General features: G+C 47.4%; 9 protein-coding genes, 2 long non-coding RNA genes and 1 pseudogene across 28 annotated transcripts; 5 read left to right on the forward strand and 7 right to left on the reverse strand.

The window, feature by feature from the left end:
- Positions 1-6704: 6704 nt before the first annotated feature.
- DCAF8 (DDB1 and CUL4 associated factor 8) lies at positions 6705-49874 on the forward strand. Of its 9 annotated transcripts, none has more exons than XM_005203485.5 (15): positions 6705-6919; positions 7176-7332; positions 7827-7899; positions 20276-20350; positions 22763-23418; positions 24382-24522; positions 25567-25661; positions 30843-30953; positions 37990-38062; positions 38553-38610; positions 39122-39229; positions 40596-40726; positions 44232-44351; positions 44758-44874; positions 45507-47487. In XM_005203485.5, exons 4-15 carry the CDS (start codon positions 20302-20304, stop codon positions 45621-45623), a joined length of 1776 nt encoding a protein of 591 aa, XP_005203542.1. In that variant the 5' UTR covers positions 6705-6919; positions 7176-7332; positions 7827-7899; positions 20276-20301; the 3' UTR covers positions 45624-47487. The 9 variants fall into 9 exon arrangements, with proteins under 9 accessions (XP_005203542.1, XP_059739269.1, XP_059739272.1 ...); XM_059883286.1 differs by having other exon boundaries at positions 6705-6743; XM_059883289.1 differs by having other exon boundaries at positions 6705-7341.
- On the reverse strand, positions 47836-58804 carry PEA15 (proliferation and apoptosis adaptor protein 15). Its single transcript, NM_001075456.1, is given in 4 exon segments — positions 47836-49890; positions 50036-50191; positions 51536-51709; positions 58651-58804. Coding segments are annotated over 3 exon segments (393 nt in total). The 5' UTR covers positions 51708-51709; positions 58651-58804; the 3' UTR covers positions 47836-49825.
- A 3245-nt stretch (positions 58805-62049) lies between these two features.
- Positions 62050-71701, reverse strand: CASQ1 (calsequestrin 1). The gene is made up of 11 exons (NM_001077877.2): positions 71182-71701; positions 68863-68947; positions 68014-68114; positions 67696-67807; positions 67282-67355; positions 66802-66932; positions 65432-65477; positions 65008-65062; positions 64687-64787; positions 63811-63885; positions 62050-62624 (listed from the first exon to the last, which is right to left on the reverse strand). The coding sequence occupies exons 1-11, from the start codon at positions 71458-71460 to the stop codon at positions 62496-62498; spliced, it is 1188 nt and encodes a 395-aa protein (NP_001071345.1). The 5' UTR covers positions 71461-71701; the 3' UTR covers positions 62050-62495.
- On the forward strand, positions 71672-98261 carry LOC101902959 (uncharacterized). 3 transcript variants are annotated; one of them, XR_009493829.1, is made up of 5 exons: positions 71672-72642; positions 92432-92597; positions 96780-96852; positions 96996-97118; positions 98121-98261. It is a non-coding gene; the product is annotated as an uncharacterized lncRNA (long non-coding RNA). The 3 variants fall into 3 exon arrangements; XR_009493830.1 differs by having other exon boundaries at positions 92477-92597; XR_009493831.1 differs by lacking the exon at positions 92432-92597 and having other exon boundaries at positions 71673-72642.
- ATP1A4 (ATPase Na+/K+ transporting subunit alpha 4) lies at positions 75106-107958 on the reverse strand. Of its 6 annotated transcripts, XM_005203533.5 has the most exons (23): positions 107840-107958; positions 107410-107591; positions 107167-107226; positions 105098-105301; positions 104247-104360; positions 101679-101813; positions 101300-101417; positions 99545-99813; positions 97600-97798; positions 97240-97349; positions 96925-97059; positions 92501-92690; positions 92188-92360; positions 86613-86749; positions 86083-86233; positions 85631-85799; positions 83871-84025; positions 83593-83716; positions 82221-82366; positions 78565-78695; positions 78370-78471; positions 75708-75799; positions 75106-75424 (listed from the first exon to the last, which is right to left on the reverse strand). In XM_005203533.5, the coding sequence occupies exons 2-23, from the start codon at positions 107557-107559 to the stop codon at positions 75396-75398; spliced, it is 3093 nt and encodes a 1030-aa protein (XP_005203590.1). In that variant the 5' UTR covers positions 107560-107591; positions 107840-107958; the 3' UTR covers positions 75106-75395. The 6 variants fall into 6 exon arrangements, with proteins under 6 accessions (XP_005203590.1, XP_059740738.1, XP_059740739.1 ...); XM_059884755.1 differs by lacking the exon at positions 96925-97059; NM_001144103.2 differs by lacking the exon at positions 107840-107958 and having other exon boundaries at positions 75396-75424; positions 107410-107559.
- Positions 107959-115370: 7412 nt separating this feature from the next.
- ATP1A2 (ATPase Na+/K+ transporting subunit alpha 2) lies at positions 115371-139979 on the reverse strand. The gene is given in 23 exon segments (NM_001081524.1): positions 115371-117344; positions 118294-118385; positions 118481-118582; positions 120269-120399; positions 120600-120745; positions 120949-121072; positions 121346-121500; positions 121731-121899; positions 121984-122134; positions 122569-122705; positions 125860-126035; positions 126152-126341; positions 127378-127512; positions 127641-127750; positions 127875-128073; positions 128947-129215; positions 131163-131280; positions 131982-132116; positions 132366-132479; positions 133179-133382; positions 134792-134851; positions 135079-135183; positions 139881-139979. Coding segments are annotated over 23 exon segments (3063 nt in total). The 5' UTR covers positions 139893-139979; the 3' UTR covers positions 115371-117315.
- Positions 139980-164610: 24631 nt separating this feature from the next.
- IGSF8 (immunoglobulin superfamily member 8) lies at positions 164611-171629 on the forward strand. Its single transcript, NM_001082439.1, is given in 7 exon segments — positions 164611-164755; positions 167773-168150; positions 168950-169411; positions 169729-170136; positions 170354-170767; positions 171100-171230; positions 171377-171629. Coding segments are annotated over 6 exon segments (1833 nt in total). The 5' UTR covers positions 164611-164700; the 3' UTR covers positions 171216-171230; positions 171377-171629.
- Positions 171630-172246: 617 nt separating this feature from the next.
- Positions 172247-182773, reverse strand: KCNJ9 (potassium inwardly rectifying channel subfamily J member 9). 3 transcript variants are annotated; one of them, XM_005203546.5, is made up of 3 exons: positions 181398-182773; positions 178192-179099; positions 172247-175310 (listed from the first exon to the last, which is right to left on the reverse strand). In XM_005203546.5, the coding sequence occupies exons 2-3, from the start codon at positions 179039-179041 to the stop codon at positions 174943-174945; spliced, it is 1218 nt and encodes a 405-aa protein (XP_005203603.1). In that variant the 5' UTR covers positions 179042-179099; positions 181398-182773; the 3' UTR covers positions 172247-174942. The 3 variants fall into 3 exon arrangements, with proteins under 3 accessions (XP_005203603.1, XP_024845473.1, NP_001180173.1); XM_024989705.2 differs by having other exon boundaries at positions 178192-179910; positions 180178-182773; NM_001193244.1 differs by lacking the exon at positions 181398-182773 and having other exon boundaries at positions 174943-175310; positions 178192-179041.
- Positions 182774-190149: 7376 nt separating this feature from the next.
- Positions 190150-225293, forward strand: KCNJ10 (potassium inwardly rectifying channel subfamily J member 10). The gene is made up of 2 exons (NM_001081601.1): positions 190150-190280; positions 220203-225293. Exon 2 carries the CDS (start codon positions 220203-220205, stop codon positions 221340-221342), a length of 1140 nt encoding a protein of 379 aa, NP_001075070.1. The 5' UTR covers positions 190150-190280; the 3' UTR covers positions 221343-225293.
- LOC132344820 (mth938 domain-containing protein-like) lies at positions 201934-202978 on the reverse strand (annotated as a pseudogene).
- LOC132344821 (uncharacterized) lies at positions 207213-231326 on the reverse strand. Its single transcript, XR_009493832.1, has 2 exons — positions 231073-231326; positions 207213-207503 (listed from the first exon to the last, which is right to left on the reverse strand). It is a non-coding gene; the product is annotated as an uncharacterized lncRNA (long non-coding RNA).
- A 153-nt stretch (positions 231327-231479) lies between these two features.
- On the forward strand, positions 231480-234911 carry PIGM (phosphatidylinositol glycan anchor biosynthesis class M). The gene is given in 1 exon segment (NM_001015563.1): positions 231480-234911. A coding segment is annotated over 1 exon segment (1272 nt). The 5' UTR covers positions 231480-231554; the 3' UTR covers positions 232827-234911.
- The last annotated feature ends 49169 nt before the right edge of the window (positions 234912-284080 follow it).

The following is a 284080-nucleotide window of genomic DNA, read 5'->3' on the forward strand; positions in this document are numbered from 1 at the left end:
ATGCTGTCTAGGTTGGTCATAAATTCCTTCCAAGGAGTAAGCGTCTTTTAAATTTCATGGGTGCAGTCACCATCTGCAGTGATTTTGGAGCCCAGAAAATAAAGTCAGCCACTGTTTCCACTGTTTCCCCATCTATTTGCCATGAAGTAATGGGACCAGATGCCATGATCTTAGTTTTCTGAATGTTGAGCTTTAAGCCAGCTTTTTCACTCTCCTCTTTCACTTATCATCAAGAGGCTCTTTAGTTCTTCACTTTCTGCCATAAGGGTGATGTCATCTGCATATTTGAGGTTATTGATATTTCTCCCGGCAATCTTGATTCCAGCTTGTGCTTCTTCCAGTCCAGCGTTTCTCATGATGTACTCTGCATATAAGTTAAATAAGCAGGGTGACAATATACAGCCTTGACGTATTCCTTTTTCTATTTGGAACCAGTCTGTTGTTCCATGTCTAGTTCTAACTGTTGCTTCTTGACCTGCATATAGGTTTCTCAAGAGGCAGGTCAGGTGGTCTGGTATTCCCATCTCTTTCAGCATTTTCCACAGTTTATTGTGATCCACACAGTCAAAGGCTTTGGCTTTAGTCAGAGGTTTTAGTCAGGGCAATTAAGCAAGAAAAAGAAAAGACATTGAGATTGGAAAGGAAAAATAAAACTGTATTTGCAGATATAGGAAGTCTTAAGGAATCCACTAAAAAACTATTAGAACTAATGAGTTCAGCAAGGTTGCAGGACTTAAGTTCAATATACAGAAATCAATTGTATTTTTATGATTTGCAGTGAACAGTCCAGGAAAGTGAGACTAAGAAAACAATTCCATTCACAAAAGCATCAAAAAGAATACTTGGGATTAAGGGAGAAGAATACTTAAGAATAAATTTAACAAAAGAAGTACTGTTAAAACTACAAAATATTGTTAAGAAAGATCTAAATAATGTTCATGGAGCACATTGTTAAAATGTCACTACAGATCTTATTCGATTTACCATGGGGTTATGTCCTGATAAACCCATTGTAAGCTGAAAATATCCTAAGCCAATACATTTAATACACTAACCTACCAAACTCATAGGTTAGCCTAGTCTACTTTAAACATGCTCAGAACACTTAATATTAGCCTGCAGTTGGGCAAAACCTACAAAGCCTGTTTTATAATAAAGTGTTGAATATCTCATGTAATTTATTGATACCGTACTGAAAGTGAAAAAGAATGATTTTAAGTGTATTGGTTGTTTACCCTCATGATTGTGTGGCTGACTGGGAGCTGTGGCTCACTGTTGCTGCCCAACGTCCTGAAAGAATATCCTACCACATATCCCTAGCCCAGGAAAAGATCAAAAGTCAAAGTACAGTTTTTACAGAATGTTTATCTCTTACACACCACCATAAAGTAAAAAAATAGTAAGCTGAACCATTGTCAGTTGGGAACTGTTCTACTCCCTAATCTCCATATTCAATGAAATCTCTATCAGAATCCCAGCTTGCTTTGTGGAAATTGACTAACTAATCCTAAAACTCATATGGCATCACAGTGGACTCAAAAGAAGAAAATAATCTTTAAAAACTTACCACAAAGCAATGATAATCAAAACAGTGTGATGAGGGCTTCCATGGTGTTCAGTGGTTAAGAATCCACCCGCCAGGGCAGGGGACACAGGTTCAGTCCCTGGTCCAGGAAGATCCTACATGCCATGGGGCACCTAGGCCTGTGTGCCACAACTACTGAGCCTGAGCACCTAGAACCTGTGCTCTCTACAATTAGAGAAAGCCTGCAGGCAGCGACAAAAACCCAGTGCAACAAAAAAACAAATCTTAAAAATGTGGTGATGGCACATAGAAAAGACATAGATACAAGTGGAGTAGAATTAAGACTCCAAAGTAAATCTATATATCTGTGGTTAACTGATTTGTTTTACAAAGGGGCCAAAACCATCCAATGAGAAAGAACAGTCTTTTCAACAGTTGCCCCGGGACAACTAGATAGCCACATGCAAAATAATACGTTCAATCCTTACCTCACCCCATATAAAAAACTTAACTCAAAATAAACAGCTAAAAGTAATAACTGTGTCCATGGGATTCTCCAGGCAAAAGTACTGGAGTGGTAGCCATTCCCTTCTCCAGGGGATATTCCCAACCCAGGGATCCAACCCAGGTCTCATACATAGTAGGCAGATTCTTTACTGTCTGAGCTACCAGGGAAACCCAAGAATTATATAGGACCCCAAAAGCATGAGCAATGAAAGAAAAAGATAAATTGGACCTCATCAAAATTAAAGTTTGTGCTTCAAAGGACACCATCAAAAAAGGGCAAAGACAGCTCACTGAATGGGAGAAAATATTTAAATCACATAACTGATGAAGGATTTCTATCTAGAAAAACTATGTACTATTACAACTCCATAATAAAAAGACAAGTAACCCAATTTAAAAATGAGCAAAGGAGGGCTTCCCTGGTGGCACAGTGGTTAAAAATCCACCTGCCAGTACTGGAGACACGGGTTCAATTGCTGATCGAGGAAGATCCCACATGCTACAGAGCAATTAAGCCTGTGCACCACAACTATTGAGCCTGTGCTCCGGAGCCTGGAAGCTGCAACTACTGAGCCCATGTGCCGCAACTACTGAATCCCAAGAGCCATAGAGCCTGTGCAGTGCAACAAGAGAAGCCATTGCACCACTGCAATGAGAAGCCTGCACATCACAACTAGTGACTAGGCCCTACTCGCCACAACTAGAGAAAAGCCCGCACGGCAACAAAGACTCAGCACAGCCATAAATAAAAACTTTTAAAAGAAAAGTGAAAGTCCCTTGGTTGTGTCCGACTCTTTGCGCCCCATGGACTACAGTTCTCCAGGCTAGAATACTGGAGTGGGTAGCCTTTCCCTTCTCCAAGGGATCTTCCCAACCCAGGGATCAAACCCAGGTCTCCCACATTGCAGGTGGATTCTTTACCAGCTGAGCTAGCAGGGAAGCCCAAGAATACTGGAGTGGGTTTTTAAAAGAAAAACAACCTATTATTTTAAAAAGTGAGCAGAGGACTTAAATAGACATTTCTCCAAAAGAAACAAAAATGAGCAATAAACACATGAAAAGATGCTTGACGTTGTTCGTCATCAGGGAAGTGCAAATCAAAAATCAAACCCATTAGGATGTCTGGAATCAAAAAGTTATTAAACATTGGTAAAGATGGGAAAAAACTGGAACCTTTATACATTGCTGGTGTGAAAGTAAAATGGTACAACAGCTTCAAAAAGCACTCTGTCAGTTCCTCAAATGATTAAACATAGAGTTAACCATATGACCCAGCAATTTAATTCCTAAGTATATGCTCCAAAGAAATGAAACATATGTCCAAACAAAAACTTGTATATACATTTTTATAGCAGCATTTTTTGCAATAGCTGACAGGTAGAAACAACACTAACATCCATCAACAGATGAATGGTTGAACGTATACAATGGAATATTTGTTTTAAAAGAAGTACTGTTACCTTCTATCAGTCAGTTCAGTTCAGTTCAGTCGCTCAGTCGTGTCCGACTCTGCGACCCCATGAATCGCAGCACGCCAGGCCTCCCTGTCCATCACCAACTCCCGGTGTTCACTGAGACTCACGTCCATCGAGTCAGTGATGCCATCCAGCCATCTCATCCTCTGTTGTCCCCTTCTCCTCCTGCCCCCAGTTCCTCCCAGCAACAGAGTCTTTTCCAATGAGTCAACTCTTCGCATGAGGTGGCCAAAGTACCGGAGTTTCAGCTTTAGCATCATTCCTTCCAAAGAAATCCCAGGGCTGATCTCCTTCAGAATGGACTGGTTGGATCTCCTTGCAGTCCAAGGGACTCTCAAGAGTCTTGCCCAACACCACAGTTCATTCTATACAATGGGTGAATTTTGGAAGCATGCTAAATGAAATAAGCCAGTCACAAAAGGCCACATACTATATGATTCCATTCATATGAAAGTCCAGAATAGAGAAATCTATAGGGATAAAATAGATTAGTGGTTTCTTGGAGAGGGGTGGGAGATGGGGGTGGGAGGTGATACCTAAAGGAACCTGGGTTTTTGTGGGGTTTTTTTAGGGGATGAAGATTATTGAAAATTGACTGTGGTTATGGTTGCACATATCTGTGAATGTACCCAAAGCCATTCAACTGAACGCTTTAAATGAGTGAATTGTATGGTATGTGAATTTCATCTCAATAAAGCTGTTTTTTAAAAAGTGCATTGGCTCTCAGGTGTGTCAGTCTAAAGCTTGAAGGAGAAGCCTGGTTTGGAAATAAATACATGGGAGTCATCATTATGTGGATAGTAGTTTGAAGTGAAGTGAAGTAAAAGTTGCTCAGTCATGTCCAGTTGTTTGCAACCCCATGGACTATACAGTTCATGGAATTCTCCAGGCCAGAATCCTGTAGTGGGTAGCCTTTCCCTTCTCCAGGGGATCTTCCCAACCCAGAGATCGAAACCAGGTCTCCTGCATTGTAGGCAGATTCTTTACCAGCTCAGCCACAAGGGAAACCCAAGAACACTGCAGTGGGTAGCCTATCCCTTCAGCAAATCTTCCTGATTCAGGAATCGATCTGGGGTCTCCTGCATTGCAAGCGGATTCTATACCAACTGAGCTATAAGGGAAGCCCTCAGCAGAGGTGCCTTCCGTAACCACATATGTAAAAGAACTCATCTACGTAGGTAACCCACTTTTATCCCGCTTTATTTTTCTTTACATTTAATATTGTCTGCATGGCCCTCTTCTCCCCCTACACTCCCAACCCCTGCATTAATAAGTTGCATGAATGTTGGAATCTTGGTTTGTTTTATTCACTACTGCAGCCCCAGTACCTAGAAGAGGCCTTACATGTAGCAGGAATTCAATAGTCGTTGATGGAATGAATGAAAGAATGAATAGAATGTTAAGGCATTAGATAGTTAACTGTGTTCTAAAGTCCTCTTAGGTGATGGGGTTATAAAGATGAAAAAGACATAGCCATTGCCCTTATAGACTTTATATTCTAGTAGTATAGATTACAAATATATAATTAGAGGTTAAATATTATATGTAAAAAAATGGTATAAAATGCACAGTGAAAGGACAAAGAATGATGATAGTGTTCAGTTCAGTTCAGTCGCTCAGTCATGTCCGACTCTTTGCAACCCCATGAATCAGCACGCCAGGCCTCCCTGTCCATCACCAACTCCTGGAGTTCACTCAGACTCACGTCCATCGAGTCAGTGATGCCATCCAGCCATCTCATCCTCTGTCGTCCCCTTCTCCTCGCCCCCAATCCCTCCCAGCATCAGAGTCTTTTCCAGTGAGTCAACTCTTCGCATGAGGTGGCCAAAGTACCGGAGTTTCAGCTTTAGCATCATTCCTTCCAAAGAAATCCCAGGGCTGATCTCCTTCAGAATGGACTGGTTGGATCTCCTTGCAGTCCAAGGGACTCTGAAGAGTCTTCTCCAACACCACAGTTCAAAAGCATCAATTCTTCGGCGCTCAGCCTTCTTCACAGTCCAACTCACATCCACACATGACCACAGGAAAAACCATAGCCTTGACTAGACGGACCTTTGTTGCAGGATACTATTATAGCTGGCATGGTTAAGAGTTGTCTCTCTGAGGAAGGAGTATTTGAGTAGAGATCTGATTAAGTGGACAGAACAAGTCTAGTAAAGATCTGGTAGGTGAACATTCCAAGAAGACGGAACAAGTGCAAAAGCCCTCGGGCTCTTCATACTTTGGTCAAGAGTGACAACAAGAAGGCCAAAGGGCTAGAGCAGGGTTAAAGCTAAGTAGTATCAGAGAAATAGGAGCAGTATCATGTAGGGCTTTCCTTGGAGGCCCTTTTGAGCATTTTGATTTTTATTGTGTGATGGGAAGCTTTTGAGCGAGTCATCTGGCTTACATTTTAAAAGGTCAATCTGACTGCCCTTATTTAACTAGTTGGGCAATAATGGAAGTAGACAAACCAGCTTGGCATCTGTTGCAATAGTCCAGGTATTATAATAATGACTTATAATAGGAATGTAGCGGTAGAAGAGATGACAAGGAGCCTTGCACCCTGGCCTTCCGGTCACCCCCGCCCCAACCCTCCATCCCCGGCCTGGCAGCTAGGTGTAACCTTTTCACGGGTCTTCTGCACGCTTCCTTCAGGTGTCAGAAGTAGGCAGAGTGAATACCTCCAGTCCCATCCGTGGGAGTCTTCAACGCACTACCCTGCTTCAGAGAGCCTCTTGAATAGCTTAGCTGCATCTCAGGCTTCTTAAAAAATGGAGGCTCCCAGGGGTAAATAGCTCTCAGAGGTATAGAAACCACTTAACAAGGTCCTCAAAGGAAATGGGCTTTCAGAAGAAATCTAGAGACAGCTGCTTGTTCCAAGTATTCAAAAACGGGGGAAAATGGAAGTCGTTCAGAAGGTTGCCTGCCAGCCTGTTAGAAATGAAGTTGATTTCCACCACAATTCTGGGAGGCCGTCTACCTTTTGAGTATCACGAGCAAAGTGAACCCCCAGCAAAACTACCAAAAGCCAACTTTCCCTCCTCAGTAATGCGCACGCGCCCCTCGCTCCGTTTTCCGTTGACTTTAAGCCCCGCCCCCTATGCGTCCTTTGAGGAGGGTTGGGAGCCCAGAGCTTGCGCGACCACTTTCCCCCAACCTTCTCCAGCACAGCGTCGCAAAGGGGCCGGAAAGCGTGGCGGCGCAGGCGCAAGCGCAGAGAGCGGAGGCGGTGGTGGTGGCGGCCGCTGGCCAGTGTAAGATGGCGGCGGCGTTGGTGGCGGCAGTGGACGGGGCGGCTGGGCCCGGAACAGTTGGAGCAGCCGCTGGCAGAAGGATGACCCAAGACGGGAAGCGGGCTGCTGAGCCTCGCCGGCTCCCGTGCTTGTAACTGCCCCAGCAGGACATCCCCCCCTCCCCCTTGACCTACCCGGTCCGTGTCTCGTTCCGGCTTGGCCTGACCCCTTCTCCCCTGGCCCAAACCCCTTCAGGATGGGTTTGACTCCTTTCCCAAGCTCCCAGGGCTCAGGTCTTTTCCCCATGACCCGAGTCACCGCTGGGAGGACTGGCTGCCCTTCCCTCAGGTCAGCCCCAGGGTTGCCCCTAGGAGCCTGCCCCACAGTCTGCAGGACCTCTCGCTTCGTCGGGTGACTCATTTGTGTGCGCTCCCCACCCCACCCCACCTTTAGATTGAGGGACGCGGCTCCCCTCGTGTTTCCCCGTAACCTCGGGGCCACCGCGCAGTGTGTCCCCCTCCCCCATCTCGAGTTCTCGGGCCCAGCACCTTGTACGGAAGGCCGAGGTTCAAGAACCCGGGAGTCAGTTGTTGCCGTCTTTTCCTGTCCGGTTTGTAATGTAATTCTCGTAGTCTGCCTCCCTTCACCCCTAAATCTTTGAGGACACCCTAGAACGGTGCCGTTTGGTCCCTGTTAGTTGGAAAGCATCTGGTGGTTTGAATTTCTGACTCATGCGTTTGCTGCTGGAGTCTGTAAACAAACCGGCACCAGCGCGATCACGCTCTCTGCGGGATTTCCCCCCTGCTCTTTGGCTGCTTGTTGAGAGGTTTGCTTATGGGTTAGCTTTGAAAAGATTCAGGTTTTACTTTCCAATGAGTTTTACATTTTAGCAGAACTAGGAGATTACTTGCCTGGTTCGTTTCATTTCTGTAACAATGTTTGAAAGTTACTTCTTTAGTAGTCAGATAAATTTCTGTGGTTCTAAATAGTTCGACGAGGTCTGAAAAATACTAACATGTATTAATACTTTTTTATTATATTACAATTTTTTATTATGTTTAGTAGAAGAGACACCTTTGCCATTTAAACTTTAACTTTTCTCAGTCCTTCAGTGAATCTGCAGACCTATTTTCTCAGGAGCTCAGCCTGACCCTACTTCAGTGATAAAGGAGGAAAGGTGAGTAGGAGTTGAAGGCATTTAAATTCCTGAGTTCAAGACATACCCTACTCTGGTGCTCCAGTGCTGACCACTAAAGTCATAAAATTCCTTCCACTGTTTCCAAAGAGTTGGGGTATTGTTCTTGGCTTTGTTCCACGTCTGGTAAAATTACTTTTGCAAGTTTAATTGACTCTAGGCTTCTTGACTTTCTGTCCTAAATGGTTGCTGCTTATCTTCACATGACTCCTGTTAAGCCTAGAAGTGAATGTATCTTCCTCTTTATTCATTTGCCTTGCGTTTTGCCTTTGTGTTTCTTACGCTGTTAAAAGCTGGGAATTAGTTTGCCAGAGTTCTCTTGAGCCCTTTGTCAAATCAATTCTCTTTGCCTCTTAGGGCTTTGGATTGTCATTTCTTGCTATTTAGGGGAACATTTAGCTGCTTTTAACTAAAAGCTAGTGAATCCTGAGTGATACTGCCTTTAGTTGGTGTCTAAGTTCATCCACCTCAGAATTCTGGTTTCAGGACTTAGAGATAAGTTTTGAGTGGAAAAAAGACCCTACAAAACAGTGGTGCTCTTTTATATCTGGTCTGAAGAATTCTTATTTAGCAGAGGAATCATCCTATGCATTCAGCAGCATGGGCCAGTGCCACAGAGGGAGTTAGGACATACTAGTGGTAAATGTAATTTTTGTAAAGATTTTGGATTCCTGGTAGCAGAGAATAGTACTATGGTTGAGTTTCATGGAATGTGATGGAAGAGTTGAGTGGCTCTGGAAGGTAGACCTGGCTGATTCTTAATATGTTTATGATTTGTAGTAGGAAGAGGTTGAGTGTGACACTGGTGAGTTTTATTCCACATGGTGTTCTGTGTAGAAATTGCTTATTAGGAGCTGAAATAAGGTCATTGGCAGTATGTGTGTGTATCAATAAAATAAAAGAAAAATACAGTCTTTAGAACTTGATAGGTCTGGGTTTAAATACTGTACTAAGATTTATTAGCCATGTGACCTTGGGCAAGTCACTTAAACTTTTCTGAGTCCTTTCTTAATTTTCGCCTCTCTATAAGTGGAATAATACAGCTTATGTCCTAGAGTCCTTGTCAGTATTGTGTGAGGAAAGTCATATAAAGGTCTTACATTATGCCTAGCACAAGATAGACACTAAAAAATTTTTCTTTACACATCATTGATACAGCTTTAAATAAGTTGTATGTTAGTGTCCTCTTCTTTGCATTTTACTCTTGAACGTGTTTTCCTGGTAATTTTTTCAGATTCCTTTTTAATTGGCCAGCTTAGGTGTGTTCTTTGTAGGTGCCCACCTAGGTTGCCTTTTGATTGTGGTTCAGGGCATTCTGGTGGGAGTTCAAGACCAGAGAACAGCAGGAATATTAGATGTTGATGTATGTGTCTTTCTAAATTCATTCTCAAACTAAGCATCAGTAACTTTCCTTTATTCTTTGCTCCTACCTCTTGGTCTCCCTTTTAGCACACCTAATTAGAGTTTATATAATTCCTTCCCTTCCTGATTCAATGTTGCTCACCACCTCAGCTCCAGCTACCGCTTATGCCTTTTTGTTTTTGCCACAGAAAGAACACATTTTTTTCCAAGCCGTTGGGCTTTGCAGTGATCCTCATCAATAGCTTATCAAAGGACTAGACCATGAGGGACTTCCTGGTGGTCCAGTGGTTAAGACTGCGCTTCCTTTTCAGGGAGTATGGGTTTGATCCCTGGTCAGGGAACTAGGATCCCCATGGCCAAAAAAACAACTGTGGACCGTGAAAAAGTCTCCTTTCTTTTTGAAGTGAATCTGGGCTAGGAAGTCAGGAATGCAGTGTTTATTTCATCTCCCCAACTTGGCCATCTTAATACAACAGCAGAGATGAAAAGTTTTTAACCTTCTCTTGTTGGCTTTCATTTCACTTTTTTTTTTTTTTTTTGAAATTTTGTCAGAATTTTTATTTTATTTATTTATTTATTTTAATTGGAGGCTAATTACTTTACAATATTGTATTGGTTTTGCCATACATTGACATGACATATATCTTTGAGGGATGTAAGGGCACATGAAAATTAAGAAAATGTTGATAACATTGCGATGAAAGCAACTGTATTCATTCAAGCCAATGATCAACTTAAAGTTAACCAACTTTCATTACTACCATCTAGGGTCTAAATACTCTCTCTTGAAAGGTAAAAACTCTTGGGGTGAAGGATAGTAACGTGCACTTTATTATTTGTGTTTTGGGTTTTTTTGAGATCTAGAGTTCCGTGTTGAGTAGGGCAGGAGCAGGTGTGGGAGGAGAAAAGGAACTATGTTGAAAGAGCCCAACTTTGTTCCTTATTACTCTATGTGCTGGGTAAGGGCCTCCGCCCACCATCACCACCACCAGGAAGGGCTTCACATTTTATGCTCCAGGTGACACCTGTGTGTACAGTGAAGCAGTATTTGTAGTCTCTGGACCACAATTCTAAAATTCGTGTATTTCTGAGGATATTTTATATTTCAGGATGTTGCATAAGAATTGTTGCATCTTGCTAGGAAGTATTTCCTTCTGTGGCTGCAGTAAGAGGCTAGTTATGCTTATGATCTTAGTTCCCACCACCAACCTGACAGGGCATTTTATACAGCAACTTATTAAATGTGTAAGAATCAGTCTCCGTGACCTTTAGTTTTGATTAGGATCAACCTAAGACAGAATCGTGTCTTCAGAGAAAAAAGAAATGTCTTTTTATTACCTTTTAAAAACCGTACTGGCATTTCAAAAGCAGACATGCTCTAGTAGAAGACATTCTATAGAAGTGTGCCCTGTTGTGGGAGACTGAGGTCTTCAAAGTTTCATGCTCTAGGTCCTGTGTTCTATCAGATGAGTTAAAGGCTTTTAAATAATGAAGTGACTGGTTGACCTTTGTTTTCAGTAGATAGGTTTATTTCTGGATTATTTCTACTGTGGAAAAGTTACTCTAAACATGTCTAGTAAATGTTCAGAGTTTCTATAAAAGAGTTATCCAAACAGCTTTTTATTGCATCCCAGTGGTGTTAGAGTTAGTTTTTAAGATTGAATTAATTTTTTTTTTTAAAGCAGATTATTGGTGAGCCAAGATAATCTGTTATTTACCCTCACCCATTTGGAACCCAGGCAACTGAAGGAATTGAATCAGTGGCAGTCATGGAAGTAATGACTGTGCATATTTTAGTTTCAGAGCCCAAAGGCAGTGATTTTAGATTAGCTTTATAGTAATGCTGAAAACTTTTCATCTCTCATTTTCATGAGTAAACTTCATCACTCTTAAAATTGGTCAGAAAAAGGGGTTACCTGTTCTTGTTTACTGATTCAGTTATTCTTAGAGTGAGAAGAAAGTCTTGAAAGGTCTTTAAAGATTAGAGTGTGATGCATTTTATGAATTTGTCACTTCTTTATATAACATTTAAAAAAAATTTCTGCCTCTACAGAACATAGTTTCTGGGCCAGAAGTTCAGTTTCTCAAGTATTACCTTTATCCAAGGAAGGTATATGCCCAAGATAAGCCAGTGAACTAAAGCTGTCCTGAATTTGCAAATAGGGCATGATAAGTGATTAATTTGACAAAGATGACATCTTATTAATGGAATGTAGTATGTCTAATGGATTGGGTTATTGTAAAAAGTTTCATCGTATCTAAGAGGTTAAATATTTGCTCTTATCCTCTGAGGATACTATTTAAGGAGGTCTGGGCAAGTTCTAATGTGAAGCATCCATGTTGCCTCACGTGTCTTTTTTTTTTTTTTAAGTTAGCCATCTGGAAAGCTATTATAGGATTTACCTCTAGTGGTAGCCAAGAGGCTATATTCCTCTGGTGTTTGAGCATTGCCACATTTTCAGGTATATTTGTAACCTTACTCAGGACCCACATTATACTCTCGCCTCTAGTTTCATTCAGATTGGAGGGGATGTCTTGATGTTTTTAGCCTCTCCTTATTGTTTTAAGTTGTACCCTTTTATCTCTCTGGTATACTTTTGAACAATTTTAAGAAAAAATTTGAAATGTGAAAGGCAAAAACAGGTAATGGGGACTGGATTCTGATGTAAATACAAATCATTTCATAGTAACACTATGTTTAATAGTGTTAGTAACAAATGTTTAAGTATAAAACATTTCATAGAAACACAATGAAATTTCCTAAGTGATTTTCCTTAAAATTATTTAAATTGAGGTGAATGTTGTTATAAAAAGTTCCTTAGCTCTGCTGCTGCTGGAGATAGCACTTAGCACATTCCTAACATACCCTGAAATACTGTTAGTAGAATTAAAGTCAATAAACTATAAACACAGGGCACTTGGTGTTACCAACAGGGAGAGAAGGCATTCATTCCAGTGGAGGAACAGAGTTCCTTGTTTTTAGTATAGTTGATGTAGGACTTATGTTCCCCCTCATCATTTGTGATGATTGCTTTGAAGTTTTCACCTTGGCTATCTTCTGACACTTCACAAGGCAGGAGAACTTAAAGAGACTTAATGTGGTGGGCTCTTGGGTGTATTGCTTTACCCTAGTTCGTAGAACATGAATGTGCTCAAAGGAAGGTATTAACAGAGCTCTCTGAATTCTTTTTTTTTTTTTTTAATTTGGGTGTGCCAGTCTTAGTCATGGCGTGCAAATTCTTAGTTGTGGTATGTAGGATCTAGTTCCCTTACCAGAGATCGAACTTGTGCCCCCTGCATTGGGAGCCCAGAGTCTTAACCACTGAACCACCAGGGTTCTCTGAATACTTGAAAAGACCAGTGATATAGCAGGTAAGCAGATTTCTTAGACTTGGAACTATGTCTTAATTTGTGTAGTGTTTGGAGGATCATTGTTGAGTGGTGAAGATGCCTAGGCTTCTCTAGAAAACGCAGTCTGGAACCAGAGATGAGAAGCTAGAAAATTAATATAAATGCCTGACACGTATAGACAGCCAATTGCAAATACCATGTTTAATCCTCTAAACCATTTCTTCAGGATAATGGTATTGTCCCATTTTATAAAAAGAGAAACAAACTCACAGGTAGGTGGTAGAAGTAAAATTCAAACCCAAGTCTGAGTAACACCAAAGCCCTTTTCTTTTCATTATACCATATGCTGTCTTTAAGAACCAGGGCTCTTCAATGCCAAGTGATGAAGCAACTTGAGCTGAAAGGTAGAATTCAGTGCTGCTTACAAAAGTGTATTTAAAGTATAAAAGGTCGGTCCAAATGATAATATGAATGAAAACATTTTTTAATTGTTGACACATAGATCTCAGATTATCATTAATTGGTAATCTAATAAGTTTTTTATGGGAATAATGTTAATGGACTTAACTGAAGAGATAGCTGAATCTTTTATGATACTTGAATAGGGAGAAAAGCAGCATTTTCCCTCAGTTCCTGAGGTGATCCCACAGAGAAGCGGCTGCTCATTGAGCCAGACTGTCAGTCCCGCCCTGTACAGTGCTGCTCACGTTGGTCCCCTTCTCCATGTCTTCTGCCATCCTCCAATACAGGGTCTCATTGCTTCTAACTTTGGCAACTTTGTGATAGCTTTTTTAAAAAATATTTCATGTGTGTCTTTTTAAGAATTATTTGTTACAATGTTTAATTACACTGGGTCTTGGTTGCCGCATGTTGCCGCATGTGAGCATTTCTGTAGGGGTTACTCTTTGCTGCCCTGTGAGGGCTTCCTTTGGCAGAGCACAGGTTCTAGGCGCACAGGCTGAGATGGTGGCACACAGACTTAATTGTGCATCAGCATGTGGAGTCTTCCTTGATTGGGGATCAAACCCATGTCGCCTGCATTGGCAGGCTGATTCTTATCCACTGTGCTACCAGGGAAGTCCTTTGATAGCTTTTAAACTGGTTTCTCCCTTTCTGTCTATCTTGTCATTCTTAACCAAATCTTCCTGATGCCTAACACACACACACACTCACTCACTCATTCTTCCACTGTGCTACCAGGGAAGTCTTTTAAACTTGTTTCTCCTTTTTCTGTCCATCTTATTATTCTGACCAAATCTTCCTGATGCCTAACACACACACACACACACACACACACACACACGCTTCTTAACTGATGAACTGTTTCCCCCTGAAACAATATAATCCTTATTCTGTTGAACTATAACAATATTCTATTTATCTTTTCTTTTTCTTTCTTTTTTTTCATTTTTTTCTTTTTTTCCCATTTTTTGGCTGCACCACGTGGCTTGTGGGATTTTAGTTACCCAACCAGAAATTGAACCTGGGCTATGGTAGTGAAAGAGCAAAGTCCTAACCACTGGACCACCATGGAATTTCCTATCTTTTTTTTTTTTTAATGGTACTAACACTTGTGTCTCTTATATCATAGTTGTATACCTGTTTTTCCTAATTGATTATTGGCTACAAAGGTATTATGACTGCCTTGTTTGTATTTGTAGCTCCTCTCTTGCCTTGTACATTGTTGCATTACTAGCATGTCTCAGTACAAATGGGCCACTGGGTGGTGCCAAAGGCTTATAATTTAGATAAAAAAGGGAGGCTCGAGCTGCTGTATGGTTAGCCGGTGCTGTTGCTTATTCTGCAGGATAGGAATAGAGATTAATTTCCCTGATCCCAGAAACATTTATAGTTTCTGCTCCTCATTCCAGCTTACCAGAGGAGACAGTATAGTGTATTTATTAATAACACCTCCAACTACTTTAATAGAGAGTAGCCCAGAACTAAAGGCTTGCCTCGCTATAAACATATTTTATATAGTATGAGTTTCAGCTTCCTTGGAGTCATTCTTTGAATTTCTGACCCTAAGGTTCTCTGTCTGATTAATAAACACTGTACTATTAGAGTCGGGCTGGCAGCTGGGGTTGGGCAGGTTGGCTTGGAGAAGTGTTTACTGTAAAGTAGAAGAGTAGTAAGGTAAGGAGAATGAATTTAAATGAGTCATTTCAGTTTGAAAGCAAAAACTGGGTATGGAGAATGAGTAGTACTGGTTGATTCCAGATGGACTGTGGGGACCCAAGACTGAAAAGCAAATTTGTACTTTGGATGGAGATCAACCCTGAACAGCTGTTCAGTCATGAGTGGTATGGGACATCTGTCCTCCCAAGAGGAACTAGGGATTGTGTGGCTCTCAGATATCTGTCTTACTAATAATTGAAGTAGTTTCTACCATCACCTTTCACTTTCAGAGGAAGTTCTGAGACCTTGTCTCATTTAAACATGGGTGTCTATGTAAGAAACTTGGGAACTTAAGTTGCAGAATGAGACATGCCACATGAGACAGCTGGATGGACCCAAGAGAATGCTGGGATTATGTAACTCAAGAGAACTCACTGAACCTAAGTTCAAGTCTTAGTAAAGGTATCAGGAACAGTAATATTATTTAGAAATGGAAACTGAGGTAGAGTAGAGTTATCAGACCGTTTTCCATAGACCCTAGACTCCAAATGGATTAAAGTGAACTTGAAAGAGAAATTTTTGAAATTTCTCTCAAGGTAGAAGGCATATGTATACAAATTAATAGTACAACTACTATAACTACTTTGGACTACTTTAAGCTTCTGATATTCTTAGCTGTCACCTAGACTAGGGTTGAAGACTTTTATGAGTTCAGGATTTATCTTACATTTAATGGGTTCTGATAAGGCAGCTTTGTTTGCAACAAAAATTCTTCCATGTTTTAATTTTCAGGCAAGAAGACCTGACATTTTGCTCTCATTTATTATGACCTACTGACCACTATTAGGTAGCTTCTATTAATAATCACAAGCTCTAGAGTCTAGTATTTTTAATTGTTGGGTTGTATCTTGTCATTTAACACTTTGCATGAATCTCCTCCCCCTCACCCCCTTTCTCTTTTCTGGCCAGATTGATTGATAATTTACATACAGTAAAATTTGTCCTTTGTTTCATTGACCTATTCTGTGAATTGTAACAAATGCATAGTCACATGACACCACTGCGATGAAGGCACAGAACATTTTCATCTTTCCAAGAGGTTTTCTCACGCCTGTTTGTTGTTAGTTCCTTTTCCCCAAATCCCAGCAATGACTCTCTGTCCCTGTGGTTTATCTTTTCCAGACTGTCCTATAAATGAAGTAATACTATGTTAACTGAGTCTTGCTTCTTTCACGTAGCATAACACATTTGGGATCCATTCATGTTGTGTATCAGTAGTTCATTCTTTTTATTGCTCAGATGTAGCCTATTGTGTGATAGACCATAGTTTGTTTATCCATGACCTAGCTCAAAAACACTTTTTAGTTTTTGATGGATCTAAGTAAAGTCACTTAAAACATTTACATTTAGATTTTTAGATGGATCTTTTCATTCTTAGTTTCATTTTTCTTTAGTACGTACCTGGGTAGGATTCCTGGGTTGTATGGTAAGTGTATGTTTAACTTTATTTTTAAAAACTGCCAAACCAACCATTTTCCAAAGCAACTAACTACCGTTTTACATTTCTCTGTGTGGTGTGTGAGAGTTGAGTTTCTCTACCCTTTGTTAGCACTTGATAAAGAAGACTTTCATTATTATTATTTTTAAAATTTCAGCTATTTTAATAGGTGTGTAGAGGATTCTCATTGTGGTTTTAATTTGAATTTTCCTAATGACTCATAATGTTGATCATCTTTTTCAAGTGATTGTTATTTAGGTGTGAGACTGTAAATATGTTCCTGTTGCTGTCAAACATGTCTTTTGCAGATATTTTCTTCCAGTCCATAGCTCATCTTTTCATTTTTTAACAGTGTCTCTTGAAGAGTAGCTTTTTAATTTTGATATATGCAGTTAATTTTTTTTTTCATGGCTTGTGCTTTTTTGCCCTGTCTTAAGAAATATTTGCCTACCCCAGTGTCACAAAGGTTATCTACTTTGTTTTCTTCTGGAAGTTGTATTGTTTTAGCTTTTACATTTAGGTCTGTGATTCATTTTGAGTTAGTTTTTGTATATCGTTCAGTGTACAAATTGAGTTTCTTTTTTTACATTTGGATGTCCTGTTGTTCTAGTATACCTGGTCTCTTGTATAGCTCTTGCTTCAGTGTTAGAATAAGAAAGCAGCCCCAGTGGTTTTAAACAAGAGCTGTTTGGTGCTTCTTGCACAGATTCCTCTTACATCCTGGATTAACTCCCCCTCTTCTTGATTTTTAGCTAATATTTTATCATGTATTTGGTCAAAAATTTAAGGCCTTTTTAAGACAGGAAAAATCTCAGTCGTTAGAATTTCTTGGGTAGAAATTAAAATGACACCTGGGTCTTTTTCACCATCCCCCATAGTTTCCTCTTTAACCTTCCCTTCGGCAGGGGTTATGGTTATTTTTAGAGCACAGGCAGTAGAGCTAGTCTGATTAACTCTCCCAGCTACCTGGGCCAGTGAGCTCTTCCAAACTCAGATTGGTTTGCTCTGGACTGGATTTTACATGGAAAATGATCAAGGTAAAAACAGTGGATTTGTTGGGAATGGAGTGCATTAAAGAATAAAAGTAATTTACGTTTGGGTCAGATATGGTTCCCAAACTCAGATCATAAAATAAGATTGCATTTTTTGGTGATGGTAGAAATTCTAGCGTGACTCGTATACCTAAGACCTAAGGAACAGTCATAGCACTTTAGCCTGCTTTAATTTGGGCACTTACTCTAATTTCTGCCATAGTGTTGAGATGGTTTTAAGTTTCATTTTGACAGACAGTTATATAATAACAACTCATCCCAAAAGTAATTGTAGTTTTATCACTGTCATCATTTCTTGGCTTTTTAGAGAAGCAGTCCCCCAGAATGGGAATGTATGTACCCCATGGGGTATGGAGGGCTTCCCTTGTGGCTCAGCTGGTAAAGAATCCGCCTGCAATGTGGGAGACCTGGGTTCCATCCCTGGGTTGGGAAGATCCCCTGGAGAAGGGAAAGGCTACTCACTCCAGGATTCTGGCCTGGAGAATTCGATGGACTGTATAATTCATGGGGCCACAAAGAGTCGGATACGACTAACTTTCACTTCACTTCACATGGGGTATGGAAGATGATCCAGTGGTGTATAGGGAAAGAACATTGAAATTTTTGTTTTTTTTCCTAGAAAAATCAAGCTCAATAATTAATGTGAATTGATTAAATGTGGGTTCATGTGCAGAGTTTTCACTGATAGACGTTCATAATCAGTTTTGAGATCACTGCTGTAAGAACATCCTCTGCAGAAGTTTTGACATATAATTCCGCTTAATTGTACCATCTCTGTAATTACTGTTTTACAAAAGAAGAAAAGGAAGCCCAGAGAAGATTAACCAGCACATCCAAAGTCATGTCACAAAGTTTGTTAATAAACTTAGCTAGTACTAGAACCCTGCACTTCTGATTTTCTGCCTATGACTAGTTTCACTAGACTCTGTGGCCCCTAAAATGTGACCTTTAGAAGCTATCAGCTCAGTGATTAAACAGAGTTGACATAGACTATGTTCTGCTCTGAATTTAGGAGTAAATTCTGTCAGCTTTTTTCTTCAAAGAAAAGATCCCTCCTTGCAAGAACCTTAAACCAATTTCCCAAAAGGCAGATGTTCTCTGCAACTTCTGGGTATAGGTTGAACCCCATGGCTCTCCTTTTCTGAGAAGTGGTTCTCAGAGCTAGGTAAGCATCAGGCATTGGGCTCCTCCGGCCCAGCAAATGTTTTCTAGAGCCATTATGAGACTGAAGTTCAAGCAGTCTGGGCTTCTGTAGAAGTTGATGAGATTGAGTTTTGAGATAAGGGTCTCTAGAGCTGCTTTACTACTTTCCTAGGAGTGGATATTAGTGAGGTGGGAAGTAAGGTGTGGTTGACAGTTTTGATTCTTGAAATGAAAAAACAGTTCTGTTAGCAGTTGACCATAAGGTACGTCCATGACCTTAGGTTTTAATCTTAAAGTAGTACAACTATTTTTCCATGCTCCATAGACTTTTGCAATTAATGTAATTAATTTAAGCCCTAGGTGGGGAAGAAGATACTGCTGAGTTACCAAAGAATATACACAGGGACAACAGAGAGGAAAAAACAAGTGTTGTGTGAGGAGAACACTGTACAAAAATACATCATTGAAGTAGGAGGAATAAAACAGCCTGTTCTGCAAATAGCTCTTCTGTTTTTCTTTATGTGGCTTCACAGATCTGTTTTTTGTTGACATTGTCTTTCATCATCACCATTCCAGGTGTCCCTCCTTCAAATTCAGCCTCAGTCCTGCTCTTGGATTATTTCTACTGCCTCGTCCTGGCCTAATGTGAGCAAGTTTTGGGCAGCTGTCTCCTGGCAGAGGATACTTTTTTTTTCCTTTGAAGCAACTTAGATTTCTGTAGAGAGAGTAGGGGGTAAGGATAAGGATGGGGCTGCTTCTGGGATAATTGTTATGGGAATGAAAGGGCTGTTGAAAGATTAGAGGCCAGTGTGCCTGGGTACAAGGACTGGAATCATAATCATACTTTGTCTTTTACCAGTGCCTTTTGTCCAGGGCACTGAAAGGGCTTTACAGAATTCTGGTCTGAATAATATTCTTTGCTCTTTGGAATTTGCTTGAGGTGGGAGTGAGGCCCTGAAAAAATAATGACTGTATTAAAGGAATATAAAAGGAATAAAGTTAGGTACCCCAGTTCCTAGTTAGGGCCTTGCTAAACAGACAAATTTGGTGAAAGTTGGTGGAACTAGGTGAAATAGTGTTTGCCATTTTATGAAATGGACTGAGATGGTTTTAATGGAAGTGTTGCTCTTTTCTTCTCCAGCTTTGCATTTGATGACTGACTAGTCGTAAGGGAAAGAAAAAACTTTTAGGTACTTTTTTAGGGGTAGGGTGCTTCTGGGTTCTAATTTGACTCTGTTTTTTATAATCCTTAGTTTGTATCTGTGCCTGTAAGTTTGAAACTAGGCATCTGAATAGCCATAAAGCTCAAGGTGTTATACCAAAAGCTCAGTCTCTTCTATCTCGGCTGTTTTGTATGTAAAAGGATACTCATTCTGACCCTCCTCTTCATGTTATGAAGACAAATGTTTTATAAACTTTGTGGATACATACGGTGAATATTTACAACAAGATTTTTGCCTAAGAGGGTAGTGCTGAAGCTAACTTTCTTTGTATTAAGACTGCTTGCTTGCAATACCTGTCACTCGATATAGACCTGCTGTTCCAAGATTTATTTCAGTTCCTCTTCCCTATCTGAAAAATCACTGCCAGTTACTTGTTAAGGTAAAAAGATGGCAGTTGGCCTGCCAAAGATACGTCCCTTTATGGAATTTAGACATGGGGGGATACTATCTGACATAATTTTCAGCAACTGAGAAGCCCTGTTGAGCACACACCAAAAAATCATTTTTATAGAAATGACAAAGGCTGTACATCACTAAATCTCCTGGTGCCTTTTATCATCTTTCCCAGATTGTTTCCTAATTTTTTCATTTTCTTCCTCTCCTCAATCCAGGCTGGCTACAGTAAATATCATTCAAGATGTCCAGCAAAGGGAGCAGCACAGATGGCAGAACAGACTTAGCTAATGGTAAGGGACCAGAACGAAGGTGAAGCTATTTTTGCTGTCGACTGAAAAGAGAATGGAGACCTGGATTTTAAGGGAGGGAGTGAACTCTTCCTGTGCTGTTTTGAGTGTTGAAAGTACATAGGAAACACCTTTTTGTTTCTGGTACTTTTGTTCCTTCAACTTTTATCTTGATTGTTTTCAGAAGATCAGTAATGGAGTTGTGCCTCTAAGAGGTCAAGTGGTTTGGAATTCTGAAAGTTTGTAAGGGTGGACAAAACCTAGGAGATGCTGTTAATAAAGGAGGAAAAGAAGATCTAATTGGTGGTGGAACCAAGGTAGTTGTTGGGAAGGCAAGACCTCCCCGGTTATAAGGAGAGGTCTCTTTCCATGGTAGATCATAGTTCAATAGATTAGATAAGAGATGGTTATAAATAACTGGGATTAGGGCTTTTTTTCTTTCTTCCTTTTTCTTCATTTCTTTTTCTTTTCTTAGGAAAAACTATTAAATCACTGGGTCTAGGACATATTTGAAGGCAGAATATCAATATTCTAATAGAATATAGCTACCACTGGGTCATTTGACCAGTGCATCAACTCGGAGCCAACTTTGAAGCTAGAGAAAGTCCTTCAGAAGAGTTACAGTTGGGCAGTACAGAGTCCAGTATTCCTTAGTACCTTGTGGGTTAGGATTATAGGCTAAATTCTAGTTGATGTAATTGGTAGAGCAGTGAAGTGTTGAGTAAGGGAAGGGGAGATTTTCAACATGCTGTTTTTCTACCCCTTTTGTTCTGTTCTTAACACTGCTGCTCACTTATTTTCTGTAAAGGAGAGTGATTAAGATTTTTCACTGGGCTTAGTTGAAAGACACAGGATTCTAGAGGGGTTTGAGATACAGAATTGGAGATTGGCCATTAGCTAGATCAGGGATTGCAAATTATGGCCTGCAGACTTCTATTTTTGTAGTTTATTGGAATTCAGTCATGCCCCATTTATTTACATAGTATTTATGGTTGCTTTTGTGCTACAATATGGAGTTGAGTACTTGTGCCTGTGAAGCCTAAAATTTTTATTATTGGGCCTTTTATAGAAAAAAATTGCCAACTCTTAGCTGTATCTGGTCATTGACTATTAGCCTCTAACTGAGCTTGTGATATGCTCTGGCCCTTATCTTAAAGTGGTGAGGCCCCCAAAGTCATCTTTGTTTGTTAATCATAATTTTAACAATATGTGCTAGGAAGTTTGATGTATTATTTTTTTTCTTCTCCCCAGAAGTGATGGGTGTGAAATTTTATGCCTTGTCACTACTCCCAATCTCAAACGCAGTTTCATTTCAAAAACCACATGTATTTATCTTTCTCACTGCACACAGGAGCCTCAGCAAATGTAGTTCCTAGAAGCGAATTGCTGCACTTTTCCTCCTTCCAGTTCCTAGCCGTTTTCATACTGTACTCTAGTTGAAGTGCTTTTTGAAAACAGATGTTTATGAGTCTTCCAACCTTTCGTCACTACTTGAACCAAAACCATATGTGTTTATCTGTTTTCCGTAATAGACTTTGTCTAAGAGTTCATTGAGAAGATATGTCATTGCTTCAAAGAGCTTCAGAAATCACTGCTCTTACCCAGATGACTAAGCAAGAAGACACTCCCGTTTTGAACCCTTAGACCATCAGTGTGGTACTGGGGTTGAATAGCTATCCCAGGGTCACACATAGCTGGTCAGCCTTTCCTCATAGCCTGTGCTTCTGGCAGGATAAAATTTGTAGTCATCTGAGGAAAGGAGGCCATAAGCAGTGTTTAAAATTCTCATTTGCCCCCTCCTTTCTTTACACCTTGACCTTAGTTTGAAAGTTGTAGCCCTGTGGGCTCCAGAACATTGCCTGAGTGTTCACTGGTATATAATTTGGCTGTTAGATAGGAGAATTCAGTATCTGACTGTTGGGAATTATATTGCTCAAAGTGACCCAGTTACTGTATAACTACCAGTATGGCAGACCTAGAATGTGATAAACTTTTCTTTTCAAGCCAATTCATGCTGGGGATGGCTGTTCTTTTTCCTTATATTCAGTTTAATTGCTATAACTAATGGATGCCCATCTAGCAAAACAGAGCCTAAGGTAGTTAGGCTCAGGCATACTTTAATAAAATCTGCCAGTGCTTTGCTTCTTGAGAATTTATATAATCTTTGGTTGTCCTGCGGTTCTCATTTGTGTGTCTTGCAGTTCTTTGTGGGTATCTCTGGCTTTAATCTTTTCGGGATTCCCTCTTAGAAGGTACTCTTTATAAGCATTTGTAATGAAAACATTTTTGACCAGTGTTGGTTTATGGGTCTCATGATGTGATGATTTTTTTAGACTATGGAGAGGAAATCCTCCTGGTCACTATCTTATTTCCTTATTTTGCCCCCTCACCTACCCATTCCTTACTAACATGCAGGAAGCCTGTCTAGCAGTCCAGAGGAGATGTCTGGTGCTGAGGAGGGGAGGGAGACATCCTCAGGCATTGAAGTGGAGGCTTCAGACCTGAGCTTGAGCTTGACCGGGGACGATGGTGGCCCCAACCGCACCAGCACAGAGAGTCGAGGCACAGATACAGAGAGCTCAGGTGAAGACAAGGACTCTGACAGCATGGAGGACACCGGCCATTACTCGGTCAATGACGAGAGCCAAGTCCATGACCGCTCGGAGGAGGAGGAGGAGGAGGAGCATCCTCGTCGTCGTGTGCAGCGCAAGCGGGCCAATCGTGACCAGGACTCATCAGACGATGAGCGGGCCCTGGAAGACTGGGTGTCCTCAGAGACATCAGCCCTGCCCCGACCTCGCTGGCAAGCCCTTCCTGCCCTTCGGGAGCGGGAGCTGGGCTCAAGTGCCCGCTTTGTGTATGAGGCTTGTGGGGCAAGAGTCTTTGTGCAGCGTTTCCGCCTGCAGCATGGGCTTGAAGGCCATACTGGCTGTGTCAATACTCTGCACTTTAACCAACGCGGCACCTGGCTGGCCAGTGGCAGCGATGACCTGAAAGTGGTGGTTTGGGACTGGGTGCGGCGGCAGCCAGTATTGGACTTTGAGAGCGGCCACAAGAGCAATGTCTTCCAGGTGAGGCAAGGGAACAGACTGGCAATTGAGAAAATCAGGCATGAGTTAGACCTGAGCTGCTGCTGAAGTAAGAGTGATAGTGAGTGGTGGTAGGAATTAGATATCAGGAGTTGGTCATACCTTGGCTCCCATAATGACTTAGAAGAGTTAAATACCCTGAAAGACTCATGGTGATCTGTTGTTTCCTTGAGCACAGAAACTGTTAGAAGCCTCGTTATATAGGAAGGGTGTTTGGAAATCATCAGGAAGGCACTAATGCCGTGCTCGGAGGCATATAATATAAGAACAGAAAGAGGCTCTTGAACCAGACTACTGAGTTTAAATCTTGGCCCAAACCCTTAACTAGCTGTGTGATTATGGGCAAGTTTATTTAACTTCTGTCTTTCAGTTTATTTGCCTTTAATTTAGGACTGATAACGTACAGGGTTATGAAGATTAAATAACAATAGAAGCTAAGCAGTTAGAACCGTGCCTAGTACTTAATAAATCATTGATAGATAAAGTTAGCATTTTTATTCTCTGGAAGTTTTACTTAGCAGCACATCCATCATATAGTACTAGACCTTTATCCCTAAGCATGTTCTCTTTCCTTTCCCAGTATCCCCTCTGGTTTCCTTTATCTTTGTAGCAAATTTTTGTTGACTTCTTGAATCAAGGAAGATTCTTCTCTGTTTTTCCCTTACCTTTCTTTCTTACTGGGTTAGTCCTAGTTCACCTGAGTACTTAACCTAAACCAGTTCAACCTTCCAGAATCAACAGAAATGCTCTCATATTAGAAATTCTTTCTCTTCTCCTTTAACCCTCGGAAGAAATTGAACTTGAGCCAGCTGTATGAGAGCAGGAGGTCTAAGTTTCCAGCTGTTGTATAGCAAAAGGGGATGATTTGGGATTGTCATCATGTTTTTACCTCTCGGATTCACTCCTTCAATTTCTCTTGTCCTGTTTTTTTTAATTAACATCCAGGCCAAGTTCCTTCCTAACAGTGGTGATTCCACCCTGGCCATGTGTGCCCGTGATGGACAGGTTCGGGTAGCAGAGCTGTCTGCTACACAGTGCTGCAAGAACACAAAGCGTGTGGCCCAGCACAAGGGAGCATCCCACAAGGTAAGTAAGCCCTTGTCCCAAAGGTTGTACATTTTAGCTCTTCCGTGGATCTCAGCCAAGGGCCTCCAGTATTTCTGTCCACTGTGTCCCCTTTGTTATGGATACCTGCGTCACTTCTTTCAGTCCTAAGACTTGTAAATAAGATTGGAGAAAAAGCAGTCTCCCAGAACTTCTCAGAATCTTGCACATGCAGCATTCACCTGATTATCCTTAACTCCTAAGCTGAGCCATGGTTGGTTTGGAGATCCTCGAGGCCCCCCTTTGCCTCCCAAGCATTTAAAATTTGCCCTTACTGTATTTGGAACATTTTAACAGTTCAAAGGTGCTAGCTGTTGGCTTCTCATATGTGAGAGCTCCAACTTTCCTGTCCACAACACTCAGTGCATAAACAGCACTATTTCTGGAAGCCCTATTTAGAGCTGGGAATATAGGCCAAATAGTCATGGTGGCAGGCAGTGAGGAGCCAAGAACTGCCCAGTCTCAGAGTAGGCACTGTTTTCTTCCATGCCATGAAAAGATCATCCTCTCTTTTTATAAACCCTGCACAAATATATAGGTGGACCTGAATATATATAAAATATATAGCTTTTCTTGCCCAGATGACTCAAGAAATGTGAAAATTACCTATTTCTTTGATTCTTAAGACTACTAGTTAGACAACTAACTTTTAGGACTAAGCTCTAGAGAATGAAACTTGGGTGCCATTTCTCTCCCCACCTGAGGGTGTGGAATTGATTTGAGAATGAGCCCTAATGGCAGTGTTTTCCTTTGGTGTCACTGTTCAAATCCCCTGGAGACTTAAAGTAGCAAATCACCTGTGCTTTTGACTTGTATAGAATAAACAAGCTGTAAGTAATTCACACACAAGAGACAGTGGGCTTATTAAATTACCTTCTTTCCTGAGATTTTACAACAAAAAAAGCTAGGTATTTGTCTTGCTGAGACATGATAAATGCAGCCCTTCATAAATATAAAGGAATGAACTAGACAACCTTTAGTTTTAATCTTTTAGAAACCTTATCCTTTCTCTTTTTTCTCCTTTAGCTAGCCCTGGAACCAGATTCTCCCTGTACGTTCCTGTCTGCCGGTGAAGATGCAGTTGTCTTCACCATTGACCTCAGACAAGACCGACCAGCTTCGTAAGTATAGCAATAGTATTTTTACAGAATTTGAATTTCTTGACCTTGAAAGTATTGCAGATGTCCTAGGTTTTAAAGATATTACACATGTCCTGGATAATTCTCAACTAAACACAAAGAATAGTTCCTTTGTGTTTATAATAAGAAATGGATTAGTTTAGGGAAATTCCTTACTTTGTTGTTTATCTGTTTCTCAGCAATAAAGTACTATTCAGCTTAGCTTCATTTCTAAAGCGGAGTTCAGTTATCTTATTATATTGTGGGCTGTAATAACTGGATGATCTTCTAGTTCATTTGGGTGCCGCTGAGTTTCCCCACAAGAAGCACATTACTGGCAGCTTAGAGGTATGCTCATGTGTAATTTTCACTTCAGTTATGTATAGAAACATAAAAATTAAATGATGATTCTTAAAAATATTGGTAGTTGTAGTAGAACTCATCATATCATAGCTCATTTTTACATGAATCTGAGACTAATGGGTAAATTATATCTGCTTTTAGCTGTGTGATACCATAGAAAGAGCATAGCGTCTTGTTTGTATCCAGGCAGACCTAGGTCAGATATTAATTTGGGCATTACTAGTAGTGACCCATGTAACCTTTCTGAACTTCAGGTTCTTCAGCCTCGCTGTGGATATAGTCAGTCAGTCTCATTCTCTCTCTCTCTGGTTTCTGTGAGGATTACTGATAAATGTGTTTGATACCTCAGCGTAGTGTGTGGCAGTGTGGTGGCTTTTTTTCTTTTTTGACTGCACTGTGTCGTCGTTGCTGCGCTGGTTTTTCTCTAGGTGCAGTGAGCGGGGGCTACCGTCTGGTTGCGCGTGCAGGCTTCTGTTTGTGGTAGCTTTTCTTGCTGTGGACCGCGGGCTCTGCGGCACGTGGCTTCGGTAGTTGTGTCCGAGGGCCCGGTAGTTAGGCTCCTGGGCCCTAGAGCACAGGCTCAATAGTTGTGGCGCGCGGGCTTAGTTGCTCCGTGGCATGTGGGCTCTTCCTGGCTCAGGGGTCAAACCTGTGTCTCCGCACTGTCCGGTGAATTCTTTACCACTGAGCCACCAGGGAAGCCTGGCACCGTGGTTATACCTGGTTAAATTGTAGCTGCTAATTAGTTTACTTTTTTCATTTTTATTGCGCTTATAAGAAAACGTGTGGATGCAGTAATGAAGCACATGGACAAAATGTAAATGCTGCCTCATGTATACTCCCCTGCCTCCCACTTTTCTAGCTGTTGATAACTATTGTTAAAAATTTTGAGTGCCTTTTCAGTCCTTTTTATGTACATTTACGTATCTTTACTATATACATATATGCTTTTCCCTCCAGTGTGGGGTAATTGTATGTGTATATAAACTTGCGTGTATGTTATGTTCTTGCAATTTGCCTTTTTCACATTATAATGCGTTTTGGAGTTTTGGAGATATTTCTACGTCAGACCAAAAAGGCCTACCTCATTTTTAACCATGACATATATATCATAACATTGGTGTACCACAGTTTGTTTAATGATGACCTAGTTGATATATTATCTAGATTATTTACTGTATTGTTTGTTTTAAAAATTATATATATAATTTTTAAAACAAACAATATATATAATTTTTAAAAAACAATATATAATTTTTAAAACAAACAATATATATAATTTTTAAAAAAACAAACTATATAATTTTTAAAAAACAAAACTATATATAATTTTTAAAAAACAATATATAATTTTTAAAACAAACAATATATATAATTTTTAAAAAACAATATATAATTTTTAAAACAAACAATATATATAATTTTTAAAAAAACAAACTATATAATTTTTAAAAAACAAAACAATATATATAATTTTTTTAAAACAAATAATACAGTAAATAATCTAGATAATCTATCAACTAGGTCATCATTAAACAAACTGTGGTACACCAATGTTATGATATATATGTCATGGTTAAAAATGAGGTAGGCCTTTTTGGTCTGACGTAGAAATATCTCCAAAACGCATTATAATGTGAAAAAGGCAAATTGCAAGAACATAACATACACGCAGGTTTCCCTGGTGCCTCAGACGGTAAAGCGTCTGCCTGCAAGGCGGGAGACCCGGGTTCGATTCCTGGGTTAGGAAGATCCCCTGGAGAAGGAAATGGCAATCTACTCCAGCACTCTTGCCTGGAAAATCCCATGGACGGAGGAGCCTGATAGGCTACAGTCCATGCGGTCACAGAGTCGGATACGACTGAGCAACTTCACTTTCACTTTCATATATTTAATATGGAATACTGGAAGTCTACTATGGGACCACAGAGTATTCAACTGTACAGATCTTTTCCCCCCTTAAAAATTATCTTAACTCTTATAAGTGAATACCAATATTGAGTAAGGGATATTACTGATTTTTACAAAGCATACAAGTAAAATATATGTTAATTAGGTGATATAAACAGCTGATTATTATCAGACTTTTAGAGAGATTAGTATAGAAAAAGTTGTCTACAAAGTGGAAGAATTTAAAATAACTGGTTAAAGGATGGAAGTGTTTTCAGCTTGTGGAAAGGATATGTTGGTTATTGATGTAAAACTTCAAGAGGGTGAAGGTTGAGAGAGAACGAATGGACTTCTGGAAAGGGAACAGGCCTGGGTGATAAAGGTGCTACCTTCAGTCCTAGCATGTAGTTATCTGCCTTTGAGAAATCACTTAACCTCTTAAACTGAATGATGTTTGTTATTTTCAATTCTAAAGTTCTGTGGTTCTGTGATAATAATGAAACATTAGCAAGTTTTCCAGAGAGGAGTGGGAGGGGCAAAGATGGAAAACATGATAGGAGTTTGTTTGGTCTGCTCTGGTAGAGAGTTGTGAAGCAGAATGAGATCCTCTGAATCAGATTCAGAGGAAAACTACTACTAACCCACAAGAAATTGGGAATCTGGTTCAAGTAATGGGCAGAGCACATGACTTTGGCAGATAATGGAATGTGTGATGAAATGTTGTAGGCAGAAAATCTGACTGAGAGTTGACCAGTAAATCTAGATGCGAGCAGTAATAGATGGGATAGAAATTAAACGGGGGAACGTAAGAGGAACTTATAGTAGGAGGGGGTCCAGATTCTGAGCTGGGAAAATAAGATACAGTGGGTCTTCAAGAAGTTTTTGCTTTAGGGGTTGAATTAGTGAAAGGCTGGAATGAGGTTGGAGGACTGAATGTGAAGGTCATGGCTAGAATATCTTAAGCTGGTGCCTTAACATCCGCTTATATGCTAGGCATTTTTGTATGAGATTGACATAGGGGAATATTTCCTTTTTGTATGCATAATAGCTGACTCTCTGGAAGCTGGTGAAATTGGCTAATGTCATAGGAAAAGAGATTTAGAGCTGTAGGGGGGATATTCCTTTAGCCAGTGAAAGCTGGTTTGAGATATTCTTCAAAAGAATCCTGTGGTTTGATCCATAATTTCCCTTTTTCTTAGAGCATACCTGCTCATTAAAACTGCAAGTTTTAAGGCAAAATTTGGTAAATTTGTTTCATATGATTTTGTCTGCTGCCTTGCTCTAGTGTCAAACCTTTTTTTCCCCTGCTACCATTATTAATCATATTTATACCTCTGCATTTTCCATGGAGAGCTCAAGGTACTCCATGTTTTTACATATTGGGACAGAGAATTGTTTGTTTTAGGTGAATATATGGAGGCATGGAAAGATTGAGTTCTTTGTCAGGATTAGATGACAGTGGAGCTGTCATAATAACTTCATAATCTTTCACCTCGATTTCCTCATTTGGCTTCTGCATGGTAAACTTTATGTTTGTCTGAAACCCTCTCCCTCTGAAAAAATCCAGATTGCTTAGGAAATGAGACAGTACTCTGGAAAAGAGCAGTATCTACTCCTCTTCCTCTTCCTTATCTAAAACTCAGAGCTGCCTCTTCTCCATTGCTAATTTTGTTCCTGAAACTCTTTTTTGATTTGTTTTCTGCCTTGTGTTTTTGAGGGTTGGGTACATGTGTATTTATATTTTCCCTAATAACATTTATTTTTAATGACCTCTATACACTATTCTTCTAATGGAAAACTACAGAGATTTTAAAATTAAATATTAATAAAATTTCTCCTCTTTGCCTAGAACAGTTTAGGTTGGAGTGACTTTGACCATGTAGAGAGGATGCTAACATTTACAAAGAAACTTGTCATAATTATAGTTCTTTCTCTAAGCACCAGAAATGAACAAAAGCTTAGAATTAAAAATGAAAATTCTTCTTCATAATTGCCAAAGCTTGGAAGCAGCCAAGATGTACTTCAGTAGGTGAATGGATAAACCATGGTAGACCCAGATAATAGATATTATTTGGCACTAAAAAAAAAACCAAGTCCAACCCTTCCTTTCCTGTCTTCTATAAATTTACTAATCCTTATGATGTCATATTTCATAGGTTGGACACTTCAATCTAGAAAGAGTAGTCATAGGGCCACCCTTAAGGTGGGACAAATTATGGAAATTTTATAAGGTTTCCTTGGGGTCCCATGCCCTCTTCAGAATCACCTGTTTTTGTAGTACAACCAGAAGAATAATTCAGAAATTATTTTCAGCCTTATAAATAGCTGTCTTCATAAGAATCTCCTCTCCTAGTTTTCTTCAAATAAGGGAACACTAATATTGTTTCCCTTTGGATTAACTGTTGATTGCCGTTTTTCTTTGTGCATTTTAAAACTGTGTTTTAAGTGATGCTTTTCTGAAATCTGGGAGGTAGATTTTGACCTTAAAGTCTTTTTTGTCCACTGTTCCTATGATTCATCCTCCTCTCACTCCCTGCTCCCAGATGATTGGAAAGATATATTTGTAAGTAAAAGGTGGGAAAATGTGGGTATTGTCTCTTTAATGGTTGGTTATCATCATATTGGACTCAGGCTGAGACTCTGGGAAGTGATACTTTCATATACCTTTAATTTTATACTTCTTGAGGAACACCATAAAAGTACTACATGTTTTATTCCATTTCCAAAGTAGCACTTAGTAAATATATATGGCAGTGGGTTATAGTTTTCTTTTCTTGTTGCAATGTACAAACAAAACCACTTTTTTCTTTCTTTCCAAATGAAAATCTGTTTGGTTTCTTATTAGCTGTGTCTGCATTACTCTGTTTTCCCTTGCCATGACTGTCTGAATCTTTGGGAGAATATAACGTTTGTACTTTTCTACTCTTGAAGGAAACTGGTGGTGACAAAAGAAAAGGAGAAGAAGGTGGGGCTGTATACAATCTATGTGAATCCTGCCAACACCCACCAGTTTGCAGTGGGTGGACGAGACCAGTTTGTAAGGTGAGTCTGTGGCTGTTTTGCTTCTTTGAGAGTTTGAGATTGTGATGCATTGTGTCCTACCAGCTGTCCCTTTTGGAAAGGTATGAATTGCCTAGAAATCCATAAGCCACCATCTTTCATTTTTTGCCATCTTCCAAAGAGTTTAAACTTCTGTGATGTATTCTGTTCCGTAATTAACATTCCCTGAGGGATGGCTTGACATGTTGCGGATATTATCAGGTTTAAGGAAGTTTGATGAATTGACTGAGGTCTCCACCTAGTAGTTAGCGTAAACCCAGGTTTACTAGCAAGTGCTCTAGTTAGTAAATACTTTCCACCATTTTTCATATGTAAGTTAACATGCACTAGAAATCTTGAATACTGGTTTCAGATTCAGAAATGATTTATTTGACTTGGAAATTCTCATTGTGAACTTAGAGTTTTTGGCTCCTAGTATCCTGAACCACTTTTCTTTATCCTTAGTGATATTTTTGTTTTGAACATTTCTTGTAACATTGTCTATTGAGACATATCCTAGGGGAAACAGAGCTTATGGATTCAGTCCATGACCACATGTGACTGCAGTTAGTTTCCTTGACCCTTTGTCACAGTTATATCCCATCCCTACCCAGTTGGTCTGTCTCAAGTATATTTTTTTAGTTGCCGAGGGATCGTCAGTTTGAAAGGGAGGAAAGAGATTTATAGAAAAATGAATGACTTTATGTTTTTCTGATAGTAGTGAAATACATGATCTTCCTTTTTAAATGAGAGGGTATTTTTTATAACTGCTGCTGCTGCTAAGTCACTTCAGTCATGTCCGACTCTGTGCGACCCCATAGACGGCAGCCCACCAAGCTCCGCCGTCCCTGGGATTCTCCAGGCAAGAACACTGGAGTGGGTTGCCATTTCCTTCTCCAATGCATGAAAGTGAAAACTGAAAGTGAAGTTGCTCAGTTGTGTCCTACTCTTTGCGACCCCATGGACTGCAGCCTACCAGGCTCCTCCGTCCATGGGATTTTCCAGGCAAGAGTACTGGAGTGGGGTACCATTGCCTTCTCCATTTTTATAAGTGTATTCTATAATTAATTTTATTGAGAATCACAGGGATGGACTAAATTTTTAGAAATCCCTGAGAGCCCTACAAGAGAAGTGGGAAACTTTGTTACTCTCTTCTTCCCCTGTTTTCATTGCCTTCTAAGTTCCTTTCCTCTATTGACGAATAGCAAATGTGTAGCAGTAGTTTTTTTTTTTTAAAGGTAAGAAGCTGTTGATCCAAAAAAGGGTTTAGTTGTTGAAACTTTCAAGTGCTGCTTCCTCCAAAAAAAAGCATTTACTGAAATTTCTAATTTGTATTTCCTGCTTGAGCTCTGGATTCATTGAAAAGTCTGTGAATTGAGATAATTCAACCACAAGGACCTTGATGTTTGGAGGAAAATGGAGGCATTGTCTGTATTGATAACTGCAATTGATAATGCCTTTATCCAAAGCTGATACTTTCTGAGGGTTAGAATGGGGCTGGAAATTTGTTTCAGTGTTTCGATACAAGGAGAAATACTCAGATCTTCTGACTCTTATCAGCCTCAGTGTTCTTTATCCCTTTTTGCGTGCCAAATTCTCAGCATGCCATAGGCTGTTTACGTGACAGAAGCACATGTCGATTTTGAGGCACAGTTGGTGATGGACAGGGAAGCCTGGCGAGCTGCTGTCCATGGGGTTGCAAAGAGTCAGACACGACTGAGTGACTGAACTCAACTGATTGCCTATGAGCAGACGGCCCTTCCAACACCCTAGCTCGTCTCTCATCATCCTCAATTTCTCTGGCACCTCTTCATTCATTGAGTATATTGGAATTCCTCCTTTCTGATTCTTTCTTTGATGAAACTTTAGGCTCACCTTACAGTATGAATCTGAAAATATTTTTGCTGAATATTTTATATCATAGCACTATTAACTTTCACTAGCCTGAAGGAAAACCTCTAAGGGAGTACAGAGGAATCGCTTATTTATCCTCAAGGCTTTTGCATCGTAAATACTGAATTTTAGTTTAGGATTGTGAAGGAGCATTTAAGGGAAACCTTAGAGAGCCATGCTTTTTGGAATATGATCAAAAAGCGGGGATGGGTAGGGAGAAAGAAAAAAGGTAGGCAGGTGAAGCGTGATAGCAATTTGAGTCTCTGCTACTAAATCCTGCTTGGGTTGGTGTAAGAATTTACAGGAGTGAAGGAAGGGAGACTATATCAGATAAATGAATCGTGTGGTGATAGATTTGGCAGTGTGATTGGTTGACATGTAAATTTATTGCTAAAGGATTTGGAATAGGCCCAGATTTATAAAACAGAGTCAGTAAATAGTCCTTTGCTTCCCTGTTGGTTGTTATCAGTGACACTGAGAGAACACTAGGTTAAAGGCGCATGGCAGGAAGAGGAGGTGAGGAGGGAAGAGAGGTGCTTAAAGTCAGTGAGGGCCTGGAGGCCTGTGCAGAGACATGCAGTGAGAGTGTTGAGACAGTGCTGGCGCTATTCTTCATTTGATTTAAAATGTCAGGGGCACAGGAAGACTCAATAATGTGGAGATGTCAGTTCTTCTCAACTTGAGTTGTTGATTCAGTGCAGTTCCAGGCAAAATTCCAGCAAGATACTTTATGTATATCAACAAACTGATCCTAAAGTTTGTGAGGTGAGACTAAAGATCAACACCATATTGAGGGAGAAGGACAAAGTTGGAGGCCTGATACTACCCAACTTCAAGACTTACTATAAAGCTACAGTAATTCAGACAGCATTATGTTGGTGAAAGAGACAAATAGATCAAAGGGACAGAATAGAGAGCCCAGAAGTAGACCCCCGTAAATATAGTTGAGCTATCTTTGACAAAGATGCAAAGGCAAAAAATGGAGAAACGATAGTCTCTGCAGTATATGGTGCTGAAATAACTGGACATCGACATGTAAAAACTGAATCTAGACATAGTCTGAAAGTAAAACCCAAAGCTATGAAACTCCTAGAAGATAACATAGGAGAAAACCTAGAAGACCTTGCATTATAAAGACATCCATGAAAGAAAAAATTGATAGGTTAGATTTCATTAAAATTAAAAACTTCTGCTCTGTGACAGTATCTTTCAAGAGAATTAGAAGATAAGCCACAGACTAAGAAGATACTTGCAAAAGGCACATCTGATGAAGGACTGTTATTCAAAATACACAAATAACTCTTAAATCTCAATAGCAAAAAAAAAAAAAAACCAATCAAAAACGAGCTAAAGACCTTAACAGACACCTCACTTAAGATATTCAGATAACTGAATGGAAAGATGACCATCAGGAAAATGCATACAGTGCAAAATAATAACAGCTGCTTTGGAAGACAGTTTGACAGTGTCTCCAGAACTGGCACCCTGTGATCCAGCAGTTAAGCTCCTTGGTATTTACTTAAACAAGTTGAAAACATATGTCTATACAGAAACCTATACGTGGATGTCTATGGCCTTGTTCATAATTGCCAAACTTTGGAAGCAACCAACATGTTCTTCAGTATGTGAAATGGTGGTATATCTAGACAATGGAACATTATTCACCACTAGAAAGAAATGAGCTATCATGTCATGAAAAGCCATGGAGGAATCTTAATGCATATTACTGAGTGGGAAAAAAATCCAGTATGTAAGGACTTCATACTATATGTTCCAACAGTATGACATTCTGGAAAAGGCAAAAGTGTGGAAATAGGATCAGTGATAGCCAGGGTTGGGGTGGGGCAAGAGAGAGGAATAGGCAGTGGATTCTTTATAGCAGTGGAAATACTCTGTGATGTTAATGATGGATATATGTCATTATACATTTATCCAAACCTGTAGAATGCAGAGTAAACTCTGTAGATTTTGAGTGATTGTGGTATGTCAGTGTAGGTTTTTAAAAAACTACCATTTTGGTGAGTGATTTAGATAATGGGAGAGGCTGTACATGTGTGAGGGCAGGGAGTGTGTGGAAAACATCTATACAGCTCTCTGTTTTGTTATATACCTAAAACTGCTTAATAAAGTATTATAAATCAAAAAAAATTTTTTTGAATGACAAGCTTCTGTCCTATGCTCAGATAATAAGAGAATTTTTTGTATTTTTGTATCACCACTTTCTTGCACAGGAGTTAGCAGTCTACACTGTTTTTGTAAATAAAGTTTTATTAGAACATAGCCATAGTCATTTGTTACTGTGACAGAGACTGGATGGCCCTGCCAGCTTAAAATAATTACTGCCTTGCCGTTTAAGAAAAAAATTTGCCAACCCCTAGTCTCAAGCAAGGAAAGTCCTATGGATGGAGGAGCCTGGTAGGTTGCAGTCCATGGGGTCGCTGAGAGTCCGACATGACTGAGCAACTTCACTTTCACTTTTCACTTTCATGCATTGGAGAAGGAAATGGCAACGCACTCCAGTGTTCTTGCCTGGAGAATTCCAGGGATGGGGGAGCCTGGTGGGCTGCCATCTATGGGGTCACACAGAGTCAGACACAACTGAAGCGACTAAGCAGCAGCAGCAGCAGCAGCAGTCTCAAGCATCATATCTAGAATATAGTAGGTTCTAAATAAATACTTACAGAAGAAAGAGAAAGATAAAAGAAGGGCAAAGAGCTTTAGATATTGAGGAACACAGAATGTTCCATACACCAGAATATTAAATACTTAATTAAAATTTTTTTTTACTAATTTGATGACTTGGGAACATAATGATGACCTAGTGATACTTGAAAGCTGTTGATTTAGACTTAGAGGGAAACAAATCTGATTGTTAGCAGCTATATTTGCTGAAGAGTAGTAATTGATAGTATAGCAGTCTCCTATTTGTTTTCTTTTTTTATTGGTTCATTTAAAAAACATTTCCCGGATAGTCTGTTTATGCAGGATATTTGTTAATGAACTGTGGAGAATACAAACATACATTGATTCATTTGTTTATTCACCTAGCATTTACTGAGCATTTGCTGTGTGCTAGATACACAGTGGACTAGGTATAGTTTCTGCCTTCAAGGAGAATTCTGAAGAAACAGATATATAAGGATTAAAAATATTAAGTAACTTACCCAATATTACTCATCTAGTAAGTAGCATAGTATCTGAACTCAGTTCAGATTCCTTCAATATGGTGGAAACCATTAACTATGCTGTTCTTTCTCACAAAAGAAAATTAAAGACAAATGGGAAATATTTCAGGTAAAGGGAACAATTGTATTAGGATAACAAGATGAGACATGGTATATTTAAGAAAGCATAGCTGTGTGTGTGTAATGTATAGGATCTTTGGGAGTGGTAGACAGCCATATTGAGTAGTCTGAACCTTATTTACTAGAAAGTACAAAATCACTGAAGAGATTTAATTATGGAATTTACATTAAATTTTTCATGTTAGATGTTATTCTGGTGATAGTATGAGCAAGGAAATCAGAAGGTTACTACAAATAATGTAGGCAAAGAATGAATAAGAGTGGAGAAAGCAGATATAGTGAAGAAATATACCCAGGAAGTCAAATTGTTGACAGGAAAGAAATATAGGAGAAGAAAGGACCTGATTTTTGGTTTGGCCACCTGAATTTAGGATGGTGCCATTAACAAAGATTTGGGGGAAAGGGTAGATCTTGAATGATCTTAAGGAGAATGATTTTGTTTTGGGCATTCCATTACAACATTCATTTGGCATGTGGCTATAAATGTAGAGATCACTCAGAACAAGTGTGGGCTGGAGACACAGATCTAAGAGACATGTATCTACATATAGGTGGTAGTTAAAATGTTGGTAATGGAATTTGATCACCAGAAAAAAGTATAGTGCAGAATTCTTCCTCCCTTTTGAGTCTCTGGCCTCTGAGAGTACGAGAACTATGATCCCGTCTCCTTGGAAAAATACATGTAAGCACAGTTTCTGGGCATTCACATATACTTGAACTCTAGATTTTAAAATTTCCTTATATAGAGTCAGAGGAGAACTTAAGACTGGACCTTTGAACAACATCAGCATTTAAGGGATAAACAAAGAAGCACAAGCCCATGTGCTTGTGGTTGGATATCAAGGAAGGAAAGTATTTCAGGGAAGGAATAATGAATAATGTCAAGAAGAGAGAAAGACATAAAAAAGTATCTTGTTGGCATTGGTGCTTAGGTTACTGATGACTTTAGCCAGAGAAGTTTCAGTAGTGAATTGAAAGCCAAAGCTAGATTAGAATGGATTGAGAAATGAATAGGGGGTGAGGGAATGAAAATGTTAAAAGCAGATTGCTCTTTTCCATAATTTAACTGATGGCGTGGTGGGGAGGTGGGGGGACAGAAAAAGCAAGAGTAGGAAAGGTCAGTGGAAGGATTTAAACAGGGTCCTTGGAGGGATGAGACGCTGGAGATTGGGGGACACTGATGTGCAAGGACAGTGACTAGATCTGGCCTGCTCCTCACTGTATTTCTAGCACTTGGTATAATACTTGGCACCTAATCTATGTGTCATAAATGGTTGCACAGATGATTAAAGTTTGGATTGGAAAGATGAGGGAAGGTGAAGGTAGTTTGGTGCTTGATGGGAAAGATGGAAGAATAGAGGGAGTCTTGAGATATAGGTGGTAGCTTGTAATAGTTGTGGGGAGAACTAGGGGGAAAAGTAGCCAAATAAAATTTCAGGGAGGGATTGGGATTGAGGACTCCCTGACTTACAAAAAGCATGGTCTCTGCCCATGAGTAATAAACCGTATTGGGGAAGCAGCATACATAGAAAAGGATCTATAATGTTATTTCAGGGCAGATAAATCGTAAGTGATATAAACGCTGAGAGAAGAGATAAGCCACTTCAAAATAATGTAATTTAGGATTACTACTTGAAATGAGAAGTACCTGGATAAAAGAGTTTTGTTTGAAAGAGGGGTAGGAGAAGATTTTTGAGGAAAAGCCTAAGCCAGAAGCTGAATTGGGGAATGTCTTTTATCTGTTCTGACATCCAGCTGACTGCTGTTCTAGTCATTGCATTGAACTTCGGTTCTTCAAGGGTTGTTTGTAAGTTTTGACATTTTCATTGCTTCTTCTGTAGGATTTATGACCAGAGGAAGATTGATGAGAATGAAAACAATGGAGTACTCAAGAAATTCTGCCCTCATCACCTGGTAAGATTCATGAAGGGCCAGTGGCTCCAGGCTTCCCTGACTCAACCCCAAGCCTGCCACCAGACTTGTTGACATAGTGGGAAGAGCTTGGACTTTGGAGTCAAAAGACACCTGGATTTGAATCCTGGCTCTACCATTTAGCAGTTTTGTGATCTTGGGCAGTCACCCTACCTCCTTTAGCGTCAATATTCCTACCAACAAAAAGAGATACAGATAACTGCCTTGTACCACAGTGGTAAAGCCTAACAAGATAATGTGCATATGAAATGGCTAGCACACAGAAGACAACCAGTAGAAAGCCCTCTCCCCCTAATTTGGTCAAGTTTCATCAGTTGTACTCCTGTCTATCTGTCTCTCTGCCTCTCTCTGTCTCTCTCTCTCTCAGACTCTGGGAGAAGATATAGGGGAGTTTGAAGGAAAACCTATTTCCTGAAGGTGGTGTAATAAATGGGGGGGTGGGGCATCAGTCAGTATCTGCTCCTTATTGCAGGTGAACAGTGAGTCCAAAGCAAACATCACCTGTCTTGTGTACAGCCACGACGGCACAGGTACGTGAGCAGGGCCCAGCTCCTAGGCTGGCATGCCCCCTCTGTCTAGGGAGCTGCTGAGCCAGCGAGGCATGTGCCCTCCCGTGCTCACCACTGTGCTGTAGCTCCAAGTGGAGCCGTGGGGAGTAGTCGCTGACGGTGAGCACACAGTGGGAGGATGCAGCAGATGACCCTTGGAGATGCCAGGCACTCGCAGAATGCCACAGCTGATACTTGGCAGGGCCTGTCCTGAAGGCCAGGCTGCTTGCTTGAGCAGGTTCTTACGCCTTTGACTCATTCCTGAATTAATGGGTATGATCTTCCTGAGCATTCTGCTACCCCTGAGTTGGCAGCGTGTTCCTAGTCTACCCTAGACACCTGAATTGCTTGCTGTTCCAACTGAGTAAGATGGGCGCTATACCTGGGTGTTAGGAGGGGGCACTACTGGCAAGAAGCCCCACCCCAACCCCCAACTCCTAGTCCTAGCTTTTTTCAGCCTTTGCCTTCACTGCTGTGTGCTTGTTCTTGGCAGAGCTCCTGGCCAGTTACAATGATGAAGACATTTACCTCTTCAACTCCTCTCACAGTGATGGGGCCCAGTATATTAAGAGATATAAGGGCCACAGAAATAATGCCACAGGTGAGGCTGTCTTTCTAGGTTTCTGTACCCCAAGCCTGTTGATTTGAAGAACCACAGTATCTCATTTAGGTTGTGCAAATAAGAATTACCTAAAGGAGAAGGCTACCCATCACCAAGGGACAGGCCTAAGTGGGCTGGAGTTTTCATCAGCCCTCCTGTGCTAGAGGAGAGAGGGGTCGGGAGCATTTCTCACCATGACAGTGATGTTAGACTTGGTCTGGGTGTAAGGAAACTAGACTGACTATATAAAATATATATATATGTATATATATATGAAAACTTATGATTTCAGGTAACTTCAGGATTAAAAGACTTACTAGGGAGTTTGGGAGAGCCCTCCTTAGTTAGTGGTACTAAGACTAATTGCCTAAAATAGGGGGGTGAGCTTGTACTTTTAAGGAAGAGGAAGAAATAATTCTTTTGAATGAGATAGAAGAGCAGGAATGGCGATAGCGCCTCACCCAGGTTTGCAGTGATGATTGGCCTTTTTTGTTCTGTCTGTGGTTCCCAAACTTTGCTGTACGATGAAGTCACCTGAAGCCGGCTCGCATATCCATCCATTCTGACTTAATTGGTATAGGGTACAACTTGATTAGGAGTTTTAAAAAGCTACCTGTTTGATTCTTGTATAGACAAGTTGAAATCACTGCTCTTGGTTGTTATTAGTGCTCATAACAGATGTCTGTTACAGTGTTGACTGGGAGAGAGCAGTTAGTTTTCCTTTTTCTCTTGAACTGTGAGAAGAGAGGGGAAATGCTATATTTAACCTCGGTCCATGGGCATACAGAAGGAAGTGTTCCAGTTTTATGATGGATATGGTACTAGACATAGCAGTTGGGACTCCTGGATTCTCTTATTAATTTCAGAGGGTGGAGTCCTATTGTTCAGTCTTGGTAGCAAGCCCACCTCAGGTGCTTTAGGCCGTTTTGTAGCATAAACTTCCACCTGCCTTAGGTCATCTAATGACCCAGGAAGCACAGACAGGGTACCAGTGAATCACAGATACCAAGGATAATTGTAGGGCATAGGACAGTGCTGCTTTAGAGTGGGCAGTCTGGGGCCATTCAGGCTGGGACAGGTGAGGCATCAGTAAGGCTGGTGGCTGCTCCATAGCGGCTGTTGCTGAGGACTGTACACTGCTCAGCTCCATGGACCTCTTTGGGAGACTATAAATCATCTCTGGGACTTGGTATGATGATTCTTATTCTATCTATTTTACATGCATAATCCCTCAATTTGTTTTGTGAAAGTGAAAGAAATTCTTGGCTCTTAGCTGATTTAGATTTGTGAATAAATTTCCTGTGAGGTAAATATTTAGGCTTGATGCCAGCTCTCATGCGGTTTTTTCCCTCATTTATCATTACAGTAAAAGGCGTCAATTTCTATGGCCCCAAGAGTGAGTTTGTGGTGAGCGGTAGTGACTGTGGGCACATCTTCCTCTGGGAGAAATCATCCTGCCAGATCATTCAGTTCATGGAGGGGGACAAGGGAGGCGTGGTGAGTATGGTTTGCTGGGCTGGCTGACTCCCCACTCTCTCCAGTCATTAAGGTAGGTTTTAGCAGGGCCGCTGAATTCTTACTTTGACAACATAATACCATGTCTTAGAGGTCTAGCCAGCTAAATAAAAAGACAGTACAGTCTTTTTATACTATGGGATGGGGATGCTGAGGTTTTAATGAAATGGGGATGCTGAGGTTTTAATGAAATTATTTTCCTTTTCCTGTCTTCTGTAACTCTACAGCATGGTTTATTAAGAAGAGAGAGGGATTTTAGGGAAGAATCTCTGGCCTGACTGAGATATCTTTAGGTGTAGACTTTTCCCAGAACAAAAGCAGTAGAGTTAAGGCACACCATCCTACACAGTGTAGTAAGTAGCTTAGTAGTAATCTTGATGACATCCTGGATTAGCAGATACAAGCTAGGAGGAGAATTTTTTTTCTGACAGTTGAGAAAATCAGGATATAGTCTGTACACTGATACAAACACACATGATATATATAGAAGAGAGAAAATATGCGCCTCCTGCCCAACCACCTTTTTTTGGGGGTGGGGGGACTGCTATACAACCCATTATCATATCATAGCTGCCTGTCCTTTGAGTTCTACAGACAACCTCCATAGAGATAAGACAAAAAAGGAAGGCTGAGGATCTTGAGTTGGGGAGTGAAAGGTGGTCACTTCCTAAGATACATCTAGCTAACCATAATTTTGTTTTCCTCCTTTGAGACTTAGAGTCAGGAAGGATTCAGTAGCTTTCTATTATAAGGTTTTCAAGACTGCAGACAGTAAGAAAGAGGCAGTTGGGGCAGCTGCATTGTCCTGACCACCCAGGATAGTCTGGTTAACAGTATGTCAGGGATGGCTGAGGAGCTGTAAGAGAACCCAGCCATCCCTTGATGAGCTTTATTGAGAGCGGTATTAAAATTTAGAATGGTTCATTGCAGTTGGGTTCCCATTTCTTCTTGTGTGTCTCTGATCGTGGTGCGAGGCTATTTCAGACTTTTCTGGTTTCCACTAAATGTGGGGGACCTGGAACCAGTATAGATCCAGGGCTTTTATGGCTTGAATATAAGCAGGGAAGAGTCTAGAACTTAAAGGGATGTGTCACTGTTGCCTGCCTCATTTCCTGCTCTTCCATAGGCCCTCTTCCATGTGTAGTGAGCAGACCCAGAACACTGTGGTCTTAATGAGAATTCTGTAGTGGGCGTGTAGCCATAAGGAAGTCAAAGGAAGCCAGTGAATCTTTTCTTCATAAACTATTGTCTTGCATACTGTTCTAGAGAAATACAGGGCTAAATGCCCTCCCCACAGGCCAGTACTTGTCTTTTGCCCAGATCACTCCACAGGCCAATCTCTTGTCAGCTCAGCCAGTGTCAGGGTTTGGTGATTAATCCAGGTGCTCAGATGGGGAGGGCATTTGTTTTGGATGGGTGGGCCCCCGCCTGAGTTTTAGTGGTCATAAGAGTGAAGCACTAGAACAGGAGGTATGAAGACTGCACCCTGCAGTGAGATTCCTGCTTTTTTCTTGCCTCTGTGTAAGCTGAATGATCCGTGCGGTCCTCACGTGGCTCCTTGTGACTACTTGTGCTAACTTCCCAGCAGTGAGGTCACAGCACCAGCCTGAATGCAGAATATATCATAAAGTAGATAGGGATCTTTGAAATTCTCATCCACCTTGCCCAAGTCTCTTGATTTTGTATTTGGCTCAAAATCTAGGCCTTTTACTGTTTTCACTCAGGGCCAAGGGTTGTCACAGGACAATCCTTAGTTTCCCAAAAGCACTTTGCTCCTTTATCCCATCCTCTGCATCCCCTAACTCAGTCATCTAAGGCCAGAGCTCTTTTTTCTGCTCAGGCATTATTGACAGGATAAGCCCTGACCTTCAGGTAGGTCAGGTGAAACGACCAGGTCTTCTGGCCCAGAAGCTCTCTGTCGGCTCCCTCTGCAAGCTCCAACTCAGGTACTATATGTAACTTACTGTCTTGTTCTCTTGTCACTGACTTTGTCCATAAGTCTCAAGTTCCAAGGAGTTTCTCTCCTGTGCTTTTTTATTTTACTGACTTGTCTAGCAAAGCTAGGTCAGAGTTTTAGAAGAGTAGCAAGGGCTTATCTGGAGATGGATGAATGAGTTCAGGTTTGTATGTGTTAAGTTATCACATATCTTGATAATATTTCTGGCATTGGAGTTTTTCTATTTAGTGCCTTCTCTGCTCCAGGTGGTGGAGCTTCTTCCACACTTCCTAAAGGAGCTCAGATATAAACTTTGCAATGAGCTGATATGTGGAATAAAAGGAGACAGGGAAATGTGGTTTCTGTTTTACTTTTACACTCAGACTTAGCGTCAGTCTATTCTCAGAATTTACTTATAAAATGGAAGACAAATACTAGAAATCTGTATGTCAGTTTTCCATGCTGACCTTGGCCTCCCGTCAGCCACTCTGCATGTGCAGGCGAGGCAGAGGTTGGTCCATAGAGAACTGAGAGGCTGTTTGCCGAGGGTTGTTTTCTTGGACTGTATGGCAGCTGCAAGACAGGGTGGGATGGGGTGAGGTGAGGAGTGGACGGGGCCACACCGTCTTCCTTCTGGATACTTTTGCTGTCTATTCCTCGTCTGACTAAAAGCCCAAAAATTCTTTAGCAGCTAGACTAGGACCAGGTCTTCTGGTGGGGATGGTAGCTGCCCTGCTCTGCTGAGGAAGGCTGATGTTTCCAAGTCAGACAGCAGGGGGCATGGGTGCCTTTGGATAAGAGGCTGCCTAAGCCAGAAGGCGTTTGTCTCAGCTTCTGAAACTCCTTCCTCCTGCTCAGTGAATAATATCCGGAGGGTGGCTGAGCTTGAGGCGGTCGGTGCCCCAGGAAACTGCCTTGCTGTACTCTACTGTCCTGCAGCTGAGCCTGTTATGCTTTCACGGCAGGCAGCAGGGTGCCGTCTCCTGGGGTGTGCAGGGGTCTCAAGCAGATGTGGGTCTCCTCTACCCAACCAGTGTTCAGGCTCAGCCTCTTCCCAGCCCATGCCTTCTTCCAGTTCTAGTAAACAGTGCCAAGTGAATGTAATTGTTCTCTGAGCCTTCTCTAGGGGCTCAGCAGCTGCTGCTGTTTTCTTCATTTTAAAAAATTTATTTGCCACTTGGTAAAAGCCACTGAGATGTTTTTTTCCAGCCTTGGGCGAGTTGGAGCTTTGGAATCTGGAGAGAATGAGGTCATCTGGACCTCATTGCTTTTTTGTGAAGGCAGCATACGCTTGGCCAGTCACCCGCCCACCCCTAGAGCTATGTCTGGGGATGAGGCCACCCCTACCTAAACATGGGAAATGAGAGATCGGCCTGATCTTATACCCAGTCTGTGTCCAGGACCTTTGGCCTAGGCTCATGATGGGTGGGCATGTCCTCCCAGCAGCTACCTTAACTTTTATCAAGGACAGTTATTGGTGAAAAATGAGAAGTGATTTTTAGACTATTCCCACGTACCCCTATGCCTATGTTTTCCTCTTCTCCTGACCAGGTAAACTGTCTTGAGCCCCACCCTCACCTGCCTGTGCTGGCAACCAGTGGCCTAGACCATGATGTCAAAATCTGGGCGCCCACAGCTGAAACTTCCACTGAACTTACAGGGTTAAAGGATGTAAGTAACTGACTAAGGATTTCTTCTTTCTGCTTATCAAAATACTGTTAGGAGTTTTCATTGTTATAGAAGGGAATAACTTGCTGTACAGTTTTTTAAAGGTGCTGCTCTAACACCATTCCCCACATTCCTGTCATTGCCTCTCTAGGAATAGTCCCAGTCCAGGGGTCCATGGCACAGCTTTGAAGTGCCTCTAGTTAATGGTAAAGTGGGGGTGGGGACATCTTTAGGAAAAATTATCCACCTCAATGGATGGGCCTGGAGCATCCTTTCTTAGTCTTATCTAGCTCACTCTAGCTTAATAAGTTTCTAAGGGAAGATTTTACTGGGCTGGAACAGCAGCCTATTCTGATCAAGTCTAGGGTTTATATTCATCACCCAATCCCCTCACCCTCTTCGGTTCCAGGTGATTAAGAAGAACAAGCGGGAACGGGATGAAGATAGCTTGCACCACACTGACCTGTTTGATAGCCACATGCTCTGGTTCCTCATGCACCACCTGAGACAGAGGCGCCATCACCGGGTAAGCGGGAGTGGGAAGTGGGTCCCAAGGGCAGTGACCCTCTCAACAGGGTGAAACATTCCAGTGAATACTTCCTCATTGCTTCAGGAGGAATCAGGTGAAGTTGGTTGGGTTTCCTATCCATTATTCCCCATCCCCATCAGAGCCTTCATGTAGCCTTGGACAAGCCACTAGTGGAAATAGATGGTGTCTGCTTTGTGTTCTCCATCACCATGCATGCGCCAGGGTGTCTTCAAAAAGGCAAACACATGAGGGTGGGGAAGGGGTTGAGAAGAAATAATAAAGCTCAAGCTGTCTTCTGTTTTTTTTCTCTCATGCCAAAAGAGACCCTAGGGTAGGGTTTAGCAAACTGGCAGTTTTGGCAAATGCCTGCTTTTTGTAAATAAAGTATCGTTAGAATATAGCCACCCCCATTCATTTATGTATTGTCTGGCTGCTTTCATGCTACAACAGGAAAGCAGAGTTGAATAGTTGTGACAGAGATATGGCCCATGAGTCTAAAATATTTACCATCTGGCCCTTTAAGAAAAATTCTGCTGACCCCTGGGCTAGAGCATATAAATTGTAGCTAAGGCCTAACAGGCTTGACCTTGTTCCAAGGAAATTACTAATAAGCCTTTCCCATCCTACAGCGCTGGCGAGAACCTGGGGTTGGGGCCACAGACGCCGACTCTGATGAGTCTCCCAGCTCCTCAGACACATCGGACGAGGAGGAGGGTCCTGACCGGGTGCAGTGCATGCCATCCTGAGGCCTCATACCCAGGAGGGGTGGGCTGGGGCTGCCAACCCAATCCTGCCTGGGCAGCCCTTTCCTGTGCCAGGCCCTAACATTCAGCAGAAACGCACTTTGGACTTTTTTGCTTTAGATTTAAAAAAAAAAAAAAAAGACATCCCAGGAGGACAAGCCAGAGGGGAGTGAACCTACAGAGAGTGTCTAGGAGTGGGAGTTGAGCCCTGGAATGGGGCTCCATGGAGAGGTGCATAGGACTCAGCAGAAATGGCTTCTCCCCAAACCCTTTTTGGGGGGGAAGGGAGAGCCTATTTTATTAACTGGTTTGGGGTAGGGAATGGGGTTTCCTTTTCTTTGGTCTCCCTTGTTTCTTGGGTGGCGGGTGGGGGGATAACTGGCTGTTCAGTACCGAGGGGCCAGACTGGGGGTGGTAGAAATGCCACACTCTCTTTGGTTTAGGTTTTTGACTTTATTTTCTTTTATTTTTTAAAAGTCTATGACAGTTGCGTTGTTTTTCTCCGCCCGCCTGCCCCCCACCCCCGAGCAACCCCATCCCAGGATCCTGTCTTTCTGGGAAGTCTTTTTAATACGAGTCCCTAACCATCCTACACTCTTCACTTTCCTTTCCACCCCATTCATTCTCTGAACTTATCACAGTGTTTTGCACTTGATTATGTATCCTTCACTTTCTTCTTTATCCCATCATCCCCTCAGTAGGTCTGGTGAGGGAGGTTGGGGGGAGGTGGGAGGAGGGGCAGAAGTGGAAGCATAGGAAGGATGTTACCTCTTCTCTTACTTTAAAAAAAAAAGTTGTTTGGTGGCAGCAATCTCCCTGTCCCTATCACTGTTAGAGGCCTAATTTTATATCTATAAATATATTAAAAAGCAACTCAAAATTGGATGTATCCCGTTAACATTATTGTCAAAGTTTAAATACCTATATATTCTCTATGACTGCAATAAAGGGACTTCCAGGAGAGAGTGAGTGAAAGTAATGGTATGGAGGTGTCACCTGGGGTCAGCCTACCCTCTGTGCATGGCCATTGGAGATTGGGGCTTAACTCTTTAGGTTTCCTGGAGGCTCAGGAATGGAAGGATTCTGCCCTTCCATGCTTTCCCACCATGGTTTCAGGGTTGAGGAAAACTCCTTTCAGCTTTTTGCCCCAGATATCCTACCTCTCCTTAAATCTTGTAAGGGTTCTTAGGATGGCTCTTCTAGCCAGAGACTGGCTTATCTTTAAAACTTGACTGAACTATGACTTCAGGAAGGGTCCTGCCACTGCAGACCATTTCTCCTAGTACCGTGTGTGATAGAAGACACACTCACTCTGACCTTTATCTGCTTGATTCTTTAAGCTATCCAGCTTCACACCAGCTCCCTTCCTAATGGAAGAGTATAGGGAAAGACCTCCTGTGTTTGACTTTCTACCTTGTCCACCTTCCCATATCTTGGGATTGAAGGACAAGGCATTAATCTAAGGAGTGATTAAGGTGGCTGGGGCTCAGACATCTGTTGTGTCAGTGGTCAATAAATAGGAAAGTCCCAGTTGAATTCTTGCCCTTAAATGCTTTTGCTGCTATTTGTTTGTTCCCAGCTAGGAATTCTGCATCCTGGGACAGTCAGATTCCACTAGAACAGGCCAGGAAGGAAGGGAAGAGTGAAAGGATGGAATTCCCAGACACTCCTTCCTCCTGTCCCTTTTCCTAGCAGCTCTCAGACCAGATGTTAGCTGCTACACTTCCTTCCAGAGGTAGGGAATGTGTGGTGGCTGTGAGTGGTCTGTGTTCTTATTGCTGGTAGGGTGATGGAGTGGGCTGAAACCATGCACTCTGGAATTTGTTGTGTATTTTCTCTCAGTAAAGCTTTTTTTTGTTTTTCCTGACTGCTGCTCTATGTGTGATATGTGAGCCATTCACTTGTGATGGTCTATTTTTGCTCCTTTCAGTATGGTGCCTGACCTTAGTTTTACAATTTTAGGAAGTCCAGCTTGGTATATCCATGTTTCCAACAGTTGGGCTCCAGCTGGAGACTGTGTAAGTGGAACAGGCCTCACAGTTCAGTGATACTTCGAAGATGAGGGAAGGGAGAGATACTACTTAGGGATATTTTCCTGACCTCTGTTCCAGGCTGCAGTTAAGGATTTGGGGGTAAATTTTGCTCTCCCTCCCTTCCCAGTCATCCAAAGTCTCCAAAATCTTGGTCACTCACAGAAATTCTAAAATCAGTTAGGTACAGTACAATCAATCACCTTTATTCCAGGGTTAGAACAAGGCCGTGCACACTGCAGACAGAGGAGCAGAGAATGGGGCAGTCTCACAGCAGTATGGGGGTAGGAGGGCAGGTTAGTCTTTTTAGATTATTTTGCCTTACAGAGAAATTTACTACACTCCGCTGAAAATGAACCCTGTCTCCTTTCTCTCATCTCATCCTCTCCTCTCTTCAAAGGAAGCCTCGCTTTGAAGAGCCTCTTTATTCCCCGCTTCTCTCTCTCTCTGACTCCATCTCACGTAACGTATCCTGGCTTGGAAGGACAATTCATGCTCATTTTCCACCTCCCAATTCTACAAGTATCTCTCTCTCCTTGAGGGAGAAAGCCAGACAGGGCTGGGGAAACTTGGGAAGGTCCTTTAAGGCAAAACTGTGGAGTACTCGAGGTGTATGTTTTAAGGCAGGTGTCCGCAGCAGTGGCCAGAGGGGACGGGCTGGGCTGGGCTGGGCTGGTAGAGGGTGCTCTCCAGCCAGTCTGGCTTCTTCCCTCTCCAACAGCCAGCCCTTCCCTCCCACTGAAGTTTTGTTCCCAACATCCCAAAAGCTCCCCACCTCACTTAAACTCTCTAAATAGTCTCTTGAGATTGCATGTGAAATTAAAGTTTAAAAAAGTTTTCTTTTTCGACTATATAGCAATTTGACTCTGCCACTCCCTTCACTGTGGCATTCTCCTTCCACCCCCGCCCGGGCCTTGACAATAAGTTAATGCTAGACACCACAGAAAAAGGGTACACATGGCAGTGCGGGTTTAATATACATATATGTAGAATATATATGTACACACAGTTAGCACGGTCAGGGTGGGGAGGGCTCACTCGGGACAGGCAGGAGGCTGGGGTCACTGTACTCTAGTGATTTGGCTAGGAGGCGTTCACAAGCCCAAGGTGCCAGGATATTGAGGGAGAGGGGTTACTAAGCCCCCTCCTGGACTGAATTGGGGATCAGTGCAACGGAAACACTGGAGTTAGCTTCTTCCCTTCTTTCTACCTTGGGGGAGGGGCTTCTAGACCACGGAGAGAGGGAACGTTGCCTGCAATAACCACGTTGGGACTCTGTAGGTGGAAACAGGACTGGAATTAAAACCTAAGGATTTCTATTCTAGGAACTCCCAAGGCTAGTATGTGCAACAGTCTGAGTAGGAATAAAGGAGTAGAAAAGAGGACTCCTCTCTGCCTTCATCCCCTCAGGCTCAGTGGTGGGGGTCGGTCTGTTCCCAGCATTGTCTCTCCAGAGGTGGGGGATGGGGCTGGAATCTAGTGCTGGGTTCTCATGGGGTTTGAACTTGGGGGCCGGGAAAGGATCCAGTGATCTCTCTCTTCAGGTCCCTGGCTCACACCCACCCTAGGCCTATGAAAGGGGAGCAAAAGGGGACCTGCTGGTGCCCAGGCCCTCTAACCTGAGGAACAGTCGGAAACAGGACTCCTCAGCCAGTCCAGCATTGGGGTACAAACACAAACTCTGGCTTCTCTTTGCCCCTGCCAGGTGGGGGTTGGGTGGCTTCTTCATCTTTCCTCTCACTGCTTTTCATTAGATTCACCCAACTCTCCCATGCCTTACTCTTGCCTTGCCTCCTCAATGTAGGAAAACACAGGTCCTTTCTGCTCCCACACTTGGAGGTGGGGGAAGAGTGGAGGAAAGGGAAGTAAGAGAATGTGTCTATTTCTATTTGCATAGAAATAGCCCCCAACTCCCCCTGGAGTGGGGAAACTGAGCCCCACCACCACCCCCAGCCCCTGACCCCCATCCCCTCACAAGGAGGAGGAACTAGATGAGCTAGACATGTAGACAGACAGCCAGAGCGTGCGCACACGCACACACACGCGCACAGTAAGGGGTTAGGACCAGGTTAGTAAGTGGGTAGATGGGGGAGGGCTGCCCTTGCCCCTCCCCTGCAGGATGGGGAAAGAGTAGTCTGATGAAGGTCCAACCTTCCTCCTCTTCCTCCCCCTTGCTCAGGCTTTCTTCGGTGGAGGAGCCAATTTGATGATCTCTTCCTCAGAGGGCTGCCGGATAATGTCTGAGGGCAAAAAGGCACATGTCCAGGGACAGAAGTCATGGGAGACAGCAGACAGGCTAACAGAGCCTCTGTCCTCCCCAAATTCAAGTATTGCACAGGTAGTCCGTGGGGGGCAGAGGTGCACATTCAAGGCATGGCCTCTTACCTTTGTACTTCTTGGCACTGGGGATACGGGTTAGCTTGGTGTCCAGCTCATCTTCCTCAGAGATCTTCAGAACACGGGTTCTGTAGTCAACCACCATAGTGAGGAGGTCAGGACGGCGGGAGATCTCAAAGATGTGCTCGATATAAGAGAGGTTGTCTAGAGGAAGGCAGGAGACAGGGTCAGAGCTAGACTGTAGCTGTCAGCTTCCCCTACACTACTGGACTGGGCTTCAAGAACGGAGACTGAGCGCTTCCACCAGAAGAGTGAGGCCTCCCTGGAAGATGAGGGGTAACTAAGCCAGGAACAGAAAGCCAGGGCGAAAAACAGTACAGAGGACTGACTATTCCCGGGAAGGACAGATCATTAATCAGTTAAGTTTCAAGATTACAGATTTAGAATGTGAGATTTAGGTGAAATACCAGGTTCCACACGGGAGGGGAGGGGAGCAGAGAAAATGAACTGGCCTTCCAAATACCCATCATCCACCCTGTCCCTCTTCCACTTTTCCTCCAAGTAAGCATCAGAATGGGGGCTTTGCTGGTTGGTGGCTCAGTGGTAAAGAATCCGCCTGCCAATGCAGGAGACTCGGGTTCGATCCCTGGACTTGGAAGATCCCAGAGAAGGAAATGGCAAACTCCTTGCAGTATTCTTGCCTGGGAAATCCCAGAGACAGAGGATATGACTTAGCGACAAAACCACAACATGCCTCAGAATTTCCACGCAGCCCAAGTGGGACTGAAAGGGTGGGATCTGAGACAAACTGGGAGAGATTTCTGGGCCTAGTGAGAGGGGTAATTGTGAACAAGAAGGTACGGGCAGGACCAGAGGGATGGTGTGAATTGGCCAGTTCTGGGAGACTGCCGAGGCCTTCTTGCCTGGCTCCTCGCCTCCACTGCAGTAGTCTCCTGAGTGCAGCATGTCCTCCTTCAGCCTCCCTATACTCCACGCTACAGGTTCATCTCTGAAAGGGCCCTCAGGTCACTGACCTCACCTATCAAATGCTGCATCACTCAAGGCCCTCCACAGCACAGTCTCAACTCACCTTTCCAGCCACTTCTAAACATACTGTGTCCCTCTGCCTAGCAGGGCTTCCTTTGGACCCTACCTTTGAAATCCCTCTTGCCCTTCAGGGCCATCTTAAACACCAGTTCCTCCCCAAAGCCCTTTCCAGGGCAGTGGTCTCTAAAAGTAGACAAGAAAATGATAGAACTTGTGGTTTTAAACTTTTATCGCTTTTAACTTTAATGTTCTATTATATATGTGATAGTAGCACAGCACAGTAGGATCTGAGTAACATCTACTGAATTAATATTTTTACTGACAAGGGAACCATGAAGAATGTAAAGACCACTGCCCTAGAGCCAGTCTCCTCTCCTCGAGCATTCCTGTCATCCTGCCTTGTCAGAGAGGAGGTCTTTGTACAGGAGGTCTGATTTCTACTTGCTGCATGAGCTGAGCCTGAGAGGCTGATGGCCAGATGCCTGTGGCCCCCTCCCCCACCTTTGTCCAGCTTGTTGTGGCTCTCCAGGAAGCTAAACCAGGCACTGCCAGTAGTGATCTCCTCACTCTTCTCACTGGGGATGTCCTCCTTGCAGGCTGACTTGAGCTGCTCCAGATCTTCAAGGGTAATGTTGTTGGTCAGGTCCTGGAGGAGGGTCCCGTACTCGGCCATGACTGGAGTTGGGGGAACAAGGAGACAGGACGCTGAACTTGAGCTTCAGGATCTGGTTCACTCACTGGCACTGCCCACTTCCTCAGCCCTGCCAGGCATGTGCCCAGAACTCAGGCTGGGGAGGCCAGGGCTGGAGGGAGAAAAGGAAGACCCCAAGGAGATAGGAGCAGACAGGAAGTAACTGGAAAGCTAGGGACCAGGCTCAAGTCTAGAGTGAAAAATCACACCTCCTTCTCCCACCATCTTTTTTCTTCCTTTTCCTCCCTGTAACAGTAACCCTGGCAACGGCTCCCTGACTGAGGAGGCGGTTACCATAGCAACCTGCTCCTGACTTTCTCACCCAGATTGCCCCACCCACCTGCAACCCCTCCCCCTGTCAAAAAACAAAACACTCCAAAACTACCACCAGGGAAAGGCTTGCTGTGGCAGTAAGAAGCTAAAAAAAAGGGGCTGGGGTTGTTTGGGGGGGCTCATGTTCTAGCTCCTATTCTTTTCCAGAAGCAAATGGGGTCCCTCAGTTCAACTCCCCACTACCCCACTAGTGACTCATTTTTGGATAGATGCCTAGCTGCCTGGTCTAATGGTCCCCTGGCCCCTCTGTGCTCAGCCCTGTATTCAGTCATCGGGGTGGGGGTGGGGAGGGTAAAGCAATGGGCCACAGCCCCACCTTTGTAGAGCCCATTTTCTCCCTTGATGGCTGCCAGACCTCCACACAACCCTCTCTCCTAGCCTTTGTGCTATGCCTACAGCCCCCGCGCCCAAGAATACCAAGCGGCTGGCTCTGGCCCCCTGCCCAGTTCTCAGGCTGGCTGGGTGGCAGGGGGAAGGGGTTCAGATGCTGCTTTGGGAAAGTCTGGCAGGAAGGGGGCTGCCACTTATGCTTCCATCAACATCCGGCTGGCACTACCTTCAACATGACCTCCCCAAAGCTGGGAAGGCTGGATCTCATTTAGGCCTTCACCCCATGCCCCTTTCATGATTCTTGGGTGAAAAGGGAGAGGACATCAAAGACCCTCCTTCCACTAAGACAGGGACTATGGCTAAGACAGAAAGAAGAAAGGCCAGACCTTAGAATGAACTTTCTGGATTTGATAAAATATACAACTCTAGTGGTAGGTTTTTAAAAAGGGGATTTTTCCCCCCTAGAACTGTATTTCTTTTGTAATTAGAAAAGTAAAGCATTTACAAAAATAAGTTATGCCGTAAACAGTCTGTAGCTAGACCAAGGGGTGGAGCAAGGAGGGAGATGACCTTGTACGAAACTGCCCACAAATCTCCAAGAATGGGCTAGAAATACTGCAGAAAGGGGCTGGCTGACACAGCCCATTTCCTTATTTCTGTTTATGTGAAGGAAAGCTGAGGTGGAGAAGCATGGCCACCATATAGTAAGGGGTGTGGACCCAGCAGGCCCCATTCCCAGCCCCCTGCTTGGACCAGAACAAACAAGCCTCCCTTGGTGGCAGGCACCGTGACACAAACACACAATAAGCCAGGCGGCAGGGCCAGCATGACCCCCAGAGAAGCAGGCACTTGCATGCATGCTCACTTGCACACCCAGGTGCAACCAGACAGAAGGGCCCAGCGGTGGCCCTGCCAGGCTGGGCCAGGAGCAGCGCTCTCCGACTGTCAGCACCAGGACCGTCTCCGCCCTGAAATCTAGGTCACAGCAGCAGGCTCTGGAGCTCAGCCTCAGCCCCCGCCCCCGGCACTGATAATCCAAGGACAGGAGGGGGGGTACAGAGACAAGGGAATGACGGGGACAGGGTTCAGAGACGGGGATAAGAATGAAGGGGGGTATGAAAAGAGCAGAAAGGAAAAGGGCAGCGTGGGCGGGAGGCCCTCAAGAAGACTGCCCCCACTGAGGAGACTCTGAGACCAAGCCCTCAGCTCAAAAATGGGACAGACTTTAGGATCATGGTGCCCTGCTTTCACATGGAAGAAGAGTTTGTAAATGAGAGAGACACTGGGAGGAGGGAGTGTGTGCGTGTGTGTAGCTCCTGGGAGGGAGGTGGGTGGGGGTGTGTGTGTGTGTGTGTGTGTGTGTGTGTATAGCTCCTGGGAGGGAGGGGGGGGAATGTGTGTGGGGGGGGGGGGCGGTTCCTGGGAGGGAGGGGTGTGTGCGTAGCTCCTGGGAGGGAGGAGGGAGTGTGTATAGTTCCTGGGAGGGGGAGGGCGTTTGTGTGTGTGTAGCTCCTGGGAGGGAGGTGTGTGTGTGTGTGTGTGTGTGTGGCTCCTGGGAGGGAGGTGGGTGTGTGGGGGGGGGGGGTGTGTGTGTGTGTGTGTGTAGCTCCTGGGAGGAAGGTGTGTGTGTGTGTGTGTAGCTCCTGGGAGGGAGGTGTGTGTGTGTGTGTAGCTCCTGGGAGGGAGGTGTGTGTGTGTGTAGCTCCTGGGAGGGAGGTGTGGGTGTGGGTGTGTGTGTGTGTGTGTGTGTGTGTGTGTGTGTGTGTGTAGCTCCTGGGTGGGGGGAGAGGGGGGTGTGTGTGTAGCTCCTGGGAGGGAGGTGTAGGTGGGTGTGGGTGTGGGTGTGTAGCTCCTGGGAGGGAGGGTGTGTGTGTGTGTCTGTGTGTGTGTCTGTGTGTGTGTAGCTCCTGGGAGGGAGGTGTAGGTGGGTGTGGGTGTGTGTGTGTAGCTCCTGGGAGGGAGGGTGTGTGTGTGTGTCTGTGTGTGTGTCTGTGTGTGTGTAGCTCCTGGGAGGGAGGTGTAGGTGGGTGTGGGTGTGTGTGTGTGTGTAGCTCCTGGGAGGGAGGTGTGTGTGTGTGGGGGGGGCGGGGTTCCTGGGAGGGAGGGGGGTGTGTGTGTGTGTGTGTTTGTGTATAGCTCCTGGGAGAGAGGTATGTCTGTGTGTGTGTGTGTGTAGTTCCTGGGAGGGAGGAGGGAGTGTGTATAGGGGGGAAGGGAGTTTGTGTGTGTGTGTGTAGCTCCTGGGAGGGAGGGGGGTGTGTGTGTGTGTGTGTGTGTGTGTGGTGTGTGTAGCTCCTGGGAGGGAGGTGTGTGTGTGTGTGTGGTGTGTGTGTGGCTCCTGGAAGGGAGGAGGGAGTGTGTGTGTGTGCAGATTTACAGGGGAGGTAGGTGGGAAGGGATTAATGTGTATTAAGCCTGGGGGCGGCAGGTTAGGACCTTTCTGTGAGAGTGGAATGGATGTGAGGAGGCCCCTAAGAGAAATGGGGTGGGAAGGTATGTGCACCAGAACCCTGTGTGGGTGCTGCTCTGAGTGTGGGCACAGGCGCAGGGAGGAGGTGGTGCTGCTATCTGTGGGTGTGTGTGGATGTTCTGGTAACGGATATGTATGTGCCAACATTGGATGAGTGGTTCTGAGTGTATGTGGTCTAGTGTGTGTGTGTGTGTGTGTCTGACCAGCTGAGAGTATGTGAAAGCAGGCAGATAATCACAAGCTTACATCCAGAGAAAAGAGGAAGGGTAAGAGGGGGCCTACAGTACGGAGGAAGCAAACTGGGGTTGGGAGAGGGAAGAGACTGAGGCTGCAAATGAGGAATCCTGCGGCGGCGGCGAAGGGGACAGGGAGCACAGAGTCCACAATGAGAAGGCTGCAGCCCTGAGCTCAGCGGTTACCATGGCAACCTCAGTTCTGGTCCCCCCGAGTTGTCAGGACAATGACACCACTGGATGGGAGGGATGTGAAGAATGGTGAGTAAGAAGAGACAGAAAGGATAGGGGAAAGGCCCCGTGAGGGAGCTGGGCAAGGCAGCCTGGTTGCCTGCCTCCCTGCAGACAGCCATCTGCCCAGGCCTGGGTGTGGCAGCAGGTGCAACAGTAGGGAAGTGTGGGGGGAGTTTCCTTACTTGGTTCTCAAGTCTCCCTGGTCAACCATTATTCAGTGGTAGTCTGGCCATGATGGGTGCGCCTTGGCAGAAGCTTGGCTCCACTCTCCATGTTGCTTTTCTCACCCAAGATTCAGAATTCCAAAGGGCCTATAGAGAATTCTCCTGTCCCCATAGCTCAGAAAGTCCTCCTGATCTCTGGAACAGGGCAGAGGCTGCCCAGGGAACACCAGGCGGCCTGGGTGGAGGCCATTCTTGGGACAGGATACTCAGGCAGGAACCGGGAACCGGAGCTGAGGCTGCCAGGAAGTCAGTCCCCTTCCCTCCCAGATCATTCTGTGCTCTGCTCACCGCTTCCTCACACCTTCCTTCCTGCCTCCCTCTCCTCCTCAGCTGGCTGCAGGTGGGGCCCTGACAAAAGTCAAACCAACTGAGGATGCTGAGGGAGAGGAGCAAGAGGTAAGGGTTAGATTCTGACCTTCTAGGATGGTAGTGGTTGGGAACATGACAGGTGGGTGCTCCATGGGCACTGGGGAGGGAGAGGCAGGCCCTGGGGGCACTTGGAGAAGTCTGGCAAATTGGGGTAAAACGTCCTTTGGAGGAGGTGGCAGCACCCCAAGAATTTCTATGCATTTGGACGTTAATTCATGATCATCCCCACTCCCTAGCATTTGGTTCCAAATCCTCAGTAAATTTAAGAAGCCTTGGGATTAGGGGCTGCTCCCCCTCCCTCCCTCACATCTGCTGCAGCTGCCTAAGCTGAGGGGAGCTGCAAGGACCTGGAGATCCCTGCAGCAGGCAGAAGGGGGCTTGTAGGCACTCGTGTCTGTCAGTCCTACTGCCTGGGCTTGAGAGGGTGGTAATCACCGCAAAGCAGAGGGCTGGGGTGGGAAAGTGCCAGGTGAAGTCTGATCTGGGCCCCAAATTCAAGCAGTCCTGCAGTCCATCCCTAATTATCCCTTTACAGTCATACACAACTGACTTCTCCCTTTAGCTTCTATTCAACTTTTTGTGGGGCGCAGGGGATGCATTTATATCTATAAAGTAGGAAGAAGAGGATTCTAAGACTCCAGAGCCAGCCTCGGAATGAGGGGGTGAGGTAGGACACCTCAACCTCCCAATGTTCAGTGCAAGAAGCAAAATGGGTTACGCCTGAGTACAGAGACAAGGGGTGAAGCTTCTAGCCCTTAGACTAAGAGAAGAAAGCCTGGACCCAAGATGAGAGCAAGAGGAGATACCAGGCATTGGATCAGGCAGGGCAGGAGAGAGGGAGTGGGGCTGTGCTATTCTCTAATCATCTGGTTCTATCTCTTTCTATTTGTATTTCTCTCCCATCTCTATCTCTTCCTCATCTATTACCTCTGTCCCTGGTCTTTAAATGGGCTTTCATCCTATCCTACCTGGTGGTAGCCAAGAATACCTTAGTATTCCTGGGTTCTGTGACTTGGTGTCCTCATTTTAATACACAGAGCTACTGTACTATTATAGCTATACTAGGAAGGAGTGAGTGTCCCTGCTATAAAGAAAATAAGTTTGCACACAGGTTAGTGATGTCTGCCACTGCACAGTGGGTGACACTGTTAAGAGAGTGAGGGGATGGCACGACAGGGTGTAACTGGTCCTATACGTGCATGACAGTACATGCACACATGATGGGCACAGGTGTCAGGGAAGTGAGGAAGTAGGCAACCAGGGCAGCCAGCAGCCTAGGGCATCTCTGGCAATTTCCCCAATGGAGTGTTTAACCACAAAGGGAAGAGCAATTAAAGCTAATCGCTCTGACAGCCTGGAGGCCAGACACACAGGGAAACAAAACATACAGATTCAGCATGTTTCCCCTAACTCCCAGTGGTCCCACCACCACCCTGCTTTCATCCTCCCTAATTTTTGGGCCTCCGTAATCCATTCCCCAGCACTCTCCCCGCTCTTCTGACCATCTCTGACTCTCACTTCCTTCCTCTCCCAGTTCCCTGACTGTATCTCTGTCCCTGTGTCCCTCTCTCGATGTTGTCTGCCTGTCACACACATTCCCCTCATTCTCTCTCTCTGACTTGGGCTCCATCCTTGGCTGACTCATACTCATTTCTTCTTTTTCTCCCTCTCCCTTTCTTCCACCCCCTCCTCCATCCCTTGGCCACTCAGAAGCCCAGAAGCCAGCCACTCCCAGCACCCTAAGCTCCAAATGGACCCAGCAAGAGAGGCCACCAGCAGCCCCTACCCTCACTACTCACCCAGTTTCAAAGTAGCAGCCTCACTCACCCTCAAGATCCTGTCTCCCTGTCCTGGAATGCGACCAGGATTTTCTACCATTTTTTTTTTTTCACTGTTTTAAAGAGGGGCAATCCGAAACCTAGGGCTGGGAGAAAATACCCAGAAAATCAGGGTGGACTTCAGCTGTCCTGTTAAACTGATATTCTTCCAGGAGACTCGCACATGGGAGGCAGTGGGGATGAGGTGGGGGCTTGGATGCCCAAGTGCAGGGCTGGCTGTTTGTGATTTGCTGTGTGCAGTTGATGTGTGTAAGAGTCACATGCGTGTGTGTCACCGTGTGTGTTGGCGTGTCTCTTGTAGGTGTGTGTGTGTCCCTGACAGTTTTGACACGGATTATATGAAATTAATAGGTTTTACGTTAGCTACTCCACTCCTCTACACCCTCCAGCTCCCGATTCCTTCCCTCTGGACTAGCTTTCGACAACCCCACCTCTTCCCAGGTGCAGAGACTGGATGAAGGCACGTGGTGCCAGCTGCCGGGTTTAAGCCCTCGGAGTAGGGGCGGCTGCTGGCGGAACTGAGGCAGGGCTGGGCAGGGAGACCGCCAGCCGAGGCGAGTCCGAAGCCAGAGAAGGGGAGGGAGGGGCGGGAGCTGGCGGCCCCGTAGAGTCGGCTGGGCGGGAAGCAGGCTGCATCCCAATCCCCAGGCCCCGGTCCGACTCCCACACTGCCGTTCATCGTGGAACGGGCGGCCGGAGCCACGCCGCCTCCAGTACGCACTCAGCGCTCGAGCACACCAACAGAGACGAAGCCCGTGGGGCCTGACATGGAGCGAACCCGTCCGGGGCCCCCACGCTCCGCATCTGCCCCCAGGCGTCCCGGATCGACGCCCCTCCAAGCCCAGACCGCAGATCCTCCCCTCCCCGCGACACATCCCCGCGCGGCCCTCTCACCGCCTCCGGGGCTGAGCGCTCGGGGAGCGGGCACTCTGGCGTCCCCGGTTCCTGAGCAGCGTCTGGAGCCTCCTCCTCGGCTCCCGCCGCCGCCGCCGCCGCTTCTGCCGCCGCCGCCGCCGCCTCTTCCGCCCGCGGAGCCTGAGCCCGAGCCCGGCGCCGCCTCACCCCACCCGGCCGGCCCGTGATGTCAGAGCCGGGGAGGGGCGGGGGGCGGGGAGGGGCGGGAGAGGGGGAGGGGAGGCAGGAGGGGGCTGGGGTTCTGGAAGACTCGGGATGGGGGCAGAAGTAAGGGAGGACTGGACTAGTGACGTTCCTTTTCCCCTAAGCAGCGAACCCCCATTCTCAGATTTAATTATTCCCAAAGGAACACACACCTCCCCTTAGACCTTTCGGTGACCACAGTGGCTGGGACCCTGGACGGCAAAGAGTAAGTTAGAGTTTGGAAGGCCTTTGGCCTCTGGATCCTTTTAGCTGCTTGACTCTGTGTTTGAAAAAACCTTTTTCTTCCCTTTATGGGTCAGGGGAGCCGTAGTAAATGACCACTCAGATTTATCCACCTTGAAGGTGGGAGAGGGGGGAGGAGTGGAGTCCAGAAGCAAAGTGGGGGCTTTCTTCGCCTGTCCTGGAGTTACAGATCTTCTCTCTCCAGGATGATGCCGGCCTCCCCCTTGTGTTCCTCTCACCTTTCCCAAATATACCACCCTCCAGCCTTCCCCCTCCCCCCTGCATCGTGATGTAATTTTATTTTCTGGGGAGAAAAAGAGCAGCAATGAGCTCAGCATGCAAATATAGACAACTTGCAGAGCCGTGCTTCCCTCTGTCTCTTTGCCTTACCCCTCTGCCCAGGCCCAGCATGGCAGCTCTCACTTCCCTCGACCCTAGGGACTTTCCTCCCTCAGATTCTCAGGCAGACTGCAAGAGGGAAGGAAGAAGTTAGAAAAGCCTGTTTTCCTCTCCAGCCTGAAGGGTTTCTCCTCAACTCTGGCAGAGCCTGCTGATGAGGTCTGAGCCCCATCAGTGTCTGTGTCACCTCCGGGAATGCCCCGGCTTCACCTCAGTACCAGCAGTACCAGCCTCGGTTCCTTCACCTGGCTTCCAGCAGGGGACCCCTCAGGAAGCCTCAGGTGAGCCCCTCCTTTCTTGAGACTACACTTCCCCTAGAAGAGGCTCAGGCTGGCTGCTTCGGGCCTCACAGCCCTTCTCTCTGCTATGGCATCCTCTCCCCAGGGTGCCCTGTCACTGCCCCTGTGATAGTAACATATTCTAATTTGCTTTTGCATATGTCTCCTTTGTTCTAAGTTGTAGGGCCAAAACCTGTTTTGTTGACCCACCTCTGAGACTCAGAAAAACTGAATGACTTGTCTACAGTCAGTGAAAGATCCAGGTCTTTCAGAGGCAGCCAGGTAAGGGGACTCGGGCTTCATGCTGGCTCTGCTCCTCTCTTGGGCAGGTTGCCTCAGAGCCTCAGTGTCCTTGTGCGTAAGATGGGAACACTGATGTCTGTCTCACAGGGTTCTTGTGAGATTTAGAAATTGTAAGTCCCTAGTGACTCGCACAGATAGATGCTTAAAACATGGGAGCTATCATTCAGTCTGGGGCTTTCCACTGACCTATGCTAGAGAGTGGGTTCTGCAGTGTTTTTGTATCGGCCTAGTGCCCGCACCATGTATTAAACATTTATTAGCTGGGTACATGGAGAAGGCAATTGCACCCCACTTTGCCTGGAAAATCCCATGGATGGAGGAGCCTGGTAGGCTGCAGTCCATGGGGTCGCTGAGGATCAGACACGACTGAGCGACTTCACTTTCACTTTTCACTTTCACGCATTGGAGAAGGAAATGGCAACCCACTCCAGTGTTCTTGCCTGGAGAATCCCAGGGACGGGGGAGCCTGGTGGGCTGCCATCTATGGGGTCGCACAGAGTTGGACACAACTGAAGTGACTTAGCGGTAGCAGTAGCAGATGGGTACAAGTTGGATGAATAGGTGGTTTCTACTTTATGCTTCTGCCGCCATCTCCAGGAAGACTTCCTGGATTTGTCTGTGGAGGGTGAAAACTTCTCTCACCTTAGGTCTCCTTCATCCATGCTCAGACATCCTCTTGAGTTGTCCAGCAATGCCTTTATACTCAGACTATGAAAACTGTAACATCCGTTAGTTATGGGCTTGTTCAGTTGCTTGTCCTTCACACCAAATCCTGACTCCATGACACTTACCCCAGCCTGGGCCTGTGCTGGAGAGAATGTGGGTCCTTCCTGCCAGGATTGCCAGTGGGCCCCCAGGTCTGGGGTAATCCCCGTTGTACAAAATAAAAGGTCTCCTCTGTATTCCCTTGACCACTGCTCCAGCCCACGTTCTTCCAACTCTACTTGATTACTGTAACAGTCTGGTAAGAGCTGGACTCCCTGCCTCTGGTATCTCCATCAGCTTCCTTCCCCCTATCCATCCTGCTCATCACTGCCAGATTACATGTTGCTCTTCCTCCCTAGCTCACAGGACACCTCTGCGACCTAGCCCTGGATGCACACCAACCTCACAGCCACCATTTGAACTCTTCTTGTCTGTGTGGTCTCCTCTCTACCCCTAGCATGGCACACACATTCTGCCAGTGCTTTTGATGTTTTCACCACTTGAAATGTCTCCTCCCCAACTCCTTTGCCCCAGTAAATTCCACTCTTCATTTAAGACCTAGAAAATACTCATTTCCTTTATGAAGCCATCAAAACCCATTCTCATCTCTCTTTTTTGAGTCTTTTCTATTCATTTGTTCCTTCTTTCAACAAACATTTACTAAGGACTTTTTGTGTACCAAATCCTGTAGACACAGAGAAAAAGCCTGGGGTCCTTCCTTCCTTCAAGGGCTCACAGTCTGGTGGGAAGGACAGACATTAGAATACAGGTGGAAGGAGGTGGATGGAGAGAGTGTGGTGGGAACCCAGAGGAGGGAGCTGCAGGAAGGGCCACCTCTGGGAAGGCCTCACCGAGGAAGTGTTATTTGGGCTCAATCTTGCTGTTCAAATAAGAGCTGCAAGGGAGGATGCTATCAAGTGGCACATAATCACTTAATTATATATTGCTTTGTATTTTTCTTCAATTGTTTAGTGTGCTTGTCTTGACTTCCCAGTGAGACTAATCAGCTGGAGAGCAGGGACAGGCCCAGCACTCTCTGTTCTCCCAGAGCCTGACAGTGGTGCTGGAGGAAAACCACGTGTTCAGAAAAGCGTTGTTGACTTGCAGCAGATAAATAACCCAACCTTCTCTGGGATGACTGTCTGCAGGGAAGAGCCCCACCCCCTTGTGATCACAGTCCCCTAAGAAGGTACCCACACCTAAATCCCCCACCCTCTAGCTGCCTTCCTCCTGCCGTAGGGGTGAGACCTCATCAGCAGACACTTGCTAATGTTGCCCCAGATCCTTTATTGAGGTCTCATTTGACCCAAATACATCAACAAGAGATTGCTAAAGTTCAGCCCCAAACACAGTACTCTCCCTGGCCAGGGACAGGACAATCAGAAGGACAGAGGACTTGAGAGAGTAAGGAAGAGTTGGTCAGGTGGGGGGAACAGAAGAGATGGGGACCCATGGATATGGCAAGGGGGGAGTCACAAGAAAGCATGAAGGGAGTGACGGAAGAAACAATTGATACTGGGATGCAGTGGGACAGGGAACAGGAGCCAGAGAGAAGACAGCTGAGCTGGTGTGTTGGGAAATCTCAGCACCTAGCATACAGACCCCAACAAGCCCCATGGCGGAGGACGCAACCTAGTGTCCCTGGAGGAGCTCAGGGAAGGAGAGGGGAGCAGGAGGGGAGCGGGTGGGGCCAGGAGACGGCTGCCACGGCAACTAGTCGTCTTCTTCGTCGTCGTCCTCTGTGTTGATCTCGCCCTCCAGCACGTCCTCCAGCCAGTCCTCCAGCTCCTCGGCAGAGGGCAGGTCCTCCTCATCATCCATTTCCATCCATACACTGTCCGCCTAGGACATGGCACAGACCAGGGATCAGAACTAAGCCTGACTCAGGTCTCTAGACCTGTCCTCCCACTCTCTGGACTCTGTACATCCTCTGTCCCCTTCTCTGCATCTGTCCCTGGGCAGGAAAAGTGTCCAGATGAAGGTCTAGGTTGGAACAGTGACAGTGGGAATAGAAAGAACAGCTGGGTCAGCAAGTAGACCTTCTCCCTTTGGTCTTTCTTACTAGCTCTTGCTGTGCTGAGCTTCACAAAACAGACCTCTGTATCATGCCCTTGATGCAAAACCACTGGTGACTCTTCATGGCCTGGAGAATAAAGTCAGAAAATCTCTAGCATTCCAGACTTTCCAAAACCTGCTTCTCTGGCATCATCCTCAGAGATCTCCGGACTCTCAAGCCATAAAATCCGACTTGCCTTTTCCCAGGCGTGATACTCATTTTCCTTCTTTTTGACCTTTTGCAGTAACTTTTCCATCAGTTTGGAAATAATGTCTCATAATTTTCACTCACAGAACTTAAGTGTATTTAAATTTTTTAGATTTAAATAATTTATTCTTTATTTTTAAAAAGTGAGGTATGATTGATTTACACTCCACTTTAAACTCTACTCCTTGTAAACCCACTCTGACTCACAGGTAGAGGTCACTGATTTCTGTGCTTTCCTGGCATTTTATTTGTGTCTCTGTTATAGAGTTGATCAGATCTGGCCTGGTGGTTAATGGAATACCTACTTCACCACTTAGACTGAGAATTACATGAAAGCAGACCATGAGCTATTCAACTCAACAAATGTTAAAGCATCTGATGTATGTGAAAGAGAATATTTCTGCCTTCTAAAAGCTCAAAGACTACTGGAAGAGACACACATGATACATAATAGCCATATTAAAGTCATGTTCTCAATGCCAAATGGGCTCTGGGAGGAAGAAAATGATTCCAAATGGCAGATCTGGAAAGACTTCATGGAGAAGAGAGGATTTGAACTGGGCTTTGAAGGACGAGCAGCCAAAGTCCAACAGATAGAAGCAGGAGTGTGTTCAGGGCAGGAATCTTTCCCTCTTTCCAGCCATTAGACTGGGCAGGTCTGATTCCTCTGGGAAGGGCCCTCAATTCCTAGTTAGCAAAGCAGAGAACTAGCTATGCTGGGATGCAGAGGTGGAGGTCAGCCAGGGATGATGGAAGGAAACTCACGTCAGTAACATTGACGACTCCTATTTGCGGGGCTGACAAGTCGATGTTAAATGTCTTCTCCCAGTATGGAACCAGCTGTGGAGAGACCATATATGGTAAAACTTAATGGAGGCTAGGAATACCTGAGTCCAGGAGGGTGCGTGTGAGGGCCAACGAGGAGGAGACAGAGGACACTGTGAGCCCGTGGGGGGTGGGCGATGGGTCCAGCTACAGTCCCTGAAGGGAATGGGCAGAACTAAGCAGTTGAAGAAAGAGTAGATATACCAAAAGGAGAGTATCAGGAGCGTCAGCTGGGGACACTGGCCACTTCCTTCTGAAGAAAACTACTGATAGATAGGAAGCCTGCTCTGATCCTGGCTCTGCTACTGATTGACTTTGTGACTCAGGGCAAGTCACTTCTCCCTGGCCCTCAGTTCCCACATCTCTAAGGTAGTTATAATCAGTGACTGCCATTGGTCCTCACACTTGTGTTTGTTTATCTAGTTCTCTTTTCAACAAAGAAGGTTAGGTGTTGGGGATTCTGCTGGTAACAGAGCCATGCCCTGAGACATGGTATCTCTGTGCTTCGATTCTGTGATTATGTACACCCACACGCAGGGCTAATGTGCCCCTGCTCCCCCAAACTCTGGATTTCTCTAGAAAGAGAAAGGTGCCCCTGGGCACCTGAGCTACCTGCTCAGCCTCTGCTCTGGGAATCCTGTTGTTCCCACACGTCCCAATCTGTGTCCTCTTTCTGAGGATGCCCTTAGTGCCCCTGAGCATGCAGTAGGGTCCTCCACTAGGAGATGGGAATAGGAACTCTGAAACAGACCCCCTCAGGACATGCTCCAGGCTAAGGCCCTGCCAAGGACAGCAGTGCCCAGTGACGATTCTTACCAGGGGGAAGTCATCAGGGTCAATCCAGATGATGCTCAGATCAGGATTGTCCGTGTTGTCTTGGGCCACGGCCTTGAGTGTCTCTAAGAACTCATAGCCATCTTGGAGGGAACACAGGTGATAAGGATGTGACGGGGCACAGAGGAATCTGGAGTCCAGCTCTCTGTGCCCGCGTCCCATAGCTCCACATGTCTAGCTTGTAAACTATGCTCTGAGAAAACACATCTTGCGTGTTAAAAGCCTACTCTCTAATTAATACCCCATCTCCCCGTCTCACCAGTGCCCCCGCATCCCAAATCCAACCCAGTATTCCTTCCTCACCAGGATCAGTTTCCTCTGCAAAGGCCACAATATGGATTCCATCCAGATCGTCCTCCTGTTGAGGGGTGTGGGGAGGAAGACCTTAGCTATACTCCCTGAAGTTAGAGAGCCCAGAACAGACCCTAGATCTTCCCTGGACCTGAGTCTTGCGGCAGTCTAGCTTCTGAAGCAGGTATGTTCTTGTCACCCACACTCCTCTAGCAAACCCTTCAGCCCCAGAGCTTAGGGCTCCTCTTTTGTCATCGTCATCAAGTTAAGTGTGTCCCCCAGCTCCTGACACATTCTTCAGAACAGAAGCCCTCAACGTTGGCTGGTGCACTGTCTTTCCCACAAGCAAGACATGAGGAGCAGCAAGACTAGATGTTCCCAGGACTTGAATTTTCCCATGCTCGCCCCAGGCCTGGCCCCATCCAGGGGCACTCACCCAAGTCTCATACATACTCTCAGGCTTCAGCTTCCTCAGGGTTGATCTAGAAGAGAGAAAAAGGCACTACTCAGCGGGCAAGAAGGACACCCTTGGCTCCAGCAGATCCCTGTAAGCAGAGGCTGCCACAGGGTCACGCCTAGGGCACAGACAGCTTGTAGCCCAGAACCAAGCCATCTGGAAAAGACCAAGCTCCGGGCACCAGGCCCAGATCATTGCATGGTTAAAGCAGGTGGGAGAGCAGAGGGTGGGCAAGGGGACTGGAAAAGAGACTTTTGGGAGAAAGAACTGGACATCTGGATGTTCATTCATTCTTTCACAAATTGAGTGCTGGAGATGTTCTAAACGCTGTGCTAGGTGCTGTGCAGACAGAATTGAGTGAGGCCAGCATATTTCTGCCCTGAGGGAGAGAACCGTAATCTAGAGGGGGAGGGTGACGGTAAGTAGTGTTCTCAGTGATGAATGGGTGTTCGCAGTGGTGGAGGACTGTGAAGGAAGAGAATTCTGTGTGAGTGTAGGGCAGGGTTTCTCAGCCTCAGCATTTGACATTTGGGGCCGGATAATTCTTTGTTGTGGAAGGGCTGCCCTGTGCACTGCAGGATATTAAGCAGCATCCCTGGTCTCCACTCACTAAACACCAGTAGTACTCGCTCCAACCAAAAGTGTCTCTAGACATTGCAAAACATGCCGTGGAGGACGGAATCGTCCCCCTACCTCCCCACGCCCTCCAGCCCTGTTGAGAACCACTGGTGTAGGCCATGTGTGGGAAAGAACACGGGTCAGACCTGGCTTAGGATCCCTGTTCTGACACTCCTTGTGGACTCTCTTTAACTGAGGTTGTTAAAGGATTAAAAAGAATAAGAAAGAGAGCACTTCAGCGTTCCTAGCAGACCACAGGCACTCAACACTGGTCTCACATCACAGTGAACTGTACAGGTTTATGGGGCACCTTCTGTGTGTAATGGCTCAGACGGTAAAGCATCTGCCTACGATGCAGGAGACCCGGGTTCAATCCCTGGGTTGGGAAGATCCCTTGGAGAAGGAAATGGCAATCCACTCCAGTACTATTGCCTGGTAAATCCCGTGGACAGAGGAGCCTGGTAGGCTACAGTCCATGGGGTCGCAAAGAGTCGGACACGACTGAGCGACTTCACGTTCACGTTCGCGTTCTGTGTGTAAGGCTCTGGCTAAGTGTTGGGGTGCAAAATACTGTGCAAAACCATCAGTGCATCAGGGAGCACTAGTCCCCGCAGATGTATTCGTCTCCAGGGGAGACCAGGCTCCTGCCCAGCTGCCTTTCCCCCAGCCCGTCTCGCAGACATGCTCCTGAGGAGGAGCCCGCCCTGCTCGGGGGCTCCCCCCATGCCTACCTCTTGTGTGCCTCCACGAAGCTGACGATCTCCTCTTCGCTGTTGGGCTTGTCTGGGATGGTCACAGGCTCCTCCATGAAGGCCTCGTAGAAATCAATTTCATTCAGCTTTAGGGTCAGCTTCTTTGCCACCTTTTGGGGAAGGGGATGGGGGATTGGAGCAGGGGACACGCAGTCAGGGGGAGAAGCAGTATTAATGGAGAGTGTTGGGGGGGAGCCAGTATCAAACAGGGAGTCAGACAACCTGGGCCCTTGTCACTGCCATTGTGACACTGGACACGTGTTAACTTCTCTGGGCTTCGGTTGAACCTGAGAGGGGTTAGATCCTCTGAAATCTGTGGAGTGGAGGAAGCCGGCGTGGGGTGGGGTGGGGAATACCAGTGTGTAAGGAGGGAGGAGGTCCCCCATCGATTCTGGGAGGGGGTCTGGAGGGCAGCTGACAGGAGTGAGGGAGACTCAGGGTGGCCACAGGGAGGAGAACCTTGCTGTCGAAGGTGGCGAAGAAGGGGATGTAGGGGTGGAACTCCTCCGCGGCGTCCTCATAGGCTTTGTAATCTGAGGAGGGAATGCAGAGTCAGTCTCTGGGGCCACCAGGGGCTGCCAGGGAGCCACCTCTGCCTCCTCTCTGTCTCCCAGTTCTTTGGCAAATGGATTCATTCTGAGACCCACTCCCTCTAGCTTTCTGAGAGTAGATAGAGTGGTGAGGGGGCAGGGAAGGGAAATGCCTTGGTGCCTGTATGAGAAACACAGAGTGCAGGGAGATCAGAGCAGTCGCTGGACCCACCCTGGCAAGAGGGGTGATGGGGCAGGGGTCTGAGCCAGTGGGTGAGGTGGAGAGGGAGGAGGGCAGATGAAGTGGGGTGTGGGGGGGCAGTGGAGTCTGAGGGTTACCCACGCTCTGAGTCTTTGTTCTTGAAGTAGCCAATAAGTTTGTTATCATCTTCAATATTCTCAAATGCCTGCAGCTCTCGTTCACCCTCAATCAATTCCACAGGGTCCTCTAGGACCTGGAAGAGCAAGGACATTGAAGGAATGAGAGTGAATCTCTGAACTCAGTGGCAGAGACAGGGAGAGGGATCAGGGAGAAAGGGGCTCTCTGTTGGGGAGGAAGGGCTCTCTGTAGCCTCTGTGTGTGTGTTTGTGTGTGAGGCTGGAGTTGGTCGGATGGGCATGAGGTCTTTAAGCAAGGCCATTAGGTCCAAGGGGTCCTCACATCAAGCAGAAACTCCACCAGGGTGTCAGCAGAAAACTCGCCATCGTACTCAATGACTTCATCCCCCTTGAAAACATAAACGCTGTCCTCTTCAGTCAGTCCTAGGCAGGGAGCCAGAGGTAGGCCATGATTCCAGCCTTCCCACAGATCCGAGGGTCCAAATCCAGGATCACAGCCCATTCCATAATCCCACTGGACCCTCTCTCCCATCCTTCACCTCCCCTGCCCCCGGCCCTGCTTACCTCCACTGCCTCTTAGCCCCTACATCCCTGAGGTCCAGCCCCCTGGATTTAGCCTAGGTGGCTAGTCTGGCCCCAGGGGCTCTCCAGAGGGTGCTAGGGGAGGACAAAGGGACATAGACTCCAGCAAGATGTCTCCCTTTCTCTATCTGCCATAACCAAGGACAGATACTCCTTTTACCGCCTCTGAGAACTCAGGTTGCTAGTTCCCAGCCCGGGCCCTTTAACCTTCTGCTATTACTGACCGGATGACTTCATTACTGACCACCCCTCCCCCATCCACATCCGGAGTCCGGTCTCGGCCTGTGCTGCCCCCTGGCGTCTGGTGCTGTAACATCCGGCCCGCAGCTCTGCGGGTCGGGGAGGGGTTGGAAGAGGAGCTTGCGGAGGCTTCTCCAGCCGCACTCGTGTTCCCTGATTACCCCCTTCCTCCAGCCCGTAGCCCTGTTTTTTGGGTACGTACAAAGAAGGCCAGTTCCACCTCTCTCTGAGATTTGAGCATGGTTCTCTGTAAGGAATAACGGAGAGCCTGGAACCCCCAGCCATACCCCTGCAAATTTGAGTCTTTCCTCACTTGCCACTTACCGCTTCCTGCTCCTCCTACCCTTACCTAGCTTCTTGGCTACAGCCGCGTCCTTCTCAGAGTCCACCATCCCGAAGCCAACACCCTTGTCTTCTAGCACTTGGGCTGCCAACTGAAGGGAGAGTTAGGGTTAAAATCAGCCCCTGAAAGTCTTAATAACCACTAGTTCCCATCTCGTTCTTTTGAGTTGGGTCATTTGGGATTCTGGGACTATGAGACCTTGACACTGTTCCAGGATCCAAGATATCTCTACTTTCCCTTCTACCCGCCACCCGCCCCCCCGCTGGCCATTTTTTTTTTTTTTTTGTCTTTGGTTCAAATTTAATCCTTGAACACTTACTGCTCATTTATTGTTGTTTAGGCACTAAGTCATGTCTGACTCTAGGACCCCATGAACTGTAGCCCACCAGGCTCCTCTGTCCATGGGATTTCCCAGGCAAGAATACTGGAGTGGATTGCCATTTCTTTCTCCAGAGGATCTTCCCCACCCAGGGATCAAATCTGCGTCTCCTGCTTGGCAGGTGGATTCTTTACCGTTGAGTTACCTGGGAAGCCCATTGCTCATTTGCAATGTGCTTCTTACATTGAAGGCACTGCACATGTGCTTATGGGTTCCTTAGGGATACTGAGGGATCTTCAGAATGCCTGAGGCCCTTCCCTCCTTCAGAGCTGAGCCCTGTCCTCCATACGAAGGCCATACTCAGTGTGGGGGTGATGTTCTGCGTCCCTTGGATTCTTCTGAGTGACTCCCAGTGGGGAGAATTTTGGAGAGAGAGAGGGTGGTAATGGGTCTGTTCATGTTGCTGAGGATCGGGGAGAGGTTACCCGCAGAGGCAAAGAGACCAACAGAGAGAGAGACTAGAGGTGAAGTAGGCCCGGCTTTCCTCAATGGAGTGGGACTTGGCTTTTCACTATCTACTTCAGCCTGTCCTTACGCTATGGAGTGTCAGCCCTAGGCCCCTGTCCCTGTGCCCCGCCCACCCCACCCCGACCTGCCAGGCTCTTGACCCTGATGCGCTCTGCACTGGGCACAGTTTGCAGCTTTACCCCCCACCTTTACCCATCTGAGTGCCTGAGTCTGTGCTCAGATTCTCAGGAGGACAGGGCAGGGAGACGGTTGGCAGGTGGATGGCCAGGGATGCTGAGCACTCAGGATAAAAATACTCAGCTCATTAATCAGATGGCAGGTTCCAGCATGCGGCAGGGGCACACAGAAATGAGAGCCTGCAATCCTGGTGTCTTGCCCTGAAATACTCCAAGCTCTGGGCAAGCTGGGGCCTCTCTGTGCTGCCAAGCTAGAAGAGGGGCTGCAGCAGCTTGGACAAGGAGCCTCCAACACATCCCGGCTCCTGGAGGGCTGTGTGACCAAGTCTCCAATCATTTATGAACACGGGCTTTTTTCCTTGTAACAATAGGCCCTCTCTCCTTTATGCCTGAGGTCAGCTAGCGGGTGAGGAGAGTCTTCCCACAAAGACAATTTGGGGAAGGCATGGTGAAGCCGCCTCCAAACACAAAAATTTTCCAGTCGGCGTGCCCAGCTTGATCCAGTAGGGGCAGATGGGATGGGGGAGGAGAGAGGGGCCTGAGAGGCCAGTGGGAGGCATGGTGGGCTCCATTACACCTTTAGCTATGAAATCAGTGACATGCAGGCTTCCCAGATGGCTCAGTGGTAAAGAATCTGCCTGCCAAGCAGGAGATGTGGGTTCCATCCCTGGGTTGGGAAGGTCCTCTGGAGAAGGAAATGACAACCTACTCCAGTATCTTGCCTGGGAAATCCTATGGACAGAGGAGGCTGCTGGGCTACAGTCCATGGGGTCACAAAAGAGTCAGGCACAACTTAACGACTAAACAAAAACATGCAAATAAAATGTCAGTGACATTTATATTTATACCGTTTGGAACTCTCTGGAGTGCAGCCCCTAAAGTGTATAGAGAACAGGCACGTTCTGGCTAGGACGGTAGATTTGGGGGTGCACTGCAATTCCTCTCCTTCCCATGAAGAAACTCTCTTTTCCTTTTTTGCACCCGCCTTGGGGTGCCCCCAAGGTCACCCCAGTCCTAGCCAAACCTAGTACTGCCAGCCTCCTCTAGCACGGAGGAGAGATTCTCCCTGCAGCTCCCCTCTTTGCTAACATTGCCTGGCTACAGGGGTACTTTGGGGTTCCTGAATTTCTCTCTCTTTTGGCCAAGGTCATATGCCACTTGTGTCCTGTTAGTGGAAGCAGGATCCCGCTGCACTGCCGGTCCCCCCAGTCCCACCCTCAAAGATCCACGTGGCGTTGTAGGAGAGAGGGGTACAGAGAGGGGCTGGGCCTGCTCTGCCAGCCTGCAGACCCCGTCACTCACCTCCAGGATCAGCTCATCCATCTCAAACTGTCTTTGTGAGGCCTTGTCATCCTCGGGTGGTTCGTGGTAGAGCAGCGCCAGCACCTCATACTTCTTGAACACATTTTTGTAGTTCTTTGCGTTGACATTGACCACACGGTCCACACCATCGTACTCAGGGAAGTCGAGCCCTTCCTCCCCCTGCACCCCTGACTTGGGTGTCCCTAGCACCATCAGGAGCAGCAGTGCCAGCCGCAGGCCGGGCACAGCTCTGGCCCCCATCCTGTCCGCAGCGCTCATGGAGGTAGTGGGGTCTGAGTCGGAGCGTCTCGTCTAGAAGAGGTTAGCTGGAGTAGGGAGGGGCCCCTGGGTCCCAAATCCTGAGTTGGGGGCTCACAGTGGGGGTGGGGTGGGGAATGGCCCAGAGCACTGGACAGAGGACCCTGCCGGCCCTGGAGAAACTGCCGACAGAGCCAAGAGAAAAAGGGCCAGAGGAGGGATAGGAGCAGGGGGCGGGGAGGGAACCGGAGCTGCCCCTGAGGTTGGCACCCCTCGGCCCCCACCTGGTCCCGTCTAAATATGTCTCCAGGATTGGCAGGGGAGACGGATAACCTTCTGAGGCCAGGGCACTCCACAAGGGCCGGGATCCTCCTACCTCCACCACCTCTCACCCAGGCTCCCAGAGCCTCCTTCCCCTCCCCCGCACCCCATGTCCAGGGCTCCTCAGCCCCTGTCCCCACACTGGCCTAAGAGCTCATCACCATATTAAGAAAGGAAAAAGCTGGAGCTAAAAATAAGATGAGATGAGTCGGAGGTAAATGAAGCTGGGGCTGGGGGAGGGAAGGCTTGGGGTAATTAGGGAGAGTTGAGGGAGGGCGAGGGTACTCAGAGAGGGAAACTGGGCTGTATTCTGGGTCAGAGGTTGGACTGGTGATACATTCGTAAAGGAGGGACAAGTGCGGTATTGCCTCTAAGTCCTAAAACCTGGGGCTCTCCTCTGGGTCAAGCCTGTTTGTTTGATCCTGTGGAGGAAGGCGGGGAGTACAAATGCAATCCAGGCTGCAGGAAAGAGACCCCCTGCACTTCCCTTTAAAGAACCAAGACCAAGGATGAGATCATTCCCCTAATAAAAGATGGAGCCGTGTCCAGGACTGGCGCCCTGGCTCAGCTCCAGCCAGTTTCCTTTGCTTCACTCAACACTCCTAACTGGAGAATGCAGGGGAAGGACGGGGCGTGGGGCGTGAAGTGCTGGCCCACAGCCACCCTGGGAGATGCGGATCTGGGGCTTCTCTGCCCACAGCCCTGAGATGAGAAGGAGAGAGTCATTCGGCTGCGGCCTCCTGCTGGTACTCTCTACTCTGATCCTATGGGACTAGTTTTCTAGGGCACGGTGGAAAGGAGGCTTCCCCAGGATGAATGATTCCGAGGAAAGCAAGTTGCGACTACTCATTCCTACATCTTTGACAAGACAAAAAGGACCAGGTATAAAGAATAAGGGGAAAAAATTAACACTGGGGAAACATGAGGAGGTGGGGCCCTGAACCAAGGATGTTGATTAATCCTGTGCACTAAGCGTCAAAGCAGAGCTGGGAGGATGGGCCTCTCGCTTCCTGGATCCCAGCTTGGGGGTGAGGGCAGAGTGGATGAGTTCAACTCTGGGTACCTTGAAGGAGAGACCCTTTTCATGGCCCCACCACCACCCAGGACTCATGCACAGCTAAGCTGAGGCACAAGGGAGGCGAAAGAGAGGCTAGCCAGATGGAAGTCAGAAGCCCCCATCCCTGCCCCGAGGTATCTCTGATGTTGGCGAGCAAGCATGTGTTTTGCACCATGAAATTATGTTAGAGGAGGAATTTTTCCCCTCTCCCGTGGGGCAGACCTTACACAGCTAAGCAAGGAAGGCCAGGAAAATATCTCAGGAACGTGGCAGGAGTGCGTCCAAGAGAGGCAGCTGTCGGAGCAGGAGAGGCCAGATGTAGCTAAGCAGGGCATGTTGGAGCTGAAGACACCCCAGAACCCATCTCTTGGAGTCAGGGAGGCCAAACAATGTGCTCTACCATCGGCACAAAGACTGCGGGAGAGAAGGGCTGACCCACCCAGACGTCCACGACCAGATGATGTTCAGCCCGGACTCCTCCTGCCGTGCGCACTCTGGGGGTGGGGGGTGGGGGGTGGGGGACATCGAGACAGAGACACTGGGACATTAGACTCAGTTCATCCTGAATCTGACCTTTCGTACCCCCGGGTGTGAGATGGGAGGAAAAGGTGCCCCAGGCCCGCTCCATTCTCCCCTCCTCTCCTGCAGTTACCAGGCTGCTTCATCCTGTCCTGCTCCCTCTCCTCGCCCCTGGCTCTCCAGAGACACCAGAGCCTTTCCAGCAGCTGCAGCCCTCCTGTCCTCCCTGTCCTCCTTTCTGATGCTTTCCTCTCTACTTTCTACTCGGTCCTTTCCCTCTAGGCCCCTGCCTTCAGGCTCAGCCACTGGTATCAAATGACCCTAAGTTGGGGCCTCTGTATTTTTACCCCACCAGACACCCGAAGCTCCTGCTGCTGAAACCTGAGTAGCTGGTTTCACACTCCCCTCTCCCTAGCTCACACACACACACGCACACGCACACGCACACGCACACAACCTGGCCCCTCTGTCTCCCAGGGTCTGGTTCAGCCCTGTCAGCAGCGGGGAAGGACCCCAGACTGGTACAACCCGTCCCCAGGAGACCTTGTGTTGGAGGAGGAGGGGAGCAGGTGGGAGAGAGACCTCCGAGGAGGGTGTGCCCGGTGTAGGGGGAAAGCGGCTGGTGTCCCTTACAGATGGGCCTTCTCTTTGCTAGCCCACAGCCTCTTATCCGCCAGACTCCTTTTTCATTACGCATTTGTAGATTTTTGGCCCAGCCTTCATTGTAAGACTAGCCTGAAAAGTGGTTAAGGGCACAAGTTCTGGAATCAGAATCATCTAAAAAACCCGGTCGGGTGGTAAGAATGTGTTTGTTGTACGGATTAATGGATGATGTGACTAAGGCCTTTGTCCACTGCCAGACATAATGTGCAGTCACTTAACACATGTGCTTTGTTTTTGGTGACAGTCTACGATTTCCCCCAGCTTTTCTCAGCATTTCTCTCTCTCTCTTTCTATGCTTTTTGGCATAGCCAACTCTCCTCTAAAAAAAGCCTGAGAGTGAACTGATCCACAGGGCAGAGTAGACCAGCTCACAAAGCAAAAGCCAGCTAGTGGGTGAAGAGGAAGGAAGAGCTGCCGCCGAGGGTGGGCAGGAGAGAAAGCTCCTGGGGACTCCACAGTGACCTGAGATGCAGCAAGTGCCAGGCTCAGAGGCCAGGCTTTGGGGAACGGCCATCACCTGTGTTGAGCTGGAGCATGAGGGGGCGGGTGCTATGCCTGAAGCAAAGGCTACAGGCATCCAGACAGCATTGTTTCAGTCTCTGCTGCAAGGCTACGGCCAGGGAAAACGGCCAAGGGATGGGATGGGGTCGAGATGCCCTGATGACTAGGGCTGAGGTCAGGGACACCAGATCATCCTCGGAGGTGGGGTGGCAGCCTCCACCTCTCACCACGTGGCCCCTTCCAAATCTTTTAACCTCTCTGGACCTCCTGTCCTTCATGATGAAATGAGGTGTCTTCTAGCATGAAGATTCTACGAGTCTGTATGTCATCTGAGGACCTGAGTGGGTGCTGTGGCCCCGCTGTAAGGTGTGGCTTCCTGCTCCTCTCTCATCCCCTCCATTTCTCTGATCCCAGCTTGACTGGTCCTGTCCTTGCTATCAGTTGAGTTGGAGAGTAACTTTGAGAGGATACCCTCAGCAGGCAAGGATGCTTGATTCTGATCTCTTCCCAGCCGGGCCCCTGAAAGATGCCCTCTGCCCGGCTACCATGAATGAAGATCTAGGGAGAGAGCATCTCTGAAAACCAGATGCGACACATCCAGGAGCTGAGGGCTGTTGCAAATGTTTACTCTCTTGACTGGTTACTGAGCCCCTCGCTGGGCTCCAGGAAGACACAGGCTGGACTTCCCCTCACCCCCACCTCATCTCCTACCCATGGTGCCATCAACCCAGCCCTAGGATCGCCTGTCTCTCTTATCCAAGGTTCTTCCTCTTGGCACCTCTCTGCCCCAACTAATACGCTCTCTCAGATGTTTTCCCAAGCTCATTGCCTCTAAACCTCCCCCACCTGGCCCTCAGAACAGCCCGATGTCATGTGAGCTCCTCCTCTCTTGAGGTTAGTAGTAGGTCTCCTTCTCCACCCAGCCTGTGGAAGAGAAGAGACCAGAGTGAACCGGGGAAGGCATCAAGGGGAGAAAAACAGAAAGATGAGCCAGGACAGGGTGGGAGGCCTGAGCAGGGAAGGCAGGGCCCCAAGGATTGGAAGGAGCAGCGTGGTGGGGTCAAGGACTAGAGGGCAGGGTCCAGGCACTGCACAGGCCAGGCAGTGACCTGGGGAGAGGGGCCATGGGGCTGCAGGAACCATCTGCAATGGGACAGCCAGTCAGGAGCCTAGCGACCTCTCAGGCCAAGGTGTGGGGGAGCCTCACCACCGGGATAACGACGAATGATGAGTCTTCTTATTTCATCATACACAAAGATGAGGAGGCTGTAGGGGGTGGCACAGAACCACCAGGTTATCCTGAAGAGAGCAAAAGCTGGTCAGCAGAGGAGGAGATAGAGGCGCCTGAGAGAGGCAGGCGCAGAGAGCATGGCTGGGAATTGTTTTGTTTATTGTGTGTGTAGGGTAAGGGAGTTAGAGAAGGCAAGGTTTGGAAAAAGAATGAGACCGGCACTTTACAGGAACAGATCACCTTTAATGAGGCGAGAAGGGGCAGCAGTCAGATTAGTGAGCTACTGCACTAACCCAAGAGAAGAGTAAGTATATATAGGCATATATGTGGAAATCTACTGTCTTAAGGGGGCCTGTTCTTCTCCAAGGTTGTTTGGAGTAGTTATCTCTTAAATGGCTGGGGCAAGGAATTCTGGAGATCGGCCAGAGGCTGGACCGGCTGGGAGCTGGGGTAATCAACCTTAATGTCCATTTTTTTCTTCGGGTGAGAGAGTTCTTTGTTTTGCATAGAATGGTGGGGAGGACCCGAGGGGAGTTTTAACTCCAGGCTATTTTGAGTGGTGTAACTTTGCTTCAGTGTGGAAGGTTGATTCCTACCTTTTGAGGAAGCCAGAGCCTGGAGAGTGAGGGTGGAGGGCCCAGGGCAGGAACATTAAAAAGCCAATGAGGACAGAGTGGGATAAATGCCATGTAAGAGATACATATATTGTTCATGGAGATTATATACTGGCTTTCATGGAGTCACTGCTGGAGAACCCCCCTTTGCTTTCCGGGTCCTCTAGCTCTTGCAACCAAAAGCAGGGTGGTCCGTCTGAGACTAGATGTAGGGGATATCTTGCCAGGGAATATAAATACTCCTCCATATTGCACAGGTGGGGAAATCTTTTTCTTCCTGAACCTCTTCAATAGACCAAGGAGCTGACTCCGGAGAGGGGTTGGATCAGGACCACATTTGTCCCTTGGATGATAGAGAGATGGCCTAGACCAGCACCGTCTGATAGAAATACACTGTAAGCCACATGTGAAATTTATATTTTCTAGTAGCCACATGAAAAAGAAACAAGTGAAGTTATTTTAATATTTTACTTAGTCCCAAATAGCCAAAAGATTATTGTTTCAACACATAATCAATATAAACATAATTAGTTACTTTACCTCCTTTTCTTATCCCCAGTCCTTGAAATCCAGTGAGTATTTTACATTGACAGTGTGTCTCAAGTAAGACACTAAATATTTGGTGGAAAGTGTAGTCCAACCAAAACAATAAAGTAGTATTTAATAGAAAAATATTTGACAGTGCTTTAGTTTTTAACTTTCAGTAAACTAAAATTATAAATTCAGTTTCTCAATCTCACTAGCCATGTTTCAAGAGTTCAATGGTTGCATAAGGATGGTGGCTACCATGTTGGACAGAGCAGGCCTAGGCCATGGTTCAATATGTGTGCACACACATACCCTTCAACCAATATGAACAGTTACATACACACAGTCATGCAGCCATTCAACAACGGTTATCATATGTCTACTCTGTGTGCTAGGTCCTGGGGAAATAAAACTGAAGACATGATGGTCTTTGATCTCAAGAAGCTCAAGTGATTGGAGAAAACAGAGAAACACACAAAATAATCACAGTATTAGGTGATGAGTTTTATGGTCAAGGTTTATACACAGTGTTTGGGAGCATGGTTAATGCCCAACCACACTTACTAGCATTTGTATGTTGACATTAATAGCAACATCAGCTGAGCTACTATTAGCAAAGTGCCCCCCAGGGCCCAAGTGCCATGCTCCATGTGTTATATACATCTCTACATGTAATTCTCAGTCTGCCAGATGTGTGTTATCAAGACTTTGCCATGAAACTGAGGCTCAGAGAGGTTACCAACTTGTCCAAGATCATAGAATAATATATAGTACCGTTGAAATTCAAATCTGGAATTGCCAGCATCTAAGGGCAGTGCCAATGTCTTAGTAAACATTAATTTAGCAGCTACAGAATGTAAAACATTGTGTAAAACACTGCAAGGGACAGAATGGTGAGCAAAATGTATAAACACGTAGAAAATCAGCTGGGAGGATACACACTAAATCATTAATAGAGGCTACCAATACAGAGTTGGGAGAAGGGGGAGTGAAATGGGAGTTTTGGTTTTTTCTCTATAAAACTGTTAAATGAAAAAATTTCATAAGCATATACTAATATAAAAAATGAAAACATAGGACTTGAACCAAACAAGGTACCAGATAGTAAGAATTTCAGTGTGCCCACTCACATACATACATATGAAAACATATTTGCAGAAGTACAGCAAAATTAGCCTTGCATAGAGTAGGCTATTTTATGATTGCATCAGTTCCGAGCAATATGGAGCCTGGGACCGCTATACCATGCGTTATTATAGAAAAGAAACCACTCTGTTAAGCACTGGTGAATCCACGAAATTTGCATGTCTGGTGAGTGCAATCACTCATCCCTAATCCCTCCTCAAATAAGATGTGTTTATGGGAGCACAGGCGGTCCTCTCTACATCACTGAGTGCCGCCCTGCTCGCTCGACTTCCCACGCAACCGCACTTCCTCCCATATGCTTCCCCTGTGCCCAGAGAAGCCTTGCCTTGCCCCCCCCTCCCCTTACTCACTTGAGTGGGTACATTCGCAGAGCTACATCCATGCCTGGCGTGTAGGACAGAAAAGCGGCCAGGATTGTCTCCTCCAGGATCCCAAATATGAGGATCTTGTTTCTGAGAGGAGATATTTATGGGGTGAAGGAGGTGATCAGGGAGAGGCAGGGGGTGCAGTTTGGGGCGGGGCTGGGTTTGGGGGGCAGCGCTCACTTCATGCCCTGCTGGAAGATTGAGTTGCGACGGGTCTTACAGATGATGAGGTCAGCCCACTGCACGATCACGATGCTGACGAAGAAGGCCGTTTGGCACGTGAACTCCAGCACCTTCCGCTGCTCATAGGTCTAGGGAAGGACAGGCAGAGGGGAGCCATCAGCGTCAGGAGGGATTCAGCTATGCCTCAAAGGCTGCTTCTTTCTCCTGCCTTCCCAGACCCCAAGGCTGAATTAGGGGACCTCTTTAGATTGCCACAGCCCTTCTCACATATCTCTGTCATAGCGCTTTTCACTTTGTGTTTTGCGTTTATGTTTTCCTTATCGGACTGAGAGCCCCTCAAGGGCAAGCACCTCGTCGTATTTATCTGTGTCCTCCCTCCCCATGCTTTGTTCAGTGAGTGGCAGGGAGGATGGCTCATAAATATTTACTAAGTTAATAAGAAGAGTGGTGTAAAAGAAGGTGGACTCAAGAGGAAAGCAGGGTCTAAGGAAGCAGGTAAGGAAGACGGGACTGTAGGGAATCTGCATGCAGAGGGGAAGCGATACCCGAAGAGTGGTCCCAGATGGGAGGCATTCACTCATCCGTTCGTTCATTCTTTCATTCACATTTTGCACAGAAGGAAGTTAGAGTCCAGTGGGGAAGATAAATACGCGATGTCGGCACTGTAGGTTGGTTATAAGAGGGACATCACAGAGGGCTGTGCAAGCACAGGAGAGGTGCATTTAAATTAGATTGGAGGAAAAGCCCATTAAAAAACAACAGCATGTTTGGGGGACTTCCTTGACTATCCAGTGGTTAAGACTTCACCTTCAAATGCATGGGGATATGGGTTCAATTTCTGGTTGGGGAGCTAAGATTCCACGTGCCTCACAGCCAAAAAACCAAAACAAAAAACAAGGGAAGCAATATTGTAACAAACTCAATAAAGACTTTAAAAAGTGGTCAACATCAAACAAAATCTTTTTTAAAAAAAGCATGCTTATAAATAACTTGTAGCTCGAATAAAAAATTTGAAAATGTATAGGACCAAACAATAATGAGATACTACAGATAGAACCTCATGGGATGTGGTCAAAGTTGTACTTGGAGGGAAATATAGAACCCTAAGGGCTTCCCTGGTGGTTCAGTGATAAAGAATCTGCCTACAGTGCAAGAGATGCAGGGTCAATCCCTGGGTTGGGAAGATCCCCTGGAGAAGGAAATGGCACCCTGCTCCAATATTCTTGCCTGGAAATCCTATGGACAGAGGAACCTAGAGGGCTATAGTGCACGGGGTTGCAAATGTTGGACTCGACTTAGAAACTAAACTACCACCACCACCATAGAGCCCAAAACAATAGAAAACAAAAGCTAGAAATTGATGAGCCAAGCACTGAACTTAGAATGAGACCAGTCAGCACATTTCTGTGCGTCAGATCATGCCACCCCTGTCCTCTGCAGCCAGCTACCGAAACCAAACCACTCCCATCATCCCTTGAAAATTTTAGTTTCTGACTCACTGTCATTCTAACGGCGCCTGTCCTCATTTTTGGAGATTTAAATATCCATGTTGATGATCCTTCCCATACCGTGGTCTCACAGTATCTTCATCTACTCCAATGGTATACTCCCTTCCCCACCTGATTGCTTGCTCCCATGATTAAACTCCAGATGTCTTTTTCAATAGCCACATTTTTTCTGTCATTTCAGTTTTCAAGCACCTCTTTTCTCTCTGTTCACCATCTTCATCTTTCAATATCCCCTACTTTAGTATCCCAATTCCAACACTTCTTTGAACTCCTCTTGGGCTTACAATCTATGGACCCAGTATGTTATCTATTCAGCTATTATCTTTCTCCCTTCCCACCCTGTGCCCTTAACTAGAATATAACCTCCACAAGGGCAGTCTCTTGGCTATTTTTGTTCACTACCATATCCCAGGGACAAAACAGTCTCCAGTGCATAGAAGATGCTCAACAAGTATTCACTAAATGAATGAACGGTGGCCAATTGAATTACTGCCAGTGGTATTAGCAGTATGTAGGGTACCTCCTAGGGAAGAAGCTCTATACTTGATAATCGGAAGATTACAGCAGTGGAAGAGGTATAGACCTTGCCTTTATGGCATTCATTTGGCAGGGCAGTTGTTCTCAGTCTGTTTTGCAATATCTTAAGATGTTGCTGATATAATTTGATGTTAATTCAAATTAATTTTAACTATCATTAGTTGATTGTAAATAAACATATGACAAGCTTAATCTTGGTAGCAGGGAGATGGTTTCAAGATATAAAACAAACAAGGCTTGATCCGAGGATTGGGATGTTGACAAGGTACACAGCAGTGAGGACTCTGGGATCTTTGGACTTTGCTAGCTGGGAACATTGACATCTGTCGGCCTCGAGAGGCTCAGGTAGTGGAAATCTGTTGGAGAAGACTCTTGAGAGTCCCTTGGACTGTAAGGAGATCAAACCAGTCCATCCTAAAGGAGATCAGGCCTGAATATTCATTGGAAGGACTGATGCTGAAGCTGAAACTCCTGTACTTTGGCCACCTGATGCAAAGAACTGATTCATTGGTGCTGGGAAAGATTGAAGGCAGGAGGAGAAGGGGACGACAGAGGATGAGATGGTTGGATGGCATCACCAACTCTATGGACATGAATTTGAGCAACTCCCGGAGTTGGTGATGGACAGGGAGGCCTGGCATGCTGCAGTCCATGGGGTCGCAAAGAGTCGGACACGACTGAGTGACTAAACTGAACTGAACTGTGTGTGCGTGCCAGCGTTCCAACAATGATCTTGATTTTAACATACTTTTGAGAACCCTGCAGTTAGCTTGGTTTGGAGGCATCATGGTGACATGGCAAAGTGCTGGGCGGGAATCAATCCAGAATTCTAGTCCAGCTCTTGTACGGGTTCACTGTGGGGCTTTGAACAAGTCACTAAACCTTTCCAGCCAGATTCAGATTCCTCATTTGTAGGCTAAAGAATGGGCCATCTTGTCCTCCACAGACTGTATGTGAAGTCTCTGGTCCTATGATTCTAGCAAAAATTGGTGTCACATCTCCCACTGTCTCAGAAATTGGGATGGAAGTGTTCACAAATGCATACTTACTAAAATTCTTAAATACATATTTTTGGATAGAGGGCTTCAGTTTAGACCTCATTTATCTTGGGTGTTAGGAATGACTAATACAGAGAGGCATCCTCTAAGTTTAAACAGTTTAGAATGACAAGGAAGAAAATATACAAAGAAAATAAGTTTTCAGATTTAAAATCCTATTCTTTGAACTCCCACGGAAAAGGAAAATAACAGGAGAAAGAGGATCCAGCACTCATTTCTGGGGCAATGATGAATAGAACCTGGAAATCAGCCTCCCAAAAGTTAACAGACAGAGAAGATTTCCAGGTCCAAGGAAGCCAGAAAGACCCAGAAAGATATGAACAGGCAACAGACAGTAGTAATTAACAGAAATGAAGTCTTTGTAAACAAAGAGAAGAATGTTTGCTGATGTGATCAGAGGTTGAGGTCAAGTGTTAGAAGGCTCCTGTAGGACTGGAGATGAGGATCGTCTCTGTCTGCCTAGTGTCTTCAAAAACTTGCTAAACCCATTTCTCCTGGTTACTTCTTCACTCTTGTATGGCCACCATTTACTATCTTGCCTTTCACTCACCCACTGCTGTCCATAGCTGTCCTCCAGGTCATTGATGTATCGATTTTCCCAGTTGACGCGGATGCCCAGCAGATCAGGAGGCTTAAAACCATTCTCAGCCAAGATCACAAAGTAGGTGAAGAATCCTGCCAGAGCCTGGATCATCCCTGTCAGTGATAGTTAGAGGTCAGGGGAACCTCACTCAGAGGAGGATCTCAAAAGGCAGACCACGGAAGAGGTGGCGCCTGGGACTTGCTTCTAGCAGGGTTGATGTATGTCTGAGCTGTAATGTTGAAGATTCATGCCATCAGTGATCTGACCCTGCCATCTCTGTTGGACTTGCCTCCAAAGTCTGACACTGGTTTCTAAGCTGTAACCCAGGGTCATATAACCATAAAACTGGAAAGGATCTGAGAGGGGGTTTATTCTCTCTCTCTCCACCAAGTGAATGCTGGACTCCTCCTCTCCATTTCCTCTGACACCAGGACACTCATCAAGTCCTCTCTTACCCTCACATTTCTCCCATCTGCTCCATGCCTCTCCCTTGGTCAAAACCTCCATCCCCCATGCCTGGGAACCATAGCGTGGCTGATGCTAATGTGTGCCTACTGACCACAGAGCTGGCACCGTTTGTCGGTACCTGCACACAGTGATTCTCACAGCAATTCTGAATTGTCATTTACGTTTCAGAAGTGGGAAAACTGAAGCACGAAAAATATTCAGTCATTATCCAGGGTTGTACAGGCAGTCAGTTGTGATACTGAGATTCAAACATAGATATGGCTCCTAAATCTGTGCCTTTTCTATGTGTTTCCATCTCTAAATACTGATATTGTCTCCTCTGTCCATATCTCTTGCCTGTACCCGTTGTACCTGGCTACTCAAGAACAAAGAAGTGTCTTTCAAGACTTGGACCCACTATAAATACTACCTGTGTCCACAGCCTCATTCCCCACTACTTCTTTATCAGGAATAAGCACTCCACCAACTTGATGTATTCACTCTTCAACAGCCAGGTATCGTCTGGTCCCCGTCTGACCATCCATTCATTAGCTGAGCCCTATCTTCCAGCCCCAAGTCTAAGCCATGTTTCCTCCCCAAGGCCTCTCTGTCCGCAAGACTGGCGAGTCCTGCCTTGTACTCCTGTAGTGTGTCCTATCTGTCCTCAATACGTGGCACTTGGAAAACAGCCTGCCATCCTTTCATGCGTGTTTGCGCCTTTCCGACTGGATCCTTAAGAGCAGATCAGAGATCAGTGGGTTTTTTTGTGCTAGAGCCTAGCACAGTTCATAATTAAGATAGCTCCCTGAACTTCTAAACCAGGACTGGCCTCATGACCCTTCTGGGGCAGCCTCTCCCCACTCCCTTCCACCCCTCATTCCTGCAGCCGCACCTATCTGTCCGTAGGCCATGCCAATGAGACGGTGATTCACTAGCTTATCAGTCTTTGAGTTCCGTGGAGCCCTCTTCATGATGTCACTCTCAGCTGACTCATAAGCCAGGGAGATAGCAGGGACCTGGAGGATGGAGGGTGGAAACAACAGGGGACACACAGCTCAGAAGGAGACTCAGAGAAGTCCCTCAAGCTCTGCCCCTCTGCCTGACCTAGATCGTCCCAACTCAGTCCATTTCACAGGAGTTCCACGAACCGGGTCCCATCTGGGTCCTCACCATGTCAGTGCCCAGGTCAATGCAGAGGATGGTTATGGTGCCCAGAGGCAGGGGGATGCCGAGGATGATGAACATCAGGAAGGGGGTGATCTCGGGGATGTTGCTGGTCAGGGTGTAGGCGATGGATTTCTTCAGGTTGTCAAAGATCAGGCGGCCTGGGAAGGATGGTCAACCTTCTGTGAGCAGCACAGAGACGTCACACCTCCCACAAACCAGCTCCTGGGCAGAGAGGCCGCTACAAAGCACTGTCACACAGTCCGTGAAAGGGTCTTGGGCCGTGGCAGCCCCAGTTTTGTTTCTAAATTGTGTGACTGTTAGTTAAAGCCATGATTTAAGCATGTCAAATTTGTATACTCTGTGTTCTTGGATTCAACATGACTACTATCATCTGATGTCTGAAAATTAAGCAGGCTGGGGCCTGGTTAATACTTTGAGATGTCTGAGAATGCCAGTATAAAAGCCCTAGGAAGATTAAGGCTGGATTTGCAGCAACATGGATGGAACTAGAGATTATCATACTAAGTGAAGTAAGTCAGACAAAGACAAATATCATATGACATCACCTATATGTAAAATCTAAAATATGACACAAATGAACTTATTTACAGAACAGACAGACTCACAGACATGGAAAACTAATGATTATCAAAGGGGAAAATTACTTATATATAAAAATGAATCACTTCACTATACACCAGAGACTAACACAATGTGGTAAATCAATTATACTTCAATTAAAAAAAAATTAAGGCTGAAATGGAAAGAGCCTGGGCGTGGGTTCCAGTTGCATTTTCTGCCATAACTAACTTGTCATCTTGGGCACCCCTCACCTCTCTGACCTTCATTCCTCCTGCCTTGCAAGATGGCTTGAATCCTTCCCTGACAACCTTTTAAAAACGTGTCACCCCTCCTTCCACTCCCTGCTTTACTTATTTTTTTCCATTGCACTTGTCTTCTTTTATTACACTGTTCAGTTGATTTTCTGTCTATCTTAATTCACTAGAAATTAAGTTACCTGAGAGCAAGGAGGTGTCTTTTTACTCCCTGTTGTTGAATCCCCAGCATCTAGAATGGTGTCTGATACACAGTTGATGCTCAAAAGTTTATTGAATTGAGTGGACATACAATACTGAGGATTATACAAGGTCTCAATACTGAGGATCATTCATGGTTTCAGTATAATGTTAACCATTATTATTACGTGGATTGTAATAGATTTTAATTCATAGCTCCAGACAGAAATCAGGGAGCCCAGGAAGCAGAAATCTGGGCTTCACCAATGGGAATTGTCTCCGTGAAAGAGGGGACCTGATTTGGCTCATTCAGTCAGGCTCCAAATGACCTTGATATGTCAACATCATTCAGACAACAGGTTGCCTGAAAGTCCTCCTGAGATTGTGAAGTACAGAGTAGTCTTATGAGTATGGCTACACCCTGAAACCTACAGTAGAATCCTACAGTAGAAACCTATAGCAGATTCAAGTAGGATCTCCCGAATCTCCATGAGAGAAGCAAACAAACTATGCTGCACTAGAGCTGCCTAGACAATCTGGACTTTCCTCCAATCACATAAGGGTTCCACGTAGTGATGGTCTAAGGACCAGCTGAATCCAATTTGCAAAATTGTGACTTACACTGATTTTTCCCAGTGTGTACAGGAGGTTGGAAGATGGGCAAAGGAAATGAGAATAATGTGCATCAACTCTCACCTGAGTCTGAGGGCCAAGTAAGTCCCTGCCCTGGGCACCCAGCTTCCTTACCCTCCTCCACACCCGTGACAATGGAAGCAAAGTTGTCATCCAGTAGGATCATGTCAGCGGCCTGCTTAGACACGTCGGAGCCGGCGATGCCCATGGCGATGCCGATGTCCGCCTTCTTCAGTGCCGGGGAGTCGTTCACCCCATCCCCTGTCACTGCCACAATGGCTCCCTGGAGGAAACACAGAGGGAGTGAAATAATTACTGTGTCAGGTTCAGGACCCGTCCCAAAGGTCAGCTTGATTTCATCATCCCTTGTTTCTTGATATAGCTTCTTGGCCCTTCCTTCTCCTGCACCTTCTGAGATAGCAAAACTATCAGGGAGCCCCCAAACAGATGCCTGTCTCAGGGGTTCACAATCGGATGCTCTCTGGCTCCTCCTCCAGCCCAGCCCGCATGTTCCTCTGCTTGGTTTGGGGCTGGGTGACTTCCCAAGCCTCCTTGGTCTCCCTTACCAGCCTCTGACATCCCTCTACAATGATGAGCTTCTGCTGGGGTGAGGTCCGAGCGAACACGATCTCAGTGTGGTTTTGGAGGATCTCATCAAGCTGCTCAGAGTTCATATTCTTTAGTTCTGAGCCATGCACCACAATGGCTTGGGCGTCCCTGAGGAAGAGGAATTTCTAAAGGTTAGTTCCAGGTACTGAGAATTCACCAGGCATCCTGGTACCCTCAAACTCATCTTTGCTACAACCTGCTTGTCTCTCCTTTCACCCCATCTCCTCAACTTGTCCCCAGCCATGCACTCTCCCCATGCACACTGTATCCCCACCCCCCACCTCTTCCTCCCCCTTCTCTGCCTTCTTCTTCTGCCCACCTTCTACTGACATAGTCGCTTGGTCATTTTCCTATTATGTTTTACTTTTCAGTAAGTAAACCATGCGTGTCCTACCTACAGAAAGAACCTCCGAAAACTTTAGTTGGTGGAGCAAGCTAAGGATGGAGGGGAAAAAATGGTATATCTGAATTCTTTAGGGGGTCTCACCTAGGATTGACCTTGCTGACAGGGATCTTGAGCCGGGCAGCAATGTCCTCTGCTGTCTCAGAGCCCTCTGAGATGATGCCCACACCCTTGGCAATGGCCTTGGCTGTGATGGGATGATCCCCTGTTACCATAATCACCTGAGTTGGAAGGGGAGGGAAAGAGAGCAGAGTCATCTTCAGAGAGGTCCCCAGTCCTTCACCTCTCTCTCCAAGAGCTAAGAGATCACTGCTGTCATTCCACAGGGGTTTAAGTAGCTCATTTCCAAGAACTTGGGCTGTCAGTCAAAAATCTTGCTATGCTAGCTTCAACCCTTGGGAGGGGGTCAAGGCCATCAGACCATAAAACATAGGACAAATTGGACTCTGGTTGCCCATGCATAAATCAGGGATTTGAGTGTATTTACTACATTCAGATGGAGAAGGAAATGGCAACCCACTCTTGTATTCCTGCCTGAAAAAGCCAATGGACAGAGGAGCCTGGCAGGCTACAGTCCACGGGGTTGCAGAGAGTCTGATGTGACTCAGCACGAACAAGCACAGTATATTCAGAATTTCATGTATCGCTCCAGAAGCTATTCTGCCTCTTTTTTTAAAAAATTATTTAATCTTTTTAATTGGAGGATAATTGCTTTACAATGTTGTCTTGGTTTTTGCCTTACAACAACCCAAATCAGCCATAAGTGTACATATACTCCCTCCCTCTTGAATCTTCATCCCACCTCCCACCCCATCCCCCTCCTCTGGGTTGTCACCGAGCGCCAGGTTGAGCTTCCTGTGTTATACAGCAGCTGCCCACTAGTCTTATGTATGGTGATGTAGCTGCTTCAAAGCTACTCTCTCAATTCGTCCCACCCTTCCCTTCCCCTGTTGTGTCTCTAAGTCTGTTCTCTGTGTCTGCATCTCTATTCTTGTTCTGCAAACAGGTTCCTCAGTATCATGTTTCTAGGTTCCAAATGTATGTGTTAATATGCAATATTTGTTTTTCTCTTTCTGACTTACTTCACTCGGTATCACAGGCTCTAGATTCATCCACCTCACTAGCACTGACTTAAATTTGCTCCTTTTAATAACTGAGTAATATTCCATTGTATGTATGGACCACAACTTCTTTATCCATTCATTTGCTGATGGACATCTCGGTTGCTTCTATGCCCCGCCTGTTGTAAATGGTGCCGCCACGAACATTGGCGTACCTGTGTCTTTTTGAATTATGGCTTTCTCAGGGTATATGCCCAATAGTAGGATTGCTGGGTCATATGGTGGTTTTACTCCTAGTTTTTAAAGGAATCTTCGTACTATTCTCCATAGTGCTATACTGCCTTTTTAAGCTCAAAGACAGAAGCACCTACCATTAGAACAACAGCAGTAAAGGAACGTCTGGATGAATCCATCTGCCTAGCAAAATTTCATCCAGATCCAAGTGCATTCTGATCCTCACTCTACCCCTCTTCTTCCCACCGCCTCCTTGTGCCCCTGGGTTCTGGCCCTTTTCCGGGCACCTGGGCCCAGCCCTAGACCTATCCCTTTCCTCCCCAAAGATCAGGTGCCCGTGTGTGTGGTCTTCTAGCCTTCTGTTCTCCTAACCCTCCTCACGTTGTCTGTGTGTGATGGCTTGTCTGTCTCTCTCCTCTGCTGGACTGAGAACTCTGAGAGCATGGGGCCATGCCTGTGATTCATGTTAAGTTTCCAGCTTAGCATAATTCCTAGCGCAGAGTAATCATCAACAAGCAATTACAGAATGAGGGAAGGATCGCTTCCTGGGAACCGCTGCCCATGGTTCCCAAGTGCCCTCTAAGCATATAAATCTCAGGCTTTGGTGGGAGGGAGAAGGGAACTATCTGACTGTGGCTGAACTAAGAACAGAGGTCCTGGAAAGGTCAGTCTGTTCACTCCCAGAGCGTGGAAATAAGCCTTGAAGGGGTTTTCCCATGAGCCCTCCTCATTCCATACTGGCACTGCTGGCTTGCTGGATGAAGTGCTAACTGAGCCGGGATTACCAGGGACTCAGGCAAGGTGTGCTATGAGCAGTTCCCCCCTCATTGGTCTCCAACGCCCTGGCTCGGTTATGGGGCGCTGGGGCCTCACAAAGCTGGGCCTGTGGATCTAGGAGGGAACTGCACCAAAGATTCCAGGTGTGGTTCAGACTGAGCCCTCAGTGATGCTTTTTAGGCTTACCGTGCCCTGCACATCTCCCAGTAGCTCATTAATAATGACATGTAGGACAGTTGTCGTACCTAGGCCTGCCTGACCAGAACTGCTGTTCTACAGCAGTTTCTGGAAGTACCACCTCCATGCCAGCCGGGAGAAATAAAAACAAAGTCAGTCACCCCAAGAGTGAGTTCCTAGGACACAATTTCACGGAACACTGAGATGCATTCACATAACAGAAGAGAATGGCTCCCTTCAAAATAAAAGGCATTTGGTAGTTTCTGGAATTCGCCAAGTACTAAAGGAATTTCATGTCTCACTTCTTGATGCTGACTGTACCTCTGGTGTTCCCACGTACTCTTGCAAGCTTCCTTCCTTGTTCCCTTGGGCCCTCTTCCCCCAGATCAGACCCATTGAGAGAGAGCTTCCAGCGCTGGTGACCTTAACTTCAGGTGCTTGCTGCTTAGCTGCAGTTCTTAGAGGAGGCTGGATTCATAGCCAGGGCCAAGTAGCCTCATACTGCTAAGGGCCTCAGGTAGTGGCAAATACCATGGGATAATTTTATTTTTAATGATTTGGTATTCTTTATTTAAAAAAAAACTTTCCATTTTATATTGGAATAGAGCCAGTTGGCTTCCCAGGTAGCTCAGTGGTAAAGAACCTGCCTGCCAATGCAGGAGACATAAGAGACGTGGGTTTGATCCCTGTGTCAGGAAAATCTCCTGGAGAAGGGCATGGTAACCCACTCCGGTATTCTTGGCTGGAGAATCCCATGGACAAAGGATCCTGGCAGGCCACAGGCCATGGGCTTGCAAAAGAGTTGGACAGGACTGAGCGACTAAATAACAACATAGCCAGTTAATAATGTTGTGACAGTTTCAGGTGGACAGCAAAGAGACTCAGCCATGTATACACATGTATCCATTCCCCGCCGACTCCCCTTCCATAATGGGATAATCTTATTTCAGTTTTCTTTTTTTTTGGCCATGCCACACACAGCATGTGGGATCTTATTCCTCCAAGGGATAGAACCCACACTCCGTGCATTGGAAGTGTGGAGTCTTAACTATTGGACCATCAAGGAAGTCCCTTATTTTAGTTTTTTAAAATCATTCATTCCTAAGGCCTGGACACATGACTATCTGAGAAACACCAGTTCCACCATCAATTGTAAAAAAAAATTTTGCTGCCACGCAGCTGTTATCCAGCCTCTTTCAACAGCTTCATCATATCCGTCAGCTCTGCATCAACACCACTTTGGAGTTAACCTTGGAAGGTTCTCACCGCTGGGACAACACTCTGTATGTGTTTGCTCAGTCATGTCCTGCCCCCTGGAACCCCATGGACTGTAGCCCGTCGGGATCCTCTGTCCATGGGATTTTCCAGGCAAGAATACTGGATTGGGTTGCACTTTCCTCCTCTAGAGGATCTTCTCGACCCAGGGGTCAAACCTGAGTCTCCTGTGTCTCCTGCCCTGGCAGGCAGTTCCTTTACCACTGAGTCACCTGGGAAACCCAACCCCCTGTTTAGCCACCACACTTCATCCTCCTTGAAGGATGGCCTCCTGTGTACATCTTAACCTCCCCTGTAGGGAAAAAAGGGAGTGATGCAGAATTCCTCACCAAGCCAGCCAAGTTTCTGTCAGCTTCAGGTCCAGAAGAGGTAAGCAATTAAAGTGTAAACCTGTGCCCAGAACAAGAATGGGCCCAGGAAGCACCAGCCTTTGTGCTTCAGGTGCCAGCTCCAGACCCGCCCGAGTCCCCTGCAGACCGTTACTTATCACAGCTCACTCTGCCTCTCAGGCCATGAGCGTGTCCTGCGCCGGCAGGCACCCTGACTCAGGTCACTTCTTTGTCTCCTGGGTGGGCCTCCCCACCTGTGGACACAATTATAGCTCTCCTTCTTGCTAAAGAGATCCATAAACTCCCCGATGAAGTAAACTTTAGACTACCTCCGTAATATCTATACTTCTCATCCCAGCAGCCCACCTGGAAGCTGAGAAAATGCAAATGAACCCCTTCTCCATTTAGCTACCATAGCATGATGTTGTAGATCTGTGGAGGACTATCAAGATGTATGGTTACCCTGTGCAGATGTGTTATAATGAACTGTTGCACCCCAAAACATCCTGTAGTAATCAGGGAATTCACTCAGAATAGTTTCCTCTATCCATTCCTCGGTTCCCACTATAGTGACCAATCATTGTACTTAGCATGACCCAGACTGCTCAGGGACAAACTGCCAATGGTTAAAGGTCAAGATGAAGTCAACTCTGACACAGAGCATCCAGTTCTCCTTAAATACTTCCAGCCCCACCCCAACTGCAACCTGCTCTCCTAAATATTCCAGAATATCAAGTGTGAGCAGAGAGGTGACAATACCTAATCTATGAAGACGTGTAAGAGTCTTAGAATTTGACCTTGGAGGGAGTTCCCTGGTGGCCTAGTGGTTAGGATTTGGTACTTGCACTGCAGAGCCCTGGGTTGGATCCCTGGTCGGGGAACCATCCCACATGCCAGCCAAAATACAAAAACAAACAAGCAAGCAGCAACAAGTGGTAGAATTTGGCCTGGGAAAGTGGAATACAGAACATCTCAGAATTAGAGGAATTTTACTGCTGCTATTCCATCAAGCCCAAAGTCCTCTTCCAACTGGAGGGAAGTTCCCATCTCTGGGTTTGCTCTCGGACCACTTCATTTTAAGCTTCTAGCTTTTGCCCCTGGACCTCACCCTGAGTCAGATCCATCGAGGGCCCCAGCTCTCAGTCTCTCATTCTCACAAGTGCTGCCCCAGGACCCCAGCCCACTTGGCTTCACCCTTTTGACAACCCACTCAGCAGTACATTTTTATGACATCTTCTAGCACTTCGCTATTTCCAGTGTGGCCTGCCACCAGCAGCAATGGCATCACCTGGGAGCTTGTCAGAAATACAGAATCTTGGAGTCTTCTGGACTTACTGAAAATGGATTTGCATTCCAATAAAAGCCCCAGGCTATTCAGTGCACATCAGTTTGAGAAGCACTCCCCTAGGGCTTAGGTTCTCAAACCTGTTTGCACACTGGAATCTCTAGGAGACTTTTGAAAAATACAGATACCTGGCTCCCAATCAGAAACTTGAAGGGGTCTGGAGTGTGGCCAAGGCATCAGAGTTTTAAAGCTCCCCTGGGGATCCCGTTTTATTTCATTTTTTAATTTTATTGAAGTATAGTTGATTTACACTGTTGTGTTCATCCCCTGGTGATTCTAATTCAAGACAGGATTCTAACTACAGAGGGCACAGTATAAAGTTCTCTCTTAAGACTAAAACTTATAAGCTCAAGGAAGCAGAAATCAGCTCAATTAAATGAAGAACCTACTCTGTCCAAGGTTTCCTACGGTTGATCCAGGTTAGGATAGGTGAGGGGTGTCTGGATTGCTCTGGCACTTACCTTAATCCCAGCACTCCGGCACTTGCCCACAGCATCGGGCACGGCAGCTCGGGGAGGGTCAATCATGGAGATGAGCCCCACGAAACAGAGGTTATTTATGGGAAAGTTGATTTCATCGGTGTTAAACTTGAATCCCTTGGGGTAAGTGTTAGGCAGATTCAAGAAGCAGAACCCTGGAGAGGGACAGAAGAGGGGACCAGTAGTCATTCCACTATGTCTCTACCCACTTGCCCCAACCTCCTAGATCCTTCACCCCACAAATAACGACAGTTTTGACGTCACTCTGCAGAGGCTTCTCCCACAGCCGCCTCACCTAGCACACGCTCCCCCAGACCTCCCAGATCCAAGTAGGCGTTTTGGAAGGCGTCCTTCATTTCATCGTCTATTGGGTACTCCTGCCCTTTCAGAAGGTAAGTAGAGCAAAATTCTAAGATCCTCTCGGGCGCCCCCTTCATCATCAGGACGTGGGCCTGGGAGCTGTCTTCCCTCAGGTGGATGGACACCTAGGGAGAGGAGAGGAAGCTTCGATGGAAGGAGGAGAGCACGAGGGTTGGGTCAGAGAAGCAAAGTTAAGCTGTGTCTACCTCCATTTCCTTTGTTCCCTGACCCAACACAGCCCTTCTCCCTGCAGTCATATCTGCTCTTTGGTCGAGCCCCTTCCTCCTTTGTAGGACCCCACAGCCTGTTGCACACGAATCTCTGTTATCTTCTTAGCCATACTTGGAGCTAAGGGCAGCCCAGGCACTTTGTCCCCCTGGCTTCCTCTCTGCCTGAGTAGCTAGTGAGCAGAGACAGCAGAGTGAACAGGAAAGAAAGCTTAGAGTTGAACACCTGTGTTCCAGAACCAACAGGAAGGCTTTCTTAGCTTTACGACCTCGGGTCTGTCCATTTAACCTCGGCAAACCTTAGCTCCTTTGAGAAAATGTCAAAGATCTGCGATGCCCACTTCATTTGGCTTTTATAGAGAGAGAGTATTAATGAAGAATATATTGAAAAGCACTGACAGTTCTTTACCACGATTGGTTGAGCCTGAAGGATGGGATTAGGGTGAGTAATAATAGTAGCATTTATTGAGCAGTTACTATGTGCCAGGCATTGTTCCAAGTGCTTTACGTGAATCGTCATTTTAATCCTCCAGCTACTTCCCTGTGAGGTAGGCACTATAAAGTTCTTTGTTTTATAGATGACAAAACTAAGCTTAAGCTGTGTCCAGACTCACATAGCTAGAAGGTAGAAGCAATCAAGGGAAGAATCCAAGTAGACTGACTTTAGAACATGCTCTCTTAACCAGTCCATGTTCTAAATTCTTTGTTAACTCTGTCATCACATATTTGGTGATAGTCTTTAATATTTATGATTGTGGCTTCATTTTTATTAATACTATCTTTATTTTTTTCCTAAAAGAATAAGGGTATCTATTCACTTTGAGTTACCAAACTCTTCAAGCATTCTGATTTTTTTTGCTAAGTCACTTCAGTCGTGTCCGACTCTGTGTGACCCCATAGATGGCAGCCCACCAGGCTCCCCGGTCCCTGGGATTCTCCAGGCAAGAACACTGGAGTGGGTTGCCATTTCCTTCTCCAATGGATGAAAGTGGAAAGTGAAAGTGAAGTCGCTCAGTCGTGTCCGACCCTCAGCGACCCCATGGACTGCAGCCTACCAGGCTCCTCTGTCCATGGGATTTTCCAGGCAAGAGTACTGGAGTGGGGTGCCATCGCCTTCTCCAAAACAATATGGAGATTTCTTTAAAAACTAGGAATAAACCTACCATGGGACCCAACAACCCCACTACTGGGCATGTATCCTGAGAAAACCATTCTAAAAGGCACATGTGCCACAGTGTTCACTGCAGCACAATCACAACAGTCAGGACGTGGAAGCAACTTAGATGTCCCTCGACAGATGAATGGATAAAGAAGCTGTGTACATACGTACAGTGGCATATTACTCAGCCATAAGAAGGAATGAATCTGAGTCAGATCTCATGAGGGGTGGTGGCTTCCACTATTCTTATGTTCATTTTTGGGAATGATAAATAAACTAATTTCCACATGTTGCTGGTAAAATTTCTATAATCGCGTCTTTGGAAATTTTATTTATATGTTGAATGTACTATTATTTTGTGTTTATGAATTTTTTTTTAACCAATAAACAGAACACATCTCCAAACCAAAAAAAAGAATATATTGAAAACTGTGAAGTACAATGGTTAGCCATTCTAGCCCCCTGGCCAATCTCCTGGAACCATGACGAGTCCCCTGAGAGGGGACTGGGGGTCCCTGTGGCTCAGTCGTGGAGCAGAGGGCATAGTCATGAAGGGAGCCTGAAGGACAGAGAAGATCAGTTTCAGTTTTCATTTTCCTGTGATCTGATCTGAGCAAAGGAGCTATTTCTGATGTTCCTCTAATGATCGACAGGAAATTCCTGCTACGTAACCTGTCGGGTAACAAAATCAGCACATTGGGAGGAACTGAGCCTGCGGTGCTGAGGGAGCCAGACCGCACTGGCCCAGGGAGAAGCCAGATGCAAAACCTGGGTGTAAAATGTAGTTACAACAGCTCCTCAGGAGACTTTCCAAAAACTATTTTATTCAAAATATGCTTAAGCAGTTAAAAGGGAAAACCTTAACTCACGTAAGCAGAAAGCTGTAAAAAACAATTTAAAAGCTTAATTTTCTGAGCATAAAAAAACCCCTTTGCTGACTATCTCCAATAGGAGATTATTGGAGATGACAGCAAGAACTGCTTAAGCTGGTAATTTAGTCACACACACACAAATCACACCTTGATAGAAAATTACAGATGCAAAAGATGGGAGAAACTGGAAATGTCAGAACTGAGAAGCTTCTTCCTTTCATTTCAGTCTCAGAGAGGGGAGAGAGACCAGGCCTTGCGAACGATCAACAGGCTAAGATGTATGTCCCTTGCATATCAGGGCCTCTGACTGCCCCGAGAGCAGAGAGCAAGCTGATAAAGCAGCTTGTTTATGGGTAGGGAAAGAAAGGAGTCAGAGGGGTTTTCTTGGGGCCCCAGGCAAGCCCCACCAGAGCTGGCGGCTTGCAGACTGGCCGAGCACACTTGGCGTAGAGGAGGATTTTGCTGTTTGAACTTGATATTCAATAGCTCAGAAAAGGCGTCTAACAGTCATCTAGGGGAAAGATTGCTATTTTTTTGGACATCCCAACAAATATCATAACTATGTTTTGCTTTTATTTTGAATCTTGTGGAAGGAGAGGTACCTAATTCTTTCCAGTTGAAGGCTTTAATTGGGCCTTGCCAAGCACAAAATTCCTGTCTGGTTAGTGAGGCCACTAAGCATCAGGAAAAAATGGAAATAGGTTTGCAGTCTGGGCCTAGGGGACCTATCTTATTTCACTGACGAAAAGCCAGTTGAGACAAAAAACCTTCAGGTCTGTTTCTTAAGCTTTCACTTGTTCAACATTCAATGTGAAAGTGTAGGTAATTTGTTTTAAAAAGATCTATACAGCTTTTATTATGTTGTTGTTATTTTTAGTTACAAAAATGTTTTTCTTGTGACGAAAACTTTTAAGATCTATTCTTTTAAGCAACTTTCAAGTATAAAAGTATGGACTGCTTCACGAATTTGCCTGTCATCTGGGGGCTATAGTAATCTCTGTATTATTCTAGTTTTAGTACATGTGTTGCGAAGTGAGCCCTGTTATGTGTTTTTAAGACTCAAAACCCAAACTGACTTTTGGGAGTCTCATTTCTTTTCTGTTATCCACACCTGAATGACCTTTATGGTATTGCATGAATTTAGAGAATTTCACTATTCTAAGCAAATCAACCCTTAACTGCTAGAGCTCCCACCCCAACAGTGATGCCGTTGTTCCCTCCTTTCCCCAGAACCCCTCCTAAAAGTGTGCCAGTGTTTCCCACATAGGAGGGAAGTACTGGGTTTCCTGTCCCTCTCATGAATTTTACTGTGAGGGCCACCACTGTCCCTCCCCCAGCATTTCTCCTTCTCTGGTCACATCTCCCTGGATCACACACAAAATGACCCTGGAAAAGCAGCTTCACAAACAGTCAGGAGAGCCCTGACCGCCTACCTGATGGCAGCTGCTAGAACTGCAGGCATGGAATGAAAAGAAATATTTGATGACTTGTGAGATAAGGTACTCGAGGAAGTGACTGACAAATCTAACATATTCTGCAGCAGCAAGTCTCACAGTTGCCACAGAGACACCCAGCCAGCCCTTGCTGCCTGTGGACATTTCAGAGAGTACTTCGTGACTAGCTCTCTGCATAGTGATGCAGCCTCAAGACTGCTTAGGGCTGAACGCCTCTTCCTTTATCATCTATGTCTGCCTTTTTCTGTTTACCACTTTCCCTTGGGCTTCCCTGGTGGCTCAGTGGTAAAGAATCTGCCTGCAATGCAGGAGCCGCAGGAGACTCGGGTTCAATCCCAGGGTTGAGAAGATCTCTTGGAGGAGGGCCTGGCAACACACTCCAGTATTCTTGCCTGGAGAATCCCATGCACAGAGGAGCCTGGTGGGCTACAGTCCACAGGGGCGCAGAGTCGGACAGGACTGAAGCAACTTGCACGCTAACATGCACGCACTTTCCCTTCAGGTGAGCCTGCCTCCTAACTGGGGTGCCGGTTACACGCTGTATCTTGTTCTGCAGCTCGGACGTAAAGGCAAAGGTAAAGCTCCCCCTTCCTCCAGAGGACGAGCCCGTCCCCCACTGCTATCTCCTACCTTGGTCGGTTCTATACCTGGTACTTGTTGGTAGAATTAAAGGGAATCTCTGCCACCTTGGGGCTTTTCTCTCTCATCTCGTTCACAGAGCTGTAGGACTGCTCGATGAACTTGAGGAGCGCTGACTCCGAAGCATCTCCTGTTGTTGCCCGCTGCCAGGATGGGGTTGGTGTAATAAGCCTGGGAGGCATGGCACCTTGGTTTGCCGACGGTAACAAGGAGAGGGGCAGAATGGGGAGGGCTGCTGGGGGGCATCACCCGGGGCCAGGAAAGAGAGATTTAGGCTTATATGCTGGGCACTGAAATCCCCTCTACCCGCTTGGGCCTGACACCTTAGCTATGGGAAGGCTCTCCTCATTCGCCTTAAAATCAGCCCGGTTGCAGAGGCCAGCGATTCGGGCCAGGATAAACCAGGTGTCAGAGCCCTTGGCAAATGGATTCCCTGAGGAGAGAACAGAATTGTGAGCGGTGGGGGGGTGGGGGGGTGGGATAGGAGAGTTTGAAGCAGGGGGTTATTTGCCTCCCATTCAGCATCCAGACACTCCTCAGAGACGCCGCCTCTTCTCCAGGCCTCCTGGCTCTCCTCTTACTCTCCAGCTCTCTCCTCAGTGTCTGGACTTAGCACACCCTCTCAGCTACCCATCACATCTCCCACATCCTTCCACTCTCTGACCACCAATGCCACCAGTCACCAGTCTGTTCTTCAGTGGTGTCCGCCTCGTAGATGGTCTTGTCGAACCACAGGTGGGCGACGGTCATGCGGTTCTGGGTGAGGGTGCCCGTCTTGTCAGAGCAGATGGTGGAGGTGGAGCCCAGAGTCTCCACCGCCTCCAGGTTCTTCACCAGGCAGTTCTTCCGAGCCATGCGCTTGGCTGTCAGGGTCAGGCATACCTAAGGCCAGGAGGAGGGGAGAGGGGCTTAAATGAAGAGGAGACCTCTGCTATTCACAGCTCTCTGTGGTTTCGGAAACCTGATCATTTTTATTGCTCTTTTAATTTTTGGTACTTATTTCCCTTTTGTTGTCACCTAGTCTTTAGAAATCCCATCTGTGGCCACAGTAAAGGAAATTAGGAAAATGATTTTGGTTTGTACTTTATGGCAGAGTTTCAAAAAAAGAGTGCATTCCTTTACCAGGGTATTGTAGAGAATGATCTCCTATTCCTTCTGGAATATTCCTCTCCCCCTTGATCCTTTCATCTTTTTTCTTCCACAGCCTCTTCTCCATTCAAGTTCAGGCCACACCTCTTTCTCAAGCCCAGTCTTTGCAAGGACCACGTTGATGACTAACCTTTGACTGTGGATAAGATGCTGGGGGCAGAGGAGGGTTGCACCAATAGTTTAAAGAAAGAATGAAGAGGAGAGAATGATGAAACTAAGAAGGACTGTTGCAGCGCTGAAAAGGACTTGAGAAATCACTTAAAACAGAAGATGTTTGTTAACCATAATTCAAGTGAAAACCAGGCATGCGGCAAGGTTATTTTAAAAGCAAATAAATTCTTAGGCTGTGGTTATGTACAGAATTTGAACTGTGGAATTTTTATTTACATAACATCATGAGTCCTGATGTTTTTGTGCTAGTCCAGCCACTCCCTAGATATTGTTCTCATTTCCATTTTAAGAAGGATATTGATAAAGAAGCACATGCTCCAAACAGGTGTCTGAAGATCATGTCACAGAAAGAAGGGCTAAGGGAAAAGGGATTCTTTGACCTCCCCCACTTGGAGAGTTTTAGGGGACATAATGGCTACTGCAAAAAAATCTAAAGGGTAGATTTGTAGAAGAGAGAGAATTGACTTATTTTGTGTTCCTTCAGATAAGAAAACTAGGATCAAACAGAGAATCATATGTCTATTCAACATAATGAAATCTAACTAGAGCAACTCACAGAGAAGGCAATGGCACCCTACTCCAGTACTCTTGCCTGGAAAATGCCATGGACGGAGGAGCCTGGTGGGCTGCAGTCCATGGGGTCGCTGGGAGTCAGACACAACTGAGCGACTTCACTTTCACTTTTCACCTTCATGCACTGGAGAAGGAAATGGCAACCCACCCCACTGTTCTTGCCTGGAGAATCCCAGGGCCGGGAGAGCCTGGCGGGCTGCCATCTCTGGGGTCGCAGAGTCGGACATGACTAAAGCAACTTAGCAGCAGCAGCAGAGCAACTCAGCAATGAAATGAAGTCAGACAAAAGTGGGGTGGGCTTCCCATTACTAGAAATCATCATCTCCTGCAGGTTTTATACAGGATATTCGGCATTGGTTGAAAGGTTGAATTTCTGTGAACTCTGAAGTCCTTACCAGTAAGATGCTATAATCCTAATAAATTGAGGCCCTGGGGTGCAGAGAGTTGGCCGGGTTCACCAGCCAGTACACCCAGGACTGGAACTCACTCTGGGTGATTTATAATCTAATGCTTTCTGCATCATAACTGACTTCTTTTCTCATTAAAGAGAGAAGGCACCAGAAAATACGGGTGGAGGAAGTCAGCGTAACCTGGGAACTAAATGATTTGACATCTGTGTATGCATTGGAGTACTCTGCACTTGAGAGGCTCAGCCACAAAAGAACATACGAGTGACTTCACTTCCTTGGGGGCAGTTTGTCTGCCTTGGAGCCACCCAACACCCTGGTTACTCACTGTGACGGTGGCCAGCAGTCCCTCAGGCACGTTGGCCACAATGATGCCGATAAGGAAAATGACAGCCTCCAGCCAGGTGTAGCCCAAGATAAGCGAGAGCCCAAAGAAAGTGACACCCAGGAAGACGGCCACCCCTGTGATCAGATGGATGAAGTGTTCAAGCTCAATAGCAATGGGGGTCTTGCCCACTGCCAGACCGGAGGTCAGTGAGGCTATACGGCCCATCACGGTGGAGTCTCCGGTGGCAATCACAATACCTTGGGCTGAGCCTGTGGATGAAGGGGGAAGTCTGAATCCGGAAGGCTGTTGGATTTGGTTCCTACATAGAGAAAACTGTCACTGGTCAAAAACAAGGGTCTCTGAGTGGTTATTACATTCTGCTCTCTTTACGTTTCGTTTGTACAAGTGAGGGGCTCCTACTCTGAAAAATCTCAGATTCCACAGTTCTCCAGAGATAGCCAATTTTATTGCCTAATCGCCTTCACCGTCAAGGTCTTCGTCTTTGTTGGCACTTAATCTAAATATCTCCTGTTGCCTGCATGTTTCTCATTTTGTCCTCGGCAGCTGAAGAGTTTCCTGAGCCCCAGGAATAGTGGTTACCCTTCTGCTGGAATCCAGCGTTCCCAAACCCCCCATCCTCTAACCCAGGGCTTCTCAATTTGCACCCCCAGGACTCATCTGGCAGCATCTGAGTTGAGACCGAGATGGGAGGGGTTGCTACTGGCACCTAATAGCCAGAGAGCAGGGTGCTGCCAGACATCCTGGCACTCAGAGGACAGCCCTCCTTCCCCTACCAGCAAGAACGCTGCCCAGGTGTCAGTAGCGCTCTGCCTGGAGCCCCCTCCCTGCTTTGCTGGCTGGAGCCAGTCTGACCCCTGCTGGCTGGCACAGGCCATAACAGTGGGGCTTCTGGGCCCTAAGTCAGGAGGCAAACTTCACACACAGGATGTAGAACACTCAGGCATGCGGCTTGAAATGAAGGACCCCACAAAGTTCTTTGCTTACAATAATTCTTCTTACCTTACCACAATGACTGAAATTCCTACCATTAAAGTTACAGTCAGAATCACCCAGAAAAGCAACATATTATAGAGATAGCTCTTATTTTTTAATCAGAAAGACTCGTGCCTGAAAGTTCAACTTTTCAACGTACTAGCTGTTTGCTCTGGGGCAAGTTCAGATTTCTAAAGTCAGCACCCTCTCTTGGGATGCTGAGGAGAAGTTAGGGCTTACTTCAGGAGAAGAATGAATTAGCAAGGCTGAATAATTTTCTTCTCTTCTATGCTATTTTCAGCTCATAGAGCACAGTCCATTCACTACATAGAATAAAAATAGCTACAATTACAGGGCACTTAAAATGTATTAGGCCTTGTGCTAAGCATTTTATATGTATTATCTTCTTTAACCCACATAAAAATTTATGGACCAGCGACTTTCAGTATCGTCATTGTTCAAATGTGGAAATGATGGCTTTGACCTTTAATTTAAGATCGTACAGCTCACGAGTGAAAAAGAAGGTAGCCTATTTACTAGCTATTACATTCCCTACTACCTTTAGATGATAAAGAGTTCTAGAAATCTTTGTTTCAACCTTTGCTTCTTTTTTTTTTGGCACGCAAGATCTTAACTCCCCAACTAGAGATCGAAACTGTGCCCCCTGCAGCAGACCGTCGGAGTTCTAACCACCGGACCACCCTAGGTGACCACCATCAACCTTTACTTTTGAATCTAGGCTACTTATGATTCGACATTCACCTTCCACACAGTTGGTGGAGAAGAAGCAGATATTTTGGGTCTCCAGAGGGTTCTCATTGGTGAACTCAGTGGAGCGGGACTGGGGCTCTGACTCTCCTGTCAAGGATGAGTTGTCCACCTGGGATGGGAGAGAGGAGGGTCATAAAGCGAGAATGGAAAAAAAGATTTACACAGATGACACATCTTTTTCTGCCACCAGCATCATCATTATCGACACGCAGACAGAAACATAAACTTGCACACCACTGTAACCTCAAATTAGCTCTTGTGACTTCTCACGGTTCCAAATAAGATGGTAATTTCATTAACTGAGCCCAGGTCACCGCGGTGCTCAAAGACCACACTCGGCCTCCTTCCGCAGCGTTTCACACCCCCTCACCTTACATCCTTGTGAAGAGATAAGCCGGATGTCAGCGGGAATCCGATCCCCACCCTTCACTTCTACCAGGTCGCCTACCACCACTTCGTATACAGGGATCTGAAACTTCTCTCCACCTCGAATGACCAGAGCTTGCTGTGGGAAGACAGTGTAGGGTCATTTCCAAGGCTCTTTTCTCTTTCACATCCAGTTCCTGGTCTCCTGTGCTCTGATTCCCACGGTCACTCACCACATCCTTTGTGCAGATCACTTTGGTAGATTGCAAATTCTTACCATCACTGTCTGCAGGGCCCTTTGATGCTCCTCTCACTTACACCTCATGTAGGAATGGGGTTTATCTTCATTTCTACATTTAGGTTGGACCGTATGGCTTGCTTTGGCCCATAGGACATTAGCAAATGTAATGCAAGCAGATGCTTAAAAAATGCTTGCACACTGGGGCTTGCCCTCTGTCACCATACTGAACAGGCTCAAGCTAGCCTCCTGGAGGAAGAGAGTTTATAAGGAGAAAGGCCCAGATGTCCATGACATCTCATCTGAGGCCCCAGACACGTGAATGAGGTCATCTAAGACCATCCAGCACCAGCTAAGCCCAGCCCAGATACGAAGAACAGCCTAGCCACAGTGAGAAGTATGATATTTGTCGTTTTGAGCCACGGTGTTTTTATGGTGGCTTGCTAGGCAGCAGACACCGATAGGCTCCAAACTCCCACTTCATTCTACCGAAACATTTTCCCCTGAACTCTTACCCAAGGAAGAAATTAAGTTCTGTTGACATCAAAGGGAGAAGATCCTGGGCTAAAAGGCTAAAACATGACTATGTCATTGGGATAATCTAGAGCCTGTCCCTCTTCAAGTTTCCAGCCCTGTGCCTAGGAATGTCCTTCTGCCGTCCTGTTTTCCAGGTTCTCTAGAAAGGTTTTATTTGAAAATAATCTAAACTTTCAGAAGAGTTGCAAGAATAAAAATTGTACCAAGAACACCTATATAACCTTTACCCAGACTCATCTGTTAACATTTTACCCTATCTGCTCTGTGATTTGTTCTCTGTCTCTACATGTGTGTATGTGAATTCTTTTTTCCCCCAAACTATTTGAGGGCAAGTTACATACATCATGATCTTTTTAAAAAAAATTATCTTTTTTGATGTGGACCATTTTTAAAGTCTTTATTGAATTTGTTACAATATTGCTTCTGTTTTACATTTTGTTTTTTGACTGTAACGCATGTGGGATCTTAGTTCGCTGACCAGGGATCGAACCACATCCCCTACACTGGAAGCTGAGGTTTTAACCACTGACTGCCAGGGAAGTCCCCACATAAGTCATGATCTTTTATCATACATACTTCAAGGTGCATTTCCCAGGAATTAGGTGAAGGAAATGGAAACCCACTCCAGTATTCTTGCCTGGAAAATTCCATGGATAGAGGAGCCTGGTGGGCTACAGTAGTCCATGGGGTTGCAAAGAGCCAGACATGACTTAGTGACTAAGCATGCAAGCATAAGAATTAGGGTATTAAATAACCATAAAATGGTCACCAAACTCAGTAAATTTCACATAGACACAATACTTTCATCTGCTGTCTGCATTCCAGTTTTATTGACCCAACATATCCTTAAAGGCATTATTTTCTGCTCGAGCACAGGATTTGGTCTAGGGTCAGATACTGCATTTAGCTGTCATGTACATTTAGCCTCCTTTAATCTGCATCACTGGAGAAGGCAATGGCACCCCACTCCAGTACTCTTGCCTGAAAAATCCCATGGATGGAGGAGCCTGGTGGGCTGCAGTCCATGGGGTCGCTGGGAGTCGGACACGACTGAGCGACTTCACTTTCACTTTTCACTTTCATGCATTGGAGAAGGAAATGGCAACCCACTCCACTGTTCTTGCCTGGAGAATCCCAGGGACAAGGGAGCCTGGTGGGCTGCCATCTATGGAGTCACATAGAGTCGGACACGACTGAAGCGACTTAGCAGCAGCAGCAATCTGTATCACTTCCATAGCTGTTCTCTGTCTTTAAAAACATTGACATTTGAAGAATCTGCCTTCCCCAACCCCCTGTGCCTCCACCTTACTTTTTTTGGGGTAGAACCCAATAGATTTGAGGTTTCATATTATGCTCATTGGACTTCCCTGGTGGCTCAGACAGTAAAGAATCCACCTGCAATGCGGGAGACCTGGATTAAATCCCTGTGTGGGGAAGATTTCCTGGAGAAGGGAATGGCAGCCCACTCCAGTATTCTGGCCTGGGGAATTCCATGGACAGAGGAACTGGCCGGCTGCAGCCCGTGGGTTCACAGAGTCAGAAACCACTGAACGACTAACACTCTCATTACGCTCATTAGATTCAGATTATGCATTTCAGACCAGACAACTTCAAAGGTGATGTTTTTCTCAGGGTACTTTTAAGGCCAGACAGGACAAAACTTAAATGAATTCACCCTCATTATCAGCCTCACACAGTCCACTCATGGTAGAGTACAATTCTTCAAGGGACATAAAGTCATATATTCGGTTACATTCTAACACATTCTCTTACTAGATCCTTCCATATGAATCCTACCTGAGGTACCATGTTCTTAAAAGATTCCATGATCTTGGAGCTCTTGGCTTCCTGATAATAGGAGAAGCAGCCAGTGATGATGACCACGACAGTTAGTACAATGCCCAGGTACAGCTGCAGGTAGGGAAACCAAGGGCTCGTCAATAGGTTCTTTCCTCCCTCTTCATCCTCAGAAAGTCAGTTTGCAAGGGTAATAGCCATTTTTCTGGGTGGAGGAAACCATGGGACTCAGCGGGAGAGCGCAGGGGTTGAGCAGAGTCTGAGACAGCCTGGATCTTTCAGCTTCAACCCCGAGCTACAGTTTGGAGCCAGCAAAACTCCAGATCCGAGAAGCGCCATCTTTTCCTCTCCAGAAAGGCTACTCACAGCGGGAGGGGGCTCGTGAGGGAGATGGACAGGAAGGAGAGAGATTAAAAGTCTGCGAAAGAGAATGGACAGCAACATGCTTTGATGATCAGTCGGGAGGATAATCAAAGGAGAACAAGTTTCTAGAGAGAACTCTGTATCTCAGGGAGCTGAGTCAGATGCTTTCTTTTTCCTTTTTCGGCCACACCACATGGCTAGCAGGATCTTAGTTTCTTGACCAGGGATCAAACTTGTGCCCCCTGTGGTGGAAGCACTGCAATGCAGCGGAGTCCTAACCACTGGACTGCCAGGGCATTTCCAAGATCTTTTTTTTTTTTTAAAGAGGCTTTCTAGATAAAAGGGAAACCAGGAAGGACCAAAGCTCTCTTAGCAACCCCTGGGAGTACATTGATTTGGACCTGAAGACTTCAGGAGTGCTAGGCTGCCGAGCAGAAGAGCAGCAGGGGCTGAGCAGAGACTGGGCAGCCGTGGTTGAACAGACTCACGTTGTCTTTGGTGGTGTCCTCATTGAAATACAACTGGATGCCGAAGGCCACGAAGCAAAGAATGGCACCAGTCCACAGCAGGAGGGAGAAGCCGCCGAAAAGCTGCTTGCAGAATTTGACCCATTCTGGAGTGGTAGAGGGAGGGGTCAGTGCATTGGGTCCATCTCGAGTCAGGATTTCCTGCGCCTTTTCAGGGCTATGGCCCTGTGTGGAGAAGAAATAGGGAGGAAGGGAGAACCATGAGAAGAAAGTAGCTGTCACAAAGGAGAACCTGGCTTCAGAGCACAGATCTGCCGTTTATAGCCCCAGGATAAGTCGAGAGACCAGTGAAGTTCTCCGAAGGTCAGCCTGGAAGTTCTTCCTACCTAAGTGGGGTTCTAAACCTTGCATTACAGAAGGATATTGTTTAGCCTCCCTACATAGGAAGGATTTTTAGTTTATGGGTTGATTCACAAATCTTTTGAACACCTGTCTTGGGACGCGTACAACGGTAGAGTACTGAAGTGAGTAAGACTGATGCTGGGCCTAACGGAACTCCACCTCCAGTGAGGAGATGCATATAAACGATTTATCATACAGTGTGCCAGGCTAATGGAATGATGAGATACAAAGCATATGCTTATAATGTACAGACATCCACACTTTGATTCTTTAACTTGGAAATAGAAAAAAACAAACAAGCAGCTAGATACATGAAAGTAGATCCTCACTCTAGCCTGGTGCATAAACTTGGGTGCTTTTCCCTCTGAGTGACAGTGAGAGAAAAACCTGCTAGAGGATTGTAATAAAAAGAAGAAGAAGAAAGTAGCTTCTCTTAAATATCCATCAGCCACTCCCCAACCTGCCCTGGAAAAATACAATTTAAATAAAAACAGGACCCGTCTCCCACGCTCATCTCTGGTTACCAGATGGTCACCCTAAGACCCTCCAATGAAGAGATTCTAGAGCTCAGAGGAACTTACATTTCCAGGGCTTTTGTTTATTTGTGATCATTGTATTAGTGGTTAGAGTAGAAGCAGCAGTAGTGAAGTGACAGCAGCGGTAATATACAGTTTTGCTGTTAAACCAGCAGTTCTCAAAGTGTGGCCTGGGGACCTACAGGGTCCTGAGATGCTTTCTGGGCAGAGGGGATCCACAAAGCCAAACAATTTTTTTTTTCTTTTGGCCACAAGTAGAGTCCTAACCACTGGACCATGAAAGAATTCTCAAACAATTTTCATAATAACACTAAATTGTTGTTTGTCTTTTCACTCTCATTCTCTTGAGTATATAGTAGCATTTTCCCAAGGCTACAGGGCACATGATACTACAACAGAGTTAATGCTGAAACTATGTGAGAATCCAGCAGTCTTCTCCTAAAAAGCTAGATGTTAGATTTGCAAAAATGTAAAATACCACTAATGTTTTTGCTTTGAAAAGCAGTTGACATAAAAACATTTGTACTAATAGGTAATAGCTTTACTCTTACAAATGAATTAAGAAATACTTTTTAATCATCTTAATTTTAATTTCTAATATGATAAATATAGATGATAGATGTGTGCTGTGCTTGGTTGCTCAGTCGTGTCCAACTCTTTGCCACCCCATGGACCGCAGCCTACCAGGCTCCTCTGTTCATGGGATTCTCCTGGAAAGAATACTGGGTTGCTATGCCGTCCCTTCAGGGGATCTTCTTGACCCAGGGATCCAACCCATGTCTCCTGCGGTACCTGCACTGCAGGTGTATTCTTTACGGCTGAGCCACTGGGGAAGCCTGCTAGATGTAACCCACATAAGCCAAAGCTCCTTGGAGTCCTTGATAATCTGTAAGAGTGTGAATGGGTCCCCGGGACAAAGGTTGAGACGTGCTGCCCTAGTCCATCCTATTCTTTGCTCTAATCCTGAGCTCTCTTTGGAGTAGTTACCATTATCGTCTTTTTCGGAATGTGTGTCCTTGGCTAGGTGCAGGTTAAGGGTCAGAACATTGACCTTCAAGTCAGCGGCTAGATTTCCAGCTCTGCCTTTGTCCTGGGAGCCTCAGGGTCGGGGATGGAGAGCCTCTGCCTCCCTCGGGGAACTTCTCCACTCACCCTGGTCAGGTCCACAGAGTACTTGGCGCTCAGCTCATCCAAGGTTAATTTGTGATCATCCTGAGGAGACAGTAGAGCCACTGAGGGTCAGGCGGTGACACATCATTTCCAGGGGAAACGTTTATGGGGAAGAGGGGAGGCTCTGGCCTGCGTGATGAATTCTCAGGGTGAGATATTAGAAGGCTGAGGGTTGAGAGAGACTTTGGAGGGCAGTTTGCCAGCACCCTCTTCAGCTCTTCTCACCATGACTACTTCCTTCTTCAGCTCCTCTATATCTTTCTTCTTTTTTTTCCTCTTCATTTTTTTTTTACTCATCTTAGGACTGTTTGTAGGTCCTGGGTTTGGATTCCGCTCATGAGGTGTCACGGCCCCTTTTTTCCCTCCAAGCCCCATGGTTTTCCCTGGATATGGCTGCCCCAGATCAACTGGTGGGAAGAAAGCAAAGAGAGTGAGGAGTGTGAGGGGTCAGAGGAAGGAGGAGACTGGGGAGAGTGGAAGACCGGCTCATGGAAGGGGGGCCAAGGGAGGCCGGCAGGGAGGGCAGCGGTGAGGAAGCCCTGGATGGGGAAGGGGGAGGCGTGGCGGGGTGAGAGGAGCCTGGGCCTAAGTCACAGGAAGGAGAAGGGGTAAGGCAAGGGAGCCAAGGGAATGAAGCGTGGAGGGTGTTATGTGCCTCAGTGCTGAAGATGCTACAGGACCCTGAGCAGGTAGGAAGTGCAGTGGGCTTCAGGGTATGCTGGAAGCCCCCCAGTCATAGCCCCGGTGGCTCCAAGGCAACGCCCAGGCCTGTGGTCACAAAGGCCTCTGCAAAGTTCTAACCCAGAATACACAAGTCTTAGTCTCTGGGTTTGGCAACAATTGGAGCAGGATCTGCCACAGAGACAATTGTAGCCTGAAGGCAAGACTAGAGCAAGGTCCCAGCCTGGTCCTGCCAGCTTCCAGGACCCAGGGGTACCCCAGATAGCTGACTCAAAAAATAAAGTAGGCAATCCGTATGTGAGTGTGCTTTTGCAGAAGCGCACTTCCCACAGACATTGACTTTGAGCTTTTGGTTCTAGGAGATCAGATAGCAGGTTAGGTCAGACTTTGGACTTTTGAATCAGTTCTGGCTTTGAATCCTGTCTCCTCTGCTTACCAGAGGAGTATGGCTTTGGTTAAGTCACCTAACCCCTTTGTGCCTCTCTTTCCTCATCGTTAGAGGGGGATGCCATCTACATTGTAAGCTGGCAAGAGTAAGGATTAAAGTGGTGTGCTTCATGTAAAGCATATCTGATATACATAGTATGTGCTCAACAAATGAAGTGAAAGTCACCTACTCGTGTCTGACTCTTTGCGACCCCATGGACTGTAGCCTACCAGGCTCCTCTGTCCAAGAGATTCTCCAGGCAAGAATACTGGAGTGGGTTGCCATTTCCTTCTCCAGGGGATTGTCCCAACCCAGGGATCAAACCCTGGTCTTCTGCATTGCAGGCAGATTCTTTACCTGCTGAGCCACCAGGGAAGCCCTGTGATCAACATATAGCTTGAATTAAATGTTATGAGTCTTATCTGTCGCTTAATGTACAGCTCTTCTCAGTGAGACCGAAAATACCCTTTCCATGTGAATACCCTGTATTTCCTCATGACATATTTATCTCTTTTATTCACCTTCATTGACATCTTGGTATGCTGTTTGGTTGTATTAACTTTATATATATTTTACATGGAAAATTATGTTGTGCCTCCTTCCAAAAAACCATCTGAAGTGGCTAATATGTTTATATTATTTATACATTTTTCAGTTATGTATGTCATATACATTTTTCCTTTCTAAGGTGGGATATTTATTTAACTGTGTTTTGTTTTGGCATGCTTTTCAAAAATATGACTGGATCAGAAAACATCCACCTAGGGGCTGATGTAACATTCCTTTAGTTTTCAGAAATAGAAAATTTCCCTTCCCAGCTGGGACAAGTAATAGTTTGTTTCTTTAATAGATTGGCTGAAATTTTCCTTCTCTTCTAAAAGCATACAAAATAGGAACTGAGAGTCCCCCTTCCCTCTCCCTAAACTTAGACTCCCCACCGCTGATGTCACCGCTGTTGGCAGTGTGTGGTGCGTCCTTCCAGTCTTTTTTCTACATTTATACCAATAGTATCTATAAGGAGGTGGATTCTCACTTTTTACAGGCTCATTCAACTCCCCTTTCATTTATGTAAAGATTTTATTTAATGGCCACAAGGCATACCGTATTCTGTATTGATGGTGGTCTATTCACTCACTCCCACTACTAATTGATTTATAGGACATTTCCCTTTTAATTTTTTAACTATTAAAAACATTGCTGCAGCAGCATCCTTATTTATAGTACTTTTAGGCCTTTGAGCTTCAGTTTACATAGAACTGATTCCTGTTCTGAATCATAAGATACTCTCATTTAAAATCTTAAAAAATTTCTTCCAGATTGCTCTTCAAAAGGGCTTGTCTTACCCATATTCCACCAACAAGATACAGAAATGTCCACTTCCCACACTTTGATTACACTGGATGACCCTGACCATTTTCATTTTTTCTATCATAACTGGCAGACCTTGATATCTTACAGTTTTAATTTCCATTTCTTTATTTTCTAGGTAGTGCTTTTTCTTATATTTATTGGCTTTCTGGACTTCATTTTCCTTTTTCTAAATTGTCATTATTTGCCCAATATTCCATTGTTCTTTTCCTTATTGATGTGTTCCAAGGGATTCCAACCTCTTATCATATACATTACAAATATTTTCTCCCAGTCTCTGTGTTTAATGTAGATCATAAAATCCCAAAGAGCAAGGTTAGAATTAAAGTTAAAACTGCTAAGTTAATCTAGGCATCATCCATGTAACAATAGCACTTAGCCCAGCTTTGCACATAGGAGGTCCCTCAAGGCAACTTTATTGACAATAAAATCAAGTGAATTTATTTTTGAAAACCCCATTCTGTCCCACAGATCTTAGCTCAAAAGTCTACCTCTTCTGAGAGGCCTTTTCTAATTGCCAAATCCAAAATAGCAGCTCTCACAAGCAGTCCTCAATCCATCACTTGTGGACTTCACTGCACTTCTTAACCTCTGAAATTATCCTGCCGCTTATCCATTGACTTGTTAAGTTTTCTGTTTCTCCATGACAGTGAGGACTTTCTGGGCTTATTTAGGCTCTGTACCAAGCCCCTAGAATAGCACAGAGTGGTTCATCCCCAGACAGTTCCTAAAAATAAGTTGATGACAATGAATTTTCAGGTTTTATCTGAATATTATAAGGTTCGATACCCATCATTTTTGTCTGTTATGTTTTAAAACCTGTTAGAGTTGATATGGAGCATTACAGTTATCTACTCATTTGCTTCATCAGTTCAGTTCAGTTCAATTGCTCAGTCGTGTCTGATTCTTTGCGACCCCATGAATTGCAGCACGCCACGCCTCCCTGTCCATCACCATCTCCGGGAGTCCACTCAAACTCATGTCCATGGAGTCGGTGATGCCATCCAGCCATCTCATCCTCTGTCATCCCCTTCTCCTCCTTCCCCCAATCCCTCCCAGCATCAGAGTCTTCCAATTAGTCAACTCTTCGCATGAGGTGGCCAGAGTACTGGAGTTTCAGCTTTAGCATCATTCCTTCCAAAGAACACCCAGGGCTGATCTCCTTTAGAATGGACTGGTTGGATCTCCTTGCAGCCCAAGGGACTCTCAAGAGTCTTCTCCAACACCACAGTTCAAACGCATCTTCGGTGCTCAGGTTTCTTCACAGTCCAACTCTCACATCCATACATGACCACAGGAAAAACCATAGCCTTGACTAGTTGGACCTTTGTTGGCAAAATATTGTCTCTGCTTTTCAATATGCTATCTAGGTTGGTCATAACTTTCCTTCCAAGGAGTAAGTGTCTTTTAATTTCATGGCTGCAGTCAACATCTGCAGTGATTTTGGAGCCCCCCAAAATAAAGTCTGACACTGTTTCCACTGTTTCCCCATCTATTTCCCATGAAGTGATGGGACCAGATGCCATGATCTTCATTTTCTGAATGTTGAGCTTTAAGCCAACTTTTTCACTCTCCTCTTTCACTTTCATCAAGAGGCTTTTTAGTTCCTCTTCAGTTTCTGTCATAAGGGTGGTGTCATCTGCGTATCTGAGGTTATTGATATTTCTCCCGGAAATCTTGGTTCCAGCTTGTGCTTCCTCCAGTCCAGCGTTTCTCATGATGTACTCTGCGTATAAGTTAAATAAGCAGGGTGACAATATCCAGCCTTGACGTACTCCTTTTCCTTTGGAACCAGTCTGTTGTTCCATGTCCAGTTCTAACTGTTGCTTCCTGACCTGCATATAGGTTTCTCAAGAGGCAGATCAGGTGGTCTGGTATTCACATCTCTTGAAGAATTTCCCACAGTTTATTGTGATCCACGCAGTCAAAGGCTTTGGCATAGTCAATACAGCAGAAATAGATGTTTTTCTGGAACTCTCTTGCTTTTTCCATGATCCAGCGGATGTTGGCAATTTGATCTCTGGTTCCTCTGCCTTTTCTAAAACCAGCTTGAACATTTGCTTCATAATTACTTATTAAAAATTACTTATTAAAAAAACCCTCTGATATTCTTACCTGATGACTCTTGCAGCTGAATGTCACAACCCACATGTCATGTTTTATAAAAAGACAGTGAGGCTTTTAATTGGTATGATATTGGCTCTTTATAGCAACTTATTTTTACCTTTACTATATTCCGTCTTCCCAAACAACAGTCAAGTTTAGCCTTCCATGCATTTATGGTTTTTTTAAAATTATTCTCATTGTGTTTTTAAATTTTCTTTAATAAGTACCTTATGTCACAAACGCTAAGTCTTGAATGTAATTTGTTTTGGTTCTGTTGTAAATAGAGAGCTCTTTTACTGTATTTTCTAATACACAGAGATAAATTTTATTTTTAAAAAACCAATGTCTTGTACCTATAATTTTGAAGTCATTGCTTATAGGACTTTTTTGTTGTTGCTATAGCTTTCTTTTGGTTGACTTCCTTGGATACTTTTAGGTATTTAACCATATTCATTATCAAAAAACTATGTTTTTATTTCTTCCAGCTTGTCCCTTTATTTAGACCATATAAATACAAACTTCTTATCCAAGATTTCAAATGTTGCTGCTATTGCTTTTGTTATAATTGTTATTATTATAGTTTTCTAGATTCATACATCCTTCCCTGCTTCTCTGAACATAATTATATTTTCCTTAATGCTTTTTCCTCAAACATCTTAATCAGGAATAAACATTAAATTTCACTGATAACCTTCTAACATCTTTTGAAATAATTATTTAATCATTTTTCTAGTGAATGTTAGTGGTTAGTTTCTGTACAATATACTGTCCTTGAATTCTACTATTTGATGATAGTCAAATGGTCTACTATTTGATGATACATTAACAAATATATATATTTGTTTATTTTATTAAATTCTATCAAAACTCTATTTGTTTCATAAAATAGGCTGAGCAATATAAAAGTTTTTCTGTCTTAAGGCAATGGCACCCTACTCCAGTACTCTTGCCTGAAAAATCCCATGGACTGAGGAGCCTGGTGGGCTGCAGTCCATGGGGTCGCAAAGAGTCGGACACGACTGAGCGACTTCACTTTCACTTTTCACTTTCATGCATTGGAGAAGGAAATGGCAACCCACTCCAGTGTTCTTGCCTGGAGAATCCCAGGGACAGGGAAGCCTGGTGGGCTGCCATCTATGGGGTCGCACAGAGTCAGACACAACTGAAGTGACTCAGCAGCAGCAGCAGCAGTACAGTTGAAATAATATAAGAGTGTTCTTTGAGTTCTAATTGTTGGCAATTTTATCTGCTCCTCAGTGCTCTGAGCAGACTGATGGCTGAAAACTTATAGACACAGGCCCCATGGACGGTACAGCATTCAGTTGTTTTTAATGTTACCCGGGGCCAAAGATCCAGGAAAATGTTTTGAGTGCCCCTTATTTCCTACTTCCCCCATTCTTTAATCCCTGAAATAAATGTGGGATCAGGGATCAGAGACACAGCTGACCCATGGCTTCACCTAATGAAGTGCCCCAGAGGTGTGGGGGAGGGGCTGCGTTCAAAATCTAGAAAGGATATTCCAAGAAACCAGCACCAAATGATCTAATCATTTGCCCTATGTCGTGTTGCATTCTTAGCGTTATGAGTATTTAGCTTGTTGTCTGTCTCTGACGAATCTTGATATTTACTCTTCTGTAGGGAAAAAGGAAAAGGCATGGAAAATCTGTCTGCCTGGGTCAGAGGTTGAACTTAATTTTTACACTACATCCCATAGTAAGAGTCTCTCATCTTCTCAGTAACAGCCTCTAAGATGGTTGACTCTTAACCCCCTACCCATCATTAAGGTCATGCCCTCTCCCCTTCTTGGGTTCTAATCACTTGGATCTGCCCAGCCTCTACTGGTCAAATGTTCACTGTCCACGCATTCCTGGCTCCCTTTGCAGCTTCCCCAGTTCATTAAACCATTGTGCTCATCAGGCTGCCTCCATGCCCATGGGTTTTCTGTTCACACTGTTGCCAATGAGTATGGCATGCTGGTTAAGGGACTGGTCTCGGGTTTGAATCCTGATTCAGATGCTTACCATTTTTGAGACAGAGTACATAATTTTGCCTTTCCAAGCCCTAATTTTCTCATCTGAAAATTAAACAATAGTTTCCATTTCACTGGATTAAGAGGATTTTTTTCATCATCCAACCAATATTTATTAATTGCCCAATACATGTCAGGCATCATTTTTTTAGGTGATAAATAAAGGTGGTGAAGAGAGAAATACTTCTGTGTACATGGAAATAATTCTGGAGGAGTCAGGCAAATATTTTTGCTTTTGTATAAGCAAAAAACTATATATGTGTGTGTGAATTATATTTATATATTTTTATACACTACCTATATCCGCCTATCTATGTAAATTTGAAGTAGTGTGCACGAATGAAAACAGAGAGAATGGGGAAAGAGGTGCCAAAAATGTTAATTTATTTGCTGTGGTCTGTGAGGACCTTGTGAAGAGGTAATGTTTAAGGGGCAATCTGTAGAAAGTGAGGCAGACAGTCATGTGAAGAACTAGAGGAATCATTTCCTGGCAGAGGGACCATCAAAAATAAAGGCCCCGAGGCAGGATTAAATGAGATTATACAACTAAAAGTGTGACATACTTACAGCACAGAGAAAGCTGCAGTTAATTCTCCTACAAGTTCTATCACAATACTCACCATCACCACCACTGCTAGCGTTGTAATAAAGGGGCCAAGAGCTGACTCCTGACTGCTATCCCAAGATCCTGACACAGGGCTATAAGTTTGGTGTCTTCCTCTCTCCTGTTGTTAGGGACTCATGGGAAAATGCACACCCTCCCATCCACCCCTCCATCCCCAGCACAGAAGCATCCCTCCTTACTGCCCATCACACCCTGTCCGAGAAGATTTCTGATGTCTGCTGCTGCGGCTCAGTCACTCAGTTGTGTCCGACTATTTGTGACCCCATGGACTGTAACCCACTAGACTCCTCTGTCCATGGGATTCTCCAGGCAGGAATATGGAGTGGGTTGCCATTTCTTCCTCCAGCGGATTTTCCTGACCCTGTGTCTCCTGCACCTGCAGGCAGATTCTTTACCACTGAGCCACCTGGGAAGCCTCCAACGTCCGCTACTTAGATGAATTTCAAGGATTGCATCTGCTTCTCCCTCCATTCTTCCCCCTCCAAAGACAGCAAGTACAACAGTATAGACTGTTGACTGGTGTTGACAATCAGGGTCCTTCAGCCCACCGTCTCCTCCCCGCCATCCCGACCCTGCTGCTCATAATAAGAGTGGCCTGCTTGTGGTCTGGCATGGAAAAAACAGACGTGGCCCTCAGGGTTCGGGCCTATAGATTCATGGACTCTTTCCTGTCCTAGAAAAGCCTTGATGGCTCTTGGGGTGGGTTCAGCCATCAGGAAGGATGGCCCCACTCTATTCTCTTCCGGATCGTTCTGCAACCTAACTTCTTCCTTTCTCTCTTGCTCCACTGACATCATCTGTTCCCAGGCTGCTTCCCTCTGATCCTTACCTCTTGCCCTCCCTACTGCCTCCTCCACAAGCCAAATCTTGTGGAGGAGGCACACACTTCAACACCACAGTCTGGGAGGGAGGCAAGTGCTAAGGATAAAAATCAGACTTGTGGAAGGGACTTCTTTCATAAAGAAATGCAACTTTATTGTTTTCAAGTACATACATACTGCCTCAAACTAATGTCTTACAAAAGGTCACCAAGTAAAGGTCTTGCAGATGCTTCTTTAACAAACACAGCAGATGATAATTAGCCCATGCATTCACTATTTCTAAATGGATATTCCTAAAGTGTCCAAAAAGTACTGTTTTAGGAGACTACATGTGCTACCCCTAGCGATATTGTTTATGCTCTTAATTTGCTAAACAAATGCCATTTTATTCATTGTGCAAGATAAACCTTTGTCCATGGTCAATAAATCTCAAATTCATCAGGCCCAAATTAATATGGTTTCCCGTTTCGTTTTCTAAGCCCCAGGCAATGACTCGTTATTTCAAGGTACTTCGGATAAAGTAAAATTCCAGTGTATTGAAGTAATAGCCCTTGGGAGGTTTTTTGCCGGCCTGATGTTTATCTGTTGTGCTTCCTTCCTGTCTGCCTTAGGTCTTCCATTTTCCTTAGGTGTGTCTCTCACACTCTTGGTTCACCTAGGTGTCTCTCTACAGGATATTCCCAATGCCTTCTAATCTAAGCCAGGCTTAGAGAATGGGCAGTGCTGCCAATAGAGCAGAGTGCAGGTGGGGAGGAGGTTGAGGAGGAAAAGCATCTTCCTGTAGGGACCTGAAACCACCTCCCTGTCTCAAGGGAAAGTGGGCACAATGATCATAGTGTGAAGGGCGTGTGCCTGGGCGGGACAGCCCTGCGGTCTGAGAGACCAAGGCAGGTCTCCTAATGCTTTCTCTCTTGTTGTCCAGAGGTTCTAACCACGTCCACGACCTAAGCTCATTCTGTGTGTCCCTGGAAGACAGGATGTTTCTGGAAACTTCTCCACCTCAATTCCAGCTCATGGCCTGGGACCTTCTTTTCCAGGGCTGGCTTGGCAGTGCCTGGGAGTGGTGCAGGTTCATCGGGGTGGGCATGATGGGGAATGGCAGCTCCCCCTCTCAGCACCATGTGGAACTTCTGAGGACTTGGCATTCTAAAGGCCAGGGTATTACCAAAGATGCTGACAGAGAGAGCTGGAGTTTCTGTGACACCTGGGCCTTGGGGACCACCAGACCACAAAGCAAGTGTCTGTGGGGAGTGCCACAGGCACCTTGAGAGTGCAGCCTCAGTGAAACTCCCCAGACTGCTTTCTGGGTCCTGCCTCTGCCTCTGCGACCCTGGAATTTGGTCTGCTGGCGGGCTACTCTAAAGGGCAGGACTCAGAGCTGGGGCCGGGACGTCTATGTCAGAGGTCCCGTCATCGACCCCTCTCCCTTCCTGCCCACCTCCTCCACCATACCCGACCCTCCCACCTGTCCGAGCAGCTCTCCTCTAGCGTTTCCTGAATGGCCTTGGCTGGCAGACAGGCCAGCTTCTCCAACCTGTTCCCTTTCTGGCCTCAGGTCCTAGCACTCACCAGGTGGATTCCAGGTCTGAAGGGGAAGCAGGGGTCAGAGTTGAGCAGGAAGCAAATAGGGGTAAAGGTGGGAAGTAGGATGAGGCTGGGGAGATAAAGGGACCTTGGTGATCGGTGACAGCTCCCCTCCCCTGGTTTAGACAGACCCCTGCCTTTCGGTGTCAATCTGTTCTCGTGGGAGGTGGGGGTGAAGGGGCAGGGACTGCGGAGGGTTGGGGGTACCCCTCAGTTCCTTGGATAAGAAAGACAGCATGTGGAATGAAGCAGGATCTGGGGAGGGGATCCTGACATGTAGTGTCTAAGCTGCTTGCTCCTAGTTAGGCCTCTGGGGCAATCATCCCAAGCTAAGTTACCCTCTCCCCCAACTTGGCCTGCTGAGTTGCCTCATTCTCTAGCCCTCCCCCCCAAATATACCCCAGTGTTTTCCACCCCTACCCAATGCCATCCTGGTGACACCTCCAGGGCCCCCCATCTTCTCTGTGCCTGCTCCTTCTTTCCGACCGGCTCAGTAGTAGGTCTCCTTCTCCACCCAGCCTGTTAGAGAGATGAGGGGTGGGGTTGCAGCATGAGCTTAAAAAGAGGCAAGAGATAAGTGTCCTAGGGGCTTGGGTGGCCGAGGCCAGGTGGCACAGAAGCCTGGAGGGAGGGGAAAACAGCTGTGGAAGGTGGAGAGGGAGAAGGGGACTCCAGTGAGTGGGGCCGTGGGTTAGGGGGAAGGAGAGGCCTGCTCTTAGCACAGGGGCCGGTGGGCCCAGACTGGGATGGGGGTGAAAATAGAAATGCCAACAGGGACTGTTCAAGTAATAAGTGAGTTCCTTAAGGGCAGCTGTCCATGGCTGCTGTGCAGAAATGGGGCCTGGGGTCAACAGCACCTGTGATTTTTCAGGAGAAGTCAGAAATTCAGGTTTTATGTGAAAGCCCCTAAGTTTTAGACATTAGGCCAATTGAAAAACAAACAAACAAAAAACACCCGCCCCATACAGGGCAGCCAAACCAAACAATATCCACGGACCATATTTGGCTTGTAGGCCATCCATTTTCGACCTCCACTAAGTGACCAAAAATGCTTGTTGGGGGAAAAAAAAAACACTTGGTTGATGCCTGGGACTTGGGAGGCCTGGGCTGTAGGGCCAGTTCTGCGGCTCCTCTGTTTTTGACCCTGAACGAATCAATTCACCTCTGCCCCTCTCTTTGTCTGTAAAATGTGGAGGTGGGACTAGATGGCCTCGGAGGGCCCTTCTAGTTCCGATGTTCTGTGATTCCAGGTGGAAGGTGGAGGGCCTCAGAGACCAGTTAGGTGGGACCGGAATCTGAGAGGATGAGGTTCCGCGGAGTCAGGGCTCCAAGGTCCAGAGAGCCCAGGATGGAAAGGCGCAAAGATCCGTAATGGGGATGGAGTCCGCGTTCAGAGCCCTGGAGGGTAGGTAGCCGACAGTGGGGGGTTGCACTTTGCGGGGTCGGGGTGAGGCACGGGGGTGCTTACCACCCGGATATCGCCGCAGGATCAGCTTTCGGACCTCATCGTAGATGAAGATAAGGAGACTGTAGGGGAAGGCGCAGAACCACCAGGTGACCCTGAAGGAAACAAAAGTGTCAGGAGCATCAGAAGTTGCTTCCGAGGTTCCAGAACTTGGCTCCTAGCAGGGGGGCCCTTCCGAGGGGACACTCACTTGAGCGGGTACATTCGGAGAGCCACGCCCATGCCCGGGCAGTAAGACAGAAAGGCCGCCAGTGCTGTCTCCTCCAGGAGCCCAAAAATCAGAATCTTGTTTCTGGAAAGGCAAAGAAAGGAGGGTAAATAGGGTTTGAGCGGAGGGCGAGAAGAGGGGGCAGAGATCTAGGGTGACCCCTGGTGGTGGAAGGGAGAGAGGCGGGAAGAAATGCCGAGGAAAGGCTACAAACGATGTCCTTCTTCAAACGCCCTCTTCTGCTGCTGCTGCCGCCAAGCCGCTTCAGTCGTGTCCGACTCTGTGCGACCCCATAGACGGCAGCTAACCAGGCTCCCCCGTCCCTGGGATTCTCCAGGCAAGAACAGTGGAGTGGGTTGCCATTTCCTTCTCCAAGGCATGAAAGTGAAAAGTGAAAGGGAAGTCGCTCAGTCGTGCCCGACTCTTAGCGACCCCATGGACTGCAGCCTACCAGGCTCCTCTGTCCATGGGATTTTCCTGGCAAGAGTACTGTGTAACCAAACAAAGATTGTCTTTATTTTTTCTTCTTAATGGTTTCACCACCGATTGTTGTCTATAACACATACGTTCATTCATTGAAGAAATGTTTCCTATGTGTTGGGTGATACACAGCCCTGTGCTGGAGAAGCTTCCTTCTGGAGAATGGGGGCCTGCCCTCAGGCATCTTATAATCTTGTTAGTGCTCCAGGCCCATGGCCTTTGAAAGTGTCGTCTCCCCAGCAAGATGCTTTGGAAACCCCTTCAGTTCAGGACCCATGGGTGTCTTATACCTTCTCAGTGTCTTCTGCAGCCCCTGGTAGCTGCTGGTCGTAGATACTCAATGAAGAATGGTTATGTTCCCTGCTTGCTGCGCCCTGCACAGTAAGGACTCTCTGCTTCTTGTTCTCTCCTCCCTGCCTTGTCCCCATTAGTGATTTTAGCTCAGTAGAATCTCTTTCTCTTGGGCTACCTTTCTTTATCTAACAGACACTTCCCCTTCTTCTCCCTAGGATCTTAATGCTCTTAACTTCACCAGAGTTTTGGCATCTTTTTTTTTCTTCTTCTTCTTCAAGTAAGAAATTGTGACAAAACTCACGGGGATTGTGCCCATTGCTTGCAGTAATAGAAAAGAAAGAAAATGGGGGTGATACCTTCAGTACTGATCACCATCCAGGCTGGAATTGCAGAGGAAATCACTGAGTGCCCCCCGGATTCCAGGCTTTGGGATGGATGAGCCACCCAGTGTAACAGCTGCGAGCTCAGCCATTCCCCGCTGGGTGACCTCAGGCATGTCAGAGGATGTATGTGAATCACTTAGCACAGTGACTGGCACCTGTAACTCACACTAGTAGAAGGCCCGGAACTTGACTCCGAGTAACTCTCTGCCCTGCAAGAATAACACCACCATCACAAGGCAAGTGCTACGAACTGGAGCCACCTGCCAAGTGGAGGGGAACACAGGAGATCCTGTATTTAGGGCTGGCCCAAGGGTGAGGATGGGTGAGGATTAGAGTATAAGATGGAAGGAATGGAGGAAGGGAGAGAAGAGGTATGGGGAGAAGATGAAAAGGAAGATGGAAGACCATCGTGAAGGAGATTTTAGAAGCAAATTGAAACTCATCAGAAATGGTCATAGCCCTCCTTCCTCTTCTCTCATCTATTTCCAACAATGCTACAGATATACAGCTGGGCAACTGCCGTCTGAGACTCCAGCAGATCTGGGCCTGTATGGGTGGGTGAGTGTGTGCTCTGCCCGGTGGGCGGGGCCAACAGGTGGTGGGCGGCGCTCACTTCATTCCCTGCTGGAAAACTGAGTTGCGGCGGGTCTTGCAGATGATGAGGTCAGCCCATTGCACGACCACAATGCTGGCAAAGAAAGCCGTGTGGCATGTGAACTCCACCACCTTCCGCTGTTCATAGGTCTGCGGGGGGCAGGCAGAGAGAGGTGAGAGAGTAAGAGGAAAGGGGAGGACCAGAGTTCATTATGCTCCAGGGTGGATGTTAAACACTGGGCACCTGCACCATCCTTAGCCTCCAATCCCACCAGCCCCCACTGACCACTCCTTTCAGGCATTCAGCCCCACCCTATGCACATGCATCCGCACTTACGCGGCCCACTCACCCACTCCTGTCCGTAGCTGTCCTCCAAGTCATTCATGGACCGGTCATCCCAGTCCAGGCGGATTCCCAGAAGCCGCGAAGGTAGAAAACCATTCTCTGCCAGGATCACAAAGTAGGTGAAGAAGCCACCCAGAGCCTGGATCATCCCTGTAGGTGGGCAAAGGACAAAGGGCAGGGCCTGGGTCAGAGCAGGTAGCAGGGTGGAGCCAGCCCCTCTGGGCCAGAGATGGACATCGCTGACCCTTGGGGAGGCGGCCCTTGTTCTGGAATTTTGCAGGGGGGTCATCCCTTCAAAAGCCAGGAAAGGCATCCTCTTGGGGTTCCCTCCTGAACCCGGGGTCTGGCCGCACCGATCTGTCCATAGGCCATGCTGATGAGCCTCTCGTTCACCAGCTTGTCCGTCTGCGGGTTGCGTGGCTGCCGCTTCATGATGTCACTCTCAGCTGCCTCATAGGCCAAGGAGATGGCAGGGACCTGTGCAAGGGGGCCGTGGGTGGTGGGGAGGGCATTTGAAGGGAGAGGGTGGGAGCAGAGGACAACCAGCAGTGAAGAATCTTCGACACAATTCAAACACTTAGTAAGTTCCCCAAACCCGCTCATCCTCCAGGCCTGTGCTTCTCTTCTCTGCAACCCTCCCAGCCTCCTCGGGTGCCCCTGCTGCACCTCTTCTTCCCTCTGCTGCCTATCCCTACCCACTGCAGCCCACGACTGCCTTGCCCCACCACCTCCTTCAACCCCTGACCTCACCATATCAGTGCCCAGGTCAATGCAGAGGATGGTCACGGTGCCCAGAGGCAGGGGGATGTTGGCGATGATGAACAGCAGGAAAGGGGTGATCTCGGGGATGTTACTGGTCAGGGTGTAGGCGATGGATTTCTTCAGGTTGTCAAAGATCAGGCGGCCTGTGGGGAGGTCCTGAGGGCATCAGGGAGGCTGGAGGGACCCTGCCCACCCCTGGCTCCTGCAAGCATGGCTGCCCATCTTCCCAGTAGGGGGAGATTTTGTATTGGAGCTAAATCAGAAGGTGGATGCCTGAAACCCTGAGTTGAGTCTGTAATTGAGGTAAAAGGCAGGGAAGCAGCTGTGCCAGCTCGGAATCCAGGGTGCCACCCCAGCCCGTGCAGTCCCTCACCCTCCTCCACGCCAGTGACGATGGAGGCAAAGTTGTCATCCAGCAGGATCATGTCGGCGGCCTGCTTAGAAACGTCGGAGCCAGCGATGCCCATGGCGATGCCAATGTCCGCCTTCTTTAGCGCCGGGGAGTCATTCACCCCATCCCCCGTCACCGCCACAATGGCTCCCTGGGGAGAGGGTACAGCCAGAGCTGGGGGTGCAGCCCCTGTACACGCCTGGCCCTGGCCCTGGCCCCTGCCCCCCACACCCACCTGCCTCTGGCAGCCCTCCACGATGATGAGCTTCTGCTGAGGAGACGTCCGGGCAAAGACGATCTCCGTGTGATTCTTGAGGATCTCGTCCAGCTGCTCCGACGTCATATCTTTCAGGTCAGAGCCGTGCACCACACACGCCTTGGCTTCTCTGGAGGCAGGGGCAGAGCCCACTGATTCCCTGGAGCCTGAGAGCACCCCCTGCCCCTCCTCGCTGCTGCAGGGACTCCCCCACAGCTTCAGTCCCCCTCTCCTTCTGCAGCTCAGTGCCCTGCCTTTCCCACTTCTCTCTTAGAGGGGATGGCGCTCAGTCCTCCCCGTGTGGCGTCACCGTGGTCATCTGCACGTGTGCTAGGCCACATGCTGGTTACACGTATCTCGCTCCCATAGCAACCTGGCAGCGCAGAGACACCCTCATCTTGAGAAAATGGAGGCTCAGGAAGGGAAAGTGATGTCTTCACGGTTACACAGCACAGCCTGGTCACCCACTCAGGACCAGGGAACCAGAAGTTAGGGAGAGCCCGGGATGCTCGAGCGTCCTGTGGGAGAGGCTGAGTTGATGTGAGGGGTCCTGCGGAGCCTCACCTGGGGTTGACTTGGCTAACAGGAATGTTGAGCCGGGCGGCAATGTCCTCCACTGTCTCGTTGCCTTCTGAGATGATGCCCACGCCTTTGGCAATGGCCTTGGCTGTGATGGGGTGGTCACCGGTCACCATGATCACCTGGCGGGAAGAAGAAAAGAGAGAAGGAAAGAAGCATTCCGTTCTTTTCTCCTTTTATTCCTTCCCCAAAGTCTTCCAACTAAACAGTGGGGCTGGAAGTGGGACCAATGGATAGTGGGTAGTGGGGCTGGAAGTGGGCCCAGCCAAAATAACTGAACTGTGTGTGTTTGGGAGGGAGGGTGAGAGGGAGAGATGGCAGGTTGTGTTCAGGAGATACACAGAACATTTGCCTAAATGCAGGAAAGCCTCTCTAATAGAGTAACGAGGTTAATGCGGGTCCCCTGTAAGAGGAGCCTCTAGGATTGTTTAGGAGTTTGGATTCCATGGGATACAAGGTTGTCAGAATTGGAAAGACTTAACAGCTCCTTCATCTCACTGATGAGGAACTAAAGGCTTCGGCCGTCTGTTTTAGCCCCTTCGGTTGCAGCCCCTTCATTGCTGTAAGTCCCAGGAGCCAGGACGGACATGGCTTTCTTACTGCTCAATGTGGTGGCTGCTGGCATCCCGACTGGACTGGGCAGGGATGGGAGGGGACACCTCCTCTGGCTCTCCCTCTACCTTCCGTCTCATGGTCCTCTGCCTCTGCCATCCCTTCACCACGGGGTTCCCCGCCTCAACAGCAACGATGTTCATTGCTGCTGTTGCAGAATGGATGCAGTTGGATGAGGTGGGTGGTTAGCATCTGAGAGGCTGGATAAGAGGCTTTTATAAGCGTCAGAGCTGGCTTAGGACAGCATTTGCATGTGGGGGTTTTTGGAGTGAAACCCACAGATCTGAGAAGGAAGCCTCTTTAGGCCCCACTGCCTTCTCTTCCACCCCCAAAGGCCATACGGGCCTCCCAACTGAAAGACAGAAGCATCTTTGCAGTCCTCATCCTTCTTCACCCCCTGAGGAGTTTGGCCCTGTCCACCACCCTCTCCTTGAAGCCCTGTCCTCCCTTGGTAGGCATATTCCTGCTTTCCCAGAAACATCTCCCCTGAGCATCTTACAGACCCTTCCAATGTCAGGGCAAGTAGAACTAGTGATCTATTCCCACCACCCTCACTGAGCCTCCCTCTCTGCTCCCCACCTGAGATTCTGTCCCTCTGTTCATCCAGTCCCTCTGTCTTCTGGATCTTCCTTGCCTCTCGATTTGAGTTTGCCCACCAAGTTCTCAAAACATCTGTCAAGTGTTAACTCCTCCACTCCCTTTGTCGCTGCCCTCATTTGGGTCATTTCCTTGCCTGTGCTACTGTGTCACCTTCTTACACTGTCTCTCTGACTCGAGTTAACTCTTCTCCAAGTGCAGCCCCTCCTCCATGTAGGTCTAGCCTCCTAAGAGCTAGCTCTGTCCTGTGATACCTGTGACTCCCAGTGGCTCGCGGGATAAAGCCCAAGACTGGCATTTAAGCAAAGTCCTTCCAACTGGCCCTGGCCTTGGCTCCAGTCTCCATCCCAGCCACTCTGCAGCCACCTCCCAGTGCCACCCCCACGTGCCCTGAACAGCTCAACCACGACAGGGTACACGCTGTTCTCTGCTCCTGCCTTCCACTCCCTCCCTCCTTTCCAAATGCTCTTCACCCTTCGAAGACCAGATCGAATATCATGCCCTCTGTAAAACTGTCCAGTTCTCCAAGGTGGACTTAATTGCTCACTGCTGCTCTGAGTTTCCCGGACGTGCCTTCCCAGGCCTGGCGACAGTTCTGATTGTGGCAACAGGCTGCCAGGTGACAAGGGGAGCATGGGCTTTCCGGATGAGCTGGCCAGGCTTCCTCTAGCCAATCTCCCTCTTAATAGCAGTTTTATTTTGGGAAAGCTATTTACCGTTCTGAGTCTCAGCTTGTTTTATTTTTAAATGGGAGTAGTGATGCCTACCTTACAGACAAAGAGTGGTGGCAGGGTTCAGAAATCACATATATGTACATATATACACACAAGTGCTTGAGTGTGATGGTTAAAAAATAGCAGATGCCTTGGTTCAAATCCCAGCTCTACCACTTACTAACTCTGAGGCCTTGGGCATGTTACTCTAAGCCTCAGCTTCCCTTCTGTAAAAAAAGGGAAAATAGTAGTGCCTACTTATAGGGTTGTAGTGAAGATCAAATGAGATCATGCGGATTTGGTGCTTAGAATAGTACCTGATACATATTCTGGTGGTGGTTGCTGTTTAGTTGCTCAGTTGTATTCAACTCTTTGCGACCCCACGGACTATAGCCCGCCAGGCTCCTCTGTCCATGGGTTTCTCCAGGCAAGAATACTGGAGCGGGTTGCCATTTCCTACTCCAGGGATCTTCTCGACCCAAGGGTCAAACCCACGTCTCTTGAGTCTCCTGCTTCGGCAGGCAGATTATTTACCACTGGCGCCAATATAAAGCCTCACAAAACAATGGACTCTTTTTATTATTAGAGTATCTGCCCCTTAGCAGGTGCACAAAGACCCTAGCTGTTGAAATTGCTCTGTGATTAATTTTAAGGCATCTTTCCCCCAGAGGGATCATGAACTCTGGAGGCCAGGCACTGTATCTTATTTGTTTTCGTATCCCCAGTGCCCGGTTCAGCCCTCAATAGACAGACTGAGTTGAACTGATTTGGGAGTAGGTGAGATGTTGAAAAAGGAAGAACAAACGATGGCCTCAGAACTGGCAACTGGACAGGCTAAGAGTGGTAAAGAGCTGTATCTTGGAAACAAGAAAGTAACCAAGATGGAAGGGACTTTTGTTTGTTTGTTGAACACCAGCACCTTGAACAGTGCCTGGTACATACTTGGTAAACAATAAAACATTTGTTGAATGAAGCACACACGTAGCACAGAAGAGGGAGTAGTTGTTGAGAAGGTCTAATCTCATCCCAAACAGCTAGAGAGAAGGAGTGGGCAGTGCCTGGGAAGGGGAAAACAACTAGATCTCCAAGACAGGGGTGCCTGATCAGCTTGAAATCAGAGTGGAAGGAGCTGTGCCCTGGAGAGAGAGAGGATGGGCATGGAAGACTGGTTACTCTGAGCAGAAGGACCAGAGTGAGAGTCTAAGGCAGGGCTGAAACTTTCCTTGCAGATGGATAGCTTCTCCTCTTGGTCAGTGGGAAGGAGGCCACCCGTGGTCGTGTCTCCCCAGGGAAGCAGCCCTCACGTCCCCTGGACCTTTGGTGTTTGGGAAGAGGGACGAAGTGAGGCCAGTACCTTGATGCCTGCACTCCGGCACTTGCCCACAGCATCGGGAACGGCAGCCCGTGGAGGGTCAATCATGGACATGAGCCCCACGAAGCAGAGCTTCTCTGTGGGAAAGTTCAGCTCATCCGTGTCAAATTTGAAGCCCCGAGGAAACTTTGCAGAGGGCAGATTCAGTTGACAGAAGCCTGAAGAGGGCAGATGGGAGGAGTGAGAGCAGGCTGGTGGTCACTTTGGTGTCCCCCTGCGCCCCTCATCCCAGGGAGGCCTTCCTGAGCCCTGCTCCCTGCTTCTGTCCCCTCACCCAGGACGCGCTCCCCGAGCCCTCCCAGCTCCAGGTAGGCATTCTGGAAGGCATCTTGCATCTCCTTGTCCAGAGGGATCTCCTTGCCCTGCACCAGGATGGAGGAGCAACGGTCCAGGATGCGCTCAGGGGCCCCCTTCATCACCAGCACGTGGCTCTGGGGGCTGTCTTCTCGCTCGTGGATGGACAGCTGGAGAGAGGACAGGCAGTTACAGAGGGGGCCAGACTTGTCTCAGAAGCTCCAGCGCCCAGCACGGGGCCTGGCAAAGAGCAGAGGATGGTAAGATTCCCTTAATAAAATAATCCCTGAGATATTGACCACTAGCAACATAGCGAGAGTCTCTGTGTGTGGATGGGTGTTTGGACCTCATAGTCATAACCCTGCAACCTGCCGGTCACTTTCCCATATGACATTTATTCATTCAGCAGATATTTCCTCTGATCACTTAGGACAGGCCCTGGGCTACGGGCGACGTGGCTCTGTCATCAGCATGCCCCATCACCATACTGGGTTCAGGGGGCTTTACCCATATGGCTTTTTAGATTTTATTTATTTATTTATTGGCTGCGCTGGGTCTTCGTTGCTGCATGAGCTCTTTCTCCAGTTGCGGTGAGCAAGGTCTATTCTCTAGTTGCAATGTGTGGGCTTCTCATTGCCGTGGCTTCTCCCGTGGAGCATGGGCTCTAAAGCACACGGGCTTCAATAGTTTGCAGCTCTTGGGCTTTAGAGGACGGGCTCAGTAGTTATGGTGCCTGGCCTTAGTTGCCTTGAGGCAAGCGGGATCTTCCGGACCAGGGATTGAACCCGTGTTCCCTGAATGGCAGGCAGATTTTTAACCATTGGACCGCCAAGGAAGCCCCACCCCTATGGTTCTGAGGCTGCTGTCCTGGCATTTAACAGGGACAGGCTGGGGGATACCCTAAGGATATTTCCAAAGTATGATTCAACTGAATGGAATGGAACTGTTAGGGGACTGGAGCCAGAGGATGTGGAGAAGAGTTGAGAGGGTGGCAGCTTATAGAAACAAGAAACAAAGATTTGGGAGCTGGGGACAGGAGTTGGTTGCAACCAGACGTCTGGTCATCCATGCTGCCAGGGGGATGAGGCAGCGGTGAGAGGAGCTGATGCTCAGAGGGCCTCTCTCTGCCTGAGGATTCCCCCTTGACTTTGTGCGCCCCTCACTCCCATCCCTTCCTCTCCTCCTGACCCGGCATCCAAACCCCACCTGGTACTTATTGGTTGAGTTGAAAGGGATCTCTGCCACCTTGGGGTTTCTATCCCTCATCTTCCTCACGGAGCCGCAGGACAGCTCAATGCACTTGAGGAGAGCTGACTCGGAGGCATCACCTGCTGTGTCCCGCTGCCAACAAGCAGAATTCAGTGTCACAGTGGAGGACCAAGCACACCATCCTCTGGGCAGCCACAAGGTGTGAAAGGGGAAGCTGTGTGTCAGGAAAGGGGGTAGACTGCGAGGACCCCCCACCTTACCTTAGACACAGAGATGTTTTCCTGCCCTGCCTTGAACACAGCACGGTTGCAGAGACCAGCAATCCGGGATAGGGCAGTCCATGTCGGGGATCGTTTGTCAAAAGTGGCCCCTGGGAGGAAAGGAGGGAGAAGAAGGAGGTTGGCTCCACTTTAGAGCCCTTATCTCATCCCACCCGCCCTGCCAACCCCGGTGCTCTGAACATTCCCCCCTGCTCGGGTAGAGCGCCCAGTCACCAGACTGATCTTCCGTGGTGTCGGCCTCATGGATCTGATTGTCGAACCACATGTGGGCGACGGTCATGCGGTTCTGGGTGAGGGTTCCGGTCTTGTCGGAGCAGATGGTGGAGGTGGAGCCCAGAGTCTCCACCGCCTCCAGGTTCTTCACCAGGCAGTTCTTCCGAGCCATGCGCTTGGCTGTCAGGGTCAGACACACCTGGTAGAGAGAGTGGGCAGTAAAAAGGGCTCCACCTGGAGCTGGAGATGACCTTGTTCTTACCCCAGACCATGGCTCTGTCCCTTCTCTCTTGATCCTACTCCATGAACATGGAGAGGGACCTAGGTGTAAGTCGTGAATGTGTGCCACTTTAGACATGTTGAGCTGAGATCATGAGTGTATATTTAGGTGAAATGTCCAGTAAGGAGTTGCAGGTGTTTGGCCAGAGCAGGGTGTAGGTATGTGCGTGTCATCAAAATGGAACAGGCACCAGGGACTGGGAGGAGAAGAGCTCACTCGGGTGCATTAGGAGATGAACAGAGCACTGAGGCCTGATGACCAGTGAAGGGTGGGGAGAAGGAGACGCTGCAGGGAACAGGGGAGAGGAGAACCGGGGCAGCAACCTGTCGCAGCCCTCCGCAAAGGAGAGAATGCTAGGGACGTGGACAGCAGTATCCATTTCAGCAGCACAGTGAAGGGTGGGAGCTGAGGAAAGGTCACTGGATTTGCTAGTCACTCACTGGTGACCTTTGAGAGAGGCTTGACAGGAGGGTTGGGCAGGATGAGCTCCAGATGGCAGTGGAGAGATGACTAATGAGGGTTGTGAGGAATGGTGACTAGCAAGAGCCCTGGGAGCAAAACTGAGTGCTAAGACACAGCCCAACCTGAGACTTTTCTTACTCAAACTCTGAGCCAGGCACTAAAGCGGACTTTTTCAGACCCACATTCTAAGCCATGTAGTAATGAGAAATCGAATGTGTGATTTTAGAGGCTAAATTGTGAAAAAATTGCAGAAAAGCTATAAGCCTCTCTTGCTTTTGAGGCAGGGGAGCAGAGCCCTCCCTGGGTAACCCCTCAACCTGACCCACTCACGGTGACAGTGGCCAGCAGACCCTCAGGCACGTTGGCCACAATGATGCCGATAAGGAAGATGACCGCCTCCAGCCAGCTGTAGCCCAGGATGAGGGACAGCACGAAGAAGGAGACCCCCAGGAAGACGGCCACCCCTGTGATCAGCTGAATGAAGTGCTCAATCTCCATGGCTATGGGCGTCCGCCCGACCTCCAGGCCTGAGGCCAGAGTGGCTATACGGCCCATCACCGTCCGGTCACCTGTGGCAATCACGATGCCCCTGGCAGTGCCTGCAACACAGGAAGGGATACCAGGTCGGGTACCTTGGGGATCCTAGGAACTGAAGTCCCTTCCTGCTTCCTGGGAAAGGAAAGCCAGCACAGCGTGCATAAGCCAAGGACTCCCATCCTGGAGGGTGCCTCCAGAAGACTACCTCCCTTGGCTTCCTCTCCCAGGACAGATGGCCAGTCCCAGAACTCAGTGCAACAGCACGTTATTCTCTCTTATACTTGTACCTGGGGCGGGGGTAGGGGGCAAATCCTTGCAAATAAACTCAAAGTTCACATTGAGGAGATTCAGTGAATGTAATAAAAGTATTGCCTGTGGTTATTTCAGTAAAATCAATCTCATCTCTTAGATTTTGTGTGTGCTTAGTCATGTCTGACTCTTTGTGACTCCATGGACTGTCACCTGCCAGGCTTCTCTGTCCATAGCATTTCCCAGGAAAGAATACCGGAGTGAGTTGCCATTTCCTTCTCTAGGGGATCTTCCTGACCCAAGGATCAAACCCACATCTCTTGCGTCTGTTGCATTGGCAGGTAGGTTCTTTACCACCGCGCCACCCTGGAAGCCCTAATCTCACACTTGTTATCATTTAAAAATATAACAATATTTTTGAACACAATATATTGTGTTCGTAAGTAAATTTGTAAGTAAAGCACTTATGGATTTTCCATGTAGGCATAAGTTTTTGTTTCTCGACACTAGGTACAAATCTCTCTAGAAGAAGCTAGGCAACCACTAGCTCTTAGGTAGACATTCCAGGGGTACTCAGGGGAGGAAGTGCACTGTTGTGGAAAGAGCATGCATCGGAACCCGCCAAACCTGGGTTTGCATCCTTGTGTGAATTCCTTCCTACTGATTTTAATAATGAAATGAGACAGTGCTGTGATATACCTAAAGCAGCATCTGGCACATAGTAGGCCCTCCAAAAACATTAGTTCCATTCATTTCCTCTCCTCTCTCCAAAGTCAGTTCAGGGTAATCAGTGGCATGTTTTACGAGGCATTTTTACCAATTGTGGGAAATGCAGAGCAACTTTCAGAATCTCAGGACATTAAAACTTTAGGAAACAATGTGTGGTGATATTTTTTGCTGTGAATCCAACTTGCTGAAGGAAGGGAAAAGCCCAGAGAAACAGAACACACTGCAGAGAAATGAGATACAAGAAGGGAGAGGTGTGTGTGGAGGGGGGAAGGGGGAGGCGGCAGATACAAGGCCCGTTTGACCCACTTTCTGAGGCTCATCGTCTAGTCAGACACTTCCTCCCACCAGCTCAACTCAGCCCCCGACACCACTCACAACCACAGAGGGTAGGGTTTCGGGTGGGCCTGGACTCCAGCCACTCGGCGGTGACAGCTCTGGGGCCTCTTCCTGGCCTTTGGTTATCTCTAGAAGCCAGAGCTGAGGGCCCACCGGGCAGCCTGTGTATGACCAACAGTTCCTTTGGTGAAGCCCAGGCCTGGAGGCGGCCTGAGGAAAGGCCCGAGTGTTCACCTGGACCGGATGCTTTCTTACCCCTTCCCCAGTCTGGGTCCTGGTCAAACAAGAGTCAAGAGGTGAAGCAACTAGCCCTAGAACCAGGAGTGAAGGGGGCCATCAGTCAAACCAAAGACTTCTAGGAGTTGAGGCTGGTTTGGGGGATGTGTGTGTGTGTGTGTGTGCGTGCGTATAGTGGTCTTGGCTCATATCTGAAGGCTTAGGAACCCGCTCTGTCCTGGGGTGGACAGAACAGAGCTCTTACTGTGGGGAGGTAGCTATTCCATGGGGTCACACTGCTGGAGATATTATTCCTGTAATACTCAGGGCTCCAGACCCTTTGATTCCCTTCTCCCTAGCCAGGCTCTTGACAAGCAAGCATGGCCACAGCCCCATGGGCCTGCCTGGGGACCCACGATTCAGGCTCCTCCCACAGCTGCTGCTGGAAGCAGGGGCTCCCCACCAGGCTGGTCTCTCACCTTCCACACAGTTGGTAGAGAAGAAACAGATATTGCGGGTCTCCAGGGGATTCTCGTGGGTGAACTCAGGGGAGCGGGTCTGGGGTTCTGACTCGCCTGTCAGGGAGGAGTTGTCCACCTGAGGAGAAAGGCAGTGTGGGGGTCATCAGATAGGCAGACACGCTCGTGCACACACAACTGTGTCCTGACTCCAGCCACACTCAGTCACCATGACACTGGAGACAGAATTACACTTGCTCTCATCACATATTTATAGTGTTACTCAGCTATTGTCCCTGCTCTGGTTTGGAATCTGGGCTCATCGACTTCTTCTGTGACCTTGAGCTGGTTACTTAACCAATAGTGCTTCTGATTTACTCTTCTTTAAATGGAAATGGAAGCAGAATGTCTGCACTGCATACCTACAGGGGCGCCACTAACTATAGTCTGTGAAAACGGCACTGTCTATGGTTGTGTGGGGAATGATTATGTGACCACGCACAACATCCCTGGGTGATTACACCACTCTGGCAGAGTTAAATTAGATAGCCTGTGTGAAAGTCTATAAAGCATCTGACACATACTCAATAAATTGTTGCTATGAAGTGGATATCAAAGAAACTCAAAGAAACACCCAGGGTGCAGAGCATTCATGGCACACAGATACAAGCAAACAACGTGCAAGCTCTAGTACAGGACAAGGTGGGGCTGGGCACTGTGGGAGCAGGTGTTGACACCTGGACCCGAGTCTCCCAAACTTTAAGCCTCTAGCTGACCCCTCGCAGCCTTAGACAGCTTGCTTTTTAGACTCTGCCAGTAGCTCTGACACGGCGCCCTCACCTTGCAGCCGTGAGAAGAGATGATCCGGAGGTCAGCGGGCACGCGGTCCCCACCCTTCACCTCCACCAGGTCGCCCACCACCACCTCCTCCGCGTTGATCTGCATCTTCTCTCCTTCTCGCACCACAAGGGCTTGCTGCGGGGAAGTTGTGCTCATCTCTACCCCGACCTTCCTCTTGCACCCGTCTCCCCCCTCACCTCCAATCCCATCAAGGAGAAGGACAAACCCGGCACCCTTAGAAACAAGATAGGTCCCAGTGTGGAGAACTGGAGGGTCTTTTCTGCCCAAGCCTCCTTCTCTGAGCACAAGGAGTTGAGAAGAGCTAAGCCAGACTCTCCCAGAAACCTAACGCCCCAGCCCACAGCCCAGCCCCCAGCCATCTACCTGAGGCACCATGTTCTTGAAGGAATCCATGATCTTGGAGCTCTTGGCCTCCTGGTAGTAGGAGAAGCAGCCAGTGACGATGACCACAGCTGCCAGCACCACGCCCAGATAAAGCTGGTAAGGACAAAGGCTTTGAGGGACCTGACTTTTCCCAGCCCTAGAGGGACAGCTGCCACTCAGGGTGAGAGTTTAGTGCCCCTTTGTTTGTGTCTGAAAGTGAGAGTAGTGGAAGAAAGTCCTCTCCCACCCCACCCCCCAACCTGCTAATCCCCAGCCACCTAAGACTAGAGGGGATGGGGAAATTGTAGGGAGTTCCCAGGACTAGGGCTTCTTGAGCGGGGAAAGACCTGGGGGTGGAGACAAGTCCACTTAAGTGTGAAGGAACAAGGAGAGGCTGTCTCCACCATGAGTATGTGTGTTGGAGGGGGTGTTTCTAGATGTGTATAGAAGGCTTCCTGGTGGCTGAAACGGTAAAGAGTCCACCTGGAGGTCAGGAGACCTGGGTTTGATCTCTGGGCAGGAAGGTCCCCTGGAGGAGGTCCCAGTAACCCACTCGAGTATTTTTTCCTGGAGAATCCCATGGACAGAGGAGCCTGGCAGGCTACAGTCCATGGGGTCACAGAGTCAGACCTGACTGAGCAATTAACACTTTCACTTTCAGAAGCCTCACCCCTTTTCAGTCCAAAGAGCTGAAGGGCTGTGGGATTGTACAAGAGGTCTTGCTCCCTGCCTCTCCCCGACCCACTGTACTGAAGATTTAGGGCTACAGGACAGAGTCATTGGCTGGTTCAGAGGTCAGGTGTGCTGGCTTACATTGTCGTTGGACGGTTCATCCTCCATGGCAGCCTGGATGCCAAAGGCCAGGAAGCAGAGGATGGCCCCAATCCACAGTAGGATGGAGAAGCCCCCGAAAAGCTGACGACAGAACTTGACCCACTCAGGGGTGGTTGGGGGTGGGGTGAGGGCATTGGGTCCATCCCGAGCCAGAATGTCCTGGGCCCGCTGGTTGGTGAGGCCCTGAGGGAGGTGAAGAGAGGTGAGGGAGCTGATCTCACATCCAGAACCAACCTGGCCCTTCACCATTTCCCGGCAGGAACCTCACAGGGGCATAATGTCCAGGTGGAGGGAAAAATCCCACCTGGTTGGAAGGGGTGGGGGTCATCAGGAGAGGCCACATGGAGGAGGTGGCATTTGCAATGGGTGTTGGAGGTTTTGAAGGCTGAGGATATGGGCTGTGGCTCCCCCAACTCTGGTCAACCTTGGGTTGAGACACATTTTGGTTAGGGCCCCAGTAATCTCCTCTGGAGGCAGCCTGGATAAGGCTCTCTGAAAAGACATCTTACTTGGCCCCGTCCCCCCACCCTGCCTCATCTCTCTCTTCCTTCAGATTCTCCCCTTCACCAAGGATTCAAGAAGGTCCTACATTATTGACCATCAATGTCACACAGCCTTGGTCTCCACTCATCACTTTCCCCAGAAAGCTTCACCTCGCCCTTTATCCTGAGCCCAAGGCTGGCCCAGACATCCCTCTCTGGTCCCCTTGTATCCCAGGCATGATTCTAGGGCTGCACTCACCACAAGGCACTGGACTGCTAGATTTTGAGCTCCTTGAAGGCAGAAGCCATTTCTTAACTATTTTTCTATCTGTCCTCTTGCTTATTCAATAAATGTGTACTGAGCGCCTACACATCAGGCAATCGAGTCAGAGCTAGGCTCCAGGGATGGACAAGAGCCACAAGTCCCTGCCCTGTGAAGCTGATGATCTCATGAGGGGATACACGATAAACAGACATTACTGCCCGATAGTGAAACATGTTATTTTAAAAAATAAGGTAAGGTAAAGGATGGGGGCATAGAATTTTCAAAAAGGCAGTCAGGGAAGGCCTACATTTTTGATGAATGACTTATTACTTTTCAAAATGATGGGCTTGGTAATGTGACGTGCCACCAACTATTGACGTAATCAAGGGAAGTTACTCTCCCCAAGTGTCCTTGCTTTAATGAACAGGGCTCCACACCTGGCTTGTTGTAAGACTCAGGAAAGTAGCTAATCTTACCCCAGTGCTACGTGCATAGTGGGCGCCCAGGGCTTTACTGTGACAGCAGTCCTGGGTTCCCTCACTACTACAGGTATGTCGGTTCCATGAGAGGTGTCACTGAGCTGCTGCCCGGAGGCCCTCTGGGGCCTTGGGGTGTAAGGAGCCCTGGCTTCCAGGCAGCCAGGGAAGGAGCTATAGACTGAGAAGCAGATGATCTGCACCCTAGTTTTGGCTCTGCCACCAACTAGTCCCTCATCTCTGGCCTTGGGTTTCCTTAACCATAAAGAGGGTTGGATTTGAATTTTAAAGCTCCCTTTTCCCTCAGGCTCTCTCAGGGAAAAGCTTCTCTCACCTCTTTGGTGCTTCCCTAGACACCCCTTCACTGACCTTGGACAGATCCACTTGGTACTTGCGGCCCAGCTCATCCAAGGACAGCTTGTGGTCATCCTGGGGAAGGGAAAGCAAGTTGCTTTGGGGAAGAAAGCTGAGCATGTCTAGAATGCATCTGAGGGCACTCAGAGCACAGCAGGGGAGCAAGGAGCATGCGAGGCTGGGCGCAGGCATCCAGGAGTGCACGGGCTGCATGGGAGACTTTCCCACGTGGGAGACTTTCCCACGTGGGAGACCCAGCGTAGGAGATTTTCCCATGGCCTGCAGGGCAGGCTGGGGCTCACCATGGCCACTTCCTTCTTCAGCTCATCCAGCTCCTTCTCTTTCTGTTTCTTCTTGCCGCCCCCATTTTCCGCAGTGGTGGCTGCAGGCGAGTACTCGCGGCCAGCCTGCAGGAGGAAGGGAGGACCTAGGGAGTCAGGGAGGCTGGAGCTTCTATTCCGACTGAAGGACTGGGAGCCCAGGCACTGGGAGTGGAGGCCAGTGGATTCAAAGTCAGTGGTCATCCCAGGGGAGTAGAGGGGATGCAGGGTGTCAGGGACCCCAGGCCCTCTGTTTTCAAACTGTTGGCAGAGTCCTGGGGCTCTGTGTTTGAACTTTAGGAAAGGCCGAGGGGCTCAGGACTCAGGAGCCCACCTTTAGCTGTTTAGTAGCTGGGCTTCTGCTAAGATTTTGTTTGTTGAAAGAACCCTTAAAGTAAAATAAACAAAAAACTAAAAACCACCATCTTACACTATTTGGAGTTCTGGAAGGGACTGGCTGGGAGAGTTCATCCAGTGGGTAGAAGCACCCTGTGGGAATGTCTTTGTCTCAATGTGTGACTGCTTGACTCAGAGGGGAGAAGAGAGAGTTAGGAATTTGGGGGGTAGGAGTCTTTGGGGAGTCAGGGATCAGGGCAGAGAAGTGTCTAGAGGAGGGGGGAGCCCTAGTGTCTGGTGGTGGAGTGTGGAAATGATGGGCAGGGCTCACAGACTGAGAAATCAGTAGCTGGAGGGTCAGTGCCTCCAGGAAACGGGCACTCAGAGTGTCCTGTTGGGCAGGCCTGCCTGTGACGGGGTAAAAGGCGATTTACAGGACACGAAGCCTCAAAGCACAACTGGGTGAGGAGAGGACCGGGCCCTATTTGTCTAAATAGAGAAGAGATCATCTCTGAGGATAAATCTGAAACTGAAGATGCATGGGACTCCTAGGGCCAGACATTCCTGGGTCCTCTGGTGAAGTCAGGTGGACATTCTAACTGGAGTTTCCCAAGGTCACCATTTCCCCCTCCTCTTACGGGTCAGTGGGCTCCTCATCGCCCTCAGGCTTCCGGGGTCTCACAGGGGACTTTGTGGGGAGAGGGTGAGGAAGCTTTCCTTCCAAGGGGTCTTGGGCGATAGGACAGGAGGGGCTGAGGAGGCCTGGCGTGGCGTGGCCAGTGCCTGCTCGCTCCCTCTTCCCCAGGCTCCTTTCCCAACTCCTTCAGGCCGTGGCGTCCTTGTCGCCAAGGCACTGCTCAGTTGCTGTCCTGTGCCTCTACTTCTCCTGAATCCCAAGTGCCGGGCCAAGGCTTCAGGGATTAGTGTTTCTATAGAAACACTCCTATTTTCCCATAAAGAGAGGATACCTGGGTGGGATTTACATCAAAGGCTTTGTCCCCCCACCCCCACCCCCGCTTTTTTTTTTTCAGGATAATGCTTAAAAAAAAAAAAAAAAAAAAGACCTTTTCTTTTAGAGGAGTTTTAGGTTGACAGCAAAGCTGAGCAGAAATTACAGGTTCCCATATATCTCCTGCCCCCACGGGCATGGCCTCCCCTACCATCAACATCTGGCACCGGTGGTACATTGTTACAATGGATGAACCTACATGGATATATCATTATCACTCAAAGTCCATAGTTTACATTAGGGCTCATTCTGTGGGTTTGGATGAATGTGTAGTGACATATGGGCTTCCCTGGTGGCTCAGAAGGCAAAGGATCCACCTGCAATTCTTTACCATGGAACCTGGCATTGATCCTTGGGTTGGGAAGATCCCCTGGAGAAGGGAAAGGCTACCCACTCCAGTATTTTTGCCTGGAGAATTCCATGGACAGAGGAGTCTGGTGGGCTACAGTCTATAGGATCACAAAGAGTCAGACACAACTGAGCAACTAACACTTTCATTATAATGACATATATCCACTATTATAGTATATAGAGTAGTTTTACTGCCCTAGAAATCCATTGTGCTCAAGGATAATACAATTTTTTCCCATCAAAGAGGAGCAATCCAAGGAATGTGACAGCTGCCCTGATCACAAGAGATCATGCATCTAGCACCTAGATTCTAGCACTAGAAGAAATAGAAGTCTGACCAGTGAAATCAGGAACTGGGGTGGGGGCAGTGCAGTGAGAGGTGGACACCGTTATCGCCTAGATAATGCCTAATGATCTATTTAGAAGGATGTGAGCTCTCCTAGGCTGTGTTGCTCAGAAATGCTCTTCTCAGCAAAGATGACCGGTAAATCTTGCATTTGTTTTCATGTGAAGCATCTATGAATCAGGGCTACTTTTGGCGTCCTGAAGGCTCTCTTCCTGGGGAGACTGAAGCAGCTCAACAGAAGGTGTAGGGAAGGGTTGTGAGTGGTAACCTCTCCTTTCCCCAGTGACTTAGGGGGACTCATTGAATTGATTGTTTTGAAAAGTCCTAGATTCACCAATCTAATTCTTTGGATCCTGTCCTTGGTGGGACAGGGCTGAGAATGGTTGAAAAGCATTGAAGAGCCAAGAGGCAAGAGACAAGGCTAAACAAGCTTCTCTGTGACCCTCCACAGCTCCTAGGGTAGGATGAGGCCTGAGCATGCACAGAGGATTAGGCTACGACTGGGGGCCAAGGAGTAGAGCCCAGAGAATTTCTGCATACTTAGATATGAAATAAAGTTTGTGAAAATTGGAATCATAGGTATGGCTTTAAAAATTTGCCAGCCCACATATGCATGTCTGGCATGTACAGATGATGGCTGAGCAGCAACCCCCAAGTGCCCACCCTGCTCTCTTGCAGGCAGTCACAGAGCTGGGGACACACTGCCCTGTCCCCTCTCCCATCCTGGCAGAGATCTCAGGCTCTGCAGCCAGGAGCCTGCGGAGATCTGGGGCCAGCGGGCTGCTCAGGCAAGAAAGAAAGAGAGGAAGCAAGGACCACCCCCCCTTTCTCCCTCCCTCATCCACAAGTCCACAAGTCCCCCTCTCTGGACCTTGAATGCTGAAGGAGAACAGAGAGTTCTTTCTGAGAGAGCCCAGGGCCAGGACACAGTGGGGGCAGCTGGAAATCAGCCATCGCTCCCCCCACCTCTGCCCTTCGGTGGCAGCTGGAGCAGGCTCCCTCCCCACCCGGCTGTCCCTCCCCCCAGCTCCCACGCTGCCCTTCGATGCCACAGGGGGAGGCCACAGGGGGAGGTGGTGACAGTGAGCTCTTGCTCTGCAGGGAGCAGGGGATGTGGATGGGGGTGCCTTCCCTCTTTGGGGGTCTCAAGGCTGGTTGAACTCTAAGCTGCAAGCCCTAAGGGGCCCCAGCCTCAGTCTGAACAGAACCAGACCTACTCCCTGGCTTGCTACTGGGGGTGGATGGGAGGGAATTCGTGGGCACTGGGGGAAAAGCGCAGGCCCCTGAAGAAGTCAAGGTCAAATCGCTTCTCAAGCAGGACTTCTTGAGCTGGGTCTACCCTGTGCTAAGGCAGAGGAGGGGAGAGGTCAGCGGTCCTGTGCCTCAGCTGGGGACTCCCGCTCCCTGCGGGGAACAAAAGACGTCAAGGTGCAGCTGAGAGTCCGCAGACAGTGTATCTTCCCACGGCTGTGAGCTCTTCCTCTGTGAAGCCCACACATCAGAGACAGCTCTTCACAGACCCTCACGTGCCCCCACACGGTGACATCTATGCCCACTCATGCTCGAAGGCCTGCACATTTGCAAAATTGTCTCCTGAGACACAAACACAGGTGCTCACCCAGGAATATCTGTATCAACCGCAGTCTATGGAGAATGCATGAGTCACCAACACACACACACACACACACACACACACACCCCAGTTCTATTTATAGCTCCCACCCCAGCTCAGGAACCCTGGTGTCCAAGCTCAGAGTTTTCCCAGCTGCTAAACTTAGTGCGAAACCACGTCCTTGCCTGACCCTCCCAGCCCCAGAGATGCCCCCACAGTTCCCCCTGGCACCCTCTTTCCTCAGCACCCTCCCATCCCTGTTGTTCCCCAGACCCTTTTCCTCTCTGCTGTCTTCGGCCAACATTCCACAAAAGGAAAACCGCTAGGCGCAGGATGTAAAGGGACTGGATCCCTTTTCTCCATATGGAAATTTCATTTCCAAGAATTCAAAGCCCTGGCCCTGCCCCCCTCTGCCCTGGTGGTTGTTAATCTTCCCCTTGGCATACTCAGTGCTGCAGAATGCCACAGGCTGGGGTGGACTGAGGGGGGTGCCGGCAGCTCTCACCAGCCTCTGGGAAAGTCCTCGAAGTATGTGGCTTGGAGCTGGAGGACAATGCTGCCTGCGACGCGCAGGGGTGCTGGACAGGGGGACTCAGGGCACATTTGCTTTCCTCCACGCACTCCTCCCAGCTGTCCTGGGAGCTCAGGGCCCCTGGAGCTGGTGTGCACAACTGCTTGGTGACTCAGGAGTGGACGGCCCCTGTCCCTCTCTCCCACCTCACCTTGGACCCCTATCCCCCAGGCTGAGACTCCTAGAGGAACAGATAGTTTCAGCGGGGGGCGAAGGTGGGGAGCATTGACAGTGGCACAGATCCCTGCAGCTGGGAGGCCAGAGGGTGATGATGGGGATGTGGTGGGGAGGCGCAGGGACAGAGATGGGGCGGGGAGGCGGCAGCGCTGGAGGAGATGCGGGGCTGGGCTGGGGCTGCTGCCGCGGAGGAGGAGGAGAGCGCAGCGGGTGGTGAACGCTGCGGGTCTGTGCACACAGCCATGCTGGAAGACTCTTCGTTCTTCCACTGCTCCTCCCTCCACATCCCATCCTGACCTCGTCCTTTCCCGCCAGCCTCCCTCACATCCAGAGAGCCCTACGGCTCCCTCCAGAGTGACCCCTGCTCTTTGGAGATACTCACCCCACGGCCCATCTTGGGGCAGAGTGGCTGAGGGACCTAGACGGGAGAGGTCGCCAGGAGGAACCCAAGCCCAGATCACCAGTCTGGGGCAGTGGCCAGAGACCCCGGCAGACAGACCGAGACAGTGAGCAACAGGGTAGCTTTAAATAGGTCCCTCTCCCCCTCTCCCCCGCCTTCCACTTCTCGGGAAAGAAACGTTTGTTGAAACAGGATCTCTGAGGACTCCTCCCCTCCCGCCCCTTAAGCAACTGGCCCGTGGAAGGTCCATTTGTCCCGCTGGGTGCTCCCCCTGGGTTCCCCTCACCCTCCGAGGCCTGGCACCACCGCCGAGAGCAGCGGGGCGGCGGGGGGGGGGGGGGGGGGGGGGGGGGGGGGGAGGGGGGAGGCTGTGCCCCGTGGGGAACGCGCCCCTCAGGACGAGTGCCGGGGACCAGTCCTCTCAGCCTGGTAGAGGCCGGAGCCCATGAAGTGCGACATCTTCCTCTCGATTTCCTGATGGGGAAACTGAGGCCCAGGGAGACTGACAGTTTGAGCTGATGAAACAGAATCAGAACCCAGGTCTCCCGAGTCTGTATCTAACCTCTCAGAGTAAGAAACGCAGACTTTTTCCTGCACTGTTAGGTGGTGGGGTGGCCGAAGCCAGGGGAAGGTAGCGTTGGAGCCCCAGGCCGGCCCTTAGATACAAGAGTCAGAGACAGTGTCAGGAGCAGCATGGAGTCTGCTTGGAGACAGAGGGCAGAGAGTCTCCCCAAGCCCTCCAGATGCACCTTTCCAAAGTTTGAGCATCAGAACTCGCAGGATCTGGGAGGCGGCTGGTGGAAGGGCAGGCCGGGCCTCCTGGACAGACCAGTAGGCCTTCCAGAGAAGATCTCTTTCTGGGTTTCCTTCACCCTGGTTACAGATGGGACACATTATTCGCTTAGTCGCTAACCAAGAGCTCTGGGCTGAAGCTATGCCTGGGGTTATTGGGTACCTGAGGAGAAGCCCATAGAGAGGAAAATGGGGAGATTCAAAGAGGTATGTGGAGGTCAGCATGCTAACAAGTACCAGACTTGTGAACTAGAAAGGAGGGCAGCTGCTTCCTTATTGGGGGGCGGGTGGAGGGGAAAGGAAGGAGAGTCTGCAGCAGGCAGGATGGCAGGTAGCACACAGGGACCTCTCTGCAGGGAAGCCTGGGAGAAACTGAGGCAGTGCCTGGGGAGGGGGGAGGGCTCTGGTTGCTGACACCAGCCAGAAACAGGGGTAGGGGAGGTGACCAAGACAGGACGCCGTGGTGTCGCTGCTCATCTGTCAAAAGAGCCAAAGAACTGGGGGCCAAAGGAGGAAAGGGAAACTGGAAGGGGCACAGAAAGAAAAAAAGTCCTGCCTTCACGTGGAGGCTGCCAGAGGACAGGGTTCTCCTGGTGGAGGGAAGCCAGTGCGCTGGGGTCAGGTCTGAGCCCTGGCGAATTAGCGTCAAAGGAAGTTAGGAGAGAAGGGCGGGAGTGGGGCCCTCCAGCCCGATGCCTGAGGTGTCTGCTGGCGGGACTGGTCCTTGCTGGCCCCAGAGGGAACGCCCCACAGAGGGATTATCGACCTCTCCTCCAGCAAGTCCACTCTCAGAGCACAGGGTTCATGTTTGAATTCCCCAAATAACTGACCCCCTCCGGGCCAGCGGTTGGGATTTTCCATTACAGGGATCCGGTAGGTCATGCCCAGCATCTGCCCTCCTTCTCTTCCTGGGTTACAGCAGGAAGGGTGAGTGGAAGGGGGCAACTCCCTTCTCTGCACCGGCCCCTCCACCGACCTTGACTTTGGACCTGGGGAGATCAGGTAGTGGGAGGAAACAACAAGGAGAAAACAGATCCAAGTTCAAGCCTCGGTGTGTAGAGAGGAGAGTGAGAGAAGTAATTGAAGATGCAGCAAGAAGGCTCATGGTTAGACAACAGGAGGGACTGCCTGAAGAAGTCGATGAAAGAGAGACCCACAGGTTGGGGGCAGCCTTGCCCTGGGTGGACAAGAGATGACTTGGGATTTAGGAAGCAGCCACTCATCGGTTCCTGGGTCAGAGTGCCCCGGTTATCTTCTGCAGGACACAAGGTGAGACAGGCCATGCCGGCTTCCAGCACTAGCTTCTCAGGGTTTTCACACCCCATCCTCATCCCTGCTGGCGCCTCCCAGTACTGCCCAGTCCTTCCAAGGTCCTGGTCTCTGTAGCCAGGCCCAACACCGGAAGGGGCTGTGCCCTTCCTCTCGGCCCACACAAACCTGGTGAAGGGGGGAGGGTCCCTGCCTAGCCCTGCAGTTGGATGAGTCTGTAGCCGCTAGTGGTAAAGAATGCAGCAGACCTAAGAGACGTAGGTTGGATCCTTGGGTGGGGAAGATCCCCTGGAGGAGGGCATGGCCACCCACTCCAGCGTTCTTGCCTGGCGAATCCATGGACAGAGGAGCCTTGCAGGCTACAGTCCACGGGGTCGCGCAGAATCAGACATGACTGAAGCGACTTAGCGCGTGCACACACACACGCAGTCCTAAGGGCGCTGCTACATGCATATCTGGGACTCAGACAAAGCAAAGGAGCACAGGGCCCAGGGCCTGTCCCTCACCTGTGTAGGGTGTCCCTGGCCTCCCTCCCTGCTCAGGACAGTGTGGAGGCTCTGGGAGGTCACCCCTTCCTCCTCCTCCTCTGCAGACCTCCGACTCCAGGACATCAACCAGAATAGACGCCACCTGGTCTTTTGATCTGGGGTGCCTGGTTGGGCTCCTGCTTCCTTTGAACACAGCCAGTGGTGCCAGCATGGACCAATGCCCTTGGGGTAAGAAGAGGGAAGCAGAGACCAAGAAAGACTTGAAGGTAGGAGGTGGGAAGTCCAGGGGAAATGGGCTGGGGGCTGGATCTGAAAGTCTTAAATCAGAAAGCAGACCCACGAAGGAGAGGCTGTGTGGTCCTGAATCAAGTGTTCTGTTAGTATGGGAGGGTCTGGGTGGAGGTGTGTGCGTGAGAGCGAGACAGGAGACAGGCAGAGGAGGGTATATTCTTGCGTGGGTGCAGACGTGTGCTAGTCCGTGACGGAGGGCTGCTGTGTGTGGGGAAGAGCCTGTGGGAAGGAGCCGAGTGAACTCCTGAGGAGAAGGTGTCGTCAGCGTGGCAACACCCCGTCCCCGGTGTTCCTGCTGTGCGTGTGTGGCTGGGGCGGAGCACGTGTGGAGTCGGGTGGGTGTACGTGAGAGTCCATGGGAGAATGTGTGTGTGCACGGGGAGGGGGTGGGGACACCGCTCAGCTGCAGATGGGCTTTCAAGGTCTCCAAGAAACAGTTTTGTTTCCTAAGTGACTGGCCTCCTGGGGCCTCCAGCCCAGACTTGAAGGTTGTTTCAAGATCATGAAAGAGCGCGAGGGAGGGCGAGTGGGAGGCAGGAAGCGCTGGGAGCCGCTGTCACTGCCGCCCCTGGCCCTGTGCCCACCCCTCACCCCACTTCTCTGCCCCAGTCCCTCCCTGGCTCCCCAGTCCTGCTTGCTCTTCCTCCTCTCCCTCTGTCAGCCCGCTCCAGGCAGTCTCTCCTCTCCCTTCCGTCATTCCCTCCCCTCCCCGCTGCTCCCCTTCCCTCCCATTGCTCTTCAGGGTCTTGTCACCACTGCCAGGCTTCTGGGGCCTTCTTGGGGGAGTGAGTGAAAAAGCTCTCCTGGCTCTGGGAGGCTGTCTTGGGTGACAGGATGAACTGGAGCAGGGCAAGCCTGGGCTGTCCCAGAAAGGTGCCTCTTCTCCCTCCTCCTCTCCAGCCCTCTCTCCTCACAGGTTGTAGTGACCTTGTGGTGGGCAGGTTGGGCTGAGAGCTGCAAAGAGCCTGTCCAGGTCCTGCTGCTGCCTCAGTTCCCCCACTGGACCACAAGGACTGTGTTGGATTTTTTTTCTCTCTCTTTCTCTGTGTTTACATCTGTGCCTCTGTGCTCTTTCTTGTCTTTTGAAACCATTCAGAAAGCAGCTTAGAAACCTCTTCCGTTTCCTTGCTTCTGTCATTTAAAATTTTTCCTCTGGATTATTCTTACTATCCTTTTAATTGGTAAAACCACATTATACAGAATTCAGAAAATGGACTAGAAGAAAGAGCGCCTGGAGGAATTTTCCTCAATCTCTCCACCTCTGCTCCTGCCCACCTCTTTCAGCTCTCTTTGCTGCTCTGTGGGTGGGGATGGCTCCATGTTTGTGTCCTGGAAGTGCAGTGGAAGGCAGATGGAGGGGCAGGAAAGGATCAGAGTGTGGCCTGGGAGATGCATGTCAACCTCCCCGCTAAGCACGATGGCCCAGAGCTGCTCTGGGCCTGTCTTTGCACAGTCCTACCTGCAGCCCCGACCATGGTCCAGTGCAAAGGGGACATATCTGCACGTCAGGCCAGCGAGGCTGCTGCCAGTGGAACCGCTCAAGGGACCTTAGGGAAGAGGCATCCTTCATCTGAATAATGAGCAGAGCTAGAAAATCTCTGAGGTTTCTTTACAGCTCTGATGATCCCCAAATTCCAGGCTACTTCCTTCTTAGCACTTGGCTCTGCCCAGGTAAACAGGAAAAATTACCTGTGTTTGTATCTCCAACAATCAGTTGGAGCCCAGGGTTCAGAAGGAAGTCCAAGGGGCAGGCACTCCTATTTTGTTCACTAGTATGACTCTCAGAAATGAGTCTGATCCCTTCAGCTCTTGGCACAGAGGGAAGGAAGGGCTCAGGGTCTGAGCAAAGACTACCCTGATTTCTTACAGAGTACCTTCGTGAGAAGGGAAAGGGTCTGGCTATCTTTGGGGGAGAAGAGCCAGGTTGAGGGTGAGGTTGGAGAAACTGGACATTTCTTGGCTGGCATTTGACCCACGAAACCCAGATGAGTCTGTTTCCAGAGCTTCTCTGGGCTGGGCAAAGTCTGTGAGGGGTAATGGGAAGGATGAGGTTAATGGGCCCTGCTGAGTGTGGGGGGCAGGGGTCACAGCTGGGCCCGCTAGGGTTCCTGTTTGCCTTTGATTCCATCTGGGTAGGGAGGGAGCGGCCCCCAGCCCCCTGGGGCAGGTTTGGTTTGGCTGGAGATCTGACCCAGAGCTCCTCGCCTCTCCGTTCCCCCTATCAAAAGGCAGCCTGGTTCCCCTGTAGCCTCCTCCTTCCCTAACCAGGCCCCCTCCACTTGGCCCAGGACACAGCTCTGTTTGTCTTCCTGCCCCCTTAGGCGTTCCGGACCCCCAGATGGGCCAGGAGGCCCTGAAAACACCTGAGACGCAGGGCAGCAGCCTCACTCTGCACAACGAGCTCTCCTTGGGACCTCAGGGAGCTCGGCCTCTCCTGGGCCTCAGTCTCTCTGCAAGTCCTGGACCCATTCACCCTGTGCTCTCTCTTGATGTTCTCAGCCCTCCCCCTTGGGGAACATGAAGGCCCCCATAGACGGCTCAGCCAGTGGGGCGGGTTCCCATTCAGGCCACCGCCCCCTTCAGACTCTCCCAGTGTTTCTGGAGCACTGATGGTGTGCCAGGCTCCCTGCACACAGGTGCTAGAGAGACTGCTGCAATCAAGGCGAGCAAGGTCACCACCTCATGGTCCTTTTGTTAGAATCTCATGGCCTTTTAGCCTCCAAATCCCTCCACCGCATCCCTTGACCTGAGCTCCCAGGGCAGCTCTGAGCCCTTGGGGACACCTCATTTCCTTTAGCTCCTCATACTTCTTCACCTCCATTTCTGCTGAATGAGATTGGGTGGGCCTAGGCTCTGCTTCCCACCTGGGCAATTCCCCTATCCCAAAGACGCTAGGCCACAGAGCCCTAGGCATCACTGAGGCTAGACCAGAGGGAGGGCAGAGTCTTGCGGAATAGGACTCACTCCACCATGAGCTAGCAGTGTGGACCTGAATAAGTCCTTTACCTCCCATCAATAGAGTGAGGGGGTGGACTGCCGTAAATTAAGGTTCCATGCCTGGGCCTTACCCCAAGGATCATGTTTTAGCTGGTCTGAGATGGTGCCCAGCCATTAGTGTCTTTTAAAAGCTCCCAGATGATTCAATGTGCAGGCAGAGTTGGAACCAACTGTGTCTAAGGACTCTAGCTCATCAGAGTTAACAGTTTAATGAGGCACCACGCTAAGCGCTTGTGTACTTTCTATGAGTTCCTCAGTTTAATAACTTTTAAATTACAAACAAATCTTTTATTGATGGGAAAACTGAAACCCCAAGATCCCAAGATGCTAACCCAAGCAGGGCAGCTGGGATTCAAACCCAGGCAGTTTGTTTCTAGAACCGGAATGTGTAATTTCCATGCTATAGGGGTGCAGAGAAGGATCTGCTCTGGGTTCTTATCCCCAGGAGCACATGTGCAGAAACCTCTAGGTTGCAGTGGTGAGAGTGAAGTGCCCCCAGAAGACACGGGGGAGGAACAGTACAGCTGGCTGCACACTGTTCTGTTTAGAGGGTGAGGGCAGCTTGGTGAAGGAAGAGAGGGTTCTCAGAAGAATTAGGAGGCTTGCAGGGGGCAGGTGGCATTCTAGTTGGGCCTCAAGAGACGGGTAGGGTCTAGCTTACAGACCCAGAGAGAGCATGCTCCAAGTAGAGGAAACACCACGGTCACAGGCCTGGAACTCCCAGTGCGCCAAGAAACATGGGAGCCAAGGGATTTCCATGGTGGCCCAACGGCTAAGACTCCATGATCCCAATGCAGAGGGCCTGGGTTCAGGGTCAGGGAACTGGATTCCACATGCCGCAACTAAGAGTTCATAGGCCGAACTAAAGATCTTGCATGCCGCATCTAAAGCCCAGAGCAGAGCAGCCGAATAAATAACGGCGATAGTGTAAGAAGAAAAAACAAACAAACAAGCAAAATGCGCCTGCCAATGCAGGAGACAAAAGAGACACAGGCTGGATCCCTGGTTGGGAAGATGCCCTGGAGAAGAACATGGCAATCCACTCCAGTATTTTTGCCTGAAGAATCCTATGGACAAAAGGGCCTGGTGGGCTACAGTCCATAGGATCGCAAAGAGTCGGACCTGACTGAAGCGACTTAGCTCACAAATATGTTTTTAAAAAAGGAAAGAAACACAGGAGCCAATACTGGGAATGGAAGTGGGAATCATTTCATGCAGGGCCTTGAAGACCAGCTAGGTGCCATTCTAAACGCCAGCATTTCCCAAAAGGCTCTGATGATAATAATCACTTGGAGTGCTTGTTACAAATACAGGACAGCAGTCACATCGCTTAGAAATCCTGATCCATAAGGGCAGGGGTGGGGAGTGGGATTCAGTATTTTTACCACCAAGCAAGTTTGAAAAATATTATTATAAGCGACATGGAGCCACTTCAAAGGTTTGAGCAGGGAAGAGGGATGTTCTCAGATGGTTCAATGATTGCAGGCAGTGTGTGCGCACGGACTGGGGTGTTGGGCTGGAAGAGGCAGAAAGGAGGTTATGGCAAAAATTTAGCCAAGGGGTGTGAAGGACTGGAGCAAGAGATTCGCGATGACAATGAAGAGAAAAGGACTTTGGGAGGTAGAATTTCAGGATCTGGCAATTGATTGTATGGGAGGAAGGAGCTGAAGATGAAAGTGGATGCTAGCGCAGCATTAACTACCATAAGGTTATGGGGACTTCGCTGGTGGTCCAGTGGTAAAGAATCCACCCTTTCAATGCAGGGGACAAGGTTCCATTCCCGCTCAGGGAACTAAGATCCCACGTGCCATGGGGCAGCTAAGCCCGTGCACTACGGCTACTGAGCCCACACTCTAGAAACTGGTGCTACAACTTGAGAAGCCCACGTGCTGCAACAAAGACCCAGTACAGCCAAAAAAGAAGGCGGAGGATGGCTGAAAGGAGGTTGTGTGGGAGAGAAGGTGCATGTTGGCCCTGGAGCGTGTTCAGTGTGAGATGCTGCTGGCAGGCTTTCCAGGTAAAGGTGCCCAGTGGGTGGTGAAATGGGGATTGGCGCTTGGGAGAGAGGACAGGCCATGGAAGTCACCTGCACAGAGGTGAGCGCTGAACCAGGAGGGCAGAGGAGACTGCCAGCAATCGTGGGCAGACGCGTGGGTCACACCCAGCACAGAGAAGGAGGATCCAAAGACGGAGAAGTAGACAAGCCAGCAAGACGGGGAACTAGACCCAGGAGGAGGCCTGGAAACCGACAGAGGAAAAAGTTTCAAGGGCAAGAAACTAGCAGCTTCAGATGCTACAGAAGGCCAAGGGGAAATGAAAGATGGCCACACTGGGGAAACTTGGAAGTTGCTGGTGTAACCTTTAGAAAACCATTTCCATAGAGGGTGTGTGTATGTGTCAGTCGCTCAGTCATGTCCGACTCTTTGCAATTCCATGGACTGTTGCCTGCCAGGCTCCTCTGTCCATGGAATTCTCCAGGCAAGAATATTGGAGTGGGTTGCTATTTCCTTCTCCAGGGGATCTTCCTGACCCAGGGATCAAACCCAGGTCTCCCGCATTGCAGGCAGATTCTCTACTGTCTGGGCCAAGAGGGTAGAGTTTGCAAATAAAATTGTGAAGGGTGTTCTTGCCTGGAGAATCCCAGGGACGGGGGAGCCTGGTGGGCTGCTGTCTATGGGGTCACACAGAGTCGGACACAACTGAAGCGACTTAGCAGCAGCAGCAGCAGCAAGGAGTGCATGGTGAGGAAACTGAAGCAGGGGTGGAGGTTACCCTCTTCAAGAGGAGTCCAGGAAGTGGAAGGAAAAAGCAGGGAACAGAGAGCAGAGTAGGTGGGAGCCAGGGAAGGACACGGTTCGCCAAGAAGAATCTCCTGCCTCCATCTGCCGCAAGAGCCCTAGCTTTGATCATAGCCAGGCACCGTGGTTCCTACATTCTCATTTATTTTCAGAACAACCTCAAAAAAACAAGAGGTCCAGACCATACTAATTCTCCTATTCCACACTGTGAAATCAAGGCTAGAGAAACTCAGGGATGGGATGGAGGCCACACAGCTGGTAGATCCAGGCGCATCCAGGCCCGTGTTGTCTGATTCTGGAATCTCAGCCCTGACATTTTTGACTGTGTTGAGAACACAGAAGTTCTATTTCATGTGTCTGAACTCCTGAAGGTAACTGGCTTGATCCCCCGCTTTGGGGGTGTGTTCCATCCAGTTGCCTTCCCCCAGGGATATCCGGTTCAGGAGCTGGCATCTTAAGCGCCCGTTACCCACTGGAGCAGGTAGTCCTGCACATCTGGACTCCTACCACCCTGTCCTGCTAGCCGGCTGGACCTGCTCCCTCGTCATTCCCCTGGATGTCAGCTCTTCTCAGTGTGGTGGTTTGTCCCATGCAGAGGCTGAATGGCAACACGGTCAGGAACTGCTGTGCAGTCAGAATGTCTGGATAAGAAACCCTAGATCTGTGATTTCCCTGCTGGTCCAGTGGTTAAGACTTCATGCTCCTACTGCAGAGGCTTCCAAGGTGGTGCTAGTGGTAAGGAACCTACCTGCCTGGCAATGTAGGAGTCGTACGAGACACAGGTTTGATCCCTGGGTTGGGAAGATTTCCTGGAGAAGGCCACGGCAACCCACTTCAGTATTCTTTCCTGGAGAATCCCATGGACAGAGGAGCCTGGTGGCTACAGTTCATGGAGTCGCAAAGAGTCGGACACGACTGAAGCAACTTAGCACCCATGCACGCTCCCACTGCAGGGGGTGCCGATTCAACATCTGATCACAGAAAATAAGATCACACATGCCTCGGGGCACAGTGCTGTGCTGTGCTTAGTCACTTCAGTCGTGTTGGACTCTTCGACCCCGTGAACTGTAGACCCCCAGGCTCCTCTGTCCAGGGTATTCTCCAGGCAAGAATACCAGAGTGGGTTGCCATGCCCTCCGCCAGGAGATCTTCCCAATCCAGGGATTGAACCCAGGTATCCCACATTGCAGGCGGATTCTTACTGTCTGAGCCACCAGGGAAACCCAAGAATACTGGAGTAGGTAGTCTATCCCTTCACCAGGGGAACTTCTGAACCCAGGAATCGAACCGGGGTCTCCTGCATTGCAGGCAGATTCTTTACTAGCTGAGCTACCAGGGAAGCCCCACCAAATCCATACTCAATAAAACCACATAACTAAAAAAGGAAAAGAAACTAGATCTACCACTCACTGGCCAAAAGTTTAACTTTTCTGAGCTTTCATTTCCTCATCAGCTCTAACTCAGAGGGCTGCTTGGTGAATTCAAATCCTCAATGCATGTTCGCTACGATTTCCTGCCCTTGTTTTTCCACGTCCTGGTCTCAGGACTGCAGTTTGTTCCTCAGCTGAATGTGATCTGCAGGACCCATCCCTCCCCAGAGGACAGAGCTGGGCCTATCCCAGGCTGCCCGGGAAGCCAGGCTGGGTTGTTGCTGAGGGATGGCAGGTTTGGGCTCTGAAATAGGAGGAGAAGCTTTCTGTCAGCTGTGGATGGAAGTGTCCGGTGTGAGACAAGCTCCAGAGGGGTCAATTGTGCCCACCATGGAGGCGATCTGGTCACTAGAGAGAAAGAACCCGGCTTCCTTCTCTCTCACTCACCCCCTTGCTCTTTCGCTTCCTCAGTTGCTTGGCACATGTCTGTGGCACTTCTACTCCTTGCCAGGCACTGTACTAGGCCTGGGGGCAGAGCCAAGAAGAGCCAACAGTGGCCTTGAGCAGCTCACAGCCAGGATGCAGAGGCAGATATAAACCAAGGCTGGGATGACAATGCAGAGTGGAGAACACCATCCAAGGTCTGAGAACAGGTGCTGGGAGAGCGGGGGAGGCTGCATGGGCATCAGGGCCCCAGGCCCGCTCCCTCCCATGGCGAGCTCCTGCACCCATCTGTTTCTTTGTTTTTGTAATCTTTATTTCTGGCTTTGTTTTCCCTTTCCTTTCCCAACAGAGAGCCTTTGGAAAAATTCCACCCTTGTTTCAGTTGGACTAGGGAAAAGGGGACTTGTCCACTCTTCGGCCAGGAGAGCTAAGGGGTGCCAGGTTCCTGGAGAGTCCAGGTGTGGATGGCGGGAGGCCAGGGCTTTGGGGGGGGGTGGGCACTGGGGAAAGCTTGAAGCGCAGGGGCAGGGAATAGTGACAAGCAGGGGATGCAATGGCCCAAGTGGCTGTGTGCTCCCTACCCTCCTCCCAGACCTTACCTCACCCCCCCAAACTCTGTCCTGATTGGAGGGGAAGAGGTAAGGCCCCCCGTTCACTCAGGGAACCCTGTGAACCCCGCTTTCAGTCCCCTTTCCCCACCCAGGGCGCTTGGAAACGCCGGGCCTCGGAGGTAGACGCGAGCCTTCCATACCATCAGCAGCTCTAGAGGGCTGTGTAAGTGCACTCACGGAATTCTCACCCCTTCTTCTCTCCCCACCCCACCCCCGCACACATACACACCTGCCTCTTACTGATTCCTCTTTTCCCGAGCCTCAGCACTGCCTCCATTCATCCAACAGATATTTATTGAACACCCACTGTGTGTCAGGAGCTGGAAATACACTGGTGGGAAAACACTATTATTTCAAAAGTTTGCACAGATGCCAGGAGAGAGTGTGTGGTTGCGCACGTGCACGCACATGTGTGTGTATGAATAAGTGTGTGAGGAGGAAGCATTAAGGGAGCAGGAGCAAGAGGAATGTTATGAGCTTAAGCTCGTGAGTTAAACAGCTGGCTTTGGCTTCCAGGTGCTACCATTTGCTAGCCTGGTGACCTTGGGGAAGTGATGTATCCTCCCCAGGCCTCCTGCTCCCATCTGTAAATAGGTAACAATAGGACTCAGCCCTCCGGGTTGTTGCGAGGGCCAAGGGAGTGAGTGTGCGTGTGCAGGGTCTGCAGAGCAGTGCGGGCACACAGCGGGTGTTCACTATCAGCAGTTCCTGGTGCCTCCTCCTCACCTTGCTCAGAGCTGGGTGTGGACACACTTGCGAACGACCTGTTCTCCAAATCTGATCCCCACTCACTGACTCAGAGGCAGCCACTTGGAGTTAACCACCTCCTGCCCCACCCCCGGAGGCTCAGCTACAACTTGCAGCCCACAGATCTGTCTAGCCAGACTGCTGCCATCTTCTGCCCTTACTCAGTCCCCACTCCCCCACGCCAGCTGTTCGGGTGGGGAAGAAGTGATCTCACACAGCAGGGGTTGCCTCAGCCCCGTGCCACCCTCCAGACATATGTCTGCAGCACCAGCTCCCTCGTAGCTGGCTGGGGATGGAGTAGAGGGATGGGGGAGCCTTTGGGGTGGAGCCCGGGCACCCAGCCCTGTGGGACCTGGGAACAAGGGACTGTCAGGGGGCGGGGGGAGGATAAGGGGATTCCGGCAGAGAGGGATCCTTCCACGGCATTCCAGAGTGGGTGGCAGCTGGCCCTAATCCAAGTGAGATGGCAGGATCTCCTCAGGAGTCAGGGCCAGGCTGGCCGTGGTGCTGTGGCTTCTCTGTTCTTGAACAGATGTGCCACCCACTTGGCATAGGATTTAAGAACTTGAGAAGGAGTGTGGGCCCAGCCAGGGCTAGAGGAGGGTACAGGGAGCAGATACACACACAATTCCCCATGAGGATGCAGATGCCTGGCTGGGGAGGAAGGCGGGTCTGGTGTGAGTGTGCGTGGTTGTGGGAGACAGCTTTGTGGTGGAGTGAGTGGGTTTGGGTGTGCATGATGTCTGTGTGCTTATCTTTCAGGGCACCCAGGTCCCTGGATTGGCACAACTGTCTTGGTTCATCTCTGCACGAGTTGGGCGTCTGCGTAAAGATAGGTTTTAGGCAGCATCTCTGTCTTTTCTCTTTGAGTTGAGCCTCTCAGCAAGTGGGCAGAGAGAATGTTCCCTTCTGGGAGGAGGGGAAAACATGGCTCATCGGGGCAGTATGGGTCAAGGCTTTCATAAACACACACAAATCACAGGACATTCTTGTGTGTGATTCTTAGCCCCCACCAAACTGGGATTTATACACACTTAAGAGAAACGGAGCTGAGGGCTAAGTGTGCTGGTGGCTAAGTGTGCTAAGTGTCTGGGGGGAGGAGGGTGTGTGCTCTTTGCTTGGGTGTGGTTGTCACCCTGTCCCCTAGCTGCTGTCTGGGTCCAGAGTAGAATACATGTTTCACATACACGCTGCTCCGTTTGTCTTTTTAATAATTTATCTATTTTTAATTGAAGGATAGTTGCTTTACAAGGTGGTGTTGGTTTCTGCCATACATCAACATGAATCAGCCATAGACATACATACATCCCCTCTCTCTTGAACCTCCCTCCCTCACGTTTGCCTTTAAGAAGCCATGTAACAAGGACTTCCCTGACTTCCCTGGCAGTCCAATCATTGGGACTTTGTGCTTCCACTGCAGGGGGCTCAGGCTCAATCCCCGGTTGGAGAACTAAGATTCCACTTGCCACGTGGTGTGGCCAAATGAATAAATAAAAGAAGCCATGTAACAAGAGTTACGGACTCCTCACACCAGACAATCCAGGGTTCAAACCTGAGTTTGGACAGTAACTAATCCATTAACCCTGGACATGTTCCTAAACTCCTATAGGCCTTGGTCTCCTCATGAGGGGATAATAACAGCACTAAGCTCACAGGGTCCTGGGACGATTAGGTGAGATCACGTTACATACCTGATGGAGGTCAGAATACATCAGCAGCCCCGTCCGTGAATGTGCCTCTCCGAGAACCCTGTCTCCACAGTTGTGACTGTAAAGTGTGACATCTGAGCAAGGTTATACACACACTCTTTCAGGACACAGCATGAGTCTTAATTATTTCAAGGACTTGGGACACTTCGTGCCGCCTCAGTGCCCTGTGCATATTTCATCTTAGGGGAAATGAATAAAATAAGCCTGGGAAACACGAGCCTGGTACCTGAAGTATGCCCACCCCTGGTGGTACAAGGAGAGCTGGCGGGCTGGGGATGGCATAGTGAGGACAGCCCCCCAGGATCACTGATCACCGTGTCCCGGCTCACTCATGTCTCTGCAACCTCAGTAAGTGAAAGTCACTCAGTTGTGTCTGACTCTTTGCGACCCCATGGACTGTAGTCCACCAGGCTCCTTTGTCCACGGAATTCTCCAGGCCAGAACACTGGAGCGGGTTGCCATTCCCTTCTCCAGGGGATCTTCCCAACCCAGGGATTGAATCCAGGTGTCCCGCATTGTAGGCGGATTCTTTACTGTCTGAGCCACCAGGGAAGCCCCTGGCTCCCTCCCTTAAGACTCCTGAGACTTCTAGAGAGGCCGCATTCCCCCTTGCTCTGCTCAACCCACCGCAGGCATTGGCCTCAGTGCTGGGTCCGCCTGGTTGGATTTTTTAAGGACTAGATGGGAAGCTCTCCACTCCCCGAGATATATCCCTCCTCTGCCGCACGTGCGCGTGCTGCGTGTCTGTGCATCGCTCTGTTGGCGACGTGACGTCATTCTGTAAGAAGCCTCTCCGGGTACACGCGTGTGTCTGTATGTGTGATGCGCCTCTGCCTGCGGTTTATTCTCCTCCCCCAGGTTTCCGGGTTACATAAGCAACTGGGGCTACTCAGGCCTGGGCAATGGGCTCCCCCTACTGGTAGCCTCTGGAACTCGCAGCCTGGGGAGGGGCTTCAGAAGAGCTGGTCTCCCAGGGCCGCGTTCCCACAGGGAGGCCCGCCCAGTCCTCACGACTGCCTGCCCTTAGCTTCTTCCCAGCCCCAAGCCCTGGGGTGCTCTCTACTTCTGAGTGTCCCTCTCATGACAGTCATACTAGGGGGTTGGTTATCACTTGCTGTGGTACATCTCTGTGGCATGACTGTATGTTCTGTAAAGGGAACGTGTCCACCTGTTTACCACTGCTCTCCAGTGCCCAGCAAGAAGTGTCGCCCAACTGGTATTTGTGTGTGTGTGTGTGTGTATGCTTCCACAGCATGCCCATTAAAAAAATTCAATTAGAGTATAGTTGATTTACAATGTTGTGTTAGTTTCTGCTATATAGCAAAGTGAATCAATCCAAGTGAATAAGTATACATATATCCACTCTATTTTAGATTCTTTCCCCCATCTAGGTCATTACAGAGTATTAAGTACAGTTCCCTGTGCTATACAGTAGGTCCTTAACAGTTATCTATTTCCAATTGGTATTTGTTCAATGAAAAGTTTATAGGGTGGAGAGGCTTGGGAAGACAGTGGGGTATGGGAAGATTTTTTTTTGTAAGCTTTTAAAAAGTCAATGTTTTAAAATACTTGGGAGACTTTAAAAAGGTCCAAATTCCTAAGGATGTACAGGTTTCAGATAAGATGAAAGTTTGGTGCTGTTGATATATCTGTTGCTGCTGCTAAGTCGCTTCAGTCGTGTCTGACTCTGTGCGACCCCATAGACAGAAGCCCACCAGGCTCCCCCGTCCCTGGGATTCTCCAGGCAAGAACACTGGAGTGGGTTGCCATTTCCTTCTCCAATGCATGAAAATGAAAAATGAAAGTGAAGTTGCTCAGTCGTGTCCAACTCTTAGTGACCCCATGGACTGCAGCCTACCAGGCTCCTCCGTCCATGGGATTTTCCAGGCAAGAGTACTGGAGTGGGGTGCCATTGCCTTCTCCAGATATCTCTGTTGCTTAAGCCTAAATTTTAACCTGTTCAATTCTATACCTTCGTGATTCTTCCACTTAGGGAGCAGTAAATTCCTCTTTCGGTAGACTTCATAAAAAATGACCACTCCTAGATCAGTGGGAAAAACAGCAGCAGTAGCAACCATGGTCACTGCCTGGGGGCTTTTGGACAGATAGGCCCGAACTTGTTACAACTTAGCCACTTAAAAGCTGTGCGGCCTAGGGCAAAATGCTTAACCCCTCTGGACCTCAGGTGTCTCATCTGTTAAATGACACCATCTGCCACAACATTCTGTAAAGGCTGTAAGTAATATCCAAAAGGGCCTTAGTGTGCAGGCATCTGTGAAAATGAGCAAAGGAAACCTGAATCAAAATGGAATCGGGATGCCATGAAGGGAGAGCTCTCATGCATTCATCGCTCACCACAGCTTACAGACCCCAGCACCAAGAAGGAAGTCTTCCTTTTGACTCAGCAACAAGCTGTCCACTGCTTGGAGCCAATAAAAATCCCCTGCCCACAGCCTCTTCCTCCCCTGTGATTTCTTCCTGTGTGTGTGCATGCTCAGTCGCGTCCATGTCCAGCTCTTTGCAAGCCTATGGACCTCAGCTTGCCAGACTCCTCTGTCCATGGGATTCTCCAGGCAAGAATACTGGAGTGGTTGCTATATCCTCCTCCAGGGGATCTTCCCGACCCAGACTCAGGGATCGAACTTAAGTCTCCTGCATCTCCTGCATTGCGGCTGGATTCTTTACCCACTGAGCCACCTGGGAAGCCCTCCATTTCTTCCCAAAACCTAGTAAAACTTAAGTTTCCCTTTGGCTCTTTGGATTTGCCGGTGGTTCATCATAGTTTGCATGACCCGAACTGCAATTCCTGTGCTATTCATGGATAAAGTTAATTTGATTAGCTTAAGACCTTGCTATTTCATGGGGAAGGAAATGGCAACCCACTCCAGTATTCTTGCCTGGAGAATTCCATGGACAGAGGAGCCTGATGGGCTACAGTCCACGGGGTCGCAGAGTCCAATACGACTGAGCAACTCACACACTTTTGATGTTTCATTTTTAAGGTCAAAATTTCACAGCGCCCATTAAGGGACCCAAAGGAGATGAGCCCCCTAGAACAGTGTGCTCTCTGCTCCTGTGAGCTGCCTTCTTCCTTGTGGTTCACGCGTTTCTTCTAAAATTTGAGCTCCCTCTTGTTGGTTGAATTCTCTGACTTCATTCAGGATCTGTTTTTTTTGTCCTTTTGGTGAGTACTTTTTCTTTCTTTTTTTTTTCCCCTGAACTTTTAAAAAGATTATGGGATCCCAGTCCTCTAAACACTCTGAGGATGGCCCTTCCTTTGGGACCCTGGCCCCTTCTGGGCTTAAAAACTATGGTCCCTCCGTGTATGCATTTTTAATCTAAGGGACTGACCTAACCAATGATAATTTAGAACTTCAATGGCCATGGTGGCGAAGCTTCAGTCTCCCCAGTTTGTTTCTCTCAGAACAAAACTTGAGGATTGTGGCTCCAAAATACAGCAAACTGAAAAAAAAAAAGAAAAAAGAAAAAAAAATACAGCAAACTGAATGGCATGCTTATCTCAGTTGACACTTATTTATTTATTTAGGCTGCACTGGGTCTTCGTTGCAGCTCATGGGGGCTAGTTGTGGCGAGCAGGGGCTACTTTCTGGTTGAGGTGCACCAGCTTCTCATTCCGGTGGCTTGCCTCGTTGCAGAGCATAGGCTCTAGGGCACACTGGCTCAGTAGTTGTGGTGCATGGGGTTAGTTGCCCCAGAGTATGTGGGATCTTCCCCAACCAGGGATCAAACTTGTGTCCCCAGCATTGACAGGTGGATTCTTAACCACTGGATCACCAGGAAAGTCCTCAACTGACATCTTGAAGCTTTACAAAATAACCTTTCTACACTGACTGAGGTGAATAAACCATCACAGGAAGATTAAAAGGCATTGGAAGACTCCGTCCGCTTCCTCTTCTGCATGTACCCCACTTCCTTTGTACCCACCACATCCTCATTCCAACCCTGTCACTGAATTTCCCTTTTACTCCAAGCCTCACTCTTTCTTACTTTCTCCTCATCAGAACCTCTTAGAACCTGCTCTTTTAAAATCAGTCCCTCTGAGGGTCCCAATGCTTAGCCCCTAATTTCTCATGTCTTCTAGACTAAGGCCCAACTACAGCCATAGTCAAGGATTTTCTTAGAGCTACTGAAGATCCTTATAGATTTTGCAGAGGTATTTAATACAGTTATCTGGACTTACCAATCAGGTTCCTCAGATTTATGCCAGCTAGTTCACGTGCTTGTTGGCAAAGGCCAAGCCCAACACTAAACGAACACAGCTAATTGGAATAACCCCGAAAAAGCTCTAGAGCTGCGAAAGAGAGACCTACCCCCTGCCTCATAGAATCACACTCACCAGTTGCTAGATGACTTCACTTGGCAACCCCCCAAACTTGTTAACTGGAATAAGACTCAGGCTTACACTCAGAAACCAATGAATCTATGCACATCTTTGTGAAAGTGTTGGTTGCTAAGTCATGTCCGACTCTGCCATCCCATGGACTGTAGCTCCAAGCTACAGTAGACCAAGCTCCTCTGTCCATGGGATTTCCCAGGCAAGAATACTGGTGTGGATTGCCACTTCCTTCTCCAGGGGATCTTCCCTACCCAGAGACAGAAGTCAGGTTTCCTGCATTGCAGGAGGATTCTTTATCATCTGAGCTACCACGGAAGCCCCTCTTTAGAGTCAACACCAAATGTTTTTAAGATTTTTGATCTACCTCTGGATGTTGAATCCATTTGGGTAGCCTTCAACTCCGTGTTCATCAGTAGGCTAAACCAGGACCTTTCTCTCTCGGTGACGTGAACCAGAACAGAACAGGAAACCGTGTCTATTCCAGACGTAAATTGGCAAACCGATTAGCCTGCACCCTAGATGATCATATTAAGAAAAAGACCATTAAAACCCTTAATCTCCAGCTTCAACAGATGGAGGCCTTTAAGTAAAAATCCTCCTGGCCTGTCATTATTGTAAGAAGCCAGGACATTGAAAAAAAACTGCTATAAACACTTCAGGAGTCTTCAGTCACCCAACCAATCTTTCCAGTGTCTTCCTACATTCCAGTGATGGGACTTAAGAAAACACAGGGGCTTTCCCCAACCCTTCTCCAGACTGGAAATGAATTTCTACTGGAGCTACTATTAAACAGCCCCTGCTTCAGAATGCTAAACCATTTCAAGAAGTGGGGTACTCTAACAAACTTTAACAAGTCAAAAAATTGAATCAAAAATGCTTAAACAGCCAACTGATGACAAAGTGAAGGAGCAGGTTGACATGCTGTTTAAAGTGTTACATATTGTGAATTTTAATACCAGTAGGCAGGCTTTAATGTTGCTTTCCCAAGTAATGAATTCTTAGCAGATGATATCAGAGCAATATTATGCAGCATTGCCTAGGAAGATGTTGGATTCAGGGCTGATGTTTATTCCTAAAATACAATCCAGGAAAAACATGTCCTCACTGCTTGTAGGCACTTTAAATTGCCTGATGGACCATTTGAGATTTGGCAAATGGATTTCATACCGCTACCCTAATCTCACAGGTGTAAATATGTCTTGGCAATGGTTTGCGTGTTTTCTTATTGGACTGAAGCTTTCCCATGTAGATAAACTTCTGACTCCTCAGTGGCTAAGATCCTATTGGAAAAGATCATTCCTACCTGAGGGAACCACCCACAAACTTCCTAGTACTAGGAACTCACTTTACTGGTCAAGTGCAACAAGGAGTCTGTGCTGTTTGACCAGTTCTGCAGCATTTTCACTAAACTTATCATCCCCAGTCTTCAGGACTAGTCAAATGCACCAACGGCATCATCAGAACCCAATAGGAGGGGCTTCCCTGGTGGCTCAGTGGTAAAGAAACTGCCTGCCAATGCAGGAGACACAGGTTTGATCCCTGGTCCGGGAAGATCCCACATACCAAGGAGCAACTAAGCCCGTGCGCCACAACTATTGAAGCCCTCTCGCCCCAGAGCTCTGCAGCTAGAGAAACCATCGCAATGAGAAGCCCACGCATCGCAACTAGAGTAGCCCCCGGAACTAGAGAAAAGCCCACACAGCAATGAAGACCCAGCACAGCCAAAAATAAATAAATTTTTAAAAATTAAAAAAAAAAAAAAAAAACCAATAGGTGGCTCCCCTCCTGCCAATGCAGGAGACATGGGTGTGATCCCTGGTCTGGGAGAATCCCACATTCTGCAAAGCAGCTAAGCCTGTGCACCACAACTACTGAGCCTGTGCTCCAGAGCCCGGGAGCACTACCAAGCCCGAACACCCTAGAGCCCTTGCTCTGCAACAAGAAGCCACCGCAATGAGAAGCCCGGGCCCTGCAGCCAGACAGTAGCCCCCATTGGCCACAAGTAGAGAAAGCCCATGCAGCAATGAAGTCCCAGCACAGCCAATAAAAAAAAAAAAAATTTGTAGAGACCCCTGGCCAAAAGCATTGCCATTGGTTCTTCTGAACCTTAGGGACACTCCTTTTGGAACCCACAAACTATATTTAACCATATATTAAAACAATCACGGCATGCTCCTGGGGCATGAAGACCTTAAGCACCACACTTTACAACCTGGAGAACTTGTCTACTGGAAAAGACATCTCCAGAAAGACTCTCTTCAACCCCACTGGAAAGGCCACAATCAAGTACTGTTAACCAACCCTTGGGCCATGAAACTCCCAAGGAATAGGCTCTTGGATCCATGTGTGACATCTAAAGAAAGCACCAAACCCCAACTGGACCTACACCCCAACTGGTGACCTAAAGGTAAAGATTTCCAAGAATTGAAGTGTATAATAGATGAAGGAAACAGCTTTCCCAATATGCCCAGCCTGTACATCTTTCCCCTACTGTTACTTCTTGCCTTATCTTCTCCCTCTCTTTCTTGGAAAGACAATGCTCTTACCCATATGTCCCAATCCATTGCCAAAGAGGAAAAGCTTTCTAATTGTTAGTTAGATTTGTACCAGAAACCTCAATATGTCCATGACAGTGGTGACCTTCTAGTATTATCTTAAGTCTGATTGCTGTAACAAAATAAACCCCCTTTGTTTGCAGCCTTTAGTGATGAAATCTACAGAACAGAATGGTTTCTCCCTAAATATCCCCCAAACACACTGACTCTTGGCTCTAAAAGAACAATTGACAAATTCCAGTTATTGGCATTATTAATAAGTTTATGTGCACCACCTGCCTTTAGCTTTGTCTGTAGTAAATGAAACTCTCAATGAGTCTGTGAATATTTGGACAGCTGGTAAATGGGAGGCCAGAGTTTATTGGGATATTTAATCATCCCTCTTAATATCTATAATGAATCTGAAGCTTCCTACTGATTTTTCCCATTAAACCTTCATAAGCATCTCCAGTGGAAGCTACGTGGGCCATACACGACTCAGGGCCCACCTCCTTAGCAAGAGCCTATCCCTCTTGGGTCAAAACGCCAATGAGTATATGAATATAAATCTCTCCCTAATGTTAGGAGGACCTCCCTGGTGGCTCAGACGGTCAAGCATCTGTCTACAATGTGGGAGACCTGGGTTTGATCCCTGGGTTGGGAAGATCCCCTGGAGAAGGAAATGGCAATCCACTCCAGGACTATTGCCTGGAAAATCCCATGGACAGAGGAGCCTGGTAGACTACAGTCCACGGGGTCGCAAAGAGTCGGACACGACTGAGCGACTTCACTTTCACTTTCACTTTCTAATGTTAGGAGAGCTAGCTGCTTCTGCAGCCTAACAATGATCACTTGAATTCCTGGCTAAAGTAGTTGTAGACAATCAATAGCCTTGACTCCAAACAAGGAGGCATTAGCAGATACCACCTGTTGCCCATGGATAAATGCCTCTGGAGAAGGAGAAACTCAACTATACAAGATAGGGAAGAAGTATACTTGCTCGTCAGTTGACTACTTTATGGTCATGATTTAAAAGCATCATACAGACAAAGCCACTTTTAATTTTGCTTTGTATAATTTAAAAATTTTGCAACTGTTGCCTGTCCAACCTCTGCAGAAACAAAGCACCAAATAGAATGTTGACTCAACACGACACTTTCAAGGAAATATTTTGGTCGAAAGGGGAAAATGTGAAAATGAACAAAGGAAACCTAAGTCCAAATGGAGTCAGGAAGCCACGAAGAGAGGGCTCTTACACACATAACACTCACTATAGCTTACAGATCCCACCCAAACAGGAAAAACGGTTTCCTTCTGACTCAGCAATGACAAGCTGTTCACCACTTGCAGAAAATGAAAAAGAAATCTGCCCTCTCGTTTCCTCCTTAAAATGAAAGCTCTTTCTTACGAAAGCTCAGCTTCTCTTTGTCTTCTCCAGCATGCCTATGGTTCAGCATAGTTTGTGTCTCTTGAATTGTAATTCCTCTGCTATTCCTGGATAAACTCATTTTTGTAGCTTCAGACCTTGTTATCTTTAAGATCAACACGTCCCATAAATTGCATCTATGATGATAATGATGTTTGGCAACATCTCTCATCTCTCAAGCACCAGAAAGGCTTCATGTCCACTCCACTCCCAAATAAAGGGAGTGTGGCTTTTCTCCAAAAGCTTCCCGACACATTTCAGTTTTCACATAACTCAATCTGGCCTGTGGATGCATTTAGATAAAATCAGTCTGGAGATATCAGGCTGTAGATATGATAAAGTGTGAGGGAAAAGGCACCCTGCTGCCCTATTCTTGGGGCAGAACTGGAAGTACTGAGAGCGGAGGGCTGGACCTCTGGTTCCCTCAGTGGTCCCCAGGATTCTGCCTCAGAATTTCTCCAGTCTCTCTAGGGTTCCTGATGTGGCTTCAACTGAGCACCTCCTCTGATCTAGACTCTGTGCCAAACTCTGAGAAGACAAAATCATGGAAGGTTGTCTGGCCTGTGCCACTTCCCCTCTCTGGGCCTCCATTTCCTCCTCTGTAAAAGGGAGTAAGGAGTGAAAGGAAGGGTTGAGGGGAATGAGTGGGAACAGATGAAAGTTTGAGGATGAAGGTGTTAGATGAGCTTTGGGGTCACCGGCCATGGACGGCCACTCTGACAGCCTTAGCTTAGCAGGCCTGGTTGTCCCTTTTCCTGGTCTGGCCCCACCCTTCCTGTTTCTCCCCACTTCCCACATTCTCCACCGCAGAGAAAGACAGAGTACCTGGGAAAGATGACTTTCCCACTCTCCCACCTCTGGGCAGGCTCCACCCCTCCCAGTGCAGTAATTGTTGTTCAGTCGCTCAGTTGAGTCTGACTCTTTGCAACTCCATGCACCTGCAGTGTGCCAGGCTTCCCTGTCCTTCATTATCTTCCAGAGTTTGTTCAAACTTATTCCCATTGAGTTGATGATGCCATCTAACCATCTCATCCTCTGTTGCCCCCTTCTCCTGCCCTCCATCTTTCCCAGCATCGGGGTCTTTTTCAATAAGTCAGCTCTTCGCATCAGGTGGCCAAAGTATTGGAGTGTCAGCTTCAGCATCAGTCCTTCCAATGAATATTCAGGGTTGATTTCCTCTAGGATTGACTGGTTTGATCTCCTTGCTGTCCAAGGGTCTCTCAAGAGTCTTCTCCAGCACCCATTTCTCCTCACTGGAACTAGAGACTCCTTCACCTAAACCCCAGGATCACCCCCTCTTTAGGTCTGAACTAAATCTCTTAGCAAACGTTTTAAATAATTTACCCCTCCCCCATCTCCTATTTCGGAGAAGGCAATGGCACCCCACTCCAGTACTCTCGCCTGGAAAATCCCATGGACCGAGGAGCCTGGTAGGCTGCAGTCCATGGGGTCACGAAGAGTCAGACAGGACTGAGCGACTTCACTTTCACTTTTCACTTTCATACATTGGAGAAGGCAATGGCACCCCACTCCAGTACTCTTGCCTGGAAAATCCCATGGACCGAGGAGCCTGGTAGGCTGCAGTCCATGGGGTCAGGAAGAGTCAGACATGACTGAGTGACTTCACTTTCACTTTTCACTTTCATGCATTGGAGAAGGCAATGGCACCCCACTCCAGTACTCTTGCCTGGAAAATCCCATGGACCGAGGAGCCTGGTAGGCTGCAGTCCATGGGGTCACGAAGAGTCAGACATGACTGAGCGACTTCACTTTCACTTTTCATTTTCATAGGAGAAGGAAATGGCAACCCACTTCAGTGTTCTTCCCTGTAGAATCCCAGGGACGGGGGGAGCCTGGTGGGCTGCCGTCCATGGGGTCGCAGAGTCGGACACGACTGAAGTGCCTTAGCAGCAGCAGCAGCATCTCATATTTAGTGTATTCTGTGCCAGACACCTTCTGTACATTATCTCAGTTGTCACAAAAATCCTTTGGGGTGGATATCATTCATTTCAATTTGCCAATAAGAAAAGTGGAAGGATGTTAAATTAAGCTACTTGACCAGGATTGCCAGCCAGGAAGTGACGGCACCCAGACGGCCCAGCCTCCTAACTCTCTTCCTCTTGTTCTGCCCCCAGGGGGTGGCAAACAGGTCTTCAGTGACCCTGTGGAGCCGGTAGTGCCCTTCAGTTCAGATCCTCCTAGTTCCTCAACGTCTAGATCCCGCCCTTTCCCGTTTCAGCAGGATTTGCGGCGAGGCCTAGAGGTCCAGAGCAAATAGCCAGGTTCTAAATGCGAAGGCACAGTCACTTCGCCCATCCCAGGGCCCTAGCATCTAACTCTCAGAGAAAAGCAAGACGGTGCAGGGCACCGTGCACTCTGCGGAGCTTGTGGGGACTTGGCCAAGCTCCTGTGCCTCCCGCCGGCGGACTGGGGTCGGGGCGGAGCTAGGGCTGAGGGGGGCGGGCCTGGGCCGGGGTCTGGGCGGAGCCCAGTACCCGAGCCGCTGCCGGGCTGGGCCTGGGCTGAGGTCGGGGCGGAGACTGGCGCAGGCGGAGCCGGGGCCAAGGTCCAGGACCCTGTCGGGACAAACCCGGGAACCTGAGCAGGGCCAGGGTTGGAAGGGCCTGGGGCGGAGTTGGGCATCGGGGCGGGGCCAGACTGGGGCCAGCAGCCTAGGGCCGGGGCGGGGCCTGGGCAAGGCTGGGAGGGGTCGGGGCCAGGCGGGGCGGGAACGGACTTCCTAGTAGCCTAGGCGGGAGGGAAAGCAGTAGGAGGTGGCGAGGAGGAGGGAAGAGGGAGGAGGGAAGAGGGCGGGGACTTGGCAGCTCCCGCTTAGCTCAGCTCCGCTCCGCGCACCCACGCCTCGCAGCTCCGCTTCGTGACCCCCACCCGGGCATGCGCCCCCCGAACCCCTGGTCACCCAGAGCCCGCGCCGCCCCCCAGAGCCTTCCTAGAGTCAGCTGTGCAGGATGGGCGCCCTCGGTCCCAAGTTGCCGCCGCCGCCGCTGCTGCTGTTAATGCTGGGTAAGCCCGGCCCCCCGCCCCGGTTCCCAGCCCCGCCCGGCAGGTGCCTGCTATCTGTTGTTCAGCCCTGTCGTCTCCCCAGCATTTCGGAGCTCCTGGTAGCCCCTTCTCCCTCAGCGGCGCCTCCAGCCTTCCCGGGCCTGGCGTCCAGCTGCCCTCTGTGGCCGCCGGCCTAGCCAGGCTTGGGGTTGGGATGAGGCACCCCGGTTCTAGGCCCTAGGCTGGGACACAGTGAAGACCCACCGAAGTGCGGTCCCCAGGGACCGCCAGGCCTCCGGGGGCCGGGTCCCGCTTCCCTGCTGGCACGCTCAGGTCGGGGGGCGCTGCGACTCCTGTCTGCCTCACACTCAGCTTCAGGCCCGGCCTTAGGTACTCGCCCTGCGTGGGCAGTGCCTGGCCATCTTCATAATCGCCCGAGTTGGCTGGAGGCCCAGGGGCCCGTTCTGCCCCACGATCTTTTGAAGTAAGTCTCCCCTAATTGCACCCCCCTCCCCAACTTCATTATCTGACGAGTCAGCCTCATCCTGGGCCGGGTCTCTCAGATAGCACTTATCTCTGTAGCCTCCCACCAGCTGTCACACCCCCTTAGTCCCAGCCTCCCTGCCTCAGGAGAAACCGGGCTCCCTGGAGACTGATGCTGAGGTCCCCAAGCACCCCGTGTCTCTTGTGGTGGGTGTTGACGCTGGGCTGTCTGGACCACTCCTGCATGGCTGCATGAGGGCAGTGACAGTGGAAATGTTCTGGGTGTGAACTGGAGGGCTCCCTGTGGGGCTGGCCTGGGGAGGAGGATCGGATGGTGACTGCCTACACAGACTCAGGAGACTACAACCCTTGAAATCAGAACACAGGGCTGTGAGGGGGTGGCTTTGGTGCCCGGATTCGGAGCTGTCATAGTTAAAGCAGAGGCTGACGTAGCCCCAGCAGCCTGTTTCTAGACCAGCGCTCCATCTCAGAGCCAAGCGGCCTCCCTATACTGCATAGGTCCCCGGGCCCTGTGGGATTAGAATGAGTCCTCTCCTTGGGGCCCTAGGCAGGGCCATACAGAGCAGGGAGCTGTGGGCCCTGGTTACCTAGCACTGGGCCTCTTTTCCCCAGTGGGCAGCGTGGCGCAGAGAGGAGCCCAGGGTAAGTGTGGCGCAGAAAGATTAGAGAGTCTGTGGGATCTGAGTGCCCTGGATGTGGGCACTTACTCTCACATTGAAGGTGAGGAAAATGAAATAACTTGCCCCGGAGAACACATTGAGTGAGTGTTGGGGCTTGGATTTGAACACACACCAGAGACCTGAAGCAGGTCTCTTTGCTCTCCTTTCTTTTTCTGCTAACCCAGAGAAGGGGGCCTGGCTGTGGAGAAAGCTGCCTGGCAGCTGGTTTCCCAAGGCGGTGAGGGTGACTTTCCCATGGGGATCTCCAAGCATCAGCAGTTGTGGAGCCAGGAAGATGGGAGGCGGCCCTCCTAAGCAGAGTCTGCCCTGAGGCCAGCGAAGGTGTCAGCTCCAACACGCTGATTATGAAACGCCCTGGGGCAGGGCCCTTCTGAGTCATAGGCTCTCTCCCTGTTAAAGTGGAAGAAGCTCCTAGTTCTCCTCCAGTGTAGCGTGGACGGGGCTAGTCCTCACAGTACAGCTGGGGATGGGCATGGGGCTGGAACTCGGCTTCCGGACTTCCAGCCTGTGCTCTAACCGAGTGACCACCAGGTCTCCCCATGACTCAGCCGCAGGGAGAAGACAGAGTTATGGGGAGGGCTTCCGGAGGACAGTGACCACAGACTAGGTGTTTTCCTCCCGCCCCTGCAGAAAGGTTGGGGTCTGTCCCTGGAGTGATGCTCTGCTTGGTGAGGCCATTGCCCTCAGGCCTCCCCTTGTATGTCCCCATTTACCTCCCTGCCTTTGTCCCTCTACAGGGGCATGGGGAGGCCAGCCAAGGAGAGTAGGAACTTGGCCAAGACATTCTACTTCTCGTACCTTACCTTTCTCATCTGTAAGATGGAGGTAGAGAGTTGACCCAGCCCTCCTTGTGTCCTGAGATTCTGTGATTTGGGGCTGTGGAAAGACAGAAGAAGAAGCTGAACCCTCCAAGGCCACAAGGCTACCCTTTGAGGGCAGGCTAGGGGTGAGCGTGGGGTGAAGAAGAGTTTTGGCCTCTCTGAGGAGAGAAAGATGGGAGGGGACAACCGTGAGGGCGGGTGGGGGACCGGGTGGTGGTGGTTACAGCCTCCCTACGGAAAGGGAGCAGTATGTAAATGAATGCACACTATATGCAAATTAAGGCTTTTGTTTAGGGAGTGGTGGGGTGGGGTGGGGGGAGGATTGTGTGTCAGCTGGGCCTTGGGGAAGGTTGGCAGGCACTGGTGGGGGAGGGGAGCCTCTGCCCCCAGAGCCCAGGGCAGAGGCTGGTTCTTGCCCCTTGAGCCTCAGCTGCCTCGGCAGCCCCAGGGGGCGGAGAAGCAGTGAGCTCATGACACAGCTGGAGACCGGGGAGGGATGCTGTGGTGAGAACTGACTGGGCCTGTACCCTCTCCTGCCCGGGCCAGTGGCTCCATTGTCTGGAGTCCCCTGGCCCAGGTGACACAGCTGGGCCAACCAGCCCTTCTGATCAAAGTTTTTCCAGCTCCTTTTAAACAAAGGAGGGGGACATGTGGTCTCAGAAGACTTACCTGGTCCGCAGACAGGAGAGTGGGGTAACAAGGGGAGGGTACGGCTGGAATCAAGGAATGGTTAAATCAGAAAGCAGATACACTCCTTTCTGCACTTGGCTACTCTGCTTCTGGCCTGCCAGGAACAGGGATGATTCTGGGTTCTGAGGCTAACCGGGCTCTCTCCCACCACCTCCTTGAGACCCAAAAGGATTGCCTCCCAGCATCCTTTCCTGTACATTCTGAGGTTCTTAGAATGGGCCCAAGCTGTACACCAAGTGTGCTCAGGTTTCCTTTCCTTTCACAAGCAGGCAGCAAGGATGATGCAGGTGCTGGGGGGATGCAGTGAGGACCGGGGCGTGCCTAACTCCGTCCTTCCCCGTAGGAATTGGGTGCTGTGCCCGGGAAGTGCTGGTCCCTCAGGGGCCCCTGTACCGTGTGGCTGGCACCGCCATCTCCATCTCCTGCAATGTCAGTGGCTATGAGGGCTCTGCCCAGCAGGACTTCGAGTGGTTCCTGTACAGGCCCGAGGCCCCAGAGGCCGCCCTGGGCATCGTCAGCACCAGGGACCCCCGGTTCTCCTACGCCATCTTTGGGCCCCGAGTGGCCGCCGGTGAGGTCCAGGTGCAGCGTCTGCAGGGCGATGCCGCGGTGCTCAGGATCTCCCGCCTGCAGGCCCAGGATGCTGGCATTTACGAATGCTACACACCCTCCACTGATGCCCGCTACCTGGGCAGCTACAGCGGCAAAGTGGAACTGAGAGGTACTGGGCCCTGAGAGGGGTGGGGCCACTCTCTCCCAAAAGGCAGGAAGTCAGGGCCGGCCTGAAACTCAAGAGGGACTTGAGGTCCAAGGAGGTCCCCTAATTTGACTTTGTGCAAATTAGTGACTGGTCTGGGACTCTAACCCAGAACTCTTCATTCCAGGCCACAGCTCTTATTGAGGAGAGCATGGCAACCGACTCCAGTCTTCTTGCCTGGAGAATCCTCATGGACAGAGGAGCCTGGCGGGCTACAGTCCATGGGGTCACACAGGGTCAGACACAGCTGAGTGACTAAGCACAGCACAGCTCTTACTTTACCAAGCGGCTTCCTGGGAGAAGGGGAAGTGTCCTAAAGCTTTCCATTCCCTGGAGGGTAGGGGAGCCCCATAGGGTGAACAGACTCCATTCCTGGAGATTTCAGGATCCAGATCTGGGGGAGGAGTGGGGAAAGTAGAGGCAGGGTAGGAGGAGGGAGACCACGTGACATTCTTGCTATCTTAAGTTTCTTTGTCTTCCGGGAAGGAAGACAGAGCCACTTTGCTGAGTATTTCAAACAGGGGTCACTCTCAAACATAAGGGTGAGTAGGCGATGAGCTGGTTCTATGAAACTCAGCAAGTATTTATTGAGTGCCTGCTGTGTGCCCAGCACTGTGCTTGGCACCACTTGGTTACAGAGGAATGATACAACACGAAGTCTCTGCCTCCTAGGATCTCATGGTCTATTTAGGGAAATAAGTTGTACGTGGAAAATAGCTCACACAGGTCAACAGCACCCCCTCACTCCACCTGCTCTCTCCAGTTCTTCCAGACACGCTGCAGGTGTCTGCTAGCCCCCCGGGGCCCCGAGGCCGCCAGGCCCCGACTTCACCCCCTCGCCTCACAGTGCACGAGGGGCAGGAGCTGGCACTGGGCTGCCTGGCGAGGACGAGCACGCAGAAGCACACACACCTGGCCGTGTCCTTTGGGCGAGCCGTGCCCGAGGCGCCTGTGGGGCGAGCGACTCTGCAGGAAGTGGTGGGGCTCCGGCCCGACCTGGCGGTGGACGCTGGAGCTCCCTATGCCGCTCGACTGGCAGCCGGGGAGCTTCGACTGGGCAAGGAGGGGCCCGAGCGGTACCGCATGGTGCTGGGCGGTGCCCAGGCGGATGATGCAGGCACCTACCACTGCACTGCCACCGAGTGGATTCAGGATCCTGATGGTAGCTGGGCCCAGATCGCAGAGAAGAGGGCTGTGCTGGCGCACGTGGATGTTCAGACACTGTGTGAGTGCCCGGGGTCCCCCAGTGCTAGCTGGGAGCCAGAGTATCTCAGGGACACTAGAGGACCATAATTCCAAGACCTGGGAGCCCCCGTTCCCTCAAGTGAGCAGTCTCGGTAGCATTGCTTCCCGTTAGCATCTGTACCCGTGATGGGTTTTCTCTGCTCAGAAATGGGTGTGGAGATGGGAGAGCCACGGCTGAGGGTGAGAGCCAGACCCCGGGGTGGGGGAGATGGGGGGCAGTTGCCTGTTGTCAAGGAAGGACAGGTGCTCTGTGCCCTCTCCTGGCTCCTTGACACCCCTCCCCCGCCTGTGTTTCAGCCAGCCAGCTGGCAGTGACAGTGGGGCCTGGTGAGCGTCGGGTCGGCCCAGGGGAGCCGTTGGAGCTGCTGTGCAATGTGTCAGGGGCCCTGCCCCCACCGGGCCGTCATGCCGCGTACTCCGTGGGCTGGGAGATGGCACCCGCAGGGGCACCTGGGCCCGGCCGCCTGGTGGCCCAGTTGGACACGGAGGGAGTGGGCAGCCTGGGCCCTGGCTACGAGGGCCGGCACATTGCCATGGAAAAGGTGGCCTCCCGAACCTACCGGCTACGGCTGGAGGCTGCCCGGCCTGCGGATGCGGGCACCTACCGCTGCCTAGCCAAAGCCTATGTCCGAGGGTCTGGGGCCCGGCTTCGAGAAGCCGCCAGTGCTCGCTCCCGGCCCCTCCCCGTGCACGTCCGAGAAGAAGGTGAGCGGGGCAGGCTGGACCCTGGACAGGATTCAGGGTCTGTAGAAACTTTCCCTTCCGTTTCTGAGCCTCTCTCCCTCTCTATCAGCTGCCTCCATGTCTCAGCCTCACACTCCTCTTCTAAGATTGTGGGAACACTGAATTTCTGGGGGATCGCTTGGACAGTGGTCCTAACCCCATGTGCCCTGACCTTTCACCTCTGACCTTCGTTGTGCAGGTGTGGTGCTGGAGGCCGTGGCCTGGCTAGCGGGAGGCGCAGTGTACCGCGGGGAGACTGCTTCCCTGCTCTGCAACATCTCCGTGCGGGGCGGCCCCCCTGGGCTGCGGCTGGCTGCCAGCTGGTGGGTGGAGCGGCCGGAGGAGGGGGAGCTGAGCTCTGCCCCTGCCCAACTGGTGGGCGGGGTGGGCCAGGACGGTGTGGCAGAGCTGGGGGTCCGGCCTGGAGGAGGTCCCGTCAGCGTGGAGCTGGTGGGGCCCCGAAGCCATCGGCTGAGACTGCACGGCTTGGGGCCTGAGGACGAAGGCGTGTACCACTGCGCCCCCAGCGCCTGGGTGCAGCATGCTGACTACAGCTGGTACCAGGCGGGCAGTGCCCGCTCAGGGCCTGTCACAGTCTACCCATACACGCATGGTGAGTGACGCCCGCCCTCTCCTCCTTGCTCAGGCATCCCCCCATCCCCCACTCTTGTTCTCTCCTTTGCATCTGATCCTCCCACTAGCTGTCCCTCTGGTCCCTCTTTCTCCTCCAAAAGTCCAGCTTTCGGCTGTTCACCACCCAGCTGCTCCAGCGTCCTGGTGGTGGGTACTGGCTTGAGTGCAGAAAGGGCAGGGAGCTGGCAGAAGACTGTGTGTGTGGGAGAAGGTGGTGTGGACAGCTTGACAGAAGGTGCTGGCAAACGGGTGGGACTGTGGGTGGAGAGCAGGGACACCCCAGGCTGAACAGAGCCATCCTCTCTCGCCCAGCCCTGGACACTCTGTTTGTGCCCTTGCTGGTGGGCACGGGGGTTGCTCTAGTCATCGGAGCCACCATCCTCGGCTCCATCACCTGCTGTTTCATGAAGAGGCTGCGGAAACGGTGATTCCTCGCATCCCAGGTGAGGGGTGAGAACCCCCAGCCCTGCCTTCCCCAGTCCTCCCTGGCCCTACCCAGCCGCTCTCAGCTCTGCAGGACCCTGGCAAGGGCCAGGAGGGAGTCACGCTCTCCCTAGCCCCCTCGCCGCGTGCTCTCCTGTTCTTGCAGGTGTGACTGTCTTCCAGCCCAGCCGCAAGCCTGCCTCTGGTGTCTGAATACCCTCTCCCTCTGCCTGCCCTTCCTTTAATTTATTTGACCGACCCACCCAGAGCTGGGGACGTGGCCCCCCACCCCCCACGCCTTCCTTCCCAAGCTCGTCCCTCTGGCCTTCTCTTCATGATCTCATACCCAACCCAAAGGGAGGCAGTTCCCTGTCCTAGAATTAGTTTTTCTAAAATGTGAATAAACTTGTTTTATAAAATCCGGGCTGGCTGTGTCTTCCCTGCCGTGGGGGCTGGGGCGGGTGGCAGGGAGACTGCTGGGGCCTGACAGCCTCTTCTGGACAACCCAGGCTGCTCTTCCCCCTACAAACACCATCTGGCCTCCGTGGGCCATGCCACCCACCCCAGGAGGGGACACCTGGGTCCCATCTGCTGTCCGAGCTGTCAGTGCAGAGCCGATTCCTGTTGGGATTCTTGCTTGGGGCGGGGAGGGAGGAAGGTGGGTGAGTTCCAGCTGAGCACAACCTTGCCTCAGACTTCTCCCAGGTTGCCGGGTAGGGGCTTCCAGGGCCCAGTGCCCCCCTTTCTGAGTTCCCGAGCTACTCTACAATCTCAGTCTCTTGATCAGGCTAATCTTGGACCTGACTCCTCCCCTCCAGGCCCTGGGGCCTCAGCCTTTCCCTCCTGATCTTCATTGTTTGGTCTGACAGCAGCAGAATGGAAGCCCCAGAACACAGCCGCCTGGGTGGTGGGAGGACAGCACTCAGAGGAGCCCCTACAAACCCCCTGCTCCTCCTGGCTGCCCCCCCATCCCCTCCCGCGCCCTTGGGGCTCCCAGAATTTGTCTGTGCCTAAGGATTCTCTGATCTCTTTCAACTCAGTGATTTAAACATTTATTGAGCATTACCAGTTTGCCAAGTGTTGTTTTTACAGATGGGGCAACCAAAGCCCAGAGAAGTGACGCGACTTGCCGAGAGTCATAGAACTAAGTAGTGACAGAGTCAGGACTTGAACCCCGGTCTCCAGACTCCCCGAGCCGCACACAGCAGGGCCCTGAGAGGTGGCTGAACATGAGGAGAGGGGCGGCAGGGTCTCAGGCCTCCCGTCCAGCCTCAGTTCTCTGCAGTGGGTTCATTTTTAGTGGGTGAACTCCCACGGGAGCAAGTATGGGCACCAACAGTCCCCTCCCGTCTATCCAGACTCCAGCTGTCTCAGCATATTGAACCAAAAGCACACCCCATTCCATCCCCCAACATTTGTTTTTTGTGAACAACTGATGCCAGGGTGCAGGGACCTCATCTTTGACTGATGGTGGCCCAGGTGACCCTGATCTGCGGCAAAGACGTCCTCTCTGAGCTGGCATGGCTCCTTCCTGCTTCCAGGAGGTACAGCGTCTCATAGGACCCCAGCTTCGCAGCCTGGAATGCAGCACCGTGGGGTGCTCCCCACCAAGGAGTTCAGACTTTTATTAAAAGTTCAGGAGTGGGATGTAGCCAGGGCCAAGGGCTGGAGGTCACTGCTGGGGATGGTGCACTTTACGCATGTGCACACGTCTCTCCCAGCCACAGGTCCTCCCGTCTCTGCCCCTTCTTGACTCGCTGTTGCTCTCCCTTCATCATCCTGGGATGGAGGGCCTCACTGGTGACTGAGATGAGGCCAGGAAGGGGATGCACGTGGCATGGGAATATGTCTCCAGGGGCTCCTGTCCCAGCTGGGCAAACGGCAGGCCACAGCCACACCCAGATATTTGGACTCTCGCTTCTCTCACACCTTCTCCCACGTTTAAGCCTACCTCAAGTCCCATGTGGGATTCCATCCTCTGTCACTGATGCCCTTCCTCCTCTAGCTCCCATTGCCTCCCCAGGACACCCCCTGAAGCCCTCCCAGCTGCTTTGCTTTATCTATTATGCCTACTCATCTTCACCAAACCCCATCTCTAGCTTGTCGCTGCCCTATTTTCACTGACGGGTGAGTCCCTGGGTCCAGAGTTAAACTATTCAGCCTGGGTTTCCGGGTCCCCTTTCCCTCCACCACAATTCTCCACCCGTTATATTTCAGTCTCCTTCCCAAGGATCCTCAGCGACTCCTCAGCTTGATGCCCACTTCCTGACAGAACCCCCAGTCTGCTTAGGGGAGGGCTTCTCAAAGCGTGGTCCCTGTTCTGGCATCAGGACCTGACGTGTTAGAAATGCAGTTTTAGTCTCTGCCCCAGCCCTACTGTGTCCGAAACTATGGGAGTGAGGTTCAACCATCTGTGTCCCCGAGCCCTCCAGGTTGACCCTGATGCCCACCCCAGTTCACAACTGCTGGCTAAAGTCACTCTCTAGGTCTGACTCAGTCCTCGGCTTTCTGATCATCGAGCCCTCCCACCCGTACTCAGAGAGATTGCCCAGGTTCTTGGTTTGAAACAGTTGCCAAAGGCATATGTCCCTGTCTTTCCCACGTGCATGCGCTGTATTTCCGGAATAGGAATCGGATCTCTGGCCATCCTCCCCACACATGCCTGGGTCAGTGCTCCGGACCCAGCTGGCACCCAGTAAGCCACGTGAATGACTCCCTCTCACAGTACCCCAAGACTGAGTCTTGTTTCCTGAGGGCCCCGTGTCCCAGCTCTAGTGAATTCACGAGCTCCATGTCTCCCCTCGTTCTTCTCTTCACAACTCTGCTCTCCCCTCCCGCCTCTGCAGTGGCACTTCTGAGGTCTCCCTCTGCTGTTAGAAGATGGTCGTCCCTGGCTTGCCTTGCCCAGGCCCAGCCCCAGGGCCCTAAGGCCCCAGCTCTGGCATCTCCCCTACAGTTGGCTTCCCTGCATCGTGGACGAGGGGATCCCAGCCCCAGCCTTACCTCTCCTGTGTCATTCCACAATCCTAGTCCTAAAACTCTTCCCTGTAGCCCTCCTTCACACCCTACTGAGCTGCCCTCGCAATCTCTCAGCCTGCCCTCAGCCTGTCACGGTGGTGAGGGTGGAGGCAGGAGGACAGCCTCTCCCTCTCTGCCTGCCCCCTTCCAGCTTTCTCTGCCCTGGGCTAGCTCGGGCTGCTGCGTCCAGTGAGACAGAAGCGCCAGACTCAGGGAGGCTGGCTGAGGAGAAGAGTGGGGACTAAAATGCAGCCCACATCTGCTCCCCAAGCTGTGCACCCTGGTTTAGGGTGGTGTAAGTCTAGAGGAAAAGGGTGCCTTTTTAGAATTTGCACAAAGATGCTCTGTGAGTTAGCGGCAGCCCTGAGCGCTCCACCAGCCTGTCAGCCCATTTATCTATCTACTGGCTGTCTCTCTCTGCTTCCATCTTCTCATCTGGCTCACACAGGCCCATCCTTCTGTCCACGCATCCACCCATGAACAGACAGGAAGGTCAAACACAGACAGGCTGGGTAAGTTCACCCATCCCCACCCTCCATTCTCCTGAAATCAGGATCTCTCCCGTCCAAGTTGGATCCCAGACCTGAGATTCTGAGGGGGCTCTCCAGCTTTGGTGCATTCATAGGGACCTTGCCGGACTCCTTCTCCACCTACGATATTCAGCTCCCCAGGTACCTGTGTCTGCTCCTGCCACAGGGGTCTGAAGGAATCTGGTCATACCTTGGATTCACTCTCTGGGGGTGGCAGGCAGCCATTCTGCTCTTTGTCAACCCCAGCCCCTTCGCCCGCCCCCTCTCCCGCCTCCTCTTCCGCCTCCTCTCCAGGCCCCTCTCCAGCCCCCTCCTCCTCCACCTTCTCGTCCAGCCGGCTGGGGATGGACCAGTAGAGATGGGCATCCAGTCGGGCCGCGGCCTCGGCCAGCTCCCGGGCGCTGCATGAAGGTGTGGGCACCTCAAAGGTCTCGTGGAAGCTGGCGTAGTCTACTTCGTAGAAGCCATCCTCCAGGGTCAGCACTGAGGTGAAGCGGTGGCCCCATAGCACCTCATCCACCAGGTAGGAGCTCCGAGCTTGGCATGTCATTCCTGGGGGGAGGGGCATAGGTCAAGGGGATCCCAGCCCCAGCCTTACCTCTCCTGTGTCATTTCACAATCCTATTCCTAAAACTCTTCCCTGTAGCCCTCTTCAAGGGCCCCCAACCCCCTTTGGTCCAGTCTACTTTCTCTTCCGTCCCAATTCTTGTACCCCTCCTCCCCTCCGTTTACCCCAACTCTTCATCTCTGGCCCACATTCTCCCTTCCCCTCCATTGGAGATGCCAATCAGAGAAGCTTAACTTTGAGAATGACCTTGAAGATCATCTAGTCTAACTTGCCTCTCTATACAGGGTACCCCACTGGAGCATTCCCAATAATGTGCATTTAGCTTGCACTTGATTACCTCCTAGGATTAAGACCTCACCACCTCACAAGGAATCCCTTCTTTTGCGTGATAGCTCTAACATTTGAGTTGTTCTTTATACAGAGCCCAAATCTGCTTCCCTTAGTCTCATTCCTTTGCTTTATGACACCCCTTCAAGTAACTGGAAGCAGGAGTCTCAAGTTTCATCATGTCTTCTCTCTTTCAGACTGAATATCTGTCTCCCTTCACCATTCCTGTGACCTGGCTTCCAAAAATTTTACTTTCTTGACTGCAAACCAGAACGGCCAAGGAGGATGCTTTAAGCACTTTGAATGTGATAAATACTCCAACCATGGCCTGATGCACGCATAAGAGAGGGCTCACTGCCTCTCCTTCTGCCCATGAATCTTTAGCTAATAGGGCCCAAGATTACATTATATAAACATTTTGGGAAGCTGCATCACATTGCCTGTGGCCAACTAAAACCCCCAGTTCTTTTTTCACCAGAGCTCTTCCATGCTGTGCTTACATAAGTGATTTTTTTTTAAGCCTAAATCTAGAACTTTATATTTATTCCTTTTAAATGTCATCTTGTTGGGTTTTTGGCTCATTATACTTGCTTTTCAGAAGCATTTTGGATACTGACTCTCTCACCCAAAATATTACCATCCTTTCCAACTTTGTCTCTCTAGAAAAATCCGATAAGCTCCCCTCCCTCTCTCCTTCACCTCACCCTCCCCCGTACTCCTTGCCATGGCCATGTGTCCTGTTTTCCCTGTGGGGTGGCCACAGCCACTGCGGCAAACGCTTCTCTTCTACTTGGGGTCTCTCACATCCCCCTCAGCTCATATCTACCTTTGAACAAAGGAGAACGGAAGAGTGAACACTAGCTGACCAGAGACTGGCTCTTAACACTGAAAGCCCCACCTTGAGCCAGTGTGGGGACATTGGTATTCTCTGTTCCTTTGGCTGGCATAGGAAATGTCCAGGAGAGGAGGGGAAGAGGAAACAAAAGTGACCCTGGAGAGAGGGGGTTCGAGGAAGAGGGTGAGGGGCTGGTGGTACCTGAGAAGAGGGTTGGGCAGGGATCTCCCAGGTACCAGCAAGAGTGCCAGCTGGTGAGATGAGAGGAAAGGAAACTGGGTGAGTGGGGAAGCGAAAGGAACGGGGTGTGGTGTGGGGGAAGGAGTGAGGAAGACTGGGGCAGACAGTGGTACAGGCTCGGAGTGGAGCGTGCTTGCTGGCCCCAACTTCGGATAAGCCAGCAGGGGACACAGGCAGCAGCCACAGGGCCACCTGGTGGGCCTTGGGTTATCCACTTGCAAGCTTCTCCCATTTCTATCCCCATTAAAAAAACATGTTTTGGGCCCCACCAAAGCATACAGGATCTTAGTCCCCAGACCAGGGATCCACCCCAACCTCCTGCACTGGCAGCTCAGAGTCTCAACTGCTGGACTGCCAGGGAAATACCCTCTCCCTTTTAGATCTCAAGTATCAAAGGACTCATTTGCTGGTCCTGCTACACTGGTCTTGTCCTACCTGCTCCCAAACCTTTCACTGTGGAGGCCTGAGTTGGAAATTCTGACATTACAGGTACATTGCCAATTCCTTCTGGAAAGGGGCTCGAAATGTTCAGGTCATCTGTTTCCTTTGTTGGTGAAGACTGAGCCTTTTGATGGACTGGGAAACCCAGGTAGAGCTGCGAGCAGCTGTCAACCTCTCCTTAAGGTCCAGGCTAGGAATAAGAGGTCATAGAAAACCTTAACCATCAAATTCCAGAAGCCTGGACCCCTTAGTATTGAAAAAGATTGCAAACCTTAACCTTCCCTCCTACTCTGCACCCTAAACACTGAAGCCAGACTGCCTGTGTCCACTGCTTATTTAGCCTATGACTGTGGACAACTTAACTTCTCACTGGGGCATTCTGCTCCCTGAAAAATGAGCACAAAAATGAGAAATAACCTCAGCAGGGTCCTTCATGGGGCTTGGATTAAATGAGCTCAGAGTGGTAAAGTGCTTTGGAAACGTGGAGGGCAGGGAGTAAGCACTGGGTTGGCTACTGTCATTGCTGCTGCTAAGTCACTTCAGTCGTGTCCGACTCTCTGCGACCCCATAGACGGCAGCCCACCAGGCTTCCCCGTCCCTGGGATTCTCCAGGCAAGAACACTGGAGTGGGTTGCCATTTCCTTCTCCAATGCATGAAAGTGAAAAGTGAAAGTGAAGTCGCTCAGTCGTGTCCGACTCTTAGCGACCCCATGGACTGCAGCGCACCAGGCTTCTCCGTCCCCTGTTTGCACTTCTCAGCCAGGGCCCTGGCCAGGGCTACTTCAAGAGGATTCCTGCCTTTTCTCGGCTCTCTGGGGGATCACTCTGTTCACACACTTCTCCCAACCCAGGTCCCGAATCTCACCTCAGCCTCTCTCATCCTCTACCAGCCTCTCCATCCATTCTCTACCAGTCCCCCCATCCCTCTTCGCCCCCTGCTTCGTCCACCCTGGCTCCTCTAGGTCCAGTTCCCCGCCCACCCGCTCCCCTCCCCTGCTCCTCCTCCTCAGGGCCGCGCGCACCCGTGGCTTCCACCATGCCCTCGAGGATGACCACGATCTCGAAGTCGTCCCTCTCGAGGGCGCGGCGCGACGCCTCCCAGAAGGGACTGGCGGCGTCGATCTCGTGGCTGATGACGAGAGGCGAGACGAGGAAGAGGCGGTCGTCGCCCGTGTCGAAGCCCACGCTGAGGTCGGTCTGGTGCAGCGGGATGAACTCGCCCTCCAGCGTCTGGCGCGAGCGGATGAGCTTGGCGCGGATGGAGGCCTCGACGATGTGCGAAGATCGCAGGTCGCCCACCCGGAACATGAGGCAGAGGCGACCGTCGCGCAGCGACACCACGGCGTGCGAGGAGAAGACGAGCGTGGCGGCGCGCTTGTTGGGCTGCGAGATCTTGACGAACATGCAGCCCACCATAAAGGCGTTCACCATGGAGCCCAGGATGGCCTGCAGCAGCAGCAGCACGATGCCCTCGGGGCACTGGTCGGTGATGACGCGGTGCCCGTAACCGATGGTGGTCTCCGTCTCGATGGAGAAGAGGAAAGCGGCCACGAAGCCGTTGAGGTTGTTGACGCACGGGGTCCACGCCGTGTCCTCCAGGTGCTCCAGGTCGCCGCGGCCGTAGGCTATCAGCCACCAGATGGCGCCGAAGAAGAGCCAGGTGAGCGCGTAGGCCAGCACGAAGAAGAGTAAGCTCAGGCGCCACTGCAGGTCCACGAGCGTGGTGAACAGGTCGGTCAGGTAGCGGTACGTCTCGCGCACGTTGCCCTGCTGCACGTTGCAGCGCCCGTCCTTTTCCACGTAGCGCTGGCGGCCGCGGCGCCGCGGCGGCTCCTCAGTGCCCGGCGAGAAGGCTGCGTTCTCCTGAGCCATGGCCGTGCCCGCGGGCGGCGAGGTCACGGCCCGGGCGGCGGCGCGGGGCCTGGAGGGGCTGAGAGGTGGGCCGTGTTAGCCGACCCGCCAGAGAGGCCGAGACTTCCGGGCCTGCGCGCAGGGGCCGGGTGGCCCTGTGCGAGTCCCTTGCTGCCTCTCGGCCTCGGCTTGCCGCATCGGTAGAATGGGAACGATACACACAGCCCTAGCTGGCCCCACCCGCAGCTCACAAAATCGTGAGGATCCAGTGGGATAGGGTGTATGAACTGGATCGCACTCTGCATGACTGATTATTTTAGAAGGAAAGGGCAGGGCGTGGTAACAGAGATCTTGGTCCCACTGCCTCTAATGGGGCTGTACAGCACCTCATGGCCACCCTCAGGCAAAAGGCCCTGGGCAAGAAGGGAGTTTCCTGAGATCTGTACGCTGTGAGCTTCTTGAAAGCTGGTGGTTCATCTTCCTCTCCAGGGCAGAGCCCTCCCTGCCCAAAGGCCTCCCACTTCCACACCACCCAGGCTAAAGTCAGGCAGTCTCCTTATTCCTGATCTCCGCCTTCAGCCTGCCGGCTAACCAGGCTCTTTTACCATTCACCAGGAAACTGACGCAGAAAGTCTTTCCCATTTCTCCCTCTTTGGACCTTGCTTACTCTACTCCCAACCCCCCTCCCCACACATCTTCTTCCTCTCAAGAAGCTTACAAAGGAGAAATGAAAGTGGTGGAAAGCGAGTGAAAAATCTCCAGTGGGCAAAGGTTGAACATTCCCACCTTAGGAAATTCCCACTGAGAATTCTCCCTGAGGACTGACGCTGGTCATTGCAGCTGTAGCGTTAGCCCCATTTCCCCTGGGTTATTTCCACAGTGGAGACAGCCTGCAAATGGGCAGGAGGGTCGGAGGATGTGAGATCAACACGGACAGCCAGGGTAAAAGAAGCACAAAGTTCATCAAGATTAGGCTTGTAACCCTCTAGCAACCTACTCCTGATGAGCCTTTAACTCAGATAAGTGATTGAAGCACCCACATTTACCTCTCTCCTCCCTTCAGTTCTCTCCCCACCCCAGCCTCCCACCTCCCTTGACTATCCTCACAACAGCCCCCCTCCATATGTCCCAGATCTCACATTCCAAGAGAAGCCTACCTGATTTTGCTTTAAATTCTTCCCTGTGAGCAGCTCTCTGGACTGCAATCTGCCCTGAGAGAGAGAGACCCAGAGCCCTTCCATAGGCATCTAGGGACCCCTAGGAGGTATGGCCCATACAAGGAAAGGTAAAGAATAAAGATTCAAGGTTTTTCAACCTTCCCTTCTTCCTGGGAATCATCCTCTTCTCCCATTCCAAGGAATCCTGGACTGGTTGTAGTAGAGTGGTGGACGGAAAGATGTGACATAAGGATCACAGATGGTCTGGACATTTGACCAGGTCCTGGGGAGAAACTGCCTGGATATGTAACTCCAAACCCAGCACTCTTGAATTTAAGTTCTGGAGTGAGGTGTTCTGTAGATCTTTGGAGGCTGTGTGGGTGTGGGTGTGGGTGTATGTGTGGTGTGTGTGTGTTGCTGGGGTAGAGGGCAGGAGAAAAAACCAAAACAAGATGGCTTGGAGCTTGGGGGCATCCCCTATACTTATTTTTCAGGAGGAATCAGGGACACATCCACGAGTCCCAGTGCAATGGCAGGTTAGGGTCTTCCCCTCCCCCAGTGGTGAGTGTCCTTTTCTCTCCCCGCAGCTCAGGATATCCTTGAGAAGTGATCTCCAAGCACTGACTGGCTTAGAGATCACAGGTCCTGCAGAAAAGTACCTGAGCCCACTTATTCCAGCTTCCATCCAGGTGGGCTTTCAGATGTTCTCTCAAGGTCTTAGGTCATCTGACCCCCAATCTGCCTGCTTAGGCAGATTTCTCTGCCATGTGTGGGGAAGAAACCCCAGAGTCTGAGAGTCCCCAGAACTCTCTCATCCTCCATTGCCCTAGGGATCTAGGTGAGCCTCACTTTGATTGTGTTCTGTCTCCTATCTTCCTTAAGTGGGGGCTGCATTTTTCTCAATGGGGCAGCAAAGGTGTGAAATGGTTGCCTCCATCCCGGGAGCAAAGACTCAGTTTCTGCAGCTTCCCTCTGGAGAGTCCTGTTCCTCCAGCCTGTTCCTCCTTACTTCACGTGCATGCTGTGTCCCATTTTCAGAAGACCCCACTGCTGCATTCTGCTGAATCTCCCTTTCTCCCACTTGAGAGTGCTGGCCTGCAAGGGGGCTTATTTTTTGGAAGGGGATCTGATGAAAACTCCCTCAGTAACCAGCTCTTCCCAAATCCCCACTTGCCTTGGAAATAGGGGCCCAAACCCAAGTCCCCCGCAACTCAACTCACAGTGTGTGGAGAGGAGAGTAGCCGGCAGCAGAGACCCCTGGGGGGTAGCGTCCATGCCCCTGACACCGCCTCCCCCTCACCCCAAGCACCCCTGGAGGGTGGGAGCCGCAAGCACTGCTGTTTCTCCTAAATGTAGCGGCAGCTCTGACTAGGACTTGCTATCTGTGTCATCCCCACTTCCCAGGCTCCCCTGCTCCTCTCCTGTTTCCACAGCAACCAGTCTGGCGACAGCTCTAGAGCATCCCCCTCCCCTCCCCAGTCCTGGGTACCACTAGAGGCTGATCCACACGCCATAGCTATTTTTAGCCAAAGTCCCTCCTCCTGGACAACTCAATGCTCACCTCCTCACCCCCTCAGAAAAAAAAAAAAAAAGAAGAAGAAGAAAAGCTGGCATGCTGGCTCTTTCCTAAGAAGCTCCTTGCTCTGAGAAAATACAAGCCCTGATGTGTTTGGGAATTAGGCATTTGGTTTCCCAGGGATTCACCTCCAGTCGGGCTTCTGGGTGCTGGAAGGTTTGAAGTTCCTGGAATGGCCTGGCAAGATGGAAAAGGCAGTGCTGAGTAATACTATCTCATGAGGCAGTTTTCTGGGTTCAAGTCAGGCTCTTGGTCAGGCCCGCCATCACAGTCTTCATTTTTAGAGAGGCCACCCTGATCCAGAAGAAAGTAGTCAGAGAGAAAAGAGATCCACCCAAGGAAGGGAGGTAGGGTCAGGGGTTCTGACCTTTGTCACTGATTTTCGAGGTGACCCATTTCAGTCAGCCACAGTTGCTCCATCTTTTCCAGGACATGGATATGTGCAAATAGCCTCTTTCCGCCTACTTCACAGGGTGTGCAGATTGAATGAGGCAATGTAAATAGAAGGGCTTTGGAGTATAATTTGTTAACAGTGAAAGGTCTAGAAAGAGCCCAAATGTCCAACAAAAAAGTCTAGGTTAGGGCTTACTAACTCTTCATTCAACAAACTCTTATGGAGCCCAAGTGCCAGGTAATGTGCTGGGTGGGAGCAGTTACAGAAATAAGTCCCTGCCCACCAGAAGCACGTGGTTGCTCGGGAGAAAGACACATAAGCACAGAATACTGACACTGCTGCTGCTAAGTCGCTTCAGTCGTGTCCGACTCTGTGCGACCCCATAGACGGCAGCCCACCAGGCTCCCCGGTCCCTGGGATTCTCCAGGCAAGAACACTGGAGTGGGCTGCCATTTCCTTCTCCAGTGCATGAAAGTGAAAAGTGAAAGTGAAGTCGCTCAGTCGTGTCCGACTCTTAGCGACCCCATGGACTGCAGCCCACCAGGCTCCTCTGTCCATGGGATTTTCCAGGCAAGAGTACTGGAGTGGGGTGCCATTGCCTTCTCTGAATACTGACACTACTATTAAGGATTCTTTGAGTATCAGCTCTGAGCTAGACACACCTCATTTAAAAACCCTGGGTGATACCCTATGAGATAAGTACTATTTTCTCTATTTATGGATGAGAAAACTAAAAGTGAGAAAGGTTAAATGGTTTCCTGAATGTCACAGAGTTGGATATTGGCAGAGAAGTGGTCACACTCACACATCTTGTCACTCCCTTGGTAATGCAACATCTATGGCAAAGCAATATAAGCAGTTACTATGTTCATACATGTAAACATGCATGTAGGCACACTGTTACATAAAAACCAGAACGTGAAAGTATTCTCTTTTTTTTTGGCCACCAACTCAGCTTGTGGGATCGTAGTCCCCTGTGCTGTGCTTAGTCGCTCAGTCATGTCCGACTCTTTGCGACCCCATGGACTGTAGCCCACCAGGCTTCTTGGTTCATGGGGATTCTCCAGGCAAGAATACTGGAGTTGGTTGCCATGCCCTCCTCCAGGGGATCTTCCTGACCCAGGGAAAAACCTGCGTTCTTTAGTCTCCTGCATTGGCAGGCGGGTTCTTTACCACTGGCGCCACCTGGAAGATGCTAGCTATGGTCTTCCTTCTCATTATCCTCCACCCAGGCGGCTCCTGAAATCCCCGCCCACCCAGCGCCACCTTCGCCTGATCTAGTGCCACCTAGTGAGACCTGCAGGGGGCACTCCTGGTACACTGCCCTCCTCTTCTAGCCTTCTCCCCTGTGTTTCTTGTTCTAAGTGGAAATATCGAGTTTTCAGCCTGAGATTGGCATCAGGAGGGCAGCTAGAGCCCCGTCAGCATCCCTGTCTCCTGGGCCTAGCCCTGTCACCTGAGCCTCGGGACTGCTAGCCCGCCCTTCTCTGTCCTGCCAAACAGCCACTCACGTTGGTGCCACTGTGCCAGGAGCCCAGGGAGAAAAAACGAAACTCCTGGGCAAGAACGTATTTGCATAGGACTGGCCCCATTTCCTGGAGAGGGAGATGGCAGAGCTGACAGGGCCCCCCAGAAGCTGTATCAGCCAGCCCCCTGCCTCAGTCTAGGCTGCCTTGAGCATAGCCTTGCTGACAAAGAAGAAGCCCACAACCCCCTGCCCTGCTTTGCCGATCCTTCTGGTCCTGGATTTTACTTGGTATCTAACCTCAACTCTTTGTTTATCATTGAACTTGAACAGAGTGAGGGAAAAAACATTTTCTTAGGTGCCAGGAGACAGAAACATAGGCAAGATCCCAGCTGTCAGTATTATGGGATAAAGCAAGCAACTTTACAAGGAACCAATTAAATATGTCAGTATAGTGTGATGATGGGAGATTGGGTTTGGAACTGGAAAATATTGAGGGCAGGAGGGTCACAGCTGGGGCCACATTGCTGGTCTATAAAGAAACTTAGTACAAAATAGCAAAAAGGAACCCTCTCTGGGCAGATGTACTCCTTATGGCATGTAGCAAGTGGTACTTTGGGGTTAAAAAAGTGAAAACGGGAGTCCCTCCAGTAAACACTGCTCTGAGCCATGATGCAACAAAAGGCAAACTGAATGCTGGTCCTTAGTTTGCCCCCTCAGCAGGTGCCTTTGTGCAGTCCACAAACTGTGCAACTGTATGTGGCAGCCTTGGGATCAACCAATCTGGGAAGGTTTCCTTGAGCAATATCATGAAACTTCTTGGGTAAAAGGCTGGAAGTGGGAGAAGAAGCATGATGGAGTCAGGAGATGGTTGAGGATATCAGCTTAATGGAGCAAGGAGGCCAATCAGATAGATTATAACAATTTCTATAGATTCAAGGGAGATGAGGCCCTAGAAAGTTCAGAGGAGAGGGAGCATATGTTTGCCGGAGTGCATGTGGCTGGAGATTAGGATGGAGTGGGGAGAAGTGGAGCACAGATCCAGGCACACCGAGCCCCAGTGGGCTTCTGAAGCTGAAGGCTTTGCTGTCTTCTGGCTGAGTTCAGAGGAGCAAGAGGATCAGAGCCTTCTCATACACAGGTCTATCTTGCTTTATAGGACTGGCTGGAAGTAGACCAGGATTTAAAAGTCAAGGCCTTTAGAGGTAGTCCAGAATTAGTCCTCACTTTACAGGTAAGAGACGGGTCCCAAGAGAATACACAGGACTGAGATCCGGGCTGCCTGGCTCCTGGTCCCTGGTTGTTCGTGTATTCCCTGTTACCTCCCTCCTATTGCAGTACATTGGGTGTTAATAGAATTTCTGTCCATTGGACCAATTATAAAGGTCTTAATTTAAAAAAAAAAGGAAAGTACTGGTGACAGATTTTATTTTCTTGGGCTCCAAAATCACTGAGGATGGTGATTGTTGTCATTCAATTGCTCAGTCGTGTCCAACTCTTTGTGACCCCCTGAACTGCAGCACGCCAGGCTTCCCTGTCCTTCACCATCTCCCAGAGCTGGCTCAAACTCATGTCCATCGAGTTAGTGATGCCATCCAACCATCTCATCCTCTGTCGTCCCCTTCTCCTACTGCCTTCAATCTTTCCCAGCATCAGGGTCTTTTCCAATGAGTCGGCTGTTTGCATCAGGTGGCCAAAGTATTGGAGCTTCAGTTTCAGCATCAGTCCTTCTAATGAATATTCAGGATTAATTTCTTTTAGGATTGACTGGTTTGATCTCCTTGCAGTCCAAGGGACTCTCAAGAGTCTTCTCCAACACTGCAGTTCAAAAGCATCAATTCTTCAGCACTCAGCCTTCTTTATGGTCCAACTCTCACTTCCATGCATGACTACTGGAAGAATCTTAGCTTTGATTAGATGGACCTTTGTCGGCAAAGTAATGTCTCTGCTTTTTAATATGCTCTCTAGGTTGGTCATAGCTTTTCTTCCAAGGAGCAAGCGTCTTTTACTTTCATGGCTGCAGTCACCATCTGCAGTGATTTTGGAGCCCAAGAAAATAAAGTCTTCCACTGTTTCCATTGTGAATGGTGATTGCATCCATGAAATTAAAAGACTCTCGCTCCTTAGTAGGAAAGCTACGACAAACCTAGACAGTGTATTAAAAAGTAGAGACATCACTTTGCCAACAAAAGTCTGTATAGTCAAAGCTATGGTTTTTCCAGTAGTCATGTATGGATGTGAGTTGGAGCATAAAGAAGGCTGAATGTTGAAGACTTCATGCTTTCAAACTGTGGTGCTGTAGAGGACTCTCGAGAGTCACTTGGACAGCAAGGAGATCAAACCAGTCATTCCTAAAGGAAATCAATCCTGAATATTCACTGGAAGGACTGATGCTGAAGTCAAAGCTCCAATACTTCGGCCACCTGATGTGAAGATCCAACTTGTTGGAAAAGACCCTAATGTTAGGAAAGATTGAAGGCAAAGGGAGAGGGGGGCTGCAGAGGATGATGGCTAGATAGCATCACTGACTCAATGGACATGAGTTTGAGTACATCCAGGAGACAGTGGAGGACAGAGCAGCCTGGAGTGCTGCAGTCCACGGTGCCGCAGAGTCAAGACACAACTCAGCGACTGAACAACACAACAAGCGAACCACCTAGTTACAGAAATTCTGGGAAGAACACTTTGGTCATGTGATTAAGCATCCCGTAACTTATGTCTTATAAATGTTTGTGTATATCTCATTTACTGAAAGGAAGTGGTATATCTAAATAATGAATCCATTTGTGGCTGGCAGGGGGAAGGCTCAGTCCCTCTCTTGGCTTTCTCCTCCGTGGTCTGAATTATCCAGCTAGTAGGCGCCCTACTACTAATGGAAATTGTTTAGCCTTATGGGGCCTGAACACTAAAATGCCCCTTGGCATCCTCTCCTTGTCAACATCTGCTGTTTCTAGGTGGCACCCCTGACTGTGAAGTGTTGTCTACTCTGAGCCTCCTCATGCCTCCTGACCCAAAGGTTCCCTGTCCTCTGTCCACTGGCCTTTCCCACCAGGAGCCCCTCATACAGCTGCCCGCTTGTGGACTCTCCTCCCCAAACGGGTGTCTCATCTCTGCGGCCCTCTGTGCTCTGAGGAAGCCCCTGCCCTATTACGGATGAGATAAAGGAAGAGATGAGGCCAAAGTTGGAAGGAGTGAATCGGAAAGGAATCATTGAAAATAAGAAAGATAGAACTTGCTAAAGTGAGGAATGGGGTGGCGGGGGAGGTCCTCAAAGGACACCGGTACCCCAAATTGGGAAACACTGGACACTGCAACCCTGGCAAATTTTTCATACAAACGTGTGCTCATAATGCCGAGTTTTTGTTTCAACCATGCAAATTCACTCTAGTATTACCTTGAGACAAACTTTGGAGTCCAACATACGTGGATTCAAATTCCAAATCTAACACTTTCTGCTCTGTTACCATAGATGAGCTGCCGAACCTCGCCGTTTTCCCATCTCAAGTAATACGTGTATCTTGCATAGTGAATGCTCACACATATGAATTTCCTATGTCTGTACTATTGACTCCATATTGGTCTCCTAGTGACTGTTTTGAGACTTCTCTTTTGTAACAAGACAAAAATTAAAAACTGACTATGCAAAAAGCAATATACACAATAGATATCTCTATAATTGTATAAAACATAAAAAGAAAAAAACTTTTATTTAAATCACTATTTTAAAATGGAAAACTCAACAATGCCATTCAAGTTATCTGTACACTTTCTACAGTCTCCACACACCTGCTATTCTAGAACGTCTAAGTGCTTTCTAACTGTCCAGTCCTGCCACACCTTGAGTTTCAGTGAATGACTTTTCTGAGCTACACAGAAGTGAAGACCTTTTGTAAGGAACTTCTCCAGAGACTTCTTCACCACTAGGTATCTCTTTCTGCTTCTGCCCCTTGATTCTTCCTCCCCTCCAACTCCTCAGAGGAGTACTCTAAGCGTCAAGCTAGCGAGTTTGGGCTGTGACCTGTTAGCAAGGGCCACCAGTCTGAGGTTTTGATCCAAGGACACAAGGAGTGGCATGGTGAATACAGGCTGCCTCTTCCTTTGAGACTGGAGGGAAAGGTGAAGGGCGGGTCAAGGTCCTGGGCTGCTAGGGATCTTCCTGACCCTAAAAGTGGCCATGAAATGAAAAAGAATATCCTAGAGAAATAGGCCAAAGGGAGACATGACAGGATTTAGTTGACGTCCCGATGGATGGAGCACAGTTGGTAAGGGTGAGAATGAAGATGACTTCTAACTTTTTAATCTGATTGACCGGGAGAAACACAGAGTAAGTCATGAGAAGTCACAGAAGCCATGAGAAGTGTCACACTGGGGGTGGAAGATGATGAGTTCAATTTGGTGCCTGTCCAGTTGAGAGTGGAAATCCCCAGCAAGGAACTGGAATTGTGGAGGTAACCCTCTAAAGACAGCCTAAGACTGAAGACAGAGATCTGGGTATAACTCAGGAAACATAGTTGGAGCCGTGTAAACCATGAAGGCTCCAGGGGCAGGACAGGGAAAGAGAACATAAGGCTCAACCTTGAGTATTGGAGGAGGAACCTGTAGGTTGGGATGTAGGGGCAGTGGAAGAAGAACAGACTGGAGTGGTCCAGGCCATAAGAGGCCTTCTGTTCCATGGTTAAGAATTTGGACTTGATTTATAGACAATGGGCAGTCATTGAAAGCTTAAATTGGGAAGTGAAACAGTCAGATTTGTGTTTCAGAGGCACTGGTGTTTCTTTTTAAAAGAAGGATTTCATGATTCAAAGGATTGTTAGAGTGGAGAATGACTAAAGGCAGGTGTTGGAAGGCTGCTGCAGTAATCCTGGTGAGAGGTGATGGGGTCCTGGACCACTAGATGATGAGCTAGGGAGGAAGGGAGCGGGATTTAGGGGATTTAGAAAAGGAGATGCAATGCTTAGATAAGGGAGGTAAAGAAAGAGTCTAGGATTGCTGCCAGGTTTCATATTGAGTCACCTTTTTGTTCAGGAAAAGCCTGGAATTGTTGCCAGGTTCCCTCCTGACCCACCTTTTTGCTCAGGAAGAGTCTAGGATTGCTGCCAGATTCCCTCCTGAGTCACCATTCTGCTCACGTCCAGATTAACCTCCCTAAAATTCTGCTATAGCTTTGTCTCCCCCCTGCTCAGTACACCTTCATTGCTCTCAATCGCCTTCAGAGCTGACCGTGAATGGGCACAGCTCTATATTTGGTCCAGGTCTTCCCCCACCACAATCACTATACCCGTGGTGCTTACCTTCAGCCCAGTGCAACCCCCTCTGCCCCCATGGCCTGCCCCATGGGGGTTGTTTGAATGGACATTTATCCATCATAGGGCGTTTAGAAGTTGAACTAAGCTAAAATTTCAAGTTTCTTTCCTTTTCTCCCCCCACCAAGATGTGTATCAACTCAATATGATAATACGGTTTACTGATTAGTAGTTAAATATCTATGATGTATAGAAACGGGGAAGTAAATGTTTTCTTTCTTAATGCATGCCAAGAATGGGAGATTGTGGAGAAAAATCTCTCAAAACATGGATTCAGATAATCAAATAAGTCCCTTGTGATGATAAGGTTGAGAACCACCATTCTATATTCCAGTCCAATGGAACACTTTTCTGCTGTTTCTTTCCCAAGCCTACTTGTGTTTTCCTGTCCTCCCAGAACTGTTGAATGCAGCTGTCTCTGCCTTAAATTCCCTCCCCATCATCTCCTAGTACCTGAATCCTCTGCATTCTTTAGGGACCTTATCGGAAGTCTGTCCTCCCACCTAAGACCTCCTAAGTAGAGTGCTCTTTCCCTTTCTGCAGCCTCTGGCACCTCCCAGGCACTAGGGCTGCATGTTCTGCCCCCCTCTCAAACCAAGCCACTGTAGGTGGTAATGATGTCTGCGCATTTCGCAGGACCTCACTCAGCGCTTAGAAAACGGCAAACAGCGTGGAAATGGTGCCGAGGGATATAACCCCGTAGCCCCCGGAGCCCGCCCCTTAGGCGCTGCCTGTCGGGCCACTGGGCGGGTGCTGAATTCATTTCCACCTCATTAACTCGGCCCCAGGCCCGCCCCCGCCAGCTCCCGCTTCTGTTCCCCATCCCTGACACGACCGCCTCCTTTTTCTTCCTTCTCTTTTCCTCTGTCACCTTGCCAGCTCGGCTTCTATCGCTTCGCCTATCGTCTCTCCATCTCTCTCTCCTGAGTCTGTCTGGGTCTCTGTCTTTGGGTGTTGCTCTCTGCCCCGTTCCTGCAGCTGTCTGGGGCTCCGCTTCGTTGCTCCACACGCCCCGCCCCCTGCCCAGGCCCCTCCAATCCCGGCGGCTCGGGCCTGGCGCTCCACGTTCCCATTGGCCTGTCCGGAGCCCCCCGCCCCCGCCCGCCCGGCCCCTCCAGGTCCCTCCATTCACGCAAAGTTTGGCTCTGCGCTGCGGAGGGAGGGGGCGGCCCGGCCCGGCCCAGCTCTGCCCCCGGCCGGCCCGACCCCAGCCCCGGCCCCTGGACCAGCCCTTATCTGATCCCAGCTCCGAGTTTAAGAGTCCTGGCCCTGCCGGTTGCACAGCTCCGTTCCTCACGCCTGCCCGCCCCGTCCGTCCGTCTGTCCCGCTGCCCATCCGAGGGGCCACTCCACCCTGGACCCAAGGTAAGACCCTGGCCCTAATGAAAGAGTGCTGCCGCCTAGGCCGGGGTCCCGTTTACCTCACTGTCCAGAGATACCGGGGCCCCCAGTCCCTGGGTCCCTCCCTGACTGGCCTCAGTGGTACGGTCCTATTCCTTAGCCTCCCACCTTGGGCGTCTGGGAAGGGCTCTCCAAGAAGGGAAATTTACCTAAGCTGGTCACCTCAGCGCTTTCAGCCCAGGAAGGGGCTTTCCTAATACCCCTTCCTATTGGGCAGACCTGGAGTTGCATCACAGCTTTCCAACTAATTCAGTAACTACCACATATAACCATGCATGCCCCACAGGCACTCCAGACAGCGCCCCCTTTTCCCAGGATCATCAGGTTACTCCCACTCCCATGCCCAGCCCCTTTCCCCCTCCCCATGCTGTGACACATAGTGACACCCACACATAATTCACACAGAGGAAGAAAGCTGTGTGTGTAACTACTGCTCATATTAGACAGCTCAGATTAGGGAGATGTAGTAGCTTGGTATGACTGGGACCCCCTGCCCACTTAATTTATTCCCTCCACTCCAACTTTCCTCCCATTTCAAGACATGCCTCCCCGTTAATAACCCCCTCCCCACTGCAAAGTGAGACAGTTGGGAAAGTGGGGTGGTGAAGAAGCCAATACAAATTTGGACCCCAAAGGAGGCCTAGGCTTAAAGCCTGATGCTGTTGCTTACTGATACACATTCTGGCTAAAGATTTTTAGCCTGTCTGCCTCGGTTGTGGTGCTTGAATTTTTTTTTTTTTTTTCCCCCCCACCAGGACTGCTTTAGGCATTTCTGGGTGGGAGGGAGATGGTGAGAGATTCGGTGTCCTACGAGGAGTGACGCTTGTTTAGGAATGAGGGGGGTTTGGGGTGGCTATCAGGAAACCAGTTTGAGGAGAGACCAGCAGCTACCACTGAGTTCCATTTAGTTTCATCTTAAAACTGTCTCCCTAATCTCCAAGGATTTCTTTTCTATGTTCCTGGCATGATGGTGGGCACCATCCTGTGCTGAGGGGCAGGCTTGTTAATTCCTCATAGTATAAGCTGGGTACTAGGGACCAAGTGTAGAAGGAACCAGGTGTCCTGGTTTATAGTTAGGTCTTCAGGGAGGAGGAAATGAGGGAGGAGGGTGAGGGAAGGCATCATGCCAAGGAGGGGGGCCAGGGCTGGTCTACAGAGGCAATAGGCATGGCCCAGGCAGTGCCAACTCCTTTTCGCCGCCCTCCAGTCCTTTGGTGGTGGTGGCGCGGGAGGGAAAGAGGGGGTGTTGGGGGTGATCTGGGCCAGTCCAGCCTCCCAAAGCCCTTGCCAACCTAGGCCCTGAAAGGAGCTGCTGTTTTCTGAGCCATCCCCCCACCCTCCACCCTCAGCAGAGCAGCCAACTTGTCTCAGTGGATATCAAATGGCAGTGACTCCACACAGGGGGGTGGGGGGGCAGGGTTATGGTCCCATCCCTTCTGTGGTTCAGTGCAGAATCCCACTGCTGTCCCCTACTCTGGGGGAAAGATCTGTCTCCCCAACATCGCCCCATATGCAGTCTGTGGATGCATCTGTTTGTGTGGGAGGGTTAGTTGTCAGGCCCTTGGCATCTCCCACCTCGTCCCTGTGCCCCACTGGATGGTGGGTGCCCCATCTCTGTACCTGCACCTCTGTGCACACTGGCTTGGGCTAGAAGGGAAGGGCATGGCATAAGACCCAGGGCCCTCCTTCCCCAGTCCTCCCTAGGGACCAGAAAGGCTGGCACACTTGGATCTGGGTGAGCTTAAATGAAGTCCTCTGGGGCCATGCTGGGATTGATGGAATACGGGGTTTAGGGCTCTGGGTGGGGGAGTGAGTCAGGCAGAAAGACCCACTTCTACAAAAAGGAGAAACGGCCTCTTGCACCTTTTAGTAAAATGTTTGGTTTCTGCACACAAGATGGAAGGTAGGCTGAACCCCCTGGCATTGGTGGGGAGGGAAAGAGATGTTGGGCCACAGAGCCCCTCAGCTTTCCTGCCAAGGGTTATTTAGGACAGAACGAAGAAACTTCCACTCTCAATCCCCTCCCCAGCCAGCCTAGATTCTTCTCTTGCCTGACTGGTCAGTGCTATGGTCCGGGTTGAGGCCAAGCTGTCCAGGACGGTGGTGAGGCCCTGGAAGGGGCAGAGAGAAGGGAGAGTCCAAGGCACACTGTTAAGATGAAACTGCAGAAAGATTAGAGAGATGGGAGATCTGGAATCCAACTGTTTTAGCATGCAGTGAAGGGTGGTTGGAAGGGGCAGCTCTTGGGAATCAGAGCTTTCTGAGTTTACCACATCACCCCTTCTCTTCCATAGGCTGAGTCAATGCTTTTCTCCCTTCATCCAAGATTATTATAGACGTTGCCACCATTTTCATGGAGACAGTGCATTTGCGTGGTCCCTCTTCATCCCCTCCCCCCATCAGAACCTTGAAAGGGCAGAGAGAAAGGGATTATGGGAAAAACCCTCCCGTGGGTGTCAGCCAGCTGGGAGCTGGATTTGAGGTGGTGGGGAGAAGGGAGGGGTTGGCTATGGAATGCAGGAGAGAAGTGAGAACTGAAATGGTGGCCTGGAGGAGGCTGGAGAAGCATGGGCTTGAGAGGGCTTAATTAGCACTTCAGGTCCCTGAAAAGGTGTAGTATTCAAGGAGTGGATGTGGCCAATGGCAGAAGACCTAGGGAAAGGGTTGGGGCTGCAACTTGAAGGACTTAGGCTAGATTTCAGGAAGCATGTCCATAGAAGGAAAGAGATCTGGAGTTTGGAAAAGAGAGGGAGACCACCCTGTGGACTCTAGCAAAAACAAAAAAGCTCCCAAACAACAAACAAAAGCCCATCATTAAGGCTTGTGAGGGGAGTTGTGAAACTCAGAGAAATGCAGGGATTACTGTATCAGGCCAAGAGGCCTCTTCTGGAAGGAAGGTGCGACCCACAGCACGTCCCAGGGTGCATTTCTGTTGCCTGAAAGGCAGAGGCATAGCAGTTAGGAGCACAGCCTTGGAGTCAGACTTCCTGGGTTTACAATCTGTCTTCTGCCGCTTTGTAGCTGCACATTCCCTCATCCTTACAATGGGGCTAAAAGTTATAGTTGTGGATTAACAGAGTCAGTATTTGTAAAGGGCTTGGAATGGTGCTCAACAAGTGGAAACTAAAACAGTGCAGTTGTTGGCTATCGTGGTGTCCCCACGTCTGTGACTCTTTCTACTCCATCATCTTGCCTGGCTCCTGGGCCTGCCACAGCCCTTCCCTGGGGCTTTTTCTGAGGTCTGTCCTAGGTCTCTATCTCTCCACCCTTCTAGACTTTGGAAGGGTGGGAGAATTATCAAGTTGTTGAAGATGAGCTTCCTGTCTTCATTCCAACAGTCTGGCCACAGCCAGAGCCTGGGTCTCCACGTCCCTGGCCCTTTCTTTCCATAAGTTTTCACCTAGCAGATGTCTTGCATTCAACTCAGATATGACAAGTGTAACTGAGCTGGTGAGCTTCCCTAAAAGAGTGTCTTTCCCCATTCTGGGCAACTTACTTCTTCCGGCCAAAGATGGCAGCTTCTTTCTGTCCCCACATCTCACCCTGGTCCCTCCATGGGCCTGCCTGTCCCCTCCCTGCCCATTTCCCCCCACCCCCCACAACTCCTTTCAGGTGTGTGAGCCAACCTCTTCCCTGTCCCCCGATCAGCCCGTCCATCCCATTAGCCTGGGTGCCCACAGCAGCCTCCTTAGGACTTTCCTGACTCCCGCCTTTCTTTCTCCTTGATTCTCTCCCTTTACCTCACGGAATCATCACTGCAATTGTTATCATGAAGCATCAGTTTTACCTTGCCCCTTTCCTACCCAGACATCTCTATCGGTTTTCAGACTAAAGTTCCCAATCACAGTCTTCAAGCTGCTTTATATCAGCCTTTCTCCTATCCCCTCCAGCACCCCCTCTTTAGGGACCCCAATCTATTCAGACCTTGTACTGGGGGAGCATATCCCACGGCAATCCCTGAGCCACACCCTTCTACCCTGGGCCCTCACATAGGCCTATGGATCTTAACCTCACGCCTCCTGCAAATCTCCATCCTCCTATTTCCCTATCTGCTCTATCATCTTGTACCCCTTCTTGTCAGCATCCTGCCTGTCCCTTGTCCTTTGTGTCTATGACTTTGCCCAGGACATCCTGGGCAGTGGTAATACTGGATGGGACATCCTGTCTCCTTCAATAACGGGGGCTCCTCTAGGGAGGGGCCTACACCCCTGTCAGATTGTGGACTCCCTGAAGCAAGCGCATCTTTTCCCTCCCTGGATCCCTCTACCCCAGGGCACAGAGTGCCTACTGACCAGCTTGATTCTAGGTAAAAAGTCTTTCTGGTTGCTAATTCTGGGGGAGGATCCTGACTTTTAAGGCTTTAGAAGCTTAGGAGTGTCCTAGACTAGGGTGCACATTCGTGCATGCTAAGTCACTTCAGTCATGTCCAACTCTGTCAAGAATACTAGAGTGGGTTGCCATGCCTTCCTCCAGGAGATCTTCCTGACCCAGGGATCGAACCTGCATTTCATACATCTCCTGCATTGGCAGGCAGGTTCTATCCACTAGTGCCACCTGGGAAGCCCAGACTAGGGTATACATAAGATCCTATTATCCAATTCTCCTGGGAACTGCCAGAGACATTTATCTCCTACCAGGCTCCCCATCCTGTGGAGACAGTTTCATCCGAAGATTACAGGCAGCAGATTAAGCATTGCTGGCCCAAACACAAAAATCCACATGGGTATCCACAGAAGTTTTCTCTCTTCACCAGGAAGGTCTGCCCCTGCCTGATGTTGGACTTGTCAGCCGGCATCTGGATTGCAAAAGGGGCAGAGACCAGAATCCAGCCTGAGACAGGCCCGTGGTCTTGAGCATACCTCTGGGTGGGAGCTTGCAGGCTAGGAAACATGTGGAGATAGTTCTCAAGTGGGGTTAGGCCTGACTTTTTAGCATTATATACTCAACTTCAGCCCTCATTCTAGTTTCAACCCCAAGACTTTTTCCCCACATCCAAATCTCCCTGGTTGATCTGCTTAAAAAAAAAAAAGCCACAGGCAACAGCAAGAGGAGAAGGTAAGGATGTCTGAGTCTAGGGCGGTGGCTCTCACACTTGTAGATTTCAGGACTCCCTTCACATCTTAAAATTTACTGAGTTTTGTTCATGCGGATTACATCTGCTGATAGGTTAGAAAGAGCAAACTTAAAATATGTATCACTTCATTCAAAAATAACAATCAACCTGTTTTAGATGTCAACTTTAATGACATTTTTAATGAAAAATAGCTATATTTAAAAACAAAATTTAGTAAGTGGCACTGTCTCACTGTCTCAAATCTGTGTGATATCTGGCTTAACAGAAGACATTTGGTATCTCATATCTGCTTCTGCATTCAATAGGTTACAATATCACATTGATTCTGGAAAATTTTACTGAACACCCATGAGAAAATGAAAGTGAAAAAAAAAAAGCAAATGACATATTAGCATTATTATGAAGATAGGTTTGGAAAAGCCCTCAGTGATCTGAATATCCTGGCTGATTTCTCTCAGCTGCCCATGGTCTTCTGAATATTTTCACTAGGGAGGCAGTACGGGGCAGTGATTCATCATGTGGGCTCTGGAGACAGACTACCTGCTTGAGCTTGAATCTCAGTTTTCCCACTTGCTAGTTGTACAAGCCTGGGCAAATTATTAACATCTCTGGGCTTCAGTTGTCTCGTCTATAAAATGGAACTTTTAAATAGTGTCTAGTTTTTAGAATTGTTGAGAATTAGATGATGTAAGGCTAGAAAAAGGCCTAACATAATGCTGAATAATATGAGCTCTTAGTAAATCCCAGAGCCTTGTCCCTGAATCCATTGCCCATGGGCCCAGAAGGCAGGGTGATGCAGAATTGACCTTTCCCATGTTGCAGATGTGGGCTTCTTGAACCAGACAGAAAAAGTGATTTGCGCGAGGTCCCAGAAAAAGTTAACAGGGTTGTTGGGCCTGAACCCAGGAGTCCTAATTCTTAGTCCTGCACTTTCCCCATCAGACTGTTTCAGTGGAGGGAAAAAACTCAAGATGCTCGAGAGGGGAGCAGACCTTACCTTTCCCCCAGTAATCCCAAGTGTGCCATCCATGGCTAAGGGCAGAGCAGGAAGGCGGGTAGCAGGGAGGACCTCCTGACATCAACAGCAACTGCAAAAGGAGAAAGCAAGCCAGGAGAAGACATTCCTCAGCCCAGGTTTTCCATTGTGCCTTGCGGTGAGCACCTCTGTAAAGTGGCCCCAACCTTCTCTCCTATGGGTTCCTGACCCAGGGCAGAGGAAGTCTGTAATCAGCAACACTGCTTCTCCGGGGTGTCCCTTTTCCTGCTGTCTGCCTGCAGCCCTTTCTCAAGCATCACTCCCTCTCAGTCTCCCAGCCCTGGGGTGCCTTTCCGCGTTGCTCCAACCCTGCCCTTTGTCCTGTGGAGCCACAGGCAGTGCTCGCACCTTGGGAAGGCAGGGCTGGTGCAAAGGTGCTAGTCAGGTGGAGGAGGGATGCGGTGGGGGTGTCCCTGGCCAGGAGGAGAAGCCTCTTCCCACAGCCTGGGGAAGGGGATGAGGCAGATGGGGGAGACAGACAAACATGTGGTGGTGGGGGCAGGGGTGGAGGGGAGCTAGTTCCGGCTCTTCCTCTATCAGCCAAATCCCCCTGGGCTGAGCCGCAGGCACTACCTTGTCTGAAGCCTAAACACCCCGAACTCCAGGCACACACCCTGAGCAGAAGGATTCTGGACGGTCAGGACCCACATGCAGCCTGGCGACTCTGACACATGGCAGGCTGAGGTTTGAGACCTTCCTGCCTGTTGCTTGGTTTTGCCTCTCCCACCCACACAGTTCCCTTGAATAGATGGGAAGACTGAGGCCAAAAAGTGGGTGGGCTCAGACTGCCCACGTGCTTCTTCAAGAGTCCAGCCTGGGAGGAAGGATCCTGGTCTCCCACAGCACTGCCCCTCCTCCTCCCAGTCCCCCTGGCTTTTTCCACTCGGAGAGCCCTGACAAGTGGCAGGTTTGGGGGCCCTGGTCTGTCTCCTTCCCCTGTCTCCTGGGCAGTGCCCCCAGGGGAGCCCTTGGGGGCTAAGATCTCTACAGCCTCAGCCCTGCCCCATCCCCTGCCTCCACCCACGAGGCTGGCAGCAGCGCCCCCCTCCTCCCCTGGGCTGTGGGACAGGGAGAGGGCCGAGGGGCTGGCCCTGCATACTAATGTCCTGCCCATTGTCAAAGCCCCTTTGTGCCCGGGAGCTCCATTGAGGCGGCTCCGGGGCGGGCACAATGGGGGCTCTGTCCCCGAGTTCCCCCAAACAGTCACCTGCTTTCAGAGCCTCCCCCCACCACCACCCCCACCCACCCCAGTGTCCAGAGGGCCCAGTGAGCGCGGGGGAATGAGCCCAAGGCCAGGGGGGATGGGCAGGAGGCAATCCCCCCTCCCCTTTCCCTGGGCAGGCTGGGGAGATGGGCACCCGGCAGGGAGTGGCCCCGGCTCCCAGGGGGGCGGGGCCGGGCAGTCTGTGGACGGACTTGGAATTCAGGTTCCATGAGGCCGGCCCAGGGGAAGGGGCACGCAGCCTGCCCACTCCTTGGCTCCACATGCCCAGCCACCGCGGCTGGTGGCTGCCCGCCTTTCCTCCCTCTCCCACTACGAGACTCATATATGCAGAGACACACAGGCGCACGCTCTTGTATGCGGCCCCACACACGCTCTCGTCCGCATGGCTGAGCGGAGGAGGCGCCTGGCCCCAGCAGGCCGACTCAGGCGCACCGACCCACCCCCCACTTGCATATATGCACCTGCACACCCGCCCTCCACCCGCTTTGCGCCCCTTTCACCAGCCTCGGGCAGCTCAGCGCCGGTCCCCCGCCCCCCACCATGCCCTCGCTGCCCCCTGCTGCTCCAACACAGGTTATAACAAGTTTGCTCTTGTGACTTTAAGAATGTAGCCCTGAGGCGGGAAATGTCCCACTGCTCCAGACCGCTCCTGCTTACCTGTTAACCACAGACACCGCCTCCGCTGAACTCTGAACAGGCTCCCCCCGCGTCTCGCCGCCCACAGAGAGGTTTGGTGGGCCCAGGACCCCCGGCCCCAGGGCTTAGCGAGACACTGAATGGAGCAGTGTGGGGAAGATGAACCCCAAGCCGCCCCAGCCCAGACCCAGGGCGACCACCTCTGCACCCCCCCAGTGCACTCCTGGTCACAGCCTCTTACAACCCTGTGAGGTAGACGGGAACGTTATTATGTCCCCATTTTACGGGAAGGCTCCGACCAGCTGACATGATATATCCAGGTGGCAAGACTGGACTCTATTCTGGAATGCTGCTTGGTGTTTTTCTTTTCTTTTTTTTTTTGTGGAGGGAGCAGTGTTGGTCATTGTCTGCCTAGGGGCTTCCTGGTTGGCTTGGTGGTAAAGAATCCACCTGCAATGCAGGAGACCCAGGAGACTCAGGTTCGATCCCAGGGGCAGGAAGATTCCCTGGAGGAGGGCATGGCAACCCACTCCAGTATTCTTGCTGGGAAAATCCCATGGACAGAGGAGTCTGGCAGGCTACAGTCCATAGGGTCACAAAGAGTCGGACATGACTGAAAGGGCTGAGTACACACACGTGCACTGTCTGCCTCTTGACCTCCTCGGATGACCTAGTCCATGTGGAATTTTATCAGAGCTATCTTTTGCCCATCTTTGTTGGGAAGAGTCAGGGCATATTGGGATGGGTGGTAGAGGGGGTAAAAAACAGGTACGAGAAGCTTAAATGGGATTCTCAGTCTAGAAGGAACTTCGAAAGGTCACCTTGACCTCTGACGGCCTCTGGGCAGGGTGAGTCTACCTCCTTTCATTTCCTGCCTTCCCATGAGCCCCACTTCCCACTGCTGACTGGATCACTGGAGAGAGAAGCCACATGGCCTTCTGGGCTAGGGTTTAGGGATTGAGATCTGTATTGATTTTAAGTCCATGACACTTGACTCTGACCTTCCCTGTTAATATCCTACATCTGTATAAGGATCTATGGGCTTTCCTGGTAGCTCAGCTGGTAGAGAATCTGCCTGCAATGCAGGAGACCCCAGTTTGATTCCTGGGTCAGGAAAATCCCCTGGAGAAGGGATTGTCTACCCACTCCAGTGTTCATGGGCTTCCCTGGTGGCTCTGACCTGGGATCAAACCCAGGTCTCCTGCATTGCTGGCGAAATCTTTACCAGTAGGAGGACCCTTCTATTCCTCACTCCACTGCTCATCTTGGATGCTCCCCGGCTCGCTACCAGATTCAGCTTAAGCTGCGTGATTCATCTATCTTCCTCCATGCATGAACACTCTGCCCCAGTCTTTATTCTCTGGTTCTTCCGTCTCCAAGTGCCCCTTCAAATGCTCCCCGTTGGAGAAGGGGGCCTGGCCAAAATCTTCAGCCCGTCCAGCAGCACTCTGGCTCAGAGGAGGGATACGGGGAAGCCACCTCTGAATCTAGTTCTGCATCTAGTCAGTATCTTCGTGCCACCCTGCCCCCCAACTTCTACTCAAACAAGGAATGTGGATGAGGAATAAGTGGATAGCTGGGGAACGACGGAGCAATTCCCTCCTAGAGTGACAGTAGTCCTTCTCTAGGTTCCTGTCTGAGGGTCAGGATTGTTCTGCATGCCTGAGACCTGAGAAGGAAAGGGAGTGGCGAGGACACGCGTCAGGGAAGGTGGGTCAGTTTCCTGAATACACATCAGAAGCTCAGGGCACCTATGGGGTTCCATCTCCATCGAGGGTGAAAATAAGAGGAAATTGCTTAGGCAGTCAATTTTGACTTAATGGGAAGCACTTCCTGGGTGTAAGGGATTACCAGGCAAAGGGGAAGGATGGAGAGAGGTGGATGACCCACTCCCCTTGAGAAAGAGAGGCCTGGTTAAGTCTCGTATTGAACAGAGGTGGCGGGGGTGGGGAGCATCTAGGAGACAGTTCCAAAGGGGCTTAGAGCCCCTGTGGGCTGCGTGATTTCCAGCTGTCTCAGAGAAACTCTCTTGATCAGCTTCACAAACCCCACAGAGAGTGTCATTGGATCTGCCCTCTCCTAATGGGCCCCCTATCTGCTGTTTCTTCCAGCTCTTCTGGGTCTATCTCTGGGCCAGCTGCTGTTGTGGGAGGGCGGGTTAGGGTTTGGGTTAGATTCCTGAGGCCTGCTGATGGGCGGGGCACACTGCACACCCTGGGCTGGGGCTGTGGTTGGAGGGGAAACCTCAGTGGCTAATGCTCCCAGGTTGGCCCTTCAGCACCCGAGGATCAAGAAAAGATCCTGTAGGAAGAGAGAGGCTGGGATGAAGAAGAAAGTCAGGGTCATTTTCTGATTCTGGTGCTACAAGCCAGCTCTGTGACTGTGGGAAAGTTACTCAGCTTTTCTGGGACTTGGCTTCCTCTTCGATGGGATGAGGGGATTGGACAAGATGACCATGGGGGCCTCCCAACACCAACAGCCCATGGTGGTAGAGTGGTCAAAGGAAAAGCACAGACCTCGGTTTCAGTGGGCCTGGGTTCACCTTGCAGTCACCTCCTCCTCACTAGTGGTCCTCCTGGGCGAGTCTGGTTCCCCCCATTCATATGAGGGCATTGGCATCACCCAGCTCCCAGGGAGGATATAGGATGATGCAGTGTGTGAACACGCAGCACACGGCCTGGCTCATTGTAAGGACCGAGGCAGGGAAGTCCACGGCACACGGGGACACGGACGAGGGGCAGCAACTCACAGCGAGGCTATGGGCATCCAGAAGGGCTTCCCAGAGAAACTGACATCCACACTGAGGCTTGAAGGAGGGGTAGAGACCGACCGAGGAGAGTGGGGAGAGGAAGGGAGCTTCACGGAAGAGGCCCCGCTGCTTGCCGAGAACTGTTGGTGAGAGAAAGCATGGCCCATTCAGGCGCTGGGAGCAGCTTAGTGTGGCTGGAGATCAGAGGCCGTGTGTGAGGGGCACGTGGAGGGCCAAGAACACTGATGCTGGAGAGGGCAGCAGAGGGCAGCTTATTACACACTCTGCTGCCTGTAACCCTAGGGGCTTGTGAGCTGGGGTCCCTCCACTTTTACTGCATCTTCCTTTTCCTACTTTTCTTTTTCCCAAGCTCAGTCCTCTTGTCTTTGGTCATGTGGGTACAGGGAAGCACTGGGCTCCCCAAGAGGACCTGGTTGGTCCCGGGAGAAGCTCTGGGCCCCACTTGTCTGACTTGGGCCCCGTCTGGGGTCCAGGTCTGGGGTTTTCTGCCAGTCTCCTTTCCCGCCATGAAAGAAAGATCTGCTTTCTGCTGAAGACTCTGGATTTCTGGCACTGAGGCTCCCTGTGTACCCACTGTGGACCTTGGCTGCCACACTGCCCTCTCATGATATAGAGACGTGAGAGTGTTGGCGGAGGTGGGCTGAGGGCAGTGCGGAGTGAGCACAGAGGGAAACCAGAGAGAAGACAGGTCTTCAGCCTGGAGTAAAGGCTGATGGGGAGACCGAGTCAGCGCCCTCCGCTGTTCAAAGGCTGACACTGTCATGGGAAATTTGGAGGAAGGGCTTCCCAAGGATGAAGCAGGTCACTCGCCAGAAAGGGGGCCCGAGGGAGGGAAAAGAGATGTACAATATCAATCCTATGGGTTCTTTTAAAGCCAAGAACTACTTAGCCAAAGCTCTGTACTAGGCACTGAGGAGGTTACCAAGATGAACGCTGCACTGGTCAGGAAGCAGTTCAGAAATGATTCTCCTGGGGTTTTCTTGATGGTCTAGTGGCTCAGACTCCATGTTCCCAGTGCAGGGAGGCCCGGGTTCCAGCCTTTGTCTGGGACTAGATCCCGCATGCTGCGGCTAAGACCTAGAGCTTCCAAATAAATAAATAATTTAAAATAAAAGAAATGATCCTTCTGATTGGGAAGGGGAGCATGATCCTTCCTGGAAGAAATGGAACAGATAAAAGGCCCCTCTGGCAGCTTCCCCTGAGGGTGCTTCCACACTGTGTGTAACGCTCATGCCTCCTCCACTGCTTACATTGCCTCTTGGGGCCTCCACCGGCTAGCCACACAATGGCTAAGGTCCCAGACAAGAAAGGAGATAGAGAAGGGGACCCTCAGCCAGGAGGTAGTCAGCTTCCCTGTTTTCTCTCAGGTGGGAGGTCACACTGGTCCCAGGACCCTAAGGAGCCAGTCCCATCAACCTGGCCTCTCTCTGGTCTGCCAGGTTCTGGTGGCAAACCTGGTGACAGCTCAGTGGCTCCCTGGCCTCCACCCCAGAAACCTTATCTCCTCGGGCCTGGCATCCTGGGCTCTGTAAAAAGTTTTAAACAAAATTTGTTTGATCATTGCTTAGTGACTTATTCTTTTAAGGCTCCATCAGCAGGGGGAATGGAGACCACTTCCGCCCCGACACCTTGGGTGAGCAAGGCACTATCGTCCTTTGGACCCGCACATCAGTGCCTTGTTTCCTGAGTACTCCACAGCTAATGGGGGTACCTTCCTGGCCTCAGTCACCCCCTGGCCAATCACAAGGATCTGCACACCCTTCTTGACAACTTCCTGCTCATCTGTAGCCTGGACACCAGGAGAATTCTCAGTTCCTATCAAGACTTCCCCCTGGCCACACTTCATAGTCCTTATAGATTTTGGTAGAGCCTGGTACTTCAGTTGCCCCTCTGAGAGGGTAGAAACTTCAGGTGAAGACATAAGGAACTTAAGTGAAATCCAGTGTGCTCTCTTCAGAGATGCATTTCGAAACAGCTCTGTGCTTTACCCCTCATCTTGGGCTTTGAACAGCCTGCCAGCTGCCTGGAGCCATCAAGGCGGGGGGTGGGGGGAGCAGGAGGGCAAAGGGCTGCAGAGCATGATGGAGGAGCTGGATTCTATTGGGCATCCCTCACTGAACACCTTTCCTACCATTTGGCAGGGTGAATGGGTTTGGAGGGAGCTTCGCCTTAGGAATTATAGGGAAGTAGGATGAAGGAGGTGGGCTGAAAGCCTCCTCCAATTCCAGGGCTATAGGAAGTCCTACTCCATGAAGCACTGTTACCCTGCAGAAAGGACAAATAAGACAGGGAGCTGGAGCACCGTCAAGCCCGAGGGGGTATGGAGAGGCACCATGAGTAAAGATCCACCGGGCTTGGAGAACAGAGGTCCAGCTTTGCCATTATATAAATGTTAGCAAGTTACTTTACCTCTCTGAGCCTTAGTTTCTCTAATTTGGTAGATATTTTTCTTTCATCTGCAAAGTAGGCTAATAATAATACCTTATATTTACATAAGGGCCATAGAGATTTCAGAAACTGTAACTTCTGTAATCCCAACCACACAATGGAAGGTTTTATTGCCTCCTTAGGTGAGGAAATAGAGCCCTAGAGAGATGAAGAGATTGATTGGCGTTCCCATGCCTGGTAAATGGCACAGACCAGGATGGCCAATAGTGGAAAAGAAGAATAGATGGGGACCTCTGGCTGTGACTCAGACCTGCCAAGATAACAAACAGGTTTCCTTTGGAAGGCTAACTGCATTGGAAAATGGCTCTCTGTATCACCATGTTGAGAAAGATTCTGAGGCTCAGTGAGAAAAAACAAATGGACTGTGATGAACTGGTGATATCTTTGAAGGGCGGGAGGTGGAGTAAGTGATGGCCCACCTGCAGCATGGTTGGCATCCCCAGCCAGGAGTCACACCAGGACTTCATGTCTAAGTCCTTTCCCTATACTAATCAATTAGGTTAAGTTCAAAGGCACCTGCTGAAAAGAGAACTAAGATATAGCCTCTGCCTTCAAAGCGCTCACCATCTCTCAAGGACAGAGGAGTGCTGAACTGATGCCGTGGTAAAACGTTCCAGGAACGTAGAGGGCATCTAGCGGGCATTCTAGGTGGAGGGGCCTGCTTGATAAAAGCTTGGGGACCATGCAAGTGGTGGTGCAGGCTGCATTTGAAGAGCCAGTGGCAGTTCTGTATGGCTAGAATATGAGGTCCGAAGGGGAAAAGAACCAGAGGGAGAGGCTGTGAAAATCAGGGTGGCATCAGATGGGGAAGGATTCAGAATGCTGTGTCTAGATGCGTGGGTTTTACCGCAGAAGCTGTGGAACTCTTTGAGGATGGAAAGCCAGAGCGATGGGATGTAACTGTGTTGTTGAAAGGCGCTGCTGTGGCTGAGGAGGTGGAGGTGAGGGAGGCGAGGCTGGGGGGTGTGGAGACAGAAGATCATTGCAGTGTTTCAGGTGAAAGAGAACTTGGGTAGCCTCAAAGGAGATGGAGAGAAGCCCACAAAAGCAGATTGATAAGACCTAGTGAGCCGCTGGATGGGGGGCAAGAGAGAAACGGAGGGTGACTCTAAGGTTGCAGCTTGAGCACTGAATGGGTGGTGATTCTGCCAACAAGAGGGGAAGCACAGAAGAGACTCCCTTTTGAGAATAGCATGTGAGTCTGAACATGGTAAAACTGTTACCTCCAGTTAGAGGGAGCCTGTAAGGGTTGGACCTAGGGGGCAGAGGTGAGGGGAGATCCGTGGGAGTGGCTGAAACAGCCGAGGAAGTGAGAGCAGAGTGGTTAGAGATGAGAGCCAAAGAGGATCCCTGAGAAACATCAGTAATTCAGCATCAGCGAGAGGCCACAGCAAGAGAGATGGGCCAAATGTAAAGAGACAGGGAGATGAGATTTCCCTGGTGGTCCAGTGGTTAAGACTCTGCACTTCCAATGCAGGGTATGCAGGTTCAATCCCTGGTTGTGGAACTAAGATGCCACAAGCTGTACTGTGGGGCCAAAAAATAAAAAAAAAAAAGAAAAGGAAAGAGAGACGGAGGAGAGAGCCTGGAGGAACACCTCAGAGAGTGATGGTGAGACCCTCCACACAGGCTGTACTGGCCCACCCAGTGCTCTTGGTACATCTGTGTGCTTATCTAACTCTCCCAACACCCTGGTGAGGTAGGCATCATTAGACACCCCCCCCCTTTTTTTTTTTTTGCAAATAAAGGAAAAGGAAACTCAAAGAGTTTAAGTGATTTTCCCCAAATCCCAAAGCCTAGACGTGGCAGAGCTGCTAAGAGCTAATCAAGGTCTCCAGATCAGTGGATCCCCATCACATCGCAGTTAAGAGTCCAAGGACAGTCAAAGGAGAGAGTGTCCAGAACACACAGACTGGTCATCAGTCTCACATGATGCAGAGAGACTGCTGGGGTCAAGGGCTGACAAAATGCCCTTGGACTTGATGACTGGAAGTTGAGCTGTGACCTTGGAGAGAGCTTCTTGGAGCTCTAGCTGCCACCCAGCTGGCTGTGAGGATCAAGTGAAATTGCTTCTAACATGCTTTGCAGAACGCAGACCCTGGTAGTTTGAAGGAGACTGGTGCTCTTGTTTTTATTGTTATTAAATATTAATAGATTGGACCACTTGAGATTGCTGACATTTTGAAAAATGGGTAATTTTGTATGCTTTAACCTAATAGTAAAAGGAGGGGGCTGGGGTGGAGGTAGGGCGGCTAGGGCAGGTGTAGCCCAGCTGCCCTGGGCACAGGCAGTCTCCTGGGGCTGGGGTGCCCTGCCCCCTGGTGGTGGGAAGGTGAGCTTCAGCACAGACCCGGGGGCGGGGTGTCGGGGGCAGGTAACCTGGTGAAGCTTGAATTTGCGGAGTGGTCTCATCTCTTCTGCTCCCCTCCAGCCATCTGTAATCTTGCCAGCACCCTCTATGCTAAATGCAGCTGGGCGTGGGGGTGAACTCTCCCAGCGGGGCTCTGTCTGGAAGAATACTTCTAACTTCCAAACTAGGGTGATCCTCTCAACTAATATCATTGGGGATCAGTTGGGTTCTATGGAGAATCTCAAGAACCCCGGCCAGGTGGTGCCTGATTAAAGAGTCAGGGCAGCTGACACATGAACACGAGTCTTGAACCAAGCCCTTGGTCATCGCCAGCCCAGCTCCTCTGAAACCTCCCCCAGTGTCCTTGGGGACCTCTTCGTTGTCTCAGGTCTTACCGATGACAATAGAATAACAACGACAACGGATGTTATTTGTATTAATGCCATTGCTTCTCAGCGCCTCAGCTGTGTCTTAGCGCCTGATTTTTCTGGTTCTTCAGTCAAGGTGAGGAGGGGTGGGTTAATATCTCTGAGACGTTCTTCTGAGGTGAGGACCCAGACGGGGCCAGGCCGGGAGGCTCCCCGGATAGCTGGAGCTGGGGCTGAGGAGGCACTGGTGCATCCTTTGTCCTCAGCTGAACTCTGGATGGTGCCAAGCTCCTCACACAGGACCAGGGTGTGCAGCCCTGCGGCTCCACACAATGGGTAGGGGCAGACGCTGTGGCCGGGTGGTGACTCACAGAGGGAGCGCGCGCCGGGGGCAAGGGGAGGCAGGTGCATCAAAGAGGCAGTCGTGACCGGCTGCACATGCCAGGAAGTCCTCTCCCTCTCCAGCTGGGGGAAGGAGGTCCCTGAAGAACCATCCCCCTCCCCCCGCCCCGGTAGTTCTTTGCAGGAACGCTGTTCCCTTCTCATATGGGACAGGAGTCACTGCCAGGGAATTGGGGCAGAGGAAGGGGCTGTGGTCCTAATCAGCCCACACTGACTGGGGTGGCGTCTGGACAGAGGAGAACATCTGACAGGGCTCCATCTCTGTGTTCCTCCCTCTTCTGACCGGAAAGCACAAGAGGGTCAGAAGGGCCAAATGGAGGTCACAGGCTCCCAGGAAATGCTTTGAAGGCTTTTATCCTTTCTTTTGATCAGACTATGAGAACTTTCCAAACGTTGACACAAGGGAAGAAAAGCCTATTCTTCCTTGGGCCAGGGCCTTGTGTCAGGCCGAGGCTAGAGGATGGGAGGGAAGGGGAAGGAGATAGGAGGGTGGGAGGCAGAGCCTGCAGTGACTCAGCTGGCAAGGCAGGCCCCGGACACACACACGGCCCTTTTTTTCCCCACCTCAAGATTTGTGTGCATCTGGCTCAGTTTCTATTTGTTTATTTTCTTTGGGGCAGGACAGGAGGAAGATTAATGAACAAAGACATCAACTTTCAAAAGAACCCCAAACCCAGCTCCATTCCTCTCCCAACGTTGAGGGCTTACATAACCCCGCAGTGCTTTTCTTCTAGGCCTTCCTTGACACCGTCTCCTTTCTCCTCTCTTCCCCTCGCTCACATTTAGAACACTTGGAAGCGTAGAAATGCTTCTTTTCAGTCCCCACTGTGCAGCTGATCTCCTCCTGGAGGCCTCCAAGGTCGCTATTCAAGTTGGAGCTGGTATCCAAAACAGAGATAATATGGTTGGTGAGAGGAGGCTAAGTAGTAGTCTCCTGTCTCCACCAAGGCCAGTGGGAGGGATGGGACCCATCTGCACAGGGCGAACAGGAGGTTGTGGGGCTTAGAATGCCTCTACTAACATGGGCACCTTGGCTTTGGGATGTGGGTGGGGATACAGTGACACAGATTTTGGAGGTCAGAGGTGTGATTTGATGGACAGCACAGTATTCCTTCGGGCTTCCCTGGTGGCTCAGACAGTAAAGAATCCACTTGCAATGCAGGAGACTTGGGTTTGATCCCTGGGTCGGGAAGATCCCCTGGAGAAGGGAATGACTAACCACTCCAGTATTCTTGCCTGGAGAATCCCATGGACAGAAGAGCCTGGTGGGCTATAGTCCATAGGGTGGCAAAGAGTGGGACATGACTGAGTGACTGTCTCTCACACACACACACACACACACACACACACACACACAGTATTCCTCCATATCACCCTCTTCCAAAATCACATGTCCAGGATGCAAGACAGGAGGCAGAAGAAACTTGGAGGAGAAGAAGGGATGGGCCAGACAGATGTAGGGGGAGTGAAAAGACAAAGAGGAAGGTGAAAAGAAGGATAGACAAGGGGAGACACATTTTGGTAAAACAGCCAGTATGAAATATGAGCAGGGCAGTGCAGATGATAGAAGAGATGAGAAGAGAGTGGGGAGCAGAGTCCAAGGGAAGGAATGGGGAGGATAAAGACCTGTCATGCGGACCTAGAAGGAGCACTAGGACAGAGCAGTCACACAACAGAGAGCATGACCACCAACCCTCAGACGCACCCTGGATGATTGCTGCGCATTCTGCACACCTGGCTCCTGCGAGCCCCCATCCTGCTCTAGGTGTCCATCTTCTCTAGGTGTTGTTGAGTGTGAAATATGCTCAGCAAAGGCAAGGTCACTGTAATATTAACCTGAAGCTATAGTGGAGAGAACTTTGTAATGTAGCCAGAACTAGATACTAATCTCAGCTCTGCTACTTATATATTGGGTCACCTGGGCTCCTTGCACCCAATTTCCATAAGGAACTGAAGAATGGAAATTCTGCCTGGGACATCCTGGGCGGTCCAGTGGTTAAGATTTCGCCTTCCAACACAGGGGGTGCGTGTTTGATCCCTGGTTGGGGAGTTTAGATTCCACATGCCTTGTGGCCAAAAAACCAAGACATAAAACAGAAGCAATATTGTAACAAATTCAATAAAGACTTTAGAAATGGTCCACATCAAAAAAAAAATCTTAAAAAAAAAAAAAGAAACAAAACAAAACTCTGTTCCTGAGTTGCTGCAAAGGTGAAATGTGATGTGCTGGTCTAAACTAGGCATTCAGGAAATGATAGTTGCCCTCATTCTCTCTCCTGTTTCCCTGAACCAGCCGCCAGGAAGAGGAAGTACTCCGTGGTCAGAAGAGAAGACTCCCCCCACCCGGGGCTCTGAATGGGTGTGCACTACAGGCAGGGGACCAAGTCCCTGAATCTGATCCCTGTGGGAGGTGCTGGGCTCCATACCCAGGCCACGTGGCTCGTGCCCCTCATTCTAAGCCCAACCTTTAAATCTATGAAGCTGACCACAAGGCAGGAGGGTGTTATGGGATCAGAGCCCATCGTTGTTTTCCCATTTGTCCCATTAAGTCTCACGTGCTCTCAACACTTCTACCAAAATGACTGGCTCCTCTCCCCTGCTGGCCCTGGATCACCTCAACGCTATACCTTTTGTTCCTACAGCTCTCTTCCCTGAGGGGCCTTCTCTTTGACCCCACCCCCAAACTCCAGTCTCTAAGGGTCCAAATCTTGCCTTCAGGCACAGTCCCAGTGCCACATTTCTCTAACATAATCTCCCCTGGGTGAAACAGTCAGGTGTGGAGGAAAAACCTCAACTCTTGCTTGTTACTTACTGATTATGTTTCCTGGTAAAAAAAAAAATGAGGATAATAGCAATTATAGGAGATAACATTAAAATATCCCCAACAGCTTAGCCCAGTGCCTAGCACTTAATAGGTGCTCCGTCAATACATATTGGTTGTCTTTCCAGCCCCATCGCCTTGAGCTGGACGTCACCTTTCCCTTTGCAAAGTCCCCCAGGACTTCATGGATCTTCCCCCCACCCCCTGGCACTTATCACATTTTGCCTGCTTTGTGGTTGTCTCCCTTATTTGATTGTAAGGCGCTCAAGGCTAGAATCTATATCCAACTTACCTCCATAATTTCAGTGTCCTGTTTAGAATCTGGCACCTAGTAAATGTTCATTGTATAAATGCACGAACACACACCTGAGACTTGCATAAATATGCCTATGCAGTGGGTGCATCATTACAGATGAGGGTGTTTGGTTTGTTTGCATATCTAATAGTGCTGATAATTAGTTATTGGCATTTCAGTGGATACAGGAAAGAGAAAAATCATCATAAGAAAAAAATCAAAAGATACAAACAAGAATGGGGAGTGAGAAGGCCTCAGAGGGACAGAGACCCTGAACCAGAGTGAAGTTCTATCTGTTGTCCCCAGACCAAGAGCTTCCATATGCCCTTGGTCCTCGTGGAGAAGGATTCTCAGTATGCTTACATTGGCCCCTGTGGCTGCAGTGATTTGGGAGTACCCTCCTCCTCATTTATTTACTCATAAACTACTTCTTGATAAAGAAGACTCTACACATGGACCATCACAGATGGTCAACACAGAAATCAGATTGATTATATTCTTTGCAGCCAAAGATGGAGAAACTCTATACAGTCAGGAAAAACAAGACTGGGAGCTGACTGTGGCTCAGATCATGAACTCCTTATTGCCAAATTCAGACTGAAATTGAAGAAAATGGGGAAAACCACTAGACCGTTCAGATATGACCTAAATCAAATCCCTTATGATTATACAGTGGAAGTGAGAAATGGATTTAAGGGACTTGATCTGATAGATAGAGTGCCTGATGAATTATGGATGGAGGTTTGTGACATTGTACAGGAAACAGGGATCAAGACCATCCCCATGGAAAAGAAATGCAAAAAAGCAAAATGGCTGTCTGAGGAGGCCTTACAAATAGCTGTGAAAAGAAGAGACACGAAAAGCAAAGGAGAAAAGGAAAAATAGAAGCATCTGAATGCAGAGTTCCAAAGAATATCAAGGAGACATAAGAAAGCCTTCCTCAGCGATTAATGCAAAGAAATAGAGGAAAACAACAGAATGGGAAAGACTAGAGATCTCTTCAAGAAAATTAGAGATACCAAGGGAACATTTCATGCAAAGATGGGCTCTATAAAGGACAGAAATGGTATGGACCTAACAGAAGCAGAAGATATTAAGAAGAGGTGGCAAGAATACACAGAAGAACTGTACAAAAAAAATCTTAATGACCCAGATAACATGATGGTTTTATCACTCACCTAGAGCCAGACATCCTGGAATGTGAAGTCAAGTGGGCTTTAGAAAGCATCACTACACACAAAGCTAGTGGAGGTGATGGAATTCCAGTTGAGCTATTTCAAATCCTGAAAGATGATGCTGTGAAAGTGCTGCACTCAATATGCCAGCAAATTTGGAAAACTCAGCAGTAGCCACAGGACTGGAAAAGGTCAGTTTTCATTCCAATCCCAAAGAAAGGCAATGCCAAAGAATGCTCAAACTACCGCACGATTGCACTCATCTCACACGCTAGTAAAGTAATGCTCAAAATTCTCCAAGCCAGGTTTCAGCAATATGTGAACCGTGAACTTCCAGATGTTCAAGCTGGTTTTAGAAAAGGCAGAGGAACCAGAGATCAAATTGCCAACATCCACTGGATCATCGAAAAAGCAAGAGTGTTCCAGAAAAACATCTATTTCTGCTTTATTGACTACGCCAAAGCCTTTGACTGTGTGGATCACAATAAACTGTGGAAAATTCTTCAAGAGATGGGAATACCAGACCACCTGACCTGCCTCTTGAGAAACCTATATGCAGGTCAGGAAGCAACAGTTAGAACTGGGCATGGAACAACAGACTGGTTCCAAATAGGAACAGGAGTACATCAAGGCTGTATATTGTCACCCTGCTTATTTAACTTCCTCCTCCACGAGTACATCATGAGAAATGCTGGGCTGGAAGAAGCACAAGCTGGAATCAAGATTGCCAGGAGAAATATCAATAACCTCAGATATGCAGATGACACCACCCTTATGGCAGAAAGTGAAGAGGAACTCAAAAGCCTCTTGATGAAAGTGAAAGAGGAGAGTGAAAAAGTTGGCTTAAAGCTCAACATTCAGAAAACGAAGATCATGGCATCTGGTCCCATCACTTCATGGCAGATAGATGGGGAAACAGTGGAAACAGTGTTAGACTTTATTTTTGGGGGGCTCCAAAATCACTGCAGATGGTGATTGCAGCCATGAAATTAAAAGACACTTAACTTATTGGAAGGAAAGTTATGACCAACCTAGATAGCATATTGAAAAGCAGAGACATTACTTTGCCAACAAAGGTCCATCTAGTCAAGGCTATGGTTTTTCCAGTGGTCATGTATGGATGTGAGAGTTGGACTGTGAAGAAAGCTGAGCACTGAAGAATTGATGCTTTTGAACTGTAGTGTTGGAGAAGACTCTTGAGAGTCCCTTGGACTGCAAGGAGATCCAACCAGTCCATCCTAAAGGAGATCAGTCCTGGGTGTTCATTGGAGGCATTGATGGTGAAGCTGAAACTCCAATACTTTGGCCACCTCATGCAAAGAGTTGACTCATTGGAAAAGACCCTGATGCTGGGAGGGATTGGGGGTAGGAGGAGAAGGGAACCACAGAGGATGAGATGGCTGGATGGCATCAGCGACTCGATGGACATGAGTTTGGGTGAACTCTGGGAGTTGGTGATGGACAGGGAGGCCTGGTCTGCTGTGATTCATGGGGTCACAGAGTCGGACACGACTGAGCGACTGACCTGACTGAAACTACTTCTTGAGTACCTACTGTGTGTCATACATTGTGTTAATCATACGTCAGGCTAATTGAAATATGCTATACCTGAATCCTTATTTCAATAAGCTTCTTCGTAGTAGAAGATACATGTTATACCAAGTAGATGTGCAATAGAAGATATAGATGGAATATAAATACACACACACACATATATATATATATATTTTTTTTTTTTTTTTCAGAGGCTTTACTTAAGGCTGTGGGGGTCAGAGAAGTCCTCATGGAAAAGGAATCATTTGAAATGGGCTCTGAAAGATATCTCAGCTATATAAAGACAAGGAGAAAAGGAGTCCAGGAAGAGACAGGAGCATGAACAGCCCTTTGAAGGCAGGAAAACCGGGGTTTGTGCAATAGGGAGCAGGGGACTGCTGGTTTGTCTGAAGTTTGCCAAGGACAGAAGAGGCAGGAAAGAAGGCTGGAAAGAAGGTACAGAAGCAGACTCTGCGAATGCTCCAGACTGAGTTTGGCCTGTCTTTGATACCTAGTGGACACATCATCTGTAAAACCTAAACCAAGAGTAGAAGGGATTGAGCTGGGGAAGGATCTGAGATAGTTATAGTACAATGACAAATGGAGTTTGGAGGGAGAAAGTTTGGGAGAGCAAAGACCTCGATTTACCAATCACATCATCTCCCTTGGCTTCAGTTTCCTCATTCATAAAATAAGGATTGTAACCTTAATATCTCATAGGAATGCCACGAGAGTAGAAGTGCTATGTGAAGTACCGGATGCATGTGCACTGATTCGTGATCAGAGGCGTAGCTTAGGAAGAGTGATCCGGTAGCGGTGTGGGAAGGATTTGGGGAGAAAGAATAGAGACAGGAGATGAGTAGGAGGTTGATGGTTCAGCCAAAAGGTATTAAGGACCTGAACTCAGACAATGAAATGAGGGGGAAGAGACATAGTAACAAATCCACAGCATGTGGCACCTGATGAATATTGGGATGAGGAAGGAGCAGAGTTTGAGATGTTGTGAAACATTTTCAATGCAGTTAACTTGGAAGTTATGGCACTGTTAACTATTTAAAAAAATTTTTGGCTGTACCATGCATGCAGGATCTTAATTCCCTGACCAGGGATCAAACCTGTGCCACTTACATTGGGAGTACAGAGTCTTTTTTTTTAAATTTTTTATTGCAAGTTATTTGCTTTACAATATTGTGCTGGTTTCTGCCATACATCAACATGAGTCAGCCACAGGTATACATATGTCCTCTCCCTCTTGGACCTCCCTGCCAGCTCCCTCCCCATCCAGCCCTCCTAGGTTGTCATGTAGCACTGGGTTGACCTCCCTGTGTCACACAGCCAATTCACTGGCTATCTAGTTTACATGTGGTAATGTATGTTTCCATGCTACTCTCAATTCGTCTCATCCTCTCTCTCTCACACCGTGCCCATAAGTCTGTTCTCTATATCTGCATCTCCACTGATGCCCTGAAAATAGGTTCGTCAGTACCATCTGTATAGATTCCATATATATGCTTAATATACAGTATTTGTCTTTGACTTACTTCAGTCTGTACAATAGGCTATAGGTTCACCCACCTATTAGGACTGACTCAAATGTGTACTTTTTTAAAGCTGAGTAACAGTCCGTTGTATATATGTACCACAATTTCTGTATTCATTCATCTGTCGATGGACATCTAGGCTGCTTACACGTCCTAGCTACTGTAAAAAAGTGCTGCAACGAACAGTGGGATACATGTGCCCCTTTCAGCTATGATTTTCACAGGATATATGGCCAGTAGAGGGATTTATGGGTTACATGGTAGTTCTATTCCTAGTTTTTTTTTTTTTAAGGACTCATGTTGTTCTCCATAGCAGCCATATCTATCAATTTACATTCCCACCAACTGTGCAAGAGGGTTTTCCTTTTCTCCACATCCTATCCAGCATTTGTAGATTTTTAAGTGATGGCCATTCTGATTGGTATGAGGTGATACCTTATTGTAGTTTTTATTTGCATTTCTCTAGTAATGAGTGATGCTGAGCATCGTTTCCTGTGTTTGTTGGCCATCTGTATGTCTACTTTGGAGAAATGTGTTTAGGTCTTCCACCCATTTTTTTGATTGGGTTGTTTTCCTGGTATTGAGTTACATAGCTGCTTGTATATTTTGGAGATTAATCCTTTGTCGGTTGTTTCATCTGCAATTATTTTCTCCCATTCTGAGGATTCCCTTTATTGGAGCACGAAGTCTTAACCACTGGACCACCAGGGAAGTCCTGGCACTGTTAACTATTTAGGAAACCAAAGAGGGGCAGAAGTAGAAGAAAGAGAATTCATTCGCACATGGAAATGGATGCATTTAGAATTCGTATCCCAAAGCTTCTTCATTTGGGTTGCTCTTGCCACAGAGAGGATAAAGCTCTTTGCTCAGGGCTGCTTCCCCGCCCACCCCACTCCCAGCCTGACGGGTACACAGCTCTAAGCTGCCCCTGCTCCACTGCCTCAGGGAGGGGGCTGAAGCATCCTTTCTGGTCATGCCGTTTGGCAGAGTCCTCCCCAATGCCCACAGCTGTGTATAGGCTTGTTCTCCTCCTTCATCCTCTTGGAAAGGGAACTGCAGATCCAGAGAGAGCTGGGACCTGTGCCTGGGGCTTGCTCTATCCCACCTTTTGAAAAAAGAATTTGTAAACATCTGTGCACGTGTAAACTTGGGTCCCTATGAGGTAGACCATGGCTGCAGCCCTGACTCAGGCCTTTGTCCAAATCAGGGTTCTAGTCATCCTTTTACTCAGACTTTCTCAACAAACTGCACTCAGTACTAGTGAAACAGGTGATGTGCACAGTCTGTGGCCTTAAATTCAGAACTCACAGATGGCAAACAATTGTAAACAAACCGTTGCAAAACACCATGATGTTTGAAAATAGGAATGTGTACAAACTGCTTCTGGAGGCGGGGAGGTGGAGGTGAACTGTTTCTTTAACTGTCAGGCAGGCTTCCAAGGGGGAAACGAACACTTGAGTGAGTTTTGAAAGATAAGCTGAAGGTCATCATCCTGGTGGGCAAGGAGCGGGGCAGAGCCAAAGCAGATCCAGAGGTAAAGGTAGATGTGAGGGGCTTTATGGAGCCAGAGTCCAGGATATGAGCAGAAAAGTGGCCAGACCAAAGCCAAGGAGGAAGCAGGGACCAAATCACGAAGAGCCTTGAATGTTGTGCTCAGAGCAATGGGGAGCCAGGAATCAGCTTTAATCACAGGAGGAGTGTGCATACTGCAGAGCAGTCCGGTACTCAAGAAAGGCTCTGATAAATCCATTCTGGAGAATAAATGACTCATGAGCTCTTAGATAAAGAAATAAAGCTTAGATCCATCTGCAGGTGTGAATCAGGAGGGAGAGGTGTTTGCTAAGGGGACGTGCCGGACATCACTGTAGGTGTGACTGGCTTTTGTTTTAGGGACTCATTAGCTTAATTTTTGGAGTAGAAAGAAGGTGATTGTGTCTGACAGCTGAGAGGCTGCTTTTGTTTTCAGAATTCTTCAGCTACTGTCCCTGGTATCTGGCTGGGACTGTTCTGGGAAAACAGCACCCTCTAGAGGAGACAGTTATGTGTTTCAGGTGGGGCAGCAACAAATCATTTCCAGAACTCTACGCTGCCCCCTTCTCCAGGGGCCCAGCCAGCCCTGGGGGTGGAGTGTAGCAGATTTGTTCATATGCTTCCGATTCTCAGTACTGTGGAGAACAAAGCTGCCTGGCGGTGGGAGGTAGCGCAATAGCTGGGAGCAGCATGTAACAGCTGGAGGAGGCAGATACAAAGGCTGGCAACAGCAGGCCCACAGTTGGAGGCGGCAGTCACCACTAACAGTAGCCCAAACCTCCACTGCCCAAGAATCTGTCGCCTTAACACTGGCCTCTGGAAGCTCTGCGCCCCATCTTCTCTGTATTAGCTGTGCTCCTCTATACAGGAAACTACAGAGGCACCTCCTGAGAACATGAGACGGTGAGAATGAACTCGGGATATATGCAAGCAGTTGCTATAATTTAAAAGTTCTGGAGCCAGAAGACTTGGGTTCTGGCTCCAAATCCACTTGGAGCAAACGTCTTTGAACCTTAGTTTCTAATGATGCGTTTCCTACTTACCTCACGGTGTGGGGGTCAAATTACATGTCTCATAAACTGTAAAATGATATATGAAGTGAAGTGAAAGTCGCTCAGTCGTGTCTGACTCTTTGGAGCCCCGTGGACTATACAGTCCATGGAATTCTCTAGGCCAGAACACTGGAGTGGGTAGCCTTTCCCTTCTCCAGGGGATCTTCCCAACGTAGAGATCGAACCCAGGTCTCCCTCATTGCAGGCGGATTCTTTACCAACTGAGCCACAAGGGAAGCCCCCAAATGATATATAATTATAGACTATTACGTTGGGAACAATAAGCAAGACATCCCTTGAGCCCCAAGAGCTTCCATTTCCCCAGATTATACAGGGTCTCTCCTCAGCACAAGCAAAGCTAGGACTTCAGTGTAGGATCCCTGGATGTCATGGTATAAAGTGAGGTGATACAGACAGGAAGGAGGCAGGCATCTTGATCTTCTATGAATGTAGTCAGAAACTTAAAGACAGTCTTTAAACCTCCCATCCAAAGCTCTAATCTCCTCTGTAGAATCTCTGTAAAGTTCTCATCCTACCTGGCGTTGAACACTTCCAGGGACAGGGTACTCTCTACCTTTTGAGATGCTCTTTCTACATTTGTTACAATGTTCTTCATATCAATCTGGAATCCTTTCCTTTGCAGTTTATCTTTTTCTTGATGGTTTAAACTCAGTGGTCCTGGTTGTTCCCCTTGGAGCTCAAACTTGTGTTCACATGGCAGTGCATTCAAACCAAATATTCTCACATAGCCTTCATATCCCTCAGACTGCCTCTTCTCCTAAGTAATCTTCTCCATTACCTTCAACCACTTCTCACATGATTTGGTTCTGAAGACCCTCATGTCCTGATTGTTCCTTGAGACTCAATACTGCAGATGTGAGATGAACAGAGGTTCAGACTCAACTGAATCCTTAGATACTTTAGTTCAACTCAAGGAACTTACAATTGCACTGCTTTTTTGGCAGCCAAAACACATAAGTAACTCACATTGGATTACTTTCTGCTAAAATGCTTACCTTTATTTTCATGGTTCTGCTTATGAAATCACATCTTTCCAATTGCAGAACTTGCTCAGGTAATTTTTGGACCCAAATATGTAATCCTATGTTTATCCTTTTTGTTATATTTGGCCCACTCATCTGGCTTCTTTTTGATCTGTCCCAACTCTGTGTCATTTGCATAATCGATGGCCATGTGTTCTATATTTTTGAATAAAATTAGTGTTAAGAACATTGACTGAGGGCAAGACCAAAGATAAAGCTCTCTGGTACATCATTAGAAAGCTTATTTCAGGCTCTCATGATCCACTCACCAGTAACACTGATTTTTTATTTTTAAGCCACCCAATTAGAGAAGCATTTTGTTCATTTGTCTCTATCCCCAAGGACATAACGAGAGATCTTGTAAAAAAAAAAAAAAAAAAAAAAAACTTGCTTAGTTGCACTTTCTCTATTACATTTCTCTGATGTGCCAAATTAGTAACCTTGTCAAAGAAAATTAGGTTAACATCATTTGACTTGTTCTTAGTAACCCCATGCTGGGTCCTACTGATAACTGCCTTTCCCCAACCCTGCCCAAGCATTCACTATCTTAATGTTCCATTCTAGAGTCTTGTCTATGGTCTACCTCTTTGTAGTCTGTGAAATGCATTTAAATTTTCTTTTTGAAAATTAAAATCATGCTCACTCATCCACAACTTTCTAGCACACCTTCTGTTCTCTAGAACCTGTTTTAGATTTCCCTGTTCTTCAAAATCTTCTATAGAAGTTTCATTTCTTTCAAGAGCTTGAGGGTCAAATGAGAAGCATGCTAACATGTAAACTGTGATTGCACACAGATGCAAGTTTTGTGGTGATTGTTTCTTTTACTAATATTACTACTTCTGAGTACTGAATGGGGCTTTACTTGGGCCCTAAATAAAAATTTTTTCAAACTTCAGAATTACAGGATCTCCTCCAAAATAGCCATGTCTGGTTGAGGAGTCTCATGTGGATGAGTTCCAAGTGGGCAGTGTAAAATGCACTGTTGGTTGTCTCTGAATATTCTTGGATTCTTGTCTGTTGGTGATCTCCAATTTTGTGTCTATTTGGGTGAAGCTCCAATACTTTGGCCACCTGACACAAAGAACTGACTCATTGGAAAAGACTCTGATGCTGGGAAAGATTGAAAGTAGGAGGACAAGGGGACAACAGAGGATGAAATGGTTGGATGGCATCACTGACTCAAACTTGACTTTGAGCAATCTCCGGGAGTTCGTAATGGACAGGGAAGCCTGTTGTGCTGTAGTCCATGGGGTCGCAGAGTTGGACACAACTGAGCAACTGAACTGACTGGGTGAATATATGAATCGACCTAGATAATTTAGAGCTTTCTAGCAATAAAGCCATGGAAATACAGGCTAAGGGGCAGTGTGCAGAAGGATAAAATGCAATGGGACAGACTTCTGAGAATGGAGAATGTGATGAGCCTCTCTGTGTTCTCCAAGAAGAAACAAACTCCCCAGAGATCACATGCTCCTTCCCAGAAGGCCTGGCCAGCAGATATCAAGTCCAAGGGCTCAATTTATTTTAATTCTTTCTCTGCTGGAAAAGTACAAGTTATTCCTTGGGCAGAGGTGCCAAGCACCTTGTATTAAATGAGTTGTCTCCTATTTCAGAGCCTTGTCCCACTTTCTACTATCAGGACAAACAGCATTCCTGAATCTGAACTTGAGCACACATAGTCACAAGCTAATATACATTCCCAACTCTCCTACTTCACTCAGTCAAGACAATTTTGCCACCTACAATCTGGCATCTCTCCCAGTCCTTGGGAAAACAGCCCAGTGCTGCCAGGAGGCTTCAGTTAGATGTTTTTCCTACCCCATCGCTTGTTTACTTTTGCTCAGTTCTGTCTATGCTCTTTCTGACACCACTCCAGACCCAAACCTAGATAATGCAAAAAGATGATAATGACAATAATAATAAATAGTGAAATGGGCTGGGTGCTTAGAGAACATCTTGAGGGGTGGAAGAACGGGTAGTTTCTGCTATCTTCTCAGCTAGAAGAGTATCTTAGTATCACCAGTGAGCACTGACGTGGAGGTTGGGGAGAGAATGGAGAAATTAAGGGCATATGTGTGTTCAGGGGGACTGACCTGGAAGGATAACAACAGGATAGTCTTTCTTGCTGGTGTCATTCAAGACAGTAGGGACAGATCCTATTTCAGAATTAGGGATCTTCACAGAACCAGTTCTGTGGTGAAAGGAGACCAGCAGAGCCCTCTTTAGTCCCACTGCCACTTTCAAGGAACTGGGAACTTATTATTACTTTTTCTTCTCTGCCCCGCCTAAGAATTAAAAATATCAGACTATATTGCAATTATTTGCTTTGCTGAACAAGTATCTTTCTCACTAGGCTGTGAATTCTTGGAGAGCAAGGTTGCTGTCAGCTGTCAGATTCATTTTTGACTTCCCAGCATCTTGCACTACAGGGCCTGGCATGTTGCAAGTGCTCAGTAAACATTTGCTAATAAGAGAACAGATCAGTGGCACTGAAATGAATACTTCTTCCTTCCTGTTGGGAAGGGGGCGGCTGGGAGTTGGCTGGATTTCTGCAGTAACTCTCATTATGCTGTCTTGCTCTCTGCAGATGACTTCAGTTGCCAAGGTATATTACAACCAGACCACTCAGACGGAAAGCCGGCCCCTAATGGGCCCAGGGATCCGGAGGAGGAGAGTCCTCACTAAAGATGGCCGAAGCAACGTGAGAATGGAGCACATCGCTGACAAGCGCTTCCTCTACCTCAAGGACCTGTGGACCACCTTCATTGACATGCAGTGGCGCTACAAGCTGCTGCTCTTCTCTGCCACCTTCGCAGGCACCTGGTTCCTCTTTGGTGTAGTGTGGTATCTGGTAGCCGTGGCCCACGGGGACCTGCTGGAGCTGGGCCCCCCGGCCAACCACACCCCCTGTGTGGTACAGGTGCACACACTCACCGGGGCCTTCCTCTTCTCCCTTGAGTCCCAGACCACCATTGGCTATGGCTTCCGCTACATCAGTGAGGAGTGCCCACTGGCCATTGTGCTTCTTATTGCCCAGCTGGTGCTCACCACCATCCTGGAGATCTTCATCACAGGTACCTTCCTGGCAAAGATTGCCCGGCCCAAGAAGCGGGCGGAGACCATCCGTTTCAGCCAGCACGCAGTCGTAGCCGCTCACAATGGGAAGCCCTGCCTTATGATCCGAGTGGCCAACATGCGTAAGAGCCTCCTCATTGGCTGCCAGGTGACAGGCAAACTGCTTCAGACCCACCAGACCAAGGAGGGTGAGAACATCCGCCTCAACCAGGTCAATGTGACTTTCCAAGTGGATACAGCCTCTGACAGCCCCTTCCTCATCCTCCCCCTTACTTTCTACCACGTGGTAGATGAGACCAGTCCCTTGAAAGACCTCCCCCTCCGCAGTGGTGAGGGTGACTTTGAGCTGGTGCTGATCCTAAGTGGGACAGTGGAATCCACCAGCGCCACCTGCCAGGTGCGCACTTCCTACCTGCCAGAGGAGATCCTTTGGGGCTATGAGTTCATACCCGCCATCTCGCTGTCAGCCAGTGGCAAATACATAGCAGACTTCAGCCTTTTTGACCAAGTGGTGAAAGTAGCCTCTCCAAGCGGCCTCCGTGACAGCACTGTACGCTATGGAGACCCTGAAAAGCTCAAGTTGGAGGAGTCGCTAAGGGAGCAGGCTGAGAAGGAGGGCAGTGCCGTTAGTGTGCGCATCAGCAATGTCTGACGGCTTGGAGTCCCACCTCCCCATCCCTCTGGTTTCTCTTCTTCTTGTGGCTCCTGGGTGAGGGATGTTTGTTATCCAGGCTTACTGGGGAGCCCCAGAAGCATCCTTCTCCACTTCCTCTTCTTTAACCCCGAGGTCACCTGGAGTCCACATTTTCCTCCCTTCACCTCACCCCACTTTGGCCCCAAGATGCACAACTCCCTTAAGCCAGGATGGGGGAAGGAGAGGGAAGATTAGGCTGAAGTGGCTTAGAAGGCCTCAGCCATGCTTGGAGACTCACATTAGAAGGACCGTGCGGCTGGATGAATAGACTCCCTCCCACCTCCCATTACCACCAATGTCTGGTACTTTGAGGCTGGAGCCCCCTCCCTCTCTATCTTCCCACTTACCATGTTACCTAAGGCAAGACTCTCTCTCTGATGGGGTATATGCCCTCAGAAATATAGGTCGGCAGAATAATTTTTCTCCACCAAAACCTATGGAGAGAAGCCAGGGTTTTTCATGGTGTAGTTTACTTTCTGTTGGCAACTCCCGACTCTAACCTAGGACCTTGGTCCCCACTGTTCTCCTCTTTCTAGTTTCTAAACTGGACTCTCTCTTTGGATACCCAGTTCCTACACACATGTCCTCTACTCCCAGGGAATATAAAGCATAAAGACACAACCACCACATCCGTACCCAACCTGAATATTGAATTCTTCACTGTGGGGTGACTAGCACAGAGCTACTGTTTAAAACTTTGAACCTGTCCTCCAGGTAGCCCTGTTTCCCTGTGTTCCATAAAGTGATGACCCTCCCCAATTCATTCCCCTAGAAAAAGTCCAATGTCCAGGCCCCATAGAAAGGTCTGGAAATAGTGTTCCTGATTACACTGTCCCTGGCTTCCCTGATTCTTTCCTGCCCAGCCCACTCTCCCCTTAACCCCAGCTCTGAAGGAAGGGAGGGAAAATGCAAGGGCCTTCCTCTCAACACTGATGCTTGACTAAAACTAGACTCACAGGGCACACAGTCGCAGGAAAGTTAAACCAACCCACCAAATGGGAGGAGTACATTCTCAGATTTCCAGACTGCTGTATACAGCTTCTGGGAATTGGCGTGGCTTTAAGGTTTGAGCAGAGGCAGAACTCTGTGGCTGGCAGACACTATTCACTGTTACCCCTCCCAGTGCCCTTCTGAAAAGTGCCAGCTATTCTGTTAGGCAGTGCTGGGAGGGGAGGAAATTACACCTCCTGATCAAATAACTATGGTCTCCCTCAGCCATTCCCGAGACAGTATAAAATGAATATCAGTCTTCTCTCTTCTCTCCTTTGCCATGAAGCCAGTTTCAGGCAAGTTAAAAGGCATATTTTACGAGATCAGACTCAGGCCATTCCTTGTTCCCTGATGGGGACTGTGGTATGAGGTCATGAAGGGTGTATGGATGCCAGAACTTTCTCTAAAGCTCCAAATCCCAAGAGTGCTCCCTGTTCTCATTTAGGTACCAAGGAATACTCTCCCCCACCCCAGATGGATTCGCATAGAGTCAATGTATGAATCAAGTGGCAAATTATTTAAGGTAGACCAGCCAATTGTTATGGGTTTTCCTGGTGGCCTAGATGGTAAAAAATCTGCCTGCAATCTGGGAGACCCAGGTTTGATCCCTGGGTCAGGAAGATCTAGAGAAGGAACTGGCAACCCACTCCAGTATTCCTGCCTGGAGAATCCTATGGACAGAGGAGCCTGGTGGGCTATAGCAACTAATGCACACACACACGCGCGCACACACACACAAACACACAAATTGTTATAAGCTACACACTTATACAGAATGTATATTTGCATCTGTGTAAAGATGAGCCTTACAGAGAAACCCGCAAAATCTGGAGAGTGGACCCATGGTTATCATTTACTACAACTGCCCAAGATCCTCCTATATGATCTCTCCTTGAACTCAACTAACCCTTCATTCTCCACTTACTGTAAACCCCACCATTACTCCCTAGCTCTCAAGCAAACAAGAACCAGAACAACTTGAAAATCTGAGACAGAAGACAGAAGGCAACGAGTCACCTTCTGGTCTCTACACTTTATTCAATGTTTGACTCACCTGATTTCTTTCAACTTGTGCGGGCAAAGAGCACTGCGTTGTGTGTGTATCTTCTGATCTATTTTCAAATTGTCCTCCACCTAGTTTCTTCTGTACAGTTGCTTCCCTCCTGAGAGAAATGCTGTTTTCCCATTCCCTCACTGTCTATTCCAAGCCTCCAGACTCCTCAGATTCTTGGATAACAAAATGAACACTTTCTGACTGACCCTTTTTCATTCTCCTGCACAATCCCTGACTTTGCTCTAAATTGCACTTTAAATCATACCATCCTTTTGATACAACCTGGCTTATAAGCCCCATCAGAGAACAACACTCCCTTGCCCTCAACCCTAAGTGGTTTTCTAGCCTACAGCCCCCATCTCTTCTGAGCTGAAATCATCTTTCAGGCTATCAGGCAAGCTTTAGAAGCAGCCAGGTCTGGTGAGCAATGGGATCCCTGACCACACTAACCATGGACTTGGACTGTGAGGAGAGCACTGGGCACAGATCTTAAGGGAGGAGATTTCAGAGGATGGTCAACATGACTCATGTGGGAGGATACTCAGGGTGCAAAGATGAGAAAGGGTGGTACTGGGGGGACCTAGTGAAATCGATGAAACCCTTGAGTCTTACTTGGGTTAGCAGACAAGAAGTAGCTGGAGGCTCGGGGAATTAAGCTATGATAAATAAATCAAAGGTTTATCTAAGAAAGAGAAACAGAGATAATATATATATATATATACACACACACACACACACACATAGAGAGAGAGGTAATATAGATGTACATAGGACCAAATATACAGAATGTGCAGAAAGAAAGTATTCAGAGAGCTCAGCATGGGGACAGGTAGCTTGCTCTCGTTTGGGGGGTAGGACTCCCCAGGTTCCCAGAACTTACAGCCAGTGATCCTCATTTCAACATGCAAAGCCTGACAAAGGCTTTCAGGTTTGATGATGGGAAAGGGAGGGGTGGAAGTTGCTCTTCAGAATAAAGAGGTGTCCACTGAGGCTTCCAATAAACCCTGTGCTGCCGACAGGACCAGGAGGAGGGGAGACACTCCATCCATGGGAATCTAGGACGGTCTACAAGCCGGTGTGCTTGCACGCCCAGTGTCCTGTCCCTGTGGCACTTAAAGTCCTGTTCCCCTCTCTATTTCCCTGCTGTCATGGGGTGGGGCAGCTGCAGCTCCAGCCCCAGGAGGTGACGGCTATTAAACTGAGAAGCCGAGCACTTTGGTGTCAGAGGTACTAAAGGGAAGCCTCAAGCCTAGAATCTAAATGCCAGGACTAAAGAGCTGCTGGACCCAAGATATTCTCAAGGCAGAGGCCCAGCTTTCCGTGTGGCTGCAAGCAGCCCAAAGAGAATACCTTCTGTGCTGAAGAGTCCCAATTCCAGCATCTGGGCATGGGGCAGGGCGTGGTGCTTTAGCTTTGATGGGAGAGGCTTCTGAAATCTCTACTCTGTGCTTTACCTCATTACCCGCCTGACCCCCTAACCCAGCCTCAGCTAGTAAGACCATCAGGGATTTCTCTCTGAGACCTGAGCAGAGAAAAGCAGCCAGTTATACTACTGCTACTAGTCAAGGACACTGCCCCTCCCAAGGCTGCTACCCTGCTCCTTTACCCTTGCTAGTTAACCTAGCTTATTTGGAACGTAATATAACACACTACCTTTGCTGTAAAGTTAGCCTGGGCTTCGGGCTCAGTCATGGCCAACTCTATTGAAAGCAGAAATATCTAGGGATGGTTTTTCCATTCACTTCATTAAAGACTAAACCAGGTCAAACATACCTAGGAAAAATATGTCGGGTTTTTTTTTTGGTTTATTTTATTTTTGTCTGTTCAGAACAAGTTACTATTACTAAATAAAATGGCTGAATCTATGTTCTTCGCTCCAGCTTCTTTTAGAAATCAAAACCAATCCTGTTATTAAGGCCTGAACTCACTGGCCTTCCTTTGGGAAAGGAGGGTGGAACTGGGCTGTGCTGGAAGAGCCACTGACAACATGGTCAGGTCTTTCTCTTTCAGTGTTACCATCAGTCCACCAACTCCTTTCCCACACCTCCCCTCATTAACTTTAGGATCCTCTAGCAAATACCTTTTACACTCAGTTTTAAAAGGATTACAAAAAAGTTAAGACCGAGAAATCTGAAAACTGTCTCAGCTTAATCCAGGAAAGTCAAGTTGCTTTGGAATCCAGGCATTGCCCCTTTTAGCCAGCGATCATGAACACAACTTCCCTGCCACGCTACCATGGAGTAGTTCCTTATATGTCCTCAAGGCTCTACATGCCTATTCATTTAATCATTAGGTATTTCTTGCCCCAATTCTCAAAGAAGTGGGTTTCTCTTCTATGCTTATCTATCAACAGCCTAAAGAAGGCTTGGTTGTTAATATCCAGTCCTGAATTGAAAAAACAGACCCCGATGGTTACTGACTCTTGTTCCCTAGAAAAGGAAGGACAGAGGGAGAAGATTGGGTCTCTTACCATCATCAATAAATACTTATCTACAACATTTGGGAAACACTAGGTTTTAGGGATGAGTCATGGGACATGGGGCTTCCCAGGTGGTACTAGAAGTAAAGAACCTGCCTCCAATGCAGGGATGTAAGAGACTCTGATTTGAGCCCTGGGGTCGGGAAGATCCCCTGGAGGAGGGCATGGCAACCCACTCCAGTATTTTTGTCTGGAGAATCCCATGGACAGAGGGCTATGATGGGTGGGCGATGATCCATAGGGTCACGAAGAGTCAGATACAACTGAAGAGACTTCATGCATGCACACATAAAACAGGAAAGATATATAAGATATATGAAATATACAGACCCATAACATTTGAAGAAACTTGCCAACTTGTGAAGAAAAAAAGACAAAATAACAAGTAGCATACATTAGGGCCAGATATACCATTAACAATATATTCTAAACAGTGAGATCTCTGTGGGAAACATTCCCCAAGGATGGGCACTAGGCAAGGGATGGTATCAATCTAAGAGGTGTGGTTAGAACACATCTGACATAGGATTCAAGAAAAATCAGCAAAAACTGAGTTCCTTTTACAAGAAGTGTACTATTCAAGAGACAAACAAGACACGATACATACCATCAAGGTACATACAGTTTTTTCTGACTTTATAACTGCTATTCCTTCTGGGGAACTCTCCGTACTGCTTGCAAACTCCCATGTTAACTCTCAGTAGACAAAACCCTGTTAAAAGCTGTGACTTTCATTACACTTGTCACAGCTGCAATTTTGCTACTTGTCCATTATCTGACTAATATCTGCCTCACCCACTGGACTTTAAGTGCCATGTGACTTTAACTGCGATTCTTGTCAGTGCTGGGTCACCAGTACAGCTGGGCATGCGTGCTAAGTTGCTTCAGTCATGTCCAACTCTGTGCGACCCCATGGACCGTAGCCCTCTAGGCGCCTCTGTCCGTGGGATTCTCCAGGTTGCCATACCTTTTCCAGGGCATCTTCCTGACCCAGAGATTGAACCCATGTCTCCTGCATCTCCTGCACTGGCAGGTGGGTTCTTTACCACTAGTGCCACTTGGGAAGCCCACCTGCATGTGCGATGCTCAGAACTGGAGAACAAAGGATGGAAAGAAAAGAGGGAGACAAGTCTGTTCTTGTACTGAAAGACAAGTAGTATATAAATAAGTGAGGAGAAACAGGAACCTTTGTTAGGACAGCATGAAAAAAAGTATCACAGTTAAAGCAAAAGGTATATTTAAGGAATGGTTAATAAACCTAAGATATAATCAACAAGGACCTACTGTATAGCACAAGGAACTGCACTCAATATTCTGAAATAACCTACAGGGAAAAAGAATGAAAAAAAATATATATGTGTGTGTATAAATGAACCACTTTGCTGTACACTTGGAACTAGCACAACATTGTAAATTAACTGTGAAAGTGAAAGTGAAGTCACTCAGTCATGTCTGACTCTTTTCGACCCCATGGACTGTAGCCCACCAAGCTCCTCCCTCCATGGAATTCTCCAGGCAAGAGTACTGGAGTGGGTTGCCATTTCCTTCTCCAGGGGATCTTCCCAACCCAGGGATCGAAACCAGGTCTCCCACATTGTAGGAAGACGCTTTAACCTCTGAGCCACCAGGGAAGCCCCAATATAAAATAAAAATTATATTATAAAAAACACCCTAGAATAGAGGGCTTTCTCAGTGAATAGGTTTAAAACATAAGATAATGGAAGGATTTAATATCAGGTTAAATAGTTTACTATTTTTTTCTACAGGCTTGGGAGCTATTGAAGATGTTTGAGAAAAGAAAGCATCTAATTAAAATACTGCTTATGAATAACAATCTGGCTGCAGAATTGAGAACCAGGAGACACTAAACCAGTTAGAGACTTGCAAAACCTTAGGGGAAAGGTAACTGCCACAGATCCTAGTGTAATACAAGTGTCAATACTGTTATCAAATTGAGCTGTTGAAGTCTGGACTGAGGTGCAGGATGCTGAGCACAAAAAGAATTAGGGATAGACTCAAAAGAAATTACAAAGCAGGAAATATAAGCAAGATCCAGACAAAAAAAGAAGGGGATTGAATTAAGGCACCGGTAGGAAGCAGATGCTTATTCTCAAAGGGCTAACTGGACATGATTTAATGAAGAGATTATCTGCAGAGGTATGGGGAGGTTCAGGGCTGGTGAAGCACCCAGGGACTTGGAACAGCAGGGAGACTTTGTTCCTACCAAGTGTGTGCCTGCTAAGTCGTGTCAATCATGTCTCTTTTTGACCCTATGGACTCCGCCAGGCTTCTCTGTCCATGGGATTCTCTAGGTAAGAATACTGGAATGGGTTGCCATGCGCTTCTCTAAGGAAGTCTTTACTAGTCGTAAATCTGAAGGGACTGTCACTGAAACCTGTGGAGAGTTGTAGCCAAGGGACAGGGCTATAATTTCAGCAGGAGCCTTGGCCTTAGGTAGAGGAACTCATGCCACTCCCAAAGTTCTGCTAATGTCTGCCACTGGCCTATTCTAATGAGAAGCCAGGGGGCAAGGGAAACCGTGTGATGCTGAAAAAACAGGGAGGAATAGACAGAGAGTGGACCTAAAAAGCTAGTGAGAGCACACAGAGCACAGCAACCAAGGCCAAGGTCCTCACTGCCGATGCTAGGGCTGAGGTATGCATGTCTGTGTGTTCTCCCTAGCCACTCATTCTAAAAAACTGGAAACAAGAGACAGACAATGAAAGGGAGAATTAGGAAGGATTTTAAGTAATGGTTCAAGAGGTAATGAACAGTGGAGCATTTGAAAAAAAGTAGCTTTTCCAGGGAAAAGTGAGAAGACACAACTCCTACGCCCAATGCAAAAAGCTCAATATGGGGTCCTTAGTGCCGTGATACTTCTGTCTGACCTAGAATTACCTTCCCTAATCTACTCCCTTCTTAAGTCCCACAAACACTATCTACATCTCGCTTTGATCCAAACTTAGTTTCTTTTGATTAGCTGTTTACTGTTTTCTTAATTTCCCAAATTTGATGTGTTTTATGCGTTTACTAGGTTAAGCTCTATAGGGACAAACTGGTTGAGGCCTTTCTGCCACACTATCTAAACCAACCCAACCAAAGGAACCCCTTTCTCCCTCTGGAGGATTAACTAAGTTAATCCTCAGACATCTACCTCCCATATCCTCTACCTTCTGGGACCAGCCCTCACTTATCTATCACTAGCAGAGGAAAAGAATATCAGAGATAAATCACAGTGAGAGAAAATATCAGAAAGATTCAAACAAGAGATCAATGACGGGAGGGAGAGGGGGAAATTAGATATCATAATTAACATTCTATTTGCAGGTTAGCCATACAGTAGTTAAGAATACTCTGGGCCATCTGCTTCTGAGTTCCAGCTCTGCCACTAGCTGACTATGTGACTGAGGAACATTACTTAACCTCAAGCCTTGATTTCTTCATTTGTGAATGTGGGACTATCTACATGGTTAAGTCTTTAGTGTGATGATGGACATACTGCAAATAAGTTGTCAACAAAGCTGGCTATTAGAAATCATCATCATCATTTGAATGATGCAAGAAACTTAACTGCAAGGAAAAAAAAAAAAGTTAAAAGTAATTATTGGGACTTCCCTGGTGGCTCAGTGGTAAACAATCTGCCTACCAACACAGAGGACACGGGTTCCATCCCTGATCTGGGAAGATCCCGCCAATACTGAATGAAGTTCATGTGCCGTAGAGCCTGAGCTCTGCAACAAGAGAAGCTATCAAAATGAGAAGCCTGCGCATTGCAACTAGAGAGTGGCCGCTGCTCTCCACATTAAAGAAAAGCTCACGCAGCAACGAAGACCCGGCACAGCCAAAAAAAAATTTTAAGTAACTATTAATATAAGGTATATATTTATACTAAGGCACAGATAATGACAAAGGGATATCAGAATATGAATACAGGCTATGTGAGATTAAGACAGTTTATCCAAAGAATAAATGTAAATTGTATGAGGGATGAATGGAGGGTAGTCCTCGAAGCTGCATATTCAGACTAGATGGAGTCATTTACTTTCTTTATGCTAGTATAGAAGACAATCTGTAAAGTCAACAAAGTCAGCATTTACTGAACATGTACTGTGTGCTTAAGACTATAATAAGTTATGAGTAATTAAAAAAAATTAAGGATAAGATATAACCCCTAACCTCAAAAACGCTACAATCTCATTGAAAGGGTTATGAATACAACATAAAATAAATGGTGAAATTCCGAAGTGCAGACTGTAAGTTCAGTAAGTGCCCACAGAAGGGCAAGAGATCACGGGTTAGAGTCCTTGGTGAGAAATTCATGGGAACAGGGTTTTGGAGTGGGATGAGTAAACGGGGTAGAACTTGAAATAAAGGATATTTCAAAGAGAAAAGGACTGGGAGTTGGAAGCATCCCCAAAGATGCCACTCCAGAGCTTCTGCTATGAGTAACCTGGAAAATCAATTCAACGTGTACCGAATGCCATAAGTCTGGTAATGTGATATTCGCTGAGGTACAGAAAAGAACAAGATAATCTATTCTCAAAGAACTCAAAGCGTCCTGACAGAAAACTAGGAAAATGAAACCAAAAAACAGTTATCACTGACAAATGCTATATTACAGGGATAGTGAATCCAAAAGGGAATTTTAAAGCAACGGGACAGCAAGCACTGAACAGCAGAGAGGAGCAGGGGCTTCTGTTTGAATGACTTTCTAGAACTTAGAGCCCCTTGGCCTCTGTCCGTCTATCCTCACTTAGCGGAATGGCATCTAAATCACAGTGCCTGATGAAAAAGTGAGCTGAGAGCCAGGATATGCTTTCAGGAGTTAACACGTGAGCCGAAGCTTGAAGGGTTAAGTAGTGACTGAAGAAGAGACGGCAACGTTGACAGAAAGAACAGCAAATACAATGACACTGAAGTACGAGGGCATGACATATTTTAGGAACCCTACGAAGCTTCCCGTCCTCCCTTCCCGTTCCTCCACCAAGCGTGGTCGGATAATATACAGGCTGACCAGTTCAATTCAAATTTAGATAAACAATAATTTCAAAATATAAGTAGGTACCAAATATTGCACACACTTTGGGCCTCCTTTCAATTCATCCCAGCTCGGCTCTCTGGTAGCCCACAATCTGCCTCACTCCCGCCCCCGGCCCCCGAATTACCCTCGAGCAGGAGAGGTAAAGCGTGAGAAATCATCACAGGTTTATTTTTTCTTCATTCCTATTTTTTTCACTCTCGGGTCTCCCGCCCAGGCCAGAAGGATGTGGTTCGAAGTTCGCTCCGCTCTAGGAGTCAGTCTCTCCCATCTGGAGTTGAGGCGAGGGAAGAACATGGCCACCAACAATTAACACACTTCCAGCTCTGTAAAAAGCCCACCCAGAGCCAACCGGCCCGGCAAGCGGAAGTCGCCTACCCCAGGGACCGGAAATCCCGCCTTCGCCGGAGAGCAGGGACCACTGAGAATCCAGCCCCAGTATGTGGCCGGAAGCAGGACGGGGGCGGATCTTCCTGCCGGAAGTTGTTTTCGATTGGCCGCCTAGCTGATAGATGTACAGGCAACCTGAAGCGGGGAACCGAAACGAGGATTAGACATTTCAGGACAATTTGAGAACTGGGGACTGAGCTGCTGTGGTGCCGTCAGATCATGAGCCCGACCACACACTGGGGAGATAAGTTCCTGAATCTGCGGGTGCCCCCCGCCGGGGTATTTGTTGTGGCCTTCTTTGCCCGAGTGGCTCTGATTTTCTATGGGATTTTCCAGGACCGGACCCTGCTCGTGAGGTATACAGATATCGACTACCAGGTCTTCACGGACGCCGCGCGTTTCGTCACGGAGGGGCGCTCCCCTTACCTCAGGGCGACATACCGATACACTCCCCTGTTGGCGTGGCTGCTCACTCCCAATATCTATCTAAATGAACTGTTCGGAAAGTTTCTCTTCATCAGCTTCGACCTCTTCACCGCCTTCCTCCTATACCGGCTACTGCTTCTTAAGGGGCTGGGTCGCCGCCAGGCTTGCGGGTACTGTGTCTTTTGGCTTCTTAATCCCCTACCTATGGCGGTGTCCAGCCGAGGCAATGCGGACTCGATTGTCGCCTCCCTGGTGCTTATGACCCTGTACCTGATAGAAAAAAGACTCGTCGCGTGTGCCGCTGTATCCTATGGTTTCGCAGTGCACCTGAAGATGTATCCGGTGACCTATATCCTTCCCATTGCCCTCCACTTGCTTCCGGAACGCGACAGTGACGAAGGTCTCCGTCAATCCCGATATTCTTTCCAGGTTCGTTTGTACGAATTCCTGAAAAGGTTGTGTCATCGGGCTGTGCTGCTCTTCGTAGCAGTTGCTGGACTCACGTTTTTTGCCCTGAGCTTTGGTTTTTATTACAGATATGGTTGGGAGTTTTTGGAGCACGCCTACCTTTATCACCTGACCAGGCGGGATATCCGACACAACTTCTCTCCATACTTCTACATGTTGTATTTGACCGCAGAGAGCAAGTGGAGTTTTTCCCTGGGAATTGCGGCATTCCTGCCACAGTTCATCTTACTTTCAGCAGTGTCTTTCGCCTATTACAGAGACCTTGTCTTTTGTTGTTTTCTTCATACGTCAATTTTTGTGACATTTAACAAAGTCTGCACCTCCCAGTACTTTCTTTGGTACCTCTGCCTCCTGCCTCTTGTGATGCCACTAGTGAGAATACCTTGGAGAAGAGCCGTGGTTCTCCTCATGTTATGGTTCATCGGGCAGGCCTTATGGCTGGCTCCTGCTTATGTTCTTGAGTTTCAAGGAAAGAACACCTTTTTGTTTATCTGGTTAGCCGGTTTGTTCTTCCTCCTTATCAACTGTTCCATCCTCATTCAAATCATTTCCCATTACAAGGAGGAACCCCTGACAGACAGAACCAAATATGACTGATATGCTCCAATTCTTCTGCGACTTGGATTCTGATTGTTCTGAATGGATCAGAGAGAGCTTTGGAGAAAATTTTTTTTTGAACATCCTAAGCACTCTAGTGAAAGTTCAGTTTGGAGCATAAAACTATTCCAACAAATTTAAGTGAATGTTTGCCTTACTTATAGAGGGGGCTCAATAACTGAGTTTCACCCTTTGGGAAATCTCAGGACTCATTCATCTGGGACATGATGGGAAGTAAATGTTCAGTTCAGTTCAGTTCAGTCGCTCAGTCGTGTCCGACTCTTTGCGACCTCATGAATCGCAGCGCGCCAGGCCTCCCTGTTACATTGCCAACTCCCGGAATTCACCCAAACTCAGGTCCATCGAGTTGGTGATGCCATCCAGCCATCTCATCCTCTGTGGTCCCCTTCTCCTCCTGCCCCCAATCCCTCCCAGCATCAGAACTTTTCCAATGAGTCAACTCTTCGCATGAGGTGGCCAAAGTATTGGAGTTTCAGCTTTAGCATCAGTCCTTCCAAAGAACACCCAGGACTGATCTCCTTTAGAATGGACTGGTTGGATCTCCTTGCAGTCCTCTTGTTTGAAAATGGAAGGGCTAATGAAATAATCAGATACTAAAAGGTTTTTGTAGAAAGGACAGAGGAATACAGTCAAGAGATGAAATCTAAGCCAGTATTTGTTACAGTTATACTGTGGTACTGTCTGAAACTGTCTTTTATCCTTCACTTTTTTGTTCTAAGGCTTTCCTGATAACTGTGAAAACTCAAAGTGTTCCTAAAGTATAGCTTTTAGATATAAAGTGTTAAGTAATACTACTGAGGTTGGGAAAGTTAATTCTGTATTAAAAGTGGGGGCTTAGAAGATAAAGAATCCAAAGAATTTAAATTATAGTCATGTTTCTTGTATTTGTTTTATAACTTAGTTTTTCAGCACTTAATTCTAGTGGTATTAATTTACTGTTTGGCTTTATACAAAAAGGATTAAATTTAAATTCATCCATCTTGGGACTTCCCTGGTAGTCTAGTGGTAAAGAATCCACCTTGCAATGCAGGGGACTTGGGTTTGATCCCTGGTCAAGGAACTGAGATCCCACATGCCACGGAGCAATTAAGCCCATGTGCTGCAACAAAAGAATGAAGATCTCACACGTTGCAAATAAGACCCAGTGCAGCTAAATAAATATAAGTAAATAAATATTTTTAAAAAGATAAATTCATTCATCTTTAAACTTCTCAACATTTTAAAATAGCATCTTGCTTTTGTTGTGACATTTTAGAACTCTCTTTTGTCTCTTTGTTTTTAATTTTCTAATTACTAGAAAAGACTTTTAATACAGAATATAAGTTAATCAAGTATTATCAGTGTTGTTAAAATGATTAGAGATTTTAGGTGATAAAAAAATAAATAGTTAATAGGCATTTACCAGCTTAAAAATACCTCACTTATGAAAATTTTGTGATAGAAATGAAGACCTGCATAGGAGGCTCCTAAAAAGTATAAGAAGCATTCTGATAGCCATTAGTCTTCTAGACCAGGAAATTGATGGAGAGATTGTGAAAATGGGCTTTAGTAGCCAGATGCTTTTTCCTTATTACTCTTAATTTTCTAGGAAAAAATGCTTTGTGAGTTTCAAACAAGCAGGCTAAAAAAAAAAACCCCATCTAGATTGGGGACTCCCTAACACTCTAAATGTATTAGCAATGAGTGAGTTTGGTTTTATGATTTTGATAGTAAAAGATGAGTAATGTGACAACATTGTTCTTTCACTAAAACCAAAAAACTGCAGAGGAAGTAATATATTTCATGTCAGTTCAAGCCTAAAAAAGTCTGAAAATAAGATGTCTGTAGACAGGTCATAATTAAGAATGCTATTACTGGCAACACTTCTTAAATGGATACCTTTTACAACCCACCATTAAAAAGAAGGGGAGAGTACTTCTCTGGTGTTTCAGTGGATAAGACTGTGCTTCCAATGCTGGGGGCCTGAGTTCAATCCCTGGCCAGGGAGCTAGATCCCACATGCTGCAACTAAAGGTCCCATGTGCTGAAACTAAGACCTGGCAGAATGGACCCAAATAAATATGTAAAAAAAAAAAAAAGAAGAAGATGAAGAAGGGGAGAATGGGTGACTTTGCATGGGTTGCTATTTGGATGAAAGTAGCAGAGAGAATTAATTGTTGAGGACAGAGACCTTTCTTGTAACATTTAGTCTCATATGCAACCTTAACATTTGTATATGACTGTTCAATAGTGGCCTTCCAGCCACGGCAGTCTTACTTTTTTTTTCTTCATCCTTTTATAATAATAATTAAAAAAAATTTTTTTCCTGGTCGAACTGGGAGGGAAAGGGAATCAGAAATAGATTTCCAACATCTCAATTTAATTGGTTTTTTGGTACTTTTAATAGTCACAAGTGTATTTACTTATTCATTTCTTTTTTACTTTAACATTCTTTGTTGTTACATTGTAACAACATTCTTTGTTGTAACATTCTTCATACTTACATTGAAATTGCTAAATAATACTCTATCATATGAATGTTCACATTATAAATGCATCATAAGAGTAAACATTTTCCACATTTTAAATTACCTTAACATTCTTAGAAATCAGTGGGGTTCTCTTGGGATTTTGGAGGGAATTTCATCAGCAAATCCTGCCTTATAAGAAATTCTCTACCAAAGAACTACAGGCATTTCTTAGAAGATGCTGAAAGTGTTCTTTTATGCTACAAGACATTTAGTAAATTAACTCAAGAAAAGATTTTATTTGGTCTCTTGGGCTTTTAAATTTTTTTCATTTGTTTTTGTTTTTTGGTTTTGTAAAATTTCTTGTCTTTTCATGTGCAATCCTTTGGTTTCATTATTAATCCTATAACACTGTTATCATTTTATAATACTTTAAAATTGAATAGCACGTTGGCTTTTTTCCTATATGACACTTTTTGGTCTTATGCCACCCTTTAAGATCAATATACCCATTTCTAGATAAACATTAATTATTAACATGTGAAGGATGCTTCTCAAGATGGTCTGTGTTCTAAACAGAGGGACTGCATGACTTATTTTCTTCTGTGGTTGCCTTAATGTCTTCAAAATGTGGTCCCTAAACATCCCTAGATAAAGTCCCTGAATTAGGTCCATTGGAAAGGACCTCTTTCTGAAAACCATATTCTTCAGTTACTGACTTCTCATCACCTTGCTGAATGAGTCTGAGTGACATAACATGGTTTCAAAAGCTTTGCAGAACTTGTCTTTTAGTTAGTTCACTTGTTAAATGTATTACTGAATATATCACTTCTTCAGCTGTTTTCTGTTGTACCACCTTTACCTCAGCCATCTGTGCAATGAGTAGAAATGAAAAGATGGAAAATTTCATGTGGGACAGTCCTTAAAAGCACTTGCTTGTTTGTTTCCCTGCCTCCCCACCCCCAGTGCTTTACCATGAACAGTTTTAAACATTACCCATATGCCTACCATATCTAAGTTCAACAACTGACATTTTGCCATGCTTGCTTTATTTACATACAAGTTTTTCCTGAACCACACAAAGTTGAAAACATCATTGAACTTTACCACTAAGTACATCAGCATGCATTGCGTAAAAATACTCTTCCTGTAAAACTATTATATTGTTATCTAATATAATTTTGCATCCTGTCCATTTTCAAGTTTCTCCAATTATTTTGTGTTTAATTTTAAAGAATAGACATTCTTGGATCTCAAAGATTCCCTGAAAGAGATGATAAATAATCCATAATTAGGAAGTTTGGATCTTTCCCTGTTCTTGAAAGCAAAGTGAGAACTAAGGGATTTACCTTCTATCAAAGTCAACCGAACAATTTTGTGCAAATCTTTCTGTCTTCCTCCTAAGAAAATGCAGGGCAGTAATCATCCCTAATAAGTTTTTCAAATAAAAGATTTCATGTTTAGATTTTTTTGGCTGGGCCATGAGCCTTGAGGGATCTCAGTTCCCTGATCAGAGATTGCACCCGGATCACGACAGTGAAAGCCAGAATCCTAATCACTAGGCCACCAGGGAATTCCCCGTGTGTAGATTCTTGATATCTACTTCTCTCTTCCAACAAGTGATTAACTGATTTTATATCTTGATGATAAGTTCTGGTTTTTCATGGCTAAGTGATTTGGGGTACCTATTCTGCCATATATGGTTTCATTTAATTTTCACAGCAACACTTCAGAATTGATAATTGTACTTACATCTTGTAGATGAATGAAGAAGCTCAAAGATTAAATGGCTTAGAAATAAATTACAGGGCTAGAATTTGAAGCACATTTTGCCAGACTACATGTCATAACCTTTCCACTATATTAGGCTTTGGGATTTTCCAAAGTGTCCAGATGCAATAGGTGGAGATTCTGACAAAATAAATGAAACTCAGCACTACTCTTAACAATTACCTTGCCAATCAATTTGTCCTTACTCTTTTATGTATTTGCTTGAGAGGCAGTTCTTTTGCAGTTGGGGAAAAGGTTCTGTCATTCCCCAACTTTAGTAATTCCAGACCTTTAATAACCCCTTCCCACATCCAAACCCTCTCACCAAATTGTATAATTTGTTACTGCTGACTTTGTAATGTCCTTTCCCTCCATAGTCTGGTCTAAGAAGTTGATTTGCTGAGCCACATGTTAGCCCTTCTATTTGTAAATCAATGGTTTCCAAATGATTATTGTTAAATTTCTCTTGCTCTGCAATGTACTTTCTGCAGGGTGCATTCATATGGTTAAAACTCATGTCCTGTACTAAAAGTATAGCAAACGAAAACACAGATTCATATAGTTTAGGTTCAAATCCCAGAGTGTAACCTTGGACAGATTTCTTCTATCTAGATAAATTAGTTTTCCATCTATGAATTGGGGATGATAATATAATCTTCATGGAATTGTTTGTAAGAATTAAATGCGTTAATATACCCAAAGTGCTTATGCCCGCCTAGGACAAGCTGTTCCCCATCACCTCCCCAGGTTTCACTTCTGTTTACAAGCCTTTAAAGAAGGAACTCCTTTTAGAATCTACACTTAAGTCTTTTTCTCCCAATTTACTAGAATATAGGAAAAGAACCTGGATTTGTATTAAATAATTAACTGCCTGTTAATATAAGCTTTATTTCTTCTAATTTTGATCTGGTTCTCTGAGAAGATAGTAGTTGTATGTGAGAATGTATGCACAGATTTTTCAGATTTCTGGTTCTGACCTGACAGTTTTGTGTTTGTGCCTTCGTGTCATACCTTGGCTGACAGTACACATTGGAGATTTGGCTCTAGCCCCTAAGTTACACAGCACTTCTTTTCTCCATTGTGTTGAGGGGTCATTCAAGGGTTGGCGTTATGTTGATGGAAGCACATGTCCTCTGTCTAGCTGAGAATCATCAGAATAATAGCGTAAGCATTTATTCAGTGCTGATCTAGGAGAACCATTCATTTAGTCAAAACAAGCATTCATATTCATTACCCTGAACAAAACCCAGACAAAATGGGAATATTTCTAGCTGCTCAGACACTTTGCTAATTGTTATGTCTGCTATATAAGATGAAATGACATAGTGACTATTTAAAGATAATTTGTAGTGTGAGTATTTGAAGCTCAGTGATTTCACAAAGGGAGTTTTTAACCTTTGCTCTCCATCCTTTTGGTGATTATTTACAGATCCAGACCTATGCCAAGTCTAATAATAGATGAGTAAGACAGGGTCCATACTCTTGAAGAGTTAACAGTAAAGACAGAAACATTAATATAATAAATTCTATATGAGACCTCATTAAGTTCCACAACAATTTGGTGATTTGTAAAATGAGGCAGTAGAAGGTATTCTACTATTTCCATTTTACAGATAAGAAAATAGAGGCTAAGAAGCATGTGGCTTTCCAAGACCAAATGGCTTGTTAGTGAAAAGAGTAGGTCTTCTGATTCTAATTCTGTATTTTGCAAGTCCTTCTTAATTCCGTATGATGACAGGTGATTACAGTGAGAAACTTCACTTATTTACCAAATGCTGTCCATATAACAAAAGGCCCCAAGTATCTTTTATGTGCCAGACATTGTTCTAAGCAATGTAGATGCATCTCTGAGTGAGTGAGGCAAAGATTGTCTTCACGGAACTTACAATTTCATGGGAGGCAAAGAATAAGCAAATACACGACCGTGGCGACTGTCACAAAGAAAAATTAAGCAAGCTAAGAAAAGTAAAGAGTGACGGCAGTAAGGAGAAGTAGGGGTGCTATTTTAGATAAAGTGGTTGCAGATGGCATCTTGAGGTGGCATTTGAGCAGAGACCTGAAGGAAGCGAAGATCCAGCACTCATGAAGCTCTCTGAGGAGGAGTGTACCTTGCTGCGTGGAGGCCACTGAGATAGGAAAGAGCTTGGCAGGTTTAAAGAACACCAGGAAGGACAGTATAATGGATGGGAGTGTGCAAGGGTGAACCAGAATTGAATGCACAGTATCCAGCAGAACATGAATGCTAGTTGAGAAATACAATTAACATTAGTATTTTTATTGGCCTGTAATAGAATAACTTGTAGCTCTGTTCTTCCTGACTTTTGATCACATGTTAATTTGTAACGAAGATAAAATATATATAAAAAAACTAAGCAGTATTACAAAGTACTTTCACATGTTATTTTGACACATGAGTATTTTCTTGAATCTATTGTCACAGATGAGAACCCTAAGGCTCAGAATATATGCCCAAGGTCAGAGTTAGTACATAAGATAGAACCAGAACCCACATCTTCCAGAGCTGAAGTTACCGCTCCTCTCTCTGTGCTACTCTTATCATTTAGATGTGGACTCTAGAAGGTAGAAGTTTGGGGAAAAGTTGTCCAATAGAGCATTCACTCATTTAGTAAATTTTTCCTGAATTTATTTTGTTCCATGCTTTGGTCTTGTTCCATGCACTCAGCTAGGCTGGGGGTGTGAGGATGGTTATGACAACGTTCCCCACTTCAGGGAGCTCACAGTGTCTCACAGAGGACGCAGATGGAAAGGTGGTTATAAGTCAGTGTGACAATGGCAAGAGCAAACACGTATGAAGTAATTGGGAGCGCTTCACTAACCCATCCATTGGACAAAGCCAGCACAGAACATGGTGTATATTAGTGTTAAGGTAGTTAAACAAGGAGACCATTTAACTAAGGTTAACTAAAACCTTAGCAGCCTGCATGAGCAAGCTAAAACCTAAGCCTGTAAAGGTTAAGAAGGCCTTAACCTCTCAAACCGAAACCTAAGGAAAGCTAGTTACGGACAGCTAAGTGGGTTTTTCCCAAATAATGCAACACCTGGAGCTATAGCCAGTCACATAACTTCCTTGCTCTGCTTCTGCTTCTTCCCTGTAAAAGTCTTTCCCCTAGTTCCTGTAGGTAGATTGCTCTTAACCACTTCCAGTTTGATCTGCCCAATTTAAATCAATTTTTGCTCATATAAGCTTAAAAAAATTAATTGCGCTGGTTTATCTTTTAGCACTAGGTACTGAGATGTTTGTTACTTACCTGTTTTCCTTCAATACTGAGTACATATTGGGGGCTGTCTTTGAAACTCCCTTGCTTAAGTCACCCAGTGATTAAGTATACTTTAGATTCTCCTTAGCTTAGCTCACAAGACCTTTTATGATGTGGCCCTGGCCTATGACTCCAGCTTCCTCTTGGCCTCAACCCTCCCTGCAGTCATACCAAACCACACCATCTCTTCACGCCTCTTCATCTGCCATTTCTTTGGCCAAAACGTTCTTCTCATCCCCTTGTCTCTCTCATCAGCTCCTGTTCAGTTTAACAACGACCTTCATGAAATGTTCTCTGATTCAGTGCCCCTATTATATAGCACAGATAGCATTGTGCAGTAACTTCCCACTTGTGTGTCTGAGCCACCTAGACTGAGTTCCCCAGGGACAGTGATTATTTCTTAGTTACTGATGTTATTTTCCTTGGGTGTTCCCAGGACCAAGAAAAGCCAAACAGGAGTAACACATGTCGTCGAGCTGTTGTGTGTGCCACATAATCTCCTGGGTTTGTTGAATTGAGTTGTACATGAATCTGTCAAGTGGGAACCAGGGATAGTGAGCTTCTTTGCCCAGTGTCAATGGTGGCAGCTGAGAAAAGAAAGGAAGCAGTTTCTGGGTGCCTGTCATTTCTAAATGCCATCTATCCACTTAATTTTCTAAGCTAGAATCTTATAATCACCTCCTATTCCTTCTTCTTCGCTTGCTGCCTGCCTTCCCATCTAATCAGTCACTGAATCCTGTCAGCTCTACCTTTTAATGTCCCTGGAGCCTGCTGGCATCTCGCCATTGTCACTGCCGATTCTACAGTTCAGGTCCTCATTATCTCTCATCTGGAATCGATGGCTCCTGACTGGTCCTCGCGGATCCCATCTCTCCCGCCCTCCACTGCGCCTCTCATTTATCCTCCCGACTGCTGCCAGAGCACGCTTTCCAAAGCAGACTGATCCTGTCACCGTCCTGATAAAAGCATCCTAGAGGACTCCGTGCGTGACCGGCAAGAGAAAGTCTAAATTGTGTAGCATCCTCCATCTTGGGCCAATTTCTTCTGCTCAGCCTCTCTCTACCTGCTGAATGATGCAGGATTTTCTGAAATCACCACACTGTTAAGCCTTTGCCCTTGCTCTTTCTCTTCCTCTAACACATGTGCTTCTCCTGTTCTTCAGATGAACTGTCACGCATTTTTTAAGATCCAACTCACAGGCCCCTTTGTCTACCGGGAGGCATGCAAGGTGAGTTTATACAGGGACATTAATTGGTAAGAAAAGAAAGAAGAATAGGACCAGAGTTGTAAGATTTGGTAAACATTATTATTGCACTTGGTCTAGTATAGTATTATACTATTATAATATATGTCCATATGCCCTTTCATGTACAGGTAGAAACCTGCAGTATTATCTCCTTTCAGAGTGGGTTACCTCCTGGAGGACAGGAATTGTTCTGTGCTTGTATCCTTAGCATACAGCATACATTCTCAATAAATATTTGTTAAATAAATGAAGCTGAAACGGGGAGGGAAACAAATGCTTACTAAACACCTGTTGGGAGCTCAATAATAATGATAATATATGCTTTTCACACCTTTCATTTCATTCTCAAAACAGCTTTTTGAGATAAGCATTTGCTGACCTGAAAACTGGCTCAGGGACTTCCCTGGTGGACCAATGGCTAAGGCTCTGTGCTCCCAATGCAGGGGCCCTAGTTCAATCCCTAGTCAGGGAACGAGACCCCACATATCACCTCTAAAGACCCCGCATGCTGCAACTAAGACCCAGTGCAGACAAATAAGTAAGTAAAATGTTTTAAAAAGAAAGAAAATAGGCTCAAGTAAATATTATTGTGTTTGTTTGTTTTTTAAGGATGTAAAGGATGGAGCTAGAATTGGAACCTAAATCTGAGTCTGCAACTTTCCTCTGTTGAGTGATTCTCAGCCAGGGGTGATTTTGCTCCCCACTCTGGGGACATTTTTAGTGCCCACAACTAGGACTTGTTACTGGCATCTAGAGGGTACAGATCAGGAAAGCAGCTAAACCTCCCACAATGCACAGGACAGCCCTGACAACAAAGACTTTCTGGCCCCAGATGTCAGCAGAGCAGAGGTTGAGAAACCCCACTCCAACGAGTAATCATACAAAGTAAACGCATCTACCAGGAGGCTAACTGGGTGAAGAGACCCCTTAGGGGCTTGAGGCCAATCAGGAGCCACTGGCTTTTATAAGAGAAAAAAAAGACTCATCTGATCAGCCTCTGATTTTTCCGTTCTTTCTCTAATGCATTCATCCAGTCTTTCCTCTTTCCATCCTCTCCTCTCCACTTTTTCCTGTCCTTAAAGTGAAAGTGAAGTTGCTCAGTCGTGTCTGATTCTGCGACGCTGTGGACTCCCCGTGCCCGCCAGACTCCTCCGTCCATGGGATTCTCCAGGCAAGAATACTGGAGTGGGTTGCCATTTCCTTCTCCAGGGGATCTTCTGGACCCAGGGATCGAACCCACGTCTCCTGCATTGTGGGAAGATGTTTTAACCTCTGAGCCACCAGGGCAGACCCCTAGCAGACTCTAATTTAGTTTGTAGAAGGCAACCCAGAAAACACCAATGTTTTCTAAGCTCTAATTAGAAGGCAGAGTCAGTATATAGGAGGCTGCAGGTTCCAAACTGACAACCTGTTTAGAATCTGGGAACAGGGCCAAAAATGTCACCTTCTGAAACTGACAATGAAAAATGGATGAGATTAATTACTGTGATAATCTACCCAGGAAATAACCCACCTAAGAAACTCCTGATAAGTGTGCTACTGATAAAACTTGTCTGTTTCCTAATCTCAGTCAGAGTCCAAGAGTGCTTCCCCTTGAAGGAAAGCATTTAAAATGTAACTTGTGTGAGATGAACTGTAATCTAGGAAATTTTTAAATGTTTGTCCTGGAGAAGTGTTCTAATGGGGGAAGCTTCTGATGACATAAATTTAACTGCCTATAATTGTTAAGGATGCTTTGGGTGTTTTTTTTTTTTTTTTCCACCAGCAGAATAAACCCTAGAAGGGAGGAACCGCATTTAATTTATCAGTATCTTTGACAGCAGAGGCGTGGATGAGTCATTGGTAGAGAAAGGGGGGAATTAGTGGTATGTATGTGTGTGTGTGTGTATGGGGTTGTAGAAGGTCACAGAAGTACTGTTCCTAGTGAAGTGATTCTCAATCAAGAATCCAAGAGCTTTTTGTTGCATGCAAGATTGTGTGTGCTTGTGGGAAGTGTGCATTTATTTGTGGAAAAGTAGGTAGCCTTCATCAATAGTCCTTAAATTCCAAAAAGTGAAGCTCGCTGTCTTGGTGATGAAAATGTAACTACTGGGGAAAATGAAATAGAAAGAAGATTAACTCAGGAAAGGCAAGGGAAGTAAGTTCCTCCTAGGAGAGATTTCCTTCTCAGAGTTTGGATTTATTGCTGTGTTTGCATGAGGCCCTTTCATGTACATGTACAAACGTGCAGTGCAGAGAGGAGATGAGCTGTGAGCAAACATCAAAGCAGAACATAATTCATCCTCAAGGATGCTGGAGAAAAAGGACCTGGAGAGACTTCAGGAGTGTGTGTGTGTGTATATCAGTCAGAGGGGACAAAATGACTATTAAATTGCCCAAGTATGCCAACATCGGGCTTCCCTTATGGCTCAGCTGGTAAAGAATCCACCTGCAGTTCAGGAGACCTGGGTTCGATCCCTGGGTTGGGAAGATCCCCTGGAGAAGGGAAAGGCTACCCACTCCAGTATTCTGGCCTGGAGAATTCCATGGACTGTTTAGTCCATGCAGTCACAAATAGTTGGACACAACTGAGCGACTTTCACTTATCACTTATGCCAACATCAATGCTGATTTTTGGTTCCAAGGATGCCCTGGGTTAGCCAACCATCTATCCATCCATGCTCAGTTTCTCAGTTGTGTCCAATTCTTTGTGACCCCATGGACTGTAGTCCGCCAGATTCCTTTATCCATGGGATTTTCCAGGCAAGATACTGGAAAGTTGCCATTTCCTACTCCAGGGGATCCTCCTGATCCAGGGATTGAACCCATATCTCTTATGTCTCCTGTATTGGCAGGCAGGTTCTTTACCACTAGCGCCAGAGTGGAAGCCCTGGGTTAGCCAGTAGTCATGTGTAAAAGAAGGATTCTGTGAAGCTGAGTTCTAGGAAGCAGTCCAGGCAATCAAGATGGAGTCCTTCATTATTTTAGTCAAAGTTCATTTCAGTTGTACGTTACGGAAACAAAGGTTAGCCAAGGGACTTATTTGAAGAGTACCGAGTAGCTCATAAACTCCAAGGAGAGACCTGAACAAGAGAATCTGGGAACACAAGAAATTGGGTAGTCTGGGGACTTCCACAGGAGGGGACCAGCTCCATCGAGACCTCCAGGCTCTAGATCTCTGTGTCCAGGTTTTAAATTGCCAGGAGAGAAGCTAGCTGTAGGTACCCGTCCTACAGAAGGGGAAGCTGTGAGTCAAAGCATCTCCTCAGTGGTTGCTGGCTGCTGGGATCACTACTGGTTTGGAGCAGGCGTCATACCTTGAAAACAATGGGAGACAAGCACCCAGGTCTTCTGTTTGCCAGTGACACACTGTGACCGCAGTGCTTATTCTTTCTTTCTTAAGGATAATTGCTTTACAGAATTTTGTTGCTTTCTGTCCGTGCATATTCTTAATTTCTTACTGTTTTAAAAATGAATGAATGGGAATGGGGTGGGAATTGGGTGGGAGAACTTTGAGCCAGAGGAGACAAAAAGTGCAATGGCCCTCGGGTAGGATGAACTTGGAGTCCCAGAAATAGAAAGAAGGCTCTTGTAGCTAAAGAAGAATTTGCAAGGAATGGGGAGTAGAGGAAAGGCATTCACTGAAGTTGTAGGCAGTGGTGGGAAGTTAGGGCTTTTTCTTCCTGGGTGAAATAGAAAGTCACTGGAGGGATTTAAGCACATATAAATTACATTTAAAAATTCAGTTTGGTGATGGAGAATGAATTCTAGAAAGTTCAACTTGGAGGTTATTGTGGTAATCTAGCTGAGAGGCAATGGTGGCTTTAATCAAGGGGGTAGTACTGGAGAGGGTGAGAAGGGGATATATTCAGCATGTATTTTTGTGTTTTGGAGAGGGAATTGACAGGACTTGCTGATGAAATTGATCCAAATGTTTCTTAAGCTTTTGGCTTGAGCAGCTAAGAGGCCAGTAATGCCCTTTGCGTGTGTGTGAGATAAGTTGCTTCAGTCGTGTCCGACTCTTTGGGACCCTATGGGCTATAGCCTGTCACGCTTGTCTGTCCATGGGATTATCTAGGCAAGAATACTGGAGTGGGTTGCCATGCCCTCCTCCAGGGGATCTTCCCAACCCAGGGATCGAACCTGTATCTCTTATGTCTCCTGCATTGGCAGGAAGGTTCTTTACTATTAGCTCCATCTAGGAAGCCCAGTAATACCCTTCACTGAGCTGCAAAGACTGAGAGAAGGAGCAGATTTAGGGAGGAAGATGGAGTTGGGAATTGAACGATATCGTGTCAAGTTTGAGGGGTCAGATGTCTTAGTGGGGAAGCATGTGGACAGCTGGATGTATGTCTGGGAGCTATCAGATTACAGACTTTACCTAAAACAAGAGGCGGGATGAGGTCACGTGGGAGGCACCTAAGACCGAGCCCTGGGCACTGTCACAGCCGAAAGTCTAGCTGGGCAGCAATGGGCAACAGAGACAGGGAGTGGTTGGTGCGATCAGAGAAATGCCATTTTGGTTTCAAAGTGCAGGTCTTTAGTTTGCAGGTTAACATGTACCACTCAGTTTATTTTGGATACTCTCATTGTTTATGAATACACTCCAGATTCATCTAGTAAATGTCAGACCCTTCACAGCTCCACACTTTTCCTTGCCTAAATCACTGGCAAAATCTTTCTAGCTTCTTTATGTGTGTTTGACGGGTTGGCAGGAATTCACTGCTAGGCCTGGCAGGAAGGCCAAGTCTGCCAATAAACCTCTCTCTGGGCCTGTAAATATTTGTATAGTGCCCATTAAGTTACTGTGGCTAAACCAGGTACTTATAAGCAACTCTAATAAACCACATGTAGAAAATCCATTTTGTGGAGTATTTGCAATAAAATTTTAATTTTTCAGATTAAATTAAATCCTGCCTAAGCTCTCTTATTGCATTTCGCATATTTCTGGGGTGGCTCTCTTTACCAGCGTTTAGCAAATGACTTTATTTTAAAAGCAGTCCAAGCAAAACGTGAGTAGAAAGGTGAGCCTGATTATATCCAGTATACATGTTTATGCACACATGCAGAGCAAACCAGACTATCTGAACTCTATCTAGTTCCTTCTAATACTTACAGCTGAGTAACTGTAATAATCAATTAGTCCACCTGGTATCCCCAGCTTTCCTTATTTTTTATTTAAAAATAAAGCTTCCCTCCTTGTTATCAAAACAAAATGTTCATCATAGAAAAACAAAAACAAAATGTTAAAAAAGGAGATTTGGAACACAATAATCATATCTCCACAATCCAGAGATGACCACTGTAAGAACTTCTGTTGATATCTTGGGATATATTCTTTCTGATCTTTGTATATACAACTGCGTAGTTTGGAGTCACACTAATTTAAAAATACACTTAATTTTATTTGTTTTAAATGTAATTAAAAATAAATTTTAAAAATCCTCAGCAATGTATTGTGAATGTCTTTCAATAATAATAAATATTTTTCAAGACTTCTTCAGACTTTCAACTGACTGCCAAGAATTTCCCATTATGAATGTACTCATTTAGGTATTTCTCAATTAGTGTTGCATTGTTCTGTTTTTTTGTTTGTTTTTGGGTTCTGCTATTACATCAACCTGGGTAGAGGAGCCTGTCAGACTACAGTCCATGGGATCGCAAAGAGTTGGACACAACTGAGCACACACACATTATATCAATAATAACATTCTTGCAACTAAATCCTTGTATATATTCTTATTTCCTTAGGCTAAACTTCCAGCAATGGACTTGCTGAGTTAAAGCATTCTGACCTATACTGTCAAATTGTTCTATAAGCTGTATTCAAAGATCCTTCTACCAATGATAAATGTCTTTGTCAACACTGGAACTCAAAAACAATTTTAAAAAACACATCTTTGTCAGGGACTTCCCTGGTAGTCCAGTGGCCAAGACTCTGCACTCCCAATGCAAGCGGCCTGGGGGCTCAATCCCTGGTCAGGGAACTGTATCCCACATGCCGCAACTAAGATCTGGTGCAGTCAAATAAATAAAAAAATTAAAATATATATAAAAAAAATCTTTTTCAAGTTGATAGGGGAAAATGGCATTGAGTCACTGGCGTTATTTGTATTTCTTTGATTAGTGACATGGGACGTTACAATATATTCATTGGCTGTTGGCATTCCCTATTTTGCAAATTACTCTTCCACAGCCTATGCTTGATATTTTCTGAAGGTGCTTGTTATTGATTTGTACAATCCGTCTTTCTATGTAAGGGCTATTGATCTTTTTTGTTTTAAGTATTTTTCCTAGTCTGCCATAAGCCTTTTAGTTTTTGAGAACTGAAATGTTTAAAAACTGTATGGTCAGTTTTTTCCTTTTATAATTTCTATATTGTTATTTTTAGAAAGACTTCCCCACCCCAAGATTATATAAATATTCAGTTATATATTTTTTCCAGTACTTGTCTAGCTTCATATTTTACATTTAAATCTTTACCCTCTAGCCTTTATTTGATGTGATGTAAGAAGAAATTTAGTTTTATTTCAAAAGGTGAGCTATTGAAAAATTAATCAATTTTTGTCCCATTTCACATTTCCCTTCATTCTATTTGCAGAGTAGTTATAATAGCAAAATACTGATCAAAAATTGCACACTGGAGCCTCCTGGTTATATCTAGCCTATGGATATATTTCAGTTCATATAATTTTTGAATTAGTTATCTACATATAAAATCAGAAAATTTTCATACAAAAACATAATTTTATGAAACTTCTTAAAAAATCCGAATATCTAGCAACTCTGTGGTCACTTTTTCTCTTGATGAAAACGTATGCATGCTGAGAAGCTGTTGCCTGCTATAGTCCCAGAAGATCCCCACCAGTCTGCATCATTCATTTTTGCTGTCTGCCTGAAGGCCTTTGAGGTTGTGATCATTGCTATTAAGTTTTGTGTATTTATTTTGCAATTAGACACAACACAAGAACTCTCTCATTTGTACTAATCATTTTTTTAAGTTAATTTTCTTGATGTTTTCAAATAATTATATCATCATGCAAAACATTGTAATTGTCTTTTCTTTTCCAACATGTATGCTTCTTTATTGTTTTTACTTACTTGCCTAAAACTTCCTAATAATGTAACAGTCATGATAACAGACATCTTTATATTATACTGAATTTTAATAAGAATGCCCCTAGTGTTTGACTTCAAAGATGTATACTTTTATAGTTCTCTGGCACTTCAATTTTTTATTAATATTTAATTTTAAATTAATTTTTGTTGAATTTAATTGAATGACTTTTTGGCATCTACTGATATTATCCTGAGACTTTTCTCTGAATTTAATATGAGATGTTCCAGTGTCAAACTGTGTGCATATTTTTATTATGAAGTCTAATAATACCTAACAGTACCTGATAAGCCTTAATAATATACCTCTTAGTCTAATATCCTATTTTTAAAAAGACCTATTGGGAATTTTGCATCTGTTTTTCACAAATGAGATTCATCCATTGTAATCTTCCTCTCTTTCTCTTTTTGGTGAGTTTTTTTCTTAAAATATACTTTATATGATATTCCTATTTCTGCCCATGTTTAATTTTTAAAAATTGCATTAACTGGTACATTATTTAAATCTTAAAAAAGTTAATTTTTCCTTTCTGCATTTCATTTTCTATTTGAGATGTCTCTGTCCTAATTTTTATTTGAAACATTATATATATGTGCATGTGTGCTCAGTCATGTCTGAATCTTTGCAATCCCATGTAGCCCACCAGGCTCTTCTGTCCATGGAATTTTCCAGGCAAAAGTACTGGAGTGGGTTGCCATTTCCTCCTCCAGGGGATCTTTCCCACCCAGGGATTGAACCTGTGTCTCTGTTGTCTCCTGCATCATCAGACAGATTCTTTACTGCTGAGCCTCCTGGGAAGCCCACTGAATAGTGCATCACATGTATTTGTACAATTTAAAGGATAATAAGAAAGCAAATGCCAGTGTAGCCACCACTGGCCTGAGAAACAGAACTTCACCAACACCTGGCCGTTTCCATTAGCATCTCTCTACTTCTTCCCTAAATGAACTCCTGAGTTTTGAGTTAGTGTAATCTCACTTTTTTGTTTATAGTTTAACCTCTTAGATTTGCATCCCTAATAATACAATGTTTAGACTGACTACTTTTAACCTTTACATATATGGAATCATACTGTTTTTCTGTGAAGTGGCACAGTGGTGAAGAATCCACCTGCCCATGCAGGAGACACAAGAGACTAGGTTTCAATAGCTGAGTCTGGAAGATCCCCTGGAGAAGGAAATGGCAGCCCACTCCAGTACTCTTGCTTGGGAAATCCCATGGACAGAGGAACCTGGTGGGCTACAGTCCCTGGTGTCTCACAGAGTTGGACATGACTGAGCACCCCACCACCAAAAACAACACTGTATTTTTCTGACACCTTTTTGCCCTGTTTTATGAGTGTGATTCCTTGGTGCTGAGGGTATAGCTGAAGCACACTGTATTCTCTCTGTTGTATCATCTTCCATGATACAAATGAATTATCTGTTCTGCTACTGAATGACATTTTTGCATTTAAGCTCCCAAAGCAGAAATCTTCTACTTTTCAGTATAAATAGCCTGTTGGTTTTGCTTTCTACCTGGATGGCTACAGACCCCTTTCCTCTATCTTTGAGATTCAGTCTTTGCTGGAATGTATCCGTATAAACCTTCTTTTGTTAAACTTGCCTGGCACTTCTCATATGGGCCCTTTTATTTCTACATCTGGTAATTTCCCTCTGTGTTCTCATCCTCACAGAGGAAGATCGGTGCTTCTCCAGAAAAGGAGATGATAGATATTCTGTTCGAGGTTATGTGTCCCTATTGAAGTCTTTCAGTCTCAGCAAAGGAAACAAATTTTTATTTCCTTGATCTTATCACCTTAGAAATTCCACGGTGGGTGACCAAGGGCAGCCAGTCTCACCTCTGACTCAAGGGCTCCCTCTGTGGACACCGAGGCCGATGGGACAGCCAAAACTCCCTCCAAGTGACATGGGGGCCCCAGACATCATCAGCATCTCTGCTCCGTTTCTCATGCTTTCTGTGTCTCGAGCAAGCCTTGGGCGTACCTTCGGCTACCTGCCCCTCGTTGGGGACTCCAGTACACTGCCCTTTTCTGAGGCGGCGGTGGGGTTCAAATTTGGCACCATCCTCCACAAAATGCTAGTCTTACCAGCATTTGTTCCTCTTTGTTCAAAATGCTAGACTCACTCATCTCTGGTCCATGTCACTCTGAGACGCAGCGGGTTTGTCGTCTTCTGCCCCGGAAGTCACTTCATCTGGGAATTAGGAAGGGACAGTGTTAAGTGTATCGACTTGGACTGTCATTTTTGGACTGGAAACACCACTACGTCACCTGCATTTACTCTCAGATTGAAAGGTGGGCCTGCTGTGCATCTGTGAGGTCTCTCGGAGCCCAGCTGGGAGGGCAGAGAGGGATAGGCAGCTTCTGTTTTCTGACCCACACTTTGTGAAAATCATAGCCTATTCAGCAGGTTACTGCCCTGAAGGCTGCCTGCAATTTACAGCCTCCCAGGAGATAAGCATTTGTCTCTAATGTTGAATTAGATGGTCTTTTCCTCTTAGCTTCTGGACAACAAAACGGGGACTGGCCACCTGCCAGGGCTATTGTGGGCGGGAGAAATACACAGGATGGAGGGTGAACAATGTCCTCAATACTCTTCATTTCCAGAAATTCTGTGCCTGGTGTTTTCTTTTGCTGTTAAGGGGAATCCATCTTGCTAATCCTGAAATCCTGAGATACGTGCCTCTGTTCAATGTTACCTAATGCTTTTTAAGTCAGTGTGTGAAGGATGAGGCTGTCTTGTCATCGCACAGATACTTTTTTATTGTCTTAAGGACCTTCCTTCCCTCTGGGGAGATCTCTGGTTAAATTCCCCTTTATTGGCCTGAAGTCCCCCTAATACTCATCATACAGTTAAGATTTTCCCCTTTCTCCTGAGAAACGAATGGGAGTAGTGAAGGGTGACTTTGTTTATTATTCTTTAGCAAGTTGCATTAAAATTTATATGTACTTTTCCCAAAGAAGATAAATTATACATATTACAAGAAAGGATGAAAACACACTGTGATGCTGACATTCCCGTGAGAAGAGTCTCTTTGTTCTTTGCTTGCTGCATAATATATCTATCAGAGCAGACCTGTCTATTCAGCTGGTCTTCGGACATGACTGAAGCGACTTAGAAGCAGCAGCAGCAGCAGCAAGATGTCAGTGAGTTATGACTGGGAGTTTCCAGCTGATCATTCCTGCTCTTGGGAAGATAATTAAAAGGCGAGAACACTTTCCTTTAAGAGTTATCCCTTTGTGCCCACAGGACTTGCCTACAGTCTGGAGGTCTTTCCTGCAAGACCAGGGGTAGGGTAGAATGGGGAAGGCGGTCTTATAGAGGTCTAAGATACTTGAAAAGAGAACTTCATCTTCAACCGAAATCTGATAACTGCACATGTTATAGTCAAGTACGTCTTGGATTTTCTTGGCTAGAGGAAAAAGGGGAAAGTAAAAGAATTCTTTGATTTTTAAAAAATGCCTGTTGGAATCTTGAAACTCATCTTTTTGCCTTTAATATCAATCTGGGGGGCCTGTTTCTGATTTAAAGGAAGATTAGATTTGATCAATCTAATCTTATCAAATATAGATTTATACAGGGTGCTTAGAGACACAGACAGGCCAGAAGAACTTGACTTTCTCTTTTTAAATGTCCTTTTCCTTACTGAATACAATGCCAAATAATATTCGGGCACTGTCTGTGCCACTGCTGACCCGGGAGAGGAAAGAAGATGGGGTTCTTCATCTGTCCACATAATACTGGAAGCCAGAGCAGCGTGCAGGAGGGGGTCCGCAACAAGGTCTTGAGAGTAGCCCATCAACTGGGGGGTGGAGGGAGCTGGTCTGACTCCCTTTCATAACTTCCTCAAGGGCAGAAAGTCTGGATCAATGGTATCAAACAATGATAACTGCCTTGTTATTTAATGACTCTGAGGCTCAGTTTCTCCCTCTGTAAAATGATAAGAATAAAAATGTACTTTTTAGGGATGTTGGGATAATAAAAAGAGTTAATGCTCTTAGAACAACTCCTGGGCCAATATACTTAATCAATACTAATAATTCACCATAGTAGCATTACTTTCTTTGGATCATTGAGGAATATACTGCTCCCTTTCCCATAACTGTTGTTATCGTTTAGTTGCTAAATCGTGCCAGGCTGTTTTGCGACCCCGTGGACTGTAGCCTGCTGCTCTCCTTTGTCCATGGGATTTCCCAAGCAAGAATACTGGAATGGGTTGCATTTCCTTCTCTAGGGGATCTTCCTGACCCAGGGATCGAATCTGTGTCTCCTGCATTGGAAGGCCACCAGGGAAGCCATTGAGCTACCAGGGAAGTCCATTCCTTAATAGAAATGTTTAAAAAATCAAGCAACTTGATTACTAAATGAAGACGAATGGAAAATTTGAAGATATCTATATGTCTTCCTTTGTTGTGGATATACAGCCTGTTGTCTGGGCTGGGACCCTCAGAGTCTTATGTACTTTGCTTATAGCAGATAATACCTGTAAAGTCTCGTATTCCGATGCACTTCCCATGAGAAGGAACACTGTTACATATAGTGATGACAGTGGGTCTCAACTCCATCAGTTTCTTCCCCAGAGACTCCCGAAACACTGGTTTTATAGCAAAGATGCCTTCCAGCAAGACTGACTATAAAAAGAATTCTCTCTCTCGTTGACTAGTGTTATAAAATCAGAAATATGATCACATGGAAAAAAATATCCCAATTGGTTTGACAAAAATGCTTAGTTAAGGAAGGAGCAGATGATGTGCTTATTTTATTCCTCAATCATATTGTAAGTTCTTCAGGAGAAGGGGGGGTCTCCTATGTTGCACTCGGAAAGAATTTTGCAAGACCTTAAATTATGGTGAAGAAATGAAGTGAAGTGAAGTCACTCAATAGTGTCCGACTCTTTGCGGCCCCATTGGACTGTAGCATACCAGGCTCCTCCGTCCATGGGATTCTCCAGGCAAGAATACTGGAGTGGGTTGCCATTTCCTTCTCCAGGGGATCTTCCCGACCCAGGGATTGAACCTGGGTCTCCCGCATTGGAGGCAGACACTTTAACCTCTGAGCCACCAGGGAAGCCCAGTAAATTATGGTAGGCCCAGTAAATGCTGACATAGGTCGGCCAGGTCTTTATAGTAGAAAGAGAATTTTGAGAAACTTTTGAAAAGAGCTGTGAAATTCTTTTTGAGGATAGAATATTATTTCTAAAATTAGCATATGAAGAGGTAAAAAGAGAAGGGCCTGCATCATAGAGGAGGAGATAAGCCACACTCTCTAGGCTCAGCCTCTCTGGCACTGTCCTTCAGGTGTCCTTAGTGCTTTGAGGGCAAAATGGTAAAGCCCGCATGATCCAAGGCGAGTTCTTGTCCAAGGCACCAAGGGACATAACCAAGTCTATACAGCTATTGATGGCAAATCCAGGCCCATAACTTGGGATTTTAACCACTGGGAAATTCTACTATCTCCTCCTTGCTCTCTGTATAGCAGGAATTTCTCCTATTTCAATATATACCTGCAACAGGGTAGAAAGAGGGTAGAATTTAGCCGCTGGCTTCTTTTATGTCCTGTCAAGAGGAAGTTGAATGCAATACCATGATGTGCCAGTAGATGGCACTATATTCCATATTATTGTGTATATGGGATTTCCCCCTTGAATTTTAACTTCTATGTCGCAGAGTCGGACCCGACTGAGCGACTTGAACTGAACTGAATTTTATCAAAACTTGAATTTCTTTGCTGTTGTTCAGTCGCTAAGTTGTGTCTTTGAGACCCCATGGACAGCAGCACTCCAGGCTTCTCTATCCTTCACTATCTCCTGGAGTTTGCTCAAACTCTCGTTCATTGAGTCAGGGACGTTATCTAACCATCCCATCCTAGGCTGCCACCTTCTCCTCTAGCTCTCAATCTTTCCCAGCATCAGGGTCTTTTCCAATGAGTCAGCTCTTCATATCAGGTGGCCCAAAGTATTGAAGCTTCAGCTTCAGCATCAGTCCTTCCAATGAATATTCAAGGTTGATTTCCTTTAGGAATGACTGGTTGGATCTCCTTGCTGTCCAAGGGGCTCTCAAGCGTCTTCTCCAGCACCACAATTCGAAAGCATTGATCGATTCTTAGTGCTCAGCCTTCTTTATGGTCCAACTCTCACTTGAAGGATAATTGCTTTACCATATTGTGTTGATTTCTGCCGTACATCAGTATGAATCAGCCATAGGTATACATATGTCCCTTTCCTCTTGAACCTCTCTCCCACCTCCCACCCCATCCCACCCCTTAGGTTAATACTTGAATTTCTTAATTGTGGATCTACAGACTCCTGGGAATCCCTGAGTCTATTGAAGAAGGCAGACTGAGACCAGATGACCAAAGAGAATTATGAGAATTTTAAAATGTTTTAATTATCAAAAAAATTTAAATTATTTGACCAGATATAAAGGCTAAACTTTTAGCTGAAATTCTTTTTTTTTTTTTTTAAAGGAAAAAACCAGATATTTCCTAAACTGAACTCCTAGGATGAGAAGTAGAGTTAGTGAGGCTCTGGGGAGCCCCGCCCCCTTCCTTTCAATCAGCAGAGTCCGCTTCTTTACTTCACAGAGAGGGCTTCAAATGATTAAAGACCATGAGGTCTGAAGCTGACAGAACTGGGTTTGAATTCTGGCTCTGTGGTTAGCTCTGTGATCTTGAGTATGTTGCTTAACCTCTTCTGGCCTCGGTATCTTCAGCTTCTATGTAGGACACTGATCACACAGTGTTGTGAGGATGCAATGTGAAACCACAAAGATTATCTGTCTTATTAGCTATGATTATTTCACTTGATAAAAGTGTTTTCATAGCTAAAATCATTTGAAAACTACAGACTAGTCCGAGCTTTCATTTTAAAAAATGTGGGAACAAGGACTTAAGATAGTCTTCTGATTAAGTTCCACAATTTCATAACACAATACAATTATTTATGTAAAACAAGACATGCTGGTCCTAATCTTTTACAGGTGTATCCCTCCCTACTTGGGGAAACTTGATATGTCACCATGTGAATTTATAAAGCTGATGAAATACAAAACAATTCTTCACCTAATAATTTAACATGCCAGATAGTTCAGTTTATTTTAAAATTTAATTTTTATCTTATTTTTTCGGTTTACAAAAGTAATTCGAACAAGTTTGTAAAACTTAAACAAATGATGTGCTTAATTAATGATTCTGTTAATGCAGTTAAAATGCCATTTAATAAATAAATATAAGTGGTTTCATAACTTTTCAGCCACAGATTTAATGCCTTGATTTAATTGATTTGGCAATATTTTGGTTGCAAACTTTCACATTCACTAAAAGCTGTGTAGGCTGCCAAGTGGAGGTTTTAATGAAATGAGAATTCACGGATCTGTGACTTTATGATATTGGTTGCTCTGATAACTATTAGTTGAAAGAATAATTTAAAAAGTGTTCTGGATCTAACTTCACATGTAAAGTAAATTTCATTATATCTTTCTATGTAAACCCACCTTACACTAACACTTAACTTCTGTTTCTCAGAATTCTTAAGTTTTCAAATAGTTATTTTTAAGGAAATTCGATTTTATAATGACAGAATCCCATTGCAACACCACATGCCCCATAGTCCAGATTCAGAGAAACCTCAACAGTTCAAGGACTGGTTTGATTAGAAGCATGATCTTCTGGCTACTTTGAAGGTTGCCGTGGTGTTCAGGGAGAAACAAAGAGGCCACTAGAATCACTGTCTGCTAAGTCCCTTCAGTCGTGTCCAACTCTGTGCGACCCCATAGACGGCAGCCCACCGGGCTCCCCCGGCCTTGGGATTCTCCAGGCAAGAACACTGGAGTGGGTTGCCATTTCCTTCTCCAATGCATGAAAGTGAAAAGTGAAAGGGAAGTTGCTCAGTCGTGTTCGACTCTTAGCAACCCCATGGACTGCGGCCTACCAGGCTCCTCCATCCGTGGGATTTTCCAGGCAAGAGTACTGGAGTGGGGTGCCATTGCCTTCTCCAAGAATCACTGTCACTATCCCCTTAAAAGAAAACTCCTAGGTGTCCCTGAGGTCTGCTGGGGCTGCTGCAGTTGCCGATGCTGACCAAAGGCGCAAGCGTGGGCACCTCGGGGGATAGGCCAGTTTGTGCACCTGTGCAGTGGGGGCTTCAGTTCTGTAGGGCATGATTTGCCCACGAGGCATGGGAATCACGTGTCTAGGGGCCACAATATAGAGTGGATCAGGCTCATGAAGACTATTTAAATTTAATTTCTTTTGAAATCAAAATGTAATTATAAGAATGAATAATGAATCCAATGTATATTAATTACATTTGTTTTTATACTGACAATCTTTAAATATAATTTTTTTAAAAATTATTTTTAATTGAGCAAGAGGCTGACAAAGGCCAAAATGCCTATGGCCCACGAAAGTCATAATGTATTCCTGAGTTATATTCCAAATTCCAAGAGTCCTAAATTTACTGTTGTGGGGAGAGGGAGATGAGGGGAAAAGTTAGAAGAAGAGGATTCCTGTCCAGAAGGCAGACACTGGTCTGGGACCCGAGATGGACTTTGGGTGAAGTCTTGGTCCATCTGGGCTCGGGCGAACTATAAAGGAGGTGGCATGGGCATCTACGAATTATTTTAAATGACAAAACTGGCCTGGCCATACAAAGACCTTGACCTCATAGCCACTAGCTTCTAGCCTCTGACCTGCCTCCCAAATCTTCATAAATGGATCATTTTACTCCCCTTGCTGTGGTCTCCAAAACAGCTTGTGATCTGTGCAACATCACAGATCTGGACTGGTGGACTCAGGGTGGGGAGCTGGGTGTTTCCTCTCATACAGATTGGGGGTGGGGGCATGGGGCATTTCAGGAAAACCAGTTTCTTGAATCAACTTTTCCCTCCTTGGGCAGTAACCTTTGGAGCAGTTCTGAGATTTCCAGGCAGGTGTCTCTACCTGGACCTCCAGGATACAGGAGATCACCCCCTGGGTGAATTGCAGGCCTTGATGGTTAATGTAGAGAACATTTTGCTGTGGGCAAGAGAGGAAGGTTGTTTACAGCTTTCTCTCCCCAGACAGTGACACTGTGGTCTGGCACGCTACGCCCTATGGCCTGACCTTCTGGGGGTGGCCCCGGTACCCTCTGGGCTGGCAATCCACAGATGGGGTCTTCAAGGGATTTCCCCCAGGAAGGGTGGGGAGTTGCGGGGCGGGGAGGGGGATGGAGGAGGGTTGCTGTGTTCCTCGGTGGGGAGTGCAGTGGAGATTCTGTCCACCAGGTGGCGCTAGGCCAGCTCCAGCAGCCCCTCCCATCCGAGGAAACACTGAGCCGGATGGTGAAACAGCGTCCATCCATCATGTCAGGGTCCCAGGATTAAGTGGTGGTTATTCGACCACTGGGGTCACCAAGGCAGAGCTCACCCTCTGGCCTCTCCTCGATGCCTTCATTGGGCTGGCTCTGGTGGTATGTAAGGGGAGGTGTTACTACTGCATTCATTTCTATGTTCATTTATGGTTTCATCTTTCAGCCTTTATGGAGACAGGCCTGGGTACACAGATGAGTAATATATGGTCCCTGCCTTTAAGAGGCTCAAAGGTAGGGGAAAAAGCAAATAGACCATTGGCACACAGTGGCAAATGCTGGGCCAGAAGTCTGCCCAGAGGGCTGGCGGGAGCTGTGAGGCACGTGCCGAACAGAGCAGGGCAGGCCTCGCTGGGAAGGTGAGTCTCAAAGGTTGAGAGGGGCCAGCCAGGTGAGAAGGCAGGGAAGGACCTGTGAGGCCCTGTGCCATGGAACACGGAGTGCTGGGGCCGGCCAGCTCCAGGTAAGGCCAGGCTTAGGGTCCCAGGTGGGGAGAATCCCCATCTCTCGTGGAAAGATGCAGGGCTTCAGGTTGATGCCTGAGAGACAGGGTTCCTCTGCTAGCAGGCAGGAAATTATTGCAAGATTTCCTCAAGGGAGAGACACAGTCAGATTTGAATTATACAAAGATTGAGTCTGGGAGAGGTGAGGAGATGGGAGCGGAGGCAGGGGAGCCTGTTAGAAGGCGATTTCAAGTAGGAAATGATAAGTTAAGCCACCGCTCAGTCACCTCAGAGCCCTCCTGCACACATTCACCCTTGTTTCGCTTTTCTGATGCCTATTATATTCAGTCTGGTTCACAAGTGCTGGGACCCTAAGTGTTAGTTGCTCAGTTGTGTCCGACTCTTTCCAATCCCATGGACTGTAGCCCACCAGGCTCCTCTGTCCGTGGAATTCCCCAGGCAAGAATACTGGAGTAGGTTGCCATTCCCTTCTCCAGGGGATCTCCCTGGCCCAGGGATCAAACCCAGGTCTCCTGCAAGGCAGGCAGATTCTTTACCATTGGAAGCACCAGAGATCCTCAAATTGTTTCCATTTCTCCCCCAGTGAAATACAAATAGCTGGCCTCCCAGGTGAGGCTGGGCGGGTGAGAGGGCTGGTGGGACCGGTGGTCAGGGAGCCTTTAGCAGTGCAGCCCCCTGTGGAGTCCTGGTGCCCATGGTCCAGCCACTGAGGAAGGGAGGGGCAGGGGCCTGGGAGGCGCAGTGTCAGCCCGATTTGGGGACGAGCAGAAGAGAACAGCAGACCCCAAAGTGATCAGAATCAGGCGTACAAGCTCCCAGGAAGGGCAAGGACACCCTTGTCACGGAGGCTGCAGAGACTCAGAGGCTGGGGTGTGTGACCAGGGAGGGTCGAGCAGCCAGGCAGCGAGTTGCCCTAGTCCTTTGTTCTGTGTGGCATGTGATCTGGTTAATTACCTGAATCGCCACCCAGTGCCTGCTTTTCCCTTTTCCCAACAAGGTCTGGCCCCCTGGTGTCTGTTTCAGTGGCCCCCAGGAAGGCCCCAGAGGGTGGTAGTGAAAGTCAGCCCTGGGTCCCAGTTCTCCCTACGCCAGACTCACAGGGAGGTAGGTGGTGGTGGGATGTCTTGCACAAGCAGGCCTGAGAGCTGAGGGCCCAGAACAGTTGACTGAGGGGAGGAAGGGATTGAAAGGTTGTTGCTGAACCACGAAAGACACTGGAATTCTTGGTCTCTGGAGAAGAAGAATTCAATCCAGGGCCAGAGATGAGGCTTGCTCACTCAGAGCTTTAGTGCAATAAATTCTTATTAAGTACAAAAGAGATAGAGAAAGCTTCTGACATAGACATCAGAAGGGGGCAGAAAGAGTGCCCCCCTGCTAGTCTTCAGCTGGATGTTATATAGCTACTAGCAGTCTGCTAATTCAGAGAAAGCAATGGCACCCCACTCCAGTACCCTTGCCTGGAAAATCCCATGGACCGAGGAGCCTGGTAGGCTGCAGTCCATGGGGTCGCTAAGAGTCGGACACGACTGAGCGACTTCACTTTCACTTTTCACTTTCATGCATTGGAGAAGGAAATGGCAACCCACTCCAGTGTTCTTGCCTGGAGAATCCCAGGAATGGGGGAGCCTGGTGGGCTGCCATCTATGGGGCTGCACAGAGTCGGACATGACTGAAGTGACTTAGCAGTCTGCTAATTAAAGAAAGGAAATGTCTCAAAACTCGGAGAATGGCACCAGGCCCCTCACCCACAAGATGCATTTTGAGATGACCTTGGCACCAGGTGAGCCATCCCCGGCCATAAAGCGATTGACACGAATCTTGAAGAAAGTCAGATTTCTGTACAAATACATAGTTTCATTAACATAGTTTAGGATAACAATGTATAACAAACTGGTTTGTCAAGTGGGTTCTGAGTCTTTAGGGAACCACTTGAAGACAAAGTCTGGGGTAAATACAGAGCACATTAACATAGCTTAAGACAAACATTTCCATAAGAAAAATGCATTGGTTAGCTCAGGGTTTGAGAAAAGTTAAGTTTAGGTGGAACCAGGCGTGATTATGGCAACACAGAATTTTCAGAGAAGACTCTATTTAAATTTGTATAGAAAAGGGGAAAAAATATATCACGTTTGTTTCCTCCTGCCGCCTAAGAGTGAGAGAAAATGTCTGACACTTGAAGCCTATTTCCTCCGTTTGGAGACCCCTGGCCTTCCTACCTGTTACCCTCTCAGGATCCAAGTTTCTTAGGGACTAGAACCCTGGACTCTGAAGGGCTGGGCCTCATCCTGCCTGTATTCTCAGCAGAGTGGCCTTGGATAAGTCTATTCAGTTCACTGCTGCTGCTAAGTCACTTCAGTCGTGTCCGACACTGTGCGACCCCATAGACGGCAGCCCACCAGGCTCTGCCGTCCCTGGGATTCTCCAGGCAAGAACAGTGGAGTGGATTGCCATTTCCTTCTCCAATGCATGAAAGTGAAAAGTGAAAGTCAAGTCGTTCAGTCGTGTCCGACCCTCAGCGACCCCAAGGACTGCAGCCTTCCAGGCTCCTCCGTCCATGGGATTTTCCAGGCAAGAGTACTGGAGTGGGGTGCCATTTCCTTCTCCGATTCAGTTCGCTAAGGAATTGCTTTTCTCCTCTTCACAGTGAAGGAGTTGGACAAGAAATGGAACCCTTAAGGCCCCTTCAAACATCTACATTCTGTGAAAGAGGTGCAGTTTTCTGCAGTAGGGGCAGCTCATCATCCCTGCGGGCCCTGCTTTGGCCCCTGGGGTTTCTGGGCTGGCAGCTCGCTTCTGGGAGGGGCGTGTCCCGCAGAGCGCCTGCTCCTCCCCCTTTCTGTTCCCGGCTCAGAGGACGCTTTCAGTCTCCGCCCCACTTCCCCCGCCCCAATCCTGGCACTGCTGGGGACTCTGGGGGCCAGAGTCACTGCTGGTTTGCATGTTAAGAAGATTAAGGACTCCTACTTTGTCCACAGCTCTAAAAGCCCAGGAGTCGATTCCTAGTCCTTGCTCAACCCCAGGACAAATATCCCCCGTTCCATCACTGCAGCTTTTCTTCAGAGACCTTTTTCCTGTTTTCCAGTACAGGGTAAGATTCCGGTCCTGTGTGGTCCGTGTAAGCCCCACCTCTGTGCCGAGTGCGATGTCTTCCGAGGAATATTGCAGCTGGCCTTCATCCAGGCTTGGGCGTGAAGATGGAAGTCAGAGTGCAGCAAGGCGGAGCTGGAGCAGAGGTCCTGGGCAGCAGGGAACGTGGGTGTGGCTCAATCTTGGAGAGACGCCCTTTGGGCAGACAGGAAAGGAGAGACTGGGGGTCACCCCACATGGTCCTGTGTTTTCCCCAAGAGTGAACCTCAGGCCATTTCTCCTGCAGAATTGGCAATGTGGGGTTCATCTGTCTGAGCGGGCAGCCTGGGGTGGGGCTCTCTCCCTGTAGACTCTCTCTAGACTCTCTGTTCTAGTCCTGGCTCTGCCACTTCCCAGCTGTGTGGCCTTGGGGAAGGAATCTGACCTTTCTGGGTTTCCTCCTGTGAAATGGAGATATGACCTCTGTATGGTTGAGAGATCAAAGTGAGACCTTGCTTCCAATCCACACCCTCAACTCCTAGATGGCCAGTTATAAATGTAACTGAGATGATAAACAGAAAGAACGCAATAAGGGAGCTGGGATATGGCAACTGCTCAACAAATGTTAATTCCCTCCCATGTGACTCAAATTTCAAACACAGCTTGTTCCCAACTCCCCTCAAGTCGCTCCTCCACCCCACCCACGACCTCACACTTGCACCATCGGCACTTCCTTTATCAGGGTGTGGTACCAAGGGCTGCCCAGCCCAGAGACTGGAGTCATCTTCTCCTTTTGCCCTATGTCTCCTGGCTTCCCAAGTCCCATCTACTCTGTCTCTAGCTCATATCAGTCTTTCTCAGCATTAGCGCTAACACCATCTCAACCATGGTGGCGGCAAAGACTTAAAGACTTCTAACTGAGCTCCATGACTCCATTCCCTTTCTGGCTGCAATCTGTCTTCCATGCACCTGATTAAAGTACAAAGCTAGGGAATTCCCTGGTGGCCCACTGGCTAAGACCCTGTGCTCCCAATGCAGGGGGCCGGGGGGTTCGATCCCTGGTCAGGGAACTAGATTCCACTGCAACTAAGAGTTTGCATGCCTCTACTAAAGAACTCACGTGCCACAACTAAAAACCTGGTGCAGACAAGTCCATAAATAAATATTTAAAAAAATAAAACACAAAGTTAGCATGTCGTGCCTACTGCAACAGCTTCGCCCCGCCCCCCACCACCTGTGGGTAATACACGAGCACACTAGCCTAAAGGTCTCATGTCAGGCTTGTCCAGGTCCCATAGTGCTTTCATGCCTGAAGTCTTTGCCCACGCTCTTCCTCTGCCTAGCACATTTCCCTCCTCTCATTCTCATGATTAACCCTTATTTTTCCATGAAGGCACAGCTCAAGTGTCACAGCCTTCAGAGAGACTTTTGTGACCTATTCCTTCCCCATAGCTTGGGTTAGGAGCTGCACCTCCAAGCAGTGGAGGCATTTGATGCTGGAAGTAACTCCCTGTCATAGAGCACTAAAATTGTCTCATTATTTGCCATCTTTTCCTACTAGACTGTAAGCTACATAAGTGCAGGGTCTGTTCTTATTCATTAGATGTTAAATACCTATTTACCAAAGCCTACCTGGTAAGCCAGAAACAGAGTTAGGCCCTTGAGATGCCAGGGTGAGGGGCAAACGAGCCCCAGCAGTGCAGTCATGGATCTTAGTGTTGAAAGTGTTGGTTGCTCAGTCATGTCTGACTCTGAGCGACCCCGTGGACTGTAGCCTGCAAGACTCCTCTATCCATGGGATTCTCCAGGCAAGAAAACTAGAATGGGTTGCCATGCCCTCCTCCAGGGGATCTTTCCTGGCCCGGGGCTTGAACCTGGGCCTCCCACATTGCAGGCAGATTCTTTACCATCTGAGCCTCCGGAGAGTTTGTGTTAATTGAAGAATCGCACCATGATGGAGAGGAGCACTGCCCTACGAGAGCTCCTAGGGGGTATCTGTATTAGTTGGGGTTCTCCAGAGAAGCAGAACCAGTAGGGTGGCTAGACAGATGGATGATAGATAGATAATAGAGATGAGTGATATGGTTTTTTAATTTTCTTTTTTTAACTGAAGTATAGTTGACTTATAATATTGTGTTAGTTTCTAGTGTACAGCAAAGTGATCCAGTCATACATGCACATTATATAATACATATATTAAAGATTAATTTTATCATAGGTTATTACAAGATATTGAACATAATTCCCTGTGCTACATAGTAGGACCTTGTTGTTGTCTATTTTATATATAGCAATGTGTATCTGTTAATCCCAAGCTCCTAATTTATCCCCCTGCCCCTTGATATCATGATTTATAATAAGGAATAGATATTTGGTCTTCATTCCTGTTCCTGGCACAGAGCTCCTAAAACCCTTGGAATTTCCTGTGGTAAGAGACATAAGAGTGTTTTTTGTTAATGAAACAAAGCCCCTAGGTAACCTAAGGATGGGGCTTGATTACCTTCTAGTCCCATTCACTGACCTTCAGGGAGGCAAGAAAGGAGAAGACTGAGTTTAAAATCAGTGGCCAGTGATTTAATCAATCATGCCTATGTAATGAATCCTCCATAATTCTCCAAAAGTATTGGGTCTGAGAACTTGTAGCTTGGTAAACACATGGAGATTTGGGGAGAAGGGTGCCTGCAGAAGGCATGGACACTCCGTGCCCCTTTTTCCTGTACTTTGCCCTACACATCTCATCCACTGGCTGTTCCTGCATTAGATGCTTTGCAATGAACTGTAATTGAGTGAGGAAACTGAGTTCTGTAAACCACACTAACAAATTAATTGAACCTGAAGAAGGTTCAACTGTGGGAACCTAGAATCTGTAGCTGGTTGGTCAGAAGCACAGGTGACGATCTGGACTTGCAATTGGTGTCTGAAGTCTGCTTGTTGAGGGGGGTGAGCAGTCTTATGGGACTGAGGACTTCACCTGTGGGACCTGTCTCTGAGTAGATAATGTCAGAATTAATTGCTTGGAGGTATGGAGAAAACCACACATGTTGGAATTATTAGAATTAAAGTATAAATATGGACATTTAAAGATACATGTAGAAAGAGATTTATTATAAGGAATTGGCTCTTGAGATTATGGAGACTGGCAAGTCCAAAACTCCAGGAGGTGGTGAAGAACAGGGCAACCTGGTGTGTTGCAGTCCATGGGGTGGCAAAGAGTCAGACACGACTGAGCGACTGAACAACAAATAGAGCCATATTGGAACCTGGAAACCAAAGGAAAAATGGATAATATTGATCATGTCTTCAAATTTTGATATTTTGTTCACAAAGAATTATGGCGGGGCACTGGTTTAAGATTTTTAAAATATTGCATCAAAATAGTATTGATCTTGATTGCTGAGTTTTGGGGCAGTTCCTAAATTTGTACCTAAGGTGAGGTCTCACTCACCATACCTAGTCCCAGAGAGTCCCAGAGCCAGAGATATCTACAGCTAGCATGCCTGATAGGGAGCCATGGCACTCTCCCTATTAAATCGAGGTTCCCTAGAAAGACTGCAGGGCTGTTGGGAAGGCAGGGGTGTCTGTAACAGCACTGTTTCTTTACAGAAAGGGAATGAATTCACATTCAAAGCCAGGAGAGAGATAACACACTATACGCCCCACCCTATCTCTGTCTCACAGACTCAGAGACCCAGACTGTAATAGGAGCACACCTGAAGTAGAGTTACTCCATCAAAAGCTGGAATAAACAGAGTAATAGGACTATCATTTTAAACTGCTGCACTCCATTTTTTCTTTTTAGCAGATAGATCCTTTTTTCCCAGGAGATCTTTTTTTCTAACCTCTTGCATTATATTTTTCTTTAGTTATTAATTAAATCATTTTGGGTTTCTTGAACACAGGTATCATTTCACAAATTTCTGCTGGGATGATAGGGACAAATCTGCTTAGAATGAAAAGAAAAAAACCCAAAACTATTCATGATCCATAAAGGGAATAATCCACATTTTCAATTGCAATTAACTGAGATTTGGTTGGAAACATCTTAATCAGGTAACTTCTCTGAATCTAGGAACCTGGGGTAAATCTCTCCCAGGCCGGGTGCTACCAACGTCGGGCACCCAGTCCACCTGGTCCTGTGGCTACTGGCTCTGCCTGCAATGAAGATGAGAAGGTTTTGCATTATCATCATCTATGAATTGAATACTTTCCATGCAGAATGTATTAAATATAAAAACAGCATCTGACCCTGAGTTATTCACAGTCTTTTCTGCAGAGACGGGCAGGGCAGATGGTGATATTGGTGCGTCAGATTCTTGCAGCCTTGGGTTAGTATTTCAAATAGGCGTGTACCATTCTAATCACATTCTAGCTGGACCCTAAAGCTGGGGAGCTTCTGCTTAGACTGTTCCAGTGTCCACATAGCTCTCTCATCACCGACACACCTTTCAGACTTGTTGAACTTTCTCTTCTCTGATGGGAGTTGGTAATCTTCAGCTGCCCATCCATCCTGATCCCTGGGGCCCCAGCCCTTCTCATCCAGCCAGCCAGGGGAGCCAAGGCTGTGCAGTTGTACCCTCTTGCTCTCTTCTTTAAGGGAATATCATATTGTTTGGGACTAAATGGCACCCAGACCAAAGCCCAAGTGCTCATTCCTCCAACTCAATGATATTCACATCCCCTCTCCTCTTTAAGGGTGAGAGCACCCCAATGAGAACCTCCTGCATCTATGGACCTTGGTGTAATCTCTCCTACTAATTAACTACACTTTTTGTCTTAAACTCACTCTCTTTTAAATTCACAACCAATGAGAAGTTAACTATATCTGTGCATTTTTAGGACACACTTTGAGGTTCCAGGTTGATATGAATTTGGAGGATACTATTCAACTTACCGAGCTTGCCAGGTGGAGTTAGTGGTAAAGAACTCACCTGCAAATGCAGGAGACTTAAGAGATGTGGGTTCCATCCCTGTGTTGGGAAGATCCCCAGGAGGAGGGCATGGCAACCCACTCCAGTATTCTTGCCTGAAGAATCCTATGGACACAGGAGCCTGGAGGGCTCCGGTCCATCCGATTGCAAAAAGTCAGACACAGCCGAAGCGATTTAGTACATCCGCACTCACCTTACTGTGCCCTCCCCCAGATATGATATTATTACATATTTGATTCAGCCTAACAGTCGATTGTTCCTTATGTACTTTACATAGACAAATGGCTGACACAAATATATTTATAAACCTAAAGATCAAGACTGATAGGTTTTACCAAATTTTATCTCTGATTAAAACTCATGGGCCATCTGGCTAAATGCCTGCAAGTCTGATTGAACACTGCTGTGAGGCAACCCGTGGTATAAATCCAGGAAATACTTGGTGTAAATCCAGCCCAGTCTTCATCCACATTTTGAACCTAAGGATCAAGGTTACAAATCAGTTCATGGTTGCTTTTTATTTCATCTTTTCCTGTTCACGTCTTTGGGGTACATATTTTATACTGTAACAATGGAAACTGAAGTTGCTCAGTCGTGTCCGACTCTTAGCGACCTCATGGACTGTAGCCTACCAGGCTCCTCTGTCCATGGGATTTTCCAGGCAAGAGTACTGGAGTGGATTGCCATTTCCTTCTCCAGCGGATCTTCCCGACCCAGGGATGGAACCCAGGTCTCCCGCATTGTAGACAGACACTTTACCGTCTGAGCCACCAGGGAAGTCCATCTATAAACCCATTTTCCCCTTAAATGTACTGGTGAGCATTGAGGTTAAAGGGAGCTAAGATAATGTGGAAGGTATTTACCTTTGAAAAGTAAAATTTTGTAACAAAAGAATATTTTTGTTGCTACAGATGATTACTTAAAAACACAAGGTTCATAAATATAAAATGAATTTATACACACATTGCAGAAGACTTAGAAAAATACTTCAACATGAAACTACTGAAGCCCATGTGCCTAGAGCTCATGCTCAGCAGCAAAAGAAGCCACCACGAGAAGCTTGCTCACTGCAGCTGGAGAGCAGCACCCACGCTCGCCACAGCTAGAGAAAGCCCATGAACAGCAATGACGACAGCGCAGCCAAAACTTAAAAACAAAAAGCAGATGCTCTTGTAGTTCCAACAATCAGAATGAACTATTGTTAACGTTTTAGAGTACACTTTTTCAGTCTTTCTTTCTAACCATGCTGCTGCTGCTGCTAAGTCACTTCAGTCGTGTCCGACTCCGTGCGACCCCATAGACGGCAGCCCACCAGGCTCCGCCATCCCTGGGATTCTCCAGGCAAGAACACTGGAGTGGGTTGCCATTTCCTTCTCCAATGCATGAAAGTGAAAAGTGAAAGTGAAGTCACTCAGTCGTATCCGACTCTTAGTGACCTCATGGACTGTAGCCTGCCAGGCTCCTCCATCCATGGGATTTTCCAGGCAAGAGTACTGGAGTGGGGTGCCATGGCCTTCTCCGCTTTCTAACCATATGCACATGTAAATAGGATGTGTCTAGGAAAGGAGACATGCATTTATATATATACATTCACAGGACTGCAGCTGCTTCTGCCTTTAGAAGGATGATAGAATTCATCTCAAGTAAGATTTTTTTTTCCCCAAACTTAAAAGTTTTAATTTTGTATTAGGGTATAGCCGATTAACAAGGATGTGGTAGCTTCAGGTGAGCAGTGTAGGGACTCAGCCATATATATACATGTATCCATTCTTCCCCAAACCCTCCTCCCATCCCGGCTGGCACATAATATTGAGTAGAGTTCCCTGTGCTATACAATAGGTCCTTGTTGGTTATCTATTTTGAATATAGTCATGCGTATGTGACCCTTCCAGACTCCCTAACTATCCCTTTCCTGTGGCAACCATAAATTCTTTTTCTAAGTCTGTGAGTCTCTTTCTATTTTGCAAGTAAGTTCATTTGCATCATTTCTTTTTAGATTCCATGTATAAGGGATATCATACAATATTTCTCCTTCTCTGCTTGACTTACTTCATTCAGTATGACACGTTCTAGGTCCATCCATGATGCTGCAAATGGTATTATTTCATTCAAGGAAGATTTATTTTAACTTAGAAGCATTCCTAATGGTCTGTATAAAGTGTGAATGGTGGACACCTCTAAAACCCTACTCCCTTCCAGGGCAAGACAAATAAATTACTCCCAACAGGAGGAAAGCTTAAGCTAGCAGCTCAAGAGACTGGGGGTGAGCATGCAGAATGTGAGGAGGGCAACTGGGGAGGAACAGTGGAAGCATAGAAAGGGTAGGTTCTGTGAAGGAACACTAGAGAGGAATTCCCTGTGGCAGATAGGGTCTGATATTAAATGTGAAGCGATTTCCTGCTTGCCTTGTGCTGTAATTGTACTCCATGACTCAACCCTCCAGTAACAGTATGCTATTAACAACACCCTGGGGTTTGGTTGCTTTGGTTGAAATGAAGCATGGAGGAAAGTGGGGTGGCGAGGGAGCAAAGGAGCTGGGAGTGGAGGCTGGGAGCAGACATTAGGGAGAACCAGGATATACTGAGCTTGAAGAATTTTGCAGTCAGCTTTTTTCGTTGAGCAAAAAACTTCAACAGCATGCCCGCATATCATTACTCTTTCACATCACCAGGTATTCAACCTCATATTTATAGCACCCTTTAGAATTAGCTGCACGGTTGAAAGAAGGACAAGACTCAAGACAACATTTAATAAATCCACAATAATTATGGTACAATCGGGAATGCAGTGAAACAGCGCTTACAGTTTTTTCCCCCAGGGTCTAGGTAGACACCCTGCTCCTAAGTTATATACATAACCTATAATAAACATCCTTGTACCCACTGCATTACCCACATCTCTAATTATTTCCCTTTATATCCCAGAAGTGGATTTTACAAGGGCCAGAGAAGTATTTCAGAACATTTGACTGGGATTACTATCTTCCCCAAAAGAGGTAGTGATGTTACTTTATTCTTTTTCTTAATATATATTTTTTCTTGATGTATAGTTGACTTACAATGTTTCAGGTGCACAGCAAGGTGATTCAGTTGTACATATACACATATATTATTTTTGATATTATTTTTAATTATAGATTATTATGAAATATTGACTATAGTTCCCAAAGGTTTACTATACAGTAAATCTTTGATGCTTGTTGCATATCTATTTTTTAATTAGAAAATCTAGCTTTCTATTCATGCTAAGTCAAACAATTGGAATCAAAATGTCATAAATTTTTTAGTTAAGCAAAAATTCTTATTTTCTGAAATATATATATTATACATTTATATATGTGTGTATACAGAGGCTTTATACTACACTTGATAAAGGCTTGAGAAATAGCATAAAAAAAGAAGAGGTGGAGAAATTGGAAAATATAAACTAAATGAAATGGGAGCACTGAATATGAAGTGGAAAAAGTGAGACAAACTAGATAAAAGTAAAAGATCCTTATATAATCCAGTTGTTTTTAAACAGGACTTCTCATTAGAAATATATCTGGAGCTCTGGAGAAAAGAAAAAAGCAATACCTGGTCATTTGTATTTTTCAAAAAATTTCAAGATAATTTTGATATCCATCTGGATTTTAAAGTGATTGCAGGTTTTTCTGTTAAATGACAGTTTTGGTGATACAGATTTCTATTATTTTTCTGCTGACCAATCATGATGCAATTGTTCTGAGTAATAGTTACATAATCACAATAGTAAAAGAAGTTTATCAGTTTTCACAATCAATAGTCAGACACAAAATAAAAGATAATTATAATTGCAAGCCATAATAGGAAAATGATTAACTTAACAATATAAAATAATTACATATAGTTTGGGGGGGTCAAGCAGAGTGATGTGGTCAGTGCACACACGCACACATTTTCATCCTCCCAACCTGTCTATGCCTTTTGATTCTTGCATTTAATCCATTTACATTTAAGGTAATGATTGATATGTATGATCCTATGACAGTTTTCTTAATTGTTCTGGGTCTATTTTCTGTAGGTCTTTTGCTTCTCTAGTGCTTTCTGCCTAGAGAAGTTCCTTTAGCATTTGTACTGCTGAATTCTCTTAACTTTTGTTTGTCTTGAAAGCTTTTGATTTCTCCATCAAATCCGAATGAGAGTCTTGCTGGGTAGAGTATTCTTGGTTGTAGGTTCTTCCCTTTCATCACTTTACATATATCATGCCATTCCCTTCTGGTTTATAGAGTTTCTGTTGAGACATCAGCTGATGGCCTGATGGGAGTTCCCTTGTATGTTATTTGTTGTTTTTCCCCTGTTGCTTTTAATATTTTATCTTTACCTTTATTTTTTGTCAGTTTGATTGCCGTCTGTCTCAGTGTGTTCCTCCTTGGGTTTACCCTGTCTGGGACTCTCTGTGCTTGCTGGACTTCTTTGACTATTTCGTTTCCCATGCTGGGAAGTTTTCAGCTATTGTCTCTTCAAATATTTTCTCAGGTCCTTTCTCTGTCTCTTCTCCTACTGAGGCCCCTATAATGTGACTGTTGGTGTGTTTAATGTTGTCCCAGAGGTCTCTTAGGCTGTCTTCATTTTTTTCATTCTTTTTTTCTATATTCTGTTCTGCAGCAGTGATTTCCACCATTCTGTCCTCCAGCTCATTTATCTGTTCTTCTGCCTCAGTTATTCTGTTACTGATTCCTTCCAGTGTGTTGTTCGTCTCTGTTTGTTCCTTCTTCAGTTCCTGGAGGTCTTTGATAAACATTTCTTGCATCTTCTCCATTGTTTTCCTGAGACCCTGGATCATCTTTACTATCATTTTTCTGAATTCTTTTTCTGGAAGGTTGCCTATCTCCACTTCATTTAGTTATTTTTCTGGGCTTTTATCTGGTCCCTTCATCTGGGACACAGCTTTCTGCTTTTTCATCATGATTACCTTTCTGTAATACGGTTTTTATTTTAGCCATGGTGAGGTTGTGCTGCTTCTTGCTTCTTCTGTCTGCCCTCTGATGGATGAGGCTAAGAGGCTTGTGTATGCTTCCTGGTGGGAGGCACTGGTGATGGGACAAACTGGGTCTTGCTCTGGTGGGCAGGCCTTGCTCAGTAAAGCTCTAACCCGATTATCTGCTGATTGGTGGGGTGGCACTCCTTCCCTGGTAGTTGTCTGGTCTGAAGTGACCCAGCTCTGGGGTCCGTGGGCTCTATGGCAGGGTTAAAGTCAAACTCCAAGAGGGTTTATATCAAGGGGGACCATCCCAGCCTGCTGCCGCCAGTGCTCCCATCCCTGCGGTGAGCCTCTTCCTGTCCAACACGAGCAGGTAGTTCGGGTTCAGTCTCCTGTGGGGTCACTGCGCCTTTCCTCTGGGTCTTGGTACATGCAAGATTTTGTTTGTGACCTCCAAGTTTGGAGTCTCTGTTTCTCCCAGTCCTCTGACCTTTCAGGGCAGGTTCCCTGGGGATTCCCAGTCCCTTTGTCAGATCCCCAGGCTGAGGAAGCCTGACACGGGGTTCAAAACCTTCACAACAGTGGGAGAACTTCTTTGGGATTATTGTTTTCCAGTTTGTGGGTCACCCACCCAGTGAGTATTGGATTTGATTTTATCGTGATTGTGTCCCTCCTACTATCTTGCTGCAACCTCTTCTTTGTCTTTGGATGTGGGGTACCTTTTTCTGGTGGGTCCAGTGTCCTCCTGTCGATGGCTGTTCAACAGCTAGTTGCAGTTTTGGTGCTCTCGCAGGAGGAGATGAGTGGACGTCCGATAGCGATGTTACTTTAGAAAACCAACTATCTTTCCTCAATCTGAGTATCAACATTATTTCATATTTTTTCACAGTTTATAGTTTAAAAAACGAGCACACAACCATTATTATTTTCACTTTTGATCACTACTGGTGAGGTTGTACACTTTTCTGCCCATCTGCTTTTTTCCTTTATGAATTGTCTGTTTCTATCCTTTGCCTATTAGAGGGTTCATCTTTTTCTTATTGATTTTTGTGATCTCATAAAATAAGAATATTAACTCTTTGTTGGTTAATATATTTCAGGCATTTTGTCATAATTTGTCACTTGCTTTTACTTTTGGCTAAAACACTTTTAGTGTTTTGGCACCAAGAGATATTTTAAATTTTCATGCAGTCAAATCTGTCTACTCCTTTACGGATTCTACATTTGATGTTATAGTTCTTTTAAACTTTTTCAAAACCCATGATTATAGGTTTTTGTCTAGTCTTTTTATGATTTCATTTTTTTAAAATGTTCAATTCTTTATTCCTTTTGGAATTTAAGGAATGAGGTGAAACTTTAGCTTAACCTTTCTCCTAAAGGCTATCCAAATATGTCAGCACCCTTTATCAAATAATCCATCTTTTTCTACTGATGTAAATGCCACCTCTACATTATGCTGTGTGGTGCCAGGCTTAGTCCTCAGTCGTGTCTGACTCTTTGTGACCCCCTGGACTGTAGCCCGCCAGGCTCCTCTGTCTGTGGGGATTCTTCAGGCAAGAATACTGGAGTGGGTTGCCATACCCTCCTCCAGGGATTATGTTAAATGTTCATGTGTACGTCAATCTGGGTTTCACTACAAGAGACATCCCAATATCCCTTCTCCCCTTCATCTTTTGTAATAAAACTTTCTAATTTAGCTGGATACCTGATTCCCCTAAATCAAAACTGTGTTTCCCAGCCTCCTTTGCTGATGGGTGTGGTCATGTGGCTTATTCTGCTCACTGATATACAAGGAGAATGTTATTTGTAAATTTCAAGATATATCCTGACTGAGAAGGGCCACACTCTTCTTAGGTCTTTTCCTCATTTCTGACAACTGGAATGTAAATGTGATGACAAGCACTCTGGCAGCCATTTTGGACCGTAAATAGACGCTACATGTTGAGCATTATTGCAAAATAGAAAAAGTCTTGGTGTCTGAGGAGATCTTGATGACTTTCTAACAGCTGTGGATTGCTTACCTTTGCTGCTGCTGCTGCTAAGTCACTTCAGTCGTGTCTGACTCTGTGTGACCCCATAGACAGCAGCCCACCAGGCTTCCCTGTCCCAGGGATTCTCCAGGCAAGAACACCCTAATAAAGGAGAGAAAAATAAATTTATATTGTGTATACATCATTGTTATAGTTTTTAATTGGTCATTGCAGGTGAACCTAATTCTAACTGATGAGTCTTTCCATGAGGCTCCACTGGTATCTGCATATTCATGTAACAAGGCTATGAAATTAGATTTTAACATTGTGACATAGTTTAATATGTGACAATGCAGATACTTCTCTTAAAATATTTTGCTAATTATTCTTGTCTGTTATTCTTCTTGGTACATTTTATGATAAGGAAATCAGTTTGAAAACAAAAATTTCCTTTGAAATTTTGATTAAAATTGCATTAAATTTATAAGTTAGTATAAAATTGCTGTTATTTTTATGATTTTACCACACAGGAATACAGTACATCTCTCTGAAAGTTTTTATTATATTCCTCAAATAATTTTTCCTTGTATCAGTTCATACACTTTTTAAAATTAATTAATTTGTTTTTGGCTCTGATGGGTCTTTGTTGGTGTGCACAGGCTTTCTCTAGTTGCAGCGAGGGGGCTTCTCAATGCAGTGGCTTCTCTTGTGGGTTACAGGCTCTAGAGCTTGGGCTCAGTAGTTGTGGCTCATGAGCTGAGTTGCCATGTACTTCTTATATTTATTACTGATTTTTATTTTTACTGTTTATATTGCAAATGGAACTTACCCCATGAATTATTATTCTAAAATGTAGTTGATTTTTGCAAATTTATATTGTGTAGAGAGTAGGAAAAAAACAGACTAAAAAAATTCAACTCACCTACTTCTGCTTCCTAGGGGAATATCATAACTCATCTTTGGGGTTCATGGTTATCTGTCTTAAGAAAATGCCTCCATGGGCATTTCTGGTTGAGAAAGTCAATTGTAGCAAACAAAAAAATTTGGGTTTTGTTGTTCAGTCACTGAGTCGTGTCTGACTCTTTGTGACCCCATGGGCTGCAGCACGTCAGGCTTCCCTCTCCTTCACTATCTCCTGGAGTTTGCTCAAACTTATGTCTATTGAGTCAGTGATGCCATCCAATCATTTGGGTTGGCTAGACTCGAAGAGGCCTGAATGCATTCTTATAAAGTGGGAAAATTTTCAAGTGTCTGCAGGGAAGCTGGAAGAAGGGTTGAGGGGCGAAGAACAGAAAGGTAAGAGGACTGTGAAGAATGCCTAGAGACAGATGGGAGTAGAACTGGAGAGAAAGCAGTAGAGATTCGAGCATACTTGGTGCCTAAGGAAGAATAAGGCTAGCAGGAACATCTCCACGCTGAGGAATGGAAATGCATTTTTAGGACAATGGAGACTGGCCTTCAATATTTTCACTTAAACTGTTCTGCAATAAAAAATCTATTTTCTCAGTTGCTTTGATGAAAAATCTGTTGTATATAACAGGCTTGGATTACAGTGTTTTGATGAATGAAGGAATAGGGGCAAAATCCAGTGTGGGACTAAGAGATGACGGGAAAATGACATTGTTATGAGAGACAAGAGCAAAGACTAAGAACCTGGTTTAGTCTAGGAATTATAGCAAGACATAACCAGGAGAAATACAATATTGTTTAATTGGAAGGATGCTGGATTTTCCACATGGGATGGAGAATCAAACTGTTTTGTTTGAACTGTAGAAAAACATAACCAAGAAGCCTGATGACTTCAAGAGACTCTAGTTGCAGAAATCTAGATTACATCTATACTTCGTTACCTGATTTTGTGGTTAGTTTTCATTTATTTTTTTGGCCGATATTAAGAAACAGGGCTTCCCAGGTGGTAAACCATCCACCTGCTAATGCAGAAGATGCAGGAGATGTGAGTTTGACCCTTGAGTTGGGAAGACCCCCTGGAGGAAGAAATGACCACCCACTCCAGTATTCTTGCCTGGAAAATCCCACGGACAGAGGAGCCTGGCGGGCTACCATAGAGTTGCAAAGAGTTGGACATGCCTGAGCAACTGAGCACATTAAGAGACTAGATATACAAATGGAAATGGTCAGACCATATATGATCACAGCACTATGACCCAAAATCTTTGTAGCAAGCAACCTGGGAACTCAAACCAGACTCTCTGCAACAATCAGAACAGTCAGGATTTGATTAGTGGTGATCAGTTCCTCCAATTTTTGCTCCTGATTCTGAACCGAGCAGGACCCTGTGGGGCTCCTGGATGCAAAAGCCTTTCTGTGTTCCTGTTTCTTGTTTGTGGGAAATAGGCTTCATTCAGCCTCCATGACCTTCTGTGAGTTCCAAAGGGCACGTTCATACAGTTGCTGCTCAGGGAAGGAGGGGATGCAGAGACATGGGAGAAGCAGCCAAGAAACGATAGTACGGGATTTCCCTGGTGGTTCAGTGGTTAAGAATCCACCTTCCAATGCTGGGGATGACGGTTTGATCCTTGGGCTTCCCAGGTGGCTCAGTGGTAAAGAATCTGCCTGCCAAGTAGGAGATCCAGGTTCTAAGCCCTGGGTCGGAAAGATTCCCTGGAGGAGAAAATGGCAACCCACTCCAGCATTCCTGCCTGGGAAATCCCATGGACAGAGGAGCCTGGCAAGCTACAATCCATGGGATTGCAAAGAGTCGAACTCGACTTAGTGACTAAACTACCACCTGCCACCACGGGGAACTAACACCCACATTCTGTGGGGCAACTAAGTCCACACTCAGCAACTAGAAAAGTTCCCACGCACCTGCAATGAAGACCCTGCACAGCCCCCCCAAAAAAGGAAAGGAAAGAAACAATACTGCAACCATGAGCCAGGGTCCTGGTTCCCCCTCAACAGATACTCACAGCAGGATCTTTGAGCTGTTTTGCAGATACTGAACTTAAATGTATGTGACCCACAAGCACACAGACCCTACACTGGTTGGAACAAGAAGGTTGAAGATGCTGACTCACACTTACCTCATCACCAACCAATCAGAAGAATGTTCATGAGTTGAGCATGCTCTCCTCTTGGAACCATTACTACCTCCTCTAGGCCAGGACATACATCCAGTTTTGAGGGCATAGTCCACTGTGTCCCCCTTTGCCTGGAAAAACAATAAAGCTATTCTTTTCTACTTCATCCAAAACTCTGTCTCTGAAATTTAATTTGGTACCAGTGTACAGAGGCCAAATTTCTGCTACAATTCCAGCTCAAGACCAACCAGAGATAGACCAACCAACAAATATGCTCCCCCAAATAATCACATAGGATGTAGCTAGTTAGCCAACATCCCTGTGCCAACAATCTTCTATCAAGGCATATCTGCAACCTTTCCAAAGCTTTTTGACTATAAACCTTTCCTGCTTGCATTTGAGTTTCACCAAATCGAGTGACTGTGATTGATTCCCCTCCTACAGCAAGTTCCGAGTAAAGAGCCTCCTAATTGTTTTCACTTGGGTAGCCTTTGTTCATTTCCACAATATTCTTGGGTTTTATAGGCAGACAACTATGTGAACTGCAATGAAGACTTCTCTTTTTTCAATACTTATACATTTATGCACTTTTTTCTGTCTTGTTGCATAGAGTTGAAACTACCACAACAATGTCTTGTAACAATGGCAATAACAACTATCATTATCTTACTCCTTACTTTATTGGGAAAGTCTAAAGTTTTGCCTTTAAATACAATATTGGCTAATGGTTTGAAACGGATATTCCTTTTTCTATTAAATAAGTCTATTTTCATCTCCAGTTTATTTAGGTTTTTCTCTACTAATATCAGAAAATGATGTTTTTAGTGTCTATTGAGTTGATCTTTTTATTTTTCTCCCTAAGGGTAATAACATATTAATAGATTTTCTAATTTTAGTCCTTGTAGTCTTATAAAAATAAACCTACTTGATCACAGTGCATTATTCTTTTAACACACTGCTGCGTTTAATTGGCTAATATTTTATTCAGAATTTTTGCATCTATATTCATAAGTCAAGCTAGTCTGTAATTTTCTCTTTTGGGTGCTATTTTAGTCAGATTTTTGACTTGAAATCTATTTCATCTACTGTTAATATTGTAGATTTTTTTGGTTAGCATTAACAGCCGGCTGTTGGTTTGAAATATATGGTTTTTGTCATGCTGGGGATTACAACTAGACCTACTATATTTGGAGGACGGATTCTTTGGCAATGATTCCCAATTTATTCCCTGTTTGTTAGTCTTTTCAGACCTTCTACATTCTCTTAAGTCAGTTTTGATACTTTTTATTTTCCAATAAATTTACCATTTTGTTTAGATTTGCAAATAAGTTGACATGAGGTTTTACATAGATTAAAAAATTAATCTCTATGTGTTAATTGTGGATTTTTAGTCTTAATCTGTGGCTATAAAATCCCATTTTCAATTTGGTGTAGTTTTTTTCCCTTCATGAAAGGGGAAGTATGAGAGGAGGCGTGGGTGGTGGCCTGCTGCAGGGTCGGGGGCAGTGAGTGAGGCATGCATGCATGGGACATTTTGAAGTTCAGTTCAGTTCAGTTGCTCAGTTGTGTCCGACTCTTTGTGACCCCATGAATCGCAACATGCCAGGCCTCCCTGTCCATCACCAACTCCCGGAGTTCATGCAGACTCACGTCCATCGAGTCAGTGATGCCATCCAGCCATCTCATCCTCTGTCGTCCCCTTCTCCTCCTGCCCCCAATCCCTCCCAGCATCAGAGTCTTTTCCAATGAGTTAACTCTTTGCATGAGGTGGCCAAAGTATTAGAGTTTCAGCTTCAGCATCAGTCCTTCCAATGAACACCCAGGACTGATCTCCTTTAGAACGGACCCGTTGGATCTTCTTGCAGTCCAAGACTCTCAAGAGTCTTCTCCAACAGCACAGTTCAAAAGCATCAATTCTTCTGCGCTCAGCTTTCTTCACAGTCCAACTCTCACATCCATACATGACCACTGGCTACATACTAGCCTTGACTAGACGGACCTTTGTTGGCAAAGTAATGTCTCTGCTTTTTAACATGCTATCTAGATTGGTCATAACTTTCCTTCCAAAGAGTAAGCGTCTTTTAATTTCATGGCTGCAATCACCATCTGCAGTGATTTTGGAACCCCCTAAAATAAAGTCTGACACTCTTTCCACTGTTTCCCCATCTATTTCCCATGAAGTGATGGGACCAGGTGCCATGATCTTCGTTTTCTGAATGTTGAGCTTTAAGCCAACTTTTTCACTCTCCTCTTTCACTTTCATCAAGAGGCTCTTTAGTCTTCATAGAACCGTTCAACTTCAGCTTCTTCAGCGTTACTGGTTGGGGCATAGACTTGGATTACTGTGATATTGAATGGTTTGCCTTGGAAACGAACAGATCATTCTGTAGTTTTTGAGATTGCATCCAAGTACTGCATTTCAGACTCTTTTGTTGACCATGATGGCTACTCCATTTCTTCTAAGGGATTCCTGCCTGCAGTAGTAGATATAATGGTCATCTGAGTTAAATTCACCCATTCCAGTTCATTTTAGTTTGCTGATTCCTAGACGTTCACTCTTGCTATCTCCTGTTTGACCACTTCCAATTTGCCTTGATTCATGGACCCAACATTCCAGGTTCCTATGCAATATTGCTCTTTACAGCACTGGACCTTGCTTCTATCACCAGTCACATCCACAGCTGGGTATTGTTTTTGCTTTGGCTCCATCTCTTCATTCTTTCTGGAGTTACTTCTCCACTGATCTCCAGTAGCATATTGGGCACCTACCGACCTGGGGAGTTCCTCTTGTAGTATCCTATCAGTTTGCCTTTTCATACTGTTCATGGGGTTCTCAAGGCAAGAATACTGAAGTGGTTTGCCATTCCCTTCTCCAGTGGACCACATTCTGTCAGTCCTCTCCACCGTGACCCACCCGTCTTGGGTGGCCTCACGGACATGGCTTAGTTTCATTGAGTTAGACAAGGCTGTGGTCCATGTGATCAGATTGGCTAGTTTTCTGTGAATATGGTTTCAGTGTGTCTGCCCTCTGATGCCCTCTTGCAGCACCTACCGTCTTACTTGGGTTTCTCTTACCTTGGATGTGGGGTATCTCTTCACGGCTGCTCCAGTAAAGTGCAGCCGCTGTTCCTTACCTTGGACGAGGTCGCCCCTCCTGACCCGTAACGTGGAGCAGCTCCTGTCTGCCCTCCTGCACCCGTGTAGCTGGTGCTTCTTAGATGTGGGGTAGCTCCTCTCAGCTGCCACCCCTGACCTTGGATGTGGGATAGCTCCTCTCCGCTGCTCCTGCGCTGTCACAGCCTGGCACTCTCAGTCGCTGCCCCTGACCTTGGGTGTGTGGTAGCTCCTCTAGGCCCCATGGTCCATTGCAGCCACCATGCTTCTGGGGACGTTTCGAAAGAAGTTGCCATTATGTTCATCACCTCCACCATAGTTTGGCCTCAGATCAAACAACAAGGAGGGAACACAGCCCCACCCATCAACAGAAAATTGGATTAAAGATTTATTGAGCATGGCCTCACCCATCAGAACAAGACTCAGTTTCCCCCTCAGTCAGTCTGTCCCATCAGGAAGCTTCCATAAGCCTCTTATCCTTATCCATCAGAGGGCAGACAGAATGAAGACCACAATCACAGAAAACTAATCAAACTGATCACATGGACCACAGCCTTGTTTAACTCAATGAAACTATGAGCCATGCCATGTAGGGCCACCTAAGACAGATGGGTCATGGTGAAAAGTTCTGACAAAATGTGGTCCACTGGAGAAGGGAATGGCAAACCACTCACCTAGAACCAGACATCCTGGAACTTGAAGTCAAGTGAGCCTTAGGAAGCATCACTACAAGCAAAGCTAGTGGAGGTGATGGAATTCCAGTTGAGCTATTGCAAATCCTAAAAGATGATGCTGTGAAAGTGCTGCACTCAATATGCCAGCAAACTTGGAAAACTCAGCAGTGGCCAGAGGACTGGAAAAGGTCAGTTTTCATTCCAATCCCAAAGAAAGGCAATGCCAAAGAATGCTCAAATTTCTGCACAATTGCACTCATCTCACACACTAGCAAAGTAATGCTCAAAATTCTGCAAGCCAGGCTTAAACAGTATGTGAACCGTGAACTTCCAGGTGTTCAAGCTGGATTTAGAAAAGGCAGAGGTACAAGAGATCAAATTGCCAAATCTGTTGGATCATCGAAAAAGCAAGAGAGTTCCAGAAAAACATATACTTCTGCTTTATTGACTATGCCAAAGCCTTTGACTGTGTGGATCACAAGAAACTGTGGAAAATTCTTCAAGAGATGGAAATACCAGACCACCTTAACTGCCTCCTGAGAAATCTGTATGCTGGTCAAGAAGCAACAGTTAGAGCTGGACATGGAACAACAGACTGCTTCCAAATTGGGAAAGGAGTATGTCAAGGCTGTATATTGTCTCCCTGCTTATTTAACTTTTATGCAGAGTACATCATGTGAAATGTCAGGCTGGAAGAAGCACAAGCTGGAATCAAGATTGCCAGGAGAAATATCAATAACCTCAGATATGCAGATGACACCACCCTCACGGCAGAAAGTGAAGAAGAACTAAAGAGCCTCTTGATGAAAGTGAAAGAGGAGAGTGAAATAGTTGGCTTAAAGCTCAACATTCAGAAAACTAAGATCATGGCATCCAGTCCCATCACTTCATGGCAGATAGATGGGGAAACAATGGAAACAGTGAGACTTTATTTTCTTGGGGCTCCAAAATCACTGCAGATGGTGATTGCAGGCATGAAATTAAACGATGCTTGCTCCTTGGAAGAAAAGCTATGACCAACCTAGACAGCATATTAAAAAGCAGAGACATTACTTTACCAACAAAGTTCTGTCTAGCCAAAGCTATGGTTTTTCCAGTAGTCATGTATGGATGTAAGAGTTGGACTATAAAGAAAGCTGAGCACCAAGGAATTGATGCTTTTGAACTGTGGTGTTGGAGAAGACTTTTGAGAGTCCCTTGGACTGCAAGGAGATCAAACCAGTCAGTCCTAAAGGAAATCAGTCCTGAATATTCATTGGAAGGACTGATGCTGAAGCTGAAACTCCAATACTCTGGCCACCTCATGTGAACTGACCCATTGGAAAAGACCCTGATGTTGGGAAAGATTGAAGGCAGGAGGAGAAGGGGACGACAGAGGATGAGATGCTTGGATGGTATCACTGACTCGACGGAGATGAGTTTGAGCAGGCTCCGGGAGTTGGTGATGGACAGGCAAAACTGGCATGCTGCTGAAGGACGGGGCTATGTTCCCTTGCTGTTGTTTGACCTAAGGCCAAACTATTATGGAGGTAATGAAGATAATGGCCACCTCCTTCAAAAGGTTCCATGTAAACACTGCCTCACTCAGTGCCCCAACCCCTGCGGCAGGCCACCGCAAACCCATGCCTCTGCCTGAGACTCCTGGACCCTCACAGGCATGTCTGGGCCAGTCTCTTTTGGGGTCACTGCTCTTTTCTCCTGGGTCCTGGTGCACACAAGGTTCTGTCTGTGCCCTCCAAGAGTCTGTTTCCCCAGTCCTCTGGCGGCTCTATGGTGGGTTAATGGTGACCTCCTCCAAGAGGGCTTATGCCATACCCATGTCTACTGCACCCAGAGCCCCTGCAGTCCACTGCTGACCCATACCTCCTTAGGAGACACCCAAACACAGTTCTGTCTCAGTGTCTGTGGAATCTCTGGGTCCTGGTGCACACGAGGTTTGTTTGAGCCCTCTGAGCATCTCTGGCGGGTATGTGGTTTGATTCTACTATCTTGCTGGTCCTGGTGCACACGAGGTTTGTTTGAGCCCTCTGAGCGTCTCTGGCGGGTATGTGGTTTGATTCTACTATCTTGCTGGGGCTTCTCCTTTACCCTTGGAAGTGGGGTTATCTTTTTTTGGTGATATCCAACATTCTCCTGTCGACGGTTGTTCAGCAGCGAGTTGTAATTTTGGAGTTCTCACAGGAGAAGATGAGCTCATGATACAGAGATATAGCTATGCAATTTATTTATTTTTTATAAAATGTTTTAATTTTTTTTAAATTTCAGCATTTATTATGGCTGTGCTGGGTTTTTGTTGAGGCATGTGGGCTTCTCTAGCTGTGGCACATGGGCTTAATTGTCACGTGTGGGATCTAGTTCCCTGGCCAGGGGTCAAACCTGATCTCTTTGCATTGGGAATGTGGAGTCTTACCCACTGGACCACGAGGAACACCCCAAGATCAGTTCAGTTCAGTTCAATCGCTCAGTTGTGTCCAACTCTTTGTGACCCCATGGACTGCAGCACGTCTGGCCTCCCTGTCCATCACCAACTCCCAGAGTTAACCCTAACCCGTGTCCATTGAGTCAGTGATGCCATCCAACCATCTCATCCTCTGTCATCCCCTTCTCCTCTGCCTTCAATCTTTCCCAGCATCAGGGTCTTTTCAAACGAGTCAGTTCTTTGCATCAAAGTATTGGAGTTTCAGCTTTAGCATCAGTCTTTCCAATGAATATTCAGGACTGATTTTCTTTAGGATGGACTGTTTGGATCTCCAAGATATGCAGTTAAATAAAAAAATATTAGGATAAGATTGCTGGGTTAGTTCTAGATACAAAACGTTTTAAACTGTAATCTTGGGGTCATCTGTTCCATTATACAGTCAATTATTCACATTATTTTTAGTGGACCAAAAGCTACAAGTTAGCTTCATAAGGACTGTAAGATAACCTCATCAATAGAAAGCACGCTCAGCACGGCACTAAAAGAGCACACGAAAAATCTCTTTTGCCTAGTTCCCAGATACAGATTGTTTTTGTAACAGAGGTGCTGTTTTCCACTTTTTACTGGCATTATTTCTGGACTCAGTAGAGGTACAGGACATTCTCAGTCCTTTTGTGGCCACCTTACACAGAGGACTCAAAGAAATATCTCCTGTTCTACTGCAGCTGCATCTTGAGAGGTTTTTACTTCTCTTAATAATGGGTTATTGGCAGACTCAGTAGACTCTTGGCTAAATGAGGGATCTTAAATTATAAAGGAAGCTTCTCCAAAATTTGACACAAATGTCTTATTAAGTTAAAAATGCAAACACAGAAGCTCAAGTAAAGGAAAATTACATTATATACTTGTTGAACTTAAGTTCAACAATAAACTGAGCCAGAAAACACTTTACATGGTAAGGCAATTTCCACCTGCTCTTTTACTTAATGAATATGTAGCACTGAATGAGGGTGAGAGGGAGACACAAACTGGCTTTATTTTCATAAGTCTCAGTTTCCTTATGTGAGTATCTTAGTATGCTGAGTGTGATTCTCATGTTTAAAAGCATATGTATTTTGGAAGCACATGGTCCCTAAATGAAAGCCACCTACTTCAACTGGTACCATAAGTTCCAACGTAGAAGAAAATATCTAGCTATCAGTGTCAGCTCTCTTAAAAGATTTTCAAGGGCAATTTTAACACTATGCTTAATTTGTCTCATACAAAGTCTGTAGACATGGTATTAGTTTTCTATGGGTTCATAAAGGATTTCCATACTCTGAACAGCTTAAGAAAACATATGCATTTATTAGCTCACGGTTTCTGTGGGTCAGGAGTCCAGGTGTGGCTTAGCAGAGTTCTCTGCTCAGGGTTTCCCGAGATTGCAATCAAGGT

The sequence above is a fragment of the Bos taurus genome, chromosome 3, assembly GCF_002263795.3.
Source record: "Bos taurus isolate L1 Dominette 01449 registration number 42190680 breed Hereford chromosome 3, ARS-UCD2.0, whole genome shotgun sequence".
NCBI lineage: Eukaryota > Metazoa > Chordata > Mammalia > Artiodactyla > Bovidae > Bos > Bos taurus.

Bases quoted from the DNA above. Each gene is read 5' to 3' on its own strand.
- DCAF8 (XM_059883289.1), top strand. From the start codon at position 20,302: ATGTCCAGCAAAGGGAGCAGCACAGATGGCAGAACAGACTTAGCTAAT. The intron at 24,523-25,566 runs GTAAGTAAGCCC...TTTCTCCTTTAG, and splicing joins ACAAGGGAGCATCCCACAAG to CTAGCCCTGGAACCAGATTC. The intron at 44,875-45,506 runs GTAAGCGGGAGT...CCCATCCTACAG, and splicing joins GACAGAGGCGCCATCACCGG to CGCTGGCGAGAACCTGGGGT.
- CASQ1 (NM_001077877.2), bottom strand. From the start codon at position 71,460: ATGAGCGCTGCGGACAGGATGGGGGCCAGAGCTGTGCCCGGCCTGCGG. The intron at 67,808-68,013 runs GTGAGGACCCCT...TTGCTCTTCCAG, and splicing joins TGGTGGAGTTTCTGCTTGAT to GTCCTAGAGGACCCTGTGGA. The intron at 67,356-67,695 runs GTGGGTAACCCT...TTCCCTCCTCAG, and splicing joins CAAGAACAAAGACTCAGAGC to ATTACAAAGCCTATGAGGAC.
- ATP1A4 (XM_005203533.5), bottom strand. From the start codon at position 107,559: ATGGGGCTTGGAGGGAAAAAAGGGGCCGTGACACCTCATGAGCGGAAT. The intron at 101,814-104,246 runs GTAGGATTCATA...GTCTTCCCACAG, and splicing joins TTAAGAACATGGTACCTCAG to CAAGCTCTGGTCATTCGAGG. The intron at 86,750-92,187 runs GTAAGTGCCAGA...CTTCCAACTCAG, and splicing joins GCCGGAGTGCTGGGATTAAG to GTGATTATGGTAACAGGGGA.
- KCNJ9 (XM_005203546.5), bottom strand. From the start codon at position 179,041: ATGGCTCAGGAGAACGCAGCCTTCTCGCCGGGCACTGAGGAGCCGCCG. The intron at 175,311-178,191 runs GTGCGCGCGGCC...CCCTCCCCCCAG, and splicing joins GGGCATGGTGGAAGCCACGG to GAATGACATGCCAAGCTCGG.
- KCNJ10 (NM_001081601.1), top strand. From the start codon at position 220,203: ATGACTTCAGTTGCCAAGGTATATTACAACCAGACCACTCAGACGGAA.